The following is a 226,967-nucleotide window of genomic DNA, read 5'->3' as shown; positions in this document are numbered from 1 at the left end:
CTATCAATCAAGCAATCCATCAGTGGCACATCCACCGTGGCCAGGGAGCGAGAGATGGAGGGAGTGGGTCAATAATAATAATGATGGCATTTATTAAGCGCTTACTATGTGCAAAGCACTGTTCTAAGCGCTGGGGAGGTCACAAGGTGATCAAGCTGTCCCACGCGGGGCTCACGGTCTTCATCCTCATTTTACAGATGAGGTAACTGAGGCCCAGAGAAGTAAAGCAACTTGCCCAAAGTCACAGTTGGCAAAAGGCAGAGCCGGGATTTGAACCCTTGACCTCCGACTCCAAAGCCCGGGCTCTTTCCACTGAGCCGCCCTGCTTTCCTAAGCACTTGGGAGAGGACGATGCAACAGAATGAGCAGACAGGTACCGTTATCTAAAATTTGACCAAACGTATCCTTCCAGCGCTTAGAACGGTGCTTTGCATATAGTAAGCGCTTAACAAATGCCATTATTATTATTATTATTATTATTATTATTATTATTATTATTATTATCATTCCAAGCCCTTAATTTGGGGTGGAATCCTGTCACACACTGTTGGAAAAATCTAAGTGTGTTTTGCCTGGAAGTGGTGAGTGTGGCTAAGAGAAGGTCAGAGCTAATTCATTCATTCAGTCGTATTTATGGAGCACTTACTGTGTGCAGAGCACTGTACTAAGCGCTCCGGAGCACTGGGGAACGAGTCCTAGAAGAAGTGGAAGCAGTTTGCTGGGGGACTTTGAGGTGGAGAGGGGCCTCTTTTCACGCTCTTGAAGATCTCCTTGTTGGCAGGGAATGTGTCTGTTATACTGTAGTCTCCCAAGCGCTTAATACAGTGCTCTGCACCCAGTCAGCCTCAATAAATCAATCAATCGATTGACTGATCGATTGATTGAACTCCAGCAGATTACCGAGGCCCGATTTCCCCTTAAAGGATGACGTTTTCTCTCTCGGTCGCCTTCCATCCTGCTGTTTGTGCATATACAGTCCAAAGGCCTGGGTTCTAATCCTGCCTCTACCATTCGCCCGCTGGGTGACCTTGGGCAGCCTCAATAAATAAATAAATTGATTGGTCGATTGAACTCCAGCAGATTACCGAGGTCCGATTTCCCCTTAAAGAATGACGTTTTCTCTCTTGGTCGCCTTCCATCCTGCTGTTTGTGCATAGACAGTCCAAAGGCCTGGGTTCTAATCCTGCCTCTACCATTCGCCCGCTGGGTGACCTTGGGCAGCCTCAATAAATAAATAAATCGATTGATCGATTGAACTCCAGCAGATTACCGAGGCCCGATTTCCCCTAAAAGAATGACGTTTTCTCTCTCGGTCGCCTTCCATCCTGCTGTTTGTGCATATACGTTTCACTCTCGGTCGCCTTCCATCCTGCTGTTTGTGCATATACAGTCCAAAGACCTGGGTTCTAATCCTGACTCTACCATTCGCCCGCTGGGTGACCTTGGGCAGCCTCAATACATAAATAAATCGATTGATCGATTGAACTCCAGCAGATTACCGAGGCCCGATTTCCCCTTAAAGAATGACGTTTTCTCTCTCGGTCGCCTTCCATCCTGCTGTTTGTGCATATACAGTCCAAAGGCCTGGGTTCTAATCCTGCCTCTACCATTCGCCCGCTGGGTGACCTTGGGCAGCCTCAATACATAAATAAATCGATTGATCGATTGAACTCCAGCAGATTACCGAGGCCCGATTTCCCCTTAAAGAATGACGTTTTCTCTCTCGGTCGCCTTCCATCTTGCTGTTTGTGCATATACGTTTCTCTCTCGGTCGCCTTCCATCCTGCTGTTTGTGCATATACAGTCCAAAGGCCTGGGTTCTAATCCTGCCTCTACCATTCGCCCGCTGGGTGACCTTGGGCAGCCTCAATAAATAAATAAATCGATTGAACTCCAGCAGATTACCGAGGCCCGATTTCCCCTTAAAGAATGACGTTTTCTCTCTTGGTCGCCTTCCATCCTGCTGTTTGTGCATATACAGTCCAAAGACCTGGGTTCTAATCCTGCCTCTACCATTTGCCCGCTGGGTGACCTTGGGCAGCCTCAATACGTAAATAAATCGATTGATCGATTGAACTCCAGCAGATTACTGAGGCCCGATTTCCCCTTAATGACGTTTTCTCTCTCGGTCGCCTTCCGTCCTGCTGTTTGTGCATATACAGTCCAAAGACCTGGGTTCTAATCCTGCCTCTACCATTCGCCCGCTGGGTGACCTTGGGCAGCCTCAATAAATAAATAAATCGATTGATCGATTGAACTCCAGCAGAGGCCCGATTTCCCCTTAAAGAATGACGTTTTCTCTCTCGGTCGCCTTCCATCCTGCTGTTTGTGCATATGCAGTCCAAAGACCTGGGTTCTAATCCTGCCTCTACCATTTGCCCGCTGGGTGACCTTGGGCAGCCTCAATAAATAAATAAATCGATTGATCGATTGAACTCCAGCAGATTACCGAGGCCCGATTTCCCCTTAAAGAATGACGTTTTCTCTCTCGGTCGCCTTCCATCCTGCTGTTTGTGCATATACAGTCCAAAGGCCTGGGTTCTAATCCTGACTCTACCATTCGCCCGCTGGGTGACCTTGGGCAGCCTCAATAAATAAATAAATCGATTGATCGATTGAACTCCAGCAGAGGCCCGATTTCCCCTTAAAGAATGACGTTTTCTCTCTCGGTCGCTTTCCATCCTGCTGTTTGTGCATACACAGTCCAAAGGCCTGGGTTCTAATCCTGCCTCTACCATTCGCCCGCTGGGTGACCATGGGCAAGTCATTTAACTTCTCTGTGCCTCTATTTCCTCATCTGTAAAATGGGGACTAAATACCGGTTCTCTCTCCCGCTAAGACCACGAGCCCTGCGTGGGGCAGAGACTGTCCTGATTAATTTGTGTCTATCCCAGCACTTAGTACAGTGCTTGGCGCGGAGTAAGTGCTTCCCAAGTATCACAATCAGCAACCGTCTTCAGAAGCGAGCGTCACCAGCCTATAATTTCCAAGATCGTCTCCGGAATCCTTTTTATAGAGGAACGTTACCTTGGCAATCTCCCTGGTTTCTGGTGGCGCGGACCATTTATAAATCTTTCCACGGGCTCGCCGGGCGTTCTGAAACTTTCCTGCTCGATTGCTCGGGTGCCATCTGAACCTGGTCGTTTGGTCTCCAGATGGTATTTATCGGACGCTTTACTATGTACTAAGCGCGTGGGACAGCGCGATACAACAGAGTCGGTGGACGCGCTCCCTCCCCACAGTGAGCTTACGATCTCGAGGGGGAGACTGACGTTAAGGTGAATAAATCGATTATGGATAATTGGGGTTCGACCCACTCCCTCCATCCCTCTCGCTCCCTGGCCATGGTGGATGTGCCACTGATGGATTGCTTGATTGGTAGATTGATTGGGGAGAAGCAGCGTGGGCTTTGGAGTCAGAGGTCATGGGTTCAAATGCCGGCTCTGCCGATTGTCAGCTTTGGGCAAGTCACTTCACTTCTCTGGGCCTCATCTGTAAAATGGAGATGAAAACTGGGAGCCCCCCGTGGGACAACCCGATCACCTTGTAACCTCCTCAGAGCTTAGAACAGTGCTTTGCACGTAGTAAGCGCTTAATAAATGCCATTATTATTATTATTATCCTGCTTGGTGTGTGATCTGGGGATGCCCTGCTCCCCCTATATTCTCCATCTCTCGCCCACGTCCTGCCTCTGGCCAGGAATGCCCTTCCTTTTCATATCTGACAATGACTCTCCCCGCCTTCCAAGCCCTAACTGAAGCAGCGCGGCTCAGTGGAGAGAGCCCGGGCTTTGGAGTCAGAGGTCACGGGTTCGTATCCTGACTCCCCCACATGTCGGCCGTGTGGCCTTGGGCGAGTCACTTCACGTCCCTGAGCCTCAGCTACCTCATCTGTAAAATGCGGATTAAGATTGTGAGCCCTACGTGGGGCGAGTTGATCTCCTTGTATCCCCCCCCAGCTCTTAGAACAGTGCTCTGCACGTAGTAAGCACTTAACAAATTCCATTATTATTGTTATTCATCATCATCATCATCATCAATCGTATTTATTGAGCGCTTACTATGTGCAGAGCACTGTACCAAGCGCTTGGGAAGTACAAATTGGCAACATATAGAGACAGTCCCTACCCAACAGTGGGCTCACAGTCTAAAAGGGGGAGACTTATTATTATTATTATTATTATTATTATCATTACTGAAGGCCCATCTCCTCCAAGAGGCCTTCCCTGACCAAGCCCTCCTTTCCTCTCCTCCCACTCCCAAGTCGCCCTGACTTGCTCCCTCTATCCACCCCCATCCCAGCCTCACAGTGCGTGTATACGTAGCCGTAATGTGATTATTTCTATTTATTTCCGTCTAACCTCTCTAGCCCCCGCTCAGGATGGCAACTGGAGAGTTTCCAGTCCTCTACCAGTCTCGGCTACGGGAAGGAGAGTCAAGCAGCGGCCTGTCCATTCCCTTCCTAGCTTGGCTCCCTTCTCTCCTTCTCCAGCCCAGCCCGCACCCTCCGCTCCTCCACCGCTAATCTCCTCCCTGTACCTCGCTCTCGCCTGTCCCGCCATCGACCCCCGGCCCACGTCATCCCCCGGGCCTGGAATGCCCTCCCTCTGCCCACCCGCCAAGCTAGCTCTCTTCCTCCCTTCAAGGCCCTGCTGAGAGCTCACCTCCTCCAGGAGGCCTTCCCAGACTGAGCCCCTTCTTTCCTCTCCCCCTCATCCCCCTCTCCATCCCCCCGTCTTACCTCCTTCCCTTCCCCACAGCACCTGTATATATGTATATATGGTTGTACATATTTATTACTCTATTTATTTATTTATTTATTTTACTTGTACATTTCTATCCTACTTATTTTATTTTGTTGGTATGTTTGGTTCTGTTCTCTGTCTCCCCCTTTTAGACTGTGAGCCCACTGTTGGGTAGGGACTGTCTCTATGTGATGCCAATTTGTACTTCCCAAGCGCTTAGTACAGTGCTCTGCACATAGTAAGCGCTCAATAAATACGATTGATTGATTGATTGATTGATTGGCCAGTGGCTAGCGAGGGGAAGGCCATCTGCTACCATCGAGTCAAAACTCACCCGTGCTGGGCAGCGGCAGCGAAGGAGAGAGTTCCCCCTTTTAGACTGTGAGCCCACTGTTGGGTAGGGACTGTCTCTATGTGATGCCAATTTGTACTTCCCAAGCGCTTAGTACAGTGCTCTGCACATAGTAAGCGCTCAATAAATACGATTGATTGATTGATTGATTGATTGATTGAGGGCGGAGACTCGAGCTGACCGCGCGGAAGGCAGCGATGGTCAACCACTTCCAGATTTGGACCGAGGAAACTCTCTGGATTCACTACCGGAACGACTGCAGATGGAGAGCGGGGCGTTCCGGGAGAGATGCGTCCTCGGAGTCGCTGTGGGTCAGAGACGACGGCGCAAGACGACAACAGCAACCCCCTCTAGACTGTAAGCGTGCTGTGGGCAGGGATCGTATCTGCTATATTGTAATAATAACGCTAATAATGATGGCATTTATTCAGCGCTTACTATGTGCAAAGCACTGTTCTAAGCGCCGGGGGAGATACAAGGTGATCAGGTTGTCCCACGTGGGCCTCACAGCCTTCATCCCCATTTTAAAGTTGAGGGAACCGAGGCTCAAGGAAGTGACTTGCCCAAAGTCACACAGCTGGCAAGTGGCGGAGCCGGAATTTGAACCCATGACCTCTGACCCCAAAGCCCGGGCTCTTTCCACGGAGCCACGCTGCTCTGCACGCAGGAAGCGCTCAATAAATACGACTGACTGGACAATTTTGAAACTTCCCTAGGGAACAATAGATTAGTTTTCCCCACAAAAACTTCTAGACTGTGAGCCCACTGTTTCTAGACTGTGAGCCCACCGTTGGGTAGGGACCGTCTCTATATGTTGCCAGCTTGTACTTCCCAAGCGCTTAGTACAGTGCTCTGCACACGGTAAGCACTCAATAAATACGATTGATTGATTGATTGATTGATCAGGCGCTAAACTTGCCAATGCATATGCCTATAAAACCTGTCCCTATTTCAGAATTTTGCGTTGCCTCAGAGAAAGATTTGAATTTTTTTTCTGGTGTCTGTTAAACCCTTACTATGGGCCAGGCACTGTACTAAGCGCTGGGCGTTGACACAAGTTAAGCAGGTTGGGCACAGTCCCTGTCCCACACGGGGCTCACAGTCTTAATCTCCATTTTACAGGTAAGGTAACTGAGGCATAGAGAAGTGAAATGACTTGTCTAAGGTCACACAGTAGACAGGTGGCAGAGGCGGGGTTAGAACCCAGGTCCTTCTGACTCCAGTTTGAATTCATTCATTCATTTAATTGTATTTATTAAGCGCTTATTGCATGCAGAGCACTGTACTAAGCACTTGGAAAGTACAATTTGGACTAAACCTTGGCATGCTGGTGTTTTAGCATTCTGTCGCCATTCTCAACCCCGTGCCCCACCTTGCCCACACCATCCAGGCTGAGAAGCAGCGTGGCTCAGTGGAAAGAGCCCGGGCTTTGGAGTCGGAGGTCATGGGTTCAAATCCCGACTCTGCCAATTGTCAGCTGCGTGACTCTGGGCAAGTCACTTCACTTCTCTGGGCCTCAGTTCCGTCATCTGTAAAATGGGGATTAAAACTGCGAGCCCCCCGTGGGACAACCTGATCACCTTGTAACCTCCCCAGCGCTTAGAACAGTGCTTTGCACATAGTCAGCGCTTAATAAATACCATCATTATTATTATCCATCTGGGAAGGGGTTGAAGCTGCCCGAGCTGGGCGCCCTATTCCCGGGAAAACCTCCCAAACACAGTTGCCGTTTCATGTCTGGAACTGGGAACGGTGCCAGACTGAAGATTGGGAATTCTTCCAAGTCTCCCGGCCGCGTGTGGTTCGACGATCTGGCAGTCAGGAGTCAGGGCAGGGATTCTCTCAAAAAAAGGGCCGTTTTCCTGATTGAGGCTGTTGAAATGAACAAGATAGATCCAGGTCCTGGATATGGGGACAAAGGAAGGACAAAGGGTAACTGAGGCTACCAAATGAAATTCCGAGCCTCGCCTCCTGAGAGAGTAAGCATCCCAAGGGTCATTTTGGAGAAAGAAAGGATTTGCCAAAATAACGTGCCTCCCCGTCACTTCTGTCCTGAAAATGGGATTGTGGAAATTCATGCTTGTAGACGGAGAGCCCCAGATGGGACAGAGACCATAACCACTCTACTTATATCGCATCTACTCCAATAGACTGTGAGCTTCTCATTCACTCATTCATAAAATCATAATTATTCATTCATTCAGTCATTTATTGAGCGCTTACAATAACGTGCCTCCCCGCCACTTCTGTCCTGAAAATGGGATTGTGGAAATTCATGCTTGTAGACGGAGAGTCCCAGATGGGACAGAGACCATAACCACTCTACTTATATGGCATCTACTCCACTAGACTATGAGCTTCTCATTCACTCATTCATAAAATCATATTTGTTCATTCAGTCAGTCTTATTTATTGAGCACTTACTGCGTGCAAATGGGCAGGGATCACATCTACCAACTCAATCAATCTATTATTTTAGTTAATATGTTTTGTTTTGTTGTCTGTTTCCCCCTTCTAGACTGTGAGCCCGTTGTTGGGTAGGGACCGTCTCTCTATGTTGCCAACTTGTACTGCCCAAGCGCTTAGTACGGTGCTTTGCACACAGTAAGCGCTCAATAAATACGATTGAATGAATGAATGAATTATATTTATAGAGCACTTACTGTGTGCAGAGCACTGTACTAAGAGCTTGGGAAAGTACAATACAACAATAAATGGTGACATTCCCTGCCCACAACAAGTTTACGGTCTAGACGGGTGGAGACAGATATCATTCATTACAACAATAAATGGTGACATTTCCTGCCCACAACAAGTTTACGGTCTAGAGGGGCGGAGACAGATATCATTCATTCATTCAATCGTGTTTATTGAGCACTTACTGTGTGCAGAGCACTGTACTAAGCACTTGGGAAGGACAAGTCAGCAGCATATAGAGACGGTCCCTACCCAACAACGGGCTCACAGTCTAGAAGGAGGAGACAGACAACAAAACAAGTAGACAAGGGTCAATACTATCAGATGCAAATAAATAAAATGACAGATTTGGACATAGAGGCTGGGAGGCGAGAAGAGGAAAGGGAGCAAGTCAGGGTGACGCGGAAGGGAGGGGGAGATGAGGAAAAGTGAGGCTTAGTGTGGGAAGGCCTCTTGGAGGAGATGGGCCTTCAGTAAGGCTTTGAAGACGGGGAGAGGAATTGTCTGTAGGATGTTGCCAATTTGTACTTCCCAAGCGCTTAGTACAGTGCTCTGCACATAGTAAGCGCTCAATAAATACGATTGATGATGATAATGATGATGTGAGGAGGGAGGGCATTCCAGGCCAGAGGTAGGACGTGGTCCAGGGGTCGAAGGTGGGACAGGCGAGAACGAGGCCCACTGAGGAGGTGAGCGGCGGCAGAGGAGCGGAGGGTGTGGGCTGGGATGGAGAAGGAGAGAAGAGGGGGTGAGGTAATAATAATAATAATAATGATATTTCTTAAGCGCTTACTATGTGCAAGGCACCGTTCTAAGCGCTGCGGAGATTACAAGGTGATCAGGTTGTCCCACGGGGGGGCACACAGTTTTAATCCCCATTTTACAGATGAGGTAACTGAGGCACAGAGTAGGAGGGGGCGAAGTGATGGAGAGCCTTGAAGCCGAGAGTGAGGAGTTTTTGTTTGGCACAGAGGTGGATGGGCAACCACTGAAGGTTCTGGAGGAAAGGGGGTGACGTGTCCTGAACGTTTCTGTAGGAAAATGATTCGGAAGGAAGTGTGGAGTGGGAAGAGACAGGAGGCTGGGAGCTCAGCAAGGAGGCTGATGTAGTATTCCACGTGGGACGGGATGAGTGATTGGATTAACTTGTTAGCATTTTGTTCTGACGATTTTGACACCTGTCTACATGTTTTGTGGTGTTGTCTGTCTCCCCCTTCTAATCAATCAATCAATCGTATTTATTGAGCGCATACTGTGTGCAGAGCACTGTACTAAGCGCTTGGGAAGTACAAGTCGGCAACATATAGAGACTGTCCCTACCCAACAGTGGGCTCACAGTCTAGAAGGGGGAGACAGAGAAAGAAGGGGGAGACTGTGAGCCCGTTGTTGGGTAGGGACCGTCTCTATATGTTGCCGACTTGTACTTCCCAAGCGCTTAGTACAGTGCTTTGCACACAGTAAGTGCTCAATAAATAACGATTGAATGAACGAATGAATGACTGTCCTCTCCCAAACACTTAGTCCAATGCTTTGAACACAGTCATCATCGTATTTATTGAGCGCTTACTATGTGCAGAGCACTGTACTAAGCGCTTGGGAAGTACAAATTGGCAACATCTAGAGACAGTCCCTACCCAACCGCGGGCTCACAGTCTAGAAGGGGGAGACGGAGAACAAAGCCAAACGTACTGACGAAATAAAATAAATAGAAGAGATAGGCACAAGCAAAAGAAATAAATAAATAAATGAGTAATAAATATGTACAAACATATATACATATATACAGGTGCTGCGGGGAAGGGAAGGAGGTAAGATGGAATCATAGGAGAACAAAACCAAACATACTAACGAAATAAACTAAATAGAATAGATAGGCACAAGCAAAATAAATAAATAAATAAATGAGTAATAAATATGTACAAACATCTATACATATATACAGGTGCTGTGGGGAAGGGAAGGAGGTAAGATGGAATCATAGGAGAACAAAACCAAACATACTAACGAAATAAACTAAATAGAATAGATAGGTACAAGTCAAATAAATAAATAAATAAATGTGTAATAAATATGTACAAACATCTATACATATATACAGGTGCTGTGGGGAAGGGAAGGAGGTAAGATGGAATCATAGGAGAACAGAACCAAACATACTAATGAAATAAACTAAATAGAATAGATAGGTACAAGTCAAATAAATAAATAAATAAATGTGTAATAAATATGTACAAACATCTATACATATATACAGGTGCTGTGGGGAAGGGAAGGAGGTAAGATGGAATCATAGGAGAACAAAACCAAACGTACTAACGAAATAAACTAAATAGAATAGATAGCACTCAATAAATACCGCTGATTGATTGAAATTCCGGCCCTTAGTACGGTGCTTGGCACATAGTAAGAGCTTAAATATCACAATTATTTGCATTGCTGTTGCATACCTGTGCCTCCTTCTTCCCCCTTCTCTAATATATATGGAGCCCAGACTTTGTCAACTCCCTTTGGTAGGAGGATGAAGAGGAAGAGGCTGGGAAGTAATTCCATGAGAGTGAGTCCCAGAATTTTACAGATGAGGTAACTGGGGCCTGAAGAAGTCAAGTGACTTACCCAAGGTCACCCAGCAGACAGGTGGTGGAGCCAGGATTAGAACCCAGGTCCTTCTGCCTCCCAAGGCCCGGGCTCTATCCGCTAGGCTTCCTTAGGGTTTGTAAGATGAGGAATAGGAAGTAAAGTTCGCCCCCGATCTCCTCCTTCCAACACTCAATCCCCTAGTATTTGTTGAATACTACAGTAGGCGTTCAATACGTATGATTGAATGAAGGTGAAGCCAGGATTAGAACCCATATCCTGAGAAGCAGCGTGGCTCAGTGGAAAGAGCCCGGGCTTTGGAGTCAGGGGTCAGGGGTTCGAATCCCAGCTCCACCACATGTCTGCTGTGTGACCTTGGGCAAGTCACTTAACTTCTCTGAGCCTCCGTTACCTCATCTGTAAAATGGGGATGAAGACTGTGAGCCCCCCGTGGGACAACCTGATCATGTTATATCCCCCAGCGCTTAGAACAGTGCTTTGCATGTAGTAAGCACTTAACAAATGCCATTATTATTATTATATCCTTCTGACTTTTATTCTGATGACTTGACAGTGTGGCTCAGTGGAAAGAGCCCGGGCTTTGGAGTCGGAGGTCATGGGTTCAAATCCCGGCTCCACCAATTGTCAGCTGGGTGACTGTGGGCAAGTCACTTAACTTCTCCGTGCCTCAGTTGCCTCAACTGTAAAATGGGGATTAAGACTGCGAGCCCCCTGTGGGACAACCTGATCACCTTGTAACCTCCCCAGCGCTTAGAACAGTGCTCTGCACATAGTAAGCACTTAATAAATACCATTATTATTATTATTATTATTATTATTATTTGGGGGATAGCAAGATGCGAGCAGGTAAATATGAGCTGATAAAGAGACTTCAAGCTTCTGCTTGATGGGGAGGGGATTTAGGTAGCCACTGGAAGATTCTCAAGAGAGGATGACGTGCCATCATCATCAATCGTATTTATTGAGCGCTTACTATGTGCAGAGCACTGTACTAAGCGCTTGGGAAGTACAAATTGGCAACATATAGAGACAGTCCCTACCCAACAGTGGGCTCACAGTCTAAAAGACTGCCATGGGATGTTTTGAATAGATTCCTCCAAACCGTAAGCCCCGATGGACAGAGAACGTGTCTACCAAATCCCAAGCGCTTAGTACAGTGTTCTGCACATGGTACGTGCTTGATGACGTTGATTGATTGGGTGCTGTTCCACCCTTTAAACCCTTGGAAATTCAAATGGCAACGATTCTAGTGGCCAGGTTTTTATTGTCGATTTTTTAATCACCGTGGTTATAAGGTACTTGGACAATTCCCACACTGTGATAACCTAAACATCTGAGAAATATCAACAATGGGGAAGCAGCGTGGCTTAGTGGAAAGAGCCGGGGCTTGGGAATCAGAGGTCGTGGGTTCTAATCCCGGCTCTGCCACTTGTCAGCTGCGTGACTTGGGGCAAGTAATAATAGTAATAATAATAATAATGGCATTTATTAAGCACTTACTATGTGCAAAGCACTGTTCTAAGCACTGGGAAGGTTACAAGGTGATCAGGTTGTCCCACGGGGGGCTCACAGTCTTCATCCCCATTTTACAGATGAGGTAACTGAGGCCCAGAGAAGTTAAGCAACTTGCCCAAAGTCACGCAGCTGGCAATTGGCGGAGCTGGGATTTGAACCCATGACCTCTGACTCCGAAGCCCGTGTTCTTTTCCACTGAGCCACGCTGCTTCCCGATGCTGAGTGACGCTGATTCACTTCTTTGTGCCTCAGTTCCCTCATCTGTAAAATGGGGATTAAGACCGTGAGCCCCCCGTGGGACAACCCGCTAACCTTGTATCTATCCCAGTGCTTAGAACAGTACTTGGCATATAGTAAGCACTTAACAAATACCATCATTATTATTGTTATTATTATTATTAATTCATTCATTCATTCAATCGTATTTATTGAGCGCTTACTGTGTGCAGAGCACTGTACTAAGCGCTTGGGAAGTACAAGTTGGCAATCAATCAATCAATCATATTTATTGAGCGCTTACTGTGTGCAGAGCACTGTACTAAGCGCTTGGGAAGTACAAGTTGGCAACATCTAGAGACGGTCCCTACCCAACAGCGGGCTCACAGTCTAGAAGGGGCGGACAGACAACAAAACAAGACATATTAACAAAATAAAATAATTAGAATAAATATGTACAAATAAAATAGAGTAATAAATATGTACAAATATATATACATATATACAGGTGCTGTGGGGAGGGGAAGGAGGTAAGGCGGGGGGATGGGGAAGGGGAGGAGGGGGAGAGGAAGGAGGGGGCTTAATGACGTTATATACTTGTGCCAACATCGAGAAACTCAGCAGAAATCCAAGTCTGTGAGGACATTTTAGCAGTGTGGCCTAGTGGATAGAGTTCTAATCCTGGCTCCACCGTTTGTCTGCCGTGTGACCTTGGGTGGGTCACTTCACTCCTCTGCACCTCAGTTCCCTCATCTGCAAAATGGGGATTAAGACAGTGAGCCCCATGGGGGACAGGGACTGTGTCCAACCTGATTAGCTTATATCTACCCCGGCGCTCATTACAGTGTCTAACAGAATAACTGCTTAACAAATACCATAAAAAAAAAAAGCCTCTTACAACATCTAAAGCACAGCCAGATTTTTGCTTCTGTTTACCAGGATGACTCAGAGTGTGAGATGGAAAAAAGGGACTTCTTGTTATCAGAGTATCCCTAGGGGAATTCAGTTCATTAGCCCAATGGCCTGAAATGTGAGCCCCCCGTGGGACAACCTGATCACCTTGTAACCTCCCCAGCGCTTAGAACAGTGCTTTGCACATAGTAAGCGCTTAACAAATACCATCATCATTATTATTGTTATTAAATGATGTTACAAGAAAAAAGGATTGTGGCTAAAAAAAAAAAATGAGAAGCAGTGGAAAGAGCAAGAGTCTGGAAGCCAGAGGTCCACCTCCCTGCTGTATGACCCTGGGCAAGTCACTTCACTTCTCTGTGCCTCTGTTTCCTCATCTGTAAAATGGGATTCAAAGCCTGTTTCTCCCCCGCTTACTTAGACTGTGAGCCCCGTGGGGGACAGGGACTGTGTCTGACCTGATCATTTTAAATCCAAGCCAGGAAATGGGATTGGACGCAGCCCCTGTCCCACGTGGGGCTCACAGTCTCCATCCCCGTTTCACAGATGAGGGAACCGAGGCCCAGAGAAGTGAAGCGACTTGCCCAAGGTCACCCAGCAGTGGCCAAGTGGCGGAGGGGGGATTAGAACTCAGGTCCCTCTGAATCCCAGGCCCAGGAGGGGTGGGTGGGCAGAGATGATGATGATGATGATGATAACAGCATTTATTAAGCGCTTACTATGTGCAAAGCACTTTTCTAAGCGCTGGGGAGGTTACAAGGTGATCAGGTTGTCCCATGGGGGCTCACAGTCTTCACCCCCATTTTACAGATGAGGTATCTGAGGCACAGAGAAGTGAAGTGACTTGCCCAAAGTCACACAGCTGACAACTGGCAGAGCTGGAATTTGAACCCATGACCTCTGACTCCAAAGCCTGTGGTCTTTCCACTGAGCCACGCTGCTTCTTTGATGATGCCTCTGCGGCCCCTTCCTCTCCCGGCCACCCGGCCAGAGAAGGGGGCTTTAGCCCTCTGGAGAAGCAGTGTGGCTCAATGGAAAGAGCCCGGGCATGGGAGTCAGAGGTCGTGGGTTCTAATCCCGGCTCTGCCAATTGTCAGCTGTGTGACTTTGGGCGAGTCACTTCTCTGCGCCTCAGTTACCTCATCTGGAAAATGGGGATTAAGACTGTGAGCCCCACGTGGGACAACCTGATTACCATGTATCTACCCCAGTGCTTAGAACAGTGCTTGGCACCTAGTAAGCGCTTAGTAAATACCACCATCATCATCATCCAGGACAAGCTCCCCAGCACTTAGAACAGTGCTTGGCACCTAGTAAGTGCTCAACAAATACCACCATTGGGTAGGGAGCGTCTCTCTATGTTGCCAACTTGTACTTCCCAAGCGCTTAGTACAGTGCTCTGCACACAGTAAGCGCTCAATAAATATGATTGAATGAATTAATGGATGAATGAAAGGCTCCCCAGCGCTTAGAACAGTGTTTGGCACCTAATCAGCCCTTAGATATGGCTCAGTGGAAAGAGCCCGGGCTTTGGAGTCAGAGGTCATGGGTTCAAATTCCGGCTCTGCCAACGGTCAGCTGTGTGACTTGGGGCAAGTCACTTCTCTGGGCCTCAGTTCCCTCATCTGTAAAATGGGGATGAAGACTGTGAGCCCCCCGTGGGACAACCTGATCACCTTGTAACCTCCCCAATGAGCCCGCTGTTGGGTAGGGACCATCTCTCTATGTTGCCAACTTGTACTTCCCAAGCGCTTAGTCCAGTGCTCTGCACACAGTAAGCGCTCAATAAATACGATTGAATGAATGAACAGTGCTTTGCATCATCATCATCATCAATCGTATTTATTGAGCGCTTACTATGTGCAGAGCACTGTACTAACAGCTTGGGAAGTACAAATTGGCAACATATAGAGACAGTCCCTACCCAACAGCGGGCTCACAGTCTAAAAGGGGGAGACAGAGAACAAAACCAAACATACTAACAAAATAAAATAAATAGAATAGACATGTACAAGTAAAATAAATAAATAAATAAATAGAGTAATAAATCCGTACAAACATATATACATATATACAGGTGCTGTGGGGAAGGGAAGGAGGTAAGATGGGGGGGATGGAGAGGGGGACGAGGGGGAGAGGAAGCACATAGTAAGCGCTTAACAAATCATCATCATCATCAATCGTAGTTATTGAGCGCTTACTGTGTGCAGAGCACTGTACTAAGCGCTTGGGAAGTACAAATTGGCAACATAGAGACAGTCCCTACCCGACAGCGGGCTCACAGTCTAAAAAGGGGAGACAGAGAACAAAACCAAACATACTAACAAAATAAAATAAATAGAATAGAGATGTACAAGTAAAATAAATAAATAAATAGAGTAATAAATCCGTACAAACATATATACATATATACAGGTGCTGTGGGGAAGGGAAGGAGGTAAGATTGGGGGGGGGGGGGGATGGAGAGGGGGACGAGGGGGAGAGGAAGCACATAGTAAGCACATAGTAAGCGCTTAACAAATCATCATCATCATCATCATCAATCGTATTTATTGAGCGCTTACTGTGTGCAGAGCACTGTACTAAGCGCTTGGGAAATACAAATTGGCAACATATAGAGACAGTCCCTACCCAACAGCTGGCTCACAGTCTAAAAGGGGGAGACAGAGAGCAAAACCAAACATACTAACAAAATAAAATAAATAGAATAGATATGTACAAGTAAAATAAATAAATAAATAGAGTAATAAATCCATACAAACATATATACATATATACAGGTGCTGTGGGGAAGGGAAGAAGGTAAGATGGGGGGGGATGGAGAGGGGGACGAGGGGGAGAGTAAGCACATAGTAAGCACATAGTAAGCGCTTAACAAATGCCATCATCATTATTATTATTATAAATGCCGTTATCATAATTATTATTAAGCCATATGACGATGATGATGCTGGAAGCAGTTGAAAGGGGGGGGCGCCTTGTGGGTGAAGGGCCGGCAGGGGGCGCCGGCGAGGCGGCCCGGCCCCGAGGACCCGCCTCCCCCTGGCAGGCCTCCGCCCTGCTCCTCCTCCTCTCCTCCTCCTCCTCTCCTCCTTCTCCTCCTCCTCCTCCTCCTCCTCCTCCTCTCTTTCTCCTCCTCCTCCTCCGCCCCCATCGCCCCCCAACAGCCGCCACGGGAGCTGCCCGGCCAGGTAAGTCATCCCGGGGGTCCCCCAGGCCTCGGACCCCCTTTCCTCTCCCCCTCCCTCCCTCCCCCTTTCTTTCAGCCCCCTCTCCCAGCTCCCCACCGCGCCTTTCTGCATTGCCACTAATGCCCGGCTCCCCCTCCTAGCCGGGAACCTCTCCCCATCTGCCATCTATTCACTTCTATTCAGATGGGCCTCCCCTCTAGCCTGTAAGCTGTCCCTATCATCTGCCATTTATTTACCTCCATCAATCTGTGCCTTCCCCTAGATTGTAAGCTGTCCCTATCTGCCATTTATTTACCTCTATCAATCTGTGCCTTCCCCCTAGACTGTAAGCTGTCCCTATCTGCCATTTATTTACCTCTATCAATTTGTGCCTTCCCCCTAGACTGTAAGCTGTCCCTATCTGCCGTTTATTTACCTCCATCAATTTGTGCCTTCCCCCTAGACTGTAAGCTGTCCGTATCTGTCATTTATTGACTTCTATTCATACGTGCCTCTCCCCTAGACTGTAAGCAATCCGTATCTGTCATTTATTGATTTCTATTCAAGTGTTTCTCCCCCCAGACTGTAAGCTGTCCGTATCTGCCATTTATTGACTTCTATTCATATGTGCCTCTCCCCTAGACTGTAAGCAATCCGTATCTGGCATTTATTGATTTCTATTCAAATGTTTCTCCCCCCTAGACTGTAAGCTGTCCATATCTGCCATTTATTGACTTCTATTCATACATGCCTATCCCCTAGACTGTAAGAAATCCGTATCTGTCATTTATTGATTTCTATTCATATGTTTCTCCCCCCTAGACTGTAAGCTGTCCGTATCTGTCATTTATTGATTTCTATTCAAATGTTTCTCCCCCCTAGACTGTAAGCTGTCCGTATCAGTCATTTATTGACTTTTATTCATACGTGCCTCTCCCCTAGACTGTAAGCAATCCGTATCTGTCATTTATTGATTTCTATTCAAATGTTTCTCCCCCCTAGACTGTAAGCTGTCCGTATCTGCCATTTATTGACTTCTATTCATATGTGCCTCTCCCCTAGACTGTAAGCAATCCGTATCTGTCATTTATTGATTTCTATTCATATGTTTCGCCCCCCTAGACTGTAAGCTGTCTGTACCTGCCATTTATTGACTTCTATTCATATGTGCCTCTCCCCTAGACTGTAAGCTGTCCATATCTGTCATTTATTGCCTTCTATTCATATGTTTCTCCCTCCTAGTCTGTAAGCTGTCCTTATCAGTCATTTACTTACCTCTATTCATTTGTGCCTCCCCCCCGACTGTAAGCTGTCCCTGTCATTTATTGACTTCTATTCATATGTTTCTCCCCACTAGACTGTAAACTGTCCATATCTGCCATTTATTAACTTCTATTCATATGTGCCTCTCCCCTAGACTGTAAGCTGTCCGTATCTGTCATTTATTTCCCTCTGTTCATTTGTGCCTCCCCCCTAGACTGTAAGCTGTCCCCATCTGTCATTTATTGACTTCCATTAATATGTTTCTCCCCCCTACACTGTAAGCTGTCTGTATCTGTTATTTACTTACCTCTGTTCATTTGTGCCTCCCCCCTAGACTGTAAAATATCCATATCCGTCATTTATTTTGTTCTATTCTTATGGGCCTCCCCCCTAGACTGTAAACTGTCTGTATCTGTCATTTATTCATTCATTCAATCATATTTATTGAGTGCTTACTGTGTGCAGAGTACTGTACTAAGCGCTTGGGAAGTACAAGTTGGCAACAGATAGAGACGGTCCCTACCCAACAACGGGCTCACGGTCTAGAAGGGGGGAGACAGACAACAAAACAAAACATGTAGAAATAAAGAAATAGAGTCAAAATAATTTATTGACTTCTATTCATATGGGCCTCCCCCCTAGACTTTAAGATGTCCATATCTATCATTTATTGACTTCTATTCAAATATTTCTCCGCTCTAGACTGTAAGCTGTCCATATCTATCATTTACTCACCTCTATTCACTTGTGCCTTCCCCCTAGATTGTAAGTTGTCCATATCTGTCATTTATTATCCTCCTTCCCTTCCCCACAGCACCTGTATGTATGTATATATGTTTGTACATATTTATTACTCTATTTATTTATCTATTTTACTTGTACATATCTATTCTATTTATTTTATTTTGTTAGTGTGTTTGGTTTTGTTCTCTGTCTCCCCCTTTTAGACTGTGAGCCCACTGTTGGGTAGGGACCGTCTCTATATGTTGCCAACTTGTACTTCCCAAGCGCTTAGTACAGTGCACGCAGTAAGTGCTCAATAAATACGATTGATTGATTGATTATTGACTTCTATTCATGTGGGCCTCCCCCCTAGACTTTAAGATGTTCGTATCTATCATTTATTGACTTCAATTCAAATATTTCTCCCCTCTAGACTGTAAGCTGTCCATATCTATCATTTACTCACCTCTATTCACTTGTGCCTTCCCCCTAGGATTGTAAATTGTCCATATCTGTCATTTATTGACTTCTGTGCATATGGGCCTCCCCCTTAGACTGTAAGCTGTCCGTACCTGTCATTTACTTACCTCTATTCATTTGTGCCTCACCACTAGACTGCAAGCTGTAGGCATCTGTCATTTATTGACTTCTATTCATATGCATCTTCCCCCTAGATTGTAAACTGTCCCTATCTGCCATTTACTTACCTCTATTCATTTGTGCCTCCCCCCAGACTATAAGATGTCCATATCTGTCATTTATTTACTTCTGTTTATGTGCACCTCCCCCCTAGACTGTAAGCTGTCCATATCTGTCATTTTTTTTACTTGTGTTCATATGCATCTCCCCCCAGACTGTAAGCTGTCCGTATCTGTAGTTTACTTACTTCTAATCATATGTGTCTCCCCCTCTAGACTGGAAGCTGTCCGAATCTGCAATTTATTTATTTCCATTCATGTCTGTCTCCCCCTCGAGAACGTGAACTGGCCGTAACTGTAAATAATGTATTTATTCCTATTCGTGTCTGTCTTCCCCTCTAGACTGTAAACTGTCCATACCTGTCATTTATTTACTTCCATTCATATGTCTCCCCCTCTAAACTGTAAACTGTCCATATCTGTAATTTATTTATTTCTATTCATAGGTGTCTCTTCTTCTAAACTGTAAACTGTCCTTGTCTGCAATGTATTTATTTCCATTCACACCTGTCTCCCCCCTAGACTGTAATTTATTTATTAATTTTTATTCACATCTGGCCCCCCAAAAACCGTAAACCAAATATATATGTATTTTCATTTATTTCAATTCATGGGTCTCCACCTCTAGACTGTAAGCTGTCTATAGCTGTAATTTATTTAGTTCTATTCATCTCTTTCTCCCCCTCTGGACTGTAAACTGTCCATAGCTGTAATTTACTTAGTCCCACTAATGTCTGTCTTCCCCTTTAGACTGTAAACCGTCCACATCAGTAATTTATTTATTTCCATTAATCCATCTCCCCCTCTAGACTGTAAGGTGTTCAGATGTGTAATTTATTTATTTCTTTTCACGTCTGTCTCCGCCTCTGGACTGTAAACTATCCGTATCTGTAATTTATTGGTTTCTATTAATGTATGTCCCCCCCCCCCGGCCCAAGCTGTCCGTATCCTCAATACATTTATTTATGTTTATGTCCGTCTTCCCTGTAGACTGTAAACTCGTTGCGGGCAGGGAATGTGCCTGTTGATTGTTCTCTCGTCCTCTTCCTAGGCTCAGTCCGGTGCTCTGCACAGCAAGTGCTCAATAAATACGATTGATTGAGTGACCGAGCGGCTCGCTGGGGCGAGGCCTGGACCGTGGGGTGCCCCCCTATAAAGCCACCCGACCCCTCCGGGCCTGGCGGAGATAGGGGCTGAGGGGAGGCCAGTGTGGGCAGGGCTGGGGGCGTCCAGCACATCAGCAGCCCCAAGGCGGCCCTTCCAGCCTGGGGCTGGGGAAGCGCTCCAAAGGGCCGGCGGACAGGGTCGCCACCATTTGCAACCGGTGGTCGGGCTGACCCAAAGTTTTCTCCGGGGTTTACCCACCCTTTGGGTCCTCCGACCTTTCCACAATAAGCCCTGGAGTTCACCCTCCAAAAGGGACACAGAGGGATTGCTTTTCTCCAGATTTAGATGTTCGCGCTGATTTCCGTCAATCCGTCAAGCTATCGATGGTATTCACTGAGCGCTTGCTGTGCGCAGAGCTTGGGAGAGTACACAGTACAACCGAGTTGGAAGACGTGTTCCCTTGCCCGCAAACGAGCTGGGTTGGTGCTGTCTCCAAACTATTATTATTGTTATTATTATCCCGGCTCCACTACTTGTCTGCTGTGTGACCTAGGGCGAGTCACTTCGCTTCTCCGGGCCTAAGGTCTCTCATCTGTAAAATGGGGATGAAGACTGTGAGCCCCATGTGGGACATCATCATCATCATCAATCGTATTTATTGAGCGCTTACTATGTGCAGAGCACTGTACTAAGCGCTTGGGAAGTACAAATTGGCAACATATAGAGACAGTCCCTACCCAACAGTGGGCTCACAGTCTAAAAGGGGGAGACAGAGACCAAACATACTAACAAAATAAAATGTTTACTGCGTCTAACCTGATTAACTCCAGTCTACCCCAGCGCTTAGAACAGTTCCTGGGACATAGTAAGCGCTTAACAGATACCATCATCAAGCGCTCTGCACGCAGTAAGTTCTCAATAAATACGATTGAATGAATTAATGAATTATTATAAATATAATGGATTGACCGATGATCGCCTCCTGGGCTTCGGGTTTAAGAGGCCTTCGGGCCCCTGAAGGACCCATCCTCTCAGGTCTGACCCCCCGAGTGAAGCCCTGGTCCCCCCGGTTTTTAGCATCCGGGGGGGGGGCTGCTAAGGGGTTCGAAGGGGTCCGGGGAGGGAGGGATGGTACTGTTGTCTGCTCTCCCCCCAACCCCTGCCCCTTCCACTTGGGCTTTGCTTGGCAGCCTCCTGTTGTTGTCATAGTTTTTTCATCCTTTCCGCTAGCCTCGGGCTAATCCCCTCTCTGGCAGATTAGATGGGGGCCAGGCCAGGAGGGAAATCTGGACAGGGAAGGAAGGGAATCCTGTCAGGGAGAAGGGAAATCTGGTCCAGGGGAGGGAAATCAGGACGGGAGGAGGAAAATCTGGTCGGGGAGGAGGGAAACCTGATTCGGGAAGAGGGAAATCTGGATGCGAAGTACTGACAGGGAGGAGGGAAATCTGGCTCGGGAAGAGGGAAATCTGAATGGGAAATACCATCAGGGAGGAGGGAAATCTGGATGGGGAAGAGGGGAATCCTGTCAGGAAGAAGAGAAATCTGGATGGGGAAGAGGGGAATCCCGTCAGGAAGAAGAGAAATCTGGACAGGGAAGAGGGGAATCCTGTCAGGAAGAAGAGAAATCTGGACGGGGAAGAGGGGCATCCCGTCAGGGAGAAGAGAAATCTGGATGGGGACGAGGGGAATCCCATCAGGAAGAAGAGAAATCTGGATGGGAAAGAGGGGAATCCCATCAGGAAGAAGAGAAATCTGGATGGGGAAGAGGGGCATCCCGTCAGGAAGAAGAGAAATCTGGATGGGGAAGAGGGGCATCCCGTCAGGGAGAAAAGAAATCTGGATGGGGAAGAGGGGAATTCCTGTCAGGGAGAAGAGAAATCTGGACGGCAAAGAGGGGCATCCCGTCAGGGAGAAAAGAAATCTGGATGGGGAAGAGGGGAATTCCTGTCAGGGAGAAGAGAAATCTGGACGGCAAAGAGGGGAATCCTGTCAGGGAGAAGAGAAATCTGGACGGCGAAAAGGGGAATCCTGTCAGGGAGAAGAGAAATCTGGAAGTGGAGGAGAGAAGGGAAATCTGTTGGCAGAAGGGAAAACTGGACCAGGAGGAGGAAAATCTGGTCAGAGAGGAGGTGAATCCTGTCAGGGAGAAGGGAATCTAGATGGGGAGGAGGGCAATCCAATTGGGGAGGAGGGCAGCCTAGTCGGCGAGAAGGGCAATCTGCTTGGGGAGGAGGGCAGCGTGGTCGGGAGTTGACGCCTCGTCCTTCCGTTCACCCGCAGTCTCTGGCCGGAAGCGAGGGGGCCGGACCATGGTGGACCCCGTGCCCGAGGAGAGGAAGCCAGGGGCCGGCCCCGGGGGCCCCGGGGAGGATGGGGCGGCCGCTCCCGCGTCCCCCGGTGGGGCCCGCTCGCCCCCGGCCCCCTCGGCCTCGCCCGTCGCCACCAAGGCCGAGGCCCCGGCCGGGCCCGAGGAGGATCGGCGGCCCGGGGACCAGTCGCCGCTGCTGCACCTGGACCTGTTCAACTTCGACCGGCCCGAGGCGGAGGGCAGCCGCTACGTGCTGACCAGCCCGCGCTCGCTGGAGGCCTGCGCCCGCTGCGCCGTCAAGCCCGTGGAGCTGCTGCCGCGCCCGCTGGCCGAGCTGGTGAGGGAGGCCCCCGGCCGCTCCATGCGGGTGGCCGCCGGGCTCTTCGAGGCCTACGAGGCCGAGCGCCGCGCCAAGCTGAGGCGCTGCCGGGCCGAGCGCGAGCGCATCGTGCGCGACGAGAAGCGGCGACTCTTCACGCCCGCCCCGCTGCCCGCGGTGGGGGGCAGCGCCAGCCTCCCGGCCTCCCCCGGGCCCTGCCGGCCCCGCGCCGCCGCCCCCGCCTCCTCCCGCTCTTCTCCGGCCCCCCGGCCCCGGCCCGGCCGCAAGAGCCACTCGCTGGACTCTCTGTCGCGGAGGCGGGAAGGCCCCGGCGGCTCCGAGTCCGGGGCCTCGTCGTCCTCCTACAGCGGCGAGAGCCTGCGGGAGCGCTGGCCCGCCGGGGCCGCCGCGGCCACCGACGACGACGGGGAGGCCGGGGTCTCCTCCCCGGGGTCCCCCGCGTCCGGCCGCCCCCGCCGGCCCCCGCGTCCGGCCGCCCGCAGCGTCAGCCTGGGCGACCTGAGCCAGTCTCCGCGCACGGCGCGCCAGGTGGAGCGCATCGTGCGGCAGGTGCGGGCGGAGCGGGGCCTGCCGCGCGAGGTGCCCGAGCGGGACCGCAAGATCGCGGCCCTGATGCTGGCCCGCCACCAGGAAGAGCGGCTGCTGCAGGCCCGCAGGCAGGCCGCCCGCTGCCAGTGGGAAGAGCAGCGCGCCCGGGCCGAGGAGCGGCGCCGGGCCGAGGAGCGCGACAAGCAGCTGGGGCTGGAGCGAGGCCGCCGGGCCTGGGCGGAGCAGGTGGAGGCCCGGCGTGGCCGGCTGGGCCGGGAGCAGGCGGAGGAGGCCCGGCGACGGCAGCGCCAGTGTGCCCGCGGAGAGGAGCGCTGGAGGGAGCAGGCCGAGCGGCAGGGGCGGCTGCGGCGGGAGCGGGCCGAGCGCGAGGCCCAGGACGATCTGCGCCGCAAGCTGGCCCAGGAGCGCAACCTGCGGCTGCGGGAGGAGGATCGGCGCCAGGGCCGCGAGCGGGAGGAGCGGGCCGGGCGCGAGCGGGCCGAGCGGGCCGAGCGCGCCCGCCAGCAGCAGGAGGGCCGCCGCCGCCGGGACCAGCGGGAGGCCGGCCGGGCCGAGCGCCAGCGCCACGAGGCCCTGCGGCTGGGCCTGGCCCGGCGGGAGCGCCAGGAGCGCGAGGACCTCAGCGGCTCGCTGGCCGCCAGCCTGGGCCGGGCCCGGGAGAACCGCGAGCAGCTGCAGGAGGGCCGCAGCCGGGGCCTGCGGGAGCGGGCCCTCCGCGAGGAGCAGCAGGGCCGCAGGGCCAAGGAGGAGGCCGAGCGCCAGGGCCGCGAGCGGCGGGAGCGGCTGGAGGCCCTGGCCCGGGCCGGGGAGCGGCGCCTCCGGGAGGCCGCCCGGGCGGCGGAGGAGGCCGCCCGCCGCCGGGCGCGGCAGGCCGGGCAGAGCCGCCTGGAGAAGGAGCGGGCCCAGCGGGCCAACAAGGAGAAGGTGGACCGGGACCGGGACGGGCGGCGGCGGGAGCTGGCTCTGGCCATCGAGCGCAAACTGGAGCGCAGCGAGCGGCTGTCGCGGGAGCGGCGGACCGCCCTGGAGGACGCCCGCTCCGCCGCCCGCGCCTCCTTCCACGTGCGGGACAAGGTGCGCCAGGAGACCGACACGCGCTCCTTCGACAAGATGGCCTTGGAGGCCCAGCTGCGAGCCGGGCTGGACCGCAAGTGAGGGCCGCCCCGCCGCCGCCGCCGCCGCCGGACGCACCGACCGCCTGTGCCTTAGCTCCCCGACGGGGTGGCCGGTCGGCGGGGAGGGGGCTTTCTCTCCCTCCCGCGGCGGGCGGGTGGGCCTCTCTCCATCCCGCCTCCTTTCTCCACGCCGTTTCGACGACCTCCTCCATGCCAGGCGATCGAGGGAAGCGGCCGCCCGCTCGGTCGAGGAGCGACGCGGCCCGGGGGGGAGACCGCCGGCCCCGGAGACGGAAGGAGGGGCCCGGGTCCTCGTCCGCTGGGTGACCTCGGGCCGTCCCCTTCCCTCCTCCGGGCCTCAGGTCCCTCAGCTGGAAAAGGGGGATCAAGACCGGCAGCCCCACGCGGGAAGGGGAACGCGTCCGACCCGATGGACTCGTCGCTACCCCAGCGCTCGGTACGGTGCCTGGCGCGGAGTGAGCGCTCAACCCATACCGTTGAAAAAAAAGAATCGTATTTATCGAGCGCTTACTGTGAGAGGAGCGCCGTACTAGGCGCTCGGGAGCGTCCGACGGATCAGAGTCGGTCGGCACGTTCCGTACCCACAACGGAGTTAACGGTCTAGTGGGGGGCAGCAGGAAAGATTGGCCCCCTCCTTCCTGATACCGCACAGAAGTCCGCCCCGTGTCAGCCGGCCCGAGAGCCTCTCGTCCGCCCGGTTTTGCCGGCGCCTCGAGCCCACTCCTTGAGGGGAGCCTCTCGGGAGGTTGCGAGAGAAGCCAGAAACACCCAACGGCAGCAGGAACCCCCCCTTCCCCTGTCCCCAAACCGGATTTAACTGCGGAGCTTCGATAAAGCTAGGCCGGGACCGGGAATGTCCCCTCCCCATTCCCTCTCCTCGCTGCTCAAGGCTTCAGGCGGGACCTGGAAGGAACGAATGTGAAGGCCAGACGGCGGCCTTCCCGAACTCAGAGCACAAAAAAGAGCCCCAAAGCACGTTTCTTGGCCCCCAAAGCGACCCTGCCTTAATGATCGATGCCACCCATTTGCTCCCCTAGTCCCCTTAATCCTCCTCTGGATTCCCTCCAGAGCACAGCCACCAGGACAGCCGGTCGGACCCTGGCGATCTGGGGAGCGATCCCTCCTCCGGAGACGGTGACCCGCGGTCGGCTGAGACGTCGACATCTGTCGCTCCGCGATTCCAGACGCGGATTTGCCTCTGCGAAACGCGAAGCCCCGGGGACGCGTCTTGGCCCTCTTCGTCTTTCCTGGTTTTTGAGGGTAGATTCTCGAGTAAGGATCCGCTGGCAGAATCAATCAATCATATTTATTGAACGCTTACGATATGCAGAGCACTGTACTAAGTGCTTGGGAAGTACAAGTTGGCAACATATAGAGACAGTCCCTACCCAACAGTGGGCTTACAATCTAGAATAAATCTTTGGTTCCCCTGGAACCGGGGACAAGGAAAAGCATAACGTGGGCAGTAAGCTCGTCGTGGGCAGGGGACGTAGCTCCCGACTCTGTTGTACTCTCCCAAGCGCTTAGTATGGAGCTCCTCACGCAGTGAGTGCTCAGTAAATACCGCCGATGATGATAACTAGGGCTGGAAACCCGCGTTCATTAGCTCGGCTCTTTCCCGCCCATTCCAGAAGGGCAGCTGCCTCCTGGAGCTGGCTAAGAGTGCGCAGAGATCTCTGATTTTTTTTCAATCGTATTTCTTGAGCGCTTACTGTGTGCAGAGCGCTGTACTAAGCGCTTGATTTGGTCACAGAAGCGGAAGATGAGGTTCCGTGAGGACATTCAAAGGGGAAAGAAATGTTCCTCTTAGGCCACGGTTGGGGTGGGGCGGGCCTGAAGCTTAATTTAACGTGCTGTTTTACTGTTCCCGGGCCTGGGAGCCCGAGGACCTGGGTTCTAATCCCGGCTCCGCCACTTGCCCGCTGGGTGATCTTGGGCGAATCGCTTCACTTCTCTGGGCCTCAGTCTCCTCATCTGTAAGCTGGGAATTCAATCTATGTTCTCCCTCTTGCTTAAACTCTGTAGGACGGGGATGGGGTTGGGTCTGATCTGACATAGTAAGCACTTAACAGACACCACCATCGTATTTAGACGGGGAGGTTTCGGACTACAGGGTACCTGCTTCGGGATGGTTTGGGGAATAGTTAGCAATTCCCCAATTAGCAATTGGGGAATCAATAAATACGATTTATTAATTAGCACATTTTAGGGGAACAACAAGATTAGCATAGTTTAGGGGGTTGGGAAACAATGTGGCCTAGTGGCTAGAGCCCAGGACTTGGGTTCTAATCTCGGCTCTGCCACTTGTCTTCTGCTTGACCTTGGGTAAGTCACTTCACTTCTCTGGGCCTCAGTTCCCCTCAGCTGTAAAATGGGTATTAAGACTGTGAGCCCCAAGTGGGACAGTGACTGTCTCCATCCTGCTACCCCAGCGCTTAGAATGGTGTTTGACACATAGTAAGCACTTAGTAAATACCATTATTAGTATTATTATTATTATTACAAGATCTTGAATGTCTTGAGAGCCTGGGGTATGTCTATTTTGCGACTTTTAAGAGCTGTGAACCCCAATCCCTTGTGCACTTTCTGATACCTGATTGACCAGAGGAAGGGGAGAATCGTGTTGAGGACACATCCATTCAGAAAGGTATCAATGCCAATCGTCAATCAATGGTATTTATTGAGCGCTTGCTATGTGAAGAGCACTGTATTAAGCGCTTGGGAGAGAGCCATATACCATTATCGGTAGACACATTCCTTGTCCACAAAGAGAAGCAGCATGGCATAGCGGATAGGGCACGGGCCCGGAAATCAGGCGGTCATGAGTTCTGATACCGGCTCCTCCACTTACCCAAGTGACCTTGGGTAAGTCACTTCACGTATCTGTGCCTCAGTTACTTCATCTGTTAAATGGAGATTGAGACTGTGAGCCCCACATGGGACAGGGACCATCTCCACCTAGATTTGCTTGCATCCACCCCACACTTAATACAGTGCCTGGCATACAGTAAGCGCTTTACAAATACCCTAATTATTAAAGAGGTTGACGTGAGGTTGGGAAATTGGGGCGGATATTGGCCGTGACTCCACAGGGAGATTAGTGGTATTTATTGGGCGCGTGTTGTGTGGAGGGCACTGTACTAAGCACTTGGGAGAGGATGCTATAACAGAGTTGGTAGACACGTTTCCTGCCCAGAAAGCAGTGAAATAGTCTACAGGGCAAAACTGTCAAAGTCCCAACCTCTGGGCCGAGATTTAGCAATTCATTCATTCATTCAATCGTATTTATCGAGCGCTTACTGTGTGCAGAGCACTGGACTAAGCGCTTGGAAACTACAATTCGATTCGAGGTCAGCTAGCAGTTCATAGCCTCCATAATTTGTTTCTGACCCGCCTTTCCAGCTGTTTCTTAGGTCTTGTATGTGTCCTTCTAGACTGTAAGCTCGTTGTGGGCAGGGAGTGAGTCTACTAATCCTGTTGTACTCTGCTAAGCACTTAGTGCAGTGCTCTGCACAAGGTAAGTGTTGAATAAGTACCACTGATTGACTGATGGATTGGTTATCCCATACCACCCCATAACTGTCTCTCAAGAAACAGAGAGAAGACATGACCCTGTCTGCCCACTATAGTTGCTAAATGAGGCTTAATCAATCGGTGGTATTTATTAATAATAATAATTATTATTATTATGGTATTTGTTAAGCGCTTACTATGTGCAAAGCACTGTTATAAGCGCTAGGGGAGATACAAGGTGACCAAGTTGTCCCACGTGGGGCTCACAATCGTAATCCCCATTTTACAGACGAGGTAACTAAGGCACAAAGAAGTTAAGTGACTTGCCCCAAGTCACACAGCCGATAAGTGCCGCAGCCTGGATTAGAACCCGTGACCTCCAACTCCCACGCCTGGGCTCTTTCCACTGAGCACTTACTGTGTGCAGAGTAATAATAATAATAATAAGGGCATTTATTAAGCGCTTACTATGTGCAAACCACTGTTGTAAGCGCTGGGGAGGTTAAAAGGTGATGAGGTCCCACGGGGGGCTCACAGTCTTAATCCCCATTTTACAGATGAGGTAACTGAGGCCCAGAGAAGTTAAATGACTTGCCCCAAATCACACAGCTGACAATCGGCGGAGCTGGGATTTGAACCCAAGACCTCTGACTCCAAAGTCCGTGCTCTTTCCACTGAGTCACGCTGCTTCTCAAGAGTACTTCTCGTTCTGCTTCTCAAGAGTACTTTTTTATGGTATTTGTTAAGCGCTTACTACGTGCCAAGGACCGTACTAAGCGCTAGGATAGAGACCAGATCATCAGGTTGGACACATTTTGTGAGTCCCACATGGGGCTCACAATCTTAATCCCATTTTACGGATGAGGTAACCGAGGCACAGAGAAGTGAAGTGGCTTGCCCGGGGTCGCACAGCAGGCAAGTGGCGGAGCCGGGATTAGAACCCGGGTCCTCCGACTCGAAGGCCCGTGCTCTTTCCACTAGGCCACACCGCTTCTGCTGTCTTCTGCTGCCTTAGTTTTTAATGCTAGTGAAATGTGCCGGGCGAACTTTTTAAGTCTTCTATTAGCCTTAAGATTGTGAAGACAATTGTAATTCCCAAGCCTCTCATGGGCCTTTTTTGCTACTGATGATGAAACGATGGATTTTTTATTAAGTATTACGTTCCGGGAGCCATCTCAAATGCTCGGCGAAGACCTGGCAGAGAGTCAGAGGCCCTGGGTTCTAATTCCAGCTCTGCTGTGCGACCTTGGACAAGTCACTTCACTTCCCTGTGCCTCAGTTTTCTCCACTGTAAAATGGGGATTCAGCACCTGTTCTCCTTCCTACGTAGACTGTGGGCCCCAGGGGGGACAGAGATTATATCCCACCTGATTAACTTGTATCTACCCCGATCTTTAGAGCAGTGCTTGACACATAGTAACTGCCTAACGGAAATAAGGATGACAGAAATAACAATAATACAAAGATCATCATCATCAATAATCGTATTTATTGAGCGCTTACTATGTGCAGAGCACTGTACTAAGCGCTTGGGAAGTACAAATTGGCAACATATAGAGACAGTCCCTACCCAACAGTGGGCTCACAGTCTAAAAGGGGGAGACAGAGAACAAAACCAAACGTACTAACGAAATAAAATAAATAGAATAGATATGTACAAGTAAAATAAATAGAGTAATAAGTATGTACAAACATATGTACATATATACAGGTGGATGATCAGATCCGAAACGGTCCCTGTCCCATAGGGGCTGTGCTGCCGGAGAGGGAGGGAGAATGGGCATTTTTTTATCCCCATTTTACAGATGAGGAAATTGAGGCCCACTAATTGAGGCACTCTAATTGGGTGTTAGAGCCAGGCGTAGAAGCTAGGAATCCGGGTGCCCGGCTCTGGGCTCTTCCCGCAAAGCCTCACTGCCTTCCCCTCAAACTTCCAAGTTCATATAATACTAACTGTGGTATTAGCTAAGCGTTTACTATGTGCGAAGCACTGTACTACATGCTGGGGTAGATACAAAATACTGCACAGTCAAGCCCCGCGTGGGGCTCACAGTCCGAGGAGGAGGGGGAACAGGTAATAATAATGATGATGGTATTTGTTAAGCGCTTACTGTGTGCCCAGCACTGTTCCAAGCGCTGTAGTGAACGCCCGTTTTGCAAAGAAACCGAGGCCCGGAAAAGTGACTTGCCCAAGGTCACACAGCAGACAAGCGGCGGAGCCGGGATTAGAACCCAAGGTTCTCTGACTCCACTAGGCCACGTCGCTCCCATATTCGCATTCAGTTTATATTCAGTTGGATTCCCTTGGGGCCTTGGCCTTATCAATCAATCAATCGTATTTATTGAGCACTTACTGTGTACTAAGCGCTTGGGAGAGTACAACAGAACAATATGCTTTGCACATAGTCAGCGCTTAATAAATGCCATTAAAATAAAATAGACACATTCCCTACCCACAACGAGCTTACAGTCTAGACTTAGCCCTTGGGAGAGTACAGTATAACAGAGAGAGTAGATGTGTTCCCTTCCCACAACAAGCTTACAGTCTAAGAAGCAGCAACGGCCTAGTGGCTAGAGCGCAGTCCTGGGAGTCAGAAGGTCATGGGTTCTAATCCCGGCTCTGCCGCCTCCCTGCTGGGTGACCTTGGGCAAGTCACTTTTAAATTCTCTGGGCCTCAGTTCCCTCATCTGGAAAATGGAGATGACTGTGAGCCCAGTGTGGGACAGGGGCTGTATCCGACCCGATTATCTTGTATCCTCCCCAGCGCTTGGAACAGTGCCTAGCACGTAGTAAGCGCTTAACAAATACTATTATTATTATTATTATTATCACAGGGGTCTTATCACCCCTTTTCTGTCTGCAGGAGCCCTTCGTGGGAGGGAGGAAAGAGCTGCTTCTCCAACAGGCTGGGCAGAATCTGTGGCTTCTTTAGGTTCATAAGACAAAGCAGCATGGCCTAGTGACTAGAGCACAGTCCTGGGAGTCAGAAAGACCTGGGTTCTAATCCCGCCTCTGCCACCTCCCTGCTGTGTGACCTTGGGCAAGTCACTTTTAAATCCTCTGGGCCTCAGTTCCCTCATCTGGAAGATGGAGATGAAGACTGTGAGCCCAGTGTGGGACAGGGACTGTATCCAACCCGATTATCTTGTATCCTCCCCAGCGCTTGGGACAGTGCCTAGCACATAGTAAGCGCTTAACAAATACCGTTATTATTATTATTATTATTTATAAGGGCCTTATCACCCCTTTTGTGTCTGCAGGAGCCCTTCGTGGGAGGGAGGAAAGAGCCGCTTCTCCAACAGGCTGGGCAGAATCTGTGGCTTCTTTAGATTCATAAGACAAAGCGGCATGGCCTAGTGGCTACAGCACAAGCCTGGGAATCAGAAAGACCTGGGTTCTAATCCCGCCTCTGCCGCCTCCCTGCTGTGTGACCTTGGACAAGTCACTTTTAAATTCTCTGGGCCTCAGTTCCCTAATCTGGAAAATGGAGATGAAAACTGTGAGCCCAGTGTGGGACAGGGACTGTATCCAACCCGATTATCTTGTATCCTCCCCAGCGCTTGGGACAGTGCCTAGCACATAGTAAGCGCTTAACAAATACTATTATTATTATTATTATTATTATTATTATTATTATTATTATTATTATCACAGGGGTCTTATCACCCGTTTTCTGTCTGCAGGAGCCCTTCGTGGGAGGGAGGAAAGAGCCGCTTCTCCAACAGGCTGGGCAGAATCTGTGGCTTCTTTAGATTCATAAGACAAAGCGGCGTGGCCTAGTGGCTAGAGCACAAGCCTGGGAATCAGAAAGACCTGGGTTCTAATTCCGCCTCTGCCACCTCCCTGCTGTGTGACCTTGGGCGAGTCACTTTTAAATCCTCTGGGCCTCAGTTCCCTCATCTGGAAAATGGAGATGAAGACTGTGAGCCCAGTGTGGGACAGGGACTGTATCCAACCCTATTATCTTGTATCCTCCCCAGCACTTGGGACAGTGCCTAGCACATAGTAAACGCTTAACAAATACCATTATTATTATTATTATTATTATTATTATTATCACAGGGGTCTTATCACCCCTTTTGTGTCTGCAGAAGCCCTTCGTGGGAGGGAGGAAAGAGCCGCTTCTCCAACAGGCTGGGCAGAATCTGTGGCTTCTTTAGATTCATAAGACAAAGAGGCGTGGCTTAGTGGCTAGAGCACAGGCCTGGGAATCAGAAAGACCTGGGTTCTAATCCTGGCTCTGCTGCTTGTCTGCTGGGTGACCTTGGGCAAGTCACTTAAATCCTCTGGGCCTCAGTTCCCTCATCTGGAAAATGGAGATGAAGACTGTGAGCCCAGTGTGGGACAGGGACTGTATCCAACCCGATTATCTTGTATCCTCCCCAGCGCTTGGGACAGTGCCTAGCACATAGTAAGTGCTTAACAAATACTATTATTATTATTATTAGTATTATTATTAGTATTATTATTAGTATTATTAGTAGTATTATTATTATTACAGGGGTCTTATCACCCCTTTCGTGTCTGCAGGAGCCCTTCGTGGGAGGGAGGAAAGAGCTGCTTTTCCAACAGGCTGGGCAGAATCTGTGGCTTCTTTAGATTCATAAGACAAAGCAGCGTGGCCTAGTGACTAGAGCACAGTCCTGGGAGTCAGAAAGACCTGGGTTCTAATCCCGGCTCTGCTACTTGTCTGTTGGGTGACCTTAGGCATGTCAGTCAGTCTTACTGAGCACATAGTGTGTGCAGAGCACTGTTCTAAGCGCTTGGGAGAGGACAGTAGAACAACAGATACATTTCCTGCCCACAACGAGCTTACAGCCTCAGTTCCTTCATCTGTAATAATAATAATGTTGGTATTTGTTAAGTGCTTACTATGTGCCAAGCACTGATGTAAGTGCTGGGGGAGATACGAGGTAATCAGGTTGTCCCACATGGGGCTCACAGTCTTCATCCCCACTTTACAGATGAGGGAAATGAGGCCCAGAGAAGTGAAGTACTTGCCCAAGGTCACACAGCAGACAAGTGGCGGAGCCGGGATTAGAACCCACAACCTCTGACTCCCAAGCCCGGGCTCTAGCCACTGAGCCACGGGGACCGCTTGTCAGCTATGTGACTTTGGGCAAGTCACTTAACTTCTCTGTGCCTCAGTTACCTCATCTGTAAAATGGGGATTAAGATTGTGAGCCCCACATGGGACAACCTGATCACCTTGTGTCCTCCCCAGCGCTTAGAACAGTGCTTTGCACATAGTAAGCGCTTAACAAATACCAAAATTATTATTATTATTATTATTAAGACTGAGCCCCCAGTGGGATAGGGAGTGTGCCCAACCTGATTAGCTTGTATTCACCCCAGTGCTTACTATCATTTGTCAGCTGTGTGACTTTGGGCAAGTCACTTCACTTCTCTGGGCCTCAGTGACCTCATCTGGAAAATGGGGATGAAGACCGTGAGCCCCCCCGTGGGCCAACCTGATCACCTTGTAACCTCCCCAGAGCTTAGAACAGTGCTCTGCACATAGTAAGCACTCAATAAATGCCATTATCATTATTATTATTACTACAGTGCCCGGCACATAGTAACTGCTTAACAAATACCACAATCATTATTATTATTTATGTCTATCATCAGTGAGTCCTGCTGGGCCGCAGTCGCCTAACGAAGCGATTCCTGCGCAGCCATTCATTCGTTCGGTCGTATTTAGCATCATCATCAATCGTATTTATTGGGCGCTTACTATGCGCAGAGCACTGTACTAAGCGCTTGGGAAGTACAAATTGGCAACACATAGAGACAGTCCCTACCCAACAGTGGGCTCACAGTCTAAAAGGTATTTATCACAGTATCACAGTATTCACAGTATTTATCGAGCGCTTACTGTGTGCAGAGCACTGCACTAAGCGCTTGGGAAGTACAAATGGGCAACAAATAGGCAATAGGCCCCTACCCAACAACGGGCTAAGCCGAAGCCGATCGCAGACGCTTTCGGCGCAGACATCCTGCAATCTTGCAGACGTCCCCCGCAGAAGATGTGCGATCATCGTGCCACTCACCCAAAACCCCTGGGCCCCTACGTCCCCCCGCCTCCACCATTCCCGCAGGGTCCCCCGAACCCAAACGGGCCTGCGGGGAATATCAAATAGCCCCGCGGCGACCTCGCTAACCTCCGCCAACCTCAATAACTTCAAAAACCCTTTCTATCGCCTCCATCGTGGCTGGTTTCCAAGCTCTCTTGTTCCCCTCCTTAAGCTTCTCCATGACAACGCCGCGGAGGGAAGCCAGCCTGTCAGTTCGGAGCCAATAGACGGAAAAATTCTGAGCTCCCCGGGGTACAGGACAAGGACGACGTTATCTGAGCGAGGAGCTACCGACTAGACGCCCGGCAAGCCGAGGGGCCGAATGATTCGTGACGACCCGGGGTGGGGCTTTGCGCTGCACCTGAGCGAGGCCAAAGTGCGAATTTTCCGTCAGTCGAAGAATCAATCGTATTTATTGAGCGCTTACTGTGTGCAGAGCACTGTACTAAGCGCTTGGGAAGTACAAGTCGGCAACATCTAGAGACGGTCCCTACCCAACAGTGGGCTCACGGTCTAGAAGGGGGAGACAGACAACAAAACAAAGCAGTTGGTGGGCGCCCAATAAATACCAGTATTATTTCTACTACATATAATAACGATGGTCTTTGTTAATAATAATGGTGTCTGTTAAGCGCTTACTATGAGCCAGGCTCTGTACTAAGCGTGCTTACTAGGTGCCAGGCACTGCTCTCAGCGCTGGGGCTGATAGAGAGAAGCAGCATGGCTCAATGGAAAGAGCCCGGGTTTGGGAGTCGGAGGTCATGGGTTCAAATCCTGGCTCCGCCAGCTGTCAGCTGTGTGGCCCTGGGCAAGTCACAACTTCTCTGTGCCTCAGTTCCCTCATCTGTAAAATGGAAATGTGTCTACCGACCCTATTATATCATACTTTCCCAAGCACTTAGTACAGTGCTGTGCACACAGTAAGCGCTCAGATACAGTTGATTGGTTTTATAGGATTTGACAATTAAGAAGCAGCCTCAATGGAAAGAGCCCGGGCTTTGGAGTCAGAGGTCATGGGTTCAAATCCCGGCTCCGCCACTTGTCAGCTGTGTGACTTTGGGCAAGTCACTTCACTTCTCTGGGCCTCAGTTCCCTCATCTGTAACATGTGGATGAAGACTGTGAGCCCGCCGTGGGACAATCTGATCACCTTGTATCTCCCCCAGCGCTTAGAACAGTGCTTTGCACGTAGTAAGCGCTTAATAAATGCCATCATTAATTAAGGTAGGGGTGAAGAGAAATTGTAGATTGTAAGCTCGCCGTGGGCATGGAATGTGTCTGTTTGTCGTTATATTGTGTAATCCCAAGTGTTTAGGACAGTTTTCTGCACACAGTAAGCACTCAATATGATTGACCGACTGATTCTAGACTGTGAGCCCGCTGTTGGGTAGGGACCGTCCCTATATGTTGCCAACTTGTACTTCCCAAGCGCTTAGTACAGTGCTCTGCACACAGTAAGCGCTCAATAAATACGATTGAATGAATGAATGAATGAATAGGGAGAACAGAAAAGATGCTGTACAGTTTCTCTTTGGACTGGAATTTCAGATCAAGGTGTTCATTCAGTCGTATTTATCGGGCGCTTATTTGGTCTCCTTGTTTTTAACTGTCCACATGTTTTGTTTTGTTGTCTGTCTCCCCCTTCTAGACCGTGAGCCCGTTGTTGGGTAGGGACCGTCTCTAGATGTTGCCGACTTGTACTTCCCAAGCGCTTAGTCCAGTGCTCCGCACACAGTAGGCGCTCAATAAATGCGATTGAATGAATGAATGAATGAATAATGTTCTAAAGGGGAAAATGGCCTTCATCCATTCATTCGGTCATTCAGTCGTATTTATTGGGCGCTTACTGTGTGCGGAGCACTGTACTAAGCGCTTGGAAAGCACCTGAGTATTAAAGTGTGGGGCATTGTCGATGAAAACTGCAGGACAGTGAGCCCGCTGTTGGGTAGGGACCGTCTCTATGTGTTGCCGACTTGTACTTCCCAAGCGCTTAGTACAGTGCTCTGCACACAGTAAGCACTCAATAAATATGACTGATTGATTGATTGACAGAATGCTCGTGCACTAGAATTAACTGTAATTACTATGAAGTAGAAAAGGAAATCAGCAAGCAGAGAGGGGGACGTAAGGGCAGTGAGGAGCCGGATAGACCTGCACCTCAGTTCAACATTTTTGATCAATCATTAAAATGTATCTAAGGCCCACTGAGTGAGAACACTGTACTGGCTGTTGAAAACTCTACTGCATCCACCAATCATATTTAATGAGCGCTTACTGTGTGCGGGACACTGTACTAAGCGCTTGGGAGAATGCAATACCCCAGAGTTGGTAGACATGTTCCCAGAGAAGCAGCGTGGCGCAGTGGAAAGAGCTCGGGCTTTGGAGTCAGAGGGCATGGGTTCAAATCCCGGCTCCGCCAATTGTCAGTTGGGTGACTTTGGGCAAGTCACTTCACTTCTCTGGGCCTCAGTTACCGCATCTGTAAAATGGGGATTAAGACTGTGAGCCCCCCTCCATGGGACAACCTGATCACCTTGTAACCTCCCCAGCGCTAAGTACAGTGCTTTGCACATAGTAAGCGCTTAATAAATGCCATCATCATCATCATCATCATCATCCCACAGTGAGCTGACTGTTTAGAGGAGGAAATAGACAATTACAGTGCTGAATGCTTGCAGTTTGCAGAACGCCATACTAATAATAATGTTGGCATTTGTTAAGCGCTTACTATGTGCCAAGCACTGTTCTAAGCGCTGATAATATTGATGGTATTTGTTAAGCGCTTACTATGTGCTAAGCACTGTTCTAAGCGCTGATAATATTGATGGTATTTGTTAAGCGCTTACTATGTGCCAAGCACTGTTCTAAGCGCTGATAATATTGATGGTATTTGTTAAGCGCTTACTATGTGCCAAGCACTGTTCTAAGCGCTGATAATATTGATGGTATTTGTTAAGCGCTTACTGTGTGCCAAGCACTGTTCTAAGCGCTGATAATATTGATGGTATTTGTTAAGCACTTACTATGTGCCAAGCACTGTTCTAAGCACTAATAATATTGATGGTATTTGTTAAGCGCTTACTATGTGCCAAGCACTGTTCTAAGCGCTGATAATATTGATGGTATTTGTTAAGCGCTTACTATGTGCCAAGCACTGTTCTAAGTGCTGATAATATTGATGGTATTTGTTAAGCGCTTACTATGTGCCACCAAACACTGTTCTAAGCTCTGGGGGGGATACAAGGTAATCAAGTTGTCCCACGTGGGGCTCACAGTCTTAATCTCCGCTTTTCAGATGTGGGAACTGAGGCCCAGAGAAGTGAAGTGACTTGCCCAAAGTCACACAGCTGACAAATAGCGGAGTCGGGATTAGAACCCATGACCTCTGACTCCCAAGCCCGTGATCTTTCCGCTGAGCCACGCTGCTTAGGGGAGGGACAGGTCAGTCCCTGCTCTCAGGGAGCTTGTCCTGTCTTGAGCCCACTGTTGGGTAGGGACCGTCTCTATATGTTGCCAACTTGTACTTCCCAAGCGCTCAGTACAGTGCTCTGCACACAGTAAGTGCTCAATAAATACGATTGATTGACTGATTGATTGATTATGCCGTCGAGTCGTCTCCGACCCATAGAGACTCCACGGACACATCCCTCCCAGAAGGACCCTCCTCCATCTGCAATCGTTCTGGTCGTGGATCCAAAGAGTTTTCTTGGTAAAAATCCGGAAGCGGTTGACCATTGCTCCCTTCCGTTCATTCGTTCATTCATTCAATCGTATTTATTGAGCGCTTACTGTGTGCAGAGCACTGTACTAAGCGCTTGGGAAGCGTAAGTTGGCAACATATAGAGACGGTCCCTACCCAACAGTGGGCTCCATCCCCCCCGCCTTACCTCCTTCCCTTCCCCACAGCACCTGTATAGATGTATATACGTTTGTATGGATTTATTCCTCTATTTATTTATTGTACTTTTACATATTTATTCTACTTATTTTATTTTGTTAATTTGTTTTAATTCATTCATTCATTCAATCGTATTTATTGAGCGCTTACTGTGTGCAGAGCACTGTACTAAGCGCTTGGGAAGCGTAAGTTGGCAACATATAGAGACGGTCCCTACCCAACAGTGGGCTCCATCCCCCCCGCCTTACCTCCTTCCCTTCCCCACAGCACCTGTATAGATGTATATATGTTTGTACGGATTTATTCCTCTATTTATTTGTTGTACTTGTACATATTTATTCTACTTATTTTATTTTGTTAATTTGTTTTAATTCATTAATTCATTCAATCGTATTTATTGAGCCCTTACTGTGTGCAGAGCACTGTACTAAGCGCTTGGGAAGTATAAGTTGGCAACATATAGAGACGGTCCCTACCCAACAGTGGGCTCCATCCCCCCCACCTTACCTCCTTCCCTTCCCCACAGCACTTGTATAGATGTATATATGTTTGTATGGATTTATTACTCTATTTATTTACTGTACTTGTACATATTTATTCTACTTCTTTTATTTTGTTAATTTGTTTTAATTCATTCATTCAATCGTATTTATTGAGCGCTTACTTTGTGCAGAGCACTGTACTAAGCCCTTGGGAAGTCCAAGTTGGCAACACATAGAGTCGGTCCCTACCCAACAGCGGGCTCACAATCTAGAAGGGGGAGACAGACAACAAAACAAAACATATTATCAATTGTATTTTCATTCATTCATTCAATCGTAGTTATTGAGCGCTTACTGTGTGCAGAGCACCGTACTAAGCGCTTGGGAAGTCCAAGTCGGCAACATCTAGAGACGGTCCCTACCCGACAGCGGGCTCACAGTCTAGAAGGGGGAGACAGACAACAAAACAAGACATGTGGACAGGTGTCAAGTCATCAGAATAAATAGAAATACAGCTAGATGCACATAATTAGCAAAATAAATTGAATTAAACTTGAGTCTCCACCCTCGACTCTCTCCTGTGCTGCCGCTGCCCAGCACGGGGGAGTTTTGGCTCCAATCGTATTTATTGAGCACTTACTGTGTGCAGAGCACTGTAGTAAGCGCTTGGGATGTACAAGTTGGCAACATATAGAGACGGTCCCTACCCAACAACGGGCTCACAGTCTAGAAGGGGGAGACAGACAACAAAACAAGACATGTGGACAGGTGTCAAGTCATCAGAATAAATAGAAATACAGCTAGATGCACATCATTAACAAAATAAATAGAATTAAACTTGAGTCTCCGCCCTTGACTTTCTCCTGTGCCGCCGCTGCCCAGCACGTGGGAGTTTTGACTTCAATCGTATTTATTGAGGGCTTACTATGTGCAGAACACTGTACTAAGCGCTTGGGAAGTATAAGTTGGCAACATATAGAGACAGTCCCTACCCAACAACGGGCTCAAAGTCTAGAAGCGGGAGACAGACAACAAAACAAGACATGAGGACAGGTGTCAAGTCATCAGAATAAATAGAAATACAGCTAGATGCACATAATTAGCGAAATAAATAGAATTAAACTTGAGTCTCTGCCCTCGACTCTCTCCCTCTCTCCTGTGCTGCCGCTGCCCAGCACGGGGGAGTTTTGGCTTCAATCGTATTTATTGAGCGCTTACTGTGTGCAGAGCACTGTACTAAGTGCTTGGGACGTATAAGTTGGCAACATATGGCAACATAAGTTGGTCCCTACCCAACAGCGGGCTCACAGTCTAGAAGAGGGAGACAGACCACAAAACAAAACACATTAACAAAATAAAATAAATAGAATAAATATGTACAAATAAAATCGAGTAATAAATACATACAAACATATATACATATATACAGGTGCTGTGGGGAGGGGAAGGAGGTAAGGCCGGGGGAATGGAAAGGGGGTCACCCGTCTTCCAATCAATCAGTGGTCTTTATGGAGCGCTTAATGTGTGCTGCCTTGTTGCGGTAATGAGCATTAGAGTTGGAGGGAGACCTAAAGGGCAGAAGCAGCTGCTAGAAGGAGCGGTACTAATGGCATTATTAATTTTTAAAAAGCACTTAGCACAGTGCCCCTCACACGGTAAGTGGCCGGAGACTACCACTGATTGGTGTTCAGAGGCCTCTTACTCTTTCTCCCTTTCATTCATTCATTTAATCATATTTATTGAGTGCTTACTGTGTGCAGAGCACTGGACTAAACGGGCAGCAGCGGGAATGGCAATCGGATAGCCAGCGATTCGGCCTGGACGAGGTTTAATCCGAGGAGTTGGCAGATGTGCCGTCCTTAGAAGACGGCACATCTATATGTTGCCAACTTGTACTTCCCAGGCGCTTAGTACAGTGCTCTGCACACAGCGCTCAATAAATACGATTGAATGAATGAATGAATAAAAGAGGCACCGAGACCATGACCACCTGGGGCGTCGCTTCTATCTGCTTTCAGGAAGGGGAAGGAATCAGCTAAATCCTTGTGGGCAGGGATCATTCAATTTGTCGTATTTATTGAGCGCTTATCATGTGGAGAGCACTGTACTAAGTGCTCGGGAGGGTAATAATAATAATGACGGCATTTATTAAGCACTTACTATGTGCAAAGCACTGTTCTAAGCGCTGGGGAGGTTACTAAGGTGATCAGGTAATCCCATGGGGGGCTCACAGTCTTCATCCCCATTTTCCAGATGAGGGAACTGAGGCCCAGAGAAGTGAAGTGACTTGCTCAAAGTCACACAGCTGACAAGTGGCAGAGGCGGGATTTGAACCCATGACCTCTGACTCCAAAGCCCGGGCTCTTTCCACTGAGCCAGACTGCTTCTCAGGATAGAGAACAGAGTACAGTATAACAGAGTCGGTAGACCCGTTCCCTGTACACGAGGACCTGGGTTCTAATCCTGGCTCCGCCACTGGTCTACCTTGAGACCATGGGCAAGTCACTTAACTTCTCTGTGTCTCAGTGACCTCATCTGTAAAATGGGGATAAGAGAGTGAGCCCCATGTGGGACAGGGACTGTGTCCAAACTGATTAACTTGTATCATCCCCGGTGCTTAGAACAGAGCTTTGCACGTAGTAAGCGCTTAATAAATGCCATCATTATTATTATTATTATAGTAAGCGCTTAACAAGTACCGTTGTTATCATTATTATTATTATTTAAGGAGCTTAAAGTATAGAGGGAGAGAAAGACATCGATATAAATGTATAAGTTACAGATCTGTACATAACTGCCGTGGGACGGGGGACAGGGACTGTGTCCAAACTGATTAACTTGTATCATCCCCAGTGTTTAGAACAGTGCTTGGCACATAATAAGTGCTTAATAAATGCCATCATTATTATTATTATTATTATTATTATAGTAAGCGCTTAACAAGTACCGTTGTTATCATTATTATTATTTAAGGAGCTTAAAGTAAAGAGGGAGAGAAAGACATCGATATAAATGCTTAAGTTACAGATCTGTACATAACTGCCATGAGGGTGGGGTGATTAAGCGTTTATTGCATTGTAGTCTCCCAACCATTCAGTACAGGGCTCTGCATACTGTAAGCACTCAATAAATACCATTAATTAATTGGATCCTTCAGTCGACGGTGGCAAGAGCTGCTATCATTCCAGACTTCTGTTGTAGTCAGTTTTGGTCTTTAATAATCATAATCACAATGGTATTTGGTACACACTTACTGTTTGCCGAGCACTGTACTAAACACTGGGGTAGATACAGGGAAGCAGCGTGGCTCAGTGGAAAGAGCACGGGCTTGGAAGTTTATTTTATTTTATTTTATTTTGCTAATATGCTTTGTTTTGTTCTGTGTCTCCCCCTTTTAGACTGTGAGCCCACTGTTGGGTAGGGACCATCTCTATATGTTTCCAACTTGTACTTCCCAAGCGCTCAGTACAGTGCTCTGCACATAGTAAGCGCTCAATAAATACGATTGAATGAATGAATGAACTAAGCCATGCTGCTTCTGGCACCTTTGAATTGTAAAATTGTGAATTTTAGCCCAGCGTGATTTTTTAGCACCGGTTTCCTCCTGGCTTTGTGGAAAGGTGGCAGAAGGGAGTTTGGAGTCAGAGGTCAGGGGTTCGAATCCCAGCTCCTCCACATGTCTGCTGTGTGACCTTGGGCAAGTCACTTAACTTCTCTGAGCCTCAGTGACCTCATCTGTAAAATGGGGGTGAAGACTGTGAGCCCCACGTGGGACAACCTGATCCCCCCCAGCGCTTAGAACAGTGCTTTGCACATAGTAAGCACTTAACAAATGCCATCGTTATTATTATTATTATTATTATTATTATAAGGGAGTCGATTCCCCTGGGGCAGGCAGAAAGAAGAGCTCTTTTCCACTAGAACAAAGTCTGGAGCACTCTTTGCCGGTATTCTGCCAATCAGTGGTATTTATTGAGCACTTACTGTGTGCACAGCACTGTACTAAGCGCTTGGGAGAGCACAATATACTTGAATTGGCAGGCACGGTCTCTGCCCTCAGCGAGCTTAGCATCTAGAGGACAATCCAACACCATTCAGCAGATGTTACCATCCTTGGTAGACAAGTTTTATTACCCTATTTATTTATTTTACTTGTACCTATCTATTCTATTTATTTTCTTTTGTTAGTATGTTTGGTTTTGTTCTCTGTCTCCCCCTTTTAGACTGTGAGCCCACTGTTGGGTAGGGACCGTCTCTATATGTCACCAACTTGTACTTTCCAAGCGCTTAGTCCAGTGCTCTGCACACAGTAAGCGCTCAATAAATACGATTGATGCTGATGACGATGAAGTTCCCTGCCCACAAGGAGCTTACAGTCTAGAGACAATCAGATGCCATTTGGCGGACGTTACGATCCTTGGCAGCCACGTTTCCTGCCCACAAGGAGCTTACGGTCTAGAGGACAATCGAATGATGTTCAGTCCCAATCCTGTAGATGTCGAATCTTTCCAGAAGAGCCACTGATGCAGAGAAATCTCCGCGATCAAGAGGATAAAAGGCACAATCAATGTTTTGGAAAAGACAGTCGCGGTCTTGGACAACAGAAGGACGCTTCGGGTACGATGGGGGGGTCGGTCAGTGTCGGACTCATCTTGACCCATCGCGGAGAGACCAGCGGAAGGGTCTCGTCCGGGCCTGGGCCCTCATCTGACGTCTCATTCATCCATTCAGTCGTACTTATTGAGCGCTTACTGGGTGCAGAGCACTGTACTAAGCACTTGGGAGAGTAGGATAGAACAGTAAGCAAACCCGCCCGCAGTGAGCTTACGGTCTAGACGTCTCCCCACGCTTCTGCTCGTTTTCTAAGCGTTGGGGGATACAGCGATCCAGCCCCGGACCTCCATCCTCGTTTCCGTTTCCCACTCTTCGCCTTCCCTTGGTGGGAAAAGTGGGGGGGAATCTTTCAGGAGAAATGGAAGATGTCTCCCATCGTCCCGGCCGGAGGAGTGCGTTGCCTCCGATCAGCTTACGGGTCAAAAACAGCGTTTTGAATTCAGTGCCGGGCGGGGGCCGGATCGAAATGGAAGTCCGTGAGGGAAGGCGCGGTCCAGCTCCCGGAATTGCCAGGGGTTGGAGGGCGGGAGAGAGAGGAAAGTGATTCCAGGGAAAAGACGCTGGGGGGGGGGGGTTTGCTGAGAGTGGAGCTCCTGGGAAGATGCGCTTAGTACAGTGCTCTGCACACGGTAAACGCCCAATGAATACAATCGAATGAATGAAAGATGATTCTTGGGCAGAGCGGAAGCCAACCGAGGGTCTTCGGAGCTGTCAGCCGAGGGACAAAAGCACCGACGACTCCAACTAGACGTGGCCCAGGTCTGGGACCCAACTCGGAGACTGTAAATAGAAAGAGAAAAATAAAATAGCCACTTAGTTGGTACAACCCTTTCCAATTAAACCTGACGTGTGGATTTTTTTTCGTTGCAGATCTATATTTTGTCCATCCTTGGAGGCATATAGCCTCCGAGAGAAGCAGCTTGGCTCAGTGGAAAGAGCCCGGGCGTGGGAGTCAGAGGTCATGGGTTCTAATCCCGGCTCCGCCGCTTGTCTGCTGTGTGACTTTGGACAAGTCATTTAACTTCTCTGGGCCTCAGTTACCTCATCTGTAAAATGGGGATGAAGACTGTGAGCCCCATGTGGGACAACCTGATTACCTTGTATCCCCCCCAGCGCTTAGAACAGTGCATGGCACATAGTGAGCACTTAGCAAATGCCATTATTATTATTATTATTATTATTATTATTATTGTCTGCTGTGCGACTTTGGACAAGTCATTTAACTTCTCTGGGCCTCAGTCACCTCATCTGTAAAATGGGGATGAAGACTGTGAGCCCCACGTGGGACAACCTGATTACCTTGTATCCCCCCCAGCACTTAGAACAGTGCTTGGCATATAGTGAGCACTTAACAAATGCCATCATTATTATTATTATTATTATTGTCTGCTGTGCAACTTTGGACAAGTCATTTAACTTCTCTGGGCCTCAGTTACCTCATCTGTAAAATGGAGATGAAGACTGTGAGCCCACCTGTGGGACAACCTGATTACCTTGTATCCCCCCCAGCACTTAGAACAGTGCTTGGCACATAGTGAATGCTTAACAAATACCATCATTATTATTATTATTATTGTCTGCTGTGCGACTTTGGACAAGTCATTTAACTTCTCTGGGCCTCAGTTACCTCATCTGTAAAATGGGGATGAAGACTGTGAGGCCCCCCCGTGGGACAACCTGATTACCTTATATCCCCCCCAGTGCTTAGAACAGTGCTTGGCACATAGTGAGCGCTTAACAAATGCCGTTATTATTATTATTATTATTATTATTATTATTATTATTATTATTATTATTATTATTGTCTGCTGTGCGACTTTGGACAAGTCATTTAACTTCTCTGGGTCTCAGTTACCTCATCTGTAAAATGGGGATGAAGACTGTGAGCCCCCCGTGGGACAACCTGATTACTTTGTATCCCCCCCCCCCCCAGCTCTTAGAATAGTGCTTGGCACATAGTGAGTGCTTAACAAATGCCATCATTATTATTATTATTATTATTATTATTGTCTGCTGTGCGACTTTGACAAGTCATTTAACTTCTCTGGGCCTCAGTTACCTCATCTGTAAAATGGGGATGAAGACTGTGAGCCCCATGTGGGACAACCTGATTACCTTGTATCCCCCCCCCCCAGTGCTTAGAACAGTGCTTGGCACATAGTGAGAGCTTAACAAATGCCATCATTATTATTATTATATAGTTTCCTTCTCACACTCTTTCAATTAATCAAGCATCCGATCAGTGATATTTATTGAACACCCACTGAGTATAAAACACTTGCCCATTCATCTCTTCTCCCACTCCCTTCTGCTTCACCCTGGTTTGCTCTGTTTATTCATCCCCCCCGCCCAGCCCCGCAGCACTTATGTCCATATCTGTAATTTTATTTATTTGTATTAATGTCTACAAATAACAATTATGGCATTTGTTAAGCACTTACTCTGTGCCAGGAACTGTTCTAACCACTGGAGTGGATACAAGATAATCAGGTTGGACACAGTCCCTGTCCCATATGGGGCTCCCAGTCTCAATCCCCATTTTCCAGATGAGGGAACTGAGGCCCAGAGAAGTAAAGCGACTTGCCTGAGGTCACACAGCGGAGAAGTGGCAGAGCCGGGATTAGAACCCATGACCTCCTGACTCGCAGCCCTGGGCTCGAAGCAGCCTTTGAGCAGGCTTGGGAGTCAGAGGATCTGGGTTCTAATCTCGGCTCCGCCACTTTGCTGTGTGACCTTGGGCAAATCACTTCACTTCTATGTGCTTCAGTTACCTCATCTGGAAAATGCGGATGAAGTCTGTGAGCCCCATGTGGGACAACTTGATTACCTTGTATCTAAAGAGAAGCAGCATGGCTTAGAGGAAAGAGCCCGGGCTTGGGAGACAGAGGTCGTGGGTTCGAATCCCTGATAATAATAATAATAATAATGGCATTTATTAAGTGCTTACTATGTGCAAAGCACTGTTCTAAGCGCTGGGGAGGTTACAAGGTGAACAGGTTGTCCCACATGGGGCTCACAGTCTTAATCCCCATTTTACAGATGAGGTAACTGAGGCACCGAGAAGTAAGGTGACTTGCCCAAAGTCACACGGCTGACAAGTGGCGGAGCTGGGATTTGAACCTATGATCTCTGACTCCAAAGCCCATGCTTTTTCCACTGAGCCATGCTGATCCACCACTTGTCAGCTGTGTGACTTCGGGCAAGTCGCTTCACTTCTCTGGGCCTCAGTTACTGCACCTGTAAAATGGGGATGAAGACTGGGAGCCCCATGTGGGACAACCTGTTAACCTTGTATCTACCCAAGTGCTTAGAACAGTGCTTGGCACATAGTAAGTGCTTAACAAATCCAGCGCTTAGAACAGTGCCCGGCGCTTAGAACAGTGTTTTGCACATAGTAAGCGCTTAACAAATACTAAAAAAAAAAATACCATTATTATCCCAGTGCTTAAAGCAGTGCTTGGCACATAGTAAGTGCTTAACAAATACTATTATTATTATCATTGTAATATACTTAAAATGGGAAGCAGAGGGAGAAAAAACAGTGAACAGTGAAGCAGCGTGGCTCAGTGGAAAGAGCACGGACTTTGGAGTCAGAGGTCATGGGTTCAAATCCTGCCTCCGCCACTTGTCAGCTGTGTGACTTTGGGCAAGTCACTTCACTTCTCTGGGCCTCAGTTCCCTGAACTGTAAAATGGGGATAAAGACTGTGAGCCCCCCATGGGACAACCTGATCACCTTGTAACCTCACCAGCGCTTAGAACAGTGCTTTGCACATAGTAAGCGCTTAATAAAATGCTATCATTATTATTATTATTAAAAAACGGATAGAACTGATAATGATACTCTATTTATTCATTTTACTTGTACATATCTATTCTATTTATTTTATTTTGTTAATATGCTTTGTTTTGTTCTCTGTTACCCCCTTCTAGACTGTGAGCCCACTGTTGGGTAGGGACCGGCTCTATGTGTTGCCAACTTGTACTTCCCAAACGCTTAGTCCAGTGCTCTGCACACAGTAAGCGCTCAATAAATACGATTGATTGATTGATTGACTGATTGATAAGAGAAAGAAAAGAAAAGTCTAGAAGACTGTGAGCCCGTTGTTGGGTAGGGACCCTCTCTGTATGTTGCCAACTTGTACTTCCCAAGCTCTTAGTCCAGTGCTTAGAACAGTGCTTTGCACATAGTAAGCGCATAACAAATACCATCATTATTATTATCACAGCGCTCTGCACACAGTAAGCGCTCAATAAATACAATTGAGTGAATAATGATGGTATTTGCTAAGCACTTACTATGTGCAAAGCACTGTTCTAAGCACTGGGGGGATACAAGATGATCAGGTTGCCCCACAGGGGGGCTCACAGTCTTAATCCCCATTTTCCAGATGAGGTAACTGAGGCCCAGAGAAGTGAAGTGACTTGCCCAAAGTCACCCAGCTGACCATTGGCGGAGCTGGGATTTGAACCCATGACCTCTGACTCCAAAACCCGGGCTCTTTCCACTGAGCCACGCTGCTTCTCTAATGAAAAACTAGATCAATATACTCCTGCTGCTTAGGAGGTGACAAGGATTCATTCATTCATTCATTCATTCAATCGTATTTATTGAGCGCTTACTGTGGGCAGAGCACTGTACTAAGCGCTTGGGAAGGACAAGTTGGCAACATATAGAGACGGGGTGCTGAATGAGGAAGGATTTAAAGGGAGAAGGCGGGTGGGGGAGGCTTGGAGGATTGGGGGAAGGGAAGGGGAAGGGGTGGGAATGGGTACAATGGGTGGGAAACCGGCTTTGTCTCAACCTCATCAGCATAACACTACCGACTTTCAGGAGCAATGAACCGGAGCTTGAAGGGAAAATCTCTCCTGCCTCCTTCAATCAATCAATCCTATTTATTGAGCGCTTACTGTGTGCAGAGCACTGTACTAAGCGCTTGGGAAGTCCAAGTTGGCAACATATAGAGACAGTCCCTACCCAACAGTGGACTCACAGTCTAGAAGGCGATGAATAATTCAGCAAACCGCGGGGCTCAAACTCTGGAGGCTCTTAATAATAAAATAATAATAATGGCATTTATTAAGCGCTCACTATGTACAAAGTACTGTTCTAAGCGCTGGGGAGGTTACAAGGTGATCAGGTTGTCCCACAGGGGGCTCGCAGTCTTCATCCCCATTTTACAGAAGAGGGAACTGAGGCCCAGAGAAGTGAAGTGACTGGCCTAAAGTCTCACAGCTGACAGAAGCAGCGTGGCTCAGTGGAAAGAGCTCGGGCTTTGGAGTCAGAGGTCATGGGTTCAAATCCCGGCTCCGCCACTTGTCAGCTGGGTGACAAGCGCAGGGTTAGATACAAGGTGACCAGGTTGTCCCACATGGGGCTCGCGGTCTTCATCCCCATTTTACAGATGAGGAAACTGAGGCCCAGAGAAGTGAAATGACTTGCCTAAGATCACACAGCAGCCCCAGGCCCCTGTTCTATAATAATAATAATAATGGCATTTGTTAAGTGCTTAGGGAAGCAGCGTGACTCAGTGGAAAGAGCCCGGGCTTTGGAGTCGGAAGTCATGGGTTCAAATCCCGCTCCGCCAATTGTCAGCTGTGTGACTTTGGGCAAGTCACTTCACTTCTCTGGGCCTCAGTTACCTCATCTGTAAATATTAATAATAATGATGGCATTTTTATTAAGCGCTTACTATGTGCAAAGCACTGTTCTAAGCGCTAAGAAGGTTACAAGGTGATCAGGTTGTCCCACGGGGGGCTCACAGTCTAAATCCCCATTTTACAGATGAGGTCACTGAGGCCCAGAGAAGTGAAGTGACTTGCCCAAAGTCACACAGCTGACAAGTGGCGGAGGCCGGATTTGAACTCACGACCTCTGACTCCAAAGCCCGGGCTCTTTTGCACTGAGCCACGCTGCTTCCCCATCTGTAAAATGGGGATTAAGATTGGGAGCCCCACGGGGGACAACCTGATCGCCTTGTAACCTCCCCAGCGCTTAGAACAGTGCTCGGCACAGAGTAAGTGCTTAATAAATGCCATTATTATCGTTATATTATATTATGTCATAATATTAGTATTATTGTATTATAATATATAGTATAATCATATTATATTATTGTAATGTTATTAATAATTAATCCATGTTAATTAATTATTGATTGATATATTATGATTAAGTAATGTGATGCTATATGATTGTGATAATATTATAATGATATTATAATAATGTTATTGTAATAATATATAAATGCCATTATTATTATTATGGTATTTGTTAAGCACCTACTCTGTGCCAAGCACTGTTCTAAGCGCTGGAGCACTGCTCTACCCACTAGGCCATGCTGCTTCTCATTATTAGGAGATGAGGAGCAGCTGGGAAGGGGAGGCTTCGCCTGGGAATTACAAATCTAATCAATTCAGCTGCTACTCCCCCCTCTCCCCCTCCCCCACCGGTATCCATGTAAATCATTGATCAAAGGGAGGGTTGAGTCAACCAGGAATGGGCTGAATATAAAAACACTTCTCTTCAGGCTTTGTGTCTGCTTCCTCCCTCATCCCACAGGTAAATACACACGGATTTTAATTCATTCTAATCGTATTTATCGAGTGCCATTATTCTACTTGCTCTTATTGTCACTCGTATCATTTCAGGAGTGGCAGAGCTATAAGGAATTGAAATGAGATTGCTTGCAGAGAAAAATCACTTAGGTAAAATAGGTAGTAGGTTGGAGACCGGCAGGCTATTTTCTCTCATTTACTCAATTGTATTTATTGAGCGCTTACTGTGTGCATCATTCACTCAATCGTATTTATTGAGCGCTTACTGTGGGCATCGTTCACTCAATCATATTTATGGAGCGCTTACTGTGGGCATCGTTCACTCAATCATATTTATGGAGCGCTTACTGTGGGCATCATTCACTCAATCGTATTTATTGAGCACTTACCGTGGGCTTCGTTCACTCAATCGTATTTATTGAGTGCTAACTGTGGGCATCGTTCATTCAATCGTATTGAGCGCTTACTGTGTGCATCGGTCATTCAATCGTATTGAGCACTTACTGTGGGCATCGTTCACTCAATCGTATTTATTGAGCACTTACTGTGTGCATTGTTCATTCAATCGTATTTATTGAGCACTTACTGTGTGCATCGTTCATTCAATCGTATTGAGCGCTTACTGTGGGCATCGTTCACTCAATCATATTTATTGAGCGCTTACTGTGTGCATCGTTCATTCAATCGTATTTATTGAGCACTTACTGTGTGCATCATTCATTCAATTGTATTGAGCGCTTACTGTGGGCATCATTCACTCAATCGTATTTATTGAGCGCTTACTGTGGGCATCATTCATTCAATCATATTTATTGAGCACTTACTGTGTGCATCGTTCATTCAATCGTATTGAGCACTTACTGTGGGCTTCGTTCACTCAATCGTATTTATTGAGCACTTATTGTGTGCATCGCTCACTCAGTCGTATTTATTGAGCGCTTACTGTGTGCATCGCTCACTGTCGTATTTATTGAGCGCTTACTGTGTGCATCGCTCACTCAGTTGTATTTATTGAGTGCTTACTGTGTGCATTGCTCACTGTCGTATTGAGCGCTTACTGTGGGCATCGTTCACTCAGTCGTATTTACTGAGCGCTTACTGTGGGCATCGTTCACTCAGTCGTATTTATTGAGCACTTACTGTGTGCATCGTTCACTCAGTCGTATTTATTGAGCACTTACTGTGGGCTTCGTTCACCCAATCGTATTTATTGAGTGCTTACTGTGGGCATCGTTCACTCAAGTCATATTTACTGAGCGCTTACTGTGGGCATCGTTCATTCAATCGTATTTATTGAGCGCTTACTGTGGGCTTCGCTCACTCAGTCGTATTTATTGAGCACTTACTGTGGGCTTCGTTCACCCAGTCGTATTTATTGAGCGCTTACTGTGGGCTTCGTTCACCCAGTCGTATTTATTGAGCGCTTACTGTGGGCTTCGTTCACTCAGTCGTATTTACTGAGCGCTTACTGTGGGCATCGTTCACTCAATCGTATTTATTGAGCGCTTACTGTGGGCATTGTTCACTCAATCGTATTTATTGAGCGCTTACTGTGGGCATCGTTCATTCAATCGTATTGAGCGCTTACTGTGGGCATCGTTCACTCAATCATATTTATTGAGCGCTTACTGTGTGCATCGTTCATTCAATCGTATTTATTGAGCACTTACTGTGTGCATCATTCATTCAATCGTATTGAGCGCTTACTGTGGGCATCATTCACTCAATCGTATTTATTGAGCGCTTACTGTGGGCATCGTTCATTCAATCATATTTATTGAGCACTTACTGTGTGCATCGTTCATTCAATCGTATTGAGCACTTACTGTGGGCTTCGTTCACTCAATCGTATTTATTGAGCACTTATTGTGTGCATCGCTCACTCAGTCGTATTTATTGAGCGCTTACTGTGTGCATCGCTCACTGTCGTATTTATTGAGCGCTTACTGTGTGCATCGCTCACTCAGTTGTATTTATTGAGTGCTTACTGTGTGCATTGCTCACTGTCGTATTGAGCACTTACTGTGGGCATCGTTCACTCAGTCGTATTTACTGAGCGCTTACTGTGGGCATCGTTCACTCAGTCGTATTTATTGAGCACTTACTGTGTGCATCGTTCACTCAGTCGTATTTATTGAGCACTTACTGTGGGCTTCGTTCACCCAATCGTATTTATTGAGTGCTTACTGTGGGCATCGTTCACTCAAGTCATATTTACTGAGCGCTTACTGTGGGCATCGTTCATTCAATCGTATTTATTGAGCGCTTACTGTGGGCTTCGCTCACTCAGTCGTATTTATTGAGCACTTACTGTGGGCTTCGTTCACCCAGTCGTATTTATTGAGCGCTTACTGTGGGCTTCGTTCACCCAGTCGTATTTATTGAGCGCTTACTGTGGGCTTCGTTCACTCAGTCGTATTTACTGAGCGCTTACTGTGGGCATCGTTCACTCAGTCGTATTTATTGAGCGCTTACTGTGGGCATCGTTCACTCAATCGTATTTATTGAGCGCTTACTGTGGGCATCGTTCACTCAATCGTATTGAGCGCTTACTGTGGGCATCGTTCATTCAATCGTATTGAGCGCTTACTGTGGGCATCGTTCATTCAATCGTATTGAGCACTTACTGTGGGCTTCGTTCACTCAATCATATTTATTGAGCGCTTCCTGTGGGCATCGTTCACTCAATCGTATTTATTGAGCGCTTATTGTGGGCATCACTCACTCAGTTGTATTTATTAAGCGCTTACTGTGGGCATCGTTCACTCAATCGTACTTATTGAGCACTTATTGTGTGCATTGCTCACTCAGTCGTATTTATTGAGCGCTTACTGTGTGCATCGCTCACTCAGTCATATTTATTGAGCGCTTACTGTGTGCATCGTTCACCCAGTCGTATTTATTGAGCACTTACTGTGTCCATCGTTCACCGTTGTATTTATTGAGCGCTTACTGTGGGCTTCGTTCACCCAGTCATATTTATTGAGCGCTTACTGTGGGCTTCGTTCACTGAGTTGTATTTACTGAGCGCTTACTGTGGGCATCGTTCACTCAGTCACATTTACTGAGCGCTTACTGTGGGCATCGTTCACTCAGTCACATTTACTGAGCGCTTACTGTGTGCTTCGTTCACTCAGTCGCATTTACTGAGCGCTTACTGTGTGCTTTGTTCACTCAGTCTCATTTGCTGAGCGCTTACTGTGGGCTTCGTTCATTCAGTCGCATTTACTGAGCGCTTACTGTGGGTTTCGTTCACTCGGTTGCATTTATTGAGCGCTTACTGTGTGCAGAGTGCTGTACTAAGCGTATCATCCCAGCAGCACCCATAACACGTATGTCTTTGTTTCTATCCACTTGTGTTCATTTGTTCCTCAATCAATCGATCGTATTTGGAGAAGCAGCATGGCTCAGTGTAAAGAGCCCGGGCTTTGGAGTCACAGGTCATGGGTTCAAATCCCACCCCGCCAACTGTCAGCTGACTTTGGGCAAGTCACTTAACTTCTCTGGGCCTCAGTCACCTTCATCTGGAAAATGGGGATTAAGATTGTGAACCCCCTGTGAGACAATCTGATCTCCTTGTATCCCCCCAGTGCTTAGAGCAGTGCTTTGCACATAGTAAGTGCTTAACAAATACCATTATTATTATTATTATTATTATTATTATTATATTTAGTGAGGACTTACTGCATGTAGAGCATTGTACTAAGTGTTTTCGAGAGTACAACATAAAGTAGGTAGAAACGTTTCCTGCCCACCCCAAGATTATAGAGTGGGCAGGGAATATTTCTGATGTTCTGTCTCCCCCTTCTAGACTGTGAGCCCGTTGTTGGATAGGGACTGTCTCTGTTGCCGAATTGTACTTTCCAAGCGCTTAGTACAGTGCTCTGCACACAGTAAGTGCTCAATAAATATGAATGAATGAATTGTACTCTCCCAAGCGCTTAGTACAGTGCTTTGCACACAGTAGGCGGTTAGTAAACATGCTTAATAAATAATAGAGGGGGAGAATGCCAGAGTACATTTGCCAACATGTTGCCAACTTGTACTTCCCAAGCGCTTAGTACAGTGCTCTGCACACAGTAAGCGCTCAATAAATATGATTGATTTGATTTCCTAATTTGGAAATGTTTTGGGGGTTTTTTATGGCATCTGTTAAGCGCTTACTATGTGCAAAGCACTGTTCTAAGCTGGGGGAGGATACAAGGTGATCAGGTTGTCATCATCATCATCAATCGTATTTATTGAGCGCTTACTATGTGCAGAGCACTGTACTAAGCGCTTGGGAAGTACAAATTGGCAACATGTTGGCAAATGTACTGTGGCATTCTTCCCCTCTATCATTTATTAAGCATGTTTACTAACCGCTTACTGTGTGCAAAGCACTGTTCTAGGTTGTCCCACGTGGGGCTCACAGTCATCATCCCCATTTTCCAGATGAGGTCGCTGAGGCCCCGAGGAGTGAAGCGGCTTGCCCAAGGTCACACAGCGGACGAGGGGGAGCCGGGATTCGAACCCGTGACCTGTGACTCCAAAGCCCGGGCTCTTTCCACTGAGCCAGGCTGTTTCTCATCTTCTCCTTCGTTAGAGGGTTGGAACACAAGTTTGCTTTTGTTTTTGGATTTTTCCCAAGGGGTCTGCAGCCAGCCCTTTTGTTGCTTGTGGGGAGGGGGTTGGGTGGGCCTCCGGACCCTTTGTTCAGCTTTAAAAAGCCTGCTGTCTAGCTGGCAGTGGCAGCTGGGAGCCCCCCACCCTTTTCCGCCTGCAGACCCCTGGGGGGGGGGGGAGGCCCAGACCAAAGGCCAGAGGGAACAAGGAGAAGGGGGGAGGAGGGGGAGAGTAATAAGAATTATTATGGTATTTGTTCATTCATTCATTCATTCTTTCAATCATATATTGAGTGCTTACCGAGTGCTTACCAATTTACTCGTGTCCACTCCAGCACTTAATCAATCAATCAATCGTATTTATTGAGCCCTTACTGTGTGCACAGCACTGGACTGAGCACTTGGGAAGTACAGGTCGGCAACACATAGAGACGGTCCCTACCCAACAGTGGGCTCACAGTCTGGAAGGGGGAGACGGAGAACAAAACCAAACATATTCACAAAATAAAATAAATAGAATAGATAGGTACAAGTAAAATAAATAGAGTAATAAATATGCACAATCAATCGTATTTATTGAGTGCTTACTGTGTGCAGAGCACTGTACTAAGCGCTGGGGAAGTACAGGTCGGCAACACATAGAGACGGTCCGTACCCAACAGTGGGCTCACAGTCTGGAAGGGGGAGACGGAGAACAAAACCAAACTTATTAACAAAATACAATAAATAGAATAGATATATGCAAGTAAAATGAATAAATGGAGTAATAAATATGTACAAACATATATACAGGTGCTGTGGGGAAGGGAAGGAGGTAAGGCGGGGGGAATGGAGAGGGGGAGGAGGGGGAGAGGATGGAGGCGGCTCAGTCTGGGAAGGCCTCCTGGAGGAGGTGAGCTCTCAGTAGGGCCTTGAGTAGTGCCTGTGCCAGGCACTTAGTACAGTGCCTGGCACATGGTGATGATGATGATGGCATTTGTTAAGCGCTTACTATGTGCAAAGCACTGTTCTAAGCGCTGGGGGGGATACAAGGTGATCAGGTTGTCCCGCGCGGGGCTCACAGTCATCATCCCCATTTTACAGATGAGGCCACTGAGGCTCCGAGAAGTTAAGCGACTTGCCCAAGGTCACACAGCAGGCATGTGGCGGAGCCGGGATTCGAACCCACGACCTCTGACTCCAAAGCCCGGGCTCTGTCCACTGAGCCACGCTGCTGAGCACTTAGCCGATACCATTATCATTATTATTATTCCCACCTGCTCGCCCCATCAGGTCCCCCCACAACCCGCTTCCCCAGAACCAGGTCGGGATTACTTATTTTCCCCACTGGGTCGGCTCTGGGTTACCCGGCGCCCCCAACATTCCCAGCTCGGATGCTAGATCATCAATCGTATTTATTGAGCGCTTACTGTGTGCAGAGCACTAGATGCCCTCGTGAGGCCTGGGGTGCCCCGGGGAGAGCTGTGTTGGGGGGATGACCCATCTTTCCTCCTTCCCTTCCCCACAGCACCTGTATATTTATATATACATTTGTACATATTTATTACTCTATTTATCTTGTACATATCTATTCTATTTATTTTATTTTGTTAGTATGTTTGGTTTTGTTCTCTGTCTTCCCCTTCTAGACTGTGAGCCCGCTGTTGGGTAGGGACTGTCTCTATGTGTTGCTGACTTGTACTTCCCAAGTGCTTAGTACAGTGCTCTGCACACAGTAAGTGCTCAATAAATATGATTGATTGATTGATTGATTGACCAGGGCCGGCGGGCGCTTCCCAATCTAAGCGCTTGGGAAGTCCAAGTTGGCAACTTATAGAGACGGTCCCTACCCAACAACGGGCTTGTTAAGCGCTTACTCTATGCCAGGCACTGTTCTAAGCGCTGGGGTGGATACAAGGTAAGTGGGTTGGACCCAGTCCCTGTCCCACATGGAGATTGACTGTGAGCCCTGTTTTCAATCAATCAATTAATCGTATTTATTGAGCGCTTACTGTGTGCAGAGCACTGTACTAAGCGCTTGGGAAGTCCAAGTTGGCAACATATAGAGACGGTCCCTACCCAACAGTGGGCTCACGGTCTAGATGTGGGAACCGAGGCTCAGAGGGGTGAAGTGACTTACCCGAGGTCACACAGCAGGCTTGTGAGAAGCAACGTGGCTTAGTGGAAAGAGCCTGGCTTGGGAGTCAGAGGTCATGGGTTCTAATCCCGGCTCCGCCGCTTGAATGCTGTGTGACTTTGGGCAAGTCACTTCACTTCTCCGGGCCTCAGTTACCTCATCTGCAAAATGGGGATGAAGACTGGGAGCCCCATGTGGGACAGGGACCGTGTCCAATCTGATTACCTTGCATCTACCTCAGCACTTGGAACAGTGCTTTGTCTAGAGAAGCAGCGTGGCTAAGTGGAAAGAGCCCGGGCTTTGGAGTCAGAGGTCATGGGTTCAAATCCCGGCTCTGCCAATTGTCAGCTGTATGTGACTTTGGGCAAGTCACAACTTCTCTGGGCCTCAGTTACCTCATCTGTAAAATGGGGATGAAGACTGTGAGCCCCCCTGTGGGACAACTTGCTCACCTTGTAACCTCCCCAGTGCTTAGAACAGTGCTTGGCACATAGTAAGTGCTTAACAAATGCCATTATCATTATTATTAATTATTATAATTATTATAATAATAATTTAGACTGTGAGCCCACTGTTGGGTAGGGACTGTCTCTGTATGTTGCCAACTTGTACTTCCTAAGTGCTTAGTACAGTGCTGTGCACACAGTAAGCGCTCAATACGATTGATTGATTATAATAAGTGCTTACCCACTGTTGGGTAGGGACCGTCTCTATACGTTGCCAACTTGTACTTCCCAAGCGAGCGCTTAGTACAGTGCTGTGCACACAGTAAGCGCTCAATAAATACGATTGAATGAATGAATGCTTAGCAAATACCATAATTATTCTTATTATTCAAAACAGACACATTCCCTGCTCACAATGAGCTTGGAGTGCTGCCTTCCCCCACTGCCCGGAGGATGGGTCAGTGTGTGGCCTATTGTCTGGTCACCTCTCCACTTCCCTCCCCTCCCCGGAGGTGGGCTGAGAAGGAACAGAGGCAGGGTAGCTCGCAAGCAGCAGTTCGAGGAAGCGGTTCAGGAGCTGAACACAAAAAGAGGTGGCCTGGGGGCACCAGCTTCTTTTTTTTTAATGGCATTTGTTAAGCGCTTACTATGTGCCAGGCAGATACGCGATAATCAGGTTGGACACAGTCCCTATCCCACGTGGGGCTCTGTCTTCATCCCTATTTTACGGATGAGGGAACTGAGGCCCGGAGAAGTGAAGTGATGTGACCAGGTCACACGGCAGACTAGGGGCGGAGCCGGGATTAGAACCCAGGTCCTCTGACTACCCTGCTTGGCTGGGAAATTTACTCCCATGTCCCCCACTCCCTCCCTTCCCTTTTCAAGGCAGGTAAAATAGTCTGGGAGCACTCCCTTAGACTTGCTTCATTAAGTGATCATCATTGTAGTATTTATGTGCTTACTATGTGTCAAGCCCTGGGGTAGATACAAGATAAATGTGAGCCCACTGTTGGGTAGGGACCGTCTCTGTATGTTGCCAACTTGTACTTCCCAAGCGCTTAGTACAGTGCTCTGCACACAGTAAGCGCTCAATAAATACAATTGAATGAATGAATGGGAGCACTCCCTTAGACTTGCTTCATTAAGTAATCATCATTGTAGTATTTATGTGCTTACTATGTGTCAAGCCCTGGGGTAGATACAAGATAAATGTGAGCCCACTGTTGGGTAGGGACCGTCTCTATATGTTGCCAACTTGTACTTCCCAAGCGCTTTGTACAGTGCTCTGCACACAGTAAGCGCTCAATAAATACGATTGAATGAATAAACAGACACTGGTCCCTGGCCCATGGGGAGAGAAGGCGTTGAATCCCCACTTGACAGACGAAAGAAGGCATTGAATCCCCACTTGACAGACGAGGAAGCTAAGGCCCAGAGAAGGTAAGTGACTTCCCCAAGGTCACACAGAGAATAAGTGGCAGAACCGGCATTAGAACCCAGATCCAGTGGCTTCCAGGCCCATGCTCTTTCCGCGAGGCCATGCTGCTTCTATGGGGATGTGAAAGATACAAAACTTTTGCAAACATGTCTGCCAGATCTATGTTGTCTTCTCCCAAGCGCTTAGACAGTGCTCTGCCCACATTAAGTGCTCAGTAAATACCATTGATTGATTGGTTTTTGTAGGGACCTGCTCCACTGGGGAGTTTCTTTCTCTCTCCCTCTCTCCCTCCTTCTTTTTCTTGGTCTGTCTCTCCTCCCGCCATCCTTCTCTCCTGGCATGAAATAATGATAGAAGGAAATAAATTCATCCTCCTTCGTAGGGAAGCACCATCCCCTCTGCTTTACAAGGAGCACGGCCTAGTGGGTAGAATATGAGCCTGGCAGTCACAAGGACCTGAGTTCTAATCCCGGTACCGCCACTTGTCTGCTGGGTAAACTTGGGCAAGTCACTTCACTTCTCTGGGCCTCAGTTCCCTTGTCTGTAAAATAATAATAATAATAATAATAACAATGATGAGCCCACTGTTGGGTAGGGACCGTCTCTATATGTTCCCAACTTGTACTTCCCAAGTGCTTACTACAGTGCTCTGCACACAGTAAGTACTCAATAAATACGATTGAATGATGGCATTTATTAAGTGCTTACTATGTGCAAAGCACTGTTCTAAGCGCTAATAATAATAATAATGGCATTTATTAAGTGCTTACTATGTGCAAAGCACTGTTCTAAGTGCTGGGGATGAAGACTGTGAACCCCATGTGGGACAGGGACTGTGTCCGACCTGATTATGTTGCCAACTTGTACTTCCCAAGTGCTTAGTACAGTGCTCTGCACACAGTAAGTGCTCAATAAATACTATTGAATGAATGAATGAATGATTAGCGTGTATCTAACCCAGGGCTTGACACATGGTAAGCACTTAACAAATCCCATCATCATCAAGCAGTGGAATGGAAAAGGTGGAGTGAATCAGGGCCAGGGGGCAAAACTGGGGCAACCAAGACTCTGCTGGCTCTCCTTGACCCTCTCACCCTCCCACTCGGGACCCCTCTGCCCTCCCGCTGGAGTCTGCACCGTGGCAGCCAGGCCGGGATACCAGGCTCGCTCAGCACAGAGCCCAAACTCCCCCTCTCCCCCAGCCCGCCCTGGCTCTGCCCGGAGTCCAGCTGGCTTCCATTGCTCCACCCCACCTTGGGCACACGTTCATCCCAAAGTCAGGAAAGCAATGGGCTGTACAGCAGCGGACAGTGTTTTATTAGGGAGGGAGAGCCGGCCCCCTGGGACGACCTCTGAGGGCGTGGAGTTGGGGGCACGCCAAGGGCTTTGGGATCTGCCTGGGTTCTTCATTCGTCCTGCAGGGAGCATCACCCCGTCAGTAAAGCCCTCCGCCACCCGGCCGAAGGACGCGGCTCACGTGTGTCTTCTTGGAAAATGGAGATGGATCCAGGAATCCCCCGTTGGACGACTTCCACGCGTGAGCTTTCCGCTGGGGAGATGGTTTCCCTTTAGTAATGGCAGTTGCCCAGTCCTGTTAAGTGCTCACCGTGGGCCAAGCGCTGTGCTAAGCGCTGATGGTAGCCACGAGTTTGCGGAGGCGAGAGAAAGTAGACCGGGGCTGGAACGTGGTGTCAGGGGTGAGATGGTTGGTGCTGGAATGGCCTTCCGCCGTGTATGGCCCACAGGCGGCCAACTGTCGTCCGCTGGACCAGCGAGGCCTGTGGCCCCGAGGGACCCGGGACCTCCACCTGTCTCCGTCCGATCTGCCCATTCACTCCTGTGTCCCTGGGCCCGGGCACAGTCGTTGGCGGACGAGCCCCCTCCAGCAGGGATGACCTACAGTGGACTCTCGGGCTCTTAAACCATTCCCTCTTCTCAAAACCCACTCTGCACAATCAGTAGTACATCCTGAGCGCTTCCAAAGCACACAGCACTGTACTGACCGTCGCTAGCCTCCCTCTTCTCTCACTCCCTTCTTCTCCAGCCAACCTGCTCACTGGGCCTTGTTCTCATCTCTCTCCCCCTTGACCTCTGGCTCCCTCCGGCATCCCACTGCTCTCTTCGAGGACCTGCTGAGCTCACGGCTCTTGCAGGAGGCCTTCGCAGATTCACCTCTCAACTTCCCACTCTAATCATTTCTACATCACCCCAAGTGCTCCTCTCTGTCCACGGCACTTAAGTATTCATCTTTAAACTCTGTTGCTTCCCCCTACCTATAATTTATTTTCGCGTCTGTCTCCGCTGCTGGTTTGTAAATGCCTTGAGGGTAGAGACGGTGACTGCTAACGCTACTGCACCCTCCCAAGCGCTTAGTATGGGGCTCTACAACGAGTAAGTGTCCACTAAATGCCGTCGATTTGACTGAGTGGTTGGTACAGTCCATTTGGGGCGGCACAGGAGCATACCAGCTAGCCCTCTGCCACTCCTTCCCTTCCTCTTCTGTTCCCTGTACGAGGCAGGGGCTGAAAGCTAGACTTTAGCGGGAGGGTAGGTGGTCGGCACCTAGAATGCATGAGGCCGTGACAGCCAAGCTTTGGCAAACCGGAAGCATTTCTGCTGTGATTCAGTTCGGTTTTGGGGGATTATTAATAATAATAATAATAATAATTGTAGTATTTAAGTGCTTACTATGTGCCAGGCTCTGTACAAGCAAACTGGATTGGACACAGTCCCTGTCCCACGTGGGGCTCACGGTCTCCATCCCCATTTTAGACGAGGGAACTGAGGCAAAGAGGAGGTAAGTGACTTGCCCAAGGTCACCCGGCAGACAAGTGGCAGAGCGGGGATTAGAACCCATGACCTTCTGACTCCCGGGCCCGGGCTCTAGCCATTCGGCCGTGCTGCTTTTTGGCTTGGCACGACTGATTCCCCCAAGCCGGAGCTCGCTGGTCCCATCGTTCACCTCAGGCCCGCGGCCAGGCCTTGCCCAAAACAGCCAGTGGCCAGTCTGTAATACAGTCGGCGCAGGGACGCTTACTGCCGGACCAGTTGGCACATTAGGTGGGTGTCTGTGGCTTAATCCTGTTGCATCGTACTCCCCCAAGCGCTTAGTACAGTGCTCTGCACACAGTAAGCGCTCAATAAATACCGTTGATGGATTGATTGATTGGGTAAGGGAGGTCACCTGGTAGCCAGGTGGGGAGTGGATGGTAGAGGAAGGGGTCTCAGGCCTGGGGATGCTCCCTGGCTGATGCCAGATTTGGGCTTCCCCGGTCACCCAGGTGAGGGGTTTCGCCGCTGACCCCCGAGAGTCCAGCCCAGAACCATGCAGACACACAAGGACGGTAGCGGATGGCGTTGGGCCTTGTCGAAGAGGACGGACCCTCCCTCCCTCCCTCCACCTGCTGCCTGGGTGCCCATGGAGGCCTTGAAGACGAGGGTCCTGGTTTCAGGCCCACCTCCCCGGTAGCCCTAACAACTCCCGTGGCCGGGAGCCCAGGCTCGCCCTCTTCGGCTGGGTGGCCTGGACCAACCAGATGGAGCGGAGGACCAGAGGTCAGTGGATCACCCCGGAGGGAGGATCGGCCTGGTGTCAGAATAGTCACCTCCCCTGGAGCTCCAGGGGCTGAGGGAGGAAAGAGGTGCCCGCCTCTCCCGTTGCCCAGCTGACTCCCCGCCTTCCTCCAGTGCCCTCCCACGGGGCTCTTGGTCACTCTGCCCCAGAGGGCGGTGGCTGGGTCCCGCCCCCCTCCACAGCCTTGAAGGTGAGGTGGTAGGAAAGAGGAGGCTGGCCTCTCCTGCTGACTGACCCAACTGCAGAGTCCAACCCGGAAACCCAGCTCGGTTCCTGTTCGTGTGGCCATCCCTGCCCCGGCCCCGACTGGGCTGACCCTCCCTTAGGGACCCGGGTCCAGCCCAGGAGGGGGGCACGGAGGCAGCAAGTCGGAGCTCAGAGTCTGACCTCCACGGAGGCCCAGCCGGATTTGGCCAGGAGGAATCAGTCGTCTCAGACCCAGAGCCCGGGGCCGCCGGGAACCACTGGGGAAAGGGCCGGAGGTCAGAGAGAGAGGAGAGACGCCATCCGGACGGGGCCCACGGGCTGTGGGTACATGGCTGGGGGAGCAATCGACGATAGGGGCCGGTGAGGGGAGGAAGGGGCCGGACCCCCTCGCCCGCGGAGCTAGGACCGGTCGGCTGGGGTGGGACGGACCACGGAGAAGGGGTCACCGCCCTCCCTAGGGGAGGTCGGGGCGGGGGCCCGGCGGGGGGCCCCCGGCTGGGACGCCATGATGTGGTAGATGGATTCCCGGAAGCGCTGGTCGCGGCTCAGCCGCTTCGCCACCTCCTTCAGCTCCTCGATGTTGTTGGCCTCCAGCTGGGACGCCATGAACGACTGAGATGGCTTCACTGAAAACACACAACTGGGCTGTGACCCCCAGCGACATCTGCCCTCGGGGGCGTCGGTGGCCCACCATCTGAGGGCCTGCGTGCCGGGGGGTGGCTGGAGGTTGTCCCCGAGGGTCCGGCTGGGTGGAGGCGTGCCGTCTGCCGGGGAGGTCTCTCGAGAGGAAGTCCAGGCAGCCAGAGCGAGATGAGCGAGACCCTCCGGGCTGGCCCAGGGGTCTCCTCCCTCGGTGACCCGACCCCAGACCCCCGGCACTAAGCGGGCGAGAGGGTGGCTCAGCCGACTTCCCCTTTCCTAGGCGCCGATCGGCTCACACCTGCTTTTGGCCCCCAGGAGGGAGTCTAGCCCTGGGCGTGGGGCTGGGCCGAGGTGGGCAGCGGAGCCCACCTCCCTCCGTTAGGTGGGACTCCTGGGCACTGGGGGGGACACCCGCCCCTGGGCCAGTTCTGCCTGGGCTGAGGCGCTTCCGTCTTGCCCTTCCAGCCCGCGTGGGAGCAGGAGAATAGAGCTCTGCCCAGATCACTGGTTGCCCTACACCCTCACAGCCCAGAACCCTGCCCGCCCTGGGCTCCTCCCACCCCGAGCCCTGCGAGCCCCATCCTCGCCGTCCCCTACCGTCATTCCAGGAGGCGCTGGCCCTGCGGCGGTGGAAGCGGCAGCTTTTGATGCGGCGGGTGGCGGCCTTGTGGATGTACACGGAGTTCTTCATGATCACCGGCATCTTGGCCTCCAGCTCCGCGTTCCGGATGCAGTCCTCGAAAAACCCTGGCTCCGGGTACCCACGGACGCGGTGAGCCTGTGGTCTTCGGTTCCCCTCCGGCCCCCGCCGCCTCCCACCCTCCCCCCAGACCCGAGGATGGTCTGGGAAAGGGGCGAGGGGGGCAGCCGAGAGGGTGCCCTGCTCCTCCCTCCTCTCCCCCAGGCCAGGGGCGTGGAAAGGATGCCTCCAAGGAGCCCCATTTCCCCCACCCGGGTCCAGCTCTGGGCCACAGCTTCAATCAGAAAGGGAATCACTGCACTCTTGGGTCTTCTGAGGTTTTGGGAGTGAAGTTAGATTCAAGAGAGGGAGGCACGGAGGCAATGTGGACCAGTGGAAAAAGCTTGGGAGTCAGGGATTCAGTTCCGGCTCCACCCCTGGTCTGCTGGGTGACCTAGGGCGGCCACTTAACCTCTCTGGGCCTCTGTTTCTTCATCTGGGAAATGGGTATCGGTTGGCCAGTCAAGGCCTTATTGAAGGCACATCTCCTCCAAGAGGCCTCCCCTAAGCCCTTTTTTTCTTTTCTTCCACTCCCCTCTTGCGTCGCTCTGACTGGCTCCCTTTATTCATCCCCCACTTCCAGCCCCATAATACTAATGTCCATATCTGTCATTTATTTATTTCTATTCACGTCTGTCTTCCCCTCTAGTCCGTAAGCTTGCTGTGGGCAGGGACTGTGGCTGTTATATTGTTATTATTGTGCTCTCTCAAGCGCTTAGTTCAGTGCTCTGCACATAATAAATGCTCAATAAACACTACTGACTGACGGGGGCTATGTCCGGTCTGACTACCTCAAGGCTCTCCGGGCCGGGCCCAAAGGAATCGCTTAATAATGACCAGGAAGGGGGGAATTGGTGGAGCGTGGGGTGGGGGCCGGGGGTCGGAGCGAGGAGTCTCACTTTTCAAGTGGCTCACGTCGGCCTTCATCTTCTCTTCCTTCTCTCTGTTGCGGACTTTGGAGTTGAGGCCTTGTTCTAGGCTCCTCAAGGCCCCCTCGGCCTCCCGCAGCCTCTTTTCCAAATCCATGCGGACCTTCACCTCAGCCTGGGGTGTTGGGGGGAGGAGGGGGCAGAGACACGTTCGCTAGAGCACCCACCCCGGTGATCTCCTGCCTGCTCGCCATTCCGGACCTCCCTGGGGCAGCCGGGACCCGGATCGGAGGGGGACCCTTCTTCCCCACCGAGGGACAAGAAGGGCCACGTCCCACCCGGGGGCTGGGCCGGTTGGGGGGCCCGAGGCTGGAGTTGAGCACCTTGAGGTCCCGCTCCGTCTGCTGCTTCTCGGCGGTCAGTTCCTGGAGCGAGCTCTGCAAAGCCTGGGCCTGACTCCAGTAAAACTCCCTCTCCTCCTCCAGGGCGTGAGAGCGCTCCTCGTTCTCCTTCATCCTGCAGGACCCCAGAAGACAGAGACAATCCGGTGGAGAGAGAGAGACAGAGAGCGGGGTCACCAGTGCCCCCGTCCCCTGGGGGCTCCAGGGGATGGGGAGGAAGTGGGTGGAAGGACCAGGGGAGAGATTCAGGCAGAACCTCGCCCTGGGGATCAGACCCTGCTCGGCTCTTCCGCAGGGCTGTCCCTGGGAGAGGCTCCCCTCGGAGTCGGACCCTTCCGTGGCCCTTTGGGGAAACCGAGGCCCAAGGAGAGGAAGCGTCCCGGGCCTGCCGCCGCACCTCCTATCTGCTAGCAGCTTCTCCTCCAGCAGCTTCTGCATCCGGTCCTCGATCTGCTGGAGGCTGCTGTGCAGACCCGCGCCCGGGGGCCGCTGCCGCTCACGGTCCGCCTCGTCGGGCCTTGACTCCGCCTGCCTTTCGGTCTCCTCCAGCAGCTCCAGGGTCCTCTTCTTTTCCATGGAGAGCTCCTGGGGGGGGGTGGGAGGGTGGAGCCGGGATGGAGGGGGACAGTGAGACACCATCCCTAACTGAGCAGGCTGACCCTAAGTCTTTCCCAGACTGCGGACTCTGCTCTCTTAACCTACTCAACCATGGGGGCCCCTTCCATTAACCCCAAAATAGCCTTCTTCAGCCCCTTCTCCCCCTAACCCTGTCTCTCCCCCCCACCCCACCCCTTCTCTCCCCAACTCCTCTCAGGGGACTCCCGTCCCCTCTCCCTTCTCTCCCCTAACTCCTATCCCCTCCCTCTCTCCCACTTCTCGCCCCTGTCTCCCCCAGCCCCATCCTTCCCCCTACCACCCATCTCCTCTCTCCCCACACTGACTCCCCCTCCATGAGTGTGTCCAGCTGGTCAGCAGGACATGGGTCTCGGCTCCTTCTGAGCGTGAGAGCTCGGCCTGTTGTTCTCAAGAGATTTGGTGCTTAAGACCCCCCTTCCCGTCTCCTGCAGGATCCCAGCCCTCGTCTGCAGGTCGTGGAGGGGAGGCATGTTAGCCGGGCCTCCCAGGCACGTTAGCCGGGCTCCTGGCGGGAGGTCCTCCGGAGCTTGAGGAGGAGCATGGCCTAGTGGCTAGAGCCCGGGCCTGGAAATTGGAAGGACCTGGGTTCTAATCCCAGCTTCATCACATCCGCTGGGTGATCCCGAGCAAGTCACTTCCCTTCTCTGGGTCTCAATCGCCTCGTCTGTAAAACGGGGATTAGGAGTGTGAGCCCCATGTGGGACAGGGATCGTGTCCAACCTGATTGGCATATAGTAAGCGCTTCAGAAGTACCCTAATTACTACTGGCTTGAAGCGGCAGGCTGAGCAGCCAGGAGGAGGCCGGCAGCCTCGACTTCCCCCCGCATCCCACTGTCCTCTCAGTTGTTCCTTTGCTCCCTGCTTTTTTCAAGTCTGGAGTTCTGCCTGCTGTTCACAGGCTGCAGATCTCCGCTGCCCCGTTTGTCCCCGATGCCAGAGAGTCAGGCGGGTGCGGGGTGAGAAGGCGCGGGCGGCCTGCGATCCCCCCCGGCCGGCCTGCGGCCCCCGGGCTCACCCCCAGCGTCCGCTGCAGGGATTCCGTCAGGCTTCTCAGCTCCTTCTTTTCCTGCTCCACGCCCTTGAGACAGCTTGCGGTCAGCTCCAGCTCCCTGAGGGACAGAGACGGGAGGGGTTCTCATCATCATCATCATCAATCGTATTTATTGAGGGCTTACTGTGTGCACAGCACTGTACTAAGCGCTTGGGAAGTACAAGTTGGCAACATATAGAGACAGTCCCTACCCAACAGTGGGCTCACAGTCTAAAAGGGGTTCTCCGAAGGAGACGCCACAGACGGGGCGGGAAGCGGCTGGAACCTAACGGGCAGAGGATCTTCCCCGGTGGCAAAAACATCCCTTTTAGGGGACGGGGTCGGCCAGCAGACAGCCACGACGGTGACCCGGCCAGGAGAGAGCTCAAGTGGTTAGAGCACGGGCCTTGGAATCAGAAAGACCTGGATTCTAGTCTCGGCTCTGCCACTTGTGTGCTGTGTGACCTTGGGTGAGTCTCTTCACTTCTCCTGGCCTCAGTCATCTTATCTATAAAATGGGGATTGAGACTGTGAGCCCCAAGTGGGACAGGGACCTGATTAGTTTGTATCTACCCCAGTGCTTAAATCAGCATTTGGCACATAGTAAGCACTTAACAAGTATCATCATCATCAATATGACTCAGCCCCCTCCTTCCTGTCCCCCTCCTCCCCCTTCCCCCAGGCCTTACCTCCTTCCCCTCCCCACAGCACCTGTATATATGTTTGTACAGATTTATTACTCTATTTTACTTGTACATATTTACTATTCTATTTATTTTATTTTGTTAATATGTTTTGTTTTGTTGTCTGTCTCCCCCTTCTAGACTGAGCCCGCTGCTGGGTAGGGACCATCTCTATATGTTGCCGACTTGGACTTCCCAAGCACTTAGTACAGTGCTCTGCACACAGTAAGCGCTCAATAAATACGATTGAATGAATGAATGAGAAATTCCCACAGCGACCCGACTGGACCCAGCAGCCCCTGCTAGGTTTGGAGACAGACCCCTGAGGGGATCTGAACAAAGGATCCACCTACCTGCAGTATGGCCTGGGGGATGTTGCCTGGGGGCCTTATGTTGCCAATCTGTACTTCCCAAGCGCTTAGTACAGTGCTCTGCACATAGTAAGCGCTCAATAAATACGATTGATGATGATGATGATACAGCCCGGGCCTGGGAGTTGGAAAGACCTGGGTTCTAATCCTGGCTTCGCCACTTGTCTGCCCTGACCCACTTCTCTGGGCCTCAGTTCCCTCTTCTGGAAAATGGGGATTAAGGCCGTGAGGCCCATGTGGGACTGCGTCCAACCTGATAAGCTCGTATCTACCCCAGTGCTTAGTACAGAGCCTGGCACATAGTAAGTGACTACCAAGTACCATTTATAAAAGAAAAAAAGGGCCAGCCTGCCCCCCATGCCCCCCGCCACGTGGCACCTCTTGATCTGTTCCTGCTCCATCTTCAGCTCCTGAACCACTTCCTCAAACTGCTGCTTCTCGGCCTCCAACACCTGGTTGAGTCGCTCCAGCTCCTGAAAGGGAACCAAAAAGGACAGTAGGTCTTGGGCAAGGAAAGACCAATCGAACGGATTTATCGCCCTCCTACTGACCTGATGCACTGTGGGTCTCCCGGGTGGCGCTTTCTACAGCCCTCAATAAATACAAGTGATTGACTGATTGGCAGGGCTAGGAATGGGCGTGGGAGGGTACCCATTTCCATGAATTCTGGCAAATAATAATAATAATAATGGCATTTATTAAGCGCTTACTATGTGCAAAGCACTGTTCTAAGTGCTGGGGAGGTTACAAGGTGATCAGGTTGTCCCACGCGGGGGCTCACAGTCTTCATCCCCATTTTACAGATGAGGTAACAGCCACAGAGAAGTGAAGTGACTTGCCCAGAGTCACGCAGCTGACAATTGGCAGAGTCGGCATTTGAACCCATGACCTCTGACTCCGAAGCCCGTGTTCTTTCCACTGAGCCACGCTGCTTCTGCCGATCAGTTTGTCAGCGTGGAAAAGACAAAACTCCAGCCCTTGTCTGTCTCCCCCTTCTAGACTGTGAGCCCGTTGTGGGGTAGGGATTGTCTCTGTGTTGCTGACGTATACTTCCCAAGCGCTTAGTACAGGCTCTGCACATGGTAAGCGCTCAATAAACATGACTGAATGAACTGCCCCCCTTCTTCCCGCTCGGGATGCCTTCCCTGGAGATATTTGGGAAGAGGTGGGAAAGTGAGGGTCTTTTCTGCCTCCCCATCTGGGCTCTTTGGGGCCCAGGGCAGAGATGTTTCTGGGACGGGACACGAGGGGGTGTCCAGGCCACGGCTATGGGGGAGCCGCCTTTTTGGGAAGGGCAAACTGATGCCTTTGGAGCAGTTCATTCATTCAGTCGTATTTAGGAAGCGGTTACTGTGCACAGAGCACTGTACTAAGCGCTTGGGAAAGTACAATAACAACAATAGTGACAACCCCTGCCCACAACGAGCTCACAGGTTTGCACCTGTCCCCAAACCTACCCCTAACCTGTCCTCCCAACATGGTGACATCACTGGGCCGGGCACCTGCTGCCGAAGGGGTGATGAGGGGAGGGTGGGGGGTGCGGGGGGGCTGGGGCCCCCTCCGAACCCCTCCAAAGTCGAGAAGCAGGGTGGCCTAGTAGTAAGAGCACAGGCCCAGGAGGGAGAGATCCTGGGTCCTAACCCTGGCTCTGCCAATTGCTTGCTCCGTGACCTTGGGCAAGGAACTTCATTTCTCTGGGCCTCAGTTTCCTTATCTGTAAAATGGGGATTAAATCCTCCACCCTCCAATTTAGGCTGTGATCCCCGGGGCCTGATGAACGTGTATCTACCTCAGCGCTTAGAACAGTGCTTGACACACAGTAAGCGCTTAACGACCATTGTGAAGAAGAAAAGAGAGCCACGTTTCGCTCTGAGAGGAGGCGGATCTGGTTCTCGAGCCCTGGGGGGGCGGACCCCAACCCTGAGACCTCTGGGGAAACGGACGCAAGAAAGCACTTACTATGTACAAAGCACTACAAGGTGATCAGGGTGTCCCACGTGGGGCTCACAATCTTAATCCCCATTTTACAGATGAGGTAACTGAGTCCCAGAGAAGTGAAGTAACTTGCCCCAAGTCACACAGCCGACAAGTGGCAGAGCTGGGATTAGAACCCACGACCTCTGACTCCCAAGCCTGGGCTCTTTCCACTGAGCCACGCTGCTTCCCCAAATCGGGTTGGCGCAGTCCCTGTCCCATACGGGACTCGCCATCTCAAGCCCCATTTTCCAGATGAGGGAACTGAGGCCCAGAGAAGTGAAGTGACTTAGCCAAGGTCACCCACCTGACAAGGGGTGGAGCCAGGATTAGAACCCGGTCCCTCTGATTCCCAGGTCCGTGCTCTATCCGATAATTTGTCCACGCTGCTTCTCTCGGTCCCCAGCCTGCCCTGCGTGGGGCAGGGAGCCCCTCATCAGCAACCAGAGGGATTAAGAAGCTGCTTTGGTCACTTAGGCCCGTGGGGCATCCAGGCTTGGGCAGCAGCTGAGCCTCAGGGGTTGAGTGGGTTCATTCAATCATTCATTCATTCATTCAATCGTATTTATTGAGCGCTTACTGTGTGCAGAGCACTGGACTAAGCGCTTGGGAAGTACAAGTTGGCAACATAAAGAGACGGTCCCTACCCAACAGTGGGCTCACAGTCTAGAAGGGGGAGACGGAGAACAAAACAAAAACGTATTAACAAAATAAAATAAATAGAATAAATACATACAAATAAAATACAGTAATAAATCTGTACAAACATATATACATATATACAGGTGCTGTGGGAAGGGGAAGGAGGTAAGGCGGGGGGGGATGGGGAGGGAGGGGATGGGGATGGGGTGGGTGCTGCCTGCTGCTAGACTGTGAGCCCACGGTTGGGTAGGGACCATCTCTATATGTTGCCAACTCGGACTTCCCAAGCGCTTAGTACAGTGCTCTGCACACAGTAAGCGCTCAATAAATACGATTGATTGATTGCTCAGCCAGTAGAAGGCCCAGGTGTCGCTGGGCTGGTCCTGCCTGGTGCCCTTGCTGTCCCCAACCTGCGTGTCCTAGCCGGGCTCTTGGATGGCTGTAGAACACGCCCCCCAAGAGACCCCAAATCAGAACAGCAGAAGGACTCAACCCTGCTCAAAGCCTCCTCAAAGCCAGGGAGACCCCGGGATCCTCCGGCCCCAGCATCCTCCACACGCCACCTTTGGATCCTAGCAAGGGGAAGGGATTCCCCTATTCATCCTTCATTCGACCGTATTTATTGAGCGCTTACTGTGTGCAAAGCACGGTCATCACCGTCCCCACGATTCTTCCCCACAAAGCCTGCGAGGGCCCACAGACTGGACGGAACCGGACCAGATCATCCCAGGCTCAGACCCACCGGGCATCAGGGAAGGGGCTCCTGCTCCCAGCCCCACAGCACTTAAGTCCATCGCTGTAATTTATTTATTTCCATTAATGTCTGTCTGCCCCTCTAGACTGTCAGCTTGTTGTGGGCAGGGAATGCGTCTGCTTATTATTGCATCACACTCTCCAAAGCGCTTAGTACAGTGCTCTGCACACAGCAAACGCTCAATAAATACAGAGAAGCAGAGTGGCTCAGTGGAAAGAGCACGGGCTTTGGAGTCAGAGGTCATGGGTTCAAATCCCAGCTCTGCCAATTAGCTGTGTGACTTTGGGCAAGTCACTTAGCTTCTCTGTGCCTCAGTTCCCTCATCTGTAAAATGGGGATGAAGACTGTGAGCCCCCCGTGGGACAACCTGATCACCTTGTATCCCCCCCCAGCGCTTAGAACAGTGCTTTGCACATAGTAAGCGCTTAATAAATGCCATCATCATTATTATTATTAAATACGATTTCTGACTGACTGATGGAGGGAGTCTCCTTGCCCTTCCCCGAAGCTCGGGGAAGAGAAGTCGGTCATCCCAGCGTGGCTCAGTGGAAAGAGCGCGGGCTTGGGAGTCAGAGGTCATGGGTTCGAATCCTGGCTCAGCCACTTAGCTGTGTGACCTTGGGCAAGCCACTTAACTTCTCTGTGCCTCAGTTCCCTCATCTGTAAAATGGGGATTAAGACTGTGAGCCCCACGTGGGACAACCTGATCACCTTGTATCCCCCCGGGCGCTTAGAAAAGTGCTTTGCACTTAGTAAGCGCTTAACAAATACCATCATTATTATTATCCCAGATCATCCAGTGAGTCGGGGGGTGGCCTGGAGCGGGAGTGGGGTCCCGTCGGGCCTCACGGCTGCCAAGGGCCCCCGGGTTGAGGCACCGTCCCCCTCCCTCCTTTTCCAGCGGGAGCAGACAGGGGCCGGGCCAGAGAACACCTCCGACTCCGACCCTGCCGCTCGGCTTCAGAGAGGCCCCGTGGAAATCAAAGTGGCTCGAAATGGGTCACCTTCCAACTCCCAGCTGCCCTCATTACATGCCGGCAGTCCTAGATATTGCGTCTAAATTTTCCTCCAGCCTGTTCCTGCCCCAGATTCCGTGGCTTTGATGGATAAGGCGGCCTCTCCCCGGCAGGGAGGCCCAAGCCTCGCCCGCGTAGCGAGCCGCCCGGCTCTCCCAAAATGCTCCGCTTCTGGGCCACCCGGTCACCCTGCTCTTGGGTCCAGCGGGTGGGCTAGCCAGCTGTGGGGGGAGCCCAGAAGTGTGGGGGACCAGGCTCAGGGGGGCTGCTGAGAGGGCAAGACGTGGGCAACGTCAAGAGGAAGCGGGAGAGGGAAACTACAGCCGGGCCCTAGTCCAGGGAGCCGCGGTCGGAGAGGAAGACGTCGGGGGAAGGGGAGGGTGAAGAACTGCAGCGGATTTGCTCCGCAGCTGGGTCCCCCCAACCTGTAGTCTGGATTCCCCCAGATTGGCTCCCTCCTGCCTGAGGAGGGGTTCCAGCAGGAATTCCCTGGGGGAATTTAAGGGCCACTCCACGGGGAGGGAGGCTGGGGGGCGGCCTCTAGCCCCTTGGCCGGTTCTTGGCCACACCTGAGGGCGCTGGGTGGGCTTGCCAAGCACTCACCTCTCTCTGTTCTCTCTGCAGACACAGCTCTTCAGTCTCTTCCATCAGTTTGTCTGCCAAAGCAAGCGCAAACACGCACACCCTTTCCGGGTCAGACCATGGGGGAGGTGGGGAGAGGCAACGGAGACTGAGGGGTGTGGGGGAGAGGAGATCGGGGAAGGAGAAGGGAGGAGAGGAGAGGGAAAGAGGGAGAGGAGAGGAAAGGGGAGAGAAGGAAGTAGAGGGGAGGAGAGGAGAAATGGGGAGGAGAGGGGAGAAGAGAGAGGAGAGAGGAGAGGATAAGAGAGGAGGGGGGAGGAAAGGACCTCCTGGGATCTCACTGCTGCAGTGACCGCCCACCACTCAATCGGATTTACTGAGTGCTTCCTATGTGCAGAGCACTGTACTAAGTGCTTGGGGGAGTACAATATAACAATATAACTGACATATTCCCTGCCCACATAAGCTCACAGGCTAGAGGTAGCTCACCTCTAGACAAGCCACCACTAGGCCGAAGGTCAGAGGCGGGGGCGTCAGCAAGGAGGACGGTAAGCCTCTCCTCTCCCCAGCCCGGCTCTGGATGGGCAGTGGCCTGAACAGACCAACAGCCTCCTCGCAGGCCTCCCGGCCTCCAGCCTCTCCCCTCTGCAATGCACCCGTCATTGCGCTGCCCTGATCACTTTTTTTTTCCAAAGCATCATCTTGCCCACATCTCCCCAGTCCTCCACACCCTCCAACGGTTGCCAACAGGAACTCTTGACCACTGACTTCAAGGTGCTCACTGGCTCTTCCCACTACCCTTCCTCCCTCTAATCCAGCTCACACACTTCACTCCTCTTACGCCAATCTACTCACTGTGTCCTGTTCTGAATTATCTCTTGCCACCAACCTCTTCCTCAGACCTTCCCTTCACCTCTGGCAGACGACTGCTTTTCCCAGCTTCAAAGCCCTCTGAACATCACGTCTCCAGGAGAACTTCCCTGGTTCATCTTTAATCTGTTCATCCGATTCTTTCCCCTCAATAATAATAATCATGGTATTTGTTAAGCGCTTACTATGTGCCAAGCACTGTTTTAAGCTCTGGGGTAGATACAAGGTAATCAGGCCCATGTGGGGCTCACAGTCTTAATCCCCATTTTCCAGATGAGGTAACAGGCACAGAGAAGTGTCTTGCCCAAGGTCACATAGCAGACAAGTGGCGGAGCCGGGATTAGAACCCACATCCGGGCTCTTTCCACTGAGCCTCACTACTTTTCTAATCATTATTAATTATTAATGCCTGTCTTCTCCTCTAGACCATAAGCCTATTGCGGGCAGGGAATGCATCTACCAAATATGTTGTATTGTACTCTCCCAAGCTCTTAGTACAGTGCTCTGCGTGCAGTAAGTATTCAATAAATACCACTGATGGATTGATTGGTAGCCCAACAACCCCCAGAAAGCCCCCTGCATCACTCCCGCTGTCCCCATCCTACCCAGATACTCCTGCTTTTCCTTGGCCAGCTGCAGCCCCTGGGTCTCCAGGCTCATGATCATGGCTTCTCCCAACTGAGCGTTCTTCCAGGTCCTGGGGGGAGAGACGGCAGGCGGGAAGGGCGGGAGTATGGGAGGGAGGAGAGAAAACCGCGTTCTAGAGGACGGGCCTGAGCTGGCCTTCCGGTCGCCCGCCGGCGTCCGGCGCCCCGTTGGAGGCCCCGAGGCCGACGGGCCTCGGGCCATCCGTGGTGTGGGGGAGGCTTAGGGAAAGGCCGGCCCTCTGCCCCTCCCCACATCCCTGACAATCCCCGTCCCCCTTCGCTCCCGACACCCACCCCTGTCCTCTGGCCATGGACCGGAATTTCCCGACTTGGGAGTGTGACCCGGATTTAGGTCCGGACGCACGGGGCCCCAGCCCTCCCAGGGACCAGTTGGGAGGTCCTCCCTAATGGGGCCCGGACAGTCCGGCGAAGCCCTTCTCGGGGGCGGGACGGGGGGAATCTGCCTCTCCTCCCCTCTGCTCCCCCCAGGCCCCCTCCCCAGGCCCCCCAGACGCTTACACTTTTCCAGATTCCTGCAGCATCTCCAGCCACTGCGCCTGCTCAAACTCAGACTCTGCTGCCAAAATGATGTTGCCCTAGGGGAGAGGGGTCCAGGCAGTGCCCGGTGAGAGTCCGAGAGTCCGGCCTGCTTTGGGGCCGCCTTCCGGCCCACCCTGGCTCTTCCCCTCTGCCCGCCCGGCCCCCATGGCGTGGCACACCAGAGCTAGGCCTGCTCTCAGCAGCAGGACCAGGACCACCCAGGGTCCCTGCCAATGTGCCCAGGTATGGTCACTTGGGTCCACTGAGGCAGGCAGGGCCGGTGGGAAGCAGCGTGGCTCAGCACAAAGAGGCCGGGCTTGGGAATCAGAGGTCATGGGTTCTAATCCCAGCTCTGCCACTTGGCAGCTGTGTGACTTTGGGCAAGTCCCTTCACTTCTCTGGGCCTCAGTTCCCTCATCTGGAAAATGGGGATGAAGACTGTGAACCCCACGTGGGTCAACCTTGATTACCTTGTATCCCCCCAGTGCTTTGAACAGTGCTGGGCACATAGTAAGCACTTAACAAATACCAACATTATTATTATTATTATCCCTCTTTAATATTATAATGTTGGTACTTGTTAAGTGTTTACTATGTACCAAGCACTGGGGTAGATACAAGCTAAACAGGTTGGATATAGCCCCCGTCCCAAATGGGACTCGTGCTCTTAATCCCCATTTTCATTCATTCAATCGTATTTATTGAGCGCTTACTGTGTGCAGAGCACTGTCCTAAATGCTTGGGAAGTACAAGTTGGTAACATATAAAGACGGTCCCTACCCAACAGTGGGCTCACAGTCTAGAAGTCTAGTCCATTTGACCTCTTTTGAAGGGGGTCCTCACTCGAGGGCAAGCTTCAACTAGACTGCAGTCACACACTGCTTCTTCCCCCCGAACCCACAGACCTCAGACATTCGCCCTCCCCGCCCCCCTTTGCCCTCCTCCTCCTCCCTCCCTCCCTCCTCACTGCCCAGGACTGTGAGCCCGTTGTTGGGTAGGGACCGTCTCTATATGTTGCCAACTTGTACTTCCCAAGCGCTTAGTACAGTGCTCTGCACACAGTAAGCGCTCAATATGATTGAATGAATGAATGACACAGTCACGCCCCCCCACCTATCCCTAGGATGGCAAGGACAGTTAGAATGGCTAGCGTGGCTTAGTGGCTACAGCCTGGGCATCAGAAGGACCTGGGTTCTAATCCCTGCTCCGCCACATGTCCGCTGTGTGACCTTGGGCAAATCGCTTCACTTCTCCGCGCCTCAGTGACCTCATCTGTAAAACGGGGATTAAGCCATGAGCGCCGTGTAGGACGTGGGCCCGTGTCCATTAACTTGCATCTCCCCCAGTGCTTTGAACAGTGCCGGGCACTGCTTAACCGATACCATAATTATTATTATCATTATTATTAGGATGGCCATGCAATGAGTTAAGGGAACTCCAGACTGCGCCTCAAACCCACTGCTCATTCATTCGTTCAGTCAGTCGTAATTATGGAGTGCTTACCGTGCGCAGAGCACTGCACTAAGCGTTTGGGAGAGTGAAACAGAAGAGCGAACGGGCACATTCCCTGGCTACAACTACCCAGTGAGTGACCAGAGGACGCAGTGATCTGATGGGCCTCACTGCTTCCACTCCCCAGCCTTGGGGAGCGGGGCTGTACTCACGTGGAAGTCCTCATGGGATATCTTCATCGCGTAGGGCATATTGGGTTCTTCTTTGGCCTCCACGAGGCAGCCCCCCAGAGGTATGACACCCTGGAGGAAGGATGAGAACCCGCCATCCCGGGGGGGACGGGTGGGCGGCTGTCACTGCCCACCTGCCCCAGAGCCCCATCCTGCTGATCCTGGGCTGGGGGCCGGGGGGTCTGGGACCGAAACATGCGGGTAGGGTGACGGGACAGCTGACCTTGACCCCTGCTCACCGCCCCCGACCCCCCGGAGGACCGGCGGCCCAGACCAGAGAAGCAGCGTGGCTCAGTGGAAAGAGCCCGGGCTTGGGAGCCAGAGGTCATGGGTTCTAATCCCGGCTCTGCTACTTGTCAGCTGTGTGACTTGGGGCAAGTCACTTCACTTCTCTGGGCCTCAGTTCCCTCATCTGTAAAATGGGGATTAAGACTGTGAGCCCCATGTGGGACAACCTCATCACCTTGTATCCCCTCAGCACTTAGAACAGTGCTTCGCACATGGTAAGCGCTTAACAAATGCCATCATCATCACCAGAGAAGGGTACAGAGGGCTATTAGACGCCAGAGGCGGGCACATTTCTCCCCACCCGGATAATCCCGGGAGACAGGAATCTGCTCCAGGCTGGGGCTCTAGGACTCCTCCAAGCCCCAAGTCGGACGGAGCTGCCCAGCCTTGCCCACTCTGCCCGGCCCTGCCCATCTCTATCCCCCCAGGGTAGGTGCGGCAGGAGAGAGAGGGAGAACGGGCCTCACCTTAGGGTGAATATTGAAATATTTATTGCTTTCAAAGCTCTTCCTTTCGTTCTCGGAGTAGTAGAGCAGAAAGCTCTCTTTGATGATGAAGAACCTGAGGAGGAAGAGGAAAGAGGACACTAGCCGCTAATGCCTGGTAATTGGTGGTATTGATGGTGTGAAGCGCTGTAATAATAATAATGGCATTTATTAAGCACTTACTATGTGCAAAGCACTGTTCTAAGCACTGGGGAGGTTACAAGGTGATCAGGTTGTCCCATGGGGGGCTCACAGTCTTCATCCCCATTTTACAGATGAGGGAACTGAGGCCCAGAGAAGTGAAGTGACTTGCCCAAAGTCACACGGCTGACAATTGGCAGAGGCGGAATTTGAACCCATGACTTCTGACTCCACAGCCCGGGCTCTTTCCACTGAGCCACACACTGTAGTGAGCGCTAGGGTAAATAACACTAAATTCAGATCATTCAAGCGCTCAGTACAGTGCTTGGCACACGGTAAGCACTCAATAAATACGATTTATTGGGACAGGGGCTGTCCAACACTATTGGCTTGTCTCCACCCCAACGCTTAGTACAGTGTCTGGCACATAGTAAGAGCTTAACAAATCCCATAATAATAATAATAATAATTATTAATTGGGTCCAGTGGGAATGTCGGTCCAGATGGGTCATGGGAGGGAGACTCAGGAGTTGCCTCGACAGGATGAGAAGATGAAAACGTAGCAACAGAAGAGGCCACTCACTGCTTCAAGCCGTGGCCAGTGGCCCCATAGGGGCCCGGCTGGGCCCCCACGCTGCCCCCCAACCTAACACAACCCAGCCCACCCTCCGTCTCAACGGATTCTCCCATCCCACGGATGCCCTCGGGCTCCGCCTGAAACTGAGAGGCTGTGTTGCCTAATGGGTGGCGCACGGGCCTGGGAATCAGAAGGACCTGGGTTCCAGTCCCAGCTCCGCCATCTGCCTGCTGTGTGAGAGACCTTCAGCAAGTCACTTAACCTCTCCGTGCCTCAGTTTCCTCATGTGTAGACTGCGGGCCCCATGTGGGACAGGGACAGTGTCCAACCTGATTAATTTGTATTTACCCCAGCACTTAGAGCAGTGAGTGCCACACCCATCCACGAGGCCATGCTGAGTGCTTACTGCGTGCAGAGCGCTGTATTAAGCGTGGGAGGGTACAATATAACAATTGGTAGATATGTTCCCTGCCCACAGAGAGCTTACGGTCTAGAGGGAATTGACTGATGCCAACTGATGAACTTATGCAACCCTCCCTGCCCCCCGCTCTGCCTCCCCAACTCAGAGCTGCTTCCTGTTTTGTTCTTTTTAATGGTATTTAAGTGCTGTGTGCCAGGCGCTGTACTAAGCGCTGGAGTACATACAATCTAATCAGGTTGGACACAGTCCCTGTCGCACGTGGGGCTCACAGTCTTATTCTCCATTTTACAGATGAGGGAACTGTGGCACGGAGAAGTGAGGTGACCCACGGTCCCTCGGCAGACAAGCGGCAGAGCAGGGATTAGAACCCAGGTCCTTCTGACTCCTGGGCTTGGGCTCTAGCCACTAGGCCACGCTGCTTCTCCTGTTAGCCCTTCTGAGACTTTGCTCCTGGCCCTTTTCTGCCCTGTCATCATCATCATCAATCGTATTTATTGAGCGCTTACTGTGTGCAGAGCACTGTACTAAGCTGTCCAGTGGCCACTGGTCCAGGGGCCATAGCCGAGCCCCACAGGCCCCCGGCTAAGCTCCGCAGCTGAGCCGCAAAGCCAAGCCCCACAGCTGAGCCCCAAAGCCGAGCCCCACGGCCCCACAGACCCACGACTCACAGTCCCACGCCCCCTCAGACCCACAGCCGAGCCCCTCAGCTTCACAGCCCCACACACTCACAGCCCCACAGCCAAGCCCCATGGCCCCACAACTGAGCCCACACCTCCACGGCCCAGCCCCACAGCCTGCCTTCAATCTGGCAAAGACCACAGGCCCAACAGTGCCCGCCCAACACTCCCGACGTCCGGGGCCGCCGAGAGATCGTCCCCTTCTCCTCTTCCACCTCCCCACGGGGCGCTTCCCGGGGCCCGGCTCGGGCCCGGGAGGGCAGGCCAGAGTTGTGCTGTGGGCAGGTCGGGTGGCCACGCTCTTCCCGCCCGGGAGGCCTTCCTCGGCCCGGGCTCCGGCCACCGGGTCCTGGCGGGAAGCAGCGCCTGTGGCCCGGGAGAAACTAATGTCTCTGTGGGGGGTGAGGATGGTGCGGGGGAGGAGGACACCCCCGGGGACACAGCTACCTTCTGCGGATTTCCGGAAAACCTTCACGAATGACATCCCATAGCCCCAGCCCTGCTTACCTCCCCTGGCTCCTGGGCCTCCCTTTCAGAGGGCCAGATTCCAGTGCCTCCCGGGACCCCCTAATTTCCACCACCGCCAACCTCCCACCTGGACTGGACTGGCTTGGGTGAGAAGGGCCAACCGCCACCTCCCTTAAAGGTCTCTAGACTGTCAGCTCAGGGTCCTAAGGGAATGTTTTGCGACCCCCCCGAGCCTATTGGTATTATGCTCTGGGAATGTTACTCCCCTCCTTAAAAATCTCCAGTGGCTACTAATCAATCTGCGCATCAGGCAGAAACTCCTCACTCTCGGCTTCTAGGCTGTCCATCCCCTCTCCCCCTCCTACCTCACTTCCCTTCTCTCCTTCTCCAGCCCAGCCCGCACCCTCTGCTCCTCTGCCGCTAACCTCCTCACCGTGCCTCATTCTCGCCTGTCCCACCATCGACTCCCAGCCCACGTCATCCCCCGGGCCTGAAATGCCCTCCCTCCACACATCCGCCATGCTAGCTCTCTTCCTCCCGTCAAAGTCCTACTGAGAGCTCACCTCCTCCAGGAGGCCTTCCCAAACTGAACCCCCTTTTCCTTCTCCTTCTCCCCATCCCCCCGCCCTACCTCCTTCCCCTCCCCACAGCACTTGTATATATATTTGTACAGATTTATTACTCTATTTTACTTTTTACTTGTACATATTTACTATTCCATTTATTTTGTTAATGATGTGAATGTAGCTTTAACTCTATTAGGTCTGACGATTTTGACACCTGTCTACATGTTTGGTCTCCCCCTTCTAGACTGTGACCCCTTTGTTGGGTAGGGACCGCCTCTGTATGTTGCCGACTTGTACTTCCCAGGCGCTTAGTACAGTGCCTGCACATAGTAAGCGCTCAATAAATACGATTGAATGAATGGGTCTCTTTGTTGTTCTATTGTCCTCTTCCAAGTGCTTAGTGTGGTGCTCTGCACGCGGTAAGCACTCAATAAATACGATTGAATGAACGGATAGGATTGAACGAGGACGGGGCCGGCTGGCCCGTGTCCTGGGGCTGGAGAAACTGCTTACTCACGGGCCCCGGCAGGACCCTGCAGTGTTTGCGAGTTTGCAGCAGTTGCCATTTCGCCTTTGAATATTGCGTAGACGTGGTTCTGTTCTGCAGGCATTTTCTTCCTCTCCATCCCCCCCCGTCTTACCTCCTTCCCTTCCCCACAGCACCTGTATATATGTATATATATTTGTACGTATTTGTTACTCTATTTATTTTACTTGTACCTACCTATTCTATTTATTTTATTTTGTTAGTATGTTTGGTTTTGTTCTCTGTCTCCCCCTTCTAGACTGTGAGCCCACTGTTGGGTAGGGACTGTCTCTAGATGTTGGGCTTCCCAAGCGCTTAGTACGGTGCTCAGCACACAGTAAGCGCTCAATAAATACGATTGACTGACTGACTGACCCACTGAGGCACCGGGCAAGCCCACACCCGGGCCATCGCTGCTCTGCCCGCGGCCTCTCCCCCATCCATCGACCCTCTTCTGCTGCCTGATCTCCATCAACAGCAGCAGCTTTCCCCCCTGCTCAGAGCTGGCAGCTCGGAGGGGGAGGTGGTGGGAGGGCCGGGTAGAAGCGGGGTGGCACTGATCCAGGCCGGGCCCGGGGAGGGCCACCCGTCCAACGGGCATCCCGGGCAGCCCTGGCCGGCTGTGGGCACCTGGGTCGGCGGGGCCCCTCCCCAGCTGAGCAGAGCGGCCCTGCCAGTGCCATCCTGCCCATCAGTTATTTATGGAGCTCTGGCCCCCACCGAGAGAGAGAGCGGGCATCGATCCTCCTAAATGAGCCACTCTACGGCCCACACCCCTTCCCAGCGGGCCCACAGACTCCGGCAGGCCGCGTAGGGAAGCCGAACCCCGGCAGAGGAGGGAAGGGGCGTTCATTCACTTCATTCGTGAAGCAGCGTGGCTCAGTGGAGAGAGCTTGGGATTTGGAGTCAGAGATCATGGGTTCAATCAATCAATCGTATTTATTGAGCCCTTACTGTGTGCAGAGCACTGTACTAAGCGCTTGGGAAGTACGAGTTGGCAACATATAGAGACAGTCCCTACCCAACAGTGGGCTCACAGTCTAAAAGGGGGAGACAGAGAACAAAACCAAACATACTAACAAAATAAAATAAATAGGATATGTACAAGTAAAATAAATAGAGTAATAAATATGTACAAACATATATACAAATATACAGGTGCTGTGGGGAAGGGAAGGAGGTAAGATGGGGGGGATGGAGAGGGGGACGAGGGGGAGAGGAAGGAAAGGGGGAGAGGAAGGAATCCCGGCTCCGCCACTTGTCAGCTCTGTGACTTTGGGCAAGTCACTTCACTTCTCTGGGCCTCAGTTACTCCCATCTGTAAAATGGGGATTAAGACTGTGAGCCCCCCGTGGGGCAACCTGATCACCTTGTAGCCCCCCAGTGCTTAGAACAGTACTTGGCACACAGTAAGCGCTTAATAAATGCTATTATTATTATATTATTCATCCATTCTATTGTATTTATTGAGTGCTTACTGTGTGCAGAGCACTGTACTAAGCGCTTGGGAGAGTATACTATGTCCATATAAATACAAAGCACTGTTCCGTATATGTTTGCACATATTTATTACTCTATTTATTTTACTTGTACATATTTATTCTATTTATTTTATTTTGTTTTGTTGTCTGTCTCCCCCTTCTAGACTGTGAGCCCGCTGTTGGGTAGGGACCGTCTCTATATGTTGCCAATTAGTACTTCCCAAGCACTTAGTACAGTGCTCTGCACACAGTAAGCGCTCAATACGATTGAATGAATGAATATCGGGTAGGGACCATCTCTAGATGTTGCCAACTTGTACTTCCCAAGCGCTTAGTACAATGCTCTGCACACAGTAAGCGCTCAAAAAATACAGTTGAATGAATGAATATTGAGTAGGGACCATCTCTATATGTTGCCAACTTGTACTTCCCAAGCATTTAGTACAGTGCTCTGCACACAGCAAGCACTCAATAAATACGACTGAATGAATGAATGAATTAATTAATTAATGTCTGTCTCCTCCTCTAGACTATAAGCTCGCTGTGGGCAGGGAATGTGTCTGTTTATTGTGATACTGTATTCTCCCGAGAGCTTGGTACAGTGCTCGGCACAAGGTAAGCGCTCAATAAGTACGATTGAATGAGTTCCAAAGAACCATGACCAGACAGTAGCCCGCTAGGAGCTTACAGTCTAGAGGAGTTGGGGGGGCTGTCCAGGCTGTCCTGTCCCCCACCCCGGCCCCAGCGCAGGGGAGGCTCCCGGGGAGACTCTTTGATGGTTTGGATGCTGAGAATCAGCATGGCCTAGTGGGTAGAGCCCAGATCTTGGAGTCAGAAGGAGCTGGGTTCTCATTCCGGCTCCGCCGCTTGTCAGCTGTGTGACTCCGGGCAAGTCGCTTCACTTCTCCGGGCTTCAGTTGCCTCATCCGTAAAATGGGGGTTAGAGACCGTGAGCCCCCCATGGGAGCGACTTGCCCAAGGCCACACGGCAGGCAAGTGGCAGAGCGGAGACGTCCAGGCCCGGGCTCTACCCACTAGGCCACGCTGGGAGCAGAGAGCCAGGGCAGAGGCCCCTGGGCGTGGGTTGAGCCCAGAGCTGCCACAGAAAGGGCCTGGGGCCTTCAAACCGGCCAACTGCGGCAAACTCTCATCATCATCAATTGTATTTATTGAGCGCTTACTATGTGCACAGCACTGTACTAGGCGCTTGGGAAGTACAAATTGGCAACATATAGAGACAGTCCCTACCCAACAGTGGGCGAGAGCCCGTTGGTGGGTAGGGATTGTCCCTATCTGTACTTTCCAAGCGCTTAGGACAGTGCTGTGCACACAGTAAGCGCTCAATAAATACGACTGAATGAATGAATGAAAGGAGGGAATGTCTGGGGGTTGTGGGGGGAAAGGCAGGGACGTCCGTCATTTCAACCGTGGACGGGGGAGCAGCATAGTGCAGCGGCTAGAACCGGAGCCTGGGGAGTCAGAAGGACCTGGGTTCTAATCCCTGCTCCGCCACTTGTCTGCTGGGTGGCCTTGGGCACAGTACATCACTTCTCTGGGCCTCAGTTACTTCATCTGTAAAATGGGGATTAAGACCGTGAGCTCCATGAAGGACAGGGACTGTGTTGGACCCGATTTGCTTGTATCCACCCCAGCGCTTAGTACGGTGCCTGGCACTTAAACATTATTATCATTATTATGCCTGGGAACCCTAGGACCAAATGGGGGCTCAGACCAGCAGAAGGGGGGGGGGGGTCCCCTTAGCCACCCTGCTCAGAAAGGGTAATGATTTTGTGATATTTGTTAAGCACTTACTACGTGCCAGACACTGGGGTGAATCGAAGCAAATCGGGTAGTGTTCCTATCTGCAATTTATTTATTTCTATTAATATCTGTCTCCCCCTCTAGACTGTAACTTTGTTGTGGGCAAGGAATGTGTCTGTTTATGATTGACTGACTGACTAATGTGGCCTAGTTAGTGGAAAGAGCACAGGATTGGGAGGCAGGAGACCCAAATTCTAACCCTGGCTCTGGAACCTGCCTGCTAGGTGACTTTGGGCAAGTCACCTAACATCTCTGGGCCTCAGTTTCCTCGTCAGTAAATGAGGAATAAATACCTGCTCTCACACCCCCTTAGACAGTGAGGCCCATGTGGGGCAGGGACTGCCGTGAGACCTTGGGCAAGTCACCTCACTTCTCTGGGCCTCAGTTCCCTCACCTGTAAAATGGGGATTGGACTGTGAGCCCCACATGGGACTGGTTCCAACCTGATTTGCTTGCATCCACCCCAGTGCTTAGTACAGTGCCTGGCACACAGTAAGCGCTGAACAAATATTATTATTATTATGTGGGATTGTTGTTGTACTCTCCCAAGCGCTTGGCACAGTGCTTTGCATGCGGTAAGTGCTCAATAAATACGATCGAATAAATCCTACTGAATATACCCCAATTCTTATCACAGTGCGTGGTACATAGTAAGTGCTTTCCAGATAGCACAGTCTGAATAATTATCAAAGGGGCCAGGTTACTGACCCCAAATCTATTTTAATATTTACCCAGAAGTGACCCATTTTATTGCTGCCTTAGTGATAGAGAAATCCTGACACGTTTCCAGGAGAAAATGAAAGGGGTATAATTAGTGCACCCAAACCACCGGGCCCCTTCGTACCGCATCTCCTGACCCTGAGAGCTGGGAATTAACTGAAAGGCAAGCCAGAGGGGAGGACCAGGGCTGAGGCACTGAGGAATTGGAGAGCTTTGGGATTAAACTGCCTCTCAGCCATCATCCCCTCCCTCCCCTCGAGTTCCGGCTGGTTCAGGACCCTCTTATTCCGTCCATTTGGTTGGCGATTTGGCCTCTTCCTCCTCCTCCTCCTCTCTTCCCTGGCTTCCCCTTCATCTCTCCCACCCGCCACCCTACTTTCTCCGCTCCCAGGCTTCCTCCCGTTCGTTCATTCATTTAATGGCATTTATTGAGCATTTACTGTGTGCCCCTCTGCTCCTGCCCTGGGTTTCTGCTCCTCTCCAAACCTCAGTTCCCCGCTCCCTGGGGGCGAGGGGGAGAGGAACGGACCAGATGCTGTGCCAGCCTGTGAGCAGGGCACTTCTAGCAATCCGGGAAGGTTTTCCCTCTGTACCCAGACCCATCCCCAGCCCGGTGAGCCCCAGGAGAGGCTCCTGGAAGACTTTGTTTCCAATTGCCTCCCTATGGAACCAGTGACGATCCCTAGAGGGGTGGGCTGGGGGAGACAGGACCCGCTCTGACCTCCCGGCCCAGCCTGGGGCTAGGGGGTCCCCAGGGGAAAGGGGGCATGGGAGGGCCGGAGGGGGATGGGGTCTCTCTCCCTAGGACAGCGGGACTTCTCCAGCTCTAAGGAGACTAAGTCTCTCCGTCTGCCTGCCCAAAGCCAAACTTCTCTCCGCCAGGACCCTCTCAGTCAGAGAAGCCCCCCTTTCCCTTCCTGCCGCTGGAGAGGGTGGGGATGGGGCCTCCTTGAGCTTACAATGGGAGGGGGCTGGTGTTGAAATCCTGTCCTCCTCCCCCCAAACCGTGACCTCTTTCTCCCCGGATCTCAAAGCCCCTGCCACCTCTGAGTCCCATCCCAGCCAGAAGACAGAACGGAAGGCCCCTCCACTCACCCAAGGTCAACCAAGGATGGGCAGCCGGTCAGCAGTGGCTGTGTGTGTTGTGTGTATGGGGAAATAGAATTCGAGACTCCCAATATCCAGTTGGGTTTCGCCTCCAGTCCACCAAGCACCCACCCAGAGAACAGCCCGACCGGTTTCGGCCGACCCATCGCCCCCGCCCCGTCCCCCGGCCCCCTCACCTCCTGGACCACTTGGCCGACGGCCGGCCAAAGGGCCTCTTCCAGAGCACGCCGTACAGCTGCACCTTGGTGTTGATGTCCAGCGCGTCCGCGTCCGCCTGCTCCATGGACGGGGAAGGCGACACCGAGTTGGACTTGGCCGTGAACATCCTCTTCCCGCGTGGGCCGCCCCCTCCCCGCCCCGACTGGGTCTTCCAGGCGGGTGGGGAGGGCCGCGCTCCGCCGCAGGGCCCGGGCTGGGCCAGGTGGACGGCCGGAGAGACAGCCGGTCCTCGGCCCTCTCAGTCGACCCCCGTCTGCCGGGCCTGGGGATGTGCAGGGGGAGAGGCTGCCGGAGATGCTGACCGCATCAGAGCGAGAGGACCAGCAGGCTGCGAGAGGAGGAGAGAGGTTGGTTAGCCGGAGGCCGGGTGATGCGCTCGCCCTGCCCGTGGGTAGGGATGGGGAGGAATGGTGGGGGGGGGGTGGTGGAGAGAGCAGGGGAGGGGCGGAGGGAGAAGGGAACGGATGCTGCCGCCACCGGCTCAGCCCAGATGGGAACCTGCAGGGGGGAGGGACTCCAGATGGTCAGCCCCGGCTAACGGGACCGACAGATCCACGCTCTTCCCCGACTTGTGGCCCGTCGGAAGCGCCCTGGAGCGGATACATCCAAGGTGGGATGACCAGGATGCCGGCCGGATGGGATAAAGCCGCCGTTTCTTTACACCCGGGGGTGGTGAGACGTGGAGGGTAGGCAACCCCTCCTCCGCCCTCCACCCTCGCCCGGGACCAGGGGGGTGCCCGCTTCCAGAACGAGGTGGCTACTAAGATCGCTCAGGGATGACGACGCTTTTCACTCACTCTGCTACCTGCCCATCCCAGTTCCCACGGGAATCAAGCATGAGTGTCCTCTCCCAAGTGCTTAGTGATAATAATGTTAAGAATAATGATGGTATTTGCTAATCACTTACTATGTGCCCAGCACCGGTCTAAGCGCGGGGTAGATACAGGGTAATCAGGTTGTCCCACGTGGGGCTCACACTTTTAATCCCCATTTTACAGATGAGGTAACTGAGGCACAGAGAAGTGAAAGTGCCTTGCCCAAGGACACACAGGAGACAAGCGGGGATTGGAACCCAGGTCCTCTGACGCCCAGGCCAGTGCTCTTTCCACTAAGCCATGCTGCTTGCTGTGCACACAGTAAGCACTCAATAAATACCTTTGATCAATTGATTGACCGCCTGGCAGTGTGGCCTGGTGGAGAGACCACAGCCCCGGGAGCCAGGAGACCTGGTTTCGAATCCTGGCTCCACCACTTGCCTGCTGTGTGACCTTGCGCAAGTCTCTTTACTTCCAATTGCCTCAGTTCCCCCATCCGTAAAATGGGGATAAAATACCAGTTCTCCTCTCCCCTCCTTAGACTGGGAGTTGCAAGAACAGTGCCTCAGTGCTTAGAACAGCGCCTGGCACATAGTAATCATTTAGCAAATACCCTAAAAAAAATAAAAAGTGGGACAGGGACTGTGTCTGATCTGATGACCAGCAGTTGGTTGCTTGGGACACAGTCACTGATTAACCAAAACCACACCTCCTGTTATTCTGACGGAATTATAATTGTGGTATTTGTTAAGCCCGTACTATGTGACAAGCACTGTACTAAGCGCTGAGGCACTTCCAAGGCAATCAGGTCCCAGATGGGGCTCACGGTCCCCAAAGTAGGAGGGAGAACAGGGTTTGACTCCCCACTCTGTAGATGAGGGAACTGAGGCCCAGAGAAGCGAAGTGACTTACCCAAGACCACACAGCGGGCGGGAGGCGGAACCGTGAGTAGAACCCAGGTCTTTTGACTCATTCATTCATTCAATCGTATTTATTGAGCGCTGACTGTGTGCAGAGCACTGTACTAGGCGCTTCAGGCGTGGGCTCTTTCCACTAGGCCACGCTGCTTCTTTAAGAGAGAAGCGCTAAGATAAAATATGCGGAGTATTGGAAAGGGTGGGTGAGTTTTCCTCAGTTCGAGGTTGCACAAAAATGTGAGTTGTGTGTGTTATCAGCCAGCTGGGCTCCTTATCTTTCCCTCCTAATCTATCCTGCCTCTCCTGGCCTTCCTCAGCTCCTCCCTGACTACAGTTCCTCAGCAGCCCCCAGCCTCCCCTGAGAGCAAGGAAGTAATACAGTAAGCACTTAATAAATACGATTGAATGAATGAATGAACTGGTGCTTATGTGTGAGGCCTGTATTGTGGGTCAAGCCCTGGGCTAAGCACTGAGGTTGATAATAATAATAATAACTCAATTGTATTTGAGAGCTACTGTGTGCAAAGCACTGTACTAAGCACTTGTAATAATATTTATAAAAACTTCCTCTCCCCCTCCCCATCCTCCTGCCTTACCTCCTTCCGCTCCCCACAGCACCTGTATATATGTACGTTTGTACATATTTATTACACTATTTATTTATTTTACCTGTACATATTTATTCTATTTATTTTATTTTGTTAATATGTTTTGTTTTGTTGTCTGTCTCCCCCTCCTAGACCGCGAGCCCGCTGTTGTGTAGGGACTGTCTCTGATGCCAACTTGTACTTCCCAAGTGCTTAGTACAGTGCTCTGCACACAGTAAGCGTTCAATAAATATGATTGAATGAATGAATGTTGGGTAGGGACCGTCTCTATATGATGCCAACTTGTACTTCCCAAGCGCTTAGTACAGTGCTCTGCACACAGTAAGCGCTCAATAAATATGATTGAATAAATGAATGAATGAATGTTGGGTAGGGACCGTCTCTATATGATGCCAACTTGTACTTCCCAAGCACTTAGTACAGTGCTCTGCACACAGTAAGCGCTCAATAAATGATTGAATGAATGAATGAATGAATGTTGGGTAGGGACTGTATATGATGCCAACTTGTACTTCCCAAGCGCTTAGTACAGTGCTCTGCACACAGTAAGCGCTCAATAAATACGATTGAATGAATGAATGTTGGGTAGGGACTGTCTCTATCTTATGCCAACTTGTACTTCCCAAGCGCTTAGTTCAGTGCTCTGCACACAGTAAGTGCTCAATAAATATGATTGAATGAATGAATGAACAGCGATTTGGTACTTGTTAAGCGCTTACTATGTGCCACGCACTGTTCAAAGCGCTGGGGTAGATACAAGTGAATCAGGTTGGACACAGTCCCTGTCCCACATGGGGCTCACAGTCTAAGTAGGAGGGAGTAGGATTAATCCCCATTTTACAGATGAGGAAACTGAGGCACAGAGAAGTTTAGTGCCTCGTCCAAGGCCACGCAGCAGACCAGTGGCAGAGGCGGGATTAGAATCCACGTTCTCTGTTTCCCAGGTCCGTGCTTTGTCACTAGGCCAAAAGTTTGCTTCTCTAGGAGATGCAAGATAATGACATTACCTACGGGGAAGCAGCGTGGCCTAGGGGATAAAGCCCATACCTGGGAGACAGAGGTCATGGGTTCTAATTCCGACTCTGCCGCTTGTCAGTTGTGTGACCTTGGCAAGTCGCTTCACTTCTCTGGGCCTCACTTCCCTCATCTGAAAAATGGGGATGAAGACTGGGAGCACCATGTGGGACAGGGACTGTGTCCAACCTGAGCAGCTTTTATCTACGCCAGAGTTTAGAACTTTGTTCGGCACATAGTAAGCGTGTAACAAATAAAATTACTATTATTATTATTATTGTTACAGTCCCTGTTCCACAAGGGGGTCATGGGTTCATATCCCGGCTCCACCAACTGTCAGCTGTGTGACTTTGGGCAAGTCACTTAACTTCTCTGGGCATTGGTTACCTCATCTGTAAAATGGGGATTAAAACTGTGAGCCCCCAGTGGGACAACCTGATCACCTTGTGACCTCCCCAGCGCTTAGAACTGTGCTTTGCACATAGTAAGTGCTTAATAAATGCCACTATTATAATTGAGAAGCAGTATGGTTTAAGTGGCAAGACCCCAGGCTTAGGAATCAGAGACCGTGGGCTCTAATCCCGCCTCCGCCACTTGTCAGCTGTGTGACTCTGGGCAAGTCACTTAACCTCTCTGTGTCCCAGTTACCTCATCTGTAAAATGGGGATGTAGATGTGAGCCCCCCATGGGCCAACTTGATTACCTTGTAACTTCCCCAGAGCTTAGAACAGTGCTTTGCACATAGTAAGCGCTTAATAAACGCCATTATTATTACCTTTGTATCTACCCTAGTGCTTAGAACAGTGCTTGGCACATAGTAAGCGCTTATCAAGCGCCATAATTGTTATTATTAGGATGGTGTTAGACACATAATAAGCCCTAAACAAATATCATAATCTCCCCCGCCAAAACCAGGGGGTACAAGTGGGCAGGGGGCTTTTTCTTTGCATTGCTGGCTACTTCCAAGAGTCCCTCGGAGGGCTGCACACATTGACTCTGTTTCCTAGCTCTATGTTGGCCACCTGCCAGAGAAGGGCAGGGGGGCCGGCCCAGCACATCCCCTGTGGCCAAGGTCATCCGGGGAAGACAAAACAGACCAAAAGCTAATCAGGCCCTCGGAGCCCCTACGGGACCGTGGCTTGCCCGGCCATGGTAGGAAAAGATTCAACTCCCCCCACTTCAAAGCCTTAGTGCTGCTGAGCACTGTTCTAAGCACTGGGTAGCTACAGGTTTATCAGATTGGACACAGTCCCTGTCACACACGGGCTTAAGTAGGAGGGAGCAGGATTTAATCCCCATTTTACAGTTGAGGAAACAGAGGCCCAGAGAAGTGATTTGCCCAAGGTCACCCGGCAAACGATCGGAAGAGTCAGGATTAGAAGCCAGGTCCTCCGACCCCCAGGCCCGAGCTCTTTCCATTTTCCCAGCCAGGTCACATCATCATCATCATCAATCGTATTTATTGAGCGCGTACTATGTGCAGAGCACTGTACTAAGCGCTTGGGAAGTACAAATTGGCAACATATAGAGACAGTCCCCACCCAACAGTAGGCTCACAGTCTAAAAGGGGGAGGCAGAGAACAAAACCGGAAGGGAAGAGTAGGAGGCGTCTCGTAACAACATATTAGGCGGTTGTGATGATGATGATGGCATTTGTTAAGCGCTTACTATGTGCAAAGCACTGTTCTAAGCGCCGAGGAGGTTACAAGGTGATCAGGTTGTCCCACAGGGGGCTCACAGTCTTAATCCCCATTTTACAGATGAAGCAACCGAGGCCCAGAGAAGTTAAGTGACTTGCCCAGCTGACATTTGGCAGAGCTGGGATTTGAACCCATGACCTCTGACTCCAAAGCCCGGGCTCTTTCCACTGAGCCACGCTGCTTCTCTGTGGGTTGTGGGGGAGAGTGATGCAGCACTGAAGCCGTTAGGATACAACTTCTGAACTACATACCGTTTTCTAGCTTCATACCTGTTTATCAGGCAACAGAAGGCACCAGCAGATCATTACACAGTACTGTTCTCACTGGGTTGAGGCGTAAAATCTTCAAAGTCTACTGCTCGAGACAAAAGAAAGAGAGGAGGTGAGACACGTCTCAAGGTTGGGGGGAATGGTCTGCCCCGATGCCCATATAATACAGCCCCTCCAGTCCACACTCTCTCCCCCCACCCCCCCGGGGTAAGAGCAAATTATTCGGGGAGGAATTCGTCAGAACCAGCATCTTAGTCTGCTTTGAGCGGCCGCAAACTCAAAAACCCCGGAGAAAAAAGGGCTCTGAAGCCGTTTTGGGTAAGATTTTCCCTTCCACAGCTTAGGGTCCGTAGGCTTGTGACCCGGGGGCACCCCCAATTACCCGACCCTCCTCCAACTCACCTCATAGAGGCCCTGAAGCAGGATTTCCCTTTCCATGGTTGGTCCTCCCATACTCCAGCGTTGTCCCCTCCTCAGCAACCTCAAATCTCTCACTGACAGAGTCGCCAACACTGGACCCAATGCTTTTTTTTTTGGTAGCATTTGTTAAGCGCTTACTCTGTGCCAGGCACTGTTCTAGGCGCTGGGGTAGATACAAGCTAATAAGGTTGGACACTGCCCTTCTCCTACATGGGGCTCTGGTTTTAATCTCCATTTTACAGATGAAGTAACTGAGGCCCAAGGTCACACAGCATGCAAGTGGAGGAGCCAGGTCCCAGGCCCATGCTGTAACCACTCGGCCACACTGCTTCCCTATAATGTTTCAGTCCCAAACTGTGGGAAACGGGGGAGCTTCTGATGGCAGGTTGGGATGCCACAGCCCAAGGATTGGACAGCATTTGAGCAAGAAACTCCACAGAATGCAGAGCTGGTCACCTTCTGGCTCTGCAAAGTCACCAAGGGGGTCAGATGCCTGGGTTCTCAGCTCAGCTCCTTCACTAGCCCGCTGTGGGATCTCGGGCATGTCGCTTGGCTTTTCCGGGTCTCCTTTTCCACATCTGTACAATGGGGATGAAGTCCTTCATCTCCTTCCCCGGGACTGCGAGCCTCGTGCTGGGGAGGGACTGGTTCCAATCTGATTATAGAGAAGCAGCGTGGACTAGTGGATAGAGCACGGACCTGGAGTCAGAAGGACCTGGGTTCTAATCCCGGCTCTGCCGCTTGTCTGCTGTGTGACCTTCAGCAGGTCTCTTCACTTCTCTGGGCCTCAGTTACCTCATCTGTCAAATGCGGATTAAGACTGTGAGCCCCATGTGGGACGGGGACTGTGTCCAACTCGATTTGCCTATATCGACCCCAGCACTCAGTATAGTGCCTGGCACATAGTGAGCGCTTAGCAAATACCAACGTTATCATCATCTTCTGACTACTCCAAGGCTAAGGACAGCGCTCTGCCCCCAGTAAGGATTTGGACACGACAATTATCATCTTTGGACGAATAGATTCCTCTACTAAATTTCTTCAAGTAGATTTATCCTCCTCCCTAGACTGTAAGCTCAGCTCACTGTGGGCACAGAATGTGTCTGTCAGCTGTCATATTATATTCATTCATTCAATCGTATTTATTGAGCGCCTACTTTGTGCACAGCACTGTACTAAGCACTTGGAAAGTACAATTCGGCAACAAATAGAGACAATTCCTACACAGTAGGGTATCCTACCCATAGTAGGCTCATAGTCTAGAAAGCACTTAGCACAGTGCTCTGCTCAAAGTGCTCAACAAATACAATTGATTCATCGGCCCAACCCACACAAATGAAAAAAAAAACCGAGACTCCCTTGAAATTTAAAGCCAGGCCGAGTCCAAGTGCTTATCAGAGTGCTCTGCACAGAGGAAGCACTCAATAAGTATGACTGAATGAACAAGCCTAGACAAGTAAGCTCGTTGTAGGCGGTCGAACATTTCTCCCGTCCCTCTCCACCTGGCCCGTTTTCTTCCCAGATACGTAACCGTGGTGTCCATTACCCGGGCGCACAGATTCCCGACGGGGTGAGTGACCAGCTGTTGGCAGACGGTGCAGAGCCCAATAAAAATTTAATGTGATAAAACCAATCAGAAGGTGCAATGGTTTTTCTCTTTAAATCAATTCACAAAGTGTAAAGGAACGAAACAATAAGGCAGGCAGCCATCTGTGGAATGATTTCATGTATACAAACAATCCAGGAAAAAAATAAAAAAAGGGACTTTAAAATCATCGTTCGATCCGTTGGGATTCGGGGGTACGGCGACACCGCCTCCGAGGAGTGGCCAGCTTTGTGGGCGATACCGCCCTGAAGCCCCCCCAGAGTTGACCTCCCCGTGGTAAAGCCCCCCGCCCGTGTCAGGCTGGGCACGGAGAATTCCCGAAGGGTGGGGGATTTTCCTTTCCATGATTCATACTCTTCTTCCGGGACTGTAAAGGTTGACGGAGAAGTCTGAGGAACAAAAGGGGAAACGTCGATAATTGGTTTCCAAGTCCAAATTTCCCGGCTCCGGGAGGTTGTGGGAAGGCAACCCCGGAGAACACCCCCGGGTAGCCATCCCGAACAAAGGCAGGCGCTTTCCGGACCATCTCAGGAGACCCCCTAGGCTTGGAGACACTCGGAAGGAAAGGGCTCAGTTGGGGTCGGCGGGGCGACGTTGGGCTCCTGTGCTCGGGACGTGGCGGCGAACGCATTTCGGCTGCTTGACAGATTCTGATGCCGGTGGGATGCTCGGTTGTTCCCCGTCGGGTGAAGAGAAAGCAGGCGGATGAAGCGTGGGGGGCGGGAGGGATACTCTGATCCTTCAAGGCGTCCCCTTGATGTTCCACTGAGTGACTGAGAACCCAGGAACTGTTGGCTGATGACTTGAACAGGTTTGGTTGTGAAGTTTGGGGTTGAGGAAGGATTTTGGTGGGGGAGGAGGGGGAGAAGGGGAAGAACGAATAATAGCCCCTGACGGTGGGGCCGTTTCTGACTCTCTACTCCTACAGCGCAGAACTTTTGGCCACAGAGAGGCAGCGGATGAACCAAATTATACCCGAACCTTCTGTGCCTCTGAACACTTGAAACGGAGGCCCTGCAGGGAGGGGAGAGGATGTCTCCGTGGTATTTTCAAACCAGAATCTGAGGAGCGTGCCTCTTTAAGGACTGGAAGCCGCACTCTTTGCGTGACTGTTCGTTGGAGGAGAATAATGCTTTCCATTGAATTAAGTTAAGCCTCGCAACCGTTGCCCCAAATTTCATGCCTAATGGGGCCAGCAGTTCGTGGGTGGCAACCGTTTGGCTCTGCAGTGTGGCACTGATACAGTCAGGGCCAATGAAAGTACCGTTACGCTTAACCGACAGTCGCCGTCCTCTTCCCTCAAGTTTGGGCCTTGACTGTTCACTTCCTGACAATTCAGAGGCGTCTGAGCCAGACACGCTTCCGACGGCCGTTTCTTACCCACGACGCCGGGCTGGAGGATCGTAATATCCGGGGCTGAAGCTCCGGAGGGTGGAGGGGTCTCATCCCGGACAAGGGCCCGAGCCCCGCGGAGGGAGGCACGGATCAAACCCTCACCCACGTCGGCAAGGCACAACGAAGGGACTTTGGCTAATTGCGGGGGGAATGGTTTTCTGACCCCGCGGGGCAGGGAGGACCCGCATCCAAACCAAAGGCCCGACCCCTGCTCTCTGACGGCAAACACGCCAACTAGGAAAACATCTCAAGGAGCCAAAGTCACCGGCGAGGACGAGACCGCTGTGGGCAAAGCTCTATCGTCTCTCCCGCCTTTACCGTTACAAGGACATCTAGGATCGCTGAAATACGATCGACTGTCGCCAGAGCGGGAAGCTATCGGTAAAGCCGTCTGCTGCGGGGCTTCTTTGGCCTGTCACCGGCAGAGGGGTGGGGAATCCTTTTTCTGTCGATGAACTGTGTGAGCCGGCTGGGGCTGGAGGTCCAAAAAATACGTAGGGCCGGACGGCAAGGGCGAGATGAAAAAAATCCACCTGAAAAAACACACTTGGGCCCCTTTATCTGACAACATGTCTCCAGGTGGCACAATAAAATAAAATTGAAACCGAGCGTGCGATAGTACACTTAGCCGATTGGTTATTCGACGGGAAGGGGGACAGCTTAAACAGAAAATCTGTGGGGGAAAATGCACCCTGTTGGCCTGTCACTAATGATTTCTGCTCATCCCACAAAACAGTATTAATTACCGCCACCCCCCCTGCACAGGGAAGTGAGATCTGATAAGTAATTGGGAAGGGAAAAAAACAACAGTCAGCACTTAAATGGGAAGGGGCTGTCTTGTGAGGGGAAGGGAGGAATGACGTACGGCAATGCAAAGGTTGTTATGGAGGGCCAGAGAGTTTCATCAGCACGTTGAAAGGGTGGAGGGTCAGGGAAAGCCAGGGGCACAAGTGCCCTAGAGGAAAAGCAGGAAAAAGACGGTAACGTCCCAAGCGACGTCTTTTCAACCGGCTTCCAACTGCCAGGAAAATGACTTTTTTTTTTTTTTTAGATTAGCGTTCAGACTTCCCTTACCAACACACCTCCTCATCCTCAAGCACAACCTAGGATACGACGAGGGAGGGTTTGCCGTTGGAACTGTCGCTCCGCTCACATTAATACTTTTGTCTTTAAAGACGACACGGAACTCAGTAGTGCTTCCGGACAAAAGGGCTGTAGAGGTGTCTTTCCTCAGTTTCCAACGGTAACTTTTAAAAGCTCCAACCCGGTCCCCCGCCCCATCTTCCGAAAGATGCTCTGGGGAGAATCGGGGCCGCTGAGGGCCGGCCCGGGCCGGAACCGGCTCCAAGATGGTGATAACGGGGATTTTTCCGGAGCGTCGCGGAGAAGAGGAATATCCTGGGAGCTTGCTCTCTCCGCGGTCCCATCTGCTTCTCCTGACCCTCTCCCTCCAGAAAACCCAAACGTTTAAAAAAAAAAATGGGTGCACAAGGCTCGCTGTGGCCTTCCGAACCCGCGCAGAAGGGCCGAGGTGCCCGGTCCCCGTCAGAGGGCAGAGACCGTGTTCAAAACAGAGGGGCGGGTGACGCGGGAGACCCCCTCACCTTATGGAAAAGGAAGTTTCCGGACACAGAGAGGAGGCAGGAGGCCAAATGGCAGAATGCCGGACTTTCCACGTCCCGGGGAGTACCCAAGTTCCGACGCGCTTCCCTTCCTAGGAACCCACATCCCACCTTCCCTGAGAATAGGGAAAGAGTCGCACCGCTATCCCAACGGCTCCTAAAAAGTCCCCTCCCTCCCCCGGCCATCGAGGATGGATTTATCCGACTGCAACCGCCAGGTTTCTAGACTACGAACGCTTCCAGGACTCCGGGCTGTTCAAGTCCCTTGGGACTCTGGAGATTCTGCCGGAAACCGGGGAGCCGCCGTGGAGCCGAAGGTCGCTGCCCACCCTAGTCCGGGCGGGGGGAGAGGCGGTGATTCCCGGACGGTTAATGTTGGTGCCCGATGGACAGGACGAGGGGGATGAGGCAGCCCAGGACCAGGGCGGCCACCTCCAGGCGGCTGAGTCCTTTCCCCCCAGCGGCGTCGGGTCTGTGGCTGTGCCCCGTGCCGCCCACCTCCGGAAGGACGTGCACCGTGGCCACGTAGAGGAACGTCCCGGCCGAGAAGAGCATGGCCACCCCCGTGGCGTTTACTTCCGAGAGGGCTTCTTTGCTGCTCTGTGGAAGTTAAACGGAGAATTGAGAGGGGCGGGAGGGAGAGACCCTAGAGGGAGGGACCGTTATAGAGCTCAGTGCGGTGCTCTGCACACAGTGAGCGCTGGACAGACAGAACCGGATGAGTGAATGAATGAGGCAGGCAGACAAGGACGGGAAGAGCCGTGTGGGCAACCTTGGCTGGCCCTGCCTGAAGCCCGGGGCGGGCAGCACTCAGTCAGTAGTCACGGGCTGCTGTGCTTCGGACTTGGGGTTTAAGAATACGTTTCACGCGCGCGCATTCGATTCCCTCCGCTCCGGGGAGGCGGCTGGTTCGGGTTAAGCCGACCCACCATTAAGGAGATCCCCTTCCAAAGATTCGCTAGGAACGTGCTTAACGGGGCGTATCCTGGGGTCTGCCAACGGCTGACTGGGCGGGCCCTACGGGAAGATTCCCACAAAATGCTTTGGCTCCGATAAACTCTCCCAGATCTTCTTTACTGATTTGTTCCTAGGGGCAGGGTGAGGCTCAGGGCGGGAACAATGCAGATGACACAAACTCCTCACCGCTGGCTTTAGAGCACTAATTCACCTCACCCTCTCCTCCCTCATCTCGCTGCTCTCCTACTACAACCAAGCCCACATATCTCACCCCTCTAATGCCAACCTTCTCACGGTACCTCAATCTCATCTATCTCGCTACCGACCTCTGGTCCGGAATGCCCTCCTTCCTTGTACCCAACGGACAATTCCTCTCCCCTACTTCGCAGCCTTACTGAAGGCCCATCTCCTCCAAGAAGCCTTCCCTAAGCCCCCTGTTCCTCTTCTCCCACTCCCTTCGGCATCGCCCTGCCTTGCTTCCTTCATTCATCCCACCCAGCCCCACAGCTCTTATGTCCGCACCTGTAATTTATTTACTTATATTGATGTCTGTTCCCCCCTCTAGACTGAAACACGTTTGTGGGCAGGGAATGTGTCTGTTGTTATATTGTTGTGCTGTACTCTCCCAAGAGCTGACCACAGTGTCCCGCACACAGTCGGTGCTGAATAAATACGAATGACTGACTGACGCTGCTGAACTCAACACATAATTTGGGTATTGGAACTCTCATACCCATCTTAGTAAAGGAAATGTAGTGGAAACGTGGACGACAAACAGCCTAATGGAAAGATCATTCATTCATTCATTCAATCGTATTTATTGAGCGCTTACTGTGTGCAGAGCGCTTGCGAAGTATACAAGTTGGCAACATATAGAGACGGTCCCTACCCAACAGTGGGCTCACAGTCTAGATCATGGTCCACGGAGTCAGAAGACCTACAATTTTCTTGTCTGTCTCCCCCTTTCAGACTGTGAGCCCGTTGTTGGGTAGGAACCGTCTCTATATGTTGCTGACTTGTACTTCCCAAGCGCCTACTACAGTGCTCTGCACACAGTAAGCGCTCAATAAATGAGTGAATGAATGAATTGTACTTTCCAAGTGCTTAGTACAGTGCTCTGCACACAGTAAGCGCTCAATAAATACGACTGAATGAATGACTGAATGAACACGCTGTCATCTTCCTTCGGCTCTGAGGGAAGAAGCTAGCTGACATTTTCCGTCAGAGGGAGGGCAGCAAACTGTTGTCAGGGGAGGAGGTCAGTCAGCCAGCCAGTCGGTCGTATTTATCGAGTGCTTACTTTGAGCAGAGCACTGGGAGAGTACAACAGAAGCAGCGTGGCTCGGTGGAAAGAGCCCGGGCTTAGGAGTCAGAGGTCTTGGGTTCTAATCCCGGCTCCGCCACTTGTCAGCTGTGTGACTTTGGGCAAGTCGCTTCACTGTGCCTCAGTTCCCTCATCTGTAAAATGGGGATGAAGACTGTGAGCCCCACGTGGGACAACCTGATCACCTTGGATCCTCCTTGGCATTTGGATGGAACAAATGCCATCCTTATTATTCCAACAGAACAAGAGACACATTCCGTGCCGACAACGAGCTCACAGCCTAGAGGGAGCCTAGGTCGGGATCACGCGGGGAGAGCCCTCCGGGCCTGCCTCGCCCCGGGGGCTGAGGGCAACTAAGGACGCAGAAATCCTCACCTTGCTCAGCCCGAGGTACGTCACCATCGACAGGACAGGGGCGGCCAGGGCAAAGACCAGCAGGTGCTTCCTGATTCGGTTCCGCTCCAGTCCGGCGTGCATCAGGAAGGAGACCAACCCAAAGGCCGCGGGCGCCTACGAGGGGAAGAACGCGGCTCACTGTGTCGGGGCTCTTCGGGACTGCCGGGCCCGGGAGTCAAAGGGACATGGGTTCTCATCCCGGCTCCGCCCCGTGTCTGCCGTGTGTCCGCGGGCAAGGCTTGTCACTTCTCTGGACCTCAGTTCCCTCGTCCGGAAAACGGGGATTGAGACTGGTGAGGCTCACGTGGGACCCGGACTGGGTCCAACCTGACTAGTTTATAGCCGCGAAGTGTAGTGGATAGAGTATTCATTCATTCAATCGTGTTTACTGAGCGCTTACTATGCGCAGAGCACTGTACGAAGCGCTTGGGATGGACTCGGGAGTCAGAAGGTCATGGGTTCTAATCTCTGCTGTGCGACCACAGGCGACAGTATCTCAGTGCTCTGCACACAGTAAGTGCTCAACAAATGCAACTGAGGCAGTGAGCCCCACATGGGACAGGGACTCTGTCCAACCCAATTTGCCTGTATCCACCCCAGTGCTTATTATAGTGCCTGGAACATATTATTCATTCGTTTATTCATTCAATCATATTTACTGAGCGCTTACTGTGTGCAGGGCACTGTACTAAGCGCTTGGGAAGTACAAGTTGGCAACATATAGAGCCCAACAATGGGCTCACAGTCTAGAAGGGGGAGACAGACAACAAACAAATCATGTAGACAGGTGTCAAAGTCGTCAGAACAAATAGAATTAAAGCTCTAGGCACATCATTAACAAAATAAATAGAATAGCAAATATGTACAAGTAAAATAGAGTAATAAATCTGTACAAATATAAATGCTATTATTATTATTATATATACAAGTGCTGTGGGGAGGGGAAGGAGGTAGGGCGGGTGGGATGGGGAAGAGGAGCACTTAAACATCATAATTATTGTTATTATTATGACTACCCCAGAGCTTAGTACACTGCCTGGCACATCTTAAACATCATAATTATTGTTATTATTATTACTACCCCAGAGCTTAGTACAGTGTCTGGCACATAGTAAGCACTTAAATACCCTCCAACCCCGACGAACACACAGAAAGAAAAAAAAAAACCCAAGAGGTGCTGCGAGCTGGAGACCTTAGGAAAGCTATGACCTTTGCCCTCTAGCAGCCTCTGCCCTTCCAGCACTTAGTACAGTGCCTGGCACATAGTAAGCACTTAACAAATACCATAATTACTATTGGGCAACCGACAGGAACTATCCACGTGCCCGATTCTCTGCCAATGGGTTGCTGGGGGCATTGAGTGCTAAGAGGAAAAATCAAGGAAAGAGTTAGCCTGTGGTTACCTGTCCATAAAAAGAAATCACAGCTGAACACGAACATGAAATCGTGAACCAGACACCCGAAAAAACAGCCATTTCTGGCACGAGCGATGGGCTGAGGGGGAACTGAGCAGAGAATGGCCGAAGTCTCACGGTCTCGCAATTCCCAACGGCTGATATCGCTCTGACGCCGAAAGGAAAGAAAAAAAAATCCTCCCTCTTGGGTCTCTGCCAAGCGGTTTCTCCGGCTGGGGTGACGGCGGGAGCCCAGGAGGTAGAGCCCTCTGAGGCCAGGCCCTCGCACTTAAACCGGAACACTCACTTTGTGTAGCATGATTGCCACGAATACGATCAGCTGGACGCTGGTCTGCGATGTAGAAGCCGCTGCTCCCAAAGCCACTCCATCAGCTAAGGACCAGGGGAAGGGAAACAAAAAAAAAAACACCATGAAAATCCTGGGTCAATGACGTGACAATAAAGGGAGCCACTGTGAACCCCTCGGAAGACACCCCCCACCCCCCCAACTTTCCACTCACAGTGGAGGAGGAGGAAGCTAATTAGAGAAGGGGTGACCCCCTCTCTCCCCACTACCACCTTAAAATGTTCTGCAGCCCCCTCCCAGAGGAGGCTTTTCCAAACCATTTCTATAATAATAATGATGATGGCATTTATTAAGCGCTTACTATGTGCAAAGCACTGTTCTAAGCGCTGGGGAGGTTACAAGGTGAGCAGGTTGTCCCATGGGGGGGCTTACAGACTTAATCCCCATTTTACGGATGAGGGAACTGAGGCCCGGAGAAGTCAAGTCACTTGCCCAAAGTCACAGAGCTGACAAGTGGCAGAGCCAGGATTTGAACCCGTGACCTCTGACTCCAAAGCCCGAGCTCATTCCACTGAGCCACTGGGCTAGAGATTGCTTTGCACAGGGAATGTGTCTATTACACTGTTCTACTGTATTCTCCCAAGTGCTTAGTGCAGTGCTCGGCACATAGTAAGCGCTCAGAAAACACAACTGAAATACGATTGAAGATCCCAACTATTCCCATCCACCCATCTCTGTTCTCACACACAAAGACCTGTTGAGAAGCAGTGTGGCCTAATGGATAGAGCGTGGACCTGGGTTCTAACCTTGGCTCCACCACTCATCTGCTTGGTGACCTTGGGCAAGTCACTTTGCTTCTCTGCGCCTCGGATATCTATAAAATGGGGATTAAGACTGGTGAGCCCCAAATGGGACGGGGACTGTGTCCAACCTGATTAGCTCGTATCTAACCCAGTGCTTAGTACAGTTCCTGGCATGGAGTAAGCGCTTTACCAAATACTATAAAAGGAAAAAAGGGCCTCTCCACGATGCTTGGTATATGGAACTCTCCCAAGTGCTCAGTATAGCGTGGCTTAGTGGAAAGAGCACGGGTTTGGGAGTCAGAGGTCATCCCACCTCCGCCACCTGTCAGCTGTGTGACTTTGGGCAAGTCACTTCCCTTCTCTGGGCCTCAGTTCCCTCATCTGTAAAATGGGGATGAAGACTGTGAGCCTCCCGTGGGACAACCTGATCACCTTGTAACCTCCCCAGCGCTTAGAGCAGTGCTTTGCACATTGTAAGTGTTTAACAAATACCATTATTATTATTATTATAGAGCTCTGCACACAGATAAGCACTCAACAAACACAACTGATTCATTCCCTTGTTGAATCTTATTTACTGAGTGCTTACCACTGGACTCGGCACTTGGGAGAGTACAATAAAACAACAAACGGACACATTCCCTGCCCACAACGAACACAAAGTCTAGAGGATCGATTGATTGATATGTTCCGCTCCCGGCGGGTGTTGGCTGGCATCTCCCCCTGCCCCCGCCGGCTAACAGGGCCCCTTGGCAACTGCCGTCTCCCTGCGGCGGGGTAAGGGAGCGGGGTGGCTCAGTGGAAAGAGCCCGGGCTTTGGAGGTCATGGGTTCGAATCCTGGCTCCGCCACATGTCTGCTGTGTGGCCTGGGGCAGGTCACTTCACTTCTCTGAGCCTCAGTCACCTCATCTGTAAAATGGGGATTAAGACTGTGAGCCCCACGTGGGACAACTTGATCACCTTGTATCCCCCCCAGCGCTTAGAACAGTGCTCTGCACATAGTAAGCGCTTAACAAATGCCATCATTAATATTATTATTATTATTATTATTATTATTCTTAAGGGAGGCTCCACTCTAGTGCCCTGTGGGAGACGGTGCCCCCTGCCCGGGACAGACTGGAGTCTGCGGCCCCGATGCCCTCCGAGGGTTCCCATGGCTCTGGGGTCTGCGGGCGGCCCGGAGGGTCTCCCTCCGAGGAACAGCCCCAGCCGCCGGGCTCGGCCCCGCACGGACTCGTCAGCCCACACGTTCTCGTAGAGGGCGGTCAGATCCCCGCCCAATGGGGGAGCGGTTCCGGGCCCACCTGGGCAAGCGCTTAGTACAGTGCTCTGCACCCAGTAAGCGCTCAATAAATACGACTGAATGAATGAATGAACGGCCCGGCCCGTCTCACCTGCGGCGTGGACGACGAGGCCCAGGGTGGTGGTGATTTTGGAACTGCCGGGTCTTGCAGCTTCTGGATCTGAAAGGCAAAGCATTGGGGGAAAGAGGGATGAGCGCACGGTCCGGCTCGGAAATGGGGAAAATTATTTACACGAGCCGATTAATATATCCCCCCCAAACCCCCGACCCCCAAACACTAGCACTATCTCCACCCCCCCATCTTACCTCCTTCCCTTCCCCACAGCACCTGTACATATGTATATATGTTTGTACATATTTGTTACTCTATTTATTTATTTATTTTACTTGTACATATCTATTCTATTTATTTTATTTTGTTAGTATGTTTGGTTTTGTTCTCTGTCTCCCCCTTTTAGACTGTGAGCCCACTGTTGGGTAGGGACTGTCTCTATATGTTGCCAACTTGTACTTCCCAAGCGCTTAGTACAGTGCTCTGCACACAGTAAGCGCTCAATAAATGCGATTGATGATGATGATGATGATGATGATCTCGTACCAACTGATGTTTCTCTTCCTCCTCTAACTCCTTATGGTGTCAAACCGGTTTTTGGAAGACGCCGGCAAGTCAGAAGGACCTGGGTTCTAATCCTGCCTCCGCCACCTGTCCGCTGTTTGACCTCGGGCAAGTCACTTCACTTCTCTGGGCCGCAGTTCCCTCATCTGTAAAACGGGGATTAAGTCTGTGGGCCCCTTGTGGGACATGGACTATGTCCAACTTGAGTAACTTATATCTACCCCAGCACTTAGTACAGCGCCTGGCACACAGTGAGCCCTTAAATACCACTGATTAAAAGAAAAAAAGGAACTCATGGAACATGTGAACAACAGCAGAATGTCAGCAGCGCTCTGCCCACGGTAGGAGCTCAGTAAATACTTTTATTTGAGTAGCCATGGGGCCCGGTCGCGGCGGTAGATTTCAGCCCAACCAGACCCAGAAGAGGGCTAGTCGCGACGGATTAGGTCCGCCGGCCGGCCAAGCTTACGAAGACGAGGTTGAGGCTTTACTCAATCAATCATATTTATTGATCGCTTACTGTGTGCAGGACCCTGTACTGAGCGCTTGGGAGAGTATGTTACACCAGAGTTAGTACACTCAGCATCTCTTTTTGTCACCACCAGACATTGGCTTCCCCTATTCCAGCCCTGCAGGAAGGCAAGAGGCCAATTCTTTGGTGGGTGCACCAAAGAAGAAAACCTTCATGGACTCTGTGCTGTGTAAGAGCAGGCAGGTTAGAGAAAAGTTTATTACGGCGAGCGTTTCTTCTATCACTAATAGATTAGAACCCAGGTCCCTCCGACAGGCAGTCCCGGGCTCTATCCACGAGGCCACACTACTTCATAAAAGGCAAATTCCACAAGAAACAGCAGTGGCAAATGCATAATCCTATTAATAATGATAACACTGATCGCTCAATCGTATTTATTGAGTACGGTGTGCTGGACACTGTACTAAGCGCTTGGGGGAGTACAGTGCAATAATTACGCATTCCCCGTCCCAGCGAGCTTACCGATGATGTCTGTTAAGCCAAGTATCGTACAGCGCTTAGAACAGTTCTTTGCACACAGAAAGTGCTTAATAAATGCCATCATTATTATTATTATTAGGTACTGGGGTAGAAACTAGATAATCAGGATAGGCACGGTCCTTGTCCCGCAGTCTGAAGGGGAGGGAGAACGGGTATTTCACCCCTGATTTACAGATGATGAAACCAAGGCCCGAAGAAGTGAAGTGACTCACCCAAGGAAACGCAGCAGGCGAGTAGCGGAGCCAGGATTAGAACCCAGATCCTCCAGACTCCCAGCCCTAGGCCCTTTCCCTCTTTGCCTTTTTTTGTTCTTGTTTTTTTAATGGTACTCGTTAAGTGCTTACTACGTGCCAGGCACTGTACTAAGCACTGAGTAAGCCCATTTGTTGGGTAGGGACTGTCTCTGTATGTTGCTGACTTGTACTTTGAGAAGCAGCGGGGCTCAGTGGAAAGAGCCCAGGCTTTGGAGTCAGAGGTCATGGGTTCAAACCCCGGCTCTGCCAATTGTCAGCTGGGTGACTTTGGGCAAGTCACTTCACTTCTCTGGGCCTCGGTTCCCTCATCTGTAAAATGGGGATTAAGACTGTGAGCCCCCCGTGGGACAACCTGATCACCTTGTAACCTCCCCAGCGCTTAGAACAGTGCTTTGTACATAGTAAGCGCTTAATAAATGCCATTATTATTATTATTATTATTATTCCCAAGCACTTAGTACAGTGCTCTGCACACACTAAGTGCTCAATAAGTACAACTGAATGAATGAATGCGATAAATACAAGCTAATCAGGTTGGACACAGTCCCTGTCCCACGTGGGTGGCCTTTATTCCCATATTACAGATGAGGGAACTGAGGCACAGAGAAGTGAAGTGGCTTGTCCAAGGAATGGCAAACTTCCCGTGAGAATCAGAGCTCCTCATCCCCTCAGGGAAGAGAAGGGTCCGGTTGGCCTGGGAGCGGCACCTCGCTTGCTCTCACTGAACTTAGAAGCAGCATGCCTTAGTGGATGGAGCCTGGGCCTGGGAATCAGGAGGACCTGGGTTCTAATCCCGGCTCCGCCCCTTGTCGGCTGGGTGCCCTTGGGCGAGTCACTTCACTCCTCTGGGCCTCGGTTCCCTCATCTGTAAAGTGAGGATTAAGACTGTGAGCCCCACGTGGGACAGGGATTGTGTCCAACCTTGTATCCACCCCAGCGCTTACAACAGTGCCTGGCACACAGTAAGCACGTAACAAATACCCTGACAAGAAAAGAAAAATAAAAAACTTTCCCACAGTTGACAGCAACCCCCTCCGGATCCTCAGTCAGTCAGTCACTGGTATTTACTGAGCGCCTCCCATGTACAGAGCAGTGTACTAAGCCCTTGGGAGAGGACGATACAATGACACATCCCCCACCCACAATGATCTTACAGCCGCTTTCCACAGGCAGGTATATGTCCTCTCCCAAGCGCTTAGTATAGCGCTCTGCACACGGTAAGTGCTCGATAAATACGACTGACTGATCCTAAACTGTAAGCTCATTGTGGGCAAGGAATGTGTCTGTTATATTGCTCTGTAGCGCTCTGCACACAGTAAGCGCTCGATAGATACGACTGACTCAAAACTGTAAACTCGTTGTGGGCAGGGAACATGTCTCTTCATTCATTCATTCCCTTCCCCACAGCACCTGTATATATGTATGTACATATTTATTACTCTATTTATTTATTTATTTATTTTACCTGTACATATCTATTCTATTTATTTTATTTTGTTAGTATGTTTGGTTTTGTTCTCTGTCTCCCCCTTTTAGACTGTGAGCCCACTGTTGGGTAGGGACTGTCTCTATATGTTGCCAACTTGTACTTCCCAAGTGCTTAGTACAGTGCTCTGCACACAGTAAGCGCTCAATAAATATGGCTGAATGAATGAATCAATCGTATTTATTGAGCGCTTACTGTGTGCAGAGCACTGTACTAAGCGCTTGGGAAGTACAAGTTGGCAACATATAGAGACGGTCCCTACCCAGCATTCATTCATTCAATCGCATTTGTTGAGCGCTTACTGTGTGCAGAGCACTGTACTAAGCGCTTGGGAAGTACAAGTTGGCAACATATAGAGACGGTCCCTACCCAACATTCATTCATTCAATCGTATTTGTTGAGCGCTTACTGTGTGCAGAGCACTGTACTAAGCGCTTGGGAAGTACAAGTTGGCAACGTATAGAGACGGTCCCTACCCAACATTCATTCATTCAATCGTATTTGTTGAGCGCTTACTGTGTGCAGAGCACTGTACTAAGCGCTTGGGAAGTACAAGTTGGCAACATATAGAGACGGTCCCTACCCAACATTCATTCATTCAATCGTACTTGTTGAGCGCTTACTGTGTGCAGAGCACTGTACTAAGCGCTTGGGAAGTACAAGGTTGGCAACATACGGAGACGGTCCCTACCCAACAGCGGGCTCACAGCACTCTCCCGAGCGCTTAGTATAGCGCTCTGCACACAGTCAGCACTCAATAAATAGGACCGAAAGGCCCGGAAGGTGGTGGCGGCGGTCCTCACGGGCCCGGCGGGAGGCGCTTACCGTCGGCGGCGTGGACGTGGGAGCTCCCGATCTGGTCGACGAGCAGCATGAAGACGAAGCCCAGGACGAGGGAGACGCCGATGTAGGCGTGCAGCTGCGCGTGGTCGTGGCCGTCCTCGGGGCCGTGCTGGTGGCCGGGCCCGGGCCCGGGCTCCGCCTCCTGGACCACGGACATCTCCGCCGCTCCGTCCGACGCCATCGCCTTCTGCCCTTCGCTGGCCTGGTGTGTCTTCCCTAATGCACCGCAGAAAAACGCAGCCACATCTCACGCGGAAGAAAATCCGCACGGTGCCGTTTGTTAAGCGCCGCCAGTGGCAGAGCCTAGCCCATCCGGTCGGACGCGGTCCGTGTCCCGCGTGGGGCTCGCAGTCTTCATCCCCGTTTCACGGATGAGGGAACTGGGGCCCAGGGGAGTCCAGTGACTCGACCCGGGTCTCCCAGCAGACCCGGTGGGATTAGAACCCGGGTCCTTCTGACTTCCAAGCCCAGGCTCTATCCGCTAGGGCCCCACTAGTTTGTTGTGGCCAGGGAATGTGTCTGTTTATTGCTGTACTGTACTCTCCCAAGCGTTTATTACAGTGCTCTGCATACAGTAAGCACTCAATAAATACGACAGACTACGTACAGTAACCCCCAAGCTCTAAGCTCCCATTTTTTGTCCTAATTCCAAAGGCCTCTGCTTTCCATTTTCCATCCTTGTACTTTCCAAGCGCTCAGTACAGTGCTCTGCACACAGTAAGCGCTCAATAAATATGACTGAAATGAATGAATGAATCCTGCTACATTAACAACACAGGCCTTATGTTAACTTTTTTCTTTTATTCACCCATCTTCAGCCCCATGGCACTTTGTACCTAGTCAAAATTTATTTATAATGTCTTGCCTCCCTTTTTAAACTCTAAGCACACAGTAAGCGCTCAATTAAGCGCTCAATAAATCCGACTGAATTGAATGAATGAATCCTGCTACATTAACAACACAGGCCTTACATTAACTTTTTTCTTTTATTTACCCATCTTCAGCCCCATGGCACCCTGTACCTAGTCAAAATTTATTTATAATAATGTCTTGCCTCCCTTTTTAAACTCTAAGCACACAGTAAGCGCTCAATTAAGCGCTCAATAAATCCGACTGAATTGAATGAATGAATCCTGCTACATTAACAACACAGGCCTTACATTAACTTTTTTCTTTTATTCACCCATCTTCAGCCCCATGGCACTTTGTACCTAGCCAAAATTTATTTATAATAATGTCTGCCTCCCTTTTTAAACTCTAAGCACACAGTAAGCGCTCAATTAAGCGCTCAATAAATACGACTGAATTGAGTGAATGAATCCTGCTACACTAACAACACAGGCCTTACGTTAACTTTTTTCTTTTATTCACCCATCTGCACTTTGTACCAAGCCAAAATTTATTTATAATAATGTCTGCCTCCCTTTTTAAACTCTAAGCACACAGTAAGCACTCAATTAAGCGCTCAATAAATACGACTGAATTGAGTGAATGAAAACTGCTACACTAACAACACAGGCCTTACATTAACTTTTTTCTTTTATTCACCCATCTTCAGCCCCATGTTACTTTGTACCTAGCCAAAACTTATTTATAATAATGTCTGCCTCCCTTTTTAAACTCTAAGCACACAGTAAAGCGTTCAATTAAGCGCTCAATAAATACAACTGAATTGAGTGAATGAATCCTGCTACACTAAGAACACAGGCCTTACGTTAACTTTTTTCTTTTATTTACCCATCTTCAGCCTCATGGCACTCTGTACCTAGTCAAAATTTATTTATAATAATGTCTTGCCTCCCTTTTTAAACTCTAAGCACACAGTAAGCGCTCAATTAAGTGCTCAATAAATCCGACTGAATTGAATGAATGAATCCTGCTACATTAACACAGGCCTTACATTAACTTTTTTCTTTTATTCACCCATCTTCAGCCCCATGGCACTCTGTACCAAGCCAAAATTTATTTATGATAATGTCTGCCTCCCTTTTTAAACTCTAAGCACACAGTAAAGCGTTCAATTAAGCGCTCAATAAATACAACTGAATTGAGTGAATGAATCCTGCTACACTAAGAACACAGGCCTTACATTAACTTTTTTCTTTTATTCACCCATCTTCAGCCCCATGGCACTTTGTACCTAGCCAAAATTTATTTATATTAATGTCTGCCTCCCTTTTTAAACTCTAAGCTCCTTGAGGGCATGGAACGTGTCTACTACCTGTTATACTGTACTCTCCCAAGAGCTAAGTACAGAGCTCTGTGCACAGAGGGCATTCAATAAACACGACCGATTGATGAAGAGTCCGCTCCAAGCTGACGTGGCCGGATGCCAAGGCCGAAGGCCGTGTTTTCAGTTCTGAGGATTTCAGGCGCTGCCAGCTAACGGGGGACGATAATTAAAAGGCAAGAGGCCCATCCTTCAGGCCAAATTCAGTCGGGGAGAAGGGAGGAGCAGTGTGGCCAAATGGATAGAGCACAGGCCTGGGAGTCGGAGGACCTGGGTTCTAATCCTCGCTCCGCCACTTGACTGCTGTGTGACCTTGGGTAAGTCACTTCACTGGGCCTCGGTTCTCTCATCTGTTAAATGGGGACCGTGACTGCGAGCCCCGTGTGAGGCGGGGGCTATGTCCGACCCGATTAGCTTGTATCGACCTCAGCACTTAGTACACTGCCTGGTATACACTAAGCGCTAGGCAAATACCATTAAAATAAAAAAACCCAAGGGGAAAAAAGGACCGGTCACCCTGGTTGTACTAAACCTTTAATTGAAGGAAGTGGTGGCCCTGGTAAAAATATTTGTGTGTAGGAACACTAGGGATCAGAACAAATATTGGCTTCATTCCCCAAGGCACAAAAGACTGCCACCCTTTAGATGCTCTCTGACTCAGCTCATCTTGTTGGATTTGCATCTCACGGTCTCCTTTCCTTTTTTATCAGGTTTGCGCTAGGAACTGTACAAGGCCCTGGGGTAGAAAATAACAATCATGCTACTAATAATAATTGTGGTATTTGTTAAGCACTCACTATGGGCCAGGTACTGCTCTAAGCACTGGGGTGGATACACTGTAAAAATCTACATCCTCAGCAATAAAATGGAGCTCAGGTAACCGCCTACACCTTAAAATATGTTTTAAATGTCCAGAGAAAATATCCTCCTCCTCCTCGGGTCGACGATTCACTCGTTTAGGAACTTTCAAGAGTGCCTTTCGTTCCCCCAGGAAACCTGACGAGAATTCTTTCAGGTGAAACTCGCTCCATGCCCATCCACGGCTCCAAAATATGGCAACGATGAGATGAGAATCAGATAAAACACATTAATCACCTTCCTTCTGCCTAATGGTCTAGTGAGTCTGTTCAGGTAAATCAAACATACGGGCATTCTCATATTATAGCAGTGTGACATAGTGGATAGAGCAAGGGCTTGGGAGTTAGAAGGTCAAGGGAATGGGATTCAAGGTCAGAAGCCAGAACAAAACCCTTTTTACTCCGGGCTAAAATGAAATTAAAATTCACCAACGGCAGTGACGGTAATAACAATGACTGCGGTAGTGATTAAGCGTTTACTATGGGCCAAGCACTGTGCTAAAAGCTGAGGTAGATATAAGATAATCAGTTCCCACATGGGGCTCCCAGACTATGTAGGAAGGAGGACAGGTATTGAATCCCCATTTGACAGATGAGGGAACTGAGCCACAGACAAGTGACTTGCCCAAGGTCACCCGGCAGACACGTGGCGGAGACAGGATTAGAACCCAGGTGCTCTTTCCACGAGGCCATGCTGCTTCTTAAGAATAATATTAATGATAATAATGGTATTTGTTAATCGCTTACAATGTGTCAAGCACTGTTCTAAGCGCTGGGGTGGACACCGGCAAGTTGGTTTGGACACAGTCCCTGTCCCACATGGGGCTCACAGACTTCATCCCCGTTTTCCAGATGAGGTAACTGAGGCTCAGAGAAGTGACTTACCCAAGGTCACGCAGCAGACAAGCGGCGGACCCGGGATTAGAACCCAGGACCTTCTGACGCCCAGGCCTGTGCTCTATCCTCTAGATCCTGCTGCTTCTCTATTAAGCGCTGCATGCAGAACACTGTACTAAACGCTGGAAGACACTACCCATATGTGAATTAGACATAGGCCCTCTTCCCCTCACCCCTAATTTGCCATTCTCTAACACTCTGCTGATTCCCAAGGTGCAGATATCAGAGCCAAGAGAAAAACTCAGGTGTGGAACATTGGGATAAATACAGAAACATTCCATTACTGGAATATCAGGGTATTTGTACTGCACGCCGTTTACACACTGGATTAAACTTCAATCTCTTGGCTGTAAAACCGGATTAACTGGAAAAAATGCTAGTTTGCGAGCTCATCAATCAATTCTCCCTGGGAGTCTTCTATACTTGTGGGAGGAAAAAAGCCAGTAGGGAAGTAAGAGAAATTCTTTAATCAAACAATCAATGTTACTTATTGAGTGCTTACTGTGTGTAGAGCGCTATACTAAACCCTTGGGAGAGTACAATAGAATACAACATACATATTCTCTGCCCACAACAAGTTTACAGTCCGGAGGGGGAGAAAGACATTAATATTTCTCCAACAACTCAAAATAATAATAATAATGATGGCATTTATTAAGCACTTACTATGTGCAAAGCACTGTTCTAAGTGTTGGTGAGGTTACAAGGAGATCAGCTTGTCCCACGGTGGGCTCACAGTCTTAATCCCCATTTTATAGGTGAGGGAACTGAGGCCCAGAGAATAATAACAACGATGGCATTTGTTAAGTTCTTACTATGTGCAAAGCACTGTTCTAAGCGCTGGTGAGGTTACAAGGAGATCAGCTTGTCCCACGGTGGGCTCACAGTCTTAATCCCCATTTTACAGGTGAGGGAACTGAGGCCCAGAGAAGTGAAGCGACTTGCCCAAGGTCACACAGCTGGCAATTGGCAGAGCCGGAATTCGAACCCACGACCCCTGACTCCAAAGCCCGTGCTCTTTCCGCTGAGCCACGCTGCTTCTCTTCTCACAACCCAGCCCGCACACTTGGCTCCTCTGATGCCAACCGCCTCACTGAACCTCGTCCTGCCTCTGGCTCTCCCTCCTCAAATCCGACAGACAATTCCTCTACCCCTCTTCAAAGCCTTAAGCGTGGCTCAGTGGAAAGAGCCCGGGCTTGGGAGTCGGAGGTCATGGGTTCTAATCCTGGCTCCGCCACATGTCTGCTGTGTGACCTTGGGCAAATCACTTCACTTCTCTGAGCCTCAGTTCCCTCATCTGTAAAATGGGGATGAAGCCTGTGAGCCCCACGGGGGACAACCTGATCACCTTGTATTCCCCCCCTCAGTGCTTTGCACATAGTGAGCGCTTAAATGCCATCATTATTATTATCTCCTCCTCGACTAAGCCCTCCTTTCCTCTTCTCCCACTTCCTTCTGTGTCACCCTGACTTGCTCCCTTTATTCATCCCCTCCCTCACCGCCACAGCACTTATGACTGCCAGCTGTGTAACTTTGGGCAAGTCACTTCACTTCTCTGGGCCTCAGTCCCCTCATCTGTAAAATGGGGATGAAGACTGTGAGCACCCCGTGGGACAACCTGATCACCCTGTAACCTCCCCAGCGCTTAGAACAGTGCTTTGCACACAGTAAGCGCTTAATAAATGCTATCATTATTATTATTATATCTGTCTGTCTCCCCCTCTAGACTACAAATCCCTCCTCTGCCATGGTGTATATATGTATATATGTTTGTATGTATTTATTACTCTATTTTATTTGTACATACTTAATTCTATTTATTTTATTTTGTTAATACGTTTTGTTTTGTTCTCTGTCTCTCCCTTCTAGACTGTGAGCCCACTGCTGGGTAGGGACCGTCTCTATATGTTGCCAACTTGTACTTCCCAAGCGCTTAGTACAGTGCTGTGCACACAGTAAGCGCTCAATAAATACGATTGAGTGAATGAATATAAGCTCATTGTGGGCAGGGAATGTGTCTGTTTACTGTTCTACTGCACTCTCCTGAGTGCTTGGAAAGAGCACAGGCTTTGGAGTCAGAGGTCATGGGTTCAAATCCCAGCTCCGCCAATTGTCAGCTGCGTGACCTTGGGCAAGTCACTTCACTGGGCCTCAGTTACCTCATTTGTAAAATGGGGATTAAGACTGTGAGCCCCCCATGGGACAATGCCCCCAGTGCTTAGAACAGTGCTTTGCACATAATAAGCGCTTAATAAATGTCATCATTATTATCATTATTATTACTCTGCACACAGTAAGCACTCAATAAATACGATTAACTGCCTGACTGATCATTTCAATCACCGGGAGCAAGAAGTGTCTTCACATGGCAAGTGGCACACATTGCTGGTATCTGGCCATAAACCCTAGGGACTTGGACTTATCTGTACATATCTGCAATTTATTTATTTAGATATCTATTTATCTGTATGATTGTCTGTCTCGCCCTCTAGACTGTGCACTCACTGTGGGCAGGAATGTGTCTTTGTTGTTATATTGTACTCTCCCAAGCGCTTTCCCCACAGCAAGCGCTGAATAAATACGACTGAATGAATGAACTTAAGTTCCACTCACCCAAGACCCCATTAGCCAAAGAATGAAGCCTGCAGCCACAGGTTCAGGGTGAAGATGAAGCAGTGTGGCCTACTGGATTGAGCACAGTCCTGGGAGTCATCCTGGCTTCTAACCCTGGCTCCGCCACTTGTCTCCTGGGAGACCTTGGACAAGTCACTTCACTTCTCTGGGCCTCAGTTCCCTCATCTGTAAAATGGGGATTAAGACGCTGAGCCCTATGTGGGATAGGGACTTTGTCCAACCCTATTATCTAGTATCTTTCCCAGCGCGTAGAACAGTGCCTGAACATAGTAAGCGTCTCGGTGCGGCAGGTACACCTATCACGGCAGAGGAGGGATTTAATTCTTCCGTCAGCGCCTGAATCCTAGACTGTACGATAAACTCTAGAATGCAAGCTCATTGTGGGCAGGGAATATGTCTGTTTATTGTTATACTGTACTCTCTCAAGTGCTTAGCACAGGGCACTACACACAGTAAGTGCTCAATAAATACAATCAAATGAATGAATGAATCCTCTTTGACCACAAAATACCAGGGAAGGGATCACCACTCTTTGGCCACGACATCTCCAGGGTGGCTTCTTTCTTCTCTAGCCGCCCAGCAAGAGCACATCCCAGCCTGACCGCTCCATCGGCCTCCTTGCTTACCGCCCCAAGGTCAGCCTGGTCCCCTCTCTGGTCAACACTCCCCTTTCCTGCCAGGATCGTTTTTCTAAAATATCATTCAGCATGCGCCTCCCTGCTCCTCAAAAATCTCCGGTGCTTGCCCGATCCTCTCTCCGTTAAGCAGAAACTAATGTGTATGTTATATTGTTCTCTCCCAAATGCTTAGTACAGTGCTCCTGGACTCAGTCAGCGCTCAATAAATAGGACTGACTGATAATCACCTTCCCCCCACAACCTACTTACACACACTCTCCTTTTTTATTTTCATTTTATGGCATCGGTTAAAGCGCTTACCATGTGCCAGGCACCAAACTACGTGCTGGGGTAGATACAAGACAACACGGGAAGCAGCGTGGCTCAGTGGCAACAGCCCGGGCTTTGGAGTCAGAGGTCATGGGTTCAAATCCTGGCTCTGCCAATTGTCAGCTGTGTGACTTTGGGCAAGTCACAACTTCTCTGTGCCTCAGTTACCTCATCTGTTAAATGGGGATTAAGACTGTGAGCCCCCTGTGGGACAACCTGATCACCTTGTAACCTCCCAGCGCTTAGAACAGTGCTTTGCACATAGTAAGCGCTTAATAAATGCCATCATCATTATTATTATTATAATCAGTTTCGCCACAGCCCACAGGGGGCTCATGGTCTTCATCCCCGTTTTACGGATGAGGTAACCAAGGCCCAGAGAAGTGAAATGACTCATCCAAGGTCACGCAACAGACAAGTGCTGGAGTTGGGATCTACCCATTCTGTTCTGCGCTTTTCTAAGTACTCTGCCACTCGGCTGCTGCGGGCCTTTGGGCGGGTTACTACTCTTCTCTGTGCTTCGGTTCCCTCTTGTCTTACGCTGTCGAGTCGCCTCCGAGCCAGAGCGACGCCATGGACACATCTCTCCCAAAACGTCCCACCTCCCTCACCTGTAATAAAACGGAGACTGAAACTGAGCCCCTTGTGGGGCATGATTTATGTCCACTCTACCTTGCACCTACTCTGGTGCTTAGAACGATGCTTAGCACATAGTAAGTGCTTCACAAATAGCACCAAAAAAAAAAAAAAAAGGATGCAGGGGAGTGAGAAAGGGAGAGAGAAGCAGGATTTTTCACGCTAACGGGACAGCGGTTCTGAGCAGCAAGTGAATTTCTCACCCGCTTGGTCTCCAAGCAGATAAGCCTTAAATAATGGGGAGGTTTAGCTCCTCTCTCACCCTCCAGAATATCTTCGTAGAGGGCGTGCACTCCTTCGGGAACGATGACGGCCAGTGCGGTCCCACACAGGAGCCCGGCGCCCAGGACGGTCACCAGCTTCAGTCTCTCCTATAAAGCCAACAGAGGAGCTATTAGCAGGTTTCATTCATCGACGGCGGGGGGAAAGAAAAAAAATGTCACGGGGATGCTCTTTGGACTCAGGCTTCCGTCTCCGGAGATTCTTAAAGCAGGATGCCCATCTTCTGGAGTTTGGAAACCAGTGAAGCGGGGCTTGGCTTTACTCATTTATTTTCTTTAATGGTATTTGTTAAGCGTTTATGATGCGTCAGGCACTGTTCCTTCCTTCCTTCCTTCATTCAACAGTATTTATGGAGTGCTTACTGAGTGCTCAACGCTGTACTAAGCGCTGGGGAGAATACAACAATAAGCAGACACATGCCCTGCCCACACTGAGCTTGCAATCCAGAGGGAGAGACAGACACTGTTCTAAGCGCTGAGGTTGATACAAGGTTGGACACACACCCTGTCCCACATGGGGCTCAGTCGTGAACCCCATTTTTCAGATAAGGTCACTGAATTCCAGAGAATCAACGTCAATTATATTTATTGAGCACTTACTGTGTGCAGAGCACTGTATTACGCACTCTGAGAGAGTACAACGTAACAATCAACATTCGCTGCCCACAAGGGGCTTAAAAAACCTGGAGATCTGGCTCTACTTCAAACGCTGCCCTTCTCCGGGTGACCTGAAGAGAGTCAATTCATCCGTGCCTTGCGTCCTCAACCTGTTAAATGGGGGACAACGACAGGCCCCTGCAGATCTTTCAGGAACAAGAAGTGGGTTAGACGCCCACAAGTCGCTTTAAACTTCCCGAGAATGGGCATCTCTGCCACCGGGTTGATTACAATTTCGCTTCAGAGCCACGGCTCTGAAGATGTAGATGTAGGTGACTTGTCTGTCTCTCCCTTGTCAAGCAGCAGACCTCCACGGCCTGGCGGACAGCAGACAGACCCACACAGGCCGGCAACCTACGGCTCGGAATCGTCTCCAGCCTCTCCTCAGAACCCAATAATAATTGTGGTATTTGTTAAGCGCTTACAATGTGCCAGGCACTGTACTAAGTGCTGGGGTGGATACAAGCAAATCAGGTTGGACACAGTACCTGTCCCACATACGGCTCACAGCCTTCATCCCCATTTTTCAGATGAAGTAACGGAGGCCCAGAGAAGTGAAGTGACTTACCCAAGGCCACTCAGCAGACAAGTGGCGGAGCCGGGATTAGAACCCAGGTCTTCTGACACCCAGGCCCGTGCTCTATCAACAACACCATGTTGTTTGTCTACACAAATGTGTCACTTTGAACAGGGAGGGGGTAGGGATGAGTTATTACTGCTACTACTACTACAAATAATAATAATACTAATGATGATATTTATTAAGTACTTACTAAGGGCCAAGTACTTTTAAAAATTTTTTGTGGTATTTCTTACGTGCTTACTACGTGTCAGGGACGGTACTAAGCGCTGGGCTTGATAAAAGCTAATCAGGTTGGACACAGTACCTGTCCCAGGTAGGGCTCCCAGCCTTAATCCCCCTTTTCCAGATGAAGTAACTGAGGCCCAGAGAAGTGAAGTGACTGGCCCAAGGCTACACAGCAGACATGTGGTGTAGCTGGGATTAGAACCCAGGACCTCTTACGGCTAGGCCTGTGCTCTCTCCACTAGGCCATGCTGTCTCTCAAGCCTTGTGCTAAGCGCTGGGGTAGAGAAGCAGCTTGGCTCAGTGGAAAGAGCCCAGACTTTGGAGTCATAAGTCATGGGTTCGAATCCCAGCTCTGCCACATCTGCTGTGTGACCTTGGTCAAGTCACTGCACTTCTCTGAGCCTCAGTTCCCTCATCTGTAAAATGGGGATGAAGACTGTGAGCCCCACGTGGGACAACCTGATCACTCTGTATCGCCCACAGCGCTTAGAACAGTGCTTTGCACACCGTAAGCGCTTAACAAATGCCATCATTATTATTAAGACAAGCAGCGTGACTCGGTGGAAAGAGCACGGGCTTGGGAGTCAGAGGTCATGGATTCAAATCCCGGCTCCACCACTTGTCAGCTGTGTGACTTTGGGCAAGTCACTTACCTTCTCTATGCCTCAGTTCCCTCATCTGTAAAATGGGGATTAAGACTGTGAGCCCCCTGTGGGACAACCTGATCACCTTGTATCCTCCCCAGCGCTTAGAACAGTGCTTTGCACATAGTAAGCACTTAACAAATGCCATCATTATTATTATTCAAGACCGCCGGGTTGGATGCAATCCCTTTCCCACCTGGGGCTCGCAGTCTAAGTAGGAGGGAGAAAGATTTAATCCCCACAGTGAAGAAACTGACGCCCAGAGAAGCGAAGTGTGACTTGCCCAAGGTCAGACAGCAGGAAACTACGTTATTGTGGGTTTACCACGCCAACTGGTCGGAGATTTCTTGGGCATAAAAGGATCGCTGACTCCTGATCTGACACCCAGGGGCGGGATCCAACTAGTCTCAACAACACCCCGGACCCACCTCATTCAACCCTGTGTCTGAGTTTTTTTCAATTATTCAATTTTCATTTACTGCCAGGCCCACATGCGATTTGGGAAGCAGTTTGGCCTAGTGGCTACAGCCCGGGCCCCGGAGCCAGAAGGATCTGGGTTCTGATCCCGGCTCTGCCGCCTGTCTTCTGGGTGACCTTGGGGGAGTCGCTTCAACCCTCTGGTTTCCCTCATCTGGAAAATGGGGATGAAGGCTGTATGCCCCAGGTGGGTTTATAATAATAATAATAATAATGGCATTTATTAAGCGCTTACTATGTGCAAAGCACTGTTCTAAGTGCTGGGGAAGTTACAAGGTGATCAGGCTGTCCCACGGGGGGCGCACAGTCTTAATCCCCATTTTACAGATGAGGTAACTGAGGCACAGAGAAGTTAAGTGACTTGTCCAAAGTCACACAGCTGACAATTGGCGGAGCCGGGGTTTGAACCCATGACCTCTGACTCCAAAGCCCGTGCTCTTTTCCACTGAGCTCACTCCACTGAGGGATGGGGACTGTGTCCGACCTGATTAGTTTGTCCTTACCCCAGCGCTTAGAACAGTGCCTGACCCATAGTAAGCACTTAACAAATACCACCATTATTATTTGCTACAGCAAGACTCAGCTCAAAACTTTTCCAAGCGAACCAAATGATCTACAGTTACAGGGCGAAGCCAACCAAGGGAACACGCACATATTTTCTGATTTCTAAAAGTGTTCTTTACCTCTAGCTACAAATACGCGATCTGATCATCGGATTTTCTCATACCTAGCCCGGGGCAGAGCACAGTACTTCACCCACGGTAAGCGCCTAGTGAAGACCACAGCCAACGGAAATACAGTAGAATGGGTTGAAAAATTTGAGGGAGCAATTTGCAAGATTAAGGACTTGAAAAGGTTTTCCCCCAGAAAGACACAGAACTGATCAAACTGGGGAGTAGAAGCTAGGTAACTTTGAAGGAGACTTACTGGATAATAATAAAGCTGACATTTAGTAACTGATCGTTACTGATCGGCCCTATTTAACCAATTCATAAATGTCATTCTTTGAAATTATTTTTACCCCCAGGTTCAAAAACTCTCCCTAAAATAGGAATGCAGAAGGAAATTAGGCTCATAGTTTCATTTTGGTGTGTGTATGGGGGGCCTTGGTTTCACAATTTTTCATTCCAAAATTGTGAACCAATTTTTCAGGGCAGAAGTCTACAGGATCAGTATTTCTATTGGGTTTGACCTGAGTGCGAATGAAATTGTACGCTACTATGTACGGAACACCGTCCTAAGCGTTTGGGAAACTACACAAGAGGTAAAAGGAAGAAACCCAGCTCCACGGAAGATCTTAAAATCTAACTGGGGAAACTGGCACAATATCATTTACAGCTGAGAGGCAGCATGGCCTAGTGGAAAGAACCTGGGTCTGGGAATCAGAGGACCTGGGTTCTAATCCCGGCTCCACCACTTGTCTGCTGTGTGACCTTGGGTGAGTCACTTCAATTCTTCTGCCTCAGTTCCCTCATCTGTAAAATGGGGATTAAGACCGTGAGCCCTGTGGGGGACAGGGACTGTGTTCCAACTTGATTAGCTTTTATGTATCCCAGTGCTTAGTACACTGTCTGGCACATAGTAAGCCTTTAAAAACCATAAAAAAGAAGATGATGGGAAGGTGAATAAGTAAGCTCATCCTGGGCAGAGAATGTGTCTATTGCCCAGTTATCACCCCATCTCTCCATCATTCCTCGAGCAAGTTGTCCACACCCGCCGTCTCAGATTCTTCTCAATCTGGCTTCCGTCCCCTTCACTCCACAAAAACCGTCCTCTCAAAAGGTCATCAATGATCTCCTTCTTGCCAAATCCAATGGCCTCTACTCCATCGTAATCCTCCTCGACTTCTCAGCTGCCTCTGACAATGTGGACCACCCCATTCTCCTGGAAACATTATCCAACCTCAGCTTCGCTGCCTCCGTCCTCTCCTGGTTCTCCTCATCTCTCTGGCCGTTCATTCTCCGTCTCCTTTGCGGGCTCCTCCTCTGCCTCCCACCCCCTAATTGTGGGGGTCCCTCAGGGTTCAGTTCTGGGTCCCCTTCTATTCTCCATCTACACCCACTCCTTGGGAGAACTCGTTCACTCCCGTGGCTTCAATTACCACCTCTTTGCGGATGACACCCAAATCTCCATCTCCAGCCCGGATCTCTCTCCCTCTCTGCAGTCTCACATTTCCTCCTGCCTTCGAGACATCTCTACTTTAATTCATTCACTCATTCAATCATACTTATTGAGCGCTGTGTGCAGAGCACTGTACTAAGCGCTTGGGAAGTACAAGTTGGCAATATATAGAGACGGTCCCTACCCAACAGTGGGCTCACAGTCTAGAAGAATGGATGTCCTCCTGTCGCTTCAAACTTAATATGTCCAAAACAGAACTGCTCTTCTTCCCACCCAAACCCCGTCCTTCCCCTGAATCAGTTCCCTCAGCTCTAAAATGAGGATTAAGAGTGTGAGCCCTATGTGGGACAGGGACTGCGTCCAACCTAACTTCTATCTTCCCCAGAACAGCGCTTGGCACGTAGTAAACACTTAACAGATATTATTATTCTTATTAGTGTCTGTCTCTCCCTCTAGACTGCAATCTCATTATAGACAGGGAATGTTACTGTTATATTGTTCTACTGTACTCTCCCAAGCACTTAGTACAGTGCTCGGCACACGTTAGTGCTCAATAAATACAGTTGACTGACTCCACATCCTCCAGATATTCCTCCAGACCCTGCCTGCCGGCGAGAATAAAAATCAGTGGCATTTATTGAGTGCCGCCCGTACGCCGAGCACTGCACTAAGCGCTGGGGAGAGTACCATAGAATCGGAAGACATGTTCCCTGCCCACAAGAAGCTTATGGTCTGGAGGAGAAACCTACATTGTCGGAATGCTCTGAGGCCGAGGAAAGAGGCAAACATTGGCGGAAGAGTCCGCTCGGAACTGGGCCGGAAGACAAGGGCGGGGGAAGGCGGGCCGGGAGAAAGGGAGCGGGTCGAAGGTCAGAGGTCCAAAGGCCGGGAGCCGGTGACTCTAAAATTTACCTGGCTTGTTTAATTGTCGTTTAGAGAGCGACCTACCACCGCCTAGGGCCCTTCACGGCGACAGCACCCAGAGGGAAGCAGAGTGGCCTTAGTGGCTAGAGCACAGCCCGGGAATCGGGGGACCTGGGTTCTAATTCCGGCTCTGCCACTTGTCTGCTCTGTGACCTTGGGCCCATCGCTTCATTTCTCTGCGCCTCAGTTACTTTATCTGTAAAATGGGGATTATAACCTCCTCTCTCTAACTTGGGCTGTGAGCGTCATGTGGGACAGGGTCACGGGCCAATTTACTATCTTGTACTTACCAGCGTTTAGTACAGTGCCTGACCTACAGTAAGTGCTTACCAAATACCATTAAAAAAATTCAAATCACTGCTCATTCCCTAAATTTTCTTAGACACAGCCTATTTTCTGCCAATCACCAGGTCTGACACCATTAACAAGTGGCCTGGCTAGTTTAAGTCCATTCTTCCTTTTTTAAAAAAAAAGTTAAAAAAAATGGTATTTGTTATGTGCCAGACATTGTTCTAAGCGCTTGGGTAGGTGCAAGCCCATCACGATGGACCCAATCCATGTCCCACAGGGGGCTCACGCTCTTAATCCTCATTTTCCAGATGAGGCGACTGAGGCCCGGAGAAGTGAAGTGACTTGCCCAAGGTCACGAAGCAGACGAGTGGCGGAGCCGGGACTAGAACCCAGGTCCCCCCGATTCCCAGGCCCCTACTCTTTCCACTATACCACACTGCTTCTTTAACAACTTCCTGACAACTGGAAGTTTAGTACAGTGCTCTGCATGCAGTAAGCGCTCAATAAGTACCATTGATGATGATGAACTGAAGACCCCATTGCAGATGTGGGTGTCCCGGTACAGTGCTCTGCACACAGTTAAGCGCTCAATAAATACAACTGAATGAACGAACAGACTTAGGCCTCGGTGCATCATTCAAACCATCCACTGAAATGATGAACCACAATTTACAAGAATGATAGACTAATAATAACATAAAAGCTGTGATATGTTAAGTGCTTACTATGCGCCAGGCACCATTCTAGGCACTGGGGCAGATAATGACGGTATCTGTTAAGCATTTACTATGTGTCAGGCACTGTACTAAGCATGGGGATTAGCTCAGATAAAAGCTAATCAGGTTGGACACAGTCCCTGTCCCACAAGGCGCTCACACTCTTAATCCCCATTTTACACGAGGGAACTGAAGCCCAGAGAAGTGACGTGACTTGCCCAGGGCCGCCCAGCAGACAGGTGGCAGGGCCGGGATTAGAACCCATGTCCTCCGACGCCCAGGCTCGTGTTCTTTCCACTAGGCCATGGAAGCTGACGCAATGTGAGACTTGCTCAACGGAACAGAGCGCTTTTGTTATTCTGTTCTCTGTCGGCCCGGAGGATTGATTCGGGGTCTCAGTGACACACCCTGCATGTAATCCCCTGAAATCAAGCCAGTTTAGCAACTTCGATATCCGCCAAGGAAAAAGAAAAGAAAAAAAAATCGGAGGCCTTTGTCCTGTCTGCCATCAAAATTGTCGGCTGGCTGGTTTGGTTCAAATCACGTTCAAACCAATTTGTGCAGAGGGAGAGAGAGTGTAGCCAATGTCAATGCCAACATCTTGGAGGTCAAAGTCTGATCAGGGTTTCCCTCCTGCCCCTGATCATCTCTCTTCCACACAACAGTTTTTTTTTCTGTCTTTCTTTCTCCCTTTCTTTTTCTTTCTCTTTCTCGCCTTCTCTCTCTCTCTCTCTCGCCTTTCTCTTTCTTTCCTTCCGCTTGTCAGCTGTGTGACTTTGGGCAAGTCACTTAACTTCTCTGTGCCTCAGTTACCTCATCTGCAAAATGGGGATTAAGACTGTGAGCCCCCCAAGGGACAACCTAATCACCTTGTAACCTCCCCAGCGCTTAGAACAGTGCTTTGCAAATAGTAAGCGCTTAATAAATGCCATTATTATTATTTCTCTCTTTCTGTCTGTCTTTCTCTCTCCCTCTCTTTCTCTTTTTGACTTCTCTCTCTCAGCATTGAGAGCGGTAGGCCCTGAGGAACCCCATCGATGTCTGTGATGACAACTATAATAATAATGGTGGTGGTATTTGTTAAGCGCTATGTGTTGAGCACTGTTCTAAGTGCTGGGGTAGAAGCAGCATGGCCTAGTGGATAGAGGACGGGCCTGAGAGTCAGAAGGTCATGAGTTCTAGTCCCGGCTCCGCCACTGGCCTGCTGTGTGAATAGAAGGTCAGCTAGTATTGAGAAACTGCAAGAACCCAAAACACTCTACCAAACTGCCCAAGACAACATCGAAAGCGATTGTTCAAAACACCGGGCTGAAATCAATTCTCCCTCGGAGACAATAAGCTTTTGATTTAGTAAGAGACTAAACCCTCCCTAGAAACGTGGGTAACAAAAGAGCCAGTTATTAGAAGACGAGGAGCAGAACGCCCAAAAGAACAGAAGAGCAAAGCTCAAGAATGAAAAAGCATTACTTTTGCCATCATTTAGCTCGTGCCAATGAGGAATCCCAGGAGAGACGCACCGTGGCACAGTGGACACAGCACGGGCCTGGATGTTGGAAGGTCATGAGTTCTAATCCCAGCTCTGCCACTTGTCTGCTCTGGGACCTTGGGCAAGTCATTTCAATTCTCCGGACCTCAGTGGCCTCCTCTGTCAAAAGGGCATTGAGACTATGAGCCCCACGTGGGACAGGGACTGTGTCCAACCTGTTTTGCTTGTATCCACCCCAGTGCTTAGTACAGGGCCTGGCACATAGCAAGCATTTAAATACCACAATTATTAGTATTAGGTGATTGGCCTCACCCCACCGGAGTAGGAGGGGCAGAAATGGGATTTATCATGCCTACAATGGATCTGATGTATTGTACTGAGCCTATGGAAAGATATGTCCACAGTGTGAGAAACGCTTCCTGCCTACAAGGAGTTTACTTCTCTAATAGGGGGGAAGACAGGATAAAAGAAAAACTATTTACAGGCACGGTAATCAGAGTGGCTACAGTTGATTACACATCTATACATAAAGGCTTAAGAAAAGTATAAGTAAATATGAAAGTGCTAGGGATGGCTGATGGGTTGATTCATTCATTCGACCATATTTATTGAATGCTTACTGTGTGCACAGCACCGTACTGAGCTCTTGGGAGAGTATGATACAACAATAAACAGACATAGTTAGTCCCTGTCCACAACAACTCAGGGTGAGGGAAGTGAATGGGGGAAGGCTTGCTGGAGGAGGTGGGGCTTTTTTTGCTGTGGTCTGTCATTAGTGGGGAGGTGACGTTTCAAGCTGGAAGAAGTAGATTATGCCGGGGGGGAATAGCCATGGTCTGTCCGATCAGTGGTGAGAGGGAATTTCAGGCTGGAGGAACGTTCTGAATGAGGGGCCAGAGGTGGAAGACGGAAGCCCAGACCTGAGAATCAATCCTATTTACTGACTGCTCACTCTGTACTAAGCGCTTGGGCAGGTACAATAGAGTTAGTGGATATGCTCTTTGCCCTCGAGGAGTTTACAATCTAGCCGGGGAGATGGGCTCTAAAATAAATTAGAGAGAGAGGGAAGCAATAGATTATAAGGACACGTACGTAAGTGCAACGGGGTGTGTGAGTACGCTCAACTGCTTGGGTGGCCCTTACGTGACCCTGATGTGACAGGAGGCGGAGGATGGATGAGGAGATGAGATGAATCGGGGAAGGCAGCCAGGAGGAGACATGATTTCAGAAGGGCCTTGAAGAGGGGGTGGAGCAGTGATCTGCTGGATCACTAGACTGTGAGCCCACTGTTGGGTAGGGACCATCTCTATATGTTGCCAACTTGTACTTCCCAAGCACTCAGTACAGTGCTCTGCACACAGTAAGCGCTCAATAAACACGACTGAATGAATGAATGAATGGATGAAAGAGGGGAGGGAGTTAAAGCAGCATGGCTTAATGGCTAGAGCCCAAGGCTGGGAGTCAGAAGGACATTTTCATTCAATCGCATTTATTGAGCGCTTACTGTGTGCAGAGCACTGTACTAAGCGCTTGAGAAGTACAAGTTGGCAACATATAGAGAAGGTCCCTACCCAACAATGGGCTCACAGTCTAGAAGGGGGAGACAGACAACAAAACAAAACATGTGGACAGGTGTCAAGTCAACAGAATAAATAGAAGTAAAGCTAGATGCACATCATTAACAAAATAAGTAGAATAGTAAATATGTACAAGTAAAATAAATACAGTAATAAATCTGTACAAACATATATACAGGTGCTGTGGAGAGGGGAAGGAGGTAGGGTGGGGGGGAGAGGAAAGAGGGCGCTCAGTTTGGGAAGGCCTCCTGGAGGAGGTGAGCGCTCAGTAGGGCTTTGAAGGGAGGAAGAGAGCTAGCTTGGCTGATGTTGGGAGGGAGGGCATTCCAGGCCAGGGGGAGGACGTGGGCCAGGGGTCGATGGTGGGACAGGCGAGAACGAGGCACGGTGAGGAGATGAGCGGTGGAGGGTGCGGGCTGGGCTGGAGAAGGAGAGAAGGGAGGTGAGGTAGGAGAGGGTGAGGGGATGGAGAACCCTGAAGCCGAGAGGGAGGAGTTGGACATGGGGTCCCATCCCAGCTCTACTGCATCTGCTGTGGGACCTTGGGCAAGTCACTTCCCTTCTCTGGGTCTCAGTAACCTCATTCGTAAAATGGGGATTGAGACTGTGAGCCCCATGTGGGACAACTGACGGTGTCCAACATAACTTGTATCTACCCCAGCGTTTAGAACAGTGCTTGGCACTATAAGTGCTTAAAAAGTACCATAATAATAATTATTATTTTAGGAAGGAGGAAAGGCATAAGGGATGGAGTGAGAGGGATGAGACTGACTGAGAATAAATTCTATTCAGTCCCTAGCAAGTATTTGGTGTGGCTGGCTAACACCCTATGAGGTCTGTACTTACTTTCAGTACTTGTTAGGCGCTATGTGCCAAGCACCGTTCAAAGCACTGAGGTAGACACAAGCAGATCAGGTTGGATCCAGTCCCTGTTCCGCACGGGGCTCACGGCTTAAGTAAGACGAAGTAGGATTTAATCTCCACTTCACTGATGGGGCAACTGAGGCACAGAGAAGCAAAGTGACTCACCCGAGGTCACCCGGCAGACATCATAGCAGAGATGAGATTAGAATACAGGGCCTTCGGACTACTAAACCCACACTCTATCCACTAGGCCATGCTGCTTCTGTAGCGGGTAGACTGGATATGCCCGATTCCCCTACCTCCCCAGAGAAAGCTGGACATGTTCTTTGGGTAATACCACCTAGAGAGCCTGCTGGCCCAGCTGAGACTGTGTGGGGGCAACTGGGTGAGGGAAGCCACTAGCCCCGCCTGGGAGGGACTTGGAGTGGCCAAGAAAGGGAAACGGGGGAAGGAGAGGGCAGAGAACAGCCTCTGCCACCTAGACTATAAGCTCACTGTGGGCAGGGAATGTACTGTTCTATTGTACTCTCCCAACCGCTTTAATAGAGTGCTCTGCACACAGTAAGCGCTCAATAAATACAATCAACTGACAGACCTCCCCTCCTCGCGGGTGAGACACGCTTCCTGCCTGCAAGGAGTTCAAACCTCTAATGGGGAGAAAAGATAGGCATAAAGGAAAAAATATCTGCAGGCAGAGTAATCAGAATTAAGTGGCTACAGTTGGTTATAGATTTATACACAAATGCTGACGAAGAGTCTAAGTAAATATAATAATAATAACAATTGTGGTATTTGTTAAATGCTTACTATGTGCCAGGCACTGTAACAAGCGCTGGGGTGGCTAGAAGCAAATCGGGTTGGCCAGTCCCTGTCCCGCATGGGGCTCACAGTCTCTATTTCCATTTTACAGATGAGGTCACTGAGGCACAGAGAAGCAAAGCGACCGGCCCAAATATGAGAGCGCTAGGGATGGCTGATGGGTTGCTATGACTCGGGGTGAGGGAACTGAATTGGGGAAGGCTTGCTGGAGGCAGTGGTTTTTTTGCGGGGGAGGCACAGCATTCATCTTGGTTGAATCAGTACAGCATTGTCACTGGGAATGGCAGCAGGAAGGCAGGCAGAAGAGAGGCCGTGGAGAGAAGGATCGGGCTGCAGAGAGACAGACAGACAGAGAGGGCCACTCTGGGATGCCGATGAAGGGAAGTTAAGAATTATTCCAGGCCGCTAACTTCCCCCTGAAGCTCCAAAGTCCCCGTCCACCTCTTTCCCCCTCATGAACTTGCCAATGACTTTGGGGTGCTCCTGTCTCATGGCTTCAGTCTTTGTCAAAGTCCGCCCCCCACCAACCTCCACACACACCCCCTCTCTCATCCTTCCCAGCCATCTGTCCAGAGGAAATCTTCTACCTTGTCCTCTATTTGTTCTTCTGACCCTGTCAACCCCTCTCATTTCCTACAGACACTACACACTGGCTCAAGGTTCTCCGAATCTCTCTCCATCTTTTTCACTTGCTCTTCTCCTGCCTCTCACATCCTTACTATGGGTGTCCTTCAAAGCTCTGTTCCTGATCCCTTCCCCACTTTTTAAAAGGAAAAACAAAAAAAAACACAGGTATATGTTAAGCGCTTACTATGGGTACCAAGCACTGTGGCAGATACAAGCTAATCGGGTTGGATTCGGTCCTGTCCCACATGGGGCTCACAGTCATAATCCCCATTTTACAGATGAGGGAACTGAGGCTTAGAGAAGTGAAGCGACTTGCCGAAGGCCATGCAGCAGACATGTAGGTATCAGAGCCGGGATTAGAATCCAGGTCCTCTGATTCCCAAGCCTGGGGTCTATCCCCAAGGACACGCTGCTTCTGTTTGATGGACTGAATGTAAAGTGACCTTGGGGGGGGCTCTCCTGCACCCCTAGATCCAACCAACATCTTCCTCTTTGCCGATGATCCCCCCCTGCCAGTCTACCTCACTAACCATTCATTCACTTATTCAATCGTATTTATTGAGCACTTACTCTGTGTAGAGCACTGTACTACACACTTGGAAAGTACAAATCGGCAACACACAGAGGCGGCCCCTACCCAACAACGGGCTCACAGTCTAGAAGGGGGAGACAGACAACAAAACAAAACAATTAGACAGTAGACTGACCTCTCACCTCCTCTACTATCCCGCTTTGTCTCTGGACTCCAGGACAGCTACATATGGAAGTCTCATATTCAGCCTGATGCTTAATCCCGTCAGTTTATCTTCCCATCAGTGACATTTATTGAGCACTTACTGTCTGCAGAGCACTATACTAAGCACTTGAGACGTTATTCTCACTGCCCCACAATTTGGGGGAAATCAAGCGAAGAGGCGGGAGTGACAAAAATGGGTTCAAGTTTATAAAAAAAAATCCATAATTTATTTCTAATAACATCTGTTTCCTCCTCTAGACTGTAAGTTCACTGTGGACAGGATATGTGTCTACCAAACCTGTTATACTGTACTCGCCCAAGCGCTTAATACACTGCTCTGCACACCGTAAGCGCTCAATACCATTGACTGACTGACTGAAAAAGGGTGTGGGGTGAAGAGAGGATAAAACGTTTTCCTTGGGCGGCAGGATTACACCTAGGTCAGGTGATGAACAAACCCACTGACTCTCACCTCAAATCAATGGTATTTGCTGAGCGCCTCCTGCGTGCTGAGCGCTATAGTAAGTGCTCGGAACTAGCATACACAAGATGATGTACCCATGCAAGCACTCAAGTTATCGATTCTTCATACGCATGGAAAAGGCATGGAGCAGACTTGCAAACTCATCTCTAGGCTCATTGTGGGTGGGGAATGGGACTTAATTGTTGTACTGAACTCTCCCAAGTGTTTAGTACAGTGCTTTGCATACAGTAAGCGCTCAACACGATTAAATGAATGAATGTGTGAGGGAAATGAGGTGACCGTTACCCTTACCAAAGGTAGGTTTGAATACCACCTGCTCTCGGGTAACTGGGCTCACGGACCCCAGGCAGAGGAAGGGCAAGCAGAAGACGGCTGATCATTCAAGCCCACTCCCCGCAGTTTAATTACGGTTTAGCTCTTTTTCCCCACTCTCTGCCCTAGCAGGTGTCAGGCCTGGTAAGCGTTTTGCCCTGCCCTGAAGTCTGGGATCCAACCTAGCCTATGCTGGCCCCATCTTGGCCGGGACCAGCCTGAAAGGGTCCGCGACTCCTGGCGATGAGGAAGAGCGCGTGGCTGCGTTGCCCCAAAGAGCCTGGACTGCTGTGGTGCCACGCCTGGGAGTCAGGAGGAGCCGGCTGTGTGGCCTGGGGTTAGTCACTTCACTGTGCCTCGGTTTCCTCACCTGTAAACTGGGGATTAAAACTGTGAGCCCCTTATGGGACACAGGGACTGTGTCCAACCTGATTAGACTGTATCTACTCCAGAGTCCAGTGCCTGGCACATAGTAAGACCTTAAATACCACAAAACAAACTCAGCTTGGGCTTGGCAAGACTCTACAGTGCAAAATCTCCTTAACTGACCGATTCAGATTGCTATACACACCTGGAAAAAGGAAAGCGCTCTAAAAAACTCATGGTGCCGCTATTACCCTTCGTCTGAGTCTGCTTTAAAAGGCCCAAATGAGTCAATAATTGCAAAACATGCCTCAGGCGTGACATTCAGACTGATGCTGGTCTTCTTCATTTGGGGATATAGCTTAACACAATACGCTCATTCTACCACCCCACTGGGCTGCTGGGCTTCTTCCCCTTTCTGGCTGAGATGCAAGCTGAGTTTTTAAACTCCGTGACCTTTGGAGAAATGGGAGGGAAGGAGAAGAAGAGGGAAGTGAATGCCCGCCCCCCGAGTCTAGACCAAGTGAAGAATTAAAGGTAATTTGAATGAAGGGATTGTAAGAAGGGGGTCTTTTTAAACTAGCTAATTGGTAAGGTTGGCATTCCAAACTGAAAACTGCTCTGCCGCTGAACCCTTGGGAAAACTTATTCCAAGAGTTCTTCTACCTGCCCACCCGCAAAAGAATGTACTTCACAAACATCTTGTAATTTGCTCTGGAGAGAGGCATTTTCCAACGTGTGTATGAAGAAAATAAATGCCTTTTCCACATAACGCACGGAACACACACTCACATAGATCATTGGGAGTTGGAGGATTTATGAGGTCATCACCTTTGCTACACTTAGGTGGAAAACACCGTTATGCATTTCAAGTGGCACAACTTTCCATAAATTCAAAATAATCCCTGTGACAATGCTCTAACGATTCAACGTGGTGGAAATGCAAGAGAACACCGAAGGTCCGCCTAAAGTTTTAGTTAGCAATGACACCCGCATTATACATTTGCCCAATACAGTTACCTATATAGCTTCCTGAAGCAGACCTAGGGATCCCAGTGTCTGCTATAGAATATCTACACCAAGTGGAAAAGAGAGATGGAGATCCAATCCCAACACAGATAGCCAGAGGAGTGAGGAACTGGGGACATTGAGAAGTTAAGACGATTTCAGCAAGGACTTGCCACAATTCTGGAAGTTACTCGAAAACCCTCGTGGTTGAGACCTTGCCCCGTCTAATGTGAGTTTAAATCAATAATATTTGCAGCCCAGTACACTGGTATGGATGAAGATGTCGATTACATGGTGCCCCTTCCTTGTCGAATGGTTTCCTTGGAGGAAGTGTAATCCTATATTCGTACATTCATTCAACTGTATTTATTGAGCGCTTAATGTGTGCAAAGAATTGTACTAGGCGCTTGGAAAGTATAATTCGGCAACAGAGACAGTCCCTATCCAACAATAGGCTCACAGTCTAGAAGGGGGAGACAGATAAAACAGAACACGTAAAAATAATAATGATGGTATTTGTTAAGCGCTTACTATGTGCCAAGCACTGTTCTAAGCGCTGGGGGACTACAAGGTGATCAGGTTGTCCCACGTGGGGCTCACAGTCTTAATCCCCATTTTACAGATGAGGTAACTGAGGCCCAGAAAAGTGAAGTGACTTGCCCAAAGTCACACAGCTGACAACTGGCGGAGCCGGGATTAAAACCCACGACCTCTGATTCCCAAGCCCGGGCTCTGGCACAAAGCCACGTTGCTGATGCGATTACTGCCACAAAAATACAAATTGGCAACTCTGCCGTGTTTCCAGTGACAATGTACGGATCAGACAGCTGGTCAGTGAAAAAACAAGATAGGAAGAACACCGATTCTTCTGAAATGTGGTGTTGGAGAAGGGATTGGAACCCATGACCTCTGGCCCCAAAGCCCGGGCTCCTTCCACGAAGACAGGTGTCAATACCATCAAAACAGATAAATAGAATTATAGGCCTATACACATCATTAACAAAATATGTACAAATGTACACAAGTGTTGTGGGGAGGGGAAGGAGGTGGGGCAGAGGGAGGGGAAGCCCGTATTAATAGCACTTTAAACAAACTTTCTCTGGAAATAAGTCCAGTGCTCTGCATTCATTCATTCAATCGTACTTATTGAGCGCTGTGTGCAGAGCACTGTACTAAGCGCTTGGGAAGTACAAGTTGGCAACATATAGAGACGGTCCCTACCCAACATTCATTCAATCGTATTTATTGAGCGCTTACTGTGTGCAGAGCACTGTACTAAGCGCTTGGAAAGTACAAGCTGTCAACATACAGAGACGGTCCCTACCCAACATTCATTCATTCATTCAGTCGTATTTATTGAGCGCTTACTGTGTGCAGAGCACTGTACTAAACGCTTGGGAAGTACAAGCTGGCAACATATAGAGACGGTCCCTACCCAACATTCATTCATTCATTCAATCGTATTTATTGAGCGCTTACTGTGTGCAGAGCACTGGACTAAGCGCTTGGGAAGTCCAAGTTGGCAACATATAGAGACGGTCCCTACCCAACATTCATTCATTCATTCAGTCGTATTTATTGAGCGCTTACTGTGTGCAGAGCACTGTACAAAGCGCTAGGAAAGTACAAGCTGGCAACATATAGAGACGGTCCCTACCCAACATTCATTCATTCGTTCAATCGTATTTATTGAGCGGTTACTGTGTGCAGAGCACTGTACTAAACGCTGGGAAAGTACAAGTTGTCAACATATAGAGACGGTCCCTACCCAACATTCATTCATCCATTCAATCGTATTTATTGAGCGCTTACTGTGTGCAGAGCACTGTACAAAGCGCTAGGAAAGTACAAGCTGGCAACATATAGAGACGGTCCCTACCCAACATTCATTCATTCGTTCAATCGTATTTATTGAGCGGTTACTGTGTGCAGAGCACTGTACTAAACGCTGGGAAAGTACAAGTTGTCAACATATAGAGACGGTCCCTACCCAACATTCATTCATCCATTCAATCGTATTTATTGAGCGCTTACTGTGTGCAGAGCACTGGACTAAGCGCTTGGGAAGTCCAAGTTGGCAACATATAGAGACGGTCCCTACCCAACATTCATTCATTCGTATTTATTGAGCGCTTACTGTGTGCAGAGCACTGTACTAAGCGCTTGGGAAGTCCAAGTAGGCAACATATAGAGACGGTCCCTCCCCAACAGTGGGCTCTGCACACAGTAAAGGCTCAATAAATATGATTGCATGAACGAAATAAGCCTCCTGGCCAGGTGAGACTATGAGCCCACTGTTGGGTCGGGACTGTCTCTATATGTTGCCAACTTGTACTTCCCAAGCGCTTAGTACAGTGCTCGGCACACAGTAAGCGCTCAATAAACACGATTGATGATGATAATGATCAGTCAGCGCTTAATAAACGTCATCATTATCATCAGACCAACCCCCTTCCTTTTCCTTGCCATGAGCAAGGAAAAGCATAGAGCATATTACTCTGTTTATTGATTTTACTTGTACACAGCTGTTTATTTTATTTTGTTAGTACGTTTGGTTTTGTTCTCTGTCTCCCCCTTTTAGACTGTGAGCCCACCGCTGGGTAGGGGCCGTCTCTAGATGTTGCCAACCTCATCATCATCATCAATCGTATTTATTGAGCGCTTACTGTGTGCAGAACACTATACTAAGCGCTTGGGAAGTACAAGTTGGCAACATATAGACGGTCCCTACCCAACAGTGGGCTCACGGTCTAAAAGGGGGAGGCAGAACCAAACATACTACAAAATAAGAGCGCTTAGTACAGTGCTCTGCACACGGTAATGGCTCAATAAATACGATTGATTGATGGATGGATGAGGCAAGGGGAGGGTGAGGGAGAACTCCTTACCTCTGAGAAATTCACGGCCAAGGGGATGATGCCCGCCACGTAACAGCCCACCAGCATGGCCAGGGACAGGAGGCTGATGGAGCTGAAATCATCCATGTTGCCCCCGCTTGGTTGTCCGTCAGTCGGGGGGGAATTCAGGCCTCGACTTCCCCCATCTTGCGGGCCTTCCCTCACGCTAGGCCCGGGCCCAGGGTGGTGGGGATGGGGGGCTTCATCCGAACGGTCGCCCTGGAAACGGCTCTGGGGTCACCGAGGGAGATGATGGCGACGATGAAGAAGAGACGCGGCCCGTCGTCCTGAGGAGAAGCCGGGTCAATGGCGGAGGGCGGGCTCCTCACGGGGCCGTCTGACGGGCCACTTCCGGCCGCCCGAAGCCGACATGGCCGCCGAAGCGTCCACTTCCGGGTCGCCGCGCCGCGCGCCCGGCCCCGCGGGGATCACTTCCGGGTCCTCAACCGCCCCCTCCTCGGGCCGCCATCTTGGGTGGCGGGCCTGGTTCGGTCCGTGAGGCGCCCTTATTGAGCGCTCGCGTTGTAGGGAGAGTACAGGCGGACGTGCTCTTCTTTTTTTAATGCTATTGGCTAAGCGCTTCCCACTGTACTAACCGCCTAGTAATAATAATAATGGCATTTATTAAGCGCTTACTATGTGCAAAGCACTGTTATAAGGGTTGGGAAGGTTACAAAGTGATTATAATAATGATGGCATCTATTAAGCGCTCACTATGTGCAAAGCACTGTTCTAAGCGCTGGGGAGGTTACAAAGTGATAATAATAATGGCATTTATTAAGCGCTTACTATGTGCAAAGCACTGTTCTAATAATAATAATGATGGCATTTATGAAGCGCTTACTATGCAAAGCACTGTTCTAAGCGCTGGGGAGGTTACACAGTGATAATAATGATGGCGTTTATTAAGTGCTTACTGTGTGCAAAGCACTGCTCTAAGCGCTGGGGAGGTTACAAAGTGATCATAATAATGATGGCGTTTATTAAGCGCTTACTATGTGCAAAGCACCGTTCTAATAATAATAATGATGGCATTTATTAAGCGCTTACTATGCAAAGCACTGTTCTAAGCGCTGAGGAGGTTACAAAGTGATAATAATAATGGCATTTATTAAGCGCTTACTATGTGCAAAGCACTGTTCTAATAATAATGACGGCACTTATTAAGCACTTACTATGCAAAGCACTGCTCTAAGCGCTGGGGAGGTTACACAGTGATAATAATGATGGCGTTTATTAAGTGCTTACTGTGTGCAAAGCACTGCTCTAAGCGCTGGGGAGGTTACAAAGTGATCATAATAATGATGGCGTTTATTAAGCGCTTACTATGTGCAAAGCACCGTTCTAATAATAATAACGATGGCATTTATTAAGCGCTTACTATGCAAAGCACTGTTCTAAGCGCTGAGGAGGTTACAAAGTGATAATAATAATGGCATTTATTAAGCGTTTACTATGTGCAAAGCACTGTTATAATAATAATGACGGCATTTATTAAGCACTTACTACACAAAGCACTGCTCTAAGCGCTGGGGAGGTTACAAAGTGATAATAATGATGGCGTTTATTAAGTGCTTACTGTGTGCAAAGCACTGCTCTAAGAGCTGGGGAGGTTACAAGGTGATGATAATGATGGCATCTATTAAGCGCTCACTATGTGCAAAGCACTGTTCTAAGCGCTGGGGAGGTTACAAAGTGATAATGATGGCATTTATTAAGCGCTTACTATGTGCAAAGCACTGTTCTAATAATAATAATGATGGCATTTATGAAGCGCTTACTATGGAAAGCACTGTTCCAAGAGCTGGGGAGGTTACAAAGTGATAATAATGATGGCGTTTATTAAGCGCTTACTGTGTGCAAAGCACTTCTCTAAGAGCTGGGGAGGTTACAAAGTGATGATAATGATGGCATCTATTAAGAGCTCACTATGTGCAAAGCACTGTTCTAAGCGCTGGGGAGGTTACAAAGTGATAATAATAATGGCGTTTATTAAGCGCTTACTATGTGCAAAGCACTGTTCTAATAATAATGATGGCATTTATTAAGCACTTACTATGCAAAGCACTGTTCTAAGCGCTGAGGCGGTTACAAAGTGATAATAATAATGGCATTTATTAAGCGCTTACTATGTGCAAAGCACTGTTCTAATAATAATAATGATGGCATCTATTAAGCGCTCACTATGTGCAAAGCACTGTTCTAAGCGCTGGGGAGGTTACAAAGTGATAATGATGGCGTTTATTAAGTGCTTACTGTGTGCAAAGCACTGCTCTAAGGGCTGGGGAGGTTACAAAGTGATGCTAATAATGATGGCATCTATTAAGCGCTCACTATGTGCAAAGCACTGTTCTAAGCGCTGGGGAGGTTACAAAGTGATAACGATGGCGTTTATTAAGCGCTTACTATGTGCAAAGCACTGTTCTAATAATAATGATGGCATTTATTAAGCGCTTACTGTGCAAAGCACTGTTCTAAGCGCTGGGGAGGTTACAAAGTGATAATAATAATGATGGCGTTTATTAAGCGCTTACTATGTGCAAAGCACCGTTCTAATAATAATAATGATGGCATTTATTAAGTGCTTACTATGCAGAGCACTGTTCTAAGCGCTGGGGAGGTTACAAAGTGATAATAATGGCGTTTATTAAGCGCTTACTATGCGCAAAGCACCGTTCTAATAATAATAATGATGGCATTTATTAAGCGCTTACTATGCAAAGCACTGTTCTAAGCGCTGGGGAGGTTACAAAGTGATAATGATGGCGTTTATTAAGTGCTTACTGTGTGCAAAGCACTGCTCTAAGAGCTGGGGAGGTTACAAAGTGATAATGATGGCATCTATTAAGAGCTCACTATGTGCAAAGCACTGTTCTAAGCGCTGAGGTGGTTACAAAGTGATAATAATAATGGCATTTATTAAGCGCTTACTATGTGCAAAGCACTGTTCTAATAATAATAATGATGGTATTTATTAAGCGCTTACTATGCAAAGCACTGTTCTAAGCGCTGAGGAGGTTACAAAATAATGGCATTTATTAAGCGCTTACTATGTGCAAAGCACTGTTCTAATAATAATAATGATGGCATTTATTAAGCGCTTACTGTGCAAAGCACTGTTCTAAGCGCTGGGGAAGTTACAAGGTGATAATGATAATGGCATTTATTAAGCGCTTACTATGTGCAAAGCACTGTTCTAATAATAATAATGACGGCATTTATTAAGCGCTTACTATGCGAAGCACTGTTCTAAGCCCTGGGGAGGTTACAAAGTGATAATAATGATGGCGTTTATTAAGCGCTTACTATGTGCAAAGCACTGTTCTAATAATAATAATGATGGCATTTATCAAGCGCTTACTATGCAAAGCACTGTTCTAAGCGCTGGGGAGGTTACAAAGTGATAATAATAATGGCGTTTATTAAGTGCTTACTGTGTGCAAAGCACTGCTCTAAGGGCTGGGGAGGTTACAAAGTGATGATAATGATGGCATCTATTAAGCGCTCACTATGTGCAAAGCACTGTTCTAAGCGCTGAGGAGGTTACAAAGTGATAATAATGGCATTTATTAAGCGCTTACTATGCGCAAAGCACTGTTCTAATAATAATAATGACGGCATTTATTAAGCGCTTACTATGCAAAGCACTGTTCTAAGCGCTGGGGAGGGTACAAAGTGATAATGATAATGGTGGCGTTTATTAAGCGCTTACTATGTGCAAAGCACTGTTCTAATAATGATGGTATTTATTAAGTGCTTACTATGCAAAGCACTGTTCTAAGCGCTGGGGAGGTTACAAAGTGATAATAATAATGATGGCGTTTATTAAGCGCTTACTATGTGCAAAGCACTGTTCTAATAATAATGATGATGGCATTTATTAAGCGCTTACTATGCAAAGCACTGTTCTAAGCGCTGAGGAGGTTACAAAGTGATAATAATAATGGCATTTATTAACTGCTTACTATGCGCAAAGCACTGTTCTAATAATAATAATGATGGCATTTATTAAGCGCTTACTATGCAAAGCACTGTTCTAAGCGCAGGGGAGGTTACAAAGTGATAATAATGATGGCGTTTATTAAGCGCTTACTATGTGCAAAGCACTGTTCTAATAATAATAATGATGGCATTTATTAAGCGCTTACTATGCAAAGCACTGTTCTAAGCGCCGTGGAGGTTACAAAGTGATAATAATAATGGCATTTATTAAGCGCTTACTATGTGCAAAGCACTGTTCTAATAATAATAATGACGGCATTTATTAAGCGCTTACTAAGCAAAGCACTGTTCTAAGCGCTGGGGAGGTTACAAAGTGATAATAATGGCGTTTATTAAGCGCTTACTATGTGCAAAGCACTGTTCTAATAATAATGATGGCATTTATTAAGCGCTTACTAAGCAAAGTACTGTTCTAAGCGCTGGGGAGGTTACAAAGTGATAATAATAATGATGGCGTTTATTAAGCGCTTACTATGTGCAAAGCACTGTTCTAATAATAATAATGATGGCATTTATTAAGCGCTTACTATGCAAAGCACTGTTCTAAGCGCTGGGGAGGGTACAAAGTGATAATAATAATGATGGCGTTTATTAAGCGCTTACTATGTGCAAAGCACTGTTCTAATAATAATGACGGCATTTATTAAGCGCTTACTATGCAAAGCACTGTTCTAAGCGCTGAGGAGGTTACAAAGTGATAATAATAATGGCATTTATTAAGCGCTTACAATGTGCAAAGCACTGTTCTAATAATAATAATGATGGCATTTATTAAGCGCTTACTATGCAAAGCACTGTTCTAAACGCTGGGGAGGTTACAAAGTAATAATGATGGCACGTATTAAGCGCTTACTATGTGCAAAGCACTGTTCTAAGCGCTGGGGAGGTTACAAAGTGATGATGGCGTTTATTAAGCGCTTACTATGTGCAAAGCACTGTTCTAAGCGCTCGGGAGGTTACAAAATGATAATAATGATGGCATTTATTAAGCGCTTACTATGTGCAAAGCACTGTTCTAAGCGCTGGGGAGGTTACAGAGTGATCAGGTTGTCCCATGAGGGGCCCACAGCCTTAATCCCCATTTTACAGATGAGGGAACTGAGGCCCAGAGAAGTGAAGTGACTTGCCCAAAGTCGTTCATTCATTCAATTGTATTTATTGAGCGCTTACTGTGTGCAGAGCACTGTACTAAGCGCATGGGAAGTACAAGTTTGCAACAAATAGAAACGGTCCCTACCCAACAGCGGGCTCCCCCTCTCCATCCCCCCCATTTTACCTCCTTCCCTTCCCCACAGCACCTGTATATATGTATATATGTTTGTACATATTTATTACTCTATTTATTTATTTAACTTGTACATATCTATTCTATTTATTTTATTTTGTTAGTATGTTTGGTTTTGTTCTCTGTCTCCCCCTTTTAGACTGTGAGCCCACTGTTGGGTAGGGACTGTCTCTATATGTTGCCAACTTGTACTTCCCAAGCGCTTAGTACAGTGCTCTGCACACAGTAAGCGCTCAATAAATACGATTGATTGATATAGTCCCTACTTGGGGCTCACAGTCATCATCCCCATTTTACAGATAATAATAATAATAATGATGATAGCATTTATTAAGCGCTTACTATGTGCAAAGCACTGTTCTAAGCGCTGGGGAGATTACAAGGTGATCAGGTTGTCCCACGGGGGGGCTCACAGTCTTAATCCCCATTTTACAGATAAGGTAACTGAGGCCCAGAGAAGTTAAGTTACTTGCCCAAAGTCACACAGCTGGCAATTGGCAGAGCTGGAATTTGAACCCATAACCTCTGACTCCAAAGCCCACGCTCTTTCCATTGAGCTACGCTGCTTCTCCTGGTACAGTGCTCTGCAATAAATACGATTGAATGAATAACAAGTAGACATGCTGTTCTTTGTTAATGCTATTGGTTAAGCGTTTCTCACTGTGCTAAGCGCTTGGGGGAGTACAATATAAGCGGTTAGTACAGTGCTCTGAATATAGTAAGCACTCAATAAATACAATTGAATGAATGAATTAGAGAAGCAGCATGGCTCAGGGGAAAGAGCCCGGTCTTTGGAGTCAGAGGTCAGGGTTTGAATCCCGGCTCTGCCAATTGTCAGCTGGGTGACTTTGGGCAAGTCACTTCACTTCTCTGTGCCTCAACTCCCTCATCTGTAAAATGGGGATTAAGACTGTGAGCCCCACGTGTGGCAACCTGATCACCTTGTAACCTCCCCAGCGCTTAGAACAGTGCTTTGCACATAGTAAGCACTTAATAAATGCCATTAAAAAAAAAGCAGACGTGCTGTTCTTTTTTTAATGCTATTGGTTGAGCGCTTCTCACTGTACTAAGCGCTTGGGGGAGTACAATATAAGCACTTAGTACAGTGCTCTGAATATAGTAAGCGCTCAATAAATACGATTGAATGAATAACAAGCAGGCGTGCTGTTCTTTTTTAATGCTATTGGTTAAGCACTTCTCACTGTACTAAGCGCTTGGGGGAGTACAGTATTCATTCATTCATTCAATCGTATTTATTGAGCGCTGACTGTGTGCAGAGCACTGTACTAAGCACTTGGGAAGTACAAGTTGGCAACATCTAGAGCCGGTCCCTACCTAACAGCAGGCTCACAGTCTAGAAGGGGGAGACAGACAACAAAACAAAACATATTAACAAAATAAAAGAGTAAATATGTACAAGTAAAATAGAGTAATAAATATGTACAAACATATATACAGAGCAGTGCTTTGTACATAGTAAGCACTTAATAAGTGCCATTATTATTATTACATTCAGGTGCTATGGGGAGGAAAAAGGGGGCTCAGTCTGGGAAGGCCTCCTGGAGGAGGTGGGCTCTCTCAGAACAGTGCTTGGCCCAAAGTAAGCGCTTAACAAATATCAGTATTATTATTATTATTATTAAAAGGGGGGGTGCCATTATTATTATTAAATATGGGTGCTATGGGGAGGAGGATAGGAAAAAGGGGGCTCAGTCTGGTAAGTCCTCCTGGAGGAGGTGAGCTCTCTCTCAGAACAGTGCTTGGCCCAAAGTAATCGCTTAACAAATATCAGTATTGTTATTATTATTATTATTATTAAAAGGGGGTGCCACTATTATTTTTATTATCAAATACGGGTGCTATGGGGAGGAGGATAGGAAAAAGGGAGCTCAGTCTGGTAAGGCCTCCTGGAGGAGGTGAGCTCTCAGAACAGTGCTTGGCCCAAAGTAAAGCGCTTAACAAATATCAGTATTATTATGATTATTATTATTATTAAAAGGGGGGGTGCCATTATTATTATTAAATACAGGTGCTATGGGGAGGAGGAGAGGAAAAAGGGGGCTCAGTTTGGGAAGGCCTCCTGGAGGAGGTGAGCTCTCAGAACAGTGCTTGGCCCAAAGTAAGCGCTTAATATCATTATTATTATTATTGGGGGGGTGCCATTATTATTATTATTAAATACGGGTGCTATGGGGAGGAGAGGATAAAGGGGGCTTAGTCTGGTAAGGCCTCCTGGAGGAGGTGAGCTCTCAGAACAGTGCTTGGCCCAAAGTAAGCGCTTAACAAATATCAGTAGTATTATTATTATTAAAAGGGGGGTGTCATTATTATTATTATTAAATACGGGTGATATGGGGAAGAGGAGAGGAAAAAGGGGGCTCAGTCTGGTAAGGCTTCCTGGAGGGAGGTGAGCTCTCAGAACAGTGCTTGGCCCAAAGTAAGCGCTTAACAAATATCAGTATATTATTATTATTAAAAGGGGGGTGCCATTATTATTATTAAATACGGGTGCTATGGGGAGGAGGAGAGGAAAAAGGGGGCTCAGTCTGGTAAGTACTCCTGGAGGAGGTGAGCTCTCTCTCAGAACAGTGCTTGGCCCAAAGTAATCGCTTAACAAATATCAGTATTGTTATTATTATTATTAAAAGGGGGTGCCACTATTATTATTATTATTAAATACGGGTGCTATGGGGAGGAGGAGAGGAAAAAGGGGGCTCAGTCTGGTAAGGCCTCCTGGAGGAGGTGAGCTCTCAGAACCGTGCTTGGCCCAAAGTAAGCACTTAACAAATATCAGTATTATTATTAGGGGGGGTGCCATTATTATTATTATTAAATACGGATGCTATGGGGAGGAGAGGATAAAGGGGGCTCAGTCTGGTAAGGCCTCCTGGAGGAGGTGAGCTCTCTCTCAGAACAGTGCTTGGCCCAAAGTAAGCGCTTAACAAATATCAGTAGTAGTATTATTATTAAAAGGGGGGTGTCATTATTATTATTATTAAATACGGGTGATATGGGGAGGAGGAGAGGAAAAAGGGGGCTCAGTCTGGTAAGGCTTCCTGGAGGGAGGTGAGCTCTCTCTCAGAACAGTGCTTGGCCCAAAGTAAGCGCTTAACAAATATCAGTATATTATTATTATTAAAAGGGGGGTGCCATTATTATTATTAAATACGGGTGCTATGGGGAGGAGGAGAGGAGAAAGGGGGCTCAGTCTGGTAAGTCCTCCTGGAGGAGGTGAGCTCTCTCTCTGAACAGTGCTTGGCCCAAAGTAATCACTTAACAAATATCAGTATTATTATTATTAAAAGGGGGGGTGCCACTATTATTATTATTATTAAATACGGGTGCTATGGGGAGGAGGAGAGGAAAAAGGGGGCTCAGGTCTGGTAAGGCCTCCTGGAGGAGGTGAGCTCTCAGAACAGTGCTTGGCCCAAAGTAAGCACTTAACAAATATCAGTATTATTATTAGGGGGGGTGCCATTATTATTATTATTAAATACGGATGCTATGGGGAGGAGAGGATAAAGGGGGCTCAGTCTGGTAAGGCCTCATGGAGGAGGTGAGCTCTCTCTCAGAACAGTGCTTGGCCCAAAGCAATCGCTTAACAAATATCAGTATTATTATTATTATTAAAAGGGGGGTGCCATTATTATTTTTAAATACGGGTGATATGGGGAGGAGGAAAGGAAAAAGGGGGCTCAGTCTGGTAAGGCCTCCTGGAGGAGGTGAGCTCTCTCTCGGAACAGTGCTTGGCCCAAAGCAAGCGCTTAACAAATATCAGTATTATTATTATTATTAAAAGAGGGGTGTCATTATTATTATTATTAAATACGGGTGATATGGGGAGGAGGAGAGGAAAAAGGGGGCTCAGTCTGGTAAGGCCTCCTGGAGGGAGGTGAGCTCTCTCTCAGAACAGTGCTTGGCCCAAAGTAATCGCTTAACAAATATCAGTATTGTTATTATTATTATTATTAAAAGGGGGTGCCACTATTATTTTTATTATCAAATACGGGTGCTATGGGGAGGAGGATAGGAAAAAGGGGGCTCAGTCTGGTAAGGCCTCCTGGAGGAGGTGAGCTCTCTCTCAGAACAGTGCTTGTCCCAAACTAAGCGCTTAACAAATATAAGTATTATTATTATTAAAAGGGGGGGGGTGTGCCACTATTATTATTATTATTAAATACGGGTGCTATGGGGAGGAGGAGAGGAAAAAGGGGGTGAAGTCTGGTAAGGCCTCCTGGAGGAGGTGAGCTCTCTCAGAACAGTGCTTGGCCCAAAGTAAGCGCTTAACAAATATCAGTATATTATTATTAAAAGGGGGGTGTCATTATTATTATTATTATTATTATTATTATTAAATATGGGTGCTATGGGGAGGAGGAGAGGAAAAAGGGGGCTCAGTCTGGTAAGGCCTCCTGGAGGAGGTGAGCTCTCAGAACGGTGCTTGGCCCAAAGTAAGTGCTTAACAAATGTCAGTATTATTATTATTATTAAAAGGGGGGTGCCATTATTATTATTATTAAATACGGGTGATATGGGTAGGAGGAGAGGGAAAAGGGGGCTTAGTCTGGTAAGGCTTCCTGGAAGAGGTGAGCTCTCTCTCAGAACAGTTTTTGGCCCAAAGCAATCGCTTAACAAATATCAGTATTATTATTATTATTATTAAAAGGGGGGTGTCATTATTATTATTAAATACGGGTGATATGGGGAGGAGGAGAGGAAAAAGGGGGCTCAGTCTGGTAAGGCCTCCTGGAGGGAGGTGAGCTCTCTCTCAGAACAGTGCTTGGCCCAAAGTAAGCGCTTAACAAACACCATCAGTATTACTATTATTAAAATTAAATTAAAATTAAAATACAATTATTATTATTATGAAAAAGGGGGGGGGAAAAAACGCTTCCACAGGCCCCCGTCCACCAACACCAAAGATGGCCGCCACGGCCTCGCCGTCTCCCGTGAGGCGGGCGAGGGGGGGGGAGGGGCGTGGGCCGGCCAACGTCTTTGTGGCCTCCGGGCCGCTCTCGCGAGGCTTGGCGCCCACTTCCGGCGCGTCCTCGGGCGCTGATTGGCTGCGGCCGGCGGGGGCGGCCCAGGGAGGAGGAGGAGGAGGAGGTGGAGGAAGCAGCCGGCGCCATGGTGAGGGGGACGGTGAGGGGGACGGTGAGGGGACGGGGGGCGCAGCGGGGGGCGTCTCCCCCAGCTCGGGGGGCGTCTCCCCCAGGTCGGGGGCGTCTTCTAGGGGTGCCTGGGGGGGAGCCGGTCCTGGGGGGCGCTGCCCTTCTTCCCTCCCTCCCTCCCTCCCTCCCTCATGGCGGCCCCAGGCCACCTCTCCCCGCGCGCTTTTCCCGCCCTCCCGCCCTCACCATCTTCCCCCACTCACCCAGGACTACTTATTGAGCGCCCTTTCCGTGCCCAGCACTGTACTAACCGCCCGGAAATGCTCAATGCTTTCTAAGGATTGGAATTCCCAATATTCCCCTACCATAGGGGCCACAGCGTGGTGCGGGGCAGAGAGCCCCGGGCCTGACAGTTAATCCAGTCGTTCAGGCCTATTTATTGAGCGCTTCCTGTGCGCACTGCACTGTACTAACCGCCTGGAAATGCACACTGCTTTCCAAGGATTGGAATTCCCAGTATTCCACTACCCTAGGGGCCACAGCGTGGTGCGGGGCAGAGAGCCCCGGGCCTGACAGTTAACCCAGTCGTTAAGGCCTATTTATTGAGTGCTCCTTCTGTGCCCAGCACTGTACTAACCGCTTGGAAATGCACAATGTTTTCCAAGGATTGGAATTCCCAGTATTCCACTACCATAGGGGCCACAGCGTGGTGCGGGGCAGAGAGCCCCGGGCCTGACAGTTAACCCACTCGTTCAGGCCTATTTATTGAGCGCTCCTTCTGTGCCCAGCACTGTACTAACCGCTTGGAAATGCACAATGCCTTCCAAGGATTGGAATTCCCAGTATTCCACTACCATAGGGGCCACAGCGTGGTGCGGGGCAGAGAGCCCCGGGCCTGACAGTTAACCCACTCGTTCAGGCCTATTTATTGAGCGCTCTTTCTGTGCCCAGCACTGTGCTAACCGTTTGGAAATGCACAATGCTTTCCAAGGATTGGAATTCCCGGTATTCCACTACCATAGGGGCCACAGCGTGGTGCGGGGCAGAGAGCCCCGGGCCTGACAGTTAACTCAGTCGTTCAGGCCTATTTGTTGAGCTCTTCCTGTGCGCACTGCACTGTACTAACCGCTTGGAAAGCACAATACTTTCCAAATATTGGAATTCCTAATATTCCCCTACCATAGGGGCCACAGTGTGGTGCGGGGCAGAGAGCCCCGGGCCTGACAGTTAACCCACTCGTTCAGGCCTATTTATTGAGCGCTTCCTGTGCGCACTGCACTGTACTAACCGCTTGGAAATGCACAGTGCTTTCCAAGGATTGGAATTCCCAGTATTCCCCTACCATAGGGGCCACAGCGTGGTGTGGGGCAGAGAGCCCCGGGCCTGACAGTTAACCCAGTCGTTCGGGCCTATTTATTGAGTGCCCCTTCTGTGCCCAGCACTGTACTAAGCGCCTGGAAATGCACAATGCTTTCCAAGGATTGGAACTCCCAGTATTCCACTACAATAGTGGCCACAGCGTGGTGAGGGGCAGAGAGCCCCGGGCCTGACAGTTAACCCAGTCATTCAGGCCTATTTATTGAGCGCCCCTTCTGTGCCCAGCACTGTACTAACCGCTTGGAAATGCACAGTGCTTTCCAAGGATTGGAATTCCCAGTATTCCACTACAATAGGGGCCACAGCGTGGTGCGATACAGAAAGCCGCGGGCCTGACAGTTAACCCAGTCGTTCAGGCCTATTTATTGAGCGCTTCCTGTGTGCACAGCACTGTACTAACCGCTTGGAAATGCACAATGTTTTCCAAGGATTGGAATTCCCAGTATTCCACTACCATAGGGGCCACAGCGTGGTGCGGGGCAGAGAGCCCCGGGCCTGACAGTTAACCCAGTCGTTCGGGCCTATTTATTGGGCGCTTCCTGTGCGCACTTCACTGTACTAACCGCCTGGAAATGCACACTGCTTTCCAAGGATTGGAATTCCCAGTATTCCACTACCCTAGGGGCCACAGCGTAGTGCGGGGCAGAGAGCCCCGGGCCTGACAGTTAACCAAGTCGTTCAGGCCTATTTATTGAGCGCTTCCTGTGTGCACAGCACTGTCGTAAGCGCTTGGAAAGTACAATACTTTCCAAATATTGGAATTCCCAGTATTCCACTACCATAGGGGCCACGGCGTGGTGCCGCGCAAAGAGCCCCGGGCCTGACAGTCAAGCCTATTTATTGAGCGCGTCCTGTGTGCCCAGCACTGTACTAACCGCTTGGAAATGCTCAATGCTTTCCAAGGATTGGAATTCCCGGTATTCCACTACCATAGGGGCCGCAGCGTGGTGCGGGGCAGAGAGCCCCGGGCCTGACAGTTAACCCAGTCGTTCAGGCGTATTTATTGAGCGCTTCCTGTGCGCACAGCACTGTACTAACCGCCTGGAAAGCTCAATACTTTCCAAATATTGGGATTCCCAGTATTCCATTACTGTAGGGGCCACAGCGTGGTGCGGTGCAAAGAGCCCCGGGCCTGACAGTCAAGCCTATTGAGCGCGTCCTGTGTGCACAGCACTGTACTAACCGCTTCGAAATGCACAATGCTTTCTAAGGATTGGAATTCCCAGTATTCCCCTACCCTAGGGGCCACAGCATGGTGCGGGGCAGAGAGCCCCGGGCCTGACAGTTAACCCAGTCGTTCGGGCCTATTTATTGAGCGCCCCTTCTGTGCCCAGCACTGTACTAACCGCTTGGAAATGCTCAGTGCTTCCCAAGGATTGGAATTCCCAATATTCTACTACCATAGGGGCCACAGCGTGGTGCGGGGCAGAGAGCCCCGGGCCTGACAGTTAACCCAGTCGTTCAGGCCTATTTATTGAGCGCCCCTTCTGTGCCCAGCACTGTGCTAACCGCTTGGAAATGCACAGTGCTTTCCAAGGACTGGAATTCCCAGTATTCCACTACAATAGGGGCCACAGCGTGGTGCGATACAGAGAGCCCCGGGCCTGACTGAACCCAGTCATTCAGGCCTGTGTATTGAGCGCTTCCTGTGTGCACAGCACTGTACTAACCGCCTGGAAAGCACAATACTTTCCAAATATTGGAATTCCCAGTATTCCACTACCATAGGGGCAACAGTGTGGTGCCGCTCAAAGAGCCCCGGGCCTGACAGTCAAGCCTATTTATTGAGCGCGTCCTGTGTGCACAGCACTGTAGTAACCGCTTGGAAAGCACAATGCTTTCCAAATATTGGAACTCCCAGTATTCCACTACCATAGGGGCCACAGCGTGGTGCGGGGCAGAGAGCCCCGGGCCTGACAGTTACCCAGTCGTTCAGGCCTATTTATTGAGCGCTTCCTGTGCGCACAGCACTGTACTAACCGCTTGGAAATTCACAATGCTTTCCAAGGATTGGAATTCCCAGTATTCCGCTACCATAGGGGCCACAGCGTGGTGCGGGGCAGAGAGCCCCGGGCCTGACAGTTACCCAGTCGTTCGGGCCTATTTGTTGAGCGCTTCCTGTGTGCACAGCACTGTACTAACCAACTGGAAATGCACAATGCTTTCCAAGGATTGGAATTCCCAGTATTCCACTACCATAGGGGCCACAGCGTGGTGCCGCGCAAAGAGCCCCGGGCCTGACAGTCAAGCGTATTGAGCGCGTCCTGTGTGCACAGCACTGTACTAACCGCTTGGAAATGCACAATGTTTTCCAAGGATTGGAATTGCCGGTATTTCACTACCATAGGGGCCACAGCGTGGTGCGGGGCAGAGAGCCCCGAGCCTGACAGTTAACCCAGTCGTTCAGGCCTATTTATTGAGCGCTTCCTGTGCGCACAGCACTGTACTAACCGCTTGGAAATGCACACTGCTTTCCAAGGATTGGAATTCCCAGTATTCCACTACCATAGGGGCCACAGCGTGGTGCGGGGCAGAGAGCCCCGGGCCTGACAGTTAACCCAGTCGTTCGGGCCTATTTATTGAGCGCTTCCCGTGTGCCCAGCACTGTACTAACCGCTTGGAAATGCACAGTGCTTTCCAAGGATTGGAATTCCCAGTATTCCGCTACAATAGGGGCCACAGCGTGGTGCGGGACAGAGAGCCCCGGGCCTGACAGTTAACTCAGTCATTCAGGCCTATTTGTTGAGCGCTTCCTGTGCGCACAGCACTGTGCTAACCGTTTGGAAATGCACAATGCTTTCTAAGGATTGGAATTCCCGGTATTCCGCTACAATAGGGGCCACAGCGTGGTGCGGGGCAGAGAGCCCCGGGCTTGACAGTCACCCAGTCGTTCAGGCCTATTTATTGAGCGCCCAGCATTCATTCATTAAATCGTATTTATTAAGCGCTTGCTGTGTGCCGAGCACTGTACTAAGCGCTTGGGAACTACAAGTACTGTACCAACCGCTTGGAAAGCATAATACTTACCAAATATTGGAACTCCCAGTATTCCACTACAATAGGGGCAACAGCGTGGTGCGATACAGACAGCCCCGGGCCTGACAGTTACCTAGTCGTTTAGGCCTATTTATTGAGCGCTTCCTGTGTGCAGAGCATTGTATTAACCGCTTGGAAAGCACAGTGCTTTCCAAGGATTGGAATTCCCAGTATTCCATTACCATAGGGGCCACAGCATGGTGCGGTGCAAAGAGCCCCGGGCCTGACAGTCAAGCCTATTTATTGAGCGCGTCCTGTGTGCACAGCACTGTACTAACCGCTTAGAAATGCACAATGCTTTCCAAGGATTGGAATTCCCAGTATTCCACTACAAGAGGGGCAACAGCCTGGTGCGGTGCAGAGAGCCCCGGGCCTGACAGTCATCGAGTCGTTCAGGCCTATTTATCAAGCGCTTCCTGTGTGCAGAGCACTGTACTAAGCGCTTGGAAAGCACAATAATAATAATGATGATATTTGATAAGCGCTTGCTATGTGCCAACCACTGTTCTAAGCGCTGGGGAGGATACAAGGTGATCAGGCTGTCCCCCATGGGGCTCACAGTCTTCATCCCCATTTTACAGATGAGGTAACTGAGGCCCAGAGAAGTGAAGTGACTTGCCCAAAGTCACACAGCTGACAAGTGGCGGAGCCGGGATTTGAACCCACAACCTCCGGCTCCCCAGCCCGGGCTCTTTCCACTGAGCCATGCTGCTTCCCTAATACTTCACAATACTTTCCAAAGATTGGAGTTCCAAGTATTCCACTTACAGTAGTGGCAGCGGCCTGGTACAGTGCAAAGAGCCCCCGGCCAGACAGTCACTCAGTCGTTCAGTCCTATTTATTGAGCGCTTACTAATGATGGTATTTGTTAAGCGCTTACTAGGTGCCAAGCACTGTCACTGTATGCAGAACACTGTACTAAGCGCTTGGAAAGTGCAGTTCAGCAACAGAGACAATCCCTGCCCACGACGGGCTCACAGCATAATACTCTTATAGAAGCAGCGTGGCTCAGTGGAAAGAGCCCGGGCTTGGGAGTCAGAGGTCATGGGTTCTAATCCCGGCTCTGCCACTTGTCAGCTGCGTGACTCTGGGCAAGTCACTTCACTTCTCTGGGCCTCAGTTACCTCATCTGGAAAATGGGCATTAAGACCGTGAGCTCCACGTGGGACAATCTGATTACTTTGTATCCCCCCGGCGCTTAGAACAGTGCTTGGCACATAGTAAGCGCTTGACAAATGCCATCATTAGTAAGCGCTCAATAAATAGGACTGAACGACTGAGTGACTGTCTGGCCGGGGGCTCTTTGCACTGTACCAGGCTGTACCAGACTGTCAATTCTAGACCGTGAGCCCGCTGTTGGGTAGGGACCGTCTCCATATGTTGCCAACTTGTACTTCCCAAGCGCTTACTACAGTGCTCTGCACATGGTAAGCGCTCAATAAATACGATTGAATGAATGAATGAATAATGATTAGTTGCCTGGGGATAAAGCCTGGGCGTGGGAGTAGAAGGGCATGGGTTCTAATCCCATCACTTGTCTGCTTGGGGTACCTTGGGCAAGTCACTTCCCTGGGCCTCGGTTCCCTCATCTGTAAAATGGGGATGGAAACTGAGCTCCATGTGGGACAGGGAATGTGTCCAACCCGATTTGTTTGTGTCCACCCCAGCGCTTCGTACAGTGCCTGGCCCTTAAAGCGCTTAACAAATACCGCAGTTATTATTTCAATGCACCATGTGGGCTTCGTCTCCTCCAGGAAGCACCCCTGTTCATCGGGCGCCTGGATCGCGTGCTGAGCACTGGCCTAAGCGCTCGGGAGAGCCCGTTGTGTCGTAGTAGAATAATCGTGGTGTGTATTAAGCGCTTGCTGTGTGCCGGTTATCGTAGTAGAGAAGCAGCTTCGGCTTCGCTGCTTTTCGGCTGGGTGACCATGGGCAAGTCGCTGCACTTCTCTGGGCTTCATCTGGAAAAAATGGGGATTAATAATACTGTATTAAGTACTTACTATGTGACAAGCACCGTTCCCAGCACTGAGTGAGTGTGAGCCCCATGTGGGACAGGGATTGTGTCTGATCTGGTTGACTTGTATCTACCCCAGTGCTTACGACAGTGCTTGACACATAGTAAGCACTTAACAAGTGCCATTATTAGTATTATTACTAAGCTCCGGGGTAGCCACTTTTCTGCTGTGTGGCCTTTGCGCCTGGGATGAGCCCCCCTCTAGACTATGAGCTTGTTGTGGGTGGGGAATGTGTCTGTTGTTTTATTATACTCTTCGAAGTGCTTAGCACATTGTAAGTGCTTAATAAGTAGGATCGAATGGATGCCTCATCTATAAAATGGAGATTAAGACTGAGCCCATGTGGGGCAGGGACTGCATCCAACCCTATTTGCTTATGTCCACCTCAGTGCTTAGTAATAATAACAATAATAATTTTGGTATTTAATCGCTTACTATGTGCCAAGCACTGTTGTAAGCACTGGAGTAGACACAAGGTAATCAGGTTGTCCCATGTGGGGCTTCTTAATAATAATAGTAAGAATAATGGCATTTATTAAGCACTTACTATGTGCCAAGCACTGTTCTAAGCGCCAGGGAGTTTGCAAGGTGATCAGGTTGTCCCACGTGGGGCTCACAGTCTTAATCCCCATTTTACAGATGAGGGAACTGAGGCCCAGAGAAGTGAAGTGACTTGCCCAAGGTCACACAGCTGACAAGTGGCGGAGCTGGGATTTGAACCCATTATCTCTGACTCCAAAGCCCGGGCTCTTTCCACTGAGCCACACTGCTTCCCTAGAAGCGCTTAACAAAAAACCACAATTACTATTACAAGATAATAGTGTCAGGCACAGGCCCTGTCCCACATGGAGCTCACAGTCTTCATCCCCATTTTATAGTTGAAGTAACTGAGGCCCAGAGAAGTGACGTGACTTGCCCAAGGTCACACCACAGGCCAGCGGCAGAATCGAGATAAGAACCAAGGTCCTTCTGACTCTGAGGTCTGTGCTGTATCCACTAGGCCACGCGTGCTGCTTCTCTCCGGAGTGTTCAGCACAGTGCTCTGCACATAGCGCTAACTAAATGCCACTGATGGATTTCAGTTCTGTAGACAGGGAGCTTGTTGGAAACTGGGAATGTGTCTACCAACTGTGTATTTTACTTTCCCAAGCGCTCAGTGCAGTGCTCTGCAGATAGTGTTCAGTAAATACCTTTGATTTCTCTCTCCCTGTCTAGACCGTAAGCTCTTTGTGGGCAGGGAACGCATCTGCCAACTCTGCTACATTGTACTCTTCCAAGCGCTTAGTACAGCGCTCTAAACGTAGTAAACGCTCAATAAATACCATTGATTGACAAGCGGCCCGGTCCCGGCCTCGAGATCCGCCGGCGCACTTCTCTCCTTCAGTTACCGGACAAAGGTGGTATTTGCCCAGCACTTACACTATGTGCCAAGCACTGTACTAAGAGCTAGGGTAGATACAAGACAGTTAATCGGTGGTATTTCTTGAGCGCTTACTGTATGCAGGGCTCTGTACTGAAAACCTTGTGGTATTTGTTAAGATATTATTATGTACCAGGCACTGTACTAAGCGCCAGGGTAGATACAAGCCATTCAGATTGGACACAGTCCACGTCCCACATGGGGTTCACAGTCTTAGTCCCCATTTTACAGAAGAGGGAACTGTGGCCCAGAGAAGTTGAGAAGCATCAATGCTCAATGGAAAGAGCCCGGGCTTTGGAGTCAGAGGTCATGGGTTCAAATGCCGGCTCCGCCAACTGTCAGCTGTGTGACTTTGGGCAAGTCCGCTTCTCTGGGCCTCAGTTACCTCATCTGTAAAATGGGGATTAAGACTGTGAGCCCCCCGTGGGACAACCTGATCACCTTGTAGCCTCCCCAGGGTTTAGAACAGTGCTTTGCACATAGTAAACGCTTAATAAATGCCATTAGTATTATTATTATTAACTCACCCCAGGTTGCACAGCAGACAGGCGGCGGAACCAGAATTAGAACTCAGGTCCATCTGCCCCCAAGATCGAAGCCCTGACAAGGAGATCGTGCTGCTTCTCGGCCCCTTGGGAGAGTTCATTACAGTACAGCGTCACTTACGTCTAGACTGTAAACTCACTCATGGGCAAGGAGCGTCTGCCAGTTCTGCTGTGTATTCTTCCAGACACGTAGTACAGTGCTTTGCTCGTATTGAGTGCTCAGTAAGTTCCACTGATGCCAGTAGTCACGATCCTTGCCCACAAAGAGCCGACAGCCTAGACGGGGAGATGGACAGTGAAATAAGTTAGGGGATGTGATGGATTCACGCATAGTCGCTGTGGGGTGTGGGCCCCGTCACCTGGCTGCTGGGTAAGTCTCTTTAATTTCTCTGTGCCTCAGTTTCCTCTTCCGTAAAGTGCTTAGGGGTGTGGATTTAATCAGATCGGACACAGTCCATGGCCAACGCAGGCTCACAGTTCCAAGTAGGAGGGAGAACGGGTGTTGAATTCCCACGTTACAGATGAGGAAACTGAGGCACAGAGAAATTGAAGAGGCTTACCCAGCAGCCAGGCGGCGGGGCCGGGATCGGAGGAAGCCAGTGCTCGCTCCGGTAGCTCGGCTTCCTCTGGTGAAGGATGAGGGGGCTCCCTTTTCCACATGTCTTTTCCCCTTCTGTCTTTCTGATGGCAAACCTGGGGGTTGGAGTAATAATAATAATAATGATGATGGTATTTGTTAAGCGCTTACTATGTGCGAAGCACTGTTCTAAGCCCTGGGGGGGATACAAGGTGATTGGCATTTATTAAGCGCTTACTATGTGCTAAGCACTGGGGAGGTTACAAGGTGATTAGGTTGTCCCACAGGGGGTTCACAGTCTTAATCCCCGTTTCACAGATGAGGGAACTGAGGCCCAGAGAAGTTAAGTGACTTGCCCAAAGTAAGGGGTAAGGAGTAAGGGGGTCTCCGGGTGTTCTAGCAGAGAACAAAGATTCCCAGGCATTCTTGCGGCCTCATTTTAATCCAGAAAACAGGACGACGGTGAAAATCCCAATTCAATCCAGAAAACGGTGGCCATGAAACCCTAATTTAATCCAGAAAATGGGGTGGCCATGAAAGCCTTAATTTTACCCAAGTATCATCTGCAACATTTTCCTCCTTGACCCACCAGGTTACTTCAATCCCAACTCTGGGCAGTGTATTTGCAAATTTAAAAAATAACTCAGAAATCCTTCCTAGAAACAAATTGTGTCGTGGAGGCCGCAGGGAAACGGTGCTTTAATTAGCCGGGGTAAAATTAAGTATCGAAATTTGCATTGTCAAGGACCTAAAATTCCTTGGAGAAGTGGTGGTGATGTCTCTTAAATTCCGAGCAAGGAATCTTTGCCGCCGCCTTGAAGTTTGGGTGGGAAGCGGGCTATACTGAGGAGTTTCGTACTTACCATATGGCAGTCTGAGGAAACCTTAGACCAAAATCTAAGCAAATGATTTATTTTATGATTGCGGTGTACGTGGCACTGCGCTGCGCACCAGATAGAGCCATGGTAATCAGCTCATACAAGTGGGGGCCCCTATTCAGAGTGGTAAGGAGAGCATGCATTTTATCCCCATTTTACAGATGGGGAATCTCGGGGGTTTAAGTGGCTTTGCCTCTCGCTGCAGGCTAACGGCAGGGACGGGATTCACCCAAAACTCGGGATTTTCAGCCCCTTGGCACCTTCCCCCGAGGCACTGTCGGTGGTATCGACTGAGCGCCTGCTGAGTGCAAAGCCCAAAACTCCAAAATGAGCAAAGAAGCCCAAAGCTTTCAGATTTCACAAAGTCGGGTTTGAAATCTGCCCATTTGGAACCCAGTCACTTGATAGTTTTCGGAAAGTTTTCGGGAAAGAAAAGAAATTTTTTTTAAACCAGCTCAAATGCGTCCTCAAGTGGACTGAAGGAGATGTGTAAAATACTCCCGATTTTGGTGAGAAGCTTTCTTGAAAAGCATATGGACAGTGAGCGTGTCTCTTAAGTGGAACCCATTTTTGCAGAGCAGACTGCTTTTATTACCTCTCAGTTGCAAATTAATGCCTGGCCCTGGTGCCCTTTGAAGATCCTAAGGGACTAAGTTAGAAGCTGAGACTAATTATTTGGGTTTTAAGTAACATAAACGGGTCTGTTATGAAGAGGGTTGACATTGAAGTCTTGGGCCCATCGAGAGCCCCAAAATATTTGTTTCTGGACAGACAAATCCTCAGGTGGAGATAAGGATACTGGACTTATCTTCTAACTCATCTGGCTGCCGTGAGGACAAAACTGATGAGCTCATTGTGGGCAGGGAACGTGTCTACCTACCCTGTTATATTGTGCTGTCTCAAGCGCTTAGTACAGTGCTTTGCACACAGTATGTGCTCAATGAATACCACTGATTTTAAAAAAAAGTATCTTGGAAAAAAATACAAGTACTCTTCACATTCTGGTAGCAAGCGCTTAGAACAGTGCTTTGCACATAGTAAGCGCTTAATAAATGCCATTATTATTATTATTGAGCGCTTACTATGTGCAAAGCATGGTACTAAGCGCTTGGGAGAGTACGGTATAACAGTTCACAGACATGTTCCCTGCCCACAATGACCTTAAAGCCGTTTTTTTTGTTTGTTTGTTTGTTCGTTTTAATGGTTCTTAAGCCAGGCATTGTTGTAACCGCTGGCGTAGATGCAAAGTAATTGGATTGGACACTGTTCCAGGTGGTGCGCACAGGTTTTACATCCCCATTTTACAGATGAGGTAACTGAGGCCCAGAGAAGTGAAGTGACTTGCCCAAGGTCACACAAGTGGCAGAGCTGGGATTCGAATCCAGGTCTTGTTGACTCTCAGGACCCTGCTCGATCCACGAGGCCACACCGGCAGTCTACTGGGGGAGAAAGACCTGAAAATAAATTCCAGACGGCAGGTAGTGTTAAAGGTCTAAGGACAGAGAGGGGATGTGCGGTCCCGAGGTGCGGATGTGCTGAAGTGACAGTTGTGGAGGGCCATCAAAGGTGGGGAGAGGGGAGCGCAGGACTCGGGCCACCTGAGTTCCAGTCCCATCCCCTCCACTTGCCTGCTGCGAAGCCTCGGCTGGGTCACTTAACTTCTTTGGGCCTTAATTTTCTCATCTGCAAAATGGGGTTAAAATGCCCGTTCCCCATCTCAGGCTGTGAACCTCATGGCTGTGTCTGATCTGACTATAGTTATCCCCAGTGTGTGGCGCAGGGCTTGGCATATAGCCAGTGAAATGCCCCACAGGTGCCATTACATAACAAATACCAACATTATTATTATTGTTGCTGTTGTCACCTGGGAAAGCCTCCAGAGAAAAAAAGCACAGTGAATAGGTTGTGACCGCGGACAGGTTCCAGCCACGCTTGGCCTCAGCTTCCCACACTCTCCTTAACTCTTAGATCGCGTGCCCCTTGTGGGATGGACGTCCGACGCGACCATTTCGCCTCTTCCCCCGGCCTTGAGCACAGTGCTTGACACCTAGTGAGCACACGATAATTGCCCTTGCCGTCATTTGGGTTTTTGCTCAGGACGCTCCGATCTGACTAAAATTCCGACCGTGTGTCTCTTTGCAGTCCCACACCATTTTGCTCGTGCAGCCCACCAAGAGGCCGGAAGGCCGGACTTACGCCGATTACGAGTCGGTGAACGAGTGCATGGAAGGTAGGAGAGGGTCCTGGAGGTTAGGGGTGGCTGGGGTGGGAATGCCCAACGCGGAGCCCCGTATCTCAGTCCTACCCGTGGAGCGGGCGAGGGAAACTGGGCCCAGGCCAACAGCGGGCCCACCTGCCAGCCCTGAACATGGTGGTTTCTCCTTGACTCTCCTTCCCCTCTTGGGTTTCCATCCAGGCAAATGACTCCTTAGTCCACCCCTTTCTGGCTCATTTAAAGCCAAGGGGGAGCGGGCGTCACCCTCCACCCCCCATGAAGTGGAGGCCTGTGGGAAAGAAGGGCGGGCGTCTATTTACAGTTGCTCCCCCTAATTCAGCAGTCCTTCCAAATCTCCCCTTTTTACCTCCGGATTCAAGCTTGCGTATCACTCCTGTTTCTGTCCACCTAGGTGTCTGTAAAATGTATGAAGAACACCTCAAGAGGATGAATCCCAACAGCCCTTCCATTACATACGACATCAGTCAGTTGTTTGATTTCATCGACGATCTTGCAGATCTCAGCTGCCTTGTGTGAGTACTGGCGTCACCAGAGTAGCCCCTCGGGCCCCTTTGTTCATAATTTGTCATCTCTGTCAAAGTGCTTAAGGAAGGCTTGGCTCTCTGCGTTCCTCACTGCATTAACTCATTGGTTCGTTGAAACGGAGGTCAGATCTTTCGAGTACGTAGTCAAGGGCTTGGCACTCGATCAGTCAATCAGTGGTATTTATTGAGCGCTTAACTGTGCGTAGAGCACTGTACTAAGCAGGGGAGAGGATAATCCAACAGAAGTAGCAGTCACGTTCCCTACCCATATGTTCGTTTCATTGATGATCACAGTTCCCATTTCAGCCGAGGAGGTTCTCAAGATCTGGCTCGGAAACGGCGGACCTTGTTTAAATTCTGAGTCCCCGATTCCGGGCACAGGAGGATGCGTGATGGCTGTCCTGGGAGGTGAAGCAAGGACTCTTGACCATCAGTTTCAAGGCACACAGCTCTTTCCTTCCCTACCCACCCACTTTCTTCCCCCACACTTCACTCTTCTCAAGCCAGATGGTCCACTGAGCCTCATTCTCAGCTCTCTCGCCATCCACTGCTTGCTTTTTTTGTTCTTTGTGGTATCTGTTAAGCACTTACTCTGTGCCAGGCACTGTATAAACGCTGGCATAGATGCAAACTAAACGGTTTGGACACAGTCCGTGTCCCCCTTGGGGCTCACAGGCCTAATCCCCATTTTACAGATAATAATAATTATGGCATTTATTAAGCGCTTACTAGGTGCCACTCGCTACGCTAAGCGCTGGGGTGGATACAGGCAAATCGGGGTGGACATAATCCCTATCCCACCTGGGCCTCTCAGTCTCAATCCCCATTTTACAGAAAAGGGAACTGAGGTCCAGAGAAGTGAGGTGATCTTCCCAAGGTCACAGCAGAAGAGTGGCAGAACCGTGTCGAGAACCCAGGTCCTTTTGACTCTGAGGCCTGTGCCACTAGGCCACGCTGCCTACCACCCCCCGGAGCCTGGAACTCCTTCCCCCTTGGATGGCTGGCAGACCATTTCCCGCTCCGCAAAAGCGCTGGGGGGAGGCGAGGCCCCTTCAACGCCACCGCTCTCCCCATGCCCGCTCGATAAACACCATTGATTGACCGATTCCCCGGCTCACAGGGGCAAAGAGATTGAGAGGTTTAAGTGCGTCGTACAGCGCTCTAAATTCCCCGGATTGATTGAGTGATTGACCCCTCCCCACTGGCGTGGACGTCCTGCAGCCTGATTTCTAACTGGCGCCGTGGACCGTTCTGTTTGCAGCTACCGTGCTGATACCCAGACGTACCAGCCCTACAACAAAGACTGGATCAAGGAGAAGATCTACGTCCTCCTGCGTCGGCAGGCCCAGCAGGCCGGGAAATAGTCGGGGACTGGGTGGGGGGGGGTCCCGGGGGGAGGGCTGGGGAAGCAGGCGTGTACAGTGTGCCGTAGTGGAAGTTTTGTAATATAGTAGTCCTGTTTCCATTTTATTACACCCTGGCCAAGACTGAATGTATTCGATGAGCAGGGAGAATTTACGTTCCATCTGAATCTCCCCATTCCCCTTGGCTTTCTCGTCTCTCTCCTTCTCTCCTTTTTTTTTAATTTTTTAAAAAATTTTTCCTGAAAGTTAGCGCAGACTTCTTTACGAAGATGTAGTTGAGTTCCACTTTTGGTTTCCAAACCTCCGAGCTGTTCGACGTCAAGGGGTCCCAAAATTCACGGTTCTTGCCCTCCTGTGGGGCGGTAGCCCAGAGTCCTTTCTGTATTCCAGACACAAAGCTCTAGCGAAGAATAAAATAAAAATGCTCTTTAGTTAAAGCCTTTTCCAAGTGGGCGTTTCCGTCGGGGGTCGGGCGACCGACGTTCCGAGGCTCGCGGACGGGTGTCTCGGGCTGATGCGCCTTCCTTTTTCCGGTCTCAGTCGGTGGGGTTGAACCAGCGTCCGAGGGTTTGTCTGCTCCTGCCTCATACCTCATCTTCCTGATGGAATTGCCCGTCTTGTGACAAGTAGCCGGTCAGCTACCTCGCCCCCTCGGCGTTGCTGAAAACGCTCATGACGGTTGAACACGGATACCTCCTCTTAGATAAAAGGCGACGGCCGAAAAACTATGGGCGCGGACTTGGGTTTGCCGTATATTTCCACCGCGTCAGAGAAAGCAGCCCGCGTAGGGAAGTGATGTGCCGTGCTAGGAATGCCCAAGTCACTGGGCGTCCGGGGCAAGCAGGGCAGTTGATGTGGCAGAACCAATCGGCGGATGCCCCGAGGTAAGGTAGGGACACAAGCCAAGGTGTTGCTAACGACACACTGGCGGCACCACCACCAAGGGTGGTCTTTGCCTGCATGCGTGCACGCACACACAAACATGTACCCTACGACTTGTGCTATTAATTGATTCGCTTCACCCTACATACCCTCCCTCGTCCGCTCCCTGCCTCCTGAAACTTTCCTACCCCAAGTGCTTGCCCTCTTTGACCCCACTGTGCCCATTGTTTGAAGATGATGATCACTGGTTGCCAAGAGCTGTGCTAAGCACTGGGGTTGGCACAAGTTAATCAGATTGGATCCAGTCCGTTGCACATGGGGCTCCCATTTTATAGATGAGGGAAGGAAGGCCCACGGTGACAGGTGCTGCCCTCCGTTCCCTACCCACCTCAGCCAAAGAGGGCCGGGGGAGAGGCGTGGTGGTGGACGATGGTGAAGAGGTCACCGTCTACATGGCCCAGCTTGGGAGGTGAAGGGGCAGAAGCCATCTGCTTGTCACCCAGCACTCCACTGTCACTTTGGTGACGCTGGCCCTGGATTGCCTCTTAACTAAATCTGCTTTAGGGACCTGAAATGTGTGGCATTTTTGAGTTTCCTCCACAGACAGAGAAGCACCTAATGGGAAGAGCACAGGCCTGGGAATCAGAAAACCTGCGTTCTAAGCCCAGCTCCGGCATTTGCCCGGGGCGTGACTTTGGGCCAGTCATTTAACTTCTCTGGGCCTGAGTTTCCTCATCGGTACAATGGAGAGTTAGTCCAATGTACATCCCCATTTTACAGATGAGGGAACTGAGGCCCAGAGAAATTGTCCAGTCCAATGTCAGTACAATGGAGACTGATCTCTCCGTCCTACTTAGGCCGTGAGTCCCGTGTAGAACAGCGACTGTGCCCAACCTGGCTAGGTGGAGGAAGAGGGACTCAGGAGGACAGGGCCCCCCAGCTTAGCGAGAAGCAGCACGTGCTAGATGAAAGATAACGGGCCTGAGAGCCAGAGGGCCTGGGTTCTAATCCCAGCCACACCCTGGTCTGCTGTGTGACCTTGGGCAAGCCGCTTCACTTCTCTGTTCCTCACTTCCCTTATCTGTAAAGTGGAGATTAAGGCTGCGGGCCCCATGTGGGACGTGGACTGTGTCCAACCTGATGAGCTTGTCTCTACCCCAGCGCTTAGTACAGTGCCTGGCACATAGAGCTTCTTAAATGCCACAGCTATTATTAGGTAACTGGAAGGAGTGGGTAGAGAGGAAAGTGGGGACCAGGACTTGGAAAATGTGTAGGAGAGTAACGAAGGCAGCTGTCACTCAGCAGACTTCCGGGGGAGTCCCAAGGCAGGATGGGATCAGTAATAATAATAATAATAATGGCATTTATTAAGCGCTTACTATGTGCGAATCACTGTTCTAAGCGCTGGGGAGGTTACAAGGTGATCAGGTTGTCCCCCGGGGGGCTCACAATCTTAATCCCCATTTTACAGATGAGGGAACTGAGGCACAGAGAAGTTAAGTGACTTGCCCAAAGTCACACAGCTGACAATTGGCAGAGCTGGGATTTGAACCCATGACCTCTGACTCCAAAGCCCGTGCTCTTCCCACTGAGCCACGCTGCTAACAATAATAATGGTATATGTTACGGGCTTACTATGTGCCAGGCACTGTACTAGGTGCTGGGGAGGCTCCGTGTAGAGAAGCTGAGAAAAGAGGGAGACGGGCACAGGTGAGAAGTGGGTTTTATTCGAGGCGTTCAGTGGCTCTTCAGGGACGGGTTGTGGCACATGCTTTGGTCAAGAGGAAAAGCAAAACAGCCCAGCTCTTAGTACAGTGCCCGGCACACAGTAAGCGCTTAATAAATACCGCAATTATTAGAACAGGTCCGCTCGGAAACCTCTGACCCCGGGGAACCAAGAACCCGATGGTGAGGTGGGAATTCCCCATCTTGCCTACGAAGCCAATTCAGATCTTTCCTCTAAAGTTGAATCCTACCTGCTGACCTGCCCTCCTTCATTCCTTCGCTAGGCGAGTGACAGTCTCCACCCCAGGACAATCCGGAAAGAGGTCCCGGAGTCCGCAGTGGCCGTTGATTAGGTTTTAGGCCACCGGAGAGGGGTGGGATGAACGGTGGCATCGGGTGAAGCCAGTCAGCAGGAGGACCACCTGTAAAGGACTGCCCTGTTTGTGTGTGTGTGTGTGTGTGTATACATCCCCAATTGTGTAGAAGCAGCGTGGCCTAATGGAAAGAGCACCAGCCTGCAAGTCAGAGGACCTGCGTTCTTATCCCAGCTCCAAAAAAGGGTCTCTTTGTGTGATCTTGTTTGGGCAAATCACTTAACTTCTCTGGGCCTCAGTTCCCTCATCTGTAAAATGGGGATGAAGACTGTGAGCCCCACGTGGGACAACCTGATTACCTTGTATCTCCCCCAGCGCTTAGAACAGTGCTTGGCACATAGTAAGCACTTAACAAATGACAACATTAGTATTATCTTGGGCAAGGCGCTTCACTTCTTTGGGCCTCAGTCACCTCATCTGCAAAATGGGATGAAGAACATGAGCTCCATGTGGGACGTGGACCGCGACCAACCCGATTAGCTCGTATCTACCCCTGTGCTTAGTACACTATATGCCCTTAACAAATACCACAATTATTATTGTTCAACCTGGAACTCTCCTCATCTGGAGAGAGCTCTCCCTCCCTGACATTGAGGAAGTAGGACCAGGAGACCCCTTAGCTGAACGAGGGTGGTTAGTTAGTGGAAGGGATGGGCCTTCCCCGCTACACTGAAGAGGAGGGGGTACTGAGGTGGGAGACATCTAGCAAGGAGCCCCCCGGACTCCAGGAGTAGGGAGATTAGAAGCAGTGTGGCCTAGTGGAGAGAGCACGGGCCTGGGGGTAAGAAACACCTTGGTTCTAATTTCAATTCTGCTGATGGTTTGCTGTGTGACCTTGAGCAAGTCACAACTTCTCTGCCTGAATTTCCTCAGCTGTAAAATGGGAACACCTGTTCTCCCTCCTACTTAGATGACGAGCCGTGTGGGCCGGGGCTTGTGTCCAAGCTAATTAAATTATACCTACCCCAGCGATTAGAACGGTGTTTGATGCCTAGTAGGCGCTTAACTGTAAAAAAAGGGATTGGGGGCCACCTGTTTCCAGAGAGAACTTCAGGCCCCAGCTTGGACTTGGTCGTCAAGAGCCCTGCAGGTGTGGAGCTTGTTTTCACTGTGGACTGTGGCTTATTTTCTGTGGAAGAGTCCCGCCCGGGTGCCTCCTTTACCCTGGTGGGAGATTTGGGGGGGTGCGTGCGGGCGGGTGTGGTGTAACGCCTGAAGTTTCCCAAGGAGCTGAAAGAGAACAGGCATCCTGGGGTTGGGGGCTCCAACGTGGCACGATTGGGCTACCGGGATGTTCGTCCAGATCCAGGATGGGCATCCCAGCCCCCCCAAATGCCCCCCCCCACAATCCGGTCCCTTATCCAGGGGCAAAGCTGGGGGGCAGGGGGCTGAAGGGTGAGCCTGGCCGAGGTGGGAAGAGCTGGCTTCCTGGGCCCCCAGCCCTGTCCCAACCCTCCTGCTGGTTAAGCCGCCCTTCACCAACCCCCTGCCCCCCATCTCTCCACCCCCCCACCCCCAGCGCCCCTCTAGTCCCAAACCACTGCAGACCCTCCGTCAGTCCTCCCCATCTCCCAGCCCACCCTCCAGCCACGAGGGAGATGCCCCCAGGAGCGGGCTAGAAGCCCCCCCTGAAGAGTTGATGACCGCCCCCTCTCCAGGGTGGGCACCAACGTGCCTCTCCACGGGCAGGGCTGGCAGAGCAGGGGTCCCCGGGGGGCAGCTTGGGAAAACGCGTGTCGCGGCAATGAACGTTTGCGGATGACCCCGGCGAAACGGGGCGAGGTCGGCCCCCACCCCAACCCCTGCCAGCCCCGAAGTCTCATGCAAAAGAAGGGACAGAGAGGTCCGGGCGGGCGGCCGTCACGCGCCGTGGAGGACCTCCCACCGCTGACCGGGCGAGTCGGCCTGGCACGGGCCCGTCACCGCCCAGGGCGCCTGGTTCTCCAGGCAGAAGCCGCTGACCATGTGCTGGATCAGGGCGCCTTTCAGCTTCCATTTCTGCCCGCGGGAGGGAGAAGAGACAAAAGAAGAAAGTTTATCAGCCTACGTCGCCCACCGTGTTTCGCCCCGAGACTCCATCTCCTGTCATTCAATCGTATTTATTGAGCGCTGACTGTGCGCAGAGCACTGTACTAAGCACTTGGGAAGTACAAGTCGGCAACGGTTAGAGTCGGTCCCTACCCAACAACGGGCTCACTGACCAAGTGCCCTTTTCTTTTAATGGTATTTGTTAAGCGTGGCCCAGTGGAAGGAGCCTGGGCTTTGGAGTCAGAAGTCATGGGTTCAAATCCCAGCTCCGCCAATTGTCAGCTGTGTGACTTTGGGCAAGTCAACTTCTCTGGGCCTCAGTTACCTCATCTGTAAAATGGAGATTAAGACTGCGAGCCCCCTGTGGGACAACCTGATCACCTTGTAACCTCCCCAGCGCTTAGAACAGTGCTTTGCACACAGTAAGCGCTTAATAAATGCTATTATTATTACTGTAGAGAAGGAGCGTGGCTTAATGGAAGAAGACGGGCTTGGGAGTCAGAGGTCATGGGTTCTAATCCCAGCTCCGCCGCTTGTCAGCTGTGTGACCTTGGGCAAGTCACTTAACTTCTCTGGGCCTCAGTGACCTCATCTGTAAAATGGGGATGAAGACTGATTACCTTGTACCTACCCCAGCCCTTAGAACAGTGCTTGGCACACAGTAAGCGCTTAATAAATACCAACATTATTATTATTATTATTATTATTATTATTATGTTCCAGCCACTACCTCATCTTGGAAATGGGGATTGAGACTGTGAGCCCCACGTGGGACAGGGACAGGCTCAACCTGCTTGTATCTATCCCAGCGCTTAGTACAGTACCTGGCACATAGTAAGCGCTTAACGAACGCCATTATTATTATCATTATTATTATTAAGCGCTGGGGTAGATACACAGACCCATGTCTGCTCTTGGGGTGGGCCAGAATTGGGGGGCAGGTTCCTGGATGCTTCCCTCCCTCTGGGGCAGGAGCAGGCGGTGCCACGCTGGCACCTCATCCCCTTCTGGGGCTGTGGGATGATTTGGGGATTGGTAGGCCCAGAAGGGGCAGAGAGACGTCACATCTTCTATACCATGAGACTTCTAGACTGTGAGCCCACTGTTGGGTAGGGACCGTCTCTCTATGTTGCCAACTTGGAGTTCCCAAGCGCTTAGTACAGTGCTCTGCACACAGTAAGCGCTCAATAAATACGATTGAATGAATACGACAGCAGGAAGGAACATGAAGGCGACCAATAGGCTCCCCACCTTGGGTCTCCAGAGTCCGGAGCCTGGGGCCTCTGGGGGTGATGAAGAAATGCGGGAAGCAGGAGAATGGGGGTCAGCACCCAGATCTGGGGGGGCAGGGCTGGGGGTGGGGAGACTCCGGGGCCTTGGGCAGACTAGGCTGGGGAGGTGGGAGTATCCCGAGGATGTCGAGATAATAAATAAATCATGATGGTATTTGTTCATTCATTCATTCAATCGTATTTATTGAGCGCTTACTGTGTGCAGAGCACTGTGCTAAGCGCTTGGGAAGTACAAGTTGGCAAACATACCTACCAACATAGTAAGTGTTCAGCACTTCCTACGTGCCAAGCACTGTTCTAAGCTCTGGGGTGGATACAAGGGAAGCAGGTTGTCCCACGTGGGGCTCACAGTCCTCATCCCCATTTTGCAGATGAGGTACCTGAGGCCCAGAGGAGTTCAGTGGCTTGCCCGAGGTCACACAGCAGACAAGTGGCGGAGCCGGAATTCGAACCCACGCCCCCCGATTCCCAGGCCCGGGCTCTTGCCACCGAGCCACGCTGAGATGGACGAGGGGACATCTGCTCTGGTTCCGCTCAATAAATACAATGGAATGAATGAATGGATTAATGTGACCGTGGGCAAGGCACTTAAGTTAATAATGTTGGTATTTGTTAAGCGCTTACTACGTGCAAAGCACTGTTCTAAGCACTGGGGTAGATACAAGGTAATCAGGTTGTCCCACGGGGGGCTCACAATCTTCATCCCCATTTGACAGATGAGGTCACTGAGGCCCAGAGAAGTGAAGTGACTTGCCCAAAGTCACCCAGCTGACAATTGGCGAAGCCGGGATTTGAACCCATGACCTCTGACTCCAAAGCCCGGGCTCTTTCCCCTGAGCCACGCTGCTTCTCTAACTTAAGTTCTCTGGGTCTCAGTTCCCTCATCTGTAAAAACGGGGCTTAAGCCTGTGAGCCCCACGTAGGACAACCTGATTGTATCTTGGATCTACCCCAGCGCTTATAACAGTGCTTGGCACATAGTAAGTGCTTAACAAATACTATTATTATTATTATTAATAAACAGAGCAGCCAGAGCCCCTCCCTTCCCCAGTGGGGGATGTATTCTGGTGCCCAAACTCCCTTTGGGGATCAAGCTCTTAATACAGTGCTCTGCACACAACAAGTGCATCCCCCCCTTCAGCTCCCCACCCCACAGCACTTATCAATCAATCAATCAATCAATCAGTCGTATTTATTGAGCGCTTACTGTGTGCAGAGCACTGTACTAAGCGCTTGGGAAGTACAAGTTGGCAACATATAGAGACGGTCCCTACCCAACAGTGGGATTATGTATATATCTATAATTCTATTTATTTATATTGATACCTATTTACTTGTTTTGATGTCTGTCTCCCCTCCTCTAGATTGTAATCCCACTGTGGGCAGGGATTGTCTCTCTTTATTGGGGAATTGTACTTTCTAAGCACTTAGTCCAGTGCTCTGCACACAGTAAGCGCTCATTAAGTACGATGGAATGAATCCCCAACCCATGGACCGCTGGTGGGAGAGACCCTGGGTACGGTCTTGGCGATGAGGATGGGGAGGATTGAGAAGCAGCGTGGCTCAGCGGAAAGAGCACGGGTTTGGGAGTCGGAGGTTGTGGGTTCTAATCCCGGCTCCGCCACTTGTCTGCTGTGTGACTTTGGGCAAGTCATTTAACTTCTCTGGGCCTCAGTTCCCTCATCTGTAAAATGGGGATTAAGGCTGTGAGCCCCAGGTGGGACAACCTGATTACCTTGTATCCCCCCAGAGCGCTTACAACAGTGCTTGGCACATAGTAAGCGCTTAACAAATGCCATCATTCATTCATTCTCAGTTCTCTCATCTGTAAAATGGGGATTAAGGCTGTGAGCCCCAGGTGGGACAACCTGATTACCTTGTACCCACCCCCAGCGCTTATAACAGTGCTTGGCACATAGTAAGCGCTTAACAAATGCCATCATTCATTCATTCTCAGTTCCCTCATCTGTAAAATGGGGATTAAGGCTGTGAGCCCCAGGTGGGACAACCTGATTACCTTGTATCCCCCCCCCCCCAGCGCTTACAACAGTGCTTGGCACATAGTAAGCGCTTAACTTACTAAGAAGCAGCGTGGCTCAGTGGAAAGAGCCCGGGCTTTGGAGTCCGGGGTCATGGGTTCGAATCCCAGCTCCGCCACTTGTCTGCTGTGTGACCTTGGGCAAGTCACTTAACTTCTCTGAGCCTCAGTTCCCTCATCTGTAAATGGGGATTAACTGTGAGCCCCACGTGGGACAACCTGATCACCTTGTAACCTCCCCAGCGCTTAGAACAGTGCTTTGCACATAGTAAGTGCTTAGCAAATGCCATTATTATTATTATTATTATTATTATTATTAACAAATGCCATCATTCATTCATTCTCAGTTTCCTCATCTGTAAAATGGTGATTAAGGCTGTGAGTCCCAGGTGGGACAACCTGATTACCTTGTACCCACCCCCAGCGCTTACAACAGTGCTTGGCACATAGTAAGCGCTTAACAAATGCCATCATTCATTCATTCTCAGTTCCCTCATCTGTAAAATGGGGATTAAGGCTGTGAGCCCCAGCTGGGACAACCTGATTACCTTGTATCCCCCCCAGCACTTACAACAGTGCTTGGCACATAGTAAGCGCTTAACACATACCATTATCATTATCATTATTATTCTCTCGCCGGGAAAGAGGCAAGGTACCTGTCTGCCGTCTTTCTGGTTGCATCCCTCCAGGGTGACTTGGGATCCAGCTGAGAAGGAGGCGATGGACAGACACTTGTCCCGCTGCCGGATCAGGGGATCACTAAACACCCACTCCTGAAAGGAAAAAGATGGGAGAGAGAGACCGATGCCCAGCCCCACTGCAGGAACATATTAATTAATGTCTGTCTTCCCCCCGTCCAGACTGTAAGCTCATTGAGGGCACGGAATGTGTCTGTTTATTCTTCTACCGTGCTCTCCCAAGTGCGTAGTACAGTGATCTGCACACAGTCAGCACTCAATAAATACAACTGAATGAATGAATCAATTAATCAATCGTATTTATGGAGCGCTTACTGTGTGCAGAGCACCGTACTAAGCGCTTGGGAAGTCCAAGTTGGCAACATCTAGAGACGGTCCCTACCCAACAGTGGGCTCACAGTCTAGAAGGGGGAGACAGAGAACAAAACAAAACATATTAACAAAATAAAATAGATATGTACGAGTAAAATAAATAGAGTAATAAATCCGTACAAACATATATACATATATACAGGTGCTGTGGGGAAGGGAAGGAGGTAAGGCGGGGTGTGGGGGGAAGGGGATGAATGAATAAATAAATGAATGAATGAACCCACAGAGACCCTCCTCAAGGGACCCTTCGAGATCCGGGCCCTGGGAGGTTGGGAAGAGATCAAGACAAGAGATTAAGCGCTTAGTACAGTGCTCTGCACACAGTAAGCGCTCAATAAATACGATTGATGAAGACAACAAAACAGCGTGATCAGCAGTGTGGCCTAGTGGATAAAGCACAGGCCTGGGTGTCAGAAGGACCTGAGCCCGAATTCCGGCTCCTCCACTTCTCTGCTCGGAGACCTCGGGTAAGTCACTTGCTCGTTGTGGGCAGGGAATATGTCTATTTATTGTTATATCGTACTCTCCCACACGCTTAATATAGTGCTTTGCACACAATAAGCACTCAGTTAATACAATCGGATGAATGAATGAATTTAACTTCTCTGGGCCTCAGTGACCTCAGCTGGAAAATGGGGCTTAAGACCATGAGAAGCAGCGTGGCTCAGTGGAAAGAGCCCGGGCTTTGGAGTCAGAGGTTGTGGGTTCAAATTCCGGCTCCGCCACTTACCAGCTGTGTGACTTTGGGCAAGTCACTTCTCTGGGCCTCAGTTCCCTCATCTGTAAAATGGGGATTAAGACTGAGAGCCCCCCGTGGGACAACCTGATCATCTTGTAAGCTCCCCAGTGCTTAGAACAGTGCTTTGCTAATCGGGTTGGGCACGGTCCCTCTTAACCCCCATTTTACGGATGAGGAAACTGAGGCCTAGAGTAGAGTAGGGCCCAGATCCTCCGACTTCAAGGCCCGTGCTCTTTCCTCTAAATTTATATTCATTCATTCATTCATTCATTCATTCAATCGTATTTATTGAGCGCTTACTGTGTGCAGAGCACTGTACTAAGTGCTTGGGAAGTACAAGTTGGCAACATATAGAGACAGTCCCTACCCAACAGCGGGTTCACAGTCTAGAAGGCTACATATTAATGTCTTTCTCCCCCTCTAGACTGTAAACTCCTTGTGGGCAGGGAATGTGTCATGTTCTATGAGAAGCAGCGTGGCTTAGTGGAAAGAGCCCGGCCTTGGGAGTCAGAAGTCGTGGGTTCTAATCCCGGCCCCACCACTTGTCTGCCATGTGACCTTGGCCAATCCACTTCTCCGTGCCCCAGTTCCCTCATCTGTAAAATGGGGATGAAGGCTGTGAGCCCCACGGGGGACAACCTGATCACCTTGTATCTCCCCCCAGAGCTTAGAACAGTGCTTGGCACATAGTGAGCGCTTTACAAATACCGTCATTATTTATTATTATTATTATACGGTCCTCTCCCAAGCACTTAGCACAGTGCTCTGCCCACAGTCAGCGCTCGACAAGTTCATTCAGTTCCTTCGTTCCGACTTTGTGCAGAGGCCTGTACCAAGCGGTCGGGAGAGTAGGATGGGACGATATCCTCGACTGATGGACGGCTCGGCCTCTCGAGGGTCCGCGGGCCCTCACCTGCGTAACGGCGGGGTCGCCCGCCGTCCCTCTGCAGCTGCCCACTCCGGCCGGGGAATCGCCGGCCTCGTCCCGGCCGCGGGACTCCAGGCAGCTCGCTCCTTGCCGGATGATGCCGGGCGCCGGCTCCTTCTCGGGGACCCTGGGGACAGAGCGGGCGTGAGCGGCGAGGACCCGGCCCTGCGTCCCTGAGCTCCCAACTGGGGCCTACTGGGCCTCGGCCGGGGCGTACTGGGGAGGGCGAGGGGCAGAGAGACCGATCCTCTGGCCACCAAACACGGCTACTCACGCATTCACCGTCTCTATACGTTGCCAACTTGGACTTCCCAGGCGCCTAGTGCAGCGCTCTGCGCACAGTAAGCGCTCAATAAATACGATTGATTGATCTAGACTGTGAGCCCACTGTTGGGTAGGGACTGTCTCTATATGTTGCCAACTTGTTCATTCATTCATTCAATCGTATTTATTGAGCGCTTACTGTGTGCAGAGCACTGTGCTAGGCGCTTGGGAAGTCCAATACAGCAACAGAGAGACAGTCCCGGCCCAATCCGGGCTCACAGCCTAGAAGGGGAGGAGACAGACAACATTTATTAATAATAATAATGATGGTATTTGTTCATTCAGTCATAACTTGTACTTCCCAAGCGCTTAGTACAGTGCTCTGCACACAGTAAGCGCTCAATAAATACGATTTATTGATTGATTGATTGATTCCTGTTTCACAGCTCGGTCCGAGCCAGGGAATGCCTCCGGCCCTTTCCCCATGCCCTCCCCCTACCCAGCCCTACTTGGGTCTGCCAGGCTCTGAAGCCAACAGAAGGCCGTGAGATAATAATAATCACGGTATTTATTAAAGGCTTACTATGTGCCAAGCACTGTTCTAAGCACCGAGGTGGATCACGCTCTCAGCAGGAGACATCACTCTGCCTTCCTCCATTTCATACTCCATTGTCAGTGAAACTTCTGGAATCATGTTGCGCCCCCTCCTACCTCTTTCTACCAGTTGATGAATAAAACGAAACACTGTCAATTTTACCAATCACAGGAGACATCACTCTGCCTTCCTCCATTTCATACTCCATTGTCAGTGAAACTTCTGGAATCATGTTGCGTCCCCTCCTACCCCTTTCTACCAGTTGATGAATAAAACGAAACATTCTCAATTTTACCAATCACAGGAGACATCACTCTGCCTTCCTCCATTTCAAACTCCATTGTCAGTGAAATTTCTAGAATCATGTTGCACCCCCTCCTACCTCTTTCTACCAGTTGATGAATAAAACGAAACGCTCTCAATTTTACCAATCACAGGAGACATCACTCTGCCTTCCTCCATTTCATACTCCATTGTCAGTGAAACTGCTGGAATCATGTTGCGCCCCCTCCTACCTCTTTCTACCAGTTGATGAATAAAACGAAACGCTCTCAATTTTACCAATCACAGGAGACATCACTCTGCCTTCCTCCATTTCATACTCCATTGTCAGTGAAACTGCTGGAATCATGTTGCGCCCCCTCCTACCCCCTTCTACCAGTTGATGAATAAATAAACGAAACACTCTCAATTTTACCAATCACAGGAGACATCATTCTGCCTTCCTCCATTTCATACTCCATTGTCAGTGAAACTTCTGGAATCATGTTGCGCCCCCTCCTACCTCTTTCTACCAGTTGATGAATAAAACGAAACACTCTCAATTTTACCAATCACAGGAGACATCACTCTGCCTTCCTCCATTTCATACTCCATTGTCAGTGAAACTTCTGGAATCATGTTGCGCCCCTCCTACCTCTTTCTACCAGTTGATGAATAAACCGAAACACTCTCAATTATACCAATCACAGGAGTTGTCCCTACTAGCACAGCGACTAGTGAAATCTGATCAAGAGGCAGAGTGTGGGTTTTATGTCCTCAGCAGTAACTGAATTGTTCTGTTCTCACCGACGCCTTATTTGCCATTGTGGATTAAGACGCTCCCTTCCACCTTATAAATTGTTGGGGTTCTTTGTCAGGTAGGGATTGTCTCTATCTGTTGCCAAATTGTACTTTCCAAGCTCTCAATAAATACGATTCAAGGAATGAATACAAGGTGATCAGGTGGTCCCACGTGGGACTCACAGCCTTAATCTCCATTTCACAGACGAGGTAAACGAGGCATAGAGAAGCGAAGCAGCTTGCCCAAGGTCACATGGCAGACAAATGGTGGAGCCGGAATTAGAACCCACGTCCTCTGACCCCCAAGCCCAGGCTCTTTCCGCTAAGCCGCCGGCCTGATTGTATCATCGGCACTGGGTTTTCCTCAGGCCCGCCAGAGGCCAGGGGCAGGGTTTTCCCCAAGCAGGCCCGAGGTCGGGGGTCCCTGGCCTGACGGAGGCGAGGGGGCTGGGGGTATCCACCCCAAACCCGGCCCAGGCATCTCCCTTCTTCTGCCTTGCCTTCCATCTTCAACCTAGGAGCCGTTGCCCCCGGACCCTTCCTGAGCCACGCTGCTTCTCTAGACCATAAGCTCATTGCGGGCTGGGAACGTGTCTATTGTTATATTGTCCTCTACAGTGCTCTGCACCCGGTAAGCGCTCAATAAGTCCGACTAACTGACGCACACCATACATCCTGACCCGCCAGCGGTTGCAAGGGGACGGGCGGGTGTTCTTGGATTCCTGTTTGAACCCTTGGGGGGCCAGAGCCGGGTCTGGGGAGGGGAGAGGCACTCACTTGAGCTCCGGGTAGACGTTCTCCAGATACCACTGGAAGGATTTGCAGTTCATCTTCCGGCGTTGCTCCACTCGCTCTTCCACGCTGCAGGCAGAAGCCAACCAATTCCGGGAAGAGTCATCACTGGGGTATTTGTTCAGGCGCTTACTACGTCCCCAAACGCCCCCCGTGCCAGATGCAGGAGAATCCTTTCCAACACAGTCCCCGTATAATAATGGTGGTATTTGTTAAGCGCTTACTAGGAGCCAGGGACTGTACTATCAGCTCTGGGGTGGACACAAGCAAATTGGGTTGGACACGGTCCCTGTCCCACGTGGGGCTCGCCGTCTTAATCAAGGAGGAGGGAGGATGGGGGTTGGATCCTCATTTTAAAGAAACTGAGGCACAGAGAAGTCAAGTGAACAGCGGGGCCGAGATTAGAACTCAGGTCCTCCGGCTCCCGGGCCCGCGCTCTTTCCGCTAAGGGCCATGCTCTTTCTCGGAAGGGGGCTGAGTGAGGGGGCGCGGAGAAAGCAGAGGAAGTCAAAGAGACCCCACAGTGGGGAGGTCTTCTCAGCCCAAGGAGAGAAGTCGCTCCGAAAAAAGGTGAATTGGTCTTGCCTTCCCACCAGCTCAGAGGCCCAAAGATAGATCCTGGGCGGAGGGAGGGGTGGTGGTAATAATAATAATAATAATGATGGCGTTTATTAAGCGCTTACTATGTGCAAAGCACTGTTCTAAGCGCTGGGGAGGTTACAAGGTGATCAGGTTGTAAGTCACAGTCTTAATCCCTATTTTACAGATGAGGGAACTGAGGCCCAGAGAAGTGAAGTGACTTGCCCAGAGTCACACAGCTGACAGTTGGCGGGGCCGGGATTTGAACCCATGACCTCCGACTCCAAAGCCCTTTCCACTGAGCCACGCGCCGTGGGTGGTCACTGTGATGCCCCCCGGCAAGAGGAGCAGAACGAGACCTCCTTTTCAGGGCCAGGCTGGACTATCTCAGTGACCACTGGGTCATCTGGGCTACCTGTTACGGAGAGAGAAGCAGCCTAGTGGGTAGAGCCTGGGCCTGAGAGTCAATCAATCAATCATTCGTATTTATTGAGCGCTTACTGTGTGCAGAGCACTGTACTAAGCACTTGGGAAGTACAAGTTGGCAACACCTAGAGATGGTCCCTACCCAACAGCGGGCTCACAGTCTAGAAGGGGGAGACAGAGAACAAAACAAAACATATTAACAGAATAAAATAAATAGAATAGATATCATCATCAATCGTATTTATTGAGCGCTTACTATGTGCAGAGCACTGTACTAAGCGCTTGGGAAGTACAAATAAATGTGCAAGATATGTACAAGTAAAATAAATAAATAGAGTAATGAATCCGTACAAACATATATACATATATACAGGTGCTGTGGGGAAGGGAAGGAGGTAAGGTGGTGGGGATGTGTGGGGATGGGGGGGACAACCTACTTATCTGCTGGGTGACCTTGGGCGAGTCACTTCACGACTCTGGACCTCAGTTACCTCAGCTGGAAAATGGGGATTAAGGCTGCGAGCTCCATGCGGGACGGGGACTGGGTCCATCCTGGTTAGCTTGTATCGATCCCAGTGCTTAGTACAATGCCTGGCACGTAGTAAGCGCTTAACAGATAACATTAAAAAAATGGTTCTGTTTTACTCTCCCAAGTGCTTGGTACAGAGCTCAATAAACACGGCTGACAGACTGACCGGCACGTAGTAAGCACTTAACAAATATTCATCTGTTCAATTGTATTTATTGAGAACTTACTGTGTGCAGAACACTGTACGACGCCCTTGGGAGACTGTAGAACAATTTTCTTGGGAGAAAATAGAACAATAGGCACATTCCCTGCCCACAACCATTAAACAAATAATAAATTAATACAATAAAATAAAATAAATAAAATAAAAATAATAAACTGTAATGGTTAGTAATCTTAGCCCACTCTCCACCTTCCCCTCAACCCCCTTTTCATTTCCACCCGCTCCCCTTTTAGAGAGGGGTCTTAGACGCCACTCGTTGTTGGCAGGGAAGGTCACTGTTTATTGCGGTATTGTACTTTCCCAAGCGCTTAGTACAGTGCTCTGCACACAGCAAGCGCTCAATAAATACGATTGAATGAATGTACTGCCAATGAGGAGGCGCCCCCGGGGACCCACCTGCCGAAGGCCTTGCCGATGGCCGAAGGTCGGGCCTCGTAGTAATACCGCTTGTAATCGTCCATCCACACTTCGGCCGCACGCTTCGTGTTCCTGCAGGGGAAGGCCAGAGGCAAGCAGGGAATGCGGGAAGCTGAATCCCCCCACGGAGGCCGGACACCCAGGAGTCTCCGGGAAAAGGAGCCGTACTGGGGGGCTGATGTGCCAAACTGGGTCCTCTCAATCCGCCGCACTTATTGAGCGCTTACCGTGTCCTCTAAACTTTAAGTTCATCGTGGGCAGGGAAAGGATCTGCCGACTCTCGTTGTGATGCACTCTCCCAAGTGCTTAGGGCAGGCTCTGCCCACGGTAAGCACTCAATAATAATAATAATTATAGTATTTGTTAAGCAGTTACTACGCGCCAAGACAAGGGAATCAGGTTGTCCCACACGGGGCTCACAGACTTAACCCCCATTTCACAGATGAGGGAACTGAGGGCCAGAGAATCAATCAATCAATTGTATTTATTGAGCGCTTACTGTGTGGGAAGTACAAGTTGGCAACATATAGAGACGGTCCCTACCCAACAGTGGGCTCACAGTCTAGAAGGGGGAGACAGAACAAAACATAGTAACAAAATAAAATAAATAGAATAGATATGTACAAGTAACATACATAAATAAATAGAGTAATAAATCCGTACAAACATATATACATATATACAGGTGCTGTGGGGAGGGAAAGGAGGTAAGGCGGGGGGGATGGAGAGGGGAAGGAGGGGGAGAGGAAAGAGGGGGCTCAGTCTGGGAAGGCCTCCTGAGAAGTGAAGTGACTTGCCTAAGGTCACACAGAGGGTAAGTGGCGGAGCCGGCATTAGAACCCACATCCTCTGACTCTCCAGCCCGGGCTGTTGCCACTGGGCCATGCTGCATTGATTGATTGATTGATTGATTTTGGATTTGCCAATGAGCAGTGCCCCCCGCCCCACTAACGGTCCTGCTCCCTCTCAGTTCCCTCACCCCTCAAGAACACCCCCCTTCCCCAACCCCCCGGGTTCCTCTCAATTCCCTCTGACCTCAGGACCACCCCCCATCCCAATGCCCGGCTTCCTCTCCTCTCCCTCTCCCCTTCAGGTCCAGCCCCTCCCCACCGACTGCCAGACAACGACTCTTCCCGCCCCTTTCAAAGCCCTACTGAAGACACATCTCCTCCAAGAGCCCTTCCCAGACTAAGCCCCCCAGTCTTTTCCTCATCTCCCACTCCCTTCCACATCACCCTGACTCGCTCTTTGCTCTCCCCCCTCTCCGTGCCCCACATCACTCTTAAATATCTATAATTTTATTTATTTATATTCATTCATTCAATCGTATTTATTGAGCGCTTACTGTGTGCAGAGCACTGTATTGTTGCCTATTTACTTATACTGATGTTTGTCTCCACACTTCGAAACTGTGAGCCCGTTATGGGCCGGGATTGTCTCTTTTTATTACTGTATTTTACTTTCCAAGCGCTTAGTACAGTGCTCTGCACACAGTAAGTGGTCAAGAAATACGACTGAATGAATGAACTGCCCCGCTCCCTCTCAGTGCCACCCCCTGCCCCATAATAATAATAATAATGATGGTATTTGTTAAGCGCTTACTATATGCAGAGCACTCTTCTAAGCGCTGGGGAGGTTACAAGGTGATCAGGTTGTCCCACAGTTGGGCTCACAGTCTTAATCCCCATTTTCCAGATGAGGTCACTGAGGTGCGGAGAAGTGAAGTGACTTGCCCAGAGTCACCCAACTGACAGGTGGCGGAGCCGGGATTTGAACCCATGACCTCTGACTCCAAAGCCCGTACTAGAGAAGCAGCATGGCTCAGGGGAAAGAGCAGGGGCTTTGGAGTGAGGGGTCATGGGTTCAAACTCACTGTTGGGTAGGGACTGTCTCTATATGTTGCCAATTTGTACTTCCCAAGCGCTTAGTACAGTGCTCTGCACATAGTAAGCGCTCAATAAATACGATTGATGACGATGATGATGATGAACTGTCAGCTGTGTGACTTTGGGCAAGTCACTTAACTTCTCTGTGCCTCAGTTCCCTCATCTGGAAAATGGAGATTAAGACTGTGAGCCCTCTGTGGGACAACCTGATCTCCTTGTAACCTCCCCGGCTCTTAGAACAGTGCTTTGCCCATAGTAAGTGCTTAATAAATGCCATTATTATTAATTATTATTATTATTATTATTATTATTATTACACTGAGCCCCGCTGCTTCTCCGTCACCCCACCCCATCACCCCACTTGCTCTCCCCTGGCAGCTCGCTCTCCCCTTGAGCCCTGGTCCTCTCGGCTTCCCATCCTCTGGCCCCACCGCACCATGTGGGCACCTACTTGATGTAGGTGAGGGCATTGCCCTCAGGGAAGTCGTAAGGGTGGCGTTTCCTGAACACATGTCCCACGCGGCTGCAGGGGACAATCTCCAAGCTGCCCCCGCACATCCACACCCGGAAGGAAAGCTCTGGAAGGGACAGCGTGGTCAGCAGGGGACAGACAATCAGAATGATGGCATTTAGTAAGCGCTTACTATGTGCAAAGCACTGTTCTAAGTGCTGGGGAGGTTACAAGGTGATCAGGTTGTCCCACGGTGAGCTCACAGTCTTCATCCCCATTTTACAGATGAGGTCACTGAGGCCCAGAGAAGTGAAGTGACTGGCCCAAAGTCGCACAGCTGACAAGTGGCGGAGTTGGAATTTGAACCCATGACCTCTGACTCCAAAGCCCGGGCTCTTTCCACTGAGCCACGCGGCTTCTCTAATTATGAGGTTCGGGGAGCATGATTAGCAGGAGCCAGACCCCACCTTCCGAGCATCAGCACTTAATACAGTGCTTAGCACGAAATAAGCGCTTAACCAAATACCTCCACTGGCGTTAATTATAATCATCCTCCCCTCTGGATTGTAATAGTAATGATAATTATTAGAAAAGCAGCGTGGCTCAGTGGAAAGAGCACAGGCTTTAGAGTCAGAGGTCACGGGTTCAAATCCCGGCCCCGCCAACTGTCAGGTGTGTGACTTTGGGCAAATCACTTCACTTCTCTCTAAATTACCTCATCTGTAAAATGGGGATTAAGACTGTGAGCCCCCCGTGGGACAATCTGATCAACTTGTAACCTCCCCAGCACTTAGAACAGTGCTTTGCACATAGTCAGTGCTTAATAAATGCTATTATTATTATTATTATTAATAAAATGGGGATTAAGACTGTGAGGCCCCCGTGGGACAACCTGATCAACTTGTAACCTCCCCAGCACTTAGAACAGTGCTTTACACATAGTAAGTGCTTAATAAATGCTACTATTATTATTATTATTATTATTATTAAAATGGGGATCAAGACTGTGAGCCCCCCGTGGGACAACCTGATCAACTTGTAACCTCCCCAGCTCTTAGTACAGTGCTTTGCACGTAGTAAGTGCTTAATAAATGCCATTATTATTATTATTATTATTATTATTATTATTATTATTATTATTATTATTATGGTATTTGTTAAGTGCCCACTATGTGCCAGTCCACAAGAGGAGCATAGCAGCCTGGTGGAAAGCGTCAAGGCCTCTCTTCCCTTGCAGCTGAGAGAAACGCACATCCTGTCGCCCTCAGTACATAGAAGATGTACTTTTTAAAATGGTATTTGTTAAGCACTTACTTTGTGCCAGGCACATTATTAAGCATCGCAATAGATTCCAGTTAATGAGGTGGGGCATAGTCCGTGTTCCATATGGGGCTTGCAGTCTTAATCTTCATTTTACAGAAGAGGTAACTGAGACACAGAGAAGTGAAGGATCTCAGAGCAGGCAAGTGGTCACGGCAGGATTAGAACCCGGGTCCTTCTGACTCCCGGCCCGGGCTCTAGCCACTAGACCACGTTACATCGGGATGAGTCTGTGCTTCCGAGGACCCTGCTCGGCTCCCAGGAAGTTCGAGGTGGGGGCTGGGCCCAGTCAGATGAGAATGCGCAGCCTTGCCTTATCCCACCTGTCCCATTAGATAATAATAATAATAATAATAATAATGGCATTTAATAATAATAAAAATGGCATTTATTAAGCACTTACTATGTGCAAAGCGCTAGGGAGGTTACAAGGTGATCAGGTTGTTCCACGGGGGGCTCACAGTCTTAATCCCCATTTTACAGATGAGGCCACTGAGGCACAGAGAAATGAAGTGACTTGCCCCAAGTCACACAGCTGACAATTGGCAGAGCCAGGATTAGAACCCATGACCTCTGGCTCCCAAACCCGGGCTCTTTCCACTGAGCCACGCTGCTTCTCTAAAGATCTCTTGGGGCGGGGGGTGGGAGGCTTCCCCGGGCCTCAGACTCCCTCACAATGATCTGTAGAGGAGTCTCAATCAATCTGTGGCATTTATTGAGCGCTTACTATGTGCACAGCACTGTACTAAGCGCTTGGGAGAGTACATTCATCCCGCCTCCCAGCCCCACAGCACTTATGTCCATATCTGTAATTTATTTATTTACATTAAGGTCTGTCTCCTCCAGACTGTAAGTTCGTTTTGGGCAGGGAATATGTCTGTTTACTGTTATATTGTACTCTCCTGGGTGCTTAGTACAGGGCTCTGCACACAGTAAAAGCTCAATAAATACGATTGACTGACTGACTGAATACAGTACGACAGAGTAAGCAGACACGTTTCCTGCCCATAACGAGCTTACGGTTTAGGGAAGTTCATTCATTCATTCAGTCATATTTATGGAGCGCTTACTGTGTGCAAAGCACTGTACTAAGCACTTGGGAAAGTACAGTCCAACAACAGAGACACATTCCCTGCCCACAACAAGTCTCGACTCTTTTCCTCTCCTTAGAGAATCAGAGCTGACTCATGCAGGCTGAGATTGAAGGGCCTTCGTTCATTCACTCATTCAATCGTATTTATTGAGCGCTTACTGTGTACAAAGCCCTATACTAAGCGCTTGGGAGAGTACAATACAACAACAGACACGTTCCCTCCCCACGACGATGAGCTCACGGTCTAGAGGGGGAGACAGACATTAATGAACATAAATAAATCGATAAATAAATTACAGATATATATCCCAACTCTGCCAATTGCCAGCTGCGTGACTTTGGGCAAGTCACTTCACTTCTCTGGGCCTCAGTTACCTCATCTGTAAAATGGGGATTGAGGCTGTGAGCCCCCCGTGGGACAACCTGATCACCTTGTAACCTCTCCAGCGCTCAGAACAGTGCTTTGCACATAGTAAGTGCTTAATAAAGTCTATCATTATTATTATTCTATACATTTGTGCTGTGGGGATGAGAGGGAGGATGAAGCTGGGCGACTTCTTCACTTCTCTGGGCCTCAGCGACCTCATCTGTAAAATGGGGATGAAGACTGTGAGCCCCCCGTGGGACAACCTGATCACCTTGTAACCTCTCCAGCGCTCAGAACAGTGCTTTTCACAAAGTAAGTGCTTAATAAAGGCTATCATTATTATTATTCTATACATTTGTGCTGTGGGGATGAGAGGGAGGATGAAGTTGGGCGACTTCTTCACTTCTCTGGGCCTCAGTGACCTCATCTGTAAAATGGGGATGAAGACTGTGAGCCCCATGTGGGACAACCCGATCACTTTGTATCTATCCTGGCGCTTAGAACAGTGCTTTGCACATAGTAAACGCTTAATAAATGCCATTATTACTATTATCCCAGTTCTTAGAACAGTGTAAACGCTTAATAAATGCCATTATTAGTATTATCCCAGTTCTTAGAACAGTGCCTGGCACATAGTAAGCGCTTAACAAATGCCATCATCATCATTATTATTATTACATATCTGTAATTTCATTCATTATATGAATGTCTGTCTCCCCCTGTCAGAGGAGGGAGATTTAATGGGCTCAGGTTGCCCCTTGCCCACTAAAACTCGCACCCTCTCATCACCCCTTGATGTTCTACGTTTTACAGCAAAACTCTTCATCTGCTGCCCTTCTTCCTCCTGAGTGTAAAGTCACGGGGTCACAGGAGGGGCCTTTCTAATCCCATCATTTCTCTAAGAGCTGAGGGGTGGGTGTCTGGAGAGGGGGAAATCAGGGACGCTGAAACTGCCTTCCACTTGTCTGAGCATTTCTGGGTACACACTCTCTCTCCGACCCACCCACCCACCATGGAAGATAGAAGACAGAAGCCGCTTTAGAACTCACCAAAGTTTTCTCCTCCCCAGATGTCCATCTGAGTGTCATATTTCCCCAGATGGTTAAACCAGGACTTGTCGATCACGAAGATCCCTCCGGCTATGACAGGGGTTCTGGGGTGGAAAGAGGAAAAAAACTGTCAGGGGACCCTCCAGCGGGGAGTTGGCAGGCCAGGGGCCCCTTCCTTCCTCTCCCCCTCATCCCCCTCTCCATCCCTCCATCTTACCTCCTTCCCTTCCCCACAGCACCTGTATATATGTATATATGTTTGTACATATTTATTACTCTATTTATTTATTTATTTTACTTGTACATATCTATTCTATTTATTTTATTTTGTTAGTATGTTTGGTTTTGTTCTCTGTCTCCCCCTTTTAGACTGTGAGCCCACTGTTGGGTAGGGACTGTCTCTATATGTTGCCAATTTGTACTTCCCAAGCGCTTAGTACAGTGCTCTGCACATAGTAAGTGCTCAATAAATACGATTGATGATGATGATGATGATTAGGCCCGAGAGAAAAGCCCCAGCTCTTCCCAGAGGCCTCAGAGGAAGAGGGAAGCTGTGTCGGTTGGGCAGTCATTTTGTTCCCTCACACGTCCGTGAGAAGCGGCGTGGCCTAGTGGACCGAGCCCAGACATTGGAGCTAGAAGGCCTGGGTTCTAATCCTGGCATCCCCACTCGCCTGCTGTGTGACCTGTGAGAAGCAGCGTGGCTCAGTGGCAAGAGCACGGGCTTTGGGGTCAGAGGTCATGGGTTCGAATCCCGACTCCTCCACATGTCTGCTGTGTGACCTTGGGCAAGTCACTTAAATTCTCAGAGCCTCAGTTCCCCTATCTGTAAAATGGGGATGAAGACTGTAAGCCCCACGTGGGACACCTTGATCACCTTGTATCCCCCCCAGCGCTTAGAACAGTGCTTTGCACATAGTAAGCGCTTAACCAATACCATCATCATCATTTACCTTCTCTGGACCTCAGTTTCCTCATCTATAAGATGGGGACAAAGGACCTGTCCTCCTCCAGTCTCCTTCAGACGGAGAGAGAAGAACGCACTGTGGAAAATGTGGAACGTGAAGGACAGGGATTGTGTCTGATCTGATGATCTTGTATCTGCCCCAGTATTTACTACAGTGCTTGGCATACGGTAAATGCTTGACAAATTCCATTATTGTTGCTGTTATTATTATTGATGATGATGATGATGGCATTTATTAAGCACTTACTATGTGCAAAGCACTGTTCTAAGCACTGGGAAGGTTACAAGGTGATCAGGTTGTCCCACGGGGGGCTCACAGTCTTAATCCCCATTTTAGAGATGAGGGAAGTGAGGCACAGAGAAGTTAAGTGACTTGCCCAAAGTCACACAGCTGACAATTGGCGGAGCTGGGATTAGAACCCATGACCTCTGACTCCCAAGCCCGGGCTCTTTCCTCTAAGCCACACTGCTTCTCTGTTATTAGTAGTAGCTGTAGCAGTAGTAATAATAATAACGATGGTATTTGTTAAGTGCTTACTACATGTCAAGCACTGTTCTAAGCCCTTGGGTAGATATAACATCATCAAGTTGGACATATTCCCTGTCCCACATGGGACTCACAGTCTTAATCCCCATTTTCCAGATGAGGTAACTGAGGCCCAGAGAAGTTAAGTGACTTGCCCAAAGTCACGCATCTGACAAGTGACTTCTCTCTGGGCCTCAGTCACCTCACCTGTAAAATGGGGATTAAGACTGAGAGCCCCACGTGGGACAACCTGATTAGCTGGTATCTACCGCAGCACTTAGAACAGTGCTCGGCACATAGTAAGCGCTTAACAAATACCATAATAATAATAATATTAAGTGGCAGAGCCGGGATTAAATCCCAGGTTCTTCTAGTTATGTGACCCCCCAAAGACTGAGCCCCTTCCTTCCTCTCCCCCTCGTCCCCCTCTCCATCCCCCCGCCTTACCTCCTTCCCTTCCCCACAGCACCTGTATATATGTATATATGTTTGTACGTATTTATTACTCTATTTATTTATTTATTTTACTTGTACATATCTATTCTATTTATTTTATTTTGTTAATATGTTTGGTTTTGTTCTCTGTCTCCCCCTTCTAGACTGTGAGCCTGCTCTTGGGTAGGGACCGTCTCTATATGTTGCCAACTTGTACTTCCCAAGTGCTTAGTACAGTGCTCTGCACACAGTAAGTGCTCAATAAATGATTGATTGATTGATTGATTCTGACTAGTAGTAATAATAATAATAATGGTACTTGTTAAGTGCTTACTATGTGCAAAGCACTGTTCTAAGCGCTGGGGGGATACAAGGTGATCAAGTTGTCCCATGTGGGGTTCACAGTCTTAATCCCCATTTTACAGATGAGGGAACTGAGGCACAGAGAAGTTAAGTGACTTGCCCAAAGTCACACAGCTGACAATTGGCAGAGACTGGATTTGAACCCACGACCTCTGACTCCAATGCCCATGCTCTTTCCACCGAGCCATGCTGCAGTAGTAATCCTGTTCCTCATCTCTTCCCAGTGGGGATTTGGGCCTAGATCTTCTTGGGGGAAGCATTTTTTGTCCAGGAGAGCAGGTCTTCAGGGGTATCCCGTCAGGAGGATCCAGACAAGAGTCGAATAGTTGCCTCTTTGAGCCTTGAACCTCCGAGGCGGTCGCTTAGATCCAGAGGCCCAGGGACCCGGGAGCCCAGTGGTCCAGCGGTCCAGAGGCAGAGGTTTCTGTGGAGGCCCCAGAGCAGAGGCCCAGGGAACCAAGGCCGTTCAGCATCCAGGACTTACCGGATGGACTGTGTGGGGTCTGTCCGGGACATCTTCTGTTCTATGGGGATCTGCTCCCACTTGAAATGGAGGCTCCAGTCGAAGCCTGAGGCGATCAGAAACACAGTGGGGTCAGGGATGGGAAGCTGGACACAGATTTCAGGCCTCCTCCCCTGGCCTGGAGCTGGGGGTCTGGCTCTCGGGCGGCTCCGTCTCAGCCCTGCATCCCACATCCCAGGGCCACGAGGCAGACGCTCGCGGCAGGGAGGGAGCTAGTCTGAAACGACGTCAGCAGCAGCGGGGAAGACTCTCCCGAACTCACGCCTGCCTTCTCTCTCACTCCCTCACCGCTGGGGAGCTGAGAAAGCCCTCCCTCGCCAGAAACCGGGAATCTCGGGAGAAGTAGCCGGGAAGCAGCTTTGGAGGGAGGGGGCGCTTCGGAGGGATGGCTCCGGCCAGGATCAGCGTCAATCGTGTCTTCTCACTTCCCGGCTTCAGGCCCACCCCTGGGATCCACGTGTGGCGGGGACAAAATGGCAAAATGCCGGCTCGGATCGCGTCCGGGGAGCTGGGGCGGGGAGAGGGGGTCACCGCCTTGGCCTGGTCGCGGCCTTCTTGACCGTCTGCTGAGGGACGGCCAGCTCATCGCTACAGCCGTGACTCCGGCCTCGCTCCTCGGCCCAACTTCCTTAGCCGCCCAGCCCCGTTGGCTGCAGCGCGGTTATGTTATCCTCCCTCTGTGATTAGCAGAGGGCCCGGGCAGCGAGGAAGGTCAGGCTCGGGGTGGGAAGACCCCAAGGCCCCTCCGAGCAGCTCTGTACTGACCTCCCCGCAGGTCAGCGGATGCCGCCAAGTAGGCGAAGTTGTCCAGGCTGATGACGTCGATGATGGGGCTGACCACGCGGGTGTAGTCCTGTAGGGAGATAAAACCCGGGCACGGAGGTTCCAGGCAGGGCGGCCCGGCGACATAATAATAATAACAATCATAATTACAGTATTTATTAAGCGCCTACTACATACCAAGCTCTGGGGTAGACACAGGGTAGCCAGGATGGATCCAGCCCCTGTCATTCATTCATTCATTCATTCATTCAATCGTATTTATTGAGCGCTTACTGTGTGCAGAGCACTGGACTAAGCGCTTGGGAAGTCCAAGTTGGCAACATATAGAGACGGTCCCTACCCAACAGTGGATTCACAGTCTAGACAGGGGAGACGGAGAGCAAAACAAAACATATTAACAAAATAAAATAAATAGAATAAATATGTACAAATAAAATAAGCATAGGGCTCCCACTCTTATTTCCCCTTTAACAGATGAGGTAACTGAGGCCCGGAGAAGTGAAGTGACTTGCCTAAGGTCACGCAACAGACATGCATATATGTTTGTACGTATTTATTACTCTATTTTATTTGCACATATTTATTCTATTTATTTTATTTTGTTAATCTGTTTTGTTTCGTTGTCTGTCTCCCCTTTCTAGACTGTGAGCCCGCTGTTGGGTAGGGACTGTCTCTATACGTTGCCAACTTGTACTTTCCAAGCGCTTAGTACAGTGCTCTGCACACAGTAAGCGCTCAATAAATACGATTGATTGATTTTATTTGTACATATTTATTCTGTTTATTTTATTTTGTTAATATGTTTTGTTTTGCTGCCTTCCTCCCCCTTCTAGACTGTGAGCCCGCTGCTTGGTAGGGACCGTCTCTATATGCTGCCAACTTGGACTTCCCAAGCGCTTAGTACAGTGCTCTGCACACAGTATGCGCTCAATAAAGACGATTGATTGATTGATTGATTGATTGATTATTTCCCCTTTAACAGATGAGGTAACTGAGGCCCGGAGAAGTGAACTGACTTCCCTAAGGTCACGCAACAGACATGTACATATGTTTGTATATATTTATTACTCTATTTATTTATTTATTTTACTTGTACATATTTATTCTATTTCGTTAATATGTTTTGTTTTGCTGTCTGTCTCCCCCTTCTAGACTGTGAGCCCGCTGTTGGGTAGGGACCGTCTCTATATGGTGCCAACGTGGACTTCCCAAGCGCTTGGTACAGTGCTCTGCACACAGTAAGCGCTCAATAAATACGACAATGAAATGTGGCAGAGCCGGAATTAGAACCCATGACCTTTTGACACCCAGGCCTGTGCTCTATCCAGCACTTATTAAGGTTTTGAGTCCCATGTGGGACAGGGACTGTGTCCCACCTGATTACCTTGAATCCGGCCCAGCGCTTGGAACAGTGCTTAGCACATAGTAAGCGCTTAACAAATACTGTAATTATTAATTATTGTTGCGAAGCCTGGCACATAGTAAGCGCTTAACAAATACCACCATCATCATCAGAGTGGCTTAGAGGAAAGAGCACGGGCTTGGGAGTTGGAGAACGTGGGTTCTAATCCTGGCCCCGCCATTTGTGCACAGTGTGAACTAGGGCAAGCCTCTTAACTTCTGGGCCTCAGTTACCTCATTTGGGACAATCGAATTACTTCGTATCTACCCCAGTGCTTGGAACAGTGCTTGGCACATAGTAAGCGCTTAACAAATACTTTAAGTATTTATTATAACAATAATAATAATAATGGCATTTATTAAGTGCTTACTATGTGCAAAGCACTGTTCTAAGTGCTGGGAAGGTTACAAGGTCACCCAGCAGATAAGTGGGTTATTATTATTATCATCGTTATTATCTGGGATTAAGATATCTGGGATTCATTCATTCATTCATTCATTCACTCATCCAATCATATTTATTGAGCGCTTACTGTGTGCAGAGCACTGTACTAAGGGATTAAGACTGTGAGCCCCACGTGGGACAACCTGATTACCTTTTATCTACCCCAGCACTAAGAACATTGCTTGGCACATAGTAAACGCTTAACAAATACTTTAATTATTTATAATAATAATAATAATGATAATAATGGCATTTATTAAGCACTTACTATGTGCAAAGCACTGTTCTAAGCACTGGGAAGGTTACAAGGTCACCCAGCAGATAAGTGGGTTATTATTATTATCATCGTTATTATCTGTGATTAAGATATCTGGGATTAAGACTGTGAGCCCCACGTGGGACAACCCAATTACCTTTTATCTACCCCAGTGCTGAGAACAGTGCTTGGCACATAGTAAGCGCTTAACAAATACTTTAATTATTATTATTAATAATAATAATAATAATGGTATTTATTAAGCACTTACCATGTGCAAAGCACTGTTCTAAGAGCTGGGAAGGTTACAAGGTCACCCAGCAGATAAGTGGGTTATTATTATTATCATCGTTATTATCTGTGATTAAGATATCTGGGATTAAGACTGTGAGCCCAACATGGGACAACCTGATTACCTTTTATCTACCCAGCGCTGAGAACAGTGCTTGGCACATAGTAAGTGCTTAACAAATACTTCAATTACTTATAATAATAATAATAATGGTATTTATTAAGGGCTGGGAAGGTTACAAGGTCACACAGCAGATAAGTGGGTTATTATTATTATCATCGTTATTATCTGGGATTAAGATATCTGGGATTAAGACTGTGAGCCCCACGTGGGACAACCTGATTACCTTTTATCTCCCCCAGCGCTGAGAACAGTGCTTGGCACATAGTAAGCGCTTAACAAATACTTCACTTATTTATAATAATAATAATAATAATAATAATAATAGTATTTATTAAGCGCTGGGAAGGTTACAAGGTCACACAGCAGATAAGTGGGTTATTACTATTATCATCGTTATTATCTGGGATTAAGATATCTGGGATTAAGACTGTGAGCCCCACGTGGGACAACCTGATTACCTTTTATCTACCCCAGCGCTGAGAACAGTGCTTGGCACATAGTAAGCGCTTAACAAATACCATCATCATCATCATCATCACTAAGCCACGCTGCTTCTCCGTGGATGGCCATCCATCAGTCGGTCAGTCAGTCAATCAATCAATCGGAAAGACAAGAGAGGAGCCTCCAACGGATCAGAGCGGCCTGGAGGTCGCCCGCTCTTCCCACCGGGATCTCTGAGTGGAAATGCGGCATCCCATCGCCCGCAGAGGGTCAGCTCCTCCCTCCCGCCACCCCCGGCTCCTCTCCCGGCCCCCGGCCCCCAGCCCGGTCCGCGGGGGGCTCACCTCCTTCACCCTCTGCAGCAGGGGCTGCAGCCACTCACTGTTCACCTCACAGTGACTGTCCAGGAAGGTGAGGATGTCCGCCGTGGCCGCGTCTGCCCCTCGGACACGGGACCGGATCAGGCCTGCGGGACGGACGGAGGGAGGGGGAAGGCGGGTGAAGGTGGTGGCCGGTTCGGGGGTGGACGTAACTGTGATGAGAAGTACAGCAACTAGGCCTAGCAGTGAAGCAGTAGAGCCTAAAGAATAAAGCCCAGTGCTGGGAGACAGAAGGTCATGGGTTCTACGTGGCTCAGTGGAAAGCCCACGGTCTTGGGAGTCGGAGGTCATGGGTTCGAATCCCAGCGTGACCTTGGTCCAGCCACTTCACTTCTCTGGGCCTCAGTTACCTCATCTGGAAAATGCGGATTAAAACTGTCAGCCCCAAGTGGGACAACCTGATCACCTTGTATCCCCCCCCCCAAGCACTTCGAACAATGCTTTGCACATAGTAAGCGCTTAATAAATACCACCATTATTATTACTATTACTCCCAGCTCCGCCACTAATCTGCTGTGTGACCTTGGGCAGGTCACGTCGCTTCTCTGGGCCTCAGTTCCCTCACCTGTAAAATGGGGATTGAGACTGCGAGCCCCACGTGGGACGGGGACTGTGTCCAACTCGATTTACTTGTATTCGCCCCCTCCAGACTGTGAGCTCACTGTGGGAAGGAATGTGTCAGTTTGCTGGTGCACGGTACTCTCCCAAGCGCTTAGTACAGTGCTCTGCACACAGTAAGCGCTCAATAAATACCACTGAATGAATGAATGAATGTGAACCCGTTGTTGGGTAGGGACCACCTCTATATGTTGCCAACTTGTACTTCCCAAGTGCTTAGTACAGCACTCTGCATGCAGTAGCGCTCAATACATATGACTGACTGAATGAATGAATGCTTTGCACATAGTAAGCGCTCAGTCAATACGATTGAATGAGTGAATGAATGAATGAAAGTTCCCCGAGGGACTCACCTTCTCGCCGGTTGTTGTGGAGACACTTGACCTTGGGGATCCTGGTGAGGAGCTGGCAGTCTTCGGCTGCAAGGAGATCAATGGATCGATCAATCCAAGGGATTTACTGAGCGCTTACTGTGTGCAAGACTCCATACTAAGCGCTTGGGAGAGTCCAGTAATAATGATGGTACTTGGTAAGTGCTTACTAGGTGCCAGGCACAATAGAGAAAGTATCAGAGGAAGCAGTGTGGCTCAGTGGAAAGAGCCCGGGCGTTGCAGTCAGAGGTTGTGGGTTCAAATCCCGGCTCCACCACTTGTCAGCTGGGTGACTCTGGGCAAGTCACTTCACTGGGCCTCAGTTCCCTCATTTGTAAAGTGGGGATGAATAATACAAATAATAATAATGGCATTTATTAAGCGCTTACTATGTGCAAAGCACTGTTCTAAGCGCTGGGGGGGGATACAAGGTGATCAGGTTGTCCCACGGGGGGCTCACAGTCTTCATCCCCATTTTACAGATGAGGGAACTGAGGCCCAGAGAAGTGAAGTGACTTGCCCAATGTCACCCAGCTGACAATTGGCGGAGCCGGGACGCGAACCCATGACCTCTGACTCCAAAGCCCGGGCTCTTTCCACCGAGCCAGGCTGCTTCTCTGTGAGACTGCAAGCCCCCCGTGGGACATCCTGATGGCCTTGTAACCTCCCCAGTGCTTAGAACAGTGCTTGGCACATAGTAAGCGCTTAATAAATGCCATCATTATTATTATTATTATCAGGGGAGCTGGGTGGCCGGCCCAGCCGAGGCATTTGGTCCCCTCCCCTCTCCAACAGCTCGGCCCCCAGACCACCAGAGAACGCCCCCCACTCCCCCTCAGGACCCTTCCCCGGGTCAGAGTGTCCCTGGACGGAGGCAGGGAGGTCTGCCGCTTTCAGCTGAATTGTACAATTGTCCTCTAGACTAGCAGCTCGTTTGGGGCAGGGAATGTGTCCGTTTAGCATTGTATTGCACTCTCCCAAGCGGTTAGTACAGTATGCTGCACACAGTAAGCGCCCAATAAATACGACTGAATGAATGGGTCTGTTCTGCTGTTCTACTGGACTCTCCCCAGCGCTTAGTACAGTGCTCTGCACTCGGTAAATGCCCAATAAATACGATTGAATGAATGGGTCAGTTCTATTGCTCTATTGTACTCCCCCAGCGCTCAGTACAGTGCTCTGCACACAGTAAGCACCCAATAAATACGATTGAATGGGTCAGTTCTATTGTTCTACTGTACTCTTCCCAGCGCTTAGTATAGTGCTCTGCACATAGTAAGAGCTCAATAAATACGACTGAACGAATGGGTCTGTTCTGTTGTTCTACTGAACTCTCCCCAGTGCTCAGTACAGTGCTCTGCACACTGTAAGCGCCCAATAAATACAATTGAATGAGTGGGTCTGTTCTGTTGTTCTACTGTGCTCTCCCCAGCGCTTAGTATAGTGCTCTGCACAAAGTAAGCACTCAGTAAATACAGTTGAATGAATGGGTCTGTTCTATTGTTCTACTGTGCTCTCCCCAGCGCTTAGTATAGTGCTCTGCACATACTAAGTGCTCAATAAATATGATTGAATGAATGGGTCTGTTCTATTGTTCTACTGTACGCTCCCCAGAGCTTAGTACAGTGCTCTGCACACAGTAATTGCCCAATAAATATGATTGAATGAATGGGTCAGTTCTATTGTTCTGTTGTACTTTCCCCAGCGCTTAGTACAGTGCTCTGCACAAAGTAAGCACTCAAACAGAATTGAATGAATGGGTCTGTTCTATTGTTCAACTATGCTCTCCCCAGCGCTTAGTACAGTGTTCTGCATATAGTAAGCGCTCAAGAAATACGATTGACTGACAGTGAGGGCGTTTCTGGGGGTTGGGGGGGGCCCAGGTACGACCAGGCGCAGAGGTGTCCCCTTAGTACAGTGTTCTGCATACAGTAAGCGCTCAATAAATACGATCGACTGACTGTAAGGGAGTTTCTGGGGGTTGGGGGGAGCCCAGGTACGACGAGGCGCAGAGGTGTCCCCTTAGTACAGTGTTCTGCATACAGTAAGCGCTCAATAAATACGATCGACTGACTGTGAGGGCATTTCTGGGGGTTGGGGAGGGCCCAGGTACGACCAGGTGCAGAGGTGTCCCCTTAGTACAGTGTTCTGCATACAGTAAGCGCTCAATAAATACGATCGACTGGCTGTGAGGGAGTTTCTGGGGGTTGGGGGGAGCCCAGGTACGACCAGGTGCAGAGGTGTCGCCTTAGTACAGTGTTCTGCATACAGTAAGCGCTCAATAAATACGATCGACTGACTGTGAGGGCGTTTCTGGGGGTTGGGGGGGGGGCCCAGGTACGACCAGGCGCAGAGATGTCCCCTCCTGGGGACAGGGCCTTGCGGCGGACACTCACGGTCGGCGCTGAAGTCGTCCACGAGGATGATCTCCTGGACCAGGCTGGGAGGAGTGCGGTTCAGGACGCTGCGACAGGGTGGAGGGAGTACGGCTTGGCTGGGCGCTCGGGCTGACCCTTGCCCAGCAGGCCGGCCGGCTGCCTCAGTACTTCTTCTAAACCGTGAGCCCACTGTTGGGTAGGGACCGTCTCTAGATGTTGCCAACTTGGACTTCCCAAGCGCTTAGTACAGTGCTCTGCACACAGGAAGCGCTCAATCAATACGATTGAATGAATGAACACAGGTTGGACTGATTGAGCAATCAATACGATTGAATGAATGAACATAGGCTGGACTCCAGACTGTGAGCCCACTGTTGGGTAGGGGCCGTCTCTAGATGTTGCCAACTTGGACTTCCCAAGCGCTTAGTACAGTGCTCTGCACACAGGAAGCGCTCAATCAATACGATTGAATGAATGAACACAGGCTGGACTCTAGACTGTGAGCCCACTGTTGGGTAGGGGCCGTCTCTAGATGTTGCCAACTTGGACTCCTCAAGCGCTTAGTACAGTGCTCTGCACTCAGTAAGCGCCAGGGCGGAGGGAGTACGGCTTGGCTGGGCGCTCGGGCTGACCCTTGCCCATCAGGCCCGCCGGCTGCCTCAGCACTTCTTCTAGACCGTGAGCCCACTGTTGGGTAGGGACCATCTCTAGATGTTGCCAACTTGGACTTCCCAAGCGCTTAGTACAGTGCTCTGCACACAGTAAGCGCTCAATAAATACGATTGAATGAATGAATCACCTTGTATCCTCCCCAGCGCTTAGAACAGTGCTTTGCACATAGTAAGCGCTTAACAAATACTATTATTATTATTATTGTTATTATTATTATCATTATTATTATTATTATTATTATTATTACCCCCTCTTCTAGGGCCTAGACTCTCTCCAGGTGTCAAATAAATACGATTGAATGAATGAATGAATCACCTTGTATCCTCCCCAGCGCTTAGAACAGTGCTTTGCACATAGTAAGGGCTTAACAAATACCATTATTATTATTATTATTAACCACTCTTCTAGGGCCTAGACTCTCTCCAGGTGTCACTTTGCCCTCTCCTATCTCAAGAGGAGCAGCATGGCTTAGTGGAAAGAGCCCGGGCTTTGGAGTCAGAGGTCATGGGTTCAAATCCCAACTCTGCCAATTGTCGACAGCTGTGTGACTTTGGGCAAGTTCACTTAACTTCTCTGTGCCTCAGTTCCCTCATCTGTAAAATGGGGATTAAGACTGTGAGCCCCCTGTGGGACAGCTTGATCACCTTGTAACCTCCCCAGCACTTAGAACAGTGCCTTGCATATAGTAAGCGCTTAATAAATGCCATCATCATCATCATCATCATCACCTCGCTGTCCTCCTACTACAACCCAGACTGACTGACTGAGCCCCCTTTTTCCTCTCCCCTTCCCCTCCCCACAGCACCTGTATATAATAACAATAATAATAATAATATTTGTTAAGTGCTTACTATGTGCAAAGCACTGTTCTAAGCGCTTGGGGAGGTTACAAGGTGATCAGGTTGTCCCACGGGGGGCTCACAGTTTTAATACCCTTCTGACAGATGAGGGAACTGAGGACAGAGAAATTAAGTGACTTGCCCAAAGTCACACAGCTGACAGTTGGCGGAGCCAGGATTTGAACCTATGACCTCTGATTCCAAAGCCCGGGCTCTTTCGCCTGAGCCACGCTGCCTATGTTTGTACAGATTTATTACTCTATTGATTTTACTTGTACATATTTACTGTTCTATTTATTTTGTTCATGATGTGCACCTTGTACTTCCCAAGCACTTAGTACAGTGCTCTGCACACAGTAAGCGCTCAATAAATATGACTGAATGAATGAATATTTATTGTGATGACTTATCCACATGTTTTGCTTTATTGTCTGTCTCCCCCTTCTAGACTGTGAGCCCGTTGTTGGGTAGGGACCGTCCCTATATGTTGCCGACTTGTACTTCCCAAGCGCTTAGTACAGTGCTTTGCACACAGTAAGTGCTCAATAAATATATTTGTTAATATGTTTGGTTTTGTTCTCTGTCTCCCCCTTCTAGACTGTGAGCCCACTGCTCGGTAGGGACTGTCTCTATATGTTGCCAACTTGTACTTCCCAAGCGCTTAGTACAGTGCTCTGCACACAGTAAGCACTCAATACGAATGATTGATTGACTGACTGATTCTTGGTGCCTCAGTTTCCTCAACTATAAAATAGGGATCCAATCCTTGTTCTCCCTCCTACTTACATTGTGAGCCCCATGTGGGACAGGGACTATGTCTGACCTAATTAACTTGTATCTACCCCAGCACTCAGAACAGTGTTTGATACTGTTAGACTGTGAGCCCACTGCTGGGTAGGGACTGTCTCTATATGTTGCCAATTTGTACTTCCCAAGCGCTTAGTACAGTGCTCTGCACATAGTAAGCGCTCAATAAATACGATTGATGATGATACACAGTAAGCTCTCAATGAATACCATTAAAAAAAACAAACATTTTTTACGGTATTTGTTAAGCGCTTACTATGTGCCAGGCACTCTCCTAAGCGCTGGGGCGGATACACCCAAATCAGGTTGGACACAATCCCTGTCCCACAGGGGGCTCACATTCTGAATCCTCATTTTACAGTTGGGGTAACTGAGGCCCAGAGAGGTGAAATGACTTGCTCAGGGCCACACAGCAGACAGGTGGCAGAGGTGGGATTAGAATCCAGGTCTTTCTGATTCCCTTGACTGTGCTCTATCCTCTGTGCCACCCCCGCCCCGGCGATGCCCACTTGGTCTTCTGAGGCCGGATCTCTGGTCGGGCGTTGGCTGATGTGCTCTGAACAACGGGCCGGGCTAGCTTCGGGCCACGGGAGGCCGACCAGTGGACGGCCCTACCTCTTCACGGTGCGCAGGAGGGTGGAGCGGGCCTCGTTGTGGAAAGTGATGACGATGCTCGTGGCCGGGAGGTCTGAGGGGTAGTGCGCTGAGGTGCATCTGCAAGACCAACAGAGCCGGGGGTGGGGGAAGGGCGGCGTGGCCGGACGGGGGGCTCGGGGGGCCGGTTTCTACCCCCTCCTCTGCCCTACACACCTGGCCACCTCCACTACGCACAAAGTCATCGAGTCAGGGAGAAATACATCACCCGGGACCACCTCAGAGATGGAGGTTGGCCCCGGGAGGGGCTGACTGACCCTCAGCAGCGGACGTATGCCAAGTAAGAGGGGTGGGTTAAGGAAAACTTCCAGTCTCTACTTCTTTTATGGTATTTGTTAAGCGCTTACTATGTGCCAGGCGCTACACTAAGCGCTGGGGTAGATACAAGCTCATCAGGTTGGACATGGGGGGGCTCACAGTCTTCACCCCCTTTTTCCAGATGAGGTCACTGAGGCCCAGAGGAGTGAAGTGACTTGCCCACGGTCACAGAGCAGACATGCGGCGGGGCTGGGATTAGAACCCAGGCCCAGGGTCTAGCCTCTAGTGAGGCAATGCTGTTCTATGCAGTCTTTGCTCTCTGCCCTCTCCCATTCATGTCTCAAATTTAGCCAAGGGCCTTAAGAGTGGTCAGGGCTGCTGCCTCTGGCCTGCTCTGGCCTATCCTCCCCCTCCACCTCGACAATAAGAGTCACGGTCAACTCAAGAGCCACGGTGTCCACCTCCAAGTCTGGCCACATAAGAGACAGGCACCTAGTTGTTCCCATCCAGAAACTCTTTCCCATCGGCTTTAAAGCTGTGAATCACCTTGCCCGCTCCAACCTCACTTCGCTACTTGGCTCCTCAAATGCCAACCTACTCATTGCACCTCAATCTTATCTCATTTTCTCACTTTTCATCTCATCTCATTTTCTCACTTTCAATCAATCAATCAATCAATCTCTCAAATCAACCTCATTTTTCTCACCACCGACTCTCACCCACATCCTGACTCTGGCCTGGAACGCCCTTCCTCCTTATATCCGACAGACAATGGACTCTTCCCTACTTCTAAAACTTATTGAAGGCTCATCTCCTCCAAGAGGCCTTCCCTAAGTTCTCCTTTCCTTTCCTTCCACTCTCTTCTGCATCACCCTGACTTGCTCCCTTTATTCAACCCCCTTCCCAGCCCAGCGTTCACGTTCATATCTGTAATTTATTTATATTGTTTGCCTTCCCTCTGGACTGTAAGGTCACTGCAGGCAAGGAATGTGTCTGCTGTATTGTTCTATTGTACTCTCCCAAGCGCTTAGTACAGTGTTCTACACACAGTAAGCTCTCAATAAATCTGATTGAGTGATTGATTGATCCAAGCTTCCTCCTTCCCCAACAGATGCGCCCAGTTCTGCCCTGGAGGATCATCGAGCCGGACCTCAGAACGCCCAGCCCCAAATTCCAGGCAGGATTTCCCAAGCAGGACCAGGGCATTGACATCAACTCTCTGGCCTTCTGTCCCTTCTAGAAGGTTCTCTAAAGTTTTCACTGCTACTCTAGCCAATCCTTCTATGCCCAGCATACACTCACAGTTCCAAAGCTCCAGCCCAGGGCCCCCGGGAAGAAAGGGAAAAAAATATTCCCTCATTTCCGTCTCTTATTGCCGCTATTTTTTACCAGCAGGATTATGACTGTGCCGATGAAAATGTTGCTGCTGCTTTTTATTACTTCTTCATCACTACGGTTTTATGCCTATTCCGAGAGGGGACTGCTTCTTCATTATGGTATTTATTACAGGGACAGCAACTTATCGCAGCCATTTGCAACGATTTTCCACCGCCTAAACAGCTCCCCAGGAGTCAGGTAGGGAAGCCATAAGCACGGCCCCAGTTGGGGAATTCTTGCGAGTTTCTTTCAAAGACTTTGTTTTAAAGGAGAAGTAATGTTGCCTAGTGGATAAAGCATGGGTCTAGGGGTCAAGAGGACCTGGGTTCTAATCCCATTCCGCCATCTGTCTGCTCTGTGATCTTGGGCAAGTCACGTCACATCTCTGTGCCCCGGTTTCCTCATCTGCAAAATGGGGATTATGATTGTGATCCCCACGTGGGACATGGACTGTGTTGAAGCTGATTAGCTCGTATCTACAACGGCACTTAGTACAGTGCCTGGCACAGAGGAAGCACTTAACAAATACCATAAAAAAGTTGGGGGATGAAGCGTGAGGTGGGAAGGCGAGGAAAGGTGGGGAGAATTCCGACTGGGGCCCAGCCAGATGTAAGGGGAAGGAGGGGGATGGGGTAAGGGGAGATGGGAAAATTAGCGCTTGGACCCTAAACGCCTTATGTCCCAAGCAACTCTGTGAGGGTCCGATCAACAAGGGTGCCGACAAGGTGACACAAGCCAGGATGTGGGTGGGAGGGGCGGCTGCAGAGGGTCCATGGGGTGGGAAGCTCAATGGGCAGAGCTGGGGGAGCGAGAGCCAGGTGCTCAGAGATCTGGCGGGCCTCCAGTCACCTCACACAGACCCAAGGGCCCTGGCTGCTGATTTGCGAATCACGAAGCAGGAGCCAAGAACCCGAGGATGAGGTGATGGGGAGAAACTTGGGAAGGACTGGATGGGGGGGCTTATTCACCGGACTCAATTGGGAACCTCCTCCTCCTCCAGCTTCCATACTGTCCGGATCTCCCAGGGCTGGGCCTCCCAGCCCATGCCAGGGACCAGTCCCCAGAAAGGGGGCAATCCTGGAAAAGATATCCATCCCCCTCCCAGCTCTCCGGGATTCTGAGCCTGGCGGATCTCACTCTAGTTGGGAGGATCAGATACAACCCCAGGTTGGCCCCGACCAACCCATCCCGGAGCCAAATCCCACCTTGGACTTGTCCCTTCTCCCGTGGTGGGGGGCATCCCGGGCTTCCTGGTCATAAGTGGGGCTCCCCAGCCCTTCCTCTGAGCAGAGCCCGAGGTTTCCCAAGGAGATACAGTGGGGCAATTTTGGAGTACCTCTGCTGGGAGGCCGGGGAGAGTCTGCTCAGTTGACCAGTGCCCAGAAGGGCCCTGGGATCCCTGCTCTGGCCTTGAGTCTGAAACTCCATTTTCCCTGAACGAGGGGCACTACTGACTCCCTGTCAGGGGCTGCCAATTCGATCATTTAGGGGGCTGGGTGTGAGGGCAGAGAGTCAGAGCATGACCAAAGTGGCCTTTGGAGGGGTGGGTGAGCCAGTGGCTGGACAGAGAAAGGGACGGCCCCTTCATTTCTGAGGGCTCTTGGGAAGGCCAGGTGGGAGGGCAACCTCTTCTCCCCACACCCGGCTCGTAGCCAGGCAGTCCACCGTCCCGGACATCCCAGCCTGGCCAGCTTCAGCCTCCGGCCTGCTCTGAGATTATGCCCATCTGGGCTCTCCTGGCTCTCAGGGCGGGTGGGGTGGGCAAGACGGGTGAAGTTTAGAAGGCCTCATCCCCTCCCTCTCTGCCCCCGTAGCCGCGGAGTCAGGGTCCGGCTGTACCTGTAATGGCGGGTGTCCCGGATTGGTCTGTCACTGCTCAGCTTGTCGCTCTCCAGCTGGTTGAAGGCGTGCTGCCCGTATGGGTCCTCCCCGGGCTTCAGCGGTTTGGAGGACAGGTACGCCTTCTCATCAAAGCCTCTCCGGGGCGTCCTGGTCACCTGAAAACCAGGCCTCGGTCAGGTCCCGGGAGGGGCCGGCCGCCAGCTGGCCGAGACCAGCCTCAAGGTAGTGAGCAGTCGGAGGTAGTGGGGGCCTCTGAGGAGAAGGTCGCGGCGGGCGAAGGCAGGCCTGAGCCCTGGAGAGAGGGATGCTTCTGGAAGAGGCCGGAGCCAATCAAAGCCGAAGCCCTCAGCACCACAGTCGGGCCCAGGGCCTCTCCTTCCAGTCCGGTCTTCACCGGACAGTGACGGCCCCTTCAGTTCTGGGGGCTTTTGGGAAGATGGACCGGAGCCCAGGAGCGGGGAGGACTGAGAGGGGGCACCCGGCTGGAAGAGGGAGTAGTCATTCATTCATTCAATCGTATTTATTGAGCGCTTACTGTGTGCACAGCACTGGACTAAGCGCTTGGGAAGTACAAGTTGGCAACATATAGAGACAGTCCCTACCCAACAGTGGGCTCACAGTCTAGAAGGGGGAGACAGTGTCTTCCATAGCCTCTCTGGTTAGGCAACAACCGGGGCACACAAGCAGAAGACACAGGGGGGATACAGAAATGTCAGTCAGTCAGTCAGTCAGTCAATCAGCCAGCCATACTTACTACTACTACTACTACTAATAAGGGTATTTGTTAAGCACTTACTATATGCCAAGCACTGTTCTAGGCGCTGGGGGGATACAAGGGAATCAGGTTGTCCCACGTGGGGCTCACAGTCTTAATCCCCATTTTACAGAGGAGGGAACTGAGGCACAGAGAAGTTAAGTGACTTGCCCAAAATCACACAGCTGACTAGTGGTGGAGCTGGGATTAGAGCCCATGACCTTTGACTCCCAAGCCCGGGCTCTTTCCACTGAGCCACAAGTGCTTACTGTGTGCAGAGCACTGTGCTAAGCACTTGGGAGAGTACACTATAACAAGTAACGGATCCATTCCCTGCCCACATAGAGCTTACAGTCTAGAGTTAGTCAATCCGTTAATTGTATCTACTGAGAGCTTACCTTGGGCAGAGCACTGTACTAAGCACTTGGGAGAGAACAATATGACACTATAACAGACACATTCCTTGCCCACAGTGAGTTTACAGTCTACAGGGTGGATGATTCATTCATTCATTCATTCAATCGTATTTATTGAGCACTTACTGTGTGCAGAGCACTGTACTAAGCGCTTGGGAAGTACAAGTTGGCAACATATAGAGACGGTCCCTACCCAACAGTGGGCTCACAGTCTAGAAGGGGGAAACAGAGAACAAAACAAAACATATTCACAAAATAAAATAAATAGAATAAATATGTACAAATAAAATAGAGTAATAAATACGTACAAACATATATATATATACAGGTGATCTAACCACTGATCCCTATGTTCTTCCCCCCTCCCAGCCCCACAGCACTTGAAATAATAATAATAATGTTGGCATTTGTTAAGCGCTTACTATGTGCCAAGCACTGTTCTAAGCACAGGTTGTCCCGCATAGGGCTCACAGTCTTCATCCCCACTTTACAGATGAGGTAACTGAGGCCCAGAGAAGTTAAGTGACTTACCCAAGGACACACAGCTGACAAGCAGCGGAGCTGGGATTAGAACCCACGACCTCTGACTCCCAAGCCCAGGCTCTTTCACTAAGCCACGCTGCTTCTAAATGTCCATATCTGTAATTTATTTATTTTTACTAATGTCTGTCTCCCCTCCTCTAGACTGTGAGCTCATTGTGGGCAGGGAAAGTGTCTGTTTATTATAGTAATCTGGTGCTGAGGGCTTTATTGTAATCTCCCAAGTGCTTAGTGCAGTGCTTTGCACACGGTAAGCGCTCAGTAAAAACGATTGAATGAATGAATGAATTGACTGATTGGTTGCTCAGAAGAGCAGCATGGTCTCAGGTTCTCCTCCCTCAGCACAAGCCCGGACAGCCTAGAAATCCAGTAGAAGGTCAAACAACACGAATCCTTCTTCTGACCACTCCGGAGATGCTTGGACCTGAAATTTCCCCCATCTGAAAAGTCTTTTTCCCTCCCTTAGTCCCTCAACACTTACCTACAGATCCGTAATTCATTCAGTTGCATTTATTGAGTGTTTATTGTGTGCAGACCACTATACTAAGCGCATGGGAGAGGACAGTTCAACAATAAACAGACACATTCCCTGCCACAATGATTCATTTCATTGTCTCCCTCTCTGGACTGTAAGCTCGTTGTGGGCAGGGGGACGTGTCTACCAACTCTGCTGTATTGTACTTTCCCAAGCTCTTGTGCTCAATAAATACCATTGATTATGAACATCACTTCCGTTTGGCCTCCAGGTGCCAGCTTCTTTCCCCTCCTGTTTCCAAACTGTTTTTCGTTCTGATTTTTGGGCGATAGCCCAGGGTGACTAAATTTAGAAGTGGAACACTATGGAGAGGAGGCTTAAATCGAAAAATGAAAATATTTTCCATGTCATCTCGGTTAAAAATAGTGCATGGAAATATTTCTCTCCCTGTATATGCTAATCTTTTTTTCAAGAAAGTATCTCATTTGGGGTTCTACACACAGTTCAGCTTCCTTTTCATTCAAACGCCGCTCAATTTCCTTCTGTTGACAGAAAACCCTCTGGGGTCTGTCTGGGACTAAATTTCAGTCAAACTCTGTCACAGCTCTGGCTTTGTCCCAGGGCTGATGGTTCCTAGCCTCTCTTGGTTCATTCATTCATTCAATCGTATTTATTGAGCACTTACTGTGTGCAGAGCACTGTACTAAGCACTTGGGAAGTACAAGTTAGCAACATATAGAGACGGTCCCTACGCAACAGTGGGTTCACAGTCTAGAAGGTTGGTTGACAACCTCCGACACAGTCTGACTTGGTTGACAAAGCCAGGCAAGGGTGGCAAAATCACAATGGCTTTATTGAGTACTTACTGTGTGTACAGCACTATACTAAGCGCATGGGAGAGGACAGTATAACAATAAACAGACACATTCCCTGCCCACAATGATTCATTTCATTGCCTGTCTCCCTCTCTGGACTGTAAGCTCGTTGTGGGCAGCGGGACGTGTCTACCAACTCTGCTGGATTCATTCAATCAGTTCATTCAATCGTATTTCTTGAGGGCTTTCTGTTTGCAAAGCACTGCACTAAGCGCTAGAACAACAAACAGACACATCCCTGCCCACAACGAGCTCACAGTCCTGAGGGGGAGACAGATGTTCATATAAATAGATTAAATGTAAATACATTATAGATATATACAGATTCCCCCTTTTAGACTGTGAGCCCACTGTTGGGTAGGGACTGTCTCTATATGTTGCCAACTTGTACTTCCCAAGCGCTTAGTACAGTGCTCTGCACACAGTAAGTGCTCAACAAATACGATTGATTGATTGGAGATGAGAGGGAGGATGAATGAATGTTTTGTTTTGTTTTGTTGTCTGTCTCCCCCTTCTAGGCTGTGAGCCCGTTATTGGGTGGGGACCGTCTCTATGTGTTGCCAACTTGTACTTCCCAAGCGCTTAGTGCAGTGCTCTGCACACAGTAAGCGCTCAATAAATGCGATTGAATGAATGAATGAAGGAGCAAGTAAGAGTGGAGCAGAAGGGGAGTGGGAGAAGACTGTTTGGTAAAAGTAGGACTGCCAGGACTCTCTGTTAGATTTTTGTCTCTCATCCCAAGAGAGAAAACCCCAAAGGGCCGTGGGCAGGGAATGGGTCCGTATTTCACTGTATCGTACTCTCCTAAGCGCTTAGTACAGTGCTCTGCACACAGTAAGCGCTCAATAAATATAATTGACTAATTGATTGACAGTCAGCGTTTTGAGCTCTGGGGTAGAAACAAATGAATCAGGGTCGGTCACTGTCCCTGTCTCACGTGAGGCTGACAATCTAAGTAGGAGGGCGAACAGTACTGAATCCCCACTGTTTCCACATGAGGCTCACAGTCTCGGGAGGAGGGAGGACAGGTTTTGAATCCCCATTTTACAGTTGAGGAAACCGAGGCAATGAGAAGTGAAGTGACTTGTCCCAGGCATTTGGCAGAGCTGGGTTTAGAACACGGCTCCTCTGACTCCACTAGGCCACCCTGCAAGGAATTTCACCCCCTTCGCTCTCACTCTCGAAAGTGCAGCTCTCCTTCCATCCTGGCTCACCACCTCTGTCCAGGCAAGGATCTCTTTGCCTCTTCCCCTCTCCCTAAACCAACTACTCCAAAAGCAAACCACTCGGGACCTTCCTTTGTCCAGGAAATCCACTAAACTGTCCAGAATTAAGAGGATTTGCCCGTCGCTGAGGGATTATTCTGGAGCCCAAGAACCAGCCATTTTCCTTGTCCCCAGATGCCGGGATCAGGGAAATGGGCTGAGGCTGCAGGAGAGAGGGTCATTAGACATGAGAAATGGTTCCCGGGAGAGTTTTAAGGAGCTGATGCTTTGCGGATTCATTCTGAAAGCAGTGTGGATTCCCTCCTGCCTTTACGCAGTGAGTGGTGGGTTTGTGGTGCAGCCCAGGGATTCTTACCAACGAGAGGCAGCATGGTCTAATGGAAAGAGCACAGGCCTGGGAATCAGAGGTCCTGGGTTCTAATTCTGCCTCCGTCAGTTTTTTTGGTCATTCATTCATTCAATCGTATTTATTGAGCGCTTACTGTGTGCAAAGCACTGTACTAAGCGCTTGTAATAGTATGTGTTAAGTGCCCACCTCGTGCCAGGCACTGTTTTAAGCACTGGGGTAGATACAAGCTAAGCCGGTTGGACACAATCCATGTCCCACATGGGGCTCGCAGTCTTAAACCCCATTTTATAGATGAGGTCACTGAGGCACAGAGAAGTGAGGGGACTTGCCCAAGGTCACACAACAGACAGCCGGGACTAGAATCCAGTTCCTTCTGACGACTCCCGGGCCCATGGTCTATCCGCTAGACCACGCTGCCACTTTGCTGTGTGATCATTTAACTTCTCTGGGCCTCAGATACCTCATCTGTAAAACAGAGATTAAATCCTCCTCCCTCCGATTTAGTCTGTGAGCCCTATATGGAGCCTTATTATCCTGTATCTAATAATAATGGCATTTATTGAGTGCTTACTATGTGCAAAGCACTGTTGTTAAGGGCTCACTTAGAACAGCGCTTCACACATAGTAAGCACTTAACAAATACCATTAAAAAAACCCCTGTATCCTTAGGTTCTCATATACTTGCCAGTCTTCAGCGCTTAGAACAGTGGTTTGCACATAGTAAGCGCTTAATAAATGCCATCATTATTATTATTCAAGTACATAGTTGAGGCCCAGAGAAATGAAGTGACTTGCCCAAGGTCACACAGCAAACAAGTGGCAGAGCCGGGATTAGAACCCAGATCCTTTTGACTCCCAAACCTGTCCTCTACCCACTAGACAGTGCTGCTTTCCTAACGGATGAGCTCCCCGGGACCATGAAAGTAGAGTGAGAAGAGTCGGGGGCTTAGGAAGGAGTCTGGGCAGGGGGGTTATTTATTTATATTAATGTCTGTCTTCCCCCCTTTTAGACTATAAACTCGTTGTGAGCAGGGAGCATTGTACTGTACTCTCCCCAGCCCTTAGTACAGAGCTCTACGCACAGTAAGTGCTCAATAAATGAGTGAATGAATGAATGACCCCCACAGTAAGTGGAAAGGAGGAGACAGCGGACAAAACCGAGAGGGAGAGGCCATAGAAGCAGAGGGAGAAGCGGATTAATCCAAGGTCAGGAAAACCAAGGCCTGAACAATCAGTCGATCAATCAGTGGTGGTGGTTACTGAGCGCTTATTATGTGCAGAAGACTATACTAAGCGCTTGGGAGAGTACAATAATAATAATAATAATAATGGCATTTATTAAGCGCTTACTATGTGCAAAGCACTGTTCTAGGCACTGGGGAGGTTACAAGGTGATCAGGTTGTCCCACAGAGGGGCTCACAGTCTTAATCCTCATTTTACAGATGAGGTAACAGGCACAGAGCAGTTACGTGACTTGCCCAAAGTCACACAGCTGACAATTGGCCTAGCTGGGATTTGAACCCATGACCTCTGACTCCAAAGCCCATGCTCTTTCCACTGAGCCATGCTGCTTCTCAGCTTCCCACACCTTATTTAAAGAAACCCGCACCTGTGCTCCCTAACCGGGCCTCTCCAGGGCCCCAAGTAACCAACCAACCTAGGACCAGGCTGAATCCTCCTTTCCTTCCCACACCTCTCCACGCTTCCCTCCCATCTATGGAAAAGGTATCCCTTCATAACCCCCATGAACACTCCTCACTCCTCACTCCTCACCCACTATATATATATATATATATATATTGGTTAGGGACTCCTTTGGTCTCTCCTGAGCCAGCTTCCCAATAAGTGCATGTGTCTGTATCCCTCTTCAATGGGGAAGAGCTGGGTGACCCTTCTGGCAATTGTACACACCTGACAGTAGCCCTCCAAAATGACTTATTTTGTACCCTTTTCCTAAATGAAGACCGGACACTTGCTTCAGTCATATCATTTCCACAAACTGTGTCACCCACAAAGATTGGTCCAAACTTGAAAATGAATTGACATCTGAAAGCACAGCTAATCAACTGAGAAGTGCAAGGACCTAAGTTGGGCTGTTGTCTATACCTGTCCTAATATTATACTACAACAATTTTTAATTTTTTGTGTAGGTAGACCAATTGTTGCCATTGTTTATGTTTTGTGACAAACACAAAGTTGCTTTGCCAAATAGCCTTCTGACAACTGAAGTGAATAAACAGACCCTAGAGCAGAATACACAAGCGACAGTTTCCTTTATCTAAAATGACCATTTTCATGGTGTTTTCTAGCAACTTAGATGTTTTGTACGAAAAATGGAGGCACAGAACCCTTGTACCAATTAAAATTGGTTGCATTTTACTACCCTGAACCCAACTTGAATAACTGTTCATTTAATCATTTATAATCATAATCAAGAGCACACAAAAAATTTTACCTGAAAGCTCCGTAAAGTGGTCTGTACCAACAGACAAATGAGCAAGGAGTATAAAGCAAGAACCAGAGGATACCCAATCCAAAATCAACCCCTCGTGCAGGATCAACACAAAACCAGGCCAAACATCCGAAGATATTTAGAAACAGTGTGACAATCCCCAGAAAGCAAAGCTGCCTAGCAAGGAAAAGCAGCTGCGTAGACAATGGCTGGGGAAAACCTCGAGACCAGCAAGCAGAGCAATAATAATAATAATAATAATAATAATAATAATAATAGCATTTGTTAAGCGCTTACTATGTGCCAAGCACTGTTCTAAGCACTGGGGGGATACAAGGTAATCAGTTTGTCCCACATGGGGCTCACAGACTTGATCCCCATTTTACAGATGAGATAACTGAGGCATACAGAAGTGAACTGACTAGCCCAAAGTCACACAGCTGACAAGTGGCGGAGTCGGAATTAGAACCCACGACCTCTGACTCCCAAACCCGTGCTCTTTCCACTGAGCCACATTGCTTCTCCTGGCAATACAAGGGCCATTTCCCCAACATGTAGACAGCCGGCTAGGCTACCCTGATTATGACCAATACGCTCCCATTCAAGGTGGATGGATTTTTATGATGCAGTTAAAAAAAATTCCTTTTAAATTACATCTGTGACAACCCCTGTTTTTAATTTATCATTTCAATGTAGGGTGGCGATAATCCCGGTAAATTTTGCAAGCTGGCCAAGGTCCTCCCGGATGACCCTACCCCTTGCCACATAGGAAAATTAATCATCAGAATCTTCTGTTTTCCAATTTAATCGGCAGAACTCACTTCAGCAGGAACTAATTACATTCTTGATATTTTTTCTCTGTCTCCACCGTCCTGACCTCAATTTTAAAGGGGCGCTGGGATACGGCCTAGGTACCGACAAAAATCATCATCATCATCATCAATCGTATTTATTGAGCGCTTACTATGTGCAGAGCACTGTACTAAGCGCTTGGGAAGTACAAATTGGCAACATATAGAGACAGTCCCTACCCAACAGTGGGCTCACAGTCTAAAAGGGGGAGACAGAGAACAAAACCAAACCTACTAACAAAATAAAATAAATAGAATAGATATGTACAAATAAAATAAATAAATAGAGTAATAAATATGTACAAACATATATACATATATACAGGTGCTGTGGGGAAGGGAAGGAGGTAAGACGGGGGGATGGAGAGGGGGACGAGGGGGAGAGGAAAAAAGGGGCTCAGTCTGGGAAGGCCTTCTGGAGGAGGTGAGCTCTCAGCAGGGCCTTGAAGGGAGGAAGAGAGCTAGCTTGGCGGATGGGCAGGGGGAGGGCATTCCAGGCCCGGGGGATGACGTGGGCCGGGGGTCGATGTCGGGACTGGCGAGAGCGAGGTACGGTGAGGAGAGCGAGGTACGGTATACATGTTTGTATGTATTTATTACTCTATTTATTTATTTCATTTGCACATATTTATTCTATTTATTTTATTTTGTTAATATGTTTTGTTCTCTGTCTCCCCCTTCTAGACTGTGAGCCCACTGTTGGGTAGGGACCGTATCTATATGTTGCCAACTTGTACTTCCCAAGTGCTTAGTACAGTGCTCTGCACACAGTAAGCGCTCAATAAATACGATTGAATGAATGAATGAATGAATGAATGAACTAGCTTATCACAGATCAAGGGTGGAGCCAGGCAGAGGACCCAGGAGTCCCAGACCCAGTCCGTTGCAATATCCCGGGCCCCCGAGATGCTCCTTTTGTCCGGTGGCTCTTGTTTAAGTGACCCAACAAGGACCTTATGGGAGGAGGAGCAATTCGTTCATTCAATCGTATTTATTGAGCGCTTACTGTGTGCAGAGCACTGTACTAAGCGCTTGGGAAGCACAAGGCAACATATAGAGACGGTCCCTACCCAACAGTGGGCTCACAAAAATGTGATCTAATGGATAGCGCATGGGCCAGGGACTGAGAAGGCCCGGGTTCAAATTCCGGCTCGGCAGCTCGTAGGCTGTGTGACCTTGAACAAGTTTCCTCATCTGTAAAATGGGGCTTAAATACCCGTTCTCCCTCCTACTTACTCCATGAGCCCCATGTGAGACAGAGACTCTGTCTGACCCTTTAACTTGTATCTACCCCAGCACTTGAAACAGTGCTAGACATACAGTAAACATTAATAATAATAACAATAATAAATCATCATCAATCGTATTTATTGAGCGCTTACTATGTGCAGAGTATGCTATGATTATATTTTTAATTGTATTTATTGATATTATTATTATTATTATTTCAAAGGAGGTCTGCTCCCTCCCCTGGAGGTCAGGCCAGTTCACCCTGCACAGGTTTGGGAGTCAGAGGTCGTGGGTTCTAATCCCGGCTCCGTCACTTATCAACTGGGTGACTTTGGGCAAGTCACTTAACTTCTTTGTGCCTCAGTTCCCACATCTGTAGAATGGGGATTAAGATTGTGAGCCCCACGAGGGACAACCTGATTACCGTGTATCTCCCCCAGCACTTAGAACAGTGCTTGGAACATAGTAAGCGCTTAACAAATACCGTCATTATTCTTCTTATTATTTTAATTTTATTATTATTTCAGAGGAGGTCTGCTCCCTCCCCAGGAGGTCAGGCCAGTTCACCCCAGGATCCGGCCACCTCCCCAACTCCCCACCCCCAAACCAGCCCCATTTCTCTTTCTCGTTATTAAAGGGGGGCGTGGAGGAGGGTTGGGAGTTGAGAAGAGTTGAGAGATGGGAGTGGTGCAAAGAGGCCGCAGCAGGAGGAGGAGAGAGCAGGCAAGGGGGAAGGGGTGATAGCAGACAAAGAGGGAAGGAAACAGCAAGCTGAAGAGGTGACAACAAGCAGGGGGGAAGAGGTGACAGCAAGCAGGGGATGGGGAGACAGCAAGTGGGGGGTGAGGAGTCAAGAGGAAGAGGAGATAGCAAAGCAGGGGGAAGAGGTGACAGCAAGCAGGGGAAAGAGGAGATAGTCAGGGGGAAGAGGTGATAGCAAGCAGGGGGATGAGGAGATGGGGGAAGAGGTGACAGCAAGTGGGGGAAAGGTGACAACAAGCGGGGGAAGAGGTGACAAGCTGGGGAAAGAGGTGACAGTAAGCGGGGGAAGAGATAGCAGTCAAGAGGAAGAGGAGATAGCAAAGCAGGGGGAAGAGATGATAGCAAGCAGGGGGAAGAGGAGATAGCAAGTGGGGGAAAAAGGTGACAACAAAAAGGAGAAGAGGTAACAACAAGCAGGGGAAAGAGGTGACAACAAGCGGGGGAAAGAAACGACAAGTGGGGGAAGAGATGACAACAAACAGGGGAAAGAGGTGACAGCAAGCAGGGGAAAGAGGTGACAGCAAGTGGGGGATGAGGAGATAGTCAAGAGGAAGAGAAGATAGCAAAGCAGGGGGAAGAGGAAGCAGGGGGAAGAGCAGGGGGCAGGGGGAAGAGGAACAGCAAGCGGAGGGAAAGAGGTAACAACAAGCGGGGCAAAGAAGTGACAACAAGTGGGGGGAAGAGGTGACAGCAAGCGGGGGATGAGGAGGCAGCAAGCAAGGGGGACAGGAGATAGCAATCAGGAGGAAGAGGAGATAGCAAAGCAGGGGGAAAAAGATAGCAAGCAGGGGAAAAAGGAGAAGCGGTAAAGGGGAAGAGGAGGCAGCAGGGAGAGGATTTTCTCACACTTTGCTGTCAGCTCTGGCTCTTTCATTCATTCAATCGTATTTATTGAGCGCTTACTGTGTGCAGAGAACTGTACTAAGCGCTTGGGAAGTACAAGTCGGCAACATCTAGAGACGGTCCCTACCCAACAACGGGTTCACAGTCTAGAAGGGGGAGACAGACAACAAAACAGGTACACTGCCTGTCTACCCCTTCCCACAAATATACCATGCTTCAGCGCTTAGAACAGTGCTCTGCACATAGTAAGCGCTTAACAAATAGCATCATTATTATTATTAAGCATACACACACACACACACCGATGCACCATCACCCCCTCCCCAAAAACACACACGCAAGAGTGCATCATCACCCCCTCCCCACAAACGCACCCAAGGGAGGAAGATGAGGGGGAAGATGACAGGGCCACGACGTGACTCCCGGGGGTCGGCGCCCCTCCACCCCCAAACGGCGGCCACCAAACTTGGAGGCGGCCTGCATCTGCAGGCGGCTCGGTCCCCCCTCGCCATCACGGTCAGCGTTGCCATGGCAACGGGCAGGCCTTCTCCTCCCAACACAAAGCCCCCCGGTACTCACCCGGAGGGGCTCAGTCGGGGTGTCCTTGGGCAGGTCCGGCTTCCCGGCGGCTGCGGGCCCCCCGGCCGCCCCCCGAGGCTTGCCATCCTGCCACAAGTAATAGAAAGTGCCCAGGATCCAGGCCACCGTGAGCAGGGCGATGGCGTTGGCGCGGACCCTCCGCATCCTCGGAGCCCCCCGAGGCCCGGATCGGAGATGGAGAGAGGGATGTGGGGGTGGGGAGGGGGTGGGAAGGGAGCGGGATGGGGAGGGGGTGGCGGGGAAGCCTGGCCCTCCCCTCTCTCTCTCTCTCTCCCCGCCAGGACCGGCTCCTCCAGGCCCAGCTGTTTATTTTAGCTCTCGAATCTGCAGAGAAAGAGGGGCGAGGGTGGGAAGGGGGAGGGGGAGACACACAGACACAGAGAGAGAGAGAGAGAAAAGAAAAAGGGCCTCTCGGTCCTAAAGACTTCACCCACAGTCCCAGCCTGCTCCACCAATCTGCCAACCCCGTTACAGATCCCTGGAGGATTTGCTAAACCTCAATCAAGTGCTCCGCACACAATCACAGCTCAGTAAATACGACTGAATGCAGGAAAGAATCAACTACAGGCCCGGCACTGTGCTGAGCACCGGGGCAGGGACGAGGTCATCGGGTCGGACGCAGTGCCTGACCCGCCCAGGGCAGGAGGCCCAAGTGGGAGGGAGAATGGCCATCTGAGCACCAGATGGGGAAACTGAGGCCCAGGGAAGTGAAACGACTGGACCCAGGTCGTACGGCAGGCAGGAGACGGGCCCGGATTAGAAGCCAGGGTTCACGGTCCAAGTGGGAGGGAGAATGGGTATCTGAGCTCCAGTTTGTAGAGGAGGAAACTGAGGCACAGGGAAGCGAAATGACTTGGCCGAGGTCGGACAGTAGGCAAGAGCGGGGCTCGGATTAGAAACCAGGTCTGTGCTTTTTTTTTTAAGGGCATGTGTTGAGAAGCACCGTGGCTAAGTGGAAAGAACCCGGGCTTGGGAGGCAGAGGTCATGGGTTCTAATCCCGACTCTGCCACTTGTCAGCTGTGTGACTTTGGGCGAGGCACTTCACTTCTCTGGGCCTCAGTTCCCTCATCTGTAAAATGGGGATTAAGACTGTGAGCCCCACGTGGGACAACTTAATCACCTTGTATCCTGAACAGTGCTTTGCACATAGTAAGCGCTTAACAAATGCTATCATTATTATTAATCAATCAATCAATCGTATTAATTGAGTGCTTACTGTGTGCAGAGCACTGTACTAAGCGCTAGGGAAGTACAAGTTGGCAACATATAGATACAGTCCCTACCCAACAGTGGGCTCATAGTCTAAAAGGGGGAGACAGAGAACAAAACCAAACATACTAACAAAATAAATAGAATAGATATGTACAAGTAAAATAAATAAATAAATTATCTGTGCCTCAGTTCCGTCATCTGAAAAATGGGGATTAAAACTGTGAACCCCAGGTGGGACAACCTGATCACCTTGCATCCCCCCAGGGCTTAGAACATAGATCTAAGTTCTCAGTTCTGGGTCCCCTTCTATTCTCCATCTACGCCTATCCCCTTGGAGAACTCATTCACTCCCAAGGTTTCAACAACCACCTCTGTGCAGACAATCCCCAATTCCACCTCTCCTCTGTCTCCCCCTGCTAGACTGTGAGTCCGTTGTTGGGTAGGGACCGTCTTTATATGTTGCCAACTTGTACTTCCCAAGCGCTTAGTACAGTGCTCTGCACACAGTAAGCGCTCAATAAATACGATTGAATGAATGAATGAATCCCCATTTTACAGATGAGGAAACCGTGTCACAGAGAGGTGAAGTGACTTTCCCCAAGGCAAGTGGCAGAGCCGGAATTAGAATCTGGGGCTCCTGACTTCTGGGCTTGTCAGTCAGACAGACAGTCAATCGTATTTATTGAGAACTTACTGTGTGCACAGCACTGTACTAAGCACCGGGCAGAATGCAGTACAGCAATAAACAGACACATTCCCTGTCCACAAGGCCCTGTTCTCTCTTAGTACAGTGCTTGACGCATAGTAAGTGCTCAATAAACACCATTAATTGATTGATTCATTTTTCCATTCTCCTGTTGTTACCAATTATGTCTGTATTTTTTTTCTCTTGTTCCCACTGAATGTAGACAACTTACGTCTCTCTGATTCCCTCATTCCTCAAAGGCCAGGACTATGTGGTTTACTTCCATTGTGCTCTCCCCAATGCCTAGCACGTGCTCTGCACAGAGTAGGTGTTCAACAACATGCTCTGCACACAAGACTTGACACATAATAAAGCTCTCTGCACTCAACAGGAGCTCAGCAGATACTACTTTGTGAGCCCCTAGAGGGTCAGCATCAGTGTCTAATTCCCACCTCTGCACTCTTTCCCAGTGCTCAGCACAGAGCTCCGCACACAGTGAGTGCTTAATAAATATTATTACTACTAACAGGTGGATTGGTAGATGGGTGGATTTTTGGGTAGAGGGGCAGGATGGGTGGATGGATGGATTCATTCAATCTAGACCTCAGTGTACCTGGGATTCAAAGTATCTGGGCAAAGGAAATTTCCATTCCCATCCCAGCCCCCGCCCAAAATGCAGGGAAGAAGCTGAAAGGAAGGGAGAGTGGATTCGCATTGCCTAGAAATTTACCATTTCACATCAATGGGGCTTTTTTCTTTTTTCGAGCCGTGTTTATACTCATACATTCTGGTTCACTCCAAAGCTGCCGTCTGCGACTGCAAAAGGCTCATCGATCCAGCTCGCGTGTGAAAAACTCTTCCATTTTGCTGAAGCAAAGGGAGAAATGCTTTTTTAAAAACCATCTTGTTCGACCAATCCATCAGTGGCCCTAGTGAACCTTTCCCCGCTGGGGAATTAGAGTAGCCTAGGGGGAACAGGCTTGGGAGTCAAAGAACCTGGGTTCTAATCCCAGCTCTGCCTCTTATCTGCTGTGTGACCTTACAGAAATCACTGCACTTCTCTGGGCCTCCATTTCCTCATCGGTAAAGTGGGGATTCGATGCCTATTCTCCATCCTACTTAGATTGTGAGAGATTGGAGAGAAAGATGGGCCATTTCTCAATCGATTGTATTTCTCTATGGTGTTTGTTAAGTGCTTATTATTTGAGTGATGGAAGTAGATTCATTCATTCATTCATTCAATCGTATTTATTGAGCGCTTACTGTGTGCAGAGCACTGTACTAAGCGCTTGGGAAGTACAAGTTGGCAGCAGATAGAGACGGTCCCTACCCAACAGCAGGCTCACAGTCTAGATGGGGGAGACAGACAACAGAACAAAACATATTAACAGAATAAAATAAATAGAATAGCAAATATGTACAAGTAAAATAAATAGAGTAATAAATCTGTACAAACATATATACAGGTGCTGTGGGGAGGGGAAGGAGGTAAGGTCGGGGGGATGGGGAGGGGGAGGAGGGGGAGAGGAAGGAGGGGGTCTCAGTTTGGGAAGGCCTCCTGGAGGAGGTGAGCTCTCGATAGGGCTTTGAAGGGAGGAAGAGAGCTAGCTTGGCGGATGTGGGGAGGGGGGGCATTCCAGGCCAGGGGGTGTATGGCGGTTGTGTAGCAGGCCAAAAGCGAGTAAAATTGAGGAGCTGGATGTTCCCCAATACTGCAGGTGCCAGATCCAATTTTTCTTCATAAAACTGAGTAACTAAGCAGAAGCCATCATGAGGCAAAAATGAAAGGGTTCTGCTGAAGCGATAGCCAGCCGAGACTAGATGGCTCCATCTTCACGCCTCCTAAAGATGATTTCTTACTTTGTCATTGGCAGGCATTGACTGAAAACGTTTGTCTGTGGGGTGTGATGAACCCAATCCAATAACCTGTTTTTAACGCCCAACTCCTCCTCTAAACTCCTTGTGGGCAGGGGTCCCATCTACCAACTCTGTTGTAGTGTACCCTCCCGAACGTTTTGTGCGGGGCTCTCCACAAAGCAAGCGAGCGCTCAGTACATAGCAGAGATCAAAAGATAAACATCGATAGATAAGCAATATGGCTTAGGGATAGGGCACGGGCCTGGGAGTCAGGAGGTTTGCCTCCATTTGTCTACCGCATGGGCATAGGGCACGGGCCTGGGAGTCACAAGGTTTGTTGCCATTTGTCTGCCGCATGGGGATAGGGCACGGGCCTGGGAGTCACAAGGTTTGCTGCTATTTGTCTGCCTTGAACGAGTTGTCTACATGCGCTGCCTAGAATTCCTCAGCACCAACTCTCTCCTCAACCCCCTCCAGTCTGGCTTCCGTCCCCTAGATTCCACAGAAACTACCCTCTCAAAGGTCACCAATGACCTCCTGCTTGCCAAATCCAACGGCTCATACTCCATCCTATTCCTCCTCGACCTCTCAGCTGCCTTCGACACTCTGGACCACCCCCTTCTCCTCAACACGCTATCCAACCTTGGCTTCACAGACTCCGTCCTCTCCTGGTTCTCCTCTTATCCCTCCGGTCATTCATTCTCAGTCTCTTTTGCATGCTCCTCCTCCCCCTCCCATCCCCTTACTGTGGGGGTTCCCCAAGGTTCAGTGCTTGGTCCCCTTCTGTTCTCGATCTACACGCACTCCCCTGGTGACCTCATTTGCTCCCACGGCTTCAACTATCATCTCTACGTTGATGACACCCAGATCAACATCTCTGCCCCTGCTCTCTCCCCCTCTCTCCAGGCTCGCATCTCCTCCTGCATTCAGGATATCTCCATCTGGATGTCTGCCCGCCATCTAAAACTCAACATGTCCAAGACTGAACTCCTTGTCTTTCCTCCCAAACCCTGCCCTCTCCCTGACTTTCCCATCTCTGTTGACGGCACTACCATCCTTCCCGTCTCACAAGCCCGCAAACTTGGTATCATCCTCGACTCCGCTCTCTCATTCACCCCTCAAATCCAAGCCGTCACCAAAACCTGCCAGTCTCAGCTCCGCAACATTGCCAAAATCCCCCCTTTCCTCTCCATCCGTACCGCTACCCTGCTCGTTCAAGCTCCATCCTATCCCGTTTGGACTACTGCATCAGCCTTCTCTCTGATCTCCCATCCTCATGTCCCTCCCCACTTCAATCCATACTTCATGCCGCTGCCCGGATTGCCTTTGTCCAGAAACGCTCTGGGCATGTTACTCCTCTCCCCAAAAATCTCCAGTGGCTACCGATCAATCTGCGCATCAGGCAGAAACTCCTGACCCTGGGCTTCAAGGCTGTCCATCACCTCGGCCCCTCCTACGTTACTTCCCTTCTCTCCTTCTCCAGCCCAGCCCGCACCCTCCGCTCCTCTGCCGCTAATCTCCTCACCATACCTCGTTCTCGCCTGGCCCATCATCGACCCCCGGCCCACGTCCTCCCCCGGGCCTGGAATGCCCTCCCTCTGCCCATCCGCCAAGCTAACTCTCTTCCTCCCTTCAAGGCCCTACTGAGAGCTCACCTCCTCCAGGAGGCCTTCCCAGACTGAGCCCCATCCTTCCTCTCCCCCTCGTCCCCATCTCCATCCCCACATCTTACCTACTTCCCTTCCCCACAGCACCTGTATATATGTATATATGTTTGTACATATTTATTACTCTATTTATTTATTTATTTATTTTACTTGTACATATCTATTCTATTTATTTTATTTTGTTAGTCTGTTTGGTTTTGTTCTCTGTCTCCCACTTTTAGACTGTGAGCCCACTGTTGGGTAGGGACTGTCTCTATATGTTGCCAACTTGTACTTCCCAAGCGCTTAGTACAGTGCTCTGCACACAGTAAGCGCTCAATAAATATGATTGATTGATTGATTGATTGATAGGGAACGGGCCTGGGAGTCAGAAGGTTTGCTGCCATTTCTCTGCCGCATGGGGACAGGGCACGGGCCTGGGAGTCACAAGGTTTGCTGCCATTTGTCTGCTGCATGGGGATAGGGCACGGGCCTGGGAGTCAGAAGGTTTGCTGCCATGTGTCTGCCGCATGGGGATAGGGCACGGGCCTGGGAGTCAGGAGGTTTGCTACCATTTGTCTGCCACAGGGGGATAGGGCACGGGCCTGGGAGTCACAAGGTTTGCTGCCATTTGTCTGCGGCATGAGGTTAGGTCACGGGCCTGGGAGTCACGAGATTTGCTGCCATTTGTCTGCTGCATGGGGACAGGGCACGGGCCTGGGAGTCACAAGGTTTGCTGCCATTTGTCTGCGGCATGGGGTTAGGGCACAGGCCTGAGAGTCACAAGGTTTGCTGCCATTTGTCTGCCGCATGAGGATAAGGCAAGGGCCTGGGAGTCACAAGGCTTGCGGCCATTTGTCTGCCGCATGGGAATAGGGCACGGGCCTGGGAGTCAGAAGGTTTGCTGCCATTTGTCTGCCGCACGGGGAAAGGGCACGGGCCTGGGTGTCAGAAGGTTTGCTGCCATTTGTCTGCCGCACGGGGATAGGGCACGGGCCTGGGAGTCACAAGGTTTGCTGCCATTTGTCTGCTGCATGGGCATAGGGCACGGGCCTGGGAGTCACAAGGTTTGCTGCCATTTGTCTGCCGCATGAGGATAAGGCAAGGGCCTGGGAGTCACAAGGCTTGCTGCCATTTGTCTGCCGCATGGGAATAGGGCACGGGCCTGGGAGTCAGAAGGTTTGCTGCCATTTGTCTGCCGCATGGGGAAAGGGCACGGGCCTGGGAGTCAGAAGGCTTGCAGCCATTTGTCTGCTGCATGGGGTAGGGCACGGGCCTGGGAGTCACAAGGCTTGCTGCCATATGTCTGCTGCATGGGGCTAGGGCACGGGCCTGGGAGTGACGAGGTTTGCTGCCATTTGTCTGCTGCATGCCGATAGGGCACGGGCCTGGGAGTCAGAAGGTTTGCTGCCATTTGTCTGCTGCATGGGGATAGGGCACGGGCCTGGGAGTCAGAAGGTTTGCTGCCATTTTTCTGCCGCACGGGGAAAGGGCACAGGCCTGGGAGTCAGAAGGTTTGCTGCCATTTGTCTGCCGCACGGGGATAGGGCACGGGCCTGGGAGTCAGAGGGTTTGCTGCCTTTTGTCTGCTGCATGGGGATAGGGCACGGGCCTGGAAGTCACAAGCCTTGCTGCCGTTTGTCTGCTGCATGGGGATAGGGCACGGCCCTGGGAATCACGAAGTTTGCTGCCATTTGTCTGCTGCATGGGGATAGGGCACAGGACTTGGAGTCAGAAGGCTTGCTGCCATTTGCCTGCTGCATGGGGATAGGGCACGGGCCTGGGAGTCAGGAGGTTTGCTGCCAGTTGTCTGCTGCATGGGGAGAGGGCACAGGCCTGGGAGTCAGAAGGTTTGCTGCCATTTGTCTGCCGCACGGGGAAAGGGCACGGGCCTGGGAGTCAGAAGGTCTGCTGCCATTTGTCTGCCGCATGGGGATAGGGCACAGGCCTGGGAGTAAGTAGGATTGCTTCCATTTGTCTGCCGCATGGGGATAGGGCACGGGCCTGGGAGTCACAAGGCTTGCTGCCATTTGTCTGCCGCATGGGGATAGGGCAAGGGCATGGGAGTAAGAAGGTTTGCTGCCATTTGTCTGCTGCATGGGGATAGGGCACAGGCCTGGGAGTAAGTAGGATTGCTTCCATTTGTCTGCCACATGGGGATAGGGCACGAGCCTGGGAGTCACAAGGATTGCTGCCATTTGTCTGCTGCATAGGGATAGGGCACGGGCCTGGGAGTCACAAGGTTTGCTGCCATTTGTCTGCTGCATGGGGATAGGGCACGGGCCTGGGAGTCAGAAGGTTTTCTGCCATTTGTCTGCTGCGTGGGGATAGGGCACGGGCCTGGGAGTCACAAAGTTTGCTGCCGTTTGTCTGCTGCATGGGGAGAGGGCACGGGGCTGGGAGTCAGAAGGCTTGCTGCCGTTTGCCTGCTGCATGGGGTAGGTCACGGGCCTGGGAGTCAGAAGGCTTGCTTCCATTTGTCTGCTGCATGGTGATAGGGCACGGGCCTGGGAGTCAGAAGGTTTGCTACCAGTTGTCTGCCGCCTGGGGATAGGGCACGGGCCTGGGAGTCAGACGGTTTGCTGCCATTTATCTGCTGAATGGGGATAAGGCACAGGCCTGGGAGTCAGAAGGTTTGCTGCCATTTGTCTGCCGCATGGGGATAGGGTACGGGCCTAGGAGTCAGAAGGTTTGCTGCCATTTGTCTGCCGCATGGGGATAGGGCACGGGCCTGGGAGTCAGAAGGGTTGCTGCCATTTGTCTGCTGCATGCTTTTAGGGCACAGGCCTGGGAGTCAGAAGGCTTGCTGCCAGTTGTCTGCCACATGTGGCAGGGCACGGGCCTCGGAGTCAGAAGGTTTGCTGCCATTTGTCTGCTGCATGGGGTTAGGGTATGGGCCTGGGAGTCAGAAGGTTTGAAACCGTTTGTCTGCCGCATGGGGATAAGGCACGGGCCTGGGAGTCACGAGGTTTGCTGCCATTTGTCTGCCGCATGGGGACAGGGCACGGGACTGGGAGTCAGAGGGTTTGCTGCCATTTGTCTGCTGCATGCGGATAGGGCATGGGCCTGGGAGTCAGAAGGTTTGCTGCCATTTGTCTGCTGCATGGGGATAGGGCACGGTCCTGGGAGTCACAAGGATTGCTGCCATTTGTCTGCTGCGTGGGGATAGGGCATGGGCCTGGGAGTCAAGAGGTTTGCTCCCATTTGTCTGCTGCATGGGGTTAGGGCACGGGCCTTGGAGTCAGAAGGCTTGCTGCCATTTGCCTGCTGCATGGGGATAGGCCACGGGCCTCGGAGTCAGAAGTTTTGCTGCCATTTGTCTGCTGCATGGGGATGTGGCACGGGCCTGGGAGCCAGAAGGTTTGCTCCCATTTGTCTGCTGCATGGGGATGTGGCACGGGCCTGGGGCCAGAAGGCTTGCTCCCATTTGTCTGCAGCATGGGGATAGGGCACGGGCCTGGAAGTTAGAAGGCTTGCTGCCATTTGTCTGCCACATGGGGATAGGGCACGGGCCTGGGAGTCAGAAGGCTTGCTGCCATTTGTCTGCTGCATGGGGATAGGGCACGGGCCTGGGAGTCAGAAGGCTTGCTGCCATTTGCCTGCTGCATGGGGATAGGGCACGGGCCTGGGAGTCACAAGGTTTGCTCCCATTTGTCTGCTGCATGGGGATAGGGCACGGGCCTGGGAGTCAGAAGGCTTGCTGCCACAGCTTCAACTATCATCTCTACGCTGATGACACCCAGATCTACATCTCTGCCCCTGCTCTCTCCCCCTCTCAACAGGCATCTCCTCCTGCCTTCAGGACATCTCCATCTGGATGTCTGCCCGCCACCTAAAACTCAGCATGTCCAAGACTGAACTCCTCGTCTTCCCTCCCAAACCCTGCCCTCTCCCTGACTTTCCCATCTCTGTTGACGGCACTACCATCCTTCCCGTCTCACAAGCCCGCAACCTTGGTGTCATCCTCGACTCCGCTCTCTCGTTCACCCCTCACATCCAAGCTGTCCCCAAAACCTGCCGGTTTCAGCTCTGCAACATTGCCAAGATCCGCCCTTTCCTCTCCATCCATACCGCTACCCTGCTCATTCAAGCTCTCATCCTATCCCGTCTGGACTACTGCATCAGCCTTCTCTCTGATCTCCCATCCTCGTGTCTACCCCACTTCAATCCATACTTCATGCTGCTGCCCGGATTATCTTTGTCCAGAAATGCTTTTGGCATATTACTCCCCTCCTCAAAAATCTCCAGCCTGCTGCATGGGGATAGGGCACGGGCCTGGGAGTCAGAAGGTTTACTGCCATTGGTCTGCCGCATGGGGATAGGGCACGGGCCTGGGAGTCAGGAGATTTGCTGCCATTTGTCTGCTGCATGGGGATAGGGCACGGGCCTGGGAGTCAGAAGGCTTGCTGCCATTTGCCTGCTGCATGGGGATAGGGCACGGGCCTGGGAGTCAGAAGGCTTGCTGCCATTTGCCTGCTGCATGGGGATAGGGCACGGGCCTGGGAGTCCGAAGGTTTCCTGCCATTTGTCTGCTGCATGTGGTTAGGGCACGGGCCAGGGAGTCACAAGCCTTGATGCCATTTGTCGGCCGCATGGGGATAGGACACGGGCCTGGGAATCACGAGGTTTGCCGCCTTTTGTCTGCTACATGTGGATAGGGCACGGGTCTGGGAGTCAGAAGGTTTGCTGCCATTTGTCTGCCACATGGGGATAGGGCACGGTCCTGGGAGTCAGAAGATTTGCTGCCATTTGTCTGCTGCATGGGGATAGGGCATGGGCCAGGGAGACAGAAGGTTTACTGCCTTTTGTCTGCCGCATGGGGATAGGGCACGGGCCTGGAAGTCAGGAGGTTTGCTGCCATTTGTCTGCTGCATGGGGTTAGGGCACGGGCCTTGGAGTCACAAGGTTTGCTGCCATTTGTCTGCCGCATGGGGTTAGGGCACGGGCCAGGGAATTACGAGGTTTGCTGCCATTTGTCTGATGCATGGGGTTAGGGCACGGGCCTGGGCGTCACAAGGCTTGCTGCCATTTGTCTGCCACATGGGGATAAGGCACGGGCCTGGGAGTCAGAAGGCTTGCTGCCATTTGTCTGCTGCATGGGGATAGGGCACGGGCTTGGGAGTCAGAAGGTTTGCTGCCATTTGTCTGCCGCATGGGGATAGGGCACGGGCCTGGGAGACAGAAGGTTTGCTACCATTTGTCTGCCGCATGGGGATAGGACACGGGCCTGGGAATCACGAGGTTTGCTGCCATTTGTCTGCTGCATGGGGTAGGGCACGGGCCTGGGAGTCTGAAGGTTTGCTGCCATTGGTCTGCCGCATGGGGATAGGGCACGGGCCTGGGAGTCAGGAGGTTTGCTGCCATTTATCTGCTGCATGGGGATAGGGCACGTGCCTGGGAGTCACGAGGTTTGCTGCCATTTGTCTGCTACATGGGGATAAGGCATGGGCCTGGGAGTCAGAAGGTTTGCTGCCATTTGTCTGCTGCATGGGGACAGGGCACGGGCCTGGGAGTGACAAGGCTTGCTGCCATTTGTCTGCCGCATGGGGACAGGGCACGGGACTGGGAGTCAGAAGGTTTCCTGCCATTTGTCTGCTGCATGGGGATAGGGCACGGGCCTGGGAGTCAGAAGGCTTGCTGCCATTTGTCTGCCGCATGGGGATAGGGCACGGGCCTGGGAATCACGAGGTTTGCCGCTGTTTGTCTGCTGCATGTGGATAGGGCACGTGCTTGGGAGTCAGAAGGTTTGCTGCCATTTGCCTGCTGCATGGGGATAGGGCACGGGTCTGGGAGTCAGAAGGTTTGCTGCCATTTGTCTGCCACATGGGGATAGGGCATGGGCCTGGGAGTCACAAGGCTTGCTGCCATTTGTCTGCTGCATGGGGTAGGGCACGGGCCTGGGAGTCAGATGGTTTGCTGCCGTTTATCTGCTGCATGGGGATAGGGCACGGGCCTGGGAGTCAGAAGGGTTGCTGCCATTTGCCTGCTGCATGGGGATAGGGCAGGGGCCTGGGAGTTAGGAGGTTTGCTGCCATTTGTCTGCTTCATGGGGATAGGGCACAGGCCTGGGAGACAGAAGGCTTGCTGCCATTTGTCTGCCGCATGGGGATAGGGCACGGGCCAGGGAGTCAGAAGGTTTGCTGCCATTTGTCTTCTGCATGGGTTTTGGGCACAGGCCTGGGAGTCACAAGGCTTGCTGCCATTTGTCTGCTGCATGGGGTAGGGCACTGGCCTGGGAGTGAGAAGGTTTGCTGCCATTTGTCTGCTGCAATGGGTTAGGGCACAGGCCTGGGACTCACAAGCCTTGCTGCCGTTTGTCTGCTGCATGGCGATGGGGCACGGGCCTGGGACTCACAAGCCTTGCTGCCGTTTGTCTGCTGCATGGGGATAGGGCACGGCCCTGGGAATTACGACGTTTGCTGCCATATTTCTGCTGCATGGGTATAGGGCACGGTCCTGGGAGTCAGAAGGCTTGCTGCCATTTGCCTGCTGCATGGGGATAGGGCACGGGCCTGGGAGTCAGACGGTTTGCTGCCATTTGTCTGCTGCATGGGGATAGGGCACGGGCCTGGGATTCAGAAGGCTTGCTGCCATTTGCCTGCTGCATGGGGATAGGGCACGGGCCTGGCAGTCAGAACGTTTGCTGCCATTTGTCTGCCTCATGGGCATAATGCACGGGCCTGGGAGTCAGAAGTCTTGCTGCCATTTGCCTGCTGCATGGGGATAGGGCATGGCCCTGGGAGTCAGGAGGTTTGCTGCCATTGTCTGCTGCATGCAGATAGGGCACGGGTCTGGGAGTCAGAAGGCTTGCTGCCATTTGTCTGCTGCATGGGAAAAGGGCACGGGCCAGGGAGTCAGAAGGTTCGCTGCCATTTGTCTGCCGCATGCGGATAGGGCACGGGCCTCGGAGTGAGAAGGTTTGCTGCCATTTGTCTGCTGCATGGGGTAGGGCACGGGCCTGGGAGTCACAAGCCTTGCTGCCATTTGTCTGCTGCATGGGGATAGGGCACGGGCCTGGGAATCACGAGGTTTACCGCCGTTTGTCTGCTTCATGTGGATAGGGCACGGACCTGGGAGTCAGAAGATTTGCAGCCATTTGTCTGCCGCATGGGGATAGGGCACGGGCCTGGGAGTCAGAAGGTTTGCTGCCATTTGTCTGCTGCATGGGGCTAGGGCACGGGCCTCGGAGTCACAAGCCTTGCTGCCATTTGTCTGCTGCAGGGGGTAGGGCATGGGCCTGGGAGTCAGAAGGTCTCCTGCCATTTGTCTGCTGCATGTGGTTAGGGCACGGGCCTGGGAGTCACAAGCCTTGCTGCCATTTGTCTGCCCCATGGGGATAGGGCACGGGCGTGGGAATCACGAGGTTTGCCGCTGTTTGTCTGCTGCATGTGGATAGGGCACGGGCCTGGGAGTCAGAAGGCTTGCTGCTATTTGTCTGCTGCATGGAGTAGGGCAAGGGCCTGGGAGTCAGACGGTTTGCTGCCATTTGTCTGCTGCATGGGGATAGGACACGGGCCTGGGAGTCAGAAGGCTTGCTCCCATTTGCCTGCTGCATGGGGACAGGGCACGGGCCTGGGAGTTAGAAGGTTTGCTGCCATTTGTCTGCTGCATGGGGACAGGGCACGGGCCTGGGAGTCAGAAGGTTTGCTGCCATTTGTCTGCTGCATGGGGATAGGGCACGGGCCTGGGAGTCACAAGGCTTGCTGCCATTTGTCTGCTGCATAGGGATAGGGCATGGGCCTGGGAGTCACAAGGCTTGCTGCCATTTGTCTGCTGCATGGGGATAGGGCACGGGCCTGGGAGTCACAAGGCTTGCTGCCATTTGTCTGCTGCATGGGGATAGGGCACGGGCCTGGGAGTCAGAAGGTTTGCTGCCATTTGTCTGCTGCATGGGGTTAGGGCACGGGCCTGGGAGTCACAAGGCTTGCTGCCATTTGCCTGCTGCATGGGGATAGGGCACGGGCCTGGGAGTTAGATGGTTTGCTGCCATTTGTCTGCTGCATGTGGTTAGAGCACGGGCCTGGGAGTCACAAGGCTTGATGCCATTTGTCGACCGCATGGGGATAGGACACGGGCCTGGGAATCACGAGGTTTGCCGCCTTTTGTCTGCTACATGTGGATAGGGCACGGGCCTGGGAGTCAGAAGGTTTGCTGCCATTTGTCTGCCGCATGGGGATGGGGCACGGTCCTGGGAGTCAGAAGATTTGCTGCCATTTGTCTGCTGCATAGGGATAGGGCACAGGCCTGGGAGTCACAAGGCTTGCTGCTATTTGTCTGCTGCATGGGGATAGGGCACAGGCCTGGGAATCCCTAAGTTTGCTGCCATTTGTCTGCCGCATGGGGATAAGGCATGGGCCTGGGAGTCAGAAGGTTTACTGCCATTTGGCTGCAGCATGGGGTAGGGCACGGGCCTGGGAGTCAGAAGGTTTGCTGCCATTTGTCTGCTGCATGGGGATAGGGCACGGGCCTGGGAATCACGAGGTTTACTGCCATTTGTCTGCTGCATGGGGTAGGGCATGGGCCTGGGAGTCAGGAGGTTTGCTGGCATTTGTCTGCTGCATGGGGATAGGGCACGGGCCTGGGAGTCAGAAGGTTTGCTGCCATTTGTCTGCCGCATGGGGATAAGGCATGGGCCAGGGAGACAGAAGGTTTGCTGCCTTCTGTCTGCCGCATGGGGACAGGGCACGGGCCTGGGAGTCAGGAGGTTTGCTGCCATTTGTCTGCTGCATGGGGATAGGGCACGGGCCTTGGAGTCACAAGGTTTGCTGCCATTTGTCTGCCGCATGGGGTTAGGGCACGGGCCTGGGAATTACGAGGTTTGCTGCCATTTGTCTGCTGCATGGGGATAGGGCACGGGCCTGGGAGTCACAAGGCTTGCTGCTATTTGTCTGCTGCATGGGGATAGGGCACGGGCCTGGGAATCCCTAAGTTTGCTGCCATTTGTCTGCTGCATGGGGATAAGGCATGTGCCTGGGAGTCAGAAGGTTTACTGCCATTTGGCTGCCGCATGGGGTAGGGCACGGGCCTGGGAGTCAGAAGGTTTGCTGCCATTTGTCTGCTGCATGGGGTAGGGCACGGGCCTGGGAGTCAGAAGGTTTGCGGCCATTTGTCTGCCGCATGGGGAAAGGCATGGGCCAGGGATCCAGAAGGTTTGCTGCCTTTTGTCTGCCGCATGGGGATAGGGCACGGGCCTGGGAGTCAGAAGGCTTGCTGCCATTCCTCTGCTGCATGGGGATAGGGCACGGGCCTGAGAGTCAGGAAGTTTGCTGCCATTTGTCTGCTGCATAGGGTTAGGGCACGGGCCTGGGAGTCAGAAGGCTTGCTGCCATTTGTCTGCTGCATGGGGATAGGGCACGGGCCTGGGAGTCACAAGGTTTGCTGCCATTTGTCTGCTGCATGGGGATAGGGCATGGGCCTGCGAGTCAGAAGGTTTGCTGCCATTTGTCTGCTGCATGGGGATAGGGCACGGGCCTGGGAGTCACAAGGATTGCTGCCATTTGTCTGCTGCGTGGGGATAGGGCACGGGCCTGGGAGTCACAAGGTTTGCTGCCATTTGTCTGCTTCATGCGGATAGGGCACGGGCCTGGGAGTCAGAAGGCTTGCTCCCATTTGCCTGCTGCATGGGGATAGGGCACAGGCCTGGGAGTCAGGAGGTTTGCTGCCATTTGTCTGCTTCATGCGGATAGGGTACGGGCCTGGGAGTCACAAGGCTTGCTGCCATTTGTCTGCTGCATGGGGTAGGGCACGGGCCTGGGAGTCAGAAGGTTTGCAGCCATTTGTCTGCTGCATGGGGATGTGGCACGGGCCTGGGAGCCAGAAGGCTTGCTCCCATTTGTCTGCAGCATGGGGATAGGGCACAGGCCTGGGAGTCAGAAGGTTTGCTGCCATTTCTCCGCCACATGGGGATAGGGCACGGGCCTGGGAGTTACAAGGTTTGCTCCCATTTGTCTGCTGCATGGGGATAGGGCACGGGCCTGGGAGTCATGAGGTTTGCTGGCATTTGTCTGCTGCATGGAGATAGGGCACGGGCCTGGGAGTCAGAAGGCTTGCTGCCACGGCTTCAACTATCATCTCTACGCTGATGACATCCAGATCTACATCTCTGCCCCTGCTGTCTCTCCCTCTCAACAGGCATCTCCTCCTGCCTTCAGGACATCTCCATCTGGATGTCTGCCGCCACCTAAAACTCAACATGTCCAAGACTGAACTCCTTATCTTCCCTCCCAAACCCTGCCCTCTCCCTGACTTTCCCATCTCTGTTGACGGCACTACCATCCTTCCCGTCTCACTAGCCCGCAACCTTGGTGTCATCCTCGACTCCTCTCTCTCGTTCACCCCTCACATCCAAGCTGTCCCCAAAACCTGCCGGTTTCAGCTCCGCAACATTGCCAAGATCCGCCCTTTCCTCTCCATCCATACTGCTACCCTGCTCATTCAAGCTCTCATCCTATCCCGTCTGGACTACTGCATCAGCCTTCTCTCTGATCTCCCATCCTCGTGTCTCTCCCACTTCAATCCATACTTCATGCTGCTGCCCGGATTATCTTTGTCCAGATACGCTTTTGGCATATTACTCCCCTCCTCAAAAATCTCCAGCCTGCTGCGTGAGGATAGGGCACGGGCCTGGGAGTCAGAAGGTTTGCTGCCATTGGTCTGCCGCATGGGGATAGGGCACGGATCTGGGAGTCAGGAGGTTTGCTGCCATTTGTCTGCTGCATGGGCATAGGGCACAGGCCTGGGAGTCAGAAGGCTTGCTGCCATTTGCCTGCTGCATGGGGATAGGGCACGGGCCTGGGAGTTAGACGGTTTGCTACAATTTGTCTGCTGTATGGGCATAGGGCACGGGCCTGGGAGTCAGAAGGTTTCCTGCTATTTCTCTGCTGCATGTGGTTAGGGCACGGGCCTGGGAGTCACAAGCCTTGATACCATTTGTCGGCCGCATGGGGATAGGACACGGGTCTGGGAATCACGAGGTTTGCCGCCTTTTGTCTGCTACATGTGGATAGGGCACGGGCCTGGGAGTCAGAAGGTTTGCTGCCGTTTGTCTGCCGCCTGGGGATAGGGCACGGGCCTGGGAGTCAGAAGATTTGCTGCCATTTGTCTGCCGCATGGGGATTGGGCACGGGCCTGGGAGTCAGAAGGTTTGCTGCCATTTGTCTGCTGCATGGGGATAGGGCACGGGCCTGGGAGTCAGAAGGTTTGCTGCCATTTGTCTGCTGCATGGGGATAGGGCACGGGCCTGGGAGTCACAAGGCTTACTGCTATTTGTCTGCTGCATGGGGTAGGGCACGGGCCTGGGAGTCAGAAGGTTTGCTGCCATTTGTCTGCCGCATGGGGATAAGGCATGGGCCTGGGAGTCAGAAGGTTTACTGCCATTTGTCTGCCGCATGGGGTAGGGCACGGGCCTGGGAATCAGAAGGTTTTCTGCCATTTGTCTGCCGCATGGGGATAGGGCATGGGCCTGGGAGTCAGAAGGTTTGTTGCCATTTGTCTGCCGTATGGGAATAGGGCACGGGCCTGGGAGTCACGAGGTTTGCTGCCATTTGTCTGCTGCATGGGGATAGGGCACGGGCCTGGGAGTCACAAGGCTTGCTGCCATTTGTCTGCTGCATGGGGATAGGCCACGGGCCTGGGAATCACGAGGTTTACTGCCGTTTGTCTGCTGCATGTGGATAGGGCACGGGCCTGGGAGTCAGAAGGTTTGATGCCATTTGCCTGCTGCATGGGGATAGGGCACGGGTCTGGGAGTCAGAAGGTTTGCTGCCATTTGTCTGCCACATAGGGCATGGGCCTGGAGTCAGAGGGTTTGCTGCCATTTGTCTGCTGCATGGGGTAGGGCACGGGCCTGGGAGTCAGACGGTTTGCTGCCATTTGTCTGCTGCAAGGGTATAGGGCAGGGGCCTGGGAGTTAGGAGGTTTGCTGCCATTTGTCTGCTTCATGCGGATAGGGCATGTGCCAGGGAGTCAGTAGGTTTGCTGCCATTTGTCTTCTGCATGGGTATAGGGCACGGGCCTGGGAGTCACAAGGCTTGCTGCCATTTGTCTGCTGCATGCGGATAGGGCACGGGCCTGGGAATCAGAAGGTTTCCTGCCATTTGTCTGCTGCATGGGGTTAGGGCACGGGCCTGGGAGTCACAAGCCTTGCTGCCGTTTGTCTGCTGCATGGGGATAGGGCACAGCCCTGGGTATCATGAGGTTTGCTGCCATTTGTCTGCTGCATGGGGATAGGGCACGGTCCTGGGAGTCAGAAGGCTTGCTGCCATTTGCCTGCTGCGTGGGGATAGGGCACGGGCCTGGCAGTCAGAACGTTTCCTGCCATTTGTCTGCCGCATGGGGATAAGGCACAGGCCTGGGAGTCAGAAGTCTTGCTGCCATTTGCCTGCTGCATGGGGATAGGGCATGGGCCTGGGAGTCAGGAGGTTTGCTGCCATTTTTCTGCCGCCTGGGGATAGGGTACGGGCTAGGGAGTCAGAAGGTTTGCTGCCATTTGTCTGCTGCATGGGGATGGGGCACAGGCCTGCGAGTCACAAGGCTTGCTGCCATTTGTCTGCTGCAGGGGGTAGGGCACGGGCCTGGGAGTCAGAAGGTTTGCTGCCATTTGTCTGCTGCATGGGGCTAGGGCACGGGCCTGGGAGTCACAAGCCTTGCTGCCATTTGTCTGCCACATGGGGATAGGGCACGGGCCTGGGAATCATGAGGTTTGCTGCCACTTGCCTGCTGCCTGGGGATAGGGCACGGGCCTGGGAGTCAGAAGGCTTGCTGCCATTTGTCTGCTGCATGGGGATGGGGCACGGGCCTGGGAGTCACAAGGTTTGCTCCCATTTGTCTGCTGCATGGGGATAGGGCACGGGCCTGGGAGTCATGAGGTTTGCTGCCATTTGTCTGCTGCATGGAGATAGGGCACGGGCCTGGGAGTCAGAAGGCTTGCTGCCACGGCTTCAACTATCATCTCTACGCTGATGACACCCAGATCTACATCTCTGCCCCTGCTCTCTCCCCCTCTCAACAGGCATCTCCTCCTGCCTTCAGGACATCTCCATCTGGATGTCTGCCCGCCACCTAAAACTCAGCATGTCCAAGACTGAACTCCTCGTCTTCCCTCCCAAATCCTGCCCTCTCCCTGACTTTCCCATCTCTGTTGACGGCACTACCATCCTTCCCGTCTCACAAGCCCGCAACCTTGGTGTCATCCTCGACTCCGCTCTCTCGTTCACCCCTCACATCCAAGCTGTCCCCAAAACCTGCCGGTTTCAGCTCTGCAACATTGCCAAGATCCGCCCTTTCCTCTCCATCCATACCGCTACCCTGCTCATTCAAGCTCTCATCCTATCCCGTCTGGACTACTGCATCAGCCTTCTCTCTGATCTCCCATCCTCGTGTCTACCCCACTTCAATCCATACTTCATGCTGCTGCCCGGATTATCTTTGTCCAGAAATGCTTTTGGCATATTACTCCCCTCCTCAAAAATCTCCAGCCTGCTGCATGGGGATAGGGCACGGGCCTGGGAGTCAGAAGGTTTACTGCCATTTGTCTGCCGCATGGGGATAGGGCACGGGCCTGGGAGTCAGGAGGTTTGCTGCCATTTGTCTGCTGCATGGGGATAGGGTATGGGCCTGGGAGTCACAGCGCTTGCTGCCATTTGTCTGCTGCATGGGGTAGGGCACGGGCCTGGGAGTCAGAAGGTTTCCTGCCATTTCTCTGCTGCATGTGGTTAGGGCACGGGCCTGGGAGTCACAAGCCTTGCTGCCATCTGTCTGCCCCATGGGGATAGGGCACGGGCGTGGGAATCACGAGGTTTGCCGCTGTTTGTCTGCTGCATGGGGATAGGGCACGGGCCTGGGATTCAGAAGGCTTGCTGCCATTTGCCTGCTGCATGGGGATAGGGCACGGGCCTGGCAGTCAGAACGTTTGCTGCCATTTGTCTGCCGCACGGGCATAATGCATGGGCCTGGGAGTCAGAAGTCTTGCTGCCATTTCCCTGCTGCATGGGGATAGGGCATGGGCCTGGGAGTCAGGAGGTTTTCTGCCATTTGTCTGCTGCATGGGGATAGGGCACGGGTCTGGGAGTCAGAAGGCTTGCTGCCATTTGTCTGCTGCATGGGGAAAGGGCACGGGCCTGGGAGTCAGAAGGTTCGCTGCCATTTGTCTGCCGCATGG

The 226,967-nt window shown here is 50.3% G+C and overlaps 5 protein-coding genes across 5 annotated transcripts; 2 read left to right on the top strand and 3 right to left on the bottom strand.

The window, feature by feature from the left end:
- Positions 1-22,301: 22,301 nt before the first annotated feature.
- CCDC177 (coiled-coil domain containing 177) lies at positions 22,302-24,344 on the top strand. The gene has a single exon (XM_038765454.1). It carries the CDS (start codon positions 22,302-22,304, stop codon positions 24,342-24,344), a length of 2,043 nt encoding a protein of 680 aa, XP_038621382.1.
- Positions 24,345-60,909: 36,565 nt separating this feature from the next.
- On the bottom strand, positions 60,910-90,769 carry PLEKHD1 (pleckstrin homology and coiled-coil domain containing D1). Its single transcript, XM_038765647.1, has 14 exons — positions 90,750-90,769; positions 85,384-85,754; positions 76,685-76,778; positions 75,912-76,001; positions 74,227-74,303; positions 73,666-73,757; positions 72,212-72,264; positions 67,601-67,695; positions 66,154-66,247; positions 64,900-65,087; positions 64,485-64,617; positions 64,132-64,276; positions 63,091-63,240; positions 60,910-62,477 (listed from the first exon to the last, which is right to left on the bottom strand). Exons 2-14 carry the CDS (start codon positions 85,530-85,532, stop codon positions 62,251-62,253), a joined length of 1,587 nt encoding a protein of 528 aa, XP_038621575.1. The 5' UTR covers positions 85,533-85,754; positions 90,750-90,769; the 3' UTR covers positions 60,910-62,250.
- A 1,996-nt stretch (positions 90,770-92,765) lies between these two features.
- Positions 92,766-133,104, bottom strand: SLC39A9 (solute carrier family 39 member 9). Its single transcript, XM_038765509.1, has 7 exons — positions 132,773-133,104; positions 114,952-115,060; positions 106,471-106,704; positions 102,369-102,437; positions 100,171-100,256; positions 98,449-98,583; positions 92,766-96,392 (listed from the first exon to the last, which is right to left on the bottom strand). Exons 1-7 carry the CDS (start codon positions 132,866-132,868, stop codon positions 96,162-96,164), a joined length of 960 nt encoding a protein of 319 aa, XP_038621437.1. The 5' UTR covers positions 132,869-133,104; the 3' UTR covers positions 92,766-96,161.
- Positions 133,105-143,128: 10,024 nt separating this feature from the next.
- ERH (ERH mRNA splicing and mitosis factor) lies at positions 143,129-157,173 on the top strand. Its single transcript, XM_038765767.1, has 4 exons — positions 143,129-143,198; positions 155,173-155,260; positions 155,658-155,778; positions 157,052-157,173. The coding sequence occupies exons 1-4, from the start codon at positions 143,196-143,198 to the stop codon at positions 157,152-157,154; spliced, it is 315 nt and encodes a 104-aa protein (XP_038621695.1). The 5' UTR covers positions 143,129-143,195; the 3' UTR covers positions 157,155-157,173.
- Positions 157,174-161,672: 4,499 nt separating this feature from the next.
- GALNT16 (polypeptide N-acetylgalactosaminyltransferase 16) lies at positions 161,673-207,591 on the bottom strand. The gene is made up of 15 exons (XM_038765750.1): positions 207,388-207,591; positions 196,032-196,189; positions 192,519-192,617; positions 189,604-189,671; positions 187,190-187,255; positions 186,183-186,304; positions 182,863-182,950; positions 182,059-182,143; positions 179,284-179,387; positions 175,455-175,581; positions 173,097-173,189; positions 170,929-171,012; positions 168,216-168,357; positions 166,150-166,266; positions 161,673-162,133 (listed from the first exon to the last, which is right to left on the bottom strand). The coding sequence occupies exons 1-15, from the start codon at positions 207,550-207,552 to the stop codon at positions 161,996-161,998; spliced, it is 1,656 nt and encodes a 551-aa protein (XP_038621678.1). The 5' UTR covers positions 207,553-207,591; the 3' UTR covers positions 161,673-161,995.
- Between the last annotated feature and the right edge of the window lie 19,376 nt (positions 207,592-226,967).

Source organism: Tachyglossus aculeatus, chromosome 23, assembly GCF_015852505.1.
Source record: "Tachyglossus aculeatus isolate mTacAcu1 chromosome 23, mTacAcu1.pri, whole genome shotgun sequence".
NCBI lineage: Eukaryota > Metazoa > Chordata > Mammalia > Monotremata > Tachyglossidae > Tachyglossus > Tachyglossus aculeatus.
This window is presented reverse-complemented; position numbering and strand designations above follow the sequence as displayed.

Coding starts and splice junctions, on each gene's coding strand:
- CCDC177 (XM_038765454.1), top strand. CDS start 22,302: ATGGTGGACCCCGTGCCCGAGGAGAGGAAGCCAGGGGCCGGCCCCGGG.
- PLEKHD1 (XM_038765647.1), bottom strand. CDS start 85,532: ATGTTCACGGCCAAGTCCAACTCGGTGTCGCCTTCCCCGTCCATGGAG. Junction 65,088..66,153: donor CCCTGCAGCGGACGCTGGGG/GTGAGCCCGGGG, acceptor ACCCCCCCCCAG/GAGCTCTCCATGGAAAAGAA. Junction 62,478..63,090: donor CAGCGCCTCCTGGAATGACG/GTAGGGGACGGC, acceptor GTGTGTTTTCAG/TGAAGCCATCTCAGTCGTTC.
- SLC39A9 (XM_038765509.1), bottom strand. CDS start 132,868: ATGGATGATTTCAGCTCCATCAGCCTCCTGTCCCTGGCCATGCTGGTG. Junction 115,061..132,772: donor TGGCCGTGAATTTCTCAGAG/GTAAGGAGTTCT, acceptor TTGGCTTTATAG/GAGAGACTGAAGCTGGTGAC. Junction 102,438..106,470: donor CCACGTCCACGCCGCCGACG/GTAAGCGCCTCC, acceptor TTTGCCTTTCAG/ATCCAGAAGCTGCAAGACCC.
- ERH (XM_038765767.1), top strand. Junction 155,261..155,657: donor GGTGAACGAGTGCATGGAAG/GTAGGAGAGGGT, acceptor CTGTCCACCTAG/GTGTCTGTAAAATGTATGAA. Junction 155,779..157,051: donor GCAGATCTCAGCTGCCTTGT/GTGAGTACTGGC, acceptor TTCTGTTTGCAG/CTACCGTGCTGATACCCAGA.
- GALNT16 (XM_038765750.1), bottom strand. CDS start 207,552: ATGCGGAGGGTCCGCGCCAACGCCATCGCCCTGCTCACGGTGGCCTGG. Junction 175,582..179,283: donor CTGGGGAGGAGAAAACTTTG/GTGAGTTCTAAA, acceptor TGTCCCTTCCAG/AGCTTTCCTTCCGGGTGTGG. Junction 166,267..168,215: donor GCGACCCCGCCGTTACGCAG/GTGAGGGCCCGC, acceptor TTTTCCTTTCAG/GAGTGGGTGTTTAGTGATCC.